Source organism: Ahaetulla prasina, chromosome 11, assembly GCF_028640845.1.
Source record: "Ahaetulla prasina isolate Xishuangbanna chromosome 11, ASM2864084v1, whole genome shotgun sequence".
NCBI lineage: Eukaryota > Metazoa > Chordata > Lepidosauria > Squamata > Colubridae > Ahaetulla > Ahaetulla prasina.
In genome coordinates this window covers 673,305-948,611 of record NC_080549.1, presented here as the reverse complement: position 1 = coordinate 948,611, position 275,307 = coordinate 673,305, and the positions used below count along the sequence as shown (strand labels likewise).

Here is a 275,307-nt window from a genome sequence, read left to right as displayed (position 1 = left end):
GCACAGCAGCCAAGACGTCCGCTTTTAGCTTCTTAAATATGGACATCTCCAAAGGGAGAGAAAGTGGGCCTCAAACCCTTGCAGACAACTGGGCCCCAACACCTGCCCTTCGGCCCCACCAGGCAACCCCCAAAACTGCAGGGCAGACCCAGTCTTCGTGGCATGCAAATATAATTAAAAACCTTCTTCCTTTCCCATCAAAAGAGGTGAAAGGGGAAAATTTAGAGAAGATCCCAACCCAAATAGACACACACACACCCTAATTTCTAATTTCCAAGCAGACATGCAATCCGTTGCTTCTGCAAGGAAGGGGACTCTGGCGCAGTCGTTTCAATCCACAGAGAGTCAATAATTCAAAGAATAAATGTGTTCACATCTCTTCCCTTCTACGACAGGAAAGTTCTCTTCCAAGTGCCAACATCTGCATGAATTAAATCCACCTCCCTTCCCTTCTCAGAGGAATACAATTTGAGAATTTAAGCAGAGAAGGAAGGCTGGGCGGGGGCTGGGGGGGGAGAATGAGAACCCATTTCTGAGTTTGGAGCTTTCTAAGGGAGGCGTCTTCCCCAGGCTGGCCCCCAGGACACAATGAGCCTGGGTTAAGGATGATGGGCCTTGTAACCAATTGTATCTGGGCAGAGCTGGGTTGCAGAAGACTGCACTAGATGTAGGATGCAATGCAAGGGCAGATTTTATAGCAGCTCAGCCTGCAGGAGAGCATTGCCTAAAACACTGTTCCCCCTCAGGGACTCTTTCCTCCCCATCCCCCTTCCAATTCCCTTGCTAAGGATTATAGGCCAATGAATCCAAACTCCAGGTCCTTCACAAAGCCAAGGTGGGCATAGGAAGCCCAGAGGGATTCTACACACACACAACACACACACACACAGTCTCTCCCAACAATTGGCAGCCAGCTTCTATCTTGGGGAGGGAGGCTTCTGCAAGCGAGTGGGGGCAGCAGATTGAGAGAAGACCCTCCCCACAAAGGAGCATGGCAAGGAGAAGGCAAGAAGACCCTGCAGGCCAGGTCCAGCTGGGCTGAGAAGGGAGTTGCACGCTGAGCAGCCCCCTCCTGCAAAACAAGTCGGAGAAGTTGGTTTTAAGGCTGCTGTACAAATTGTCACCTTTTCTGAAATATGAGAAAAATTATGCACAACCACCTGTCCTTCACACCCAGCCCGGGTTTTTTGGGAGAGGAGTTGTTGCACTCTTTGCCACGGTTATATTTGGCAGTCGCGCGCACACGCACAGTGCAGCCCAGTAAAGATGCCATATGCCTTGGAGAACATTTTGGGGGGTGGAGGAGAAGGGTGCAGCTTCTACAAAACAGGCCCAGTCCAATCGGTCAGCTCCAATGTGGAGCCTTGATCACCTGGAAGGAAGTGCCCAACTGCCAGCCCTTTGAGGTAGGCCAAATCAGGAAACATGAAGCTGCTTCACCCTAGGACCATCTGTTTAGATTGGGAAGCTGAAAACATCTGGAAGAAGGCGGAGGAATACCTTTTACAGCCAGGGGGTCCAGCTTTGGCCACTTAGAAACTGGTGGCTTTCAACTCCCTGAAGTCTGGGAGTTGAAGTCCACAAGTCTCAAAGTGACCAAGGCTGGACATCCTTGCCTTACCGTATTACCAACAAGAAAATAATATGGATGATTATGTCCCTCAAGAGGACTTGGGGGATTCTAAGTCAAGACATCTTATTTTCTATTCCCAGACGGGGCAGACTCCCATTAAGTCTGCAAGGAGAAAGAACCTTCCTGGTTCTACCTCAGATCTTGACCCCACTGATTGTTGTGGTCCGCCAGCAGCCTGCGGTGCTGGCAATGGAGTCGGACAGCGATGAGACTGAGGTGGGGCCAGGGCCATCGGGGAGTGAGGTGCGGACTCCGGAGCCTCCAGAGGCTGACAGTAGTAAGGCAGAGGAACAGGAGGGGCCTGTTCCTAATGCATGCATGAGAAGAGCTGCCAGAAGGTAAGAGCAGCTCAAGCAAAGAGGATGACTCGGGAGTAGGGCCAAGAGATGATTGACCCCTCTCAAAAGGCTTAAAAGACCAGCAACGGGATTTGGGCTCTTTTCCGGAAAACAACGTTGATAGCTTCATCTTCTGCTTCCTCTACGTCTTGCATTTATTTTTGTGCCTTCTGACGTTTGCCAAGAAAGGCCTTTGGCAGTTTGCCTAATTGGACCAAGGTTTGCGACAGGACTGAAGAATTTGTGTTGGGAGGAATTTGTTTTAATTTAGTTGAACGATGCTGGGAATGAGTTAATTCTCAGCTGTTTGAATAAAATTTGTTTGTTTTTTCACAGACTGAGTTTCCTACTACCTGCTTGAGCCTGGGTCACAACACTGATTTGGTTGGGAGGCTGAATGCAAAGCCCGGGGAAGACCATGGTTCTGGGCTGCAGGGTGGGGGCCCTCAGGCGCTATCTTATTCAATTACTATCCCATTGTCCCCCTTGGAGATTCACGAGAACCTTCAGGCACAAAGGAATGGAAGAAATAGGAGACTTCAGGAGTGGCCAATTTCGAAAACAGCCCTAAAGAAAATTGTGGTGTGCAGTAATAAAATTAAGGAAGCAGCTACTACGATAATCCGAGGCAGTAAATGTAAAGGCGGCTAATGGAATTCGGTCGACTGAAGGGAGAATCAGAGTGAGTTATGACCCTCGTGTCCCTCTTGCCTTCTGGCAGGAAATACCAATGAAATCCTTGATGCAAAGAGGTGGGAGCCCTCAATCTTCATCGGGAAAACCCTCGAGAAGGCTTGCAGGTTAGGAGAAAGGAGATTCGACTGACTGGCTCCCTTGCAAAGGATTCCTGCAAAATCTAGCCACAATACAGTTTTTGCAAAATACATAGAAGATAAACAGACTGAATGGATGGATTCGAACAGCCAGCAGTGAAGAACAACTTGACCACTGATACATCAATTCCTGGGGTCTCTTCAGTCCTTAAAAACATGGAGCTTTATGCTTGCCTTACCGCCAAAGGTGGCCCAAGAGAAGGATCTCAAAGGAGCAATATGTGACCCAGGCCCAAGTAGGTAGTAGTAAACACAATCAGTTCAAAAACAAACAGACTTTATTAGAACGTCATCGAAACTAAATCAAAACAAATTCTTCATAACACAATTCTTCAGTCTTATCACCAATCTTGGTCTAATTAGGCAAACTGGCAAAGGCTTTTCTTGGCAAAGGTTCAAAAGCAGAAGACGCCGACAAGAAATAAATGCAGCAAGACAAGGAGCAATTCTATCAACGTTGTCTTCCGACAAAGAGCTCAAACAACGTTGCTGGTCTTTTAAGCCTTATGGGAGGGGTCAATCATCCCTTGGCCCTACTCCCGAGTCGTCCTCTTTGCTTGAGCTGCTCTTGCCTTCTGGCAGCTCTTCTCATGCATGCATTAGGAACAGACTCTTCCTGTTCCTCTGCCTCACTATTGTCAGCCTCTGGAGGCTCCGGAGTCCGCACATCACTCCCCGATGGCCCTGGCCCCACCTCAGCCTCCAACGCAGAGCCCTCATCCAGGCCTTCCCCAGCCTCCAGGAATGGCCCATGTTCTTCCTCAGCCTCATCACTGTCCGACTCGGTTGCCAGCTCCACAGGCTGCTGGCGGACCACAACAAGATGTGTGTGGAGAAAGACTCGGGCCCAGTTGCAGAGTCTCTCTGAAGAAGTGGATCTCAGGTAGGCAGGCAAGAAGAAGACTCTCTCTTTCTCTTTGCCCAAAATTATGGAGAAGGCCTGCTGTCCATTGGAGAAATTACTGGACTCCCTGGCACAAGTGGAGAACCAGCACAAAGAGGATAATTGGAACAGGAGCTGCCCAAAGAGGCCTTGCCGTCTTCTCAAAGAGGTCTGAGGTGCTCCTCCAGGATCCACGTCATCAAAGGTGATGAGTTCTCCCTCCAAAGCAAATGTTATCATCTCAGCAAAGATTCCTTCTGGGATGTTTCTCCCAGTGGTGCCAATCTGAAAGGACGGTGGTAGCACCATCTCTCACATCTTGCTCTCGCTCTGCCATAAGATCTGACTTTTGGCAGGCTGTTAATTAGCCTGAGGGATAATATCAAGTTGCACTAATGAGCTCTCTTAGCCTCAGAGGTTGCAATCCCAGGTGGTTGAAAAGCAAAGCTGCAAATTCCCGGGTGCCACCGAGGTGGTAAGAAAATTCCCGCAGTTGCACCTGGAGGAACCATGCCCTTTCTTTGAGTGAGGAACTTCTCATCTTCTCTCTCCCCCTCACAAGCACACAGGGACCAAAGCAACTGCATTTGTACCTCATGTTGCTTTCGCTGTCTAACTATGGCTACCCCAAAGCCTCTTCCATTCCTTTGGTAGCCCTTGTCAAGTTGTCAATCCTCCCAAAATTGCCAGTCCAACAGTCCTATTAGCTGGGAGTTTTTGACTTGTAGGCCAGCCCAGAAGAGGTCACCAAGCTGAGGAAACTAGCAGGAAACCATACTGGACTAAAAGCTCAGAGGACATGCAATGCGCACTATTGTGCATTTGTATAAAACTCTCAACAATTGGTGAGATCTTGGTGGGATCACCAGCCAAACCGTCTATAAGGGCAATTCTTGACTTCTACTTCTTCAGATCTTCCTCTTGCCCTTGGTTTGTTGCTGCTGCCCTCCAACGTCTCTTGACTACCAAGAAAATTCTGCCCAGCTCTTGCTAATCAGTGAACTCAAGAGCTCAGGGAATGTCTCCTTTTTATAATTAACCTGAAAAGAGAGAAATCTAAAAGCCAAGCGGCTAAAAAACCTATTTAAGAAAGATTACAAGTTATTCTTAATAATGGTCTGAAATGCTGGACACCCAGCTCAATGTTTTTATGTTTTGCCCACTGGAGAACTTCCTAAGGTTTTCCTTAGAAGGCCACCCTCTGCCCTCCTTCAGGCAATCAAACAGCTTCGCTGGCTGAAACTCAGTCACATTAAAGGAGTAGACAAATCCAAGATAGCAGTTGAAACAGAACCACTTGGGAAGGTTTTTCCAGGGATAGTCCTTCAGAGACGCTCTTGGTCATGGCTGAAGTTGGATCAAATGGAAATATTAAAGAAGTCCTTTTCAATTTGGCCAAAAAGCAGCATTATTGGAGCAGATTTCCAAGACTTGATTCCCTTCAGAGAGGTTGAGTTAATCCGGAAGTTCTAGCAAGATAATCACAGGGATGTGGTTTTTTAAATCAGTCAGTGTGGAAACGAGTCCCTGTACTTGATACTGGAAATGGAAGAAACTCCGTGGAATTAAGAGGGCTAAGTCTGACACCCCAAGTCAGCAAGCAAGGGGCTGAGGGCCCAATCTTTATAATCTGAGATACAACAGAACTCGCTATGATATAAGAACACTTGTTGCCAGACAGTTAAGGTCTTAAGAAGGTAGAAGGGAGAATGTCTAGAAGACCCCCAACTCTTAAGAGGTGGGCCTTTGGCTCTTTAGTTCTAAAAGGGCCACTAAACTCCAATCATGTCAAGTATCAATCTGTGTAAGCAAAGGGCAGGAGCAGTTCTGAAAGATTAATCCTCTTGAGGCTGAATATAATTCATCCAAAATGGGACAAAACAAAGATTTAGGTATAAAAATGATCCCAGGATGCACCGAAGAAACGGGAAGAGAAGACTACGGCAGCTTAAACAATTACAGCAAAGTAACATGCAGTCATTTCTACCAAATGCCTTTGTTACAGAAACAAAGGCATGGAGACTGGGAGGTGGACCATCAGCTCGTCTCCTTTGGGGAAGTCATCTCCCCAGTTGCACGAAGCAAATGGACAGCAAGGCAAAGTCTCTCGTGTTGATGTTTCTCCTGGATCAACAATTCTAGACCTAAGAACTGACAATTGGTGCACAATGTACCTTCAGCGTGGGGACTATCTTATCTGGAGCCGAGGAGAAACACACACACACACACACACACACACCCGAACAGAAGGCGGAAAGCAAATGGAACGTTTCGAATACAACAGGACTTATCTATTTTAGCTGAAATGAAACATTAACGAATGGGGGTGGAAGTGGCTTCCCAGCTCTATAATTATTTCTTAAGTTTGAAACTTCTTTGAAATTAGGTTGTAAATCTTGGAAGTTGACAAATTAGCCGGTTGGAACTTTGTGCACCAGAAAATGGGCATGTTCTGCATGCAAAACCCCTATCGCTCTCGTATGAATTTCTGAAATGAAGGCTGGGAGGGAGAAAGCAAAACAATGAATGCCCAGCCGCAGCATTTGGAGGAGCTCCAGGTGGCAGAAAGAAGATATAAATCCAAAAGCCAGAGGAACATTGTCAAACCCGCTCACAAAATAGACAAGAAGGAAACCGGAAACCTGTGACTGCAGGATGGGGGAGAGAAGTGGATTTCGCCTCTCCTCTGGTGTCGCTGGCCGTTGGTCCCAGCAGTCAACCTGGCAGGCGAGCGCAGGGCTTGAAGGGCTTCATCTCACCCACGAGAGCAAGGAGATCAGGAGAACCTTCTCTCGCCAATGAAGGGAAGGGGCAGCTTTGACTATCTTTGCTTGGGGAAAGCGTTTTTCCCCACGGCAAGATGAGTGTTGGTTGGGTTTGTTTTGGGAAAGGGGTTGCCCTGGTTTTCGGGGATCAAGCCCAACCTCAATGGGAAACTCACTTTGGTGGGTAACTATCTTCTAGGACTGTGATGGCAAACCTATGGCACGCATGCCACAGGTGGCACACGTAGCCATATTGGTGGGCATGCGAATTCAGCTCTGGCACACATGCACGTGCCGGCCAGCTGATTTTGGGGCCTTCTGGGCCCACCAGAAGTAGGGAAACAGGCTGTTTCCTGCCTCCGGAGGGCTTCGGGAGTGGAGGGGAAGGCCCGGTTTTCTCTATCTCCAGGCTCCAGAGCCTTTCTAGGAACCTGGGAAGGGTGAAAACGGCCTTTCCCACCCACCCCCGGAGGCCCTCCAGAGGCCAGAAAAAAAATAGCGAACAGGCCATTTTCGGCCTCCGGAGGGCCTTCAGTGGGGTGGTAAAGGCTGTTTTTGCCTTCCCCAGGTTCCTAGAAAGGTTCTGGAGCCTGGGAAGAGAGAAAAATGGGCCTTCCGATCCCACCGGAAGTTGGCAAATGTCACATTTCCAGCCTCCGGAGGGCCTGCGGGGGCGGGGGAAGGCAGTTTTCATCCTCCCCAGACTCCTAGAAAGGCTCTGGAGCCTGCGGAGAGAGAAAAACGGGCATCCCGGGCCCACTGGGCCATTGCATACCAAAAGAGGGAGGAGCAGGGGGGGGGGTCACGCACATGTATAGTTATGGGTGTGGCCTCGCACACAGATGACCCCCCCACTCCCCCTGCTCCTGGCACATGATGGCAAAAAGGTTAGCCATCACTGTTCTAGGATTAGGCAGGCCATCCCAACTGTTCTTTTGTGTCTATTGTCCTCCTGGAATGCAGGTCCCTCTAAACCAGCATGCTTTATTCGACTCTAGTAGTCTCTTAATCATTCAGCCCCATCCGTTCCATTCCAGTGGCACAGAGAGACGGCCACACCACGTGGCAAGCTGGTGGCAAGGCCCTGGGGAGTCTGATGAGAGTTTTCCAGAGTTCCCTGAGCTCCTCCAGGCAGGTGAAGCCATGGCTCCATCCAGGAAACGTATCTCTGGCTGCTTAACTGGCAGAACTCTGATACTGCCAGTTGTCTGAAGGGGCCAGGTTTTCCCCCCAGCCACCATGGGGGTTGAAGTCCACCCATCTTGAAGCTGCCAAAGAAAAGCACTCTGCCCAAAGCCAGTGTTTGCTTCTGGATTCTCACCTCTCTACAAAACTATTTGATTAAATAGAGAGGTATTCTTCACCCACTTCAACCCAAAGATTCCGTTTCAGATTAAAAGAAGCCATAGAATAGTCCTGGTGGAAGCAAAACTATCCCTGAAAGTCCACTTGAATCATATTTACTTCCCGTTAACTACTCATCGGAGAAGTTAAATGCATGTTACGTTCTATAGTTGTTCTATCTCTGCGCTCTAAGATCGCATTTCAAAATAACACATTTACAACTGTACACCCAGCTTTTATTTTAAGCCATAGGATAGGAATTCTTCTGAAATGTCCGGTCTTTTACTACCCTTTTCTTTAGTGCCTTTTATCATCCTTTCTGCAGACAAAAATAACACCACCTTTTTAAAAAAAAGATTTCAATTCCCGAAAATTCCTTGCTCTTTGCATCTAGTTTTTGCTGCTTGATGGCAAAAACTGAACAGGAAAAATATCTACCTTCCAAGGTAATTAAAGATATTCAGCTGTGAAATGAAACTACCAGCACGGTATCCTTTGACTAAAACTGATAATGTCATCTCTTACACAGAAAAAAAAAATCTAGACAGTCAGGAGATTTTATAACTTCAGAATAATTTTTAAGGGGGTGGTAGAACAATGATGGAAATAATTGAGAGGAACTGGTTTGGATGTGTAGGGTCCCACTGGACAAGATCTGCATCTGAAGATACCCTCATCACACAGATAAGCAGATGGAGCACAAAGACAACATCAGATCCAACACTTCATCCCAGCATGACTTGAAGGTGGGATAGACGGCCAACACGGCAGAAATGTTGGTTCACCCTTGAAAGCATAACCTGGTTGAGCTCCAAACCAGCAGAATACGAGTAAGCAGGGACGGATCCTTTGTGATCCAAATCAAGTTCTAATGGTAAAATTGGAAGCGGCCAATTGGGCCCCAGATCTCTTTCTCCACTGATGGGTCTTATCATATAAACCAGATTCAAACCCACATGACTCTTAGAACTTGGCCTAACTCAAAAGCGCTGGACGCTTTTGGAGGAAGCTAATTTTAGTAACTGCAGTTATAAAAATATTCAGATAATCTGCACTCCTGGTTCAGAAAAGAACCACCAAGCATCACCTTCCGTCGCAATCTCCAGAGCATGAAATGAAAACATGATTACGTCCGTGAAGTCGGAGAGGGCATCATAATATAACAGAACAACAAAGTTGGAAGGGACCTTGGAGGTCTTCTAATCCAACCCCCTCCTCAGGCAGGAAACCTGATACCATTTCAGACAAATGGCCATCCAATCTCTTCTCAAAAACTTCCAGTGATGGAGTCCCACTTTGTTCATCAGATGCAAGGCTTCCTCTCCAGGAAGAATGGAGCCCTCCTTCTCTACCACCCCCTACCCAGCTATGACGCCTGGCAGAAGGCCTCTCGCTCCTCTCCCTCGCCCTGTGAATCACCCACAGCCAAGGATCAGGAGGATGTCAAGGCCATTGGACGGGCAAGCAGGAAGCAAAGAGGCAACGTGGGAAGAATAGCCAAGCACAGAAAAGGGCAACTGAAAACCCAGCAGGCGGAACCCATGCTGCTATAGCTATTTGCAAGTTTAGCGGGACGGCCACCTGCTGCTCTGGCTCTGCAATTTGGCAGAGGAGGCGATGCCGGGCACATTGGAGATGGCACATTGACGCAAGAATTGTGAGCATGCAGAACCAGCCCAGCAAAGGCCTCCAATCAATCTTTCTTTTTCACCTTCACACTTAACATTTCAAAGTTCTGGAAGCGCTGAGAATGTCAGTTAGCAGACATTATTTTAAAAAAAATAGCAAAATTATGCATTCCTTCAAAAACAGAACGTCTTTTTCTAACCACCTTGCATTATGCTCTGCTGATAAAAGTGGGGAGGGGGGAGACTAATATCCTATTTCAGCAAATGCAGATCTGGGAATGCTAAAAGTGTAAGGAACAATTAAAATTCTCTTTATTGCTTACTATAAAATAACCAGAATGCGCCATCTCCTTGGTTACCTAGACATAAAAATAAGGAAAGTGAAAGATGGGGTGATAACAAGGCTTGAGTCTTAAGGCTGGGGGTGCAGCATTAATCCTTTTTAAGATCTGGGGAAGGGGCAAGACAGTCCTGGCTGTTCAGCCCATGGATTGGACACCGGGCTTTCAACCACAAGACAATTACTCTTAAAACTATCCATGCTACGAATATCCCTCCTCCGCATCCAAAGGTAGAAAGTCTTCACCCTAATGAGTTTGCATCCTTTTAGCCACCATAGTCCACATTTTGCTGGCCAGGGTTGAGGAGGAGGGAGGATGAAGTTGAGAAATGGCTAAATGATCTTCAAGCCCTAGACAACTCAGCGATGCCCAAAAGCACACATTCTCCCACAAGATCTAAATGCTCACCCATCTCGTGCTTGGCCAGGAGCTTCTGATCCGAGCCACACCAAGTTGTTCTTGTTTTGGGCAGCTAAATAGGGCTTCTCCATCTCTGTCTGCTGAGTAAATAGCAGTTTCAATTCCGTGTCATCCATCCAATAAAGTCCAGGGCAGAACTGTCTTTGGGCTGTCGGAAGAAGGTGCTTCCTCTTTACTTTCTTGCGAGTCTCTCTCTTTTGGCCCAGCACCTGTTCTCATTATTTCAAATGGTGTCTGTTGCCAACATTGAACCGTGATTAGTAGTTATTTGTTATTTATGTCTATGTTATGGTCTTGTGCTCACAAATATCGCAATTTGCCCTAGAGTTAGTCAGCTTTGGCTTCTTCTTCAACAGTGGTGGGATTTGGGTCACCATTTGGGTCACTAAGGCTTGCCTTGGACTTCAAATGAGGCCATTCCATCCTTCGAGGTCCAAGCATTGACTTGGAAATCGGTTGCCATTAGTGATGGAGGCTCCGTTTCCTCTTTGGTTATTTTGTCCACAGCACAAGATCTGCTTCTCCTCTGAGAGGAGCTAACAAATTCCAGTCTTTTTAGTCCAATGATTCCTAGAATGTCAAAGCTCAGATTTGTCATTCCTGCTCTGGCAACTTCAAGTTGCCTCAGTTCGTGGTTCCGACTTTCCCTTCATCAATGGCATACATAAATTTGCCATCTCAACGAACCTTTTGCCTCTGGGCACGACGATAGCTAGACATCTCTTTGGCTTTCATCCAGCCACCTCAGAAGCTTCTCCAAGGCGACTTTGCACTCTGCAGAAGCTCCCAGGACATTTTCCCACCTGGGAAATCCTCGGCTGGTGCTTCCTGGGCATCTAAACTGAAATGAATTGAGCTGAAATGAAGAAAACCAGGGCAGGCAGAGGGGGACCCAAATAACTTCAAGAGGCTTTAGACCTCAAGAGTCACAGTTCCATGCCTCGCCTCGGCTAGCAAAGGCTCATGGGAGCCGGAGTGCAAGGCAGAGTGCTAACGGGAGAAGGATGGGATGTAGAAGGACCACCAGCTTCCCAAACCAGCGGGTGGCTATTAAGCCGCTGATTTAGAGAGAAGGAGAACGGCCATGAACCAATTGGAGAGCAGGCGAAGGCCTCCTTCCACCCTCAAAAGCCTCATTTTTGCACAGCTCTTCTGGCAAAACACTTCCTGCCTGGCCGGCCTTTCCTCCCAATTATGTTTCCCTCAAGGCATTGCTCCCTCCGCAGCAGCCCTGGGTCTGAAGGCCCTTTGCAGGCTTCTCGCCCATCAGCCAAGACTGCTCAGAGAGTCAACAGGGCCTGGCAGAGCAGCCAGAGATCACCAGCCTGTTGAGAAGGGGAGGCTGTCCAGAGATGCTTGTCAATGTCTTTAGGGAGACGTGGGGGGGGGGATGCAGCTGGTCCCAGGGTGAATTTCTCCAGGTAGCCTGTGAGACAGCTGAGAAACCCAGGGAGGCTGAACCAACAGACCCCCCTCCAGCCTGGGGCCTTTGGAGAGCAGCAGGACTTCGTGGCCCACCAAAGGGGCGGCCAACTTCTCCGTTTGCACAACCTTCCATCAGCTGCAGGTGCTAGGAAGACCACCAGGTAGAATACAGACAGTCCTTGACTTACAATGGCTCGCTTAGTGACCATTCCCAGTTACAACGGCACTGGAAAAAGTGACTTTAGACCATTTTTCACAGTTACGACCGTTGCAGCATCGTCACGTGGTCAAAAAAATTCATGCAATCTTCTGCCAAGGAAAACCAGATTCACTTTAACCGCCTCATCATCTGCAGCGATTCACTTAACGAGGGTGGCAAGAAAGCTTGTACAAGGGGCAAAAGTCACTTAACAAGTTTCTCACTTAACAACAGGAATGTTGGGCTGGATTGCAGTCGTAAGTCGAGAACGACCTGTATTTGGGGATCCCCAAACCCCCCCCCCAGCCCTTCCTTCCATCACAAGCTCCCTCACAAGCTCTCCCCCACCTCCCAATTAAAGCAGGAAGCTCCACTCCGCCTGCAGCCTCCGATTACTCCATTCTGTCTGCCACCAATTTTAAAAAATCAAGCTGGTGTTTCTTTTTTTGGGTTTCACGACGGGAAAACCCAGAATTGTCCTATAATAAGCGAGCAGCTGTGCAAAGATGAACCTGCTGAGTTTAGAATTGTCTCCGCATTCAAGGCTGACACTCCAGCACAAGGAGTGGGCAGACCCCCCCCCAAGGCCCCCTCTTCTTTCCCCTCTTAGGGGAGGTAAGTGGGGCAGCCCTGGAGCAGAGGGGAGTGGAGAAGAGGGGTGTGTGTGTTGAGGGGAGCCTCTCCTTGCAAAAGACCCCCCCCAAAGAGGTTCTGTTCAAGGTACTTTGCATTAAAGTAGGCTCCTGTGATTTCCCCACCCCACCCCAGCCCGTGCTAAAGCTATGAGTCTGAACCGGCAGGAACTAAGACAGGATAAGAAATGGGGGCACAGCGGGAGGGGCTGGAATGAAAATGTTGATACGGGGGTGGGGGGCTGTTGGGAAAAGGGAGCCCCATTTCTGGCCTGAGCTCATTCCAAAACTTTTTTCTTTATTTTCCCAAGAGCAGATCGGTCTTATGCTGTCCTGGCTCTTGCAGGACTGTATGGAAGCGCTTTGGGTGCCCCTCTCTGTATAGCCTTTCCACTCCTCCCCCCCCCACCCTGCCAAGCTTTGAAACATTGAATGGAAATGGTCTTTTGGGCAGTGTGGAAGCTCCAGCTCCAGGGAGGGTGGCTGCCCTTGCCAGGGAAGAGTTGGAATAGTCAGGGTCCCGCAAGGGAAAACAGCTCCTCTCATTCCCAGTTTCCGGGCAAGATGCAGCCAGGATGCCCAGTAAAGCAATTGGCACCATCTGCTCGCCAAGCTACCCGGTGCCTTCTGAAAGATGCGCTGGGGGGGGGAGATTTTAAACGGTTGCCTGGGAGCTTTTGAGCACCAGCTCTTCTGTCATTAACCATTTGCTCAGACAGAAAATTCCCTCCAGGCAGAGAGCAGTGAGAGGGGCCGACCCCTCATTCATCTCCCGCCCCTCTTCTTCTGCACACAGACAGTTAAGTAAATATACAGCTGGAAGAAAATCACAACCCTGGTTTGCTCTCTCTAGGAAGCCACACGCAACCCACTCCCCAGCAGACCCTTCCTTCCTTCCTTCCTTCGGGTTTGGGGAAAGAAACCCAGAGGCCATTGAGAGCCTCTGTCCTGCCAGCTGGATTGGGCAACCCATGTGGCTGGAGGGCCCATCTTAAAGATTGCATTTCCCGGACGGGGGCTGGGAGACACTCCCCCCGACAGCCCCCACAGCATCTTGGAAGTAAGGGGTGCCCTGCCACTTCCCCTCTCCTCATTCAAACCTTGAGTGAATGGCTCTAATTGATATTCCTCCCAAATCGGGCAACTGAATAAAGCAGTTCAGATCGAAACCAGATCAATGGGATTCCCACGGCTTCAGGCATTCAAGGCATGAAAAGGCTGCTTCCAAAGGCGGACCTCCTACACACACACACACACACACACGCACGCACACACACACGCGCACGCACACACACACACACACACACAAGGACAATGGGTATTTGTGTCTCAGGACAAGGCTCGCATTCATTCGGCTGGTTGTCAGGATGAAACCCCATTTCTCAACCTTGACAAATTTAAGAAGCATAGTGACTAACTTGAAGGGTTGTCGCTGGGTTCGCCACAGAATGTCTAACTCTAAATCAAAGCACATTTGAATAAAAATGGTCTGCATCGTTATTTGTGGTGTTGAGACTGTTCGGAGGGGAGGGTTGGATTGCACAACATACTGCTCTTACCACAACTTGCCAAAAACTTTTCTGTTTTTGTCATAAAGCACGAAATGTACCGCAGGGTCTTTGACACTATTAAAAATCTAGGCATGCTAATAATGGATTTAAAAAAAAAAAGCTTGCTGTTTCTCATAGTGCAATCAGCCAAAGACGATGTTTGTGACTTTGAAAATTCTTGCAAACGATATCTTGGTGTCAGAAGTATAAAAGGAAGGAAGGAAGGAAAGAACTCAGTGGTCTGGGAACTGTCTGAGGAAATGTGTACACAACAAGCAGGCAGCCATCAGAGGGAGGCTGTCAGTCTGATCTTGGCCTGACACCTCTGTTCTCTCTTCAGAGCCCATTAACTCCGTCCCACCTCGTCCCACCTCGGCTTCCCTGACAAACTGCATTTGCCTTCCTTTTCCAGCAGCGAAAGACACACCGGATTGCAGGACTCCCATTAGGAGGCTAATCTGCCCGCTAATCAATGGTGGGTTTCAATTTTTTTTACTACTGGTTCTGTGGGCGTGGTTTGGTGGGTGTGGCATGGTGGGCGTGGCAGGGGAAGGTTACTGCAAAATCCCCATTTCTTCCCGATCAGCTGGGACTTGGGAGGCAGGGGATAGATGGGGGGGGGGCAGTCAGAATTTTTACAACCGGTTCTCCGAACTACTCAGAATTTCTGCTCTCGGTTCTCCAGAAGTGGTCAGAACCTGTTGAACCCGCTCTCTGCCCCACCTCTGTCTCCCACAGGTATAACAAAAGCACCCAAAGCATGGAGAGCCACAGGAGGGCAGAGGAGGGCAGGACACAGGGATCCTATCATCCTTACAGAAGGAACCGATGAGCTCCATTCAGGACCCCCCCCCCTCCCTTGACCCAACTTTTAGCAGGACAAAACGTAGCCAGCACTTCCTCCTGGGGAAGGAAAGTGCCAGGACCCCTTATCTACCCCTCCCCACCTGCTGATGAAGAAGGCACGGCTCCTGGGGCAAAAACAGGCCCCAGGATTGTCCCCAGGGAGAGACACTGGCACAACCAAGTATGGGTCCCAAAAAGGAAAACCTCCAAAATGCACTTTAATTAAACAGTGGAATCTTTGTGATAGATTTGCCGCCTTTTCCGTGTCTCACAACTTTCAGCAGCAAACTCATTAACAGGCAGGAACAAAGAGCGCAAAGTGTGCCAATAAGGCTGATTTCCAAGCCATCCCTCTAACTCAGGGCTCTCCGGACAGGCAGCCCAGCAGGGAGTAAACCTTCCCGGCTCACTTCAATGCACTGCAGGGAAGAAATTCAGTATCCGTTAAAAAGCACAAAACCCCCAAGGCCTTCCCCTGAAGAGTGGCAGTGCAAAAGCCGTAAAGAGCCCTCTTGGGGCCCGGGGCCCTGGGATGCTGCCTGAGGAATTCTGCTGTTGAAGTCCAGACATCTCAAAGTTGCCAGCTTTGAAAAGCGCCACTCAAGGGGATTGAAACCTGCATGAAAATGAGCCCACCTGCCTGGCTTCCTTCCTATCGGCCTCCAGAATTCCCAGGGCTGGGAGAACCTGGCTCATTATATATTTTTTTTCAAATTAGAAAATGAAAAGTTCTCTCCATGCTTATTTTACGATTGCAGAGTAAAACTGAACGTGGAGATTGCAAGCTGCCTGGCGCGGAAAGCACATCTTTGGAAGCCAGATTGGTTCTCTTCAGCTAGTACAAAAGTAGTTCTCTGGTTCTGCTTAGGTAGGAGGCAGTGATGAAATCTGAACCAGTTTTGTACCGGTTCACTGGCTCCGCGTACGCGCTGAGTGTATGCATGCGCAGTGCGCACCACGCACCAAATGCAAGGTGCGCAGGTGCGCAGTGCGCGCCAAAAAGAGGCATGGAGTAAGAAGAACTGCATGGGGGGGGGCGATCAGCTGTAGCGCACGATCTTTTTTTTTACTTTTAAAAGCATTTTTTTTACAACCTATTTGGCCAAATAGGTTGTAAAAAATGCTTTTAAAGGTTAAAAAAAAGGCTCTGACAATCGCGCAGCTCAGCTGTGATCGTCAGAGCTTTTTTTTTTAACCTTTAAAAATCATTTTTTAAAAGAAGCGGCAAGCAGGGAAGCGGGCGACTGGGCATTGGGTGGGCATGGGCGGCAGGGCCAGGGATTTTTGCTACCAGTTCCCCGAACCACCCACCACCATCACTACCAGATCGGCCGATCCAGTCCGAACCGGGAGCATTTCACCCCTGGAAGGAGGGCTCCGGGTGGTCTCTTTTCTGGCTAATGTGTGTTATTAGAAGGCATCGTCTTTCATGCAGCTTTTTTTGAATAAAATGGGGAAAGGGGCTACCAGATTCCTCCTGAACATTTCCTACCGTAGATGAATTCCTCTCTGCCCCTCCCCTCCATCCTTCTTCTACTGATTCCTGTTGCAGACCCACAAAATCAGACTTGCCTGGGCCACAATCTTGAAGTTGGAGCCATTTTGCAGGAGAGAGTCAAGAATTCTCTACTTCAGCAGAAGCCGAATCCGTGTTGCCAAACACCCACCAGCTTCTCATTAGCACCAAATTATGAAAGACAATTCAATAGCCCAGCAAGCGCTTGGCAGTTCCTAATTAGCAGCAATTATGGAGTACAATAGGAAAGATCAGAGAGATGATCAAAGGTACAGCAAACACCGGAAGGCGTAGAAGATACTAAAGCAATAGGACATCTCACTAAATTCTGGGGAATAACAAGGCCGGTTTTTTGACCACAAGTCTTGATTGAATGAATGATTGAAGACTGAAGACTGAAGCCTGAAGAGAAAACAGGCTGAGCAAAAAGGGGCATTTCTCAAGGAGCAAAGAAAAGAAGAGCAGAGCAAGAATCAAGAGTCGATTCAAATAACAGTGGAGATCCACCAGACTCTCGGATAAAGTTCTGCACCGAATAATCCCCAAAATATCTCTCAGCCATCCATCAACGCCGTGCATAGGAGAACACCGCCACCAGATCAAAGCAGCGACTTCATTTCCTCTCAGAAAGGCCAGCTGTTCAGGAATGGACCAATTTTGGGTTCATTCATTTTTGTCTTTCCTTTCTCCCCTGCTTGATTGCAACCATCAAGCCGTAAAACTGAAAGGGAGAACCGGCTCTGGTGGGCCTATGATAATATTCTGCTATTGAAATGCAGGCGGTTCATGATAACTGGCAAATCTACCCACCCTTTGTCTTATTTTGTCCAATTCCAACCACAGCAAGAAGGTTTAGCAGTTTAGTGCTCCCTTTAACGAGAGCCATTTTTTAAAAAGAAAAATCTAGCTACGAAGCACATAGCTTTGGGAGATGGGTTTATTCCTCACTGCCCCAGACTTTGGGAGCCGGGGGGGGGGGATTGGGATTTTACCTCTTTAGATAGTCCTCTGAACTATTTCCTTTGTGATTTTCATATCAGAGCATTTTAAGCATTTCTTGATTTATTCCGTTGCCCTGTTAACGGACTTAATGGTCAGGGCCAGGGGAAAGATAAGACTTGAAATAAAAATGTAATGTCAGATAAGTTACGCAGGGAAATGCCCCCTTGGATCTGGCTCGTATTTAAAGCTACAGTCAATCTCTATTCCCTTCAGAAGACAGCACAAAAAGTAGCATCAAAACCCCTCGGATAACTTGAAATATTCAAGAATTAATCCCAGAACGCAAGAGTTTGAAACCAAACCCTTTCAGCAATAACTCTGAAGCCAACCATGAGCACACAGCCACCTTGGGACCGAGGGAACATATTTAATTTGCCACCCTGCTAAGCTTAGGGCCTTCCAATCTATCGATGGATCCCTTCTGCATTCGGTTTTCAGGAGGGGCTGTTGACTAAGATCACTCCAGCAAAGCAAATCACAAATCCTTGAAATGTCCGTCAGAGTTTGGTCAATGTCCTCCAACCCCACAGGCTCACCAGTTGCAAAATAGAAAGTTAGAAGGGCACGTGCAGAAGTTGGTAAATTGCATGATTTTAAAGCTTTGGGGAGATTTTGGTGAACATGGAAGCACTGATCTCTATTTACCTGCTTCCTCTTCAGATGTTCTCTCTTTCTGGTGTCCTTCAAACAGGTTGTTCCTCTGAGTTCAGATAAGGTGAAAAGGAGGTGGTCACATCATACACCCATCTTTTCTCTCGGGGCTTGAGTGCCCACCGTCTTCAACCACCCATATAGCCAATTCCCAATCAATAAGATGAAGGTTCAAGAGAGGAAGGCCCATAACTCAGGGGAATATTTGCATTCAAATGGAAGATGGTTTAGGGGTTCCTCTGCTACTGGCTGGGTTGAATAATCATGCCAAGCTACCATCTTTGGTTTCCAAATTAGGTTTACGCTACAGACTGACATCCAACAGATAGATTAACGGAACATCTTGATTCAATATTGACTGACTACTGTGCCTTTGAAGCAGGGGCGAGTTTCAAAACCCGTCGCTACCGGTTCGCTACCGGTTCGCTCATGCACAGAAGCGTCCGGGCAGGTGGCCGGAGCCTCCCGCTGCCGCCGCTACCAGTTCGCCCGATTTGGGGCAAACCCACCACTGCTTTGAAGTGTGGGTCATGTGGGGTCATAGACACCTTTTGCCCGCAGGCTGGGATCTGAGTATGCAGCGGGTCATTTAGCAAAGAGGCCTTTGCTGATTTATTCAGATTTTCCAAGGTGTCTTTGGCCAGCCATAAAGTCATCCAGCTGGACCTTGGTTGGGGCAGGCTCCCCCTTCATTTGAAAAGAGAAGGATGGCGGGTGGGAGGGAGGGAGGCAGAGAGCTATTGATCAGGTTGATTATTCCGAGTCTCCCGTAAGAAATAGATTTGTATCTGTAAGGTCTGGATTTCCCAGCATTCAGCGGGTCACAGCAAAAGATTTATTTCACAGTTGATGTCAGGGCGCATGGCTGGAATACTGAGCAGCCAGAAGCTCCTCAGGAACAGCCCAGGCGGGGAGACTGATCACTCATGTGGCAGCCCTGCAAACAGAGTCCTCCCCACTCCGGGATGCCAGGACTGCTAGCGGAGAAGATTTGGCACCACACTGAATGCAGCCCATGGTGCTGTGCCAGCAAACCCACCCTGGTCACTGCAAAGGTGAGGCAGGGGAGAACTCAACCACCAGGATGTGCTAGGGATACAGAGCAGCTGATGTTTACCCCCCAAAACAAACCCACTGCCCTTCTAGGTCTAGGAAGGGTGGTCTACAGGATTATAGATGGGAAGATCTGGGTGGATCCAGGTCAGGTGCCCTCCCAAGCCTTTCCCTTGAAAGCTGGGGAAGCCGGGAGGATGGAGGGGGGTAATGAGAGATACATTCACACACGTACACCTTACTCTGTCCAGGTGCTTTACAGAAATTTCCTTCAGAGCCACATTCTCTGGTTCTTCAGATGAAAGCTATGCGGGGGGGGAGGGGTTTCCAGATGGCTAGGACTTGGGACTTGGGCCTTCTAAATTCAGCTCATCAGAAGAAAGAGAGGAAGGGGCTCCTGCTGCGAATCAGGCAGTGAGCAGATATTTCCACGCCGACAGTTTTTCTGTGCAGAAAAGCAAAGGCAACCCACACATAAGCTTCCCAAGGGCTTCCATCCTTCGTGAAGTTTTTTTTTTTCTCCCCCAAGTGGGCTTCTGGCAATGAAGTCCCATCTTGTGCAGATCCAGGGTTCAGCAAAACACCTGCAGGGTGTCCGTTCTGAAAAGAGGAAGCCGAGGGCACTGGGAGACGCTCCATTGGCTGAAGCATGCTAAATGCGAGATTCAGACACCACGGAGGTTTAGAAAAGGCTTTGGATAAGCCAGCCATTCACTCGAGGCTGAAAGCAGTAAGCCAGTTATCCAGACAATTTGTCTAAGACAGGCTGCCAACAGAATGGGGAGAAATGCAAACCTGGGCTGTGCTTTTTCCTTCTTCTTCTTTTTTTTTTAAAGGGCTTACAAGGTGGAACAATCCCAGTTTATCAAGGCTGCTTGAAGCAGGATATTTCTTTGGACAAATAAGCAGAGGTCCCTCTTTTGTTCTCCCCAAAAATGCACCAGAAATGTTATCGATTTCTGCAGCCGTCTTTCTGACCCACTACTTGTATTCCATTGAAGACCTGTATACTGCACCAGTCAAAAAGAGGGCTGTGAAAATATCTACAGACCCCTCACATCCAGGACATAAACTGTTTGAACTCCTATCCTCAAAACGACGCTATAGAGCACTGCACATCAGAACTACTAGACACAAGAACAGCTTTTTCCCGAAGGCCATCACTCTGCTAAACAAATAATTCCTTTAACACTGTCAGACTATTTACTAAGTCTGCACTATTATTAATCTCCTCATGGTTCCCATCACCCATCTCCTCCCACTTATGACTGTATGACTGTAACTTTGTTGCTTTTATCCTTACGATTTATATTGATATTGTTTCCTGATTGCTTATTTGTACCCTATGACTATCACTACCTTACATCATTACCATGTTGTACCTTCTGATTCTTGATGAAGGTATCTTTTCTTTTATGTATACTGAGAGCCTATGCACCAAGACAAATTCCTTGTGTGTCCAATCACACTTGGCCAATAAAGAATTCTATTCTTTTCTATTCTATTCTATTCTATTCTATTCTATTCTATTCTATTCTATTCTATTCTATTCTTATAGTCAGAATCAGCTGAGCGCTTTCTCTAAAAGGAACAGGCTCTTCTTCCAGGGAGGCCCTGATGTCTGCCATGTGCAGCAGGACTCCAAAGCCAAAGAGGGGTAAAGAAGCCCCCTCCCCTCCTCTCAGAGTGCAGCAGCTACTCCGGCTTCAGCGAGTCAAGGCTAGGCTGGCCTGGCCCAAAGAGCAAGACAGGGAGTGGTAGGAAATCCAGAATGAAAAGAGGGCTGAATTAGAGAGGCCCACCAGCCAGTCCTCACGAGTCACTGGGCAACTCCATTCCACTGGTGGGTGGGAGGGTGGGTGCTTGGCTTGGCTTGGCTTGGCTTGGCTTGGCTTGGCATGGCATGGCATGGCATGGCATGGCATGGCATGGCACGGGAGCGCAAACAGGCATGTGGTGCTTCATCAGTCAGCTGAATCTGGCTACATCCCCAAAATTGCATGGTGGGTTTCTTGGGAGTTAAGCCCTGCTGTAACTTTGAAAACATCCATTAGAACTAGCCTGGATTCCTACACAGTGTGAAAACCAGACTTCCCGACTCAATCAGAAGGGCAGCACCTGGAATAACTCAGGTGGGAGAAAAAGATGTAAGGAGTTCAACCTCGAGTCCACTATCCATGCCATTGGTGTCGGAGGTTGTTGGAATTCTTTCGCCATAGCTTCCTGGCTTTGCTACACTTAAAAACCCTCACAAGAAGTTCCTGGATTTTTGCCTGTTTGCTGACCTAGTTCAGTTCCTCTTGCCAAGAGAAGCTTAATGGTGAGAAAGGCTGAGGGTGGAGAGCAAGGAGGGACGCACCAAATGAATTAGATCAGGGGCCTCCAACCTTGGCAACTTTAAGGCTTGTGGGAGTTGAGTTCTCTGGGAGTTGCAGTCCACAAGTCTTAAAGTTGCCAAGGTTGGAGGCCCCTGAACTAGACAGCTGCCCCTCCCAGGATATGCCGAGAGGAGCCCCTTTCTGAATGGAGTCACATGGGGGAAAAGGCTTGGAAAGGGCTCATATCTCCAACCCATGAAGACAGCTGCCATCAGGCAGGACTCAAGAGAGCCACACCCTGGTGAATAGGTCCCTTGGTCGGCCACTCTAATGAACTCTAGAGGACCTCTCCATTCTGGACCAGAGAGGCCCTTATCTGTTCCTCTCTTCTAATAAGGCCGTTTCTTGTTCAAAGTCGCCACCAACAAAGCTGACCTGCTTCTTTTGTAGGCTGTCAGGTTGTCTGACTGGTTAGCGTGACCTTTTTGTCCCTGGTACAAAACCGAAGGATTTTGTGTTTTTCTTTCTGACATCGCTTTATCTGGAAAGGTCACCGTTGCGTGGAAATTGTCTCCTTCTCTTCACAAACGCTTCTGCCCCAACTGCTCAGTTGGTCCATCCTCTCGGCTCACCCAGGAATCTTTGCTGCCCAGAGACGGATCCCTCTTCCTTCTGGGCTGTTTGCTAGCTTGAAGCTCCTGGTTTTGAGAATGCACAACAGACGCTGGGCCAGAAGGGGAGCGAAAACAAAGCATGCTTGTCACTCATTGGCAATGAATATGCATAGATGCCATATTGCTTTCGCCTGGCTGTAAATACCAATCAGGCAGTCAGAACCAGCAGCAGCTCAACAAAGTGACCCATGTAAGCCAAAAGGACACACACACACATACACAAACACACAAACACACACACACCTTCTGTTGGTGGAGGTGAAAGAGGAGCATAATTAGGAATGGGGGGGCATCATGTATGAGATCAATAATGTTTAATTGCTCATTTGATCTCAATAGGAAGCGTTTCCCCAAGGCAGGAGCCTGCAACCTTAAACACTCAGAGAGCCATTTGGACCCGTTTCCCAAAGAAAAGAAAACACCGGGAGCCACAAAACCCTTCCCGGGCCTGACTATTTCCTGAGCAGCCACAAAACTAGCCTGGGTAGTTGAATTAAACGTTCTGTTTTCTTCTGAAACTTTTCTTTCCTTGGATTTATCCATGGTTGGCCCATCGGGGATTGAAAAGCTCAATAAATTGCATGCCGGCAAGTGTCGCACATTGGCGGTTGTGATGCATATTTTGAGTGACAGGGAGCTGCAGCAGAGGGGTGAAAGGGCCACATGCGGCTCCAGAGCCACAGGTTGCTGACCCTTGCCCCAAGGGAACACGCCAAAATAAGAGCATATGAAAAATATGTAAAAATGGAGAAGCAGAAAAGCTCAAGAGCGCTCAAGGTCAGGAGCTGGGCCCGTCCTGCAAGGGAGGCTTTTTCAATACCCTGCTGTCTCCCTTTAATTCACACCTCACAGTTGGAAGCAAGAATGGGCAGGAGGACATGGCACTTTCCTTACCTGGGTTATTTACCTCTCAAGGAAAATGCATTCATGCACAACACACACATATAAAATGAATAATACAGATTAAAATGCAAACACAAGTGCTAATTCAGTTCTTGTCTCAGTGTCTCTTCTCTGCTCTGCTCACCCCACAAGAGGAGAAAATCAAATTTCTAAAAATAAACAAAACATTAGCAGCTTGTACCCACACAAGTGTGAAGGGGCTGCGATCTAAACTGATCCACCCCCAAAGGGAGATCAGCCGTCCCTCTTCCCCTCCACCTTCAAAGGCTTCTTGTCCCCTTTGCTGGACCTATGGCTTATTAAAAGGAAAGATTGATGGTGCATTCAAAATATAACTATATACCGGTATATTGTTTCTACAATTACATAATGCTGCAGTCTGAGCCCTTTGAAAATTGATTTGATCTCATGATGTTCCACCAAGTCAGCATCGACTCTTGGTGACCAGATCTTGGAGAAGGTCTACATCTAGACCTTCTCCAGGATGACCTGTCCCCAATGTGGTCCTTCAGGTCTTCCAACGCTGCACTCAGGGCCACAGTAACTGAGTCCATCTACCTTCTGCTGGTCATCTTATTCTCTTTTCTTCCACTTTGCCCAGCAATTAAGGACTTCTCAAGAGAGCCGATTGTTTGCCTTGACTGATTATGTCAGACTGATGTTGACCCTTTGTGTTGACTCTTAGTGACCACATAGACGGATCCTCCAGGATCATCTCTACCCAATCTGGCCCTTCAAGGTCTTCAATGGAATCGATGCAGCCAAGTCAACCCATCTTGCTCCTGGTCAGCCTCAGCCTCTCCTTCTCCCCCTCTCCTTTTTCCTTCTTGAAGATTTATTCCACCAGAGTCAACTGACCTTGGCGAAAAGATTCCACACCTGAACCTAACACTGAATTGTTCGGTAACTTCCTTTGCAAGAACCTAATTCTAATGGAAAGGATTTACACAAAGTGCTAATTCGATTTGCTTGTTTATGGCTAGACAAGTTGTCCAAACCCAGCTGCTCTGGTTAGTAACCCATGATTTATGGTTTAGCATGTTGCATCAAAGCCAGACCATTGTGACTTATCCAACCAACCATGCCTTTGCTCGGCTAATAACATGGTCTCGGAAAGCAAGGAGCCAGTCAGTACCACCAACACCATTTAACATAACATAACATAACATAACATAACATAACATAACATAACATAACATAACATAACATAACATAACATAACATAACATAACATAACATAACATAACAACATAACATAACATAACATAACATAACATAACATAACATAACATAACATAACATAACATAACATAACATAACATAACATAACATAACAACAGAGTTGGAAGGGACCTTGGAGGCCTTCTAGTCCAACCCCCTGCCTAGGCAGAAACCTACACCATCTCAGTCAGATGGTTATCCAACATTTTCTTAAAAATTTCCAGTGTTGGAGCATTCACAACTTCTGCAGGCAAGTCGTTCCACTTATTAATTGTTCTAACTGTCAGGAAATTTCTCCTTAGTTCTAAGTTGCTTCTTTCTTTGATCAGTTTCCACCCATTGCTTCTTGTTCTACCCTCAGGTGCTTTGGAGAACAGTCCGACTCCCTCTTCTTTGTGGCAGCCCCTGAGATATTGGAACACAGCTATCATGTCTCCCCTAGTCCTTCTTTTTATTAAACTAGACATACCCAGTTCCTGCAACCGTTCTTCATATGTTTTAGCCTCCAGTCCTCTAATCATCTTTGTTGCTCTTCTCTGCACTCTTTCTAGAGTCTTCAACATCTTTTTTACATCGTGGAGACCAAAACTGGATGCAATATTCCAAGTGTGGCCTTACCAAGGCATTATAAAGTGGTACTAACACTTCACATGATCTTGATTTTATCCCTCTGTTTATGCAACCCAGAACTGTGTTGGCTTTTTTAGCAGCTGCTGCACACTGCTGGCTCATATCTAAATGGTTATCCACTAGGACTCCAAGATCCCTCTCACAGGTACTACTATTGAGCAAGGTACCACATATACGGTACCGGTGCATTTTGTTTTTTTGCCTAAATGTAGAACCTTACTTTTTTCACTGTTGAATTTCATTTTGTTAGATAGCGCCCAATGTTCAAGTCTGTCAAGATCTTTCTGTAACTTGAGCCTATCTTCTGGAGTGTTGGCTATTCCTGCCAGCTTGGTGTCATCTGCAAATTTGATGAGTTCCCCATCTATCCCCTCGTCCAAGTCATTGATGAAGATGTTGAAGAGTACTGGGCCTAAAACAGAGCCTTGGGGTACTCCACTGCATACTTCCCTCCATGTGGATGTAGTTCCGTTGAGGACTACACGTTGAGTGCGGTTGGTCAGCCAGTTACAAATCCATCTGGTGGTGGTGCTGTCTAACCCACATTTTTCTACTTTATCTAGTAGTAGGTTATGGTCTACTTTATCAAATGCTTTACTGAAGTCCAAGTAAATTATATCAACAGCATTCCTCTGGTCTACTAATTTTGTCACTTTGTCAAAGAATGCGATAAGATTAGTCTGGCATGATCTGTTTTTGACAAACCCATGTTGGCTTTTGGTTATTACTTTGTTTGCTTCTAGGTGTTCGGTGATTCGTTGCTTGATTATCTTTTCCAGAATCTTCCCCGGTATTGAGGTCAGACTGATAGGTCTGTAGTTTCCTGGATCTGTTTTTTTCTCTTTTTTGAAGATGGGAACTACATCAGCTCTTTTCCAGTCCTTTGGCAGCTCCCCTGTGCTCCAGGATCTTTGAAAGATATATTTCAGTGGTTCTGAGATCACATCTGCCAGTTCCTTCAGAACCTTGGGGTGTAATCCATCCGGTCCTGGTGATTTGAACTCGTCTAGGGTAGACAGGTGTTCACTTACCATTTTCTTCCCTATTTTAACTTGTGTTTCTAATCTGTTTTTGTAGTGCTGTTTTGATAGGTTGGATTGTTTTTCCTTTTGTGTAAAGACAGATGCAAAATATGAGTTAAGTAGATCTGCTTTCTCCCTGTTGCTTGTCATCTTCTTGCCACTTTCTCCCAGCAATGGGCCAATTGTTTCCTTGACTTTTTCTTGTTTTTAACATGTTGGAAGAAGCTTTTTGTTATTTTTACTTTTGTCGCTAGCCTTTGTTCATTGTGAGCCTTAGCTTTCCTCACTTCATCTTTACAGGCTCGGGCTGTTGCTGATATTCTGCCTTAGTTATTTGCCCCTCTTTCCACTTTTTATATTTGTCCTTTTGTCTTTCAATTTGTCAGATAGTTCTTTATGCATCCATGCTGGTTTCTTTTGAGATCTACTATTTTCTTCTTCATTGGTATTGTGTTAGACTGTGCTTTTATAATCTCACTTTTCAAAATTTCCCAAGCTTCTTGAGTTGTTTTCCCCTGAGGATTCTCATCCATTGAATCCTTCTCAAGCTCTCTCTAAGTTTATTGAAATTAGCTCTCTTAAAGTCCAAGACTCTAGTTTGACTTTGTTCTACTACTTGTATTTGTAATGTGAATTCCAATATTGCGTGGTCACTTGCCCCAAGGTTCCTGTAGCTTCAACACCTTCTATCATTTCATCTCTGTTAGTGAGAATTAAGTCCAGTATGGCTGATCCTTGTCGCCTTCTCTATTTTTGGGAAACAAAGTTGTCTGCTAGGTTTGTTAGGAACCTGTTGGATCTTCCACTTGGTGCAGAGTTTGTTTCCCAGTTGATGTCAGGGTAGTTAAAATCCCCCATTACTACTGTGATGTGCTTCCTACATACCTTAGTTAGCTGACTAGCAAAAAGTTCATCTACTTCCTCTGTTTGGTTGGGTGGCCTATAGTATAGACCTATGGCAATATCGTTTTTCACCCCTTTTATATTGACCCAAATACATTCAAGATGATTTTCATCATTGTTGTGCTCTATTTCTGTAGAGATGTAGTTATTTCTTATATATAGTGCAACTCCACCTCCTCTTTTATTTGGTCTATTTCTTTTAAATAATTTATATCCCTCTAACTGTGTGTTCTATTTGTCAGTTTCATCCCACCAAGTTTCCGTAATGGCAACAATAATTTACTTAGTAAATTATTACAATTTACTTAGAGCTCATTGCTTTGGACCCTGGTGGACACCACTGCAAGGTCGGTGATGGCGAAATGTTGCCTTGAAACCTGGCCAAGACCCTTTTCTGCAGAGGCAGAAGCCATGGTCCAGCCTTCCAGGTGCTGGAGGGAGGGTAGGGCCTCGGCCAAGGCTGCCATGGGTCAGTGCCAAACTCCGTATCCCTCTCCCCCGGGGTGGGGGAGGGGTGACCAAGCAGCAGAACCATCCCTAGGGTTGCCCACCGAGAAACTCAGCCCAGCCCCCAAAAGCCTCAGAGAGTTGAAGCCAGATGCTTCCCTGTTTCTCAGAGACCAACAGAAGGCTGGCTGCTGCAGCTCATTCTCAGCCAACACGGTCTGGTGCAGTCGGGTGGAGAGGGAGGCGCACAAGGCCTGTGCCAGGGGCCTGATCAGAGCCAGCCGAGCTGCATTCTGACACTCTGGGCTCAACATCCTGGACAGGCGGCCCGTGTCCCACCAGAGACTTTTGTGAACATTGCAGTTCCTGCCAGCTACTGATGGACTCTGGGGCTGAAGCACTGGGACTCCTGACAATTGCAAATCATTCAGGGTCCAGATGGAAAGTGTCTCCTGTCATCCCTGAATCTGAGTTCAGAAACCTGCTCACCAACCTATGGAAGAAAAAAACGGGCAACTAGCCACGTTCTGCTCCCCCTGGCCTTCTGGCCTGCAATGGGAGCCTGAACCCATCCCGGAAACTCAATAGGCAGATCAATGTCCTGTTGTTGTTTTTACACTTGAGGTTACGATCAAGAAAAGGTCCTCAGCTCAGAGGCATCTAAATTAGAATGGGCTGCGTAAATGAGGGGCCAAGCCCTCTAACGTTTTGCTTCACCTGGCTTGAGAGCCAGAGAAAGGCCCAAGGAGGAAGCGTTAACAGGGTGCATTTCCCTGCTTGGTTTGGGTTTCTAATATCTAACTAATTTTCCTTTGCCCACTCACCTACCCGGTGGGTTGCCCAGGCCTATAGTTGGGATGCCCAGGGCAGCTGGGAGTGAGGAATGCCCACACTGGGCAGATGCCAACACAAACCGGCACATTGAAGATTCGCAGGGAAGGCGAAGCGGAAGTGGGAACCACAATTTGTGCCCCTGCTCAGAGGCTCCTTGAGAATTTCTGCTGGTGCGATTTGTACAGAATCCCACAGGGCTCCATTGTCTGCCCTCTAAATTGAAAGGCAACGTTTTCACAGAAAACAAGCTTAAGTCCTCCCTTGTTTTAAAACAGCCTGTCCTTTTTCTTTTACCTCCCTTTAAAAACCTCTCAATTGCATCTTTGTACTAGACTATGAACATCTCCTCCCAAAAAGTAAACTTCCTAAGTGCCAGTCCTACACAAAGGCTCCGTTTATTCTCAGCCTTTTCCTCTTTTTGTAGCATTAAATGCAGTTTGCACGGTATCTAAATCCTTTCTGCCAAGAGTTCATAGCCTTCAAGGCAAAAACAGTTACTTTCCTGCGAAGGTGGATCAAATTCCAATGGTTTGTTTTAAAATAGGAAAATAAAACAAAACCCTACAGATTTCATTGTCTTCTCAGAGGCCTTCTACACAATCCTACACCATCGTAAATCCATGGAGATTGCAGCAGAGGTGGGTTTCAGCAGGTTCTGGCCAGTTCTGGAGAACCGGTAGTGGAAATTTTGAGTAGTTTGGAGAACCGGTAGTAAAAATTCTGACTGGCCCCGCCCCCATCTGCTCTCTGTCTCCCGAGTCCCAGCTGATCGGGAGGAGATGGGGATTTTGCAGTATCCTTACCCTGCCATGCCCACCAAGCCACGCCCACCAGCCATGCCATGCCCACCAAACCAGACCCACAGTACCGGTATTAAAATATTTTGAAACCCACCACTGGATTGCAGGGGTTGCAGGTGCCCACGGCATCTCTTCTGTGCCACCTGGGCAGGTTCGATGCTTCCGAAGTACCTTTTTCTAATCTGACAGTAGATGGAGCAACTATTCAGGTGACCAAAAAGCTACACCACCAGTTCCTTAAACAAAGCCCAGGTGTTTTCTTTTCCTATTCCTGGAGGGGAAAAAAACTATTAAACATTTCCATGCAGAGCCCGTATTACAACAGAGTCTTCCTCTGGAAATTCCACGTCTCCAAAATCATCCTGTTTATCTGGGCCATGAAATATGAACAAATCCAGCTGTTCCTCAATTTCTTCCCATGACTGGAATCAATGCAGTCACAATGTTATACCTGGAAGTCAATTTTATTGACTTTAGTGAGACTAATTTCTAAACAGAAACACACCTTTGACCCAAGACCAAGTTCTGGCTTCCACTGGGTTCTTTAGCTGTGTTCATCCAGCTGTTTTCCCCTCCCAGGACTGAGGGCTTATCCATTCTGGCCCTTTACACCAGAGGCGAACAAAATCTTTGAAGGAAACAGCCGCATTCCCATTTTTCCAAATGGGTTTGGAGAACTGCAACGGTTTGTTCCCCAATGCAATACCCCACTGGGACCTTAGCCAAAAATGCCCAGCCCCTTTTTCTTCCCCCAATGTATGGGGAGGGTTAACGGTGTACAACCTGGTTGGTTAGACTTAACACACCTCATTTGTATCTTTTACTAACAGCCCTCCCCACTTCACAGGGGGGTTTCTGGAGCCACCCAAGATGGGCCCCTGCTGCAGATCAAGGAGGCCCCAAGTTTCTCCTTCCCTTCCAAAGCAGGAACCTTCACCGTTCTCACTAAAAACCCTTTCAGCATTTTCCTGGATCTGTTGGGGCAGCACAGAGATATGTCAAGAACGTTTCTTCTGGGTTTGAGTTTGATCATTAGCAGGAGAGAATTGGAGAGCATAAGCAGAGGCAGCTTCTGCAGAATTTTCCACAAATACTTTCTGTTCAAAGTACAGAACATAAATCACTTAAGAAAAGTGCCAAAAGGCACAGTAGATCCAATAACACCGCAATACATTAACTGTTTAACCATTTATTCAAAGGGCATCAGAACTCGAGCTTCAAACACACCAGGATTAAATAAACTCAAACACATACGGCATTCATACCAAAACACCCATCTTGCTGCTCGCTTGGTGAGAACTAACCCCAAACCCTTTATTATTTTAGCAATATCGGGTCCTTAAAAAAGGACATTCTGTTGTGAACGGTAACAGGGCCTGAGGTCAACCACCAACCAACCTATGCCTGCAAAAGTCATGGCTGCAAGAAGGCTAAAGGGAACGTCCTGGCATTCATTTCTTTCTGGGCATCAAACCCAAATTGTCAAAGCAAAAGCATTGGAACCAAGGAGCTTCTCAAAGCTGTAAGAGGGCCTTCTTGGGGATGGGGGGAGGGAACAGTTGCCTTTATGAAGCTGCAAGCTTATGGAGGCGCTTTTCTTTCTTCAGATTTCATGATCTTGCTCAGACACCTCCCCAACCAACGGCTTGATCCAGGCCAGCCCAAATGCAATCGACAAAATTGTGCAACACACATAAAAATCAGGTTGAACTTCAGTCAGGCCATTCTGGCTACCATCTTGACCTTCTACACAGACACCCTGAAATGGAAGGAAGTGAGGGGTCCTTGGTGCCCCCCATCCCTGAGCTTGCTTGTTTTCTTGCAGATGTTTGATGGCTCAGACTAGGTAACATCACCAGTGCTAGTCTTGTGGAAGAAAGTTTCCTCTAATTTTCTTGACCGAGGCTCCTTTCTTTCAGAAAGACATTCTTGAGACTGTTGATTTCTTCTTGAGCAAATAAAAAGCGTTCTCAGGCTGCCAGCTCTCCAACCCCTGATCAACTTCCACTCTCCGTCGCTCGAGGTGTCCCAGGTCCTTCTATCTGAGCTGCGATTGATTGAGCCGGGATCCTTTTTTTCCTGTGAGCCGCTTTAACCTGAGCATGTTTGCTGATGGAGGTAGAGCTTTCACTGGCCTCCCGCTATGGAATTAATGCCAAATGTCATTACTTGCACTGCAATGCAGGAAATGAGAACCTCCCTTAGCATTGGAGAGCAAATCAGATCAAGTGACAAGCTGTCACTGAATGCACTTTTAGACCTGGCCTTTTATTGGTTTAATTGGATAAATAGCTTCTCTGAAGGACTCTTTTAAGCACTCGGCAAGGACCGAAATAGCTCCAGCCTTGATGGCAACAGGGGAGACTTTGCTGGGCTCCCCAACAATTCCAAAGCCCCGTCAACCTCCAAGAGGAAACTTCTGCGGAAGGAACAGAAACTCAGGCTACGTTTTCCATGAAGGATTGCCCACAAGCTGGGAGGTTCGGGTTTCCCCCAGAATTCAAATGAACGGCTCCTGGGGAGGTTTTTTTTCCCCTATGTGAGAGAAATGAACAACTTACTGCAAACAAATGACCTTTTGACTGAAGGACCAAAGATCTCCTCAGATCTCATCCCCATCAGATTTACCATTGATGTTCCTTTGCTAGATAATCCTAAAATATTCTTATAAGTCTAGAAATCGATTTCAAAGGGAGCATTAACCATTTTTTATCAATCCAGCTCACAACAGATGGCTAATCGTTATGAAATCATATTCTCTAAAATTCTTCGCCAAGACTCACAAAGCGATCAGTACAAGATCCCCATAAAGCAGCCAATTTGCCAGGTTGTTACATATCATAATATTCTTGCCGGAGTGTCACATAATGTTATTGATTTTTTCTTTTTCTCTCTGTATCAGCAAGAGAACATCTTTGAAAAACAATTAATGCTTAATTACCAAGATGTCCACCAGTGAAGTGCTAGTAAAGAGGCAAGGAAGGAAGGAAGGAAGGAAGGAAGGAAGGAAGGAACAAAAAAGAAAGAAAGAAAGAAAAGAAAAGAACAAAAAAGAAAGAAAGAAAGAAAGAAAGAAAGAAAGAAAGAAAGAAAGAAAGAAAGAAAGAAAGAAAGAAAGAAAGGAAGGAAGGAAGGAAGGAAGGAAGGAAGGAAGGTGTACCAAATTACAGAGCATCATGTCTTGGTTAAATAAATGCTAGGATGACAGTATTTTGATTGCAGGAGAAAGAAACTTGAGCAATGACCAAGGATAATAACAGAGGAGGCTCAGTATTCAAAGAAAATTATATAGTCCTCAAAGGACAGCCAATCCATTGGTAGTTGGCATATTTAGTTTTCTTTGCATAACCAACCAGTTTGTGCACTTTGTTCCAGCCATAAGCATTGCGTCCCTGGAAATGGCCTAGAAGCCTCACATCAGCAAAGCTGCCTGCAATACTGAGACCTTCTCCAAGCCTTGAAATCCCCTCCAGAAAAAGCTGCTTCCCGACTCTTCACTTGCCATGGATTTGGCCCTATCCCAGAGAAAATCTTGCAGAGCTCTGTGGTCCCCAGGATCTCTGCTATAAGAAGGCCTTTTCCTGTTGGCCTTTCTCCTTGGGGGCCATTTGAGGCTGGGCTATAATTGTGCAGGTTAGTACAGTATTCTCAAATGTTGTTTCTCACAAATAGTCTTGAAAGAAATGCTCCCCTAAATGTCAGGAGGTTTTGTGCTGAGTGCTCCCCACTGAGTCTATTCAAGAAGTTGTTTCTACTGGGATCCGCCTAGCCTTTCCCAAACTGCTGGAGCTATAATTTATTGCCTCTGGGGGAAGACGGGTCCCTCCCCAAACTGCCAAATTCTAACAAGGTCATGTGATGGAATCAAAAGACAGAAACTCACTAACAATGTCCTGCTGGAGCAGGGTTGGACTAGATGACCTCCAGATCCCTTTCAGCCCAGATTATCCTCTGAAGCTGCGTCTAGTGCCAGGTTTGTAGTCCTTCCTTCCTCTCCTTTTTCCTCCCTCCCTCCATCTCTCTCTCTCTCTCTCTCTCTTTCTTTCTTTCCTTCCTTCCTTTTCTCTCTCTCTCTCTCTCTCTCTCTCTGTCTCTTTCTCTCATGAACCCCCCACCTCCCCATTTTTTGCCTAGCAGGCTTCAGCTTTTTTACCTTTTAAAAAATGCTTTTAAAAGTAAACAAAAAACAACCCTCTGACAATCAGGCACCTCAGCTGGGATCATCAGAGCCTTGTTTTAACCCTTTAAAAGCATTTTTTTTACAACCACTTTGTCCAAAGACGTTGTTAAAAAATGCTTTTAAAAGTAAAAAAAAAAAGACTGACAATTGCGTGGCTCAGCTGGGCGGGGGGGGGGGGGCACCCACCGCCATTGCTACTGGATCAGCCGATCCAGTCCAAACTGGGAGCATTTCACCCCTTCCCCAAACCCAGCCCAGCCCTTGTGAGGTGCCAGGAGAATAGAGACTGGTCAGTCTCCCGCAAAGTCAAGAGAGGCTTCTGGTTTCAGCCAGAGGAGAAAATGGTGGGGCTCCAGAAGAGGAGAAGCAGAGAGAGAGAAACCATCAAGGCCATCAACAACTAAGTTCATAGCTTGCTCTCCTCAAATCCTTGGTCTCTGGTGGCAGCATTTAAAAATCAGATGTTATACGCCCACAATTTGCAACTGACATTCTCCAGCTTACGTAGGTGTAAGAGTTGCTTCAAAATGTGTGGCTGAGAAATGGTGCTCAAAATCTGACTTCTGTGGTATAAATTAGGGCATGGGGGGATCTCCTAAAAATGGACTTTCATGAATCATCCTTCCCTAAGCAGGTGCCCTTCCAACAGCTTTGGATTTCACCTCCCATGACTTCCAACTAGAACGGCCTCTACTGGGAATCATGGGAATTGGGACCCAACCCATCTGGAAGACTGCATATCAGGGAAGCTCTTGAAGGTAAATCTGTGCCGAAGAGGCCTTCTCCTCTGCAGAAGGATCCCAGCAGCAGCTGCAAGGTCACTTAAAGGCTTTGGTCTTAGCTTCTCACACCAATTGAGAAACAAAAAAGGGGAAATCTATTTCCCATAAAATATTTACCGTATTTCTAAGCTTCATCTGATCCTGGAAAGGAAGACTGATTCATTCTTTGACTTCTTAATCAAGGGCAACACCGCTGACAAGCCAAGAAAAAAAATCTGCTGCGTCTCACTTCTCCATCCCACACGAGAAGGAAGCGGCTAATGCAAAGCATAGGAGTCGCCTTCGCACAGCTGCTGAACCAGGCAGGTTTCCTAAACCAGATTCTTGCGTGAACCATAGGAAGGGGACTATGATTTGTAAACTGCCTACATCTGATGACATAGAAACCCAAATCAAACAAAGCCCCCTCCTGTAAGCCAAGCATCCTGCACATGCCTACGTTTTCAACTGGGGAAAGATAATGAGTGATTCTCCCCACCCTACCCGTCCCTCCCCTCCCCACCTTTGCTACTAGGCTCATAATGTAGAGTCTCTGCAACATCTGGAAACAAAAGAGCTGTCCGTGGTGCTTCTCTTCCCAGGACTTTGTCATTCAAAGCACAACCCAGACAGGAAGGCCTCTGGCTCCCCAAAGATTCCCCGAATCCTTTTCTACTTCTGAAATTCAGGGGTGAAATCCAGCAGGTTCTGACAGGTTCTGCAGAACCGGTAGTGGAAATTTTGAGTAGTTCAGAGAACCGGCCCCAGAGTGGGGTGGGAATGGAGATTTTGCACTATCCTTCCCCTGCCATGCCCACCAAGCCACACCCACAGAACCGGCAGTAAAAAAATGTGGAATTCACCACTGCTGAAACTGCCTGCTTTTCATTTGCATAGCCATCCTCAAAGCTGGTTCCTAGCAGTTTATTGTGCTCTCCCAAATACAGGTGGGGGGTCCTGCTTTGAGTGAAGCCAAACAATAATAATTAACCTAACCCAATTTAAGGTGAGAATTCAAAGTTGATGAGCTCCAGATGTCACTGGGTCTCATTGTTTTGAGCACCACTGAATGATGCCAACTTCTCCTAAGGCTCTGGAAAGGTTTAATCTCATTGACATAGCTACTATTGGAGATTAGTGGTGGTGGTGGTGGTAGTAGTAGTAGTAGTAGTAGTTATAGCCATTCCTCCTTTTGTTGCATGAACAGAGTCTGTGAGTAACCTCATGCCAGTTGAGCACTCTCACAACTCCAACCTTGTTGGAACAGGTAGTGGCAGTGGCACTCCTGGACTTTTGAACAGACATGCAGAATCAAACTTGTAACTTTGTCTTGTCCTCCAGTGTTGAAGGCCACCTATTGCATTTGGAAAGGCAGAGGGGTGGCCCTGAGATTGGCTCAAGCAGGGCCCTGCCTGCCAGTCCAGCTTTCAGAGCTTCAGAAAACATTGACTGGAGGAGAAGACCTGCAGCCATTATGGCTCCTCACTCCTGGACTTGAAAGGAATCTACTTTGGATCCAAGACACGAGCATTACCTTTTGTTTCCCCCTCCTCCGCCGTCCCCCTTTAAAACTTAGCTGGGGTGCCTTGTGTGTCCTTGAAGTGCCAATGGGGGAGGGGAGTAAGCCGTTGAGGGGCTTCCCCTCCCCAAGTCCCTTCTTTGTCTTGGCTCCTCTGATGAATTCTCCTGATATGTCCACTTTTCTACTCAGGGCCATTTAGATCTTCTTCATTCCGATTTTTATAATCTTGACATTACACCACTCTAGTGATGGGGAATCAATAAAAGCATCCCGGCTTGACAGAATTTGCTGAGTAAACAAGACAAGACAGGAGTCGGGAAGATCAGCCAATGACAAAATATCTTGTCCAAGTTCAAACAAATTACACAGAGAAGAATAATCGCCTTTCTCCCCCTTCAAAGATTTGCTCCAGGTCTTAGGAACCGCCTTCTCCTGCCCAAACCTTTCCTGCTCCCTCCTGGTGAGAGAGGCAGGATTAAGATGCATCTCCGGATCCAATATCTCGCTTGCAGCCAGTGGATTTTGCTCCCCCTGGGATTATTTGGTCACCTCCCTAAGTTAGTATTAGCAGAATCCAGAACGTTATTGGAATTGACTGTTCCCAAGGACATCTGGCACCCATTAGCCGTAAAGCATTTAATTTACTCATCCTCCTCCTTCAAATCTGATTCAATTGCTTTGGTAATGTTATTAATTCTTCTTTTCATAAGAAGAGCTATTTATTAACCTTTGTTGCCATCGAGACGGTCACACAGACAGTGCAAGAAGGAGCCAAAGCATCGCATCATGGCCGCACCCCTGCCAAGGGCGCCCCTCAACCCAGAGGGCTCCCAAGGCGCACCAGGAGGATTTGTTCGGTGTGTTCGTGAGGTATGAGATCACGGTTTTGCCTCTGAGCGTGGCGTGAACACCGCTAATTGCATTAAGCAAAGCATGGTTAAGCACGATGCATAAATCAACATGCCCTGATCTATATGTCATAAGTGGCTTGCTTAGCCATGATTCAGGGAGCAAATCGTAATGGTCTGGAACCTGGATTCATGCCACGTGGTAATCAATCAGCCACATTTTACAAGGTTCAATTAAACCAGAATCCCAAAGTGCCCATGAAGGCATGGGGCAGCGCATGAAATTCTCAGGATGCAAAAATTCGGCTGTATCGCTGCTTCCACACTGAAAGGCCAACCTCACAATTGCCAGAAGCTCCCGCTGGCACCAGCTAACTGCTCCTTTAATGTTGGGAGGGCCCATTTCGCCCCACGCCGACTCCCCTCCCCTCCCTGCCTTCCACAGCAACAAGTTAGTCACAAATTCTCCACAGAAGTGGGTTTTGCCTGAGGGGCGAAGAGCCAGGGGTCTGCTTAGGGGGAGGCCCAGGCAAACCCACTTGAAGAATTGGGGGCCAATTTACACCCTGGCTCTGGAATACGAGCAAATGCAAACTGCAAGACAATGAAGCAGGAATAGAAGAGGTGAGAGGAAACGGGGGGGGGGGAGCTGTGGCAACTGCTGGTATTATAAAAATAACAAACTGGCGGCACTGTTGATTTTAAGGGGATTTTGTAGCTGATCATGCTAATTTAAAATCAAACTGCCTTTCATCAGCCGTAGTTCCTGTGGAAGTTGCCTGCCAGTTTGTCCCTGCCAGTCTCCAATGTAAACTGTTTCCACCTCATAACAAAAGCAACAGTTCAACGCAACAAAGAATGTTCTTTCTGCGCCAACTCAGAAAGTTCAAACTGCCCAAGGAGCTGCTGATCCAGTTCTACAGAGGAATTATTGAGTCTGTCATCTGCACCTCTATAACTGTCTGGTTTGGTTCTGCAACCCAACAAGAAAGACACAGACTTCAGAGGATCATTAGAACTGCAGAAAAAACAATGGCTACCAATCTGCCTTCCATTGAGGACCTGTATACTGCACAAGTCAAAAAGAGGGCTGTGAAAATATTTACAGACCCTCACATCCTGGACATAAACTGTTTCAACTTCTACCCTCAAAACGATGCTACAAAGCACTGCACACCAGAACAACTAGACACAAGAACAGTTTCTTCCCCAATGCCATCACTCTGCTAAACAAAGAATTCCCTCAACACTGTCAAACTATTTACTAAAACTCGACTACTATTAATCTTCTCATCGTTCCCATCACCCATCTCCTTCCACTTATGACTGTAACTTTGTTGCTTGTATCCTTATGATTTATATTGATATTGATTGTTTCCTGATTGCTTCTTTGTTCCCTATAACTATCATTAAGTGTTGTACCTTATGATTCTTGATGAAGGTATCTTTTCTTTTATGTATACTGAAAGCCCACGCACCAAGGACAAAATTCCTTGTGTGCCAATCACACTTGGCCAATAAAAAAAGTCTATTCTATTCTATTCAATCTAGTCTCTTCATCTCCTCTGAACCAGTTTTCTTTGCTGATTGCCCTCCGAGCACTCCCAGGGTCTGCGCTGGCCCTTTGTCGGACAGGGGGACCCTCCTGCAAGATGTTAAGGAGTACCCAGAAAACAATCCAAAACTCAGATTATGAAAACACTTTGCACCGAGGAATATTTTCTCTCTCGTTCTCTCTTAACTCCATAGCAGGGTTTTTTTGGGGGGAATCACATAAGCGTCCCCACCGGGCCCTCTTACAGAGAAGCCAGCGCTGTCTCCGGTTGGCCAATAGGCACAGTTGGGTGCAAATTAATGGCAGCCACCCCTTACTCAACTTCTGCCCTCACTCTTCCTTCAATGTTTTTTGAAGGTAACCATTACCCCAACTGGCCATTGTGTAGGAAGAGTGGCCAAGCTGGCAACTGGGCAACGAGAGAGTGACAAAGTTGCTTTGCCAGGAAGACTCTGGAAATCTCCACGGACAGGATCCAGTATTTGCAGGTCCCTTTCTGTCGTGTGAAGGCAAAACTGCAAGTGTTACCTGAAGCTACACCCCCGCAACCGCTCCGGCTGTTCAGATCCTCCTGCCAGAACTTACTCCTTCCTTCCAAGTCAGAGAACAGCCCTTAAAGAGCCATTCTCTGCAAACACTCTGAACAAGAGCTCTGGTTTTATGAACCTCCTTCTTCAAAAACAAAACAAAACTGAGGGTTGGATTCCCTACACAAACACACTCACACTTTATTGCCAAGCTTGTACTACCTCTACAGGTCCCTTGCCAGGTAAGAGAGAGAGAGAGAGAGAGAGAGAGAGAGAGAGAGAGAGAGAGAGAGAGAGAGAGAGAGAGGAGTTAGGTTTGAGAAGAGTGCTTTGATAGGAACTAATCTGATAATTTTCAGACAAGTCATAATTCAGCTTAAATCTATTTAAACGGGGGATTTGCTCTGTGAAATGTTGAATATTTATAATGTTCGTGCAGTTCTATCAGCTTGATTGCCCCCAAGATACCAGGCTTTTAGGCTCTGCTAAATCATTAGGAACAGGAGGTTTTATGTGAAGAGGAACTCGGTTAATTGGCCGAAAAGCTAAAGGAATCCATCAGAGAGGGCCAGGCCAGAGGAAGGGCCTCCATCCCCTCCCCTCCCCTCTGCCTCATTCATGCAGGAGAACAAGGTGGGCATTGCCACTAGCTGGCCCTAAACCCAAGTCCAAGAGGAATCTTCACCCAGCCAGAGGAGGGCAAACCAACTGAGGGGAGCAGCGGCCTGCTATTGTTCCCATAAGTAATCCTGCAGCAAACAAACACCCACAGGTTTCCACAGGTAGCAAAGTTCCCCGCAGGGAGGGGTGAACTGGCAAATCTTCTCAGTTGGAAATGGGAGGGAGGAAGGGGGGGAAGAGGGAGGAAGGACATTCCTGAGGTCTGGATTTCTTTAAACACCTCAAGAGGGGCTTGGCTACAGACAAGGCTGCAAATGGCTGCAATATGCTTTTCCATCCCAAGCCAGGAAGAGCAACTATCCATGAGCAAGAAGAAGAGACAGTAGCAATGTCATTCCCTATTTATGTGATGGGATAAAAGCTAATGATCCCCAACTGCTCGGAATTGGGTAATAAATCCTACAGCCTTGGCACTTTGGGTGGAAAATCTATTTTTTTTAAAAGGCGGTTTTTCTTTGTTATCTGAGCAAGAACAGAGCAGCCAATGCTCCTCGGATTTCAGTCCAAATTCTTTGTTGAGTGGGAGAGGGAGAGAAATCAAGCCCATTATTGTCATTTAAAAAAAAATACTAATGTAATACTTTCTGAAGAGTTCACTGGAGGAGAGAAAGAAAGGCTGCAGGGGAATGGGGGAGCTTGACGGTGATTTACAAAGTCAGGAAGACCTGCCCTTCTGCTGGCTGAGGAGGAGGAGGAAACAAGGACCAGCTGTGGAAAACTCTTCCCTCCTACAGCTGGATTTCCCTTAGCCGAATGGAGGCCTCTCCAGAGGTCTCAAGGGATGGAGGAAGGAGGCCATCCATCCATTCGCATCATAGCAGAAACAACAGGCAACAGGCAGCATCTGGCTAAGGCCATCATTCTCCAGCTTGGCAGCTTTAAGGTGTGTGTGGACTTCAACTCCCAGAATTCCCCAGCCAGTATGCTTCTGAGTTTGAATGATGCTAATCCATAAACCACGGTTTGTCGAGTCCAGAGGTCGGTTTGTATTAGATGCTAAGCACAAGCAAGCAACAGCTGAGCATCATGTGTGAGCATAGCAGTTGTTAAATTGGAGGCTTAAGGGAACATTTAGGAGAAGGCAGACATCACCTCCCCAGTAACGTTCTGCTCTGAGACAGTGCAAGGCCAGGCATGAGAACGTTTAAGAGTCCAATCACCGACTCAGATTATTTTGGGAGACTTTTCAGAAGACAGAAGGGAATGGACAGCATAGATCTGGCTTGGCCGTTCAGCCGTGTAAAGTCTATCGTTAGATTTCAGGGACTCATTCGAAACTGTCCAGCTTGCCTAAAAGGAGTTGCCCAGCCTTTCAAAATACTTTAGCTGGCTTTGAAATCTGCCCATGAAAATAATAGAGTCCTGAAATATATCTCTAGTTCTGTATAATTTCCTCAGGATACTTGCTGAAAAACGTGGTAGAATTTATGGCAACGTGAGTCATAGCCATCTTCTTTAGAGATGCTTAGGATGCTAATATCCTGGAGCTATTTTAGAAACCATCCAGTGGCCCTTATGCAACAAATGCTTTTAAAAGGGAAAGAAAAGGGGGAAAAAACAACCCTTCTTGCCGCCAGATAAAAAATTCCTGGCTCAAGGCCCCTTGGAGTCCAGTGGAGGAGACGCTGGGAGGTGGAGAGGGGAAGGGGAGGGAGGGAGGGAGCACCCAGGAGAGACGGCTGCTACCCCAAACCCAATGGAGGAGAGCAAGCATCCAGCAAAGGAAGGCAGCACCTGGGCCAGGAGAAAGGGAAGCCCCCCCCCCAGATAGTCAGGTCCTGAGCTCCAACCTCTTCCAGGCATCTTTACGGAAGCTTCCCTCCCCCCCTCCCCGCCGTCTTGTCAGCCCATGCCTAACCCTAAGCCTAACCCATTTCCATTTTCATCAGATGCCCCCAACTGTTATGGGAGGGAAAGGTCTCCAAGAAGGAGACAGTTCTGAAGAGAACATCCCAAGGACCCTTTACAGCCTTTGAAAGGGGGCAGAATCCTCCTCTTCTACACGGCAGGATGGGGGTGGGGCAATTCCTCTGAGCTCCCAGGAAGAGAGAAATTCTCTGGACACTCAGAAATTGCCATCAGGTGGGGAGGGGACTTTTTTCGGTTGATGGGTGCATCTCTGATGGCCATCTGTCAAGGACTTCATGTTCAAAGTGGACCAGAATCTGACGGGAGATTCAGGAATGAGCTCTTATGGGCCCAGAGGGACCAACAGGGACCCTGCAAGGAGTCAGGTCACAATGTCACGTGGTTTGCTTTGTCTCTGCCCAGAATGGATTGCAAACCTGCTTTCGCTGTATAGTGTTATGTCTACGAACCAAAACACACGGCTTCCTCTCTGAATCGCTGTAAAAAACAGACGTCCCAGGTAGGAACTCAGCCAGTTTTCCCAAGTTGGGGCTACCTCAAAGTTCTGAGTGAAATCTGCCAAGTGAACAGCTGAATTTCCCGCCTCCCCCCCCCCCTCAGTGTGGAGCCGTCTCTGATCCAGCCACTTCCACCAAGCTTAGAAGAACTCATCACCAAAAGTGAAGTTCTCACACAGCCCCTCACTGTCCATCATTCAGTTCAGTTCAGGGTTCAATTACAGTCCTCGCTCACAGCCACTCCGGACAATGCTTGGACGCCACTAACCTCTGCCCCCCTCGCTGTCACCCTGGCCCCCAAATCTAGTTCCTGCTCCACGGTTCGGGTTTCTCCATTGAGAGAATGGACCTTCCTCACCCACTCTCTCTGCTCAGTTCCTGGTCCCTCCTGACCCTCCAGCCAGCCCTCTGCTCCCTCCCAGCCACCAACCACCAGTTGCTGAGAAACGCCCTCCAAAGCTTCTCAGGACAGCTCCAAAGCCACCTTTGACCCTCGGCTGGCCGACCCTCAAAAACCAGCTGGCACTGCCAGACTTACCTTTGAACCAGCCCCCCCAATGCAGGTGGGCGTTTCAGCCAGCTCTTCCAGCCGCCAATAAACCAACATGCTCCGCACAGCAGCCAAGCCCAGTTGGGGGAATCTTCAATCCTCATCGGCACCAAAGAACCCACAGAAAGGAGGTCAGAAAGGGGGCCATTGCCTCAGGGGGGGTCAGACAAAACTGGGATCCTAGTCATGACATTTCCAAGTGGTCCTTCTCTGCCCCAGACCAGCTTTCACATCTCCCCATGGATTAGCCTTGCCGTCTCCACTGGGGTCAGTTTACTCTCCCACTGGAAAGCAGCTGGAGCCCCTCCCGCCTTTGGAAGGCTGCCTTTCCCCGTCTTCCCTGCTGCAGTCCGGCCCCGTTCCTTGGCTCCCTGGAAGCCTCTTCCTCCTGGACCACAGGGAAGCCTCTGCTCTCCTGGACCACAGGCAAGCTCTGAAAGGCAGGCTGCTAGTGTCACCTGCCCAGACTGCCGAGGTGGCAGGTGGTTGGCTGGCCCTGGCGCAGAGCCTGCCCTCTCCCTGCTGCCGTCGCTTCCACTGCACATTTGGCAGCTACCAGACGAAAGCAAGCAAGCAACCCTCTCTCTTCTCCAGGAGTGCCTGCCGGGCAAGGGGGTCAGGCAGGAACAGCAGCAGCCGGTGCAGGGAAGGTTTCAGCTGCCTTCCAAGGCTCAGGCAAGCCCCGAGTGTGCTTCCTGGAAGGCGAGCTCTCCTGGCCCAGGCCCCCAGCTCCTCACAAACGGGGCCTCTTCCTAAAAAGGGAAAAGGAGGTGGGGGGGCGCATGGTTTATCAGCTGCAGGAGACCTTGGGGGAGCAGGATCGTTTCCCATGCCTCACACACAAAACTGACAGTCCTTTTTTTAAGCGTCACTTTTCTTCCTCTTGGAATGTGCCTCTGCACACATCACACACACACACTCGCATAACACACCCAGCTGAAACATAAAAGGGAGGGGTTTGAGGAGTTCCTATGTGGCTCCAGCACTGGCTCTGGAAAGTCGGGGTCTGCAGCAACCATCCAGCCAGTTGCGTCAATACCCTGTTGATGGTCCTTATGGACTGGACCTGACTGGGCTCACCTGATCCTCTCCGGAAACCAGGGAAAGAACCCCAGAGGGCTCAAAACCTGTGAAAAGGCACCACTTCCTAAGATGTTTCTCCACTTCCCTCCTGCATTTATTACACCAACAAACTGGCTTCCTTCTAAGGACACACAATAAACCCCAAAGCCTGGAAGTCCCAGCAAAAAAAGGCCAAGAAGAAGCTTGGAGTTGCTCTGAGTCTTGTGTGGAAGAAGACCAGAGCGCAGGGCAGGTAAGTTGAGCAGCCACACACAGAGAGAGAGACACACACACCCCTTCTGGCCTTTGCACCCCATTTATGTCCCCTTCCAGCGGCATTGGCACTGATGCCCAGCCTTGGGGAGCCTGTGGGCTGAGCACCTGCCCAGTGGTCTCTCTGCGTTGTTCCCTGATCCATCAGACTGGCCATTGGGGGGGGAGGAAGCCAAGTCACCTCTGGAACCCCCTCCCATCTAAATAGGAGCATGATATTTTGATACCGCCCTGCTTCAGTTATTCAAATATTTTAAAAGCCACAGAATTAAGACTAAAAGGATACAAAAAATGTTTATAGAGTACTATAATAACAGCAAAATACTAAGTGGAGAATTAATGAAATCCTTGGTATTAGTCCAGTCTAACCTAATCTAAACCCTGAGTTTATTTCTTCCCTTTGTCAAGGACTGCAATGAATCCTAGAACCCTAAAAGATGGAAGAGGGCATAGGGGCTTCCTAAACTCCCACTCAGGGCAGGAATCCTGCCCAGGATTCCCCAGCCACCCCTCCACCCCAGAGTTTCAGCCTTTCCTCTCCCCCCCCCCGCCTTGGCTCATACCCCCCTCCCTTCCCTCACAGAGGCATTTGAGGTTTTCGGGTTGGTGCTGAGCCAGAGAAACCACCCTGCTGAAAGTGTCCTTCCACGCACAGGTAAGTTGAATCTCCACTCAATCATTAAATGGGCACTGAGGCTGGCAGAGTTGAGCCGGTCACAAGAGACCGGCAGACCGGCAGACGGACGGACACCCAAGGCCGGCCCGGCAAAGAGCTGCCAGGACCCCCAGCCAGCTCAGCCCAAAGATCAAAGCTCCGCTCAGTCGAGTCCTTCAGAAACAGGATGGAGGCAGCATCAGCACCGGAAAGACGGGCATTGATGGGCAGGTCTGCCACGGCCCCCTCCAACGTGCAGGCCCCCCTCAGCCGAGACTGTCCACCTGAGCTGCCCTTGAGTCTCCAAAAGGCCCCCACTTGCTCCTGGGAGCTGCTCCCTTTCTCCACAAGACTCCCCAGATGCAGAGATGGGGGCGGGGGGGGGGGTTGGCCTTGTGCTCTCTAAGCCAGGCAGGCCCTGCTTGAACAGCCAGCTCCAAAGGATGGGAAAGGCCGTCTTGGCTGGGGAGGCACCTTGGCTGGGAACCTTACCCAACCTTTCTTCAATGGCCCCTCCCTGGGAGCCCCAGCAGGCCCCTGCCTCTCCCAACACCACCACCACCCCCGTATTCTCCCCAAAGGTCCTGGGGGGAGGCTATCAGGATCTGAGGAGTCCTTGGTGCTCTCTGAGACCCCCCCATTTCAACTCTGAGCTACAAATATTCTCCATTGATGCTGTAGGGTCTCTCCACTCCTACGGCTGCCTGCCCATTTGTGCACCCCGTTTTGTGGGTCAAGAAGCAGGTGAAAACTCAGGGACAGGCCTTCAAAGGGGGGGATCTAGGTCAGCCACCTGGAACCTGAGCCTTTTCCAAGGGGGCTGCTCTCTGGAGAGGCGGGCAAACCCCAGCCTTTTGCTGCAGAGGGCGCAGCTAAGACCCCCCAAAGGGCAGGCTGCGGCTGCTGCTTTACACCCACCCTTGCCCCCGCCAGATCGGGTCCCCGACACGCTTGCCAGGAGGAGACCCCGCGGAAAACGGCCAAAGGAGGTCCTGCGAGCTCGGGCCGACTGGATCCGCGGCCCTGATGCAGAGGTGGGAAAGGGGGCCACCGGACAGGCGGGACCGGGGAGCGGGCACTTGCGGGGCGGCGGCCAGTCAGTCGGCGGAGGCTTCCAGGAGCCACAGGTCTGCAGCAGCGCGTCCCGGCAGAGGCTCACGACCGACAGGCGGCCCGAAGGGGCTCGGAGGGCTCATGCTGCACGGACGCCGCCCGGGACAGCGGCGGGCCCTGAAAGCGGACATCCCGGGATGGCGGGAGCGGGCGGGGCTGCCCGAGAGGGAGGCAGCGGTCGAAGCGCCTCTCCTGCGGCAGCCTCTTCTCCGGTCCAAGGGAAGCAGACGGGCTCATCGCGGAGCCCGGAGTCGGCGCCTGGCCGCAACTTGCCCGCCGGTGCCCGGGCCGAGACTGCGGAGCCCTTCCCAGCCCTCTCCCACCCCTCAGCCCACTCGCGAAAGTCCCCGGCGCAGCGTCCCACCTCCCTCCCAGGACCCGCGGCGAGGGAGGGAGCGAGCGCTCTCCGCACAGTCTACCTGGCAGGTCGGGCAGCGGGCAAGCTGACGCGGTGGCCGGGGCTGCCGGGGTTCCGAGCCAGGACTCGCTGCGCTGCGCGGCCCCTCGGCTCCAGAGCACGGCGGGGCGCAGCCAGCGCGGCGGCGGCGGGTCAAGGCTGCTGCGGCCGGGCGGCGCGTCTTCTCCCGGGCGGCGGCGTCCCCATCCCGCCGGCCGGCCAGGGCTGGAGCTGCGCGCAGGGCTGGGGGACCCGCAGGGGCTGCTCAGCCGGGGAGGGAGGGGGCGCCCGACGCGAAGCTCCGACGCGGTTCCGCTCGCCTTAAAGGCGCCTCGCCCCGCCGCCGCTGCCCCGGGAAGGTGAGCCGGCGCCTCGGCTGCTCCAGCGCCCCCGAAGCCCCCCGGCCGGCCTGCCCAGGATGTGCAACAGGTGCCACCACCCAGCAGGCGCAGCGATTTCCCCCGGACTCGGATCCGCTCCGGGGCCTTTAAGAGCAGCTGGCGGGGCGTCAATCGGCCGTCACGCCGCGCGACCCCGAGGCGGGCTCCCCAGAGCAGACCCACCGCCCAAGGAGCGCGACCTGGGGGCGGCTTCCGCCAGCCTGGCCCGGGTAGGACCAGAAGGTGTGAATTCCCCAACTCCGGTTCAGCCGGGAGGGGATGGGACGCGGTTGCCGCGAAAGACCAGGAGCAAAGTCACACATACACATACACACAGCCCGTGCAAACAATCGACACACACAGCGGTACTGGTGAGGTTTTTAGAGAGCAGCGCAGTAAACGAAGCCTTGCCTTCAGACCGTGGTGAAGGCACCCGTGGTCCGCTCCCGGTTGAAGCCGGCGTCTCTCATACACTCATTCAGTGGACAAGAACGCGAAGAGCTCCAGAGGAGCTTCATCAATTCTACACGTGGCTTATTTCTCATTTTCTGGGATTAGGTTAATGGCCTCAGGCTATTAAGTACCGGCAATAATGTGTAAAAAGAGGCGTGTTGGTTAACAATTTCTAGCCCAGAAGAGCTTAAAGGTTACAATAAACGTTTTTCTTCCTCTGGAGAGCAACCCCAGAGCCTCCCCCCACCCCATTTGGCTGATTGTGCATCACTTCTTGCAATGCTCCAAACCACAATGGGGGCTGCTTGTCATAGATTATGACTCCAGCCATGGGAGTTTAACAGATTAAGGGAGCTGGAAGGGATCTTGTAGGTCATCTAGTCCAACCCCCTGCCCAAGCAGGAGACCTTACACCATTTATGAGAGATGGCAGTCCAGTCTCTTCTGATGAAGATGCCAAAACTTCTGAGTTTGTAAACCATGGTGCATTGTGGGGGAAATACAGTCCAAATGACACAGGCAGACCAGCAGCAATTCTTAGACACCCTCTGAGTTCTACACAGAGAGAGGGAGGGAGACAGAGAGAGAGAGAGAGGAAGAGATAGAGAGAGAGGAAGGGAGTGGGAGGGAAAGAGACAGAGAGAGAGAGGAGACAGAGAGAGAGAAAAGAGAGAGGGGAAGGGAGTGGGAGGGAAAGAGACAGAGAGAGAGAGAAAAGAGAGAGAAAGACAGAGAGGAAGGAAGGGAGAGGGAGGGAGGGAGCTGTGTCAGGTTGAGTGAAAAAAAAAAGAATGTTTCTGACTTTGTAAATACTACAAGCTCTTGATTTGCCATGCAGTCCTGAGCAGGGGAAAGGGGTCCCTCAAGATGAGACTAAGTGTGTACCCCACCCTAGAGAGCTGTGCACATCCCCTGGTTGAAAAGAGAGTTGTTGGAAGGAAGGAAGGAAGGGGAAGTGTTTCTCTCTTTCAATCATGAATTTTTGTTTGCCAAAGGCTGTGGAGAGAGAGGCCTCCTCCACACCAGAGGTCAAGTAATGCTTTTAGCTACAGTCCCTGGCACTGACCAGCAGTTTGAAACAGATCAGAGAGAAGGAAAAAGCAGTCCAAGGACTGATCATCCGTGAGATAAAAAGCAAAGGAAATCAGGTTATCAACTATGATTAAGGTAGATTACACATCCTTGTCATTATATCCTGGTTGTGTGATCTTAGATCATAAATCTAGGCAGGCTCTTTTTGATAAAGCTCCGTCTTGCTTTATTAATATTCCCAATTTGTCAGTTCCTCTTCAGTTTGACCTTAACTTTCTTTCCCTTTTTTTGCAATGTTAGTATTAATTTTAGATCTAATTAAACACTTGAAATTGATTTTAATTAATTAATGTAATACTTGGTTGAATTAATTCACTTAAATCACGTTTATTACATTTGAAAGCAGCCTTCTGTTTAGGAGGAGGCACCTGTCTCCCACAAAGAGTTGAAACACTCAGATGCACCCCAGTCCAAAAGCTCTTTTGGCAGCAAATATGAAGTCATAAAACAATCTCATGATATCAATCTGGTCCAGGCATCCTTTCATTCACCCGGGTAAATTCGATTCTGTCCTGTCTTCTCCAATGCCATCAACAGCAGCAACCACCTTCAGAAAGCATTCAGGAAAATCAAGATCAATATTTACAAGTCAGATTGTAAACACTTAGGAACCACTTTGCAACATGACTCAGTTGCCAACCCCAATTTTGGTTGCTAAGTGAGGACCCCTGTATTTAAGAGATGTATCTACTCCCTCTTCCCTTGATGACTGGGTGGCTTGCAGCAAAATATGCTTAGCCATGAAAAGCAATGATTTAAAATACAGCTAATAAAAATATAAAGAACTACATTAAAAGACATGAGTAAATAAGGTTTTAATTCCTTCCTAGAGAGGAAAGCATCAGTTTCCCAGCTTCAAACTCTCAGTGGAAAAAGCAAATTATCACCAATGACGTTAAATCTAATCACCGCTTCATGTTCATGCTGGAACTAAGATAAAAGCTCGGCCGCTGAGTTTAGCTTGAAAACAAAGCAGCTCTCCAATCGAATTTAGCACGGATTACAGGGCTGCAGAGTTTCACCAGCCTTCAGGAATAGGAATCCCGTTTACATCCTTCATGCCGTAGAAGAGCTTCACCCATGCAGTGCGAACCTGCTTATCCGTTTGGGGCACCATGGTGCCATGACGGGCCATGGAGTGGAGACAGCACATGAGAGATTGGCCAGCTGCAGTGGTTGGTTGGCACCAGAGAGGCCAGCCCTCCTGCTGGCATATGCAGGAACCTTCACACTCTCCTCCTGAGCTGCGGCCGGCACAGAAGGCCAAGGATGAAGAGACTAGGGCTCCTTCTGGCTGGGAATTTTCCTTCGGGGGCCCTTCGGCCTGAGATTCCCCCACACACCCAGTTCGAAAAACTGGTGAGTCTTCCGCCAAAAAATAGCTATTGTACTAACTATCCTGTTGCAGAAAAAAGGTCTACGCTAGGACAACCTGCCACAGCCAACTTGCCAGGGGACTATTCAATGCTGTATTAATTGTTTCATTCAAATACTTTTATTACTGTAATAATATTTACAGTATTAAATATTGGTGACAATATTTTTGTTGAACTTATTGTAATGTTTGTATTTCTGGCATGATTTTTTATTTATGTATCTTTTCTTTTATGTACACTGAGAGCATATGCACCAAGACAAATTCCTTGTGTGTCCAATCGCACTTGGCCAATAAAAATTCTATTCTATTCTATTCTATTCTATTCTATTTTCTACTAAATACATTTCTTAGTGCTTAATAAACATCTTGCTGTCTGGGTATTTAATTTGCTTAACAATACAGATTTACCTTCTTAATCTCCACCCCTTTTTTCCAACCATTGTAAAAATAGATCCCATGATTTTCTCTTTATTGGTATTGGCCATGGTTCCGTCAAAATCAATTTAACTTTTGTATTTATTGAATTGTCCTGGGGAGAGTTTGTCCCATTCTGAAGCAGCAGATTAGACTGGACCTCATTTTAAATCCTGTGGATTTAAATTATTTTAAATCCCGTGAACCACTAATATGATCTGCCTAATGACCGGCTGGGTGGGCGGGGCTGGGGGGGTCATGTGACTTGGTGGGCATGGCCAACTCAATGTCACTCACATCAAGGGGTGCCTCGCTGGCCTCTATTCACCCTTCCCCTCCCAGCCACTCCTCACCTGCCCGCTCAGGCTCCTTAGGGTCCCAACAGAAAGCAGTTGTTGGAGCTAAGCAGCCACCATAAGAAAGTGTTGGCAAAACAGCTGGTCCAGTTCAAATTGGATCTGACCAAGAAGGAGGCTCAGCAGAAGCACCTCAGGTGAGGTGCTCAGGTGAGGACTAAAAGCATAGGCTTTCCAAGCAGAGGAAAGACCTGCAGGAGTGCAAGGCCAGGTGCCTGGAGGCTCAACGGGCTGAAATGGTCAGCCAGTTCCAGGCCATGATGCAGTCCCACTGGAACAAGGCCCTCCGGCTCTTCACCACCAATGGCATTTCCCTGCAGCCTTTGCCCAAAGCTCCGCACCAGGAGGCTGAAGCAGACCCCAATTTCTGCCCCCCTCCGACCTGCACAAAAAGACCCCAAAGGGGGAGACTCTCTGCAGCAACACAAACATTCATTGCACGTATCAGGCCCAAGGGCTGTAGTTTGAGGACCCCTGATTTAGTGCAATATAAAAAATGCAAATAATTTTTCTGCGGACCACCAAAATTTTCTCGTGGACCACCAGTAGTCCATGGACCACCAGTTGGTGACCGCTGGATTAGACCATCATGTGGCTTGTGCAACCCTCCCATGCACACACACACATACACAAAACTGTTTAGCATTGTGTAAACCAATTATGGTTGGGTCAATAAACCCCGGCTTTGTGTGACGTGAGAACCAGGTCAATCTCTTTCAGTTGAACCTACGTGGCAATGTTATGATGTTAAACTGTGCCAGGGAACCCTGCCAGGGCTCCTGGGAGGAAGAGCAGAGGGGATAAATGCTTTTTAAAAGCTTTTGTGAACCAACCAACTCTTTCCTGCATCCTCTTGCGATGCGCCAGGGCTGAAGCTCTCATTTCAGGCCCTCCAGGAAAGCGAGTCTCGCAAAGCAGCAGCCATTTGTGGGAGTTCGTTTGACTGACAAATGCCCAGGGCTGCCTTCTGATCACTAAACGTACTCAGAGCCATCTTTCGTTTCTGCACGGGAAGAAGGAAAACTCCTCCAACTCTCCTTCCATGGCTGAGCCAGCAACCACAGAAGACAATCAGTACGCTCCAAAGGCTTCTCTTGTTCTACTCTACTCGAGGTTTGTCAATTTTCCACCCCAAAATATCAGAAATCCACCCCGCCTGCTTTCAACAGTGGGATTCAGAGGAGCGATCTGGTCCCGCGTGTCGAATGAATACATCTAGCTGAGGGTTGTTCCAGCAACCAAGGTTAAGTACCTGGTGACTTAGTATGACACGTGAGGGAGAGACCCCATGTATGGACCCTTAGGGCTAGGAGATTGCCAGCAGGCATTTCCCAGCCTACCGAGGCTCCTCCCCAGGGGCATGATGAACCCCTCAGCTTATCAATGCTGCATTCCCTTTGCGTATCCTTCTTCTGGGTCTCTCGCTTCACAAGAGCTGTTGGTGCACAGAGCAGGGCCAGAAGCCTTCAGGAGTTCAATGGGAGATCCTGATGGGACACCGCCTTGGCCAGTTTCCCTTCATCCCAGCAGTGGCTTACTATTGTGACCCAGGGACAAGTAGGAGTAGGAAACTCAGTCAGTGAAAAAACAAACAAACTTTATTTGAACAATTGAGAATTACTTCATTCTCAACATAGTTCAACTAAATTAAAGCAAATTCCTCCCAACACAAATTCCTCAGTCCTATCACCAATCTTGGTCCAATTAGGCAAACTGCCAAAGGCCTTTCTTGGCAAAAGTTCAGAAGACGCCGATATGAAACAAATGCAACAAGACAAAGCGATCAGCGTTGTTTTCGGCAAAGAGCCCAAATGCCGTTGCTGGTCTTTTAAGCCTTATGGGAGGGGCCAATCATCTCTTTGCTCTACTCCCGAGTCGAGCTCTTTGCTTGAGCTGCTCTTGCCTTCTGGCAGCTCTTCTCATGCATGCATTAGGAACAGGCTCCTCCTGTTCCTCTGCCTCACTACTGTCAGCCTCTGGAGGCTCTGGAGTCCACATATCACTCCCTGATGGCCCTGGCCCCACCTCTGCCTCCGACGCAGAGCCTTCATCCGGGCCTTCCCCAGCCTCCAGGAATGGCCCATGTTCTTCCTCAGCCTCATCACTGTCCGACTCGGTTGCCAGCTCCGCAGGCTGCTGGCGGACCACAATACTTACCTTGTTAGGAAGACAGAGGAAGGCGCCCCCTCCCTGCAGCCACCGATGATGCTCTCCCTTCCTCCCAAGGAGGAGCAGCCTTTTTGCTAGACTTCCAAATAGAACAGATGGCTTTGTTTCTATCTGAAAACAGCCTGGCTGGTAAAACATTTCCTCTCCGATGTGTAAAGTAGATCGATCAAAAACCTTTATCGCCCAGCTGGCAGAAAGGGGAAAGATGGGGGAGGGGGCCCGTGGGAGGGGGATCCAGATTACCCCTCTTGTTGAGTGGCGGCTTCAACCTGGAAACCGGCTCCCCCAGCATCCGGCTCCTTTAAATGTGAATACTGAAGAGATGCGGCAGGTTCTGGAGACACACCTCCATTGTTTCCCATTAAGAAGCAAACGGATCTTATTGGAATTTGGGAGATAGCAGCGGGGAGGGAAGAAAGAAAAGGAGGGAGTGTGTGTGTCTGTGTGTGAGAGAGAGAGAGAGAGGGAGGGAGGGAGAGAGAGAGAGAATGAATGCTTTTCTACAGACTGCCTCATTTTTATAAATACGTCACCCCAACTGCTTTTGCTTCTTAGACCCCCGTAATGCCCAGACAGTGATAAAGGGCCTAAGAACCGCCAACTAGACATTCCTCAGTTCTCTGCAAAATTAAATCTGGGATTTTAGTAGGGAAACTCTGCCAAAATGATCTCAGAGAGGGAGAAAATGAGGTTTTGTGTTTCCTGGATGGATGAGGCGCAGAGGGCACCAGTGAGGAAAGCCCCCACCCCCCACCCCCACAGCCGAACCCTCTTCTCCCTCTCCCATCAAGAGCCTGTCTGTAGGAAGCTGAAACCCAATAACTGAGGCTGCTGCTGCTACTACAGACTTACTTCCGATGCTTAAAAGGAGACAGATAAGTTACTTGTGTTTACTAAAGCAAATGTTTATAAAGTTACCGGCATGGAATCCTTGGTCTTCCTGGGAAGTTCCACCTTTTGGTGAAGGTGGAGCTACCTGCAAACTGGATCGTTAATTTTAAGATCCTGCCGGAGGACAGCAGCTCCCTGAACTGTGGTTTTGAAAGTAGAAAGCAGAGGTTTTTTAAAAAAAATATAGACATTTAATGCAATCTTCCTGGGAAGGATGCAGTTTCCCCACAGCCCTGCTGTCTGGGGCTTTCTATTTATGGAAAGCCATAAAGCACTCTGGAGTTAAAACTGCACTTATTTCAGCTGGAGTGACATTGGGAGATATAATAACAGAAATCTATCAGCCCTTAAGTAAAAAAAAACACATTCATTAATAAGGATTACCTTTAAAGACCCCCAAGGCAAATTTGATTCACTTGGAGACAAGCCACGATGGGGCTGCAACCTAGTTTGTCAAACTCTTTCACCCGACAGACTGTGATCTGTTACCTTCAAACTGACTGCAAAGATTTGATGTGTAATCAACAGCTTCTCAGAACGCTTTAGAGGATACGGGTCATAAATGGGTGTCTGGAAGAGGACAACCAGCAGGATTTAAAATAGGAACAAGGGGAAAAAAAGAAGCATTTGTGAACTATGCCTGAGAACTAAATTACTAGCAATCAAATCCTAATCGTTATCTCAATCTGTCAGCACAGAACGGATTTGTTTTAGGGTGGGGCGCCCAGTTTGGTGAAACTTTTCCTGAGTCTTTTTTCCCACCCTTGGCCACTTGACGATGGGGAATTCTGGGAGCTAGCTGGGAGCTAGCTGGGGAATTCTGGGAGTTGAAGTCCCATCTTCAGATGGCCAAGGTTGGGAGACAGGGCCCTCCCTAAAGTGGCCCAGATTCAGGAGCTGTCCAAATCAGAGCAAGCCTTGTTTGAAGCCAAGCGCTCTGGGTGTGTTTTGAGGAGTGAACAAGGACTGGAAAAGCAAAGGTTGCCTGGGAAATGGGTGGGAGAGTGGAGGCCTCCACGAGGAAGCTCTATAGAGGCCGCGAGAGGAAAAGGAAGGCCAGACGAAAGGGCCCTATTAAAGGACGTCATTCATTTTGTTCTTCATCTGTGATAGGAGATGATACATAATTTAAGTACAACGACCCTTTTGCATCATCATCGTCATCGTCGTCTTCTCATTTTATCTTCCAAAAAAGAGAGAGCAAGAATATTGACTGTTCCAAAATGGGAACGTTTAACTTACACAGGATTTGAACCTGGTCCAAAGGTTTGCTTCCTCTGTGTGGGGTTATTTCCACTTTTGTTCATGAAAAGTGCTCTCCAGATTGTTCACAGAGGCAAACGCGGCTGCTTTGGCCGGCTTTCCATCCAGGAAGCTGATCCCACATCATGGTTTACGGCGGAGTTCCACTTCTATGAATTTGCAAAATAAGAACTGGCGCCCTCAGCCAATATTTAGAGTTTCAGCATCAACAAAACGGACCTTCCTCATAGGTGATTCCTCAAAAATGAGATGTTGACAGAATTTGTTTGGTCTCCTTGCATCTGTTCTCCTCGCCGTCTGGATGTTGCCCAAAGAAATTGAATCCTCCTCTGCCCACGGCCTGAGCTTTGCAGCCTCTCTGAGTGCCCACACAAATCATAAAAATAGTTTCCCTGGGGCAATCTTGACTGGCTTCCGGGGAAGAGGGGGCCCATGGCCGCCTGCCTTCCTCACACCCACCCCTCCCTCTCACTGCACAGGAGCAAAAGCTAAACTTAGCAAGAGACGGGCAAGGCTCAGCGCTCCAAATTCAGATCACCAATATACAAGCCAAGGTCTGAGAGGAGGGACAGACAGATGGATGGACAGACAGCAGAATACAAACCAAAAATCTGAGGTCCTCCCTTAATTGGGACAGAGCATCTCAGCCCACAGCCAACCAGAGGCCCAAATGGCCACGGAATCTGGCATCAGCTGTGGCACAACATCTAAACCAGGTCAAATCCCAACACTGGGTAAGCTTGAGTTGCAAGGAGGGTTGAGCCGAAGCAGCGGAGAAACCGAGATAACTCTTTGGCCAGCAGTGAGTCATCAGAGGGAAAGCTGGCTTTAGTTCTGCCAAATGCAATCAGTAAATGAACTCATTCCCCATGGAAAGTAATTAATTCTGAAATTTAATTAAGAGTTTCTTTTGGTCTAGATAAAGTTCCTCATGGCTCCAAGCAGATTCGTCTTTATACCGATTCACAAAATATCCTTGTCGTTTCTTCTGCTTCTGGACAGTTTTCTCTCCTGCTTTTTTCCCCCCTTCTAATCCTAGAGAAAGAGAGTTTTATCCGATTTTTAGGGTTGAGGGAGGAGAAAAATATCGCACCCTTGCAAAAGTAATTCCAAAGTGCATATTAGGCAGAGCAGGCAAACTGACCCTGGAAGGGAAGGAGACAGTTAACCAACGCCAGGTTGTTGCTTCTCCCGTGGTGTGCAGAGTGTCGATACACAGACACAATAAAGGACGCTTGATGTTAAAAGGTTCCAGCATCAGTAGAAAGGACAGGCTTGGAGCGTCTTGATCAGAATGGCCAGAAGGAAGAGGAGCTGGGTCAGCCCCCTGTAAGGTCACTCCATGTTGCTGTTATCAGATCCATCTTCCTGCATTAAAGGTTGTGTTATCGTTTGTACTGCTTTTATATCAGGGTGAAATGCTCCCGGTTCAGACCGGATCATCCGATCTGGTAGCGATGGCGGCAGGTGATTTGGAGAACCGGTAACAAAAATCCCTGCCCACCCCATGCCCAGCTGAGCTGCACAATCATCAGAGGGTGGTTTTTTTTTTACTTTTAAAAGTATTTTTTCTTCGGCCAAAAAAATGCTTTTAAAAGTAAAAAAAAAAAGACTCTGATGATCGCGCGGCTCAGCTGGGATCATCAGAGGAGCCTTTTAAAATCATTTTTTCTACAACCTCTTCGGATGAAGAGGTTGTAAAAAAATGCTTTTTAAAGGCTCTGATGATCCCAGCTGAGTTGCCTGATCATCAGAGGGTTTTTTTTCTTTTAAAGGCAAAAAAAATGCTTTTAAAAGAAAAGAAAAGCCTCTGACAATCAGGCAACTCAGCTGGAATCATCAGAGCCTTTTAAAAGCAGTTTTTACAACCTCTTTGGACGAAGAGGTTGTGCATCTTTTAAAACTCTGATAATCAACTGAGTTGCCTGATCATCAGAGGGTTTTTTTTCTTTTAAAGGCAAAAAAAATGCTTTTAAAAGAAAAGAAAAGCCTCTGACAATCAGGCAACTCAGCTGGAATCATCAGAGCCTTTTAAAAGCAGTTTTAAAAAAAATGCTTTTAAAAGTAAAAAAAAGTTGGCCACGCCCACCCAGTCACATTACCCCCACCACCAAGCCATGCCCACAAAACTGGTAGTAACAAATTTTACATTTCACCACTGTTTTGTATGTAATGTGTGTATCGTTCCAGAGGGCAGCTAGCCTGTGCTTTTATGAACTCTGGGATCTTAGCAAAGAGCCCATGGAACACTGTGGTTCCTTATTTAAGTGGGCATTTTCCCCACCACCTGATATGTCTGCAGTATTTCTTAAAAATGTTGCATTTGTTGCTCCACGTTGTATGGATTTTTTTATTTTAAAAAAACAGCATCAATACCTGCTGTATTTCGGCTGTTAAATGCAACTGAAGCTCAAAGGTCTTAGGAGTTATTGAGAAGACTCACATCCAAAACCACAAGCAATCCCAAGAATAAATATCTGCAAGGAAAAACAAGTCCCAGGCCAATTTTAATTCAAAATTAAATTATTCACGCTGGTGAACACATACTGCGGTGTTGCTGCAGACGAATAGTGCATATATTTGGATAGAGATGCTAAATCGTCCTGTGGCTGTGTTCCCACATTTATCTTCTGTTTAAAAAAAAACAAAACACCTTCAGGACAGAAACACAAGTCAACACAAGCATTTTCCCTGTGTAATGATGGGAAGTTGGAGAGGGTTTCTAAAATCCCAAGGGCGGCATGATTAAGTCAATGTCAATATTGCATGGAGAGCCGCTCAAGGCAGCCAAAGTTGGTTTGGGCTTTGAGCTGGCTCAGGAAGTCAATTTTGATCCGCAGAATTGCCCAGCGGATGCTCCAGAGGTTGCTTGAGCTTGTTCTTCCATCTCTGTCCCTGAATTGTCTTTCACCTCCTGCATTTTTCATCCCGAGGGCACTTGAAGGACATTCATCCCACATTTAAACTTGAGAACACAAGACAACTGCACAGATGATCTCCGTGGATCTAATTATGCCATGGCTGACCATCGCTCTGCTTTCTGACAGGTCAGAATGGTTCAATGAGCTGATTCCAATCTTCTTGAGAAGAAGCCCAGAAGATGCAGGAAGGTCAGAGTCCCAGGAGAACACCGAGCCCCAGGCTCGGTGACATCTAATACATAGCCTTCGTCTCCGTTGCCAGGCTGAATACATATGCTCAGAGGCGCGCACACACACACACAACACACACACACACACGTTCCTCCTGAGACTGCACTAATTATAAATAAAGATTGCAGCACCAAGTCACCTCCAACCAGAATGGGCTCCCTCTCTGAAACGTGTGTGCTGCAGTTTTCATAAACAATTATTTTAATTGGAGAGCAACCTCCGAAGCCAAAGTTCTTTCTGAAAACAAGGCAGCATGTGGAAAATAATAATTTCCACTGGGCAGAAGCTCAGCAAATGGGCGGCCTTGTCTTCCACTGCAATTGAAAGTCAGGGCAGTTTCCAGCTCTGAAAGAGGCAGAACTCAACCCTGGAGCTCAGGATACCTTTGGGCCACTTGAGCAAAAATCCTTAGCTGCCTCTAGGGCACCAATGGAGGATCAGACCCACAGGGAAAAGCCCTTGACCTGAGCATTCAAAGAGAAAAGGGTCTCAAGGTAGGCAGCCATGAAACCAGGGAAGGCCTGGGTTCTCTTGCCACACACCTTGAACCACACCCGGTCATGTGAGGCCAAAGTGGGAAAACAGAGCAGGAGGAGAGAGAGGAATTTCAGCTACACCTCCTCCTTCTTCTCCTCCTCTTCTCCATCACTGGTCCCATTGCAACCATTACCCTCAACCTCCTCTTCAAGTCTGGGAGTTGATCCCCATATCCCCAAGCTGCCACGGTTGAGAATCACTGACCCACAGGGTTCCATAGTCAACCGGCCATTGGCCAGTCCACAGTATGGCTTCTCGGGAGAAGCTCGGACATTGCCAAGGAAACCTCCTCAGAATCCTTCTCAGATACGATTACTATCTGAGGAAGTATAGGAATAACCTCAACCTCCAAGACAGCTGGCTAAGAGAGAATAAACCAGCTCTCAAAGTTAATAAACGTTGGTGATATGGAAGCAGACATCCCGTCGGCCAAATACTAGCTCTGTGCAGAGAACGCCGTAATTTCTACACACCGCTTCTCATCAGAAGGATTTCCCAACTCAGGGTTGCTATATCTCAGTGCAAATGGTTTTAAATCCTGCAGGAAAGTCAGTTACTTTTGTTTTTAGAAACAATGGAGGAGGGAAAGGCAGATAACACCATAGATGAGAAACAGCGAATGGAGCACCAGGATTTTATGGCCTCCATGCTCACTAACTCACTGACAACCAGAGCCGGCTGCTGAGCATTTGCAGTTAGGCATTGATTTACATTAACCAATCGTGGCTATTTTTTCTCCATAAAAGTCAAATCCATTTAAAGGGTTGCAGCCTCTCTTGACAATAAGCAGCGACAGCAGTGTGGAAATGATGCCTCTCAGTTCAACAGAATTAAGGCCAGCCGTTGATTTGATTAGGTTTTTATGGTGTAAAATATTTCAAAGCAATTATCCCCCCACCCATAATGTGTGTGAGAAGAAAACTGATAGGCCCTCTTTTTCAGAGCCAATGGCTCCCACAAGTGTTGAGGTACTTTGCCAACATTGCCAGCTGAGAGGAAAAGATGACGGACGGATTGCTCAAAATCTCTTTCTGGCAGTTGGACCCATCCACACAGGCGCCCTGAGGTGCCTGCATCCATTCTTGGATATCCGGAAAACCATGTGAGAATCTAGGTCAACATTATGCTGACTCCCACCAGTGGGTTTATTCTTAGTTTGGAAATATGTTCGGGCTTCTATAATTGTGCGCGTCTAAACTTGCTTGACCTCCACATGTTGTCATGTTTTCTAAAATCAGAGAGGCGAGTCCAATTGGCAAGCGTTCTGTTCCCTAAGACCCCTCCAAGCCCCCAGCTGGTGAATCAGAGTGATGGGTGCTGGATGGTTAGACATGGAAATCAGTGGAGGGTTTCAAAAAATTCTACTGCCGGTTCTGTGGGCGTGGCTTGGTGGGCGTGGCATGGCTTGGTGGGCGTGGCTTGGTGGGCGTGGCAGGGAAAGAATACTGCAAAATCTCCATTCCCTCCCCACTCCAGGGGAAGGTTACTGCAAAATCCCCATTCCCTCCCAATCAGCTGGGACTCGGGAGGCAGAGAATAGATGGGGCGGGACCAGTCAGAATTTTTACTACCGGTTCCCCGAACTACTCAAAATTTCCGCTACCGGTTCTCCAGAACTGATCACAACCTGCTGAAACCCACCTCTGATGGAAAGTCTGAAGAAAGAGGCCTTCCGATAAAGGAGACCGGGATGATTTCAGATTGAGACAGCCTTGTGGCCCCAGAAGCCTCCACCATCTCCAGAAGGGCCTTTCCCACCTGCAAAGGCCCAGGGCACAAGCCTTGGCACACATCCCAATGACCTTCGCCTCTAACTATTACTATGGTTTTCCCTCAGCTGTGGCATTGTCAAAGAGGGGACATCTTCCTTTCGTATCATCTCCTGTGGGACATGAAATGCCGCGCAGTGCTCCATGTGGAGCATTGTCACCCAAGGCTCCCTCCTTCCAACAGGAAAAGTGGCTTAGCCCCATAATACTTGAATGCAGAGAATGTGACCCATCCCTGAGCTGAGCCTCCTGGCCTTTGTGGACCAGCTCAGCTGCTGGTGCTGTAACCCCCAACTTCAATCTGGAATGTTCCCCAGGATGTTCTGTGAGAAATGGATGCCACAGGAAGCTACAGCAACTTGCATTTATGTTCGCATCGGTAAAAGAAACTGATGCAAGAGAAACAAGAAATTAGTCACTCCTGCTATGGTTAAGTAAGGGGATCATTTTAATTATTTTCTCAGCTATAAGGAAAATTTATTTTATCAGAATAGAGGCATCTGTTAAAAACAAGTTGAGAATTGCAAAACGATAGAGCGATTAAAGAGAGAGGAGGAGTAAATGCAGCAGCTTAGAGAATAGGATAGCTCTGTTGACTTTATATGCCGATAAAAAATGCACGATCTCTTTGTTTCGGCTCTTGGCCAGGCCTGTCAGCATTTTCCATGGCTGGAAACAAGACTGGGAAATTATCATCTTTACTCTTTCAGGTCTGAGGGATCGGACTATTCCTTGTGTCCCTAAAGATTGGATAAAACTCTATCCAACCACTCCTAACATGGAATCAGGCTGGCTGTTGTGTCTTGCCCGCTCTCACAGCAGCCGGGGCCTTCTTATCTGCTCCCGAACACGGAGGAATGTATGCCTCCCGGCCCCAGTCCTGGCTCCATGCCCAGACAAGCTGAAAAGGAGGGGGCACCTCCCGGTCCCAGCCCTGGCTCCATGCCCAAGCAGGCTGCAGAGGAGGGAGCACCCCCCGGCCCCAGCCCTGGCTCCATGCCCAGGCAAACGGAGCAGCTAGACCCCTCCCCCTCCTCCACAGCATGTGAGCCTGAGGAACGTTTATTTCCAACAGCTGCTGATTGGAGTGACCCTCGCATCAGAAGACTGGATAGGCGGAGGCAACAGAAGGAAGGGAGGGGCAGGCCTTAATGAGTGCTGAGTCATGGAGCCACACCCCATGGCCTATATAAAGGATCTGCTTTCTGGCAGTCTCTGAGTCAGGCAAAGTCGAACTTATCTTGCTGAAGTCACTTTCTGGTCTCCTGCCTGCTCTGAGGATTTTGCTAGGACTTTGGGCAGAGCTGCAGAGGCAAGCCTGATTCGGATTTCCCTGACCCGGCCGTCAGCGGAGGAGTGGGACACGACATCGGCAGCAAATAAGTTTTGGATGAAATTGCTTACAGCCATGTTTCTCAACCTTGGCGACTTTAAAATCTGTGTACTTCAACTCTCAGAATTCCCCAGGCAGCACATTCCAATGAGTATTATGGAGTACCCATTTTAATAACCGGAAGAGATTGGGTATCAGGACCATGGACAGTTACCTTTTCAATTCACAGCCATCACTGCAGAGGGAAACATTCAACGATTGTATGCATTTAATTTATTCAACATGATTTATACGCCTCTCATTTTATCTGAGTGGATCACACAATAATGGAGCTCACACGTCACGCTTCATTTGGTTTCAGCTTCACATATTCCACAAACCTATTGCACTTCGTGATTTAGTCAACCAACAGTAATTAAGCAAACAATGTTGCATATGAATCCCGGCAATGTAAGAACCAAAACGTTGTATATAATTATTATAAAAATGGTTTAGGTAAAATTAAGAGTGTTTGAGGGTTAATAAAACCCAGGAAAGCATTTTTCAAATGGAACATAAAACATTTTAAAACAAATCAAGGTGCATCAAAAAAATTGCTTAGCTCAATAGAATAGAATAGAATTTTTTATTGGCCAAGTGTGATTGGACACACAAGGAATTTGTCTTGATGCATACGCTCTTGGTGTACATAAAAGAAAAGATATGTTCATCAAGAATTCTAAGGTACAACACTTAATGAACAATCAATATCAATATAAATCATAAGGATACAAGCAACAAAGTTACAGTCATACAGTCATAAGTGGGAGGAGATGGGTGGTGGGAACAATGAGATTAATAGTAGTGCAGATTTAGTAATAGTTTGACAGTATTGAGGGAATTATTTGTTTAGAGTGATGGCATTCGGGAAAAAACTGTCCTTGTGTCTAGTTGTTCTGATGTACAGTGCTCTATAGCGTCGTTTTGAGGATAGGAGTTGAAACGGTTTGTCTTCAAAATGTAATGCAGCCAACAGGTCCCCACAGGGACTCAAGAGCCCATCACAGCATTCATTTCTATTTCAAGGCCTGTCCCTGCCTTTAAAATGCTGAGCCCAGCAAGACAAGTGACAGGTCAAAGAGCCACAGGTGGGCTCCTCAATTTTCTTCCCAACAAGGGACCACCAAATCCCTCAGAAGGGTGAAAGCCGGGGAGGGGGCCGAGTGTCTGTAAGGTAAGTGGGAAGGTTCTTTGCAGAAGCAAATGTTCCTGCCCTCACTCACTCTGGAAACTTGAGCGTTTGCTTCATGAAAGAAGGGAAATTCTTGGAACTTTTTTAGAAAATTGGTTAGGAAGAAAGAAACAGATGTTCGCAGGAAACATCTACCATCCCAGAATATGAATTTCAGCTTAGAATCCAAATCACGGCCTCCTCCCATCAGATGGTCTTCCTGCAATCCCAGCCACCGTGGCCATTGTATCTATTCATGGAGGGCACCTGGGGCCGGGTGGGGGTGGGTGGGAGGCTGGTGCAGCATTGGAGGAATGAAAAATGGCTGCTGGTCAGCAGCTGTGTGGTCCTTGGGCTTCCTTTCCTGGGCTTGGAAGCAGCAGAGGGCAGGTCCGGCTGGGCCATCCCCACCCACCCACCCACCCAATTTCTCACAGCCATCATCCAGGCCTTTTTGCTGCTTTGCAGAATATGGTCCTCGGAACCAGAACTGCCCTCTGACCTTGGCAGTTCTAATCCTTGCTGCTTATTCCTTTCTTCCGTCTCCTCCTCCAGCAGTTGGGACACCCCATCCTTAATCCCTCCAAGACGGAGTGGCTGTGGATGCCGGCACCCCGGTACAGTCAGCTGCAGATGCGGCTGTCTGTCGGGGTCGAGTTGCTGGCCCCGATGGAGAGGGTGCGCAACTTGGGCATGCTCCTGGATGGGCAGTTGTCCTTTGAAGAACATTTGACGACCGTCTCCAGGAGAGCTTTTTATCAGGTTCACCTGATCCGCCAGTTGCGTCCCTTCCTGGACCGGGATGCCCTATGCACGGTCACCCATGCTCTCGTTACCTCTCGCTTGGACTACTGCAATGCTCTCTACATGGGGCTCCCCTTGAAGAGCACTCGGAGACTTCAGCTAGTCCAGAATGCGGCTGCGCGGGTTATTGAGGGAGTGGTTCGGAGCTCCCACGTAACACCTATCCTGCGCAGACTGCACTGGCTACCTGTTGTTTTCCGGGTGCGCTTCAAGGTATTGGTTACCACCTTTAAAGCGCTCCATGGCTTAGGACCGAGTTACTTACGGGACCGTCTACTGTCGTCTTCTATCTCCCAGCGTCCGGTGCGTTCCCACAGAGAGGGACTCCTCAGGGTGCCGTCAGCCAAACAGTGTCGACTGGCGGCCCCCAGGGGGAGGGCCTTCTCTGTGGGGGCTCCGACCCTGTGGAACGAGCTTCCCCTCGGACTTCGACAATTACCTGACCTTAGGACCTTTCGCCGCGAACTTAAAACCTATTTATTTCATATGGCTGGACTGGCTTGATTTTTAAAATTTTAATTTAATTTAAGGGGTTTTTAAATTTCTGTAATTTTATAGGGTGTAATTTTTATCTTAAATTTTCTGGCTAATTGAATAAGTTTTTTAAGGGTTGTTTTTTAATATTGTGTGTACTTTTGTCTGTATTTTATCTGCCTGTTCACCGCCCTGAGTCCTTCGGGAGAAGGGCGGAATACAAATTAAATTATTATTATTATTATTATTATTATTATTATTATTATTATTATTATTATTATTATTATTATTATTATTATTATTATTATTATTGTGGAGCCACATTTGAAATCTCTGCAGGGTCACTCGGGCGGCAGCCAATTCCTCAAATTAATGACGTGCTGAGGGAAGCCGTCGGCTTTTGCATTGCTGGTGGTTTTCCTGGAACCTGCCCCATCCGTCGCGTTAGGACACCCCATCCTAAAAAGGAACAAAGGTCCAGCAATTGCCACTACAACCACTTTTGTTTGAGTGCATTTCCAAATATTGCTTTATTTGTCTCTCGTGTGGGGGGAGTGGCTGTAGTCAAAGACATGAGAGTTTCCACACACCCCCAATGTCACACATGCCCTCATGCCCACCCCTTCCTCCTCCTCCTCCTCCTCCTCCTCCTCCTCCTCCTCCTCCTCCTCTACCCTTTCAGGTGTCAAGGGAGACACAGAGTCCTGGTTCTTGCTCTTCTGGCGGCCTCAGCCATTGTTAATTGATGCTGTTGTAACCACGTTGTGACTTACTTTATTTCAGCCCAAAGCCTCACACAGCACAGCCATTCCTCACAAGGAGGTCAGATCTGTCCTCCTGTTCATTTTGGCATTTCAGAGCATCTTGTTCTAAGTAGAGAACCAACTGAGCAAAGTTCGTTTAAAAAAGGGGGGGGCTGCATTGATTTGCATAATGTCCATTTTGGTTCCCATCCCATGTTCAGGGTCTCCAGGGCATCACAAGTGCAGCTGCTTAATAAGCTTGAAGGCAGACCTGTTGCTTTTCAGTCAAGATCCACCCATCTTGGGCAGTGGGCCTGCCGGAGTCCCGAGGAAGTGTTGTGACCCAGGCCCAAGTAGGTAGTAAGAAACTCAGTCAGTTTAAAACAAACAAACTTTATTAGAACAGCTGAGAATTAACTCATTCTCCATGTAGTCCAAACTAAATCAAAGCAAATTCTTCCCAACACAAATTCCTCAGTCTTATCTTGGTCCAATTAGGCAAACTGCCAAAGTCCTCTTTTGGCAAAAGTTCAGAAGACACTGATACAAAACAAATGCAACAAGACAAAGCTATCAACGTTGTTTTCAAGCAAAGAGCCCAAACGCCACTGCTGGTCTGTTTTAAGCCTTATGGGAGGAGCCAATCATCTCTTGGCCCTACTCGTGAGTCGTCCTCTTTGCTTGAGCTGCTCTTGCCTTCTGGCAGCTCTTCTCATGTGTGCATTAGGAACAGGCTCCTCCTTTTCTTCTGCCTCCCTACTGTCAGTCTCTGGAGGCTCCGGAGTCTGCACATCACTTCCAGATGGCCCTGGCCCCATCTCTGCCTCTGACACAGAGCCCTCCTCCGGGCCTTCCCCAGCCTACAGGACTGGCCCATGTTCTTCCTCAGCCTCATCGCTGTCCGTCAGCTCTGCAGGCTGCTGGCAGACCACAACAGGAAGCTCTTCCTTCTGGACAGAGAGAGGGGCCTGCAGAGGCCACACCCTCCACTCTTAGAATGACCACTCAGCTCCCCAGTCAATCTGCAAATCAGATTCCCCACCATAAAGTCCTCCTTTCTGGGCCTCTGAAGAGCCTGAACAGTGACTCAGCAAGAATTCTGTGTCCTCCACTGAGTGATGTCCCGCAAAACAATGGGCCTCCCCTTCCCTATGGCTGCTACCCAGCTAGCTATTAATTAGACGCACCAATATCCCTGGTCCCTGTAATGAGGTTGTCTGAGTCTCATTACTCATTTACTGCTCACTGCACGACACTTACACCAGCGTTCCTCCTGAAGGCTTCGCTTCCATGCAGCTCAGGGCTTCCAGCTTCTCCCCCCCCCACCCATGTGCTCCATTTTACATTGGAACTAAATGTAGCTGTTCCAATGTAGCTGTTGAACAGCTACAAAGCCAATATGCAGCAGCCATTAGGAGAAGACGAAGCTAGCCCGGGCAACGAGGAACAGATGAGGAAGAAACTCAAGACTGCCTCTTGATTCTCCTTGGTGTAAGAGGGAGGGAGGGAAGGAAAAGGCTGCTTGGATTCCAGGAATCTGTCATTATAAACTTTTTTTGATAAATATTTCCCGTGGAGTCTGTTTCCTGACCCAGCTGCCTCCAAAGTGCTGACCCAAACTACTAAAGGGACTCTTGGTTGGACCATGAGACCCAACCAGTACATGTCCTGCTATTCATTCTCAACCGGCCCCACATGGGGAAAACCAGCACTTCCATCCTCACAATTCATTCTGAAGGTGTAAATATTCTGCATAATAAACTCTGCTGACAAATTTTTTCCCCCGTGGTAGTTTCTGCTCTGAGAGCGGAGGTTCGTCTCCAAGCTTTTGGGTTGGTTTCCGAACATCTCATTACCAGGCTAGGTAACACCTTCAGTGGAATTTAGGGAATGCCAGTGTTGCTGTTCTGCTGCTTATAAGGCAGGGGTGAAATCCAGCAGGTTCTGACAGGTTCTAGAGAACCGGTAGTGGACATTTTGAGCAGTTTGGAGAACCAGCAAAGGCCACCTCTGGCTGGCCCCAGAGTGCGGTGGGAATGGGGATTTTGCAATATCCTTCCCCCAACAGTGGGGATGGAATGGGGATTTTGCAGTATCCTTCCCCTGCCACGCCCACCAAGCCACATCACGCCCACAAAATCACACCCACAGAAAACGGTAGTAAAAAAATCTGGATTTCACCACTGTTATAAGGGCTTTGTGTGGTCAGTAGATCTTGTGATGGGAGGCTCACCAGGTCACGTGGCGGTCTGGTGATGGGTCTAATGATGGGTCTTGTCTTGGGGGGGTCACGTCAGGGGAGGGTCTTGTGATGGGGAAGCCACATCAGATGAGGGTCATTAGGAGGTGAGGTGCTGGATGGGGGGTAGTTGTGTGGGTCGGTTGACGCCCAGTGCCCGGTGCTGTCGCTGGTTGATTGTGGGGTTGATTTGAATTCTCACGCATTTGTGTGTCTGTGGATGGAGTCGCTTGTGGAGTGCCAGGTCTCCATAAAGGTTTCTGCTCTGAAAGCATCTGCCTTCCCGATCCCAATTTATGCCCATCTCTGCAAGCCATGAAGCCAGCCCAGCCCAAAAGAATCCCTTGGAGAGCCATGATCAGTGGGGGTGAGTCCCCAAACATTCTAGCAAAAAACCTTTGCGGGTGGGGGGGGAGAAGGAGTCTGAAACCAATTCCCTTTGTTTTATTTTTCAGCCAGGAGTTTTTCAAAGGCCACTTAGCTCAAGAGAGAAAGGTGACTAGTTCTTTAAAGTAGCCGACCCTGATTTAACTCCTGGTTGTTTGCAGGAAGGTCTGAGCAGAAACATCGATTCTCTCAAATTCCCCCTCGTGGCTTTGGAGCATTAATTCCCTATAATTTTCCAGCAGGCCTTTTCCATTTATTCTTCATGCTTCTCGCAGTGACATAAATGGATATATATGAAATGATAATCCATGGCTGAGACAGCCTGCTTGTCTCAAAGGCTGCCTGAGTTTACTGTTGGGATTCTGCTGCAGTTTAAGGGGGGGCCATGGGATACATAAGCGGGCTTGGGGGGGTGGGTGCATTTTTTTAAGGGGAAGGCAAACAGACCTAAAAAGGCCTTTTAAAAGGGGGGGAAACAAACTGCATTAGGACCCAGCTGTAAAATACCTGAATTATATATACAACTAAAATAGAGCCTGCTTTTTTTTTCCTCTTTTTTTTTAATAAATAATTTTTATTGTAGTTTTCCTTTTCCATAACTCTAATACATAGTCAAACAGACAGTGTCATATATGTTTTGGATTAACAGTTCAAGTAAAATCTACATTATTCACTGTTACATGTAAAGCCAGGCGCGTTCGTTTTCAGACCTTCCCCTGGGAAGGGGATTCTGCCTCCTTTCCGGGGCATCCCAAGGGGGCTTTGGGGAACTGGGGCAAAGACTTTTGGCCTTGCTCCTCACTGCTGCTCCTCCCTGTCCTCCCAAATGCTGAATGGGGTGGCCTTTGCATAAACACCGCCTAGGAATTATTGGTTATTCTCCATTTCTGCTTTTCACAGTTGCTGTGTCTTCACCACCAGGCAATGGTGGAGAGGTTTGGATGTCCCTGACAGGTGACAAAATTGGCCCACTTCAGTTGCTTCTGCCTGCCCCTCTGAAAGGGAAGGTGCATGGAGATTCTCAAGACCACCCCCTGGAAGTTGATGCCCCCATCAGGGGCCTTCCCGGGTTCTTGCCTTTGGGCTACGTTGGGGCAAACTTCCCACCTGAGACTCAGGGCAGGTGAGGCTTAGGGTTTGGGTGGTGCAAACTGAGGTCAGCACTTGCCATGCTACGTGTCTCGCCAGCCAAAAATTTGGTGGGGGGGTTGAAAAAGAAATTTCACCCCAAATAGGCTCTCTTCAGTCATGAGACTCAACAGAGAAGCCTTCCACAGAAGTGGGCCCTGCAGACGGAGAAGACGAGTGAAGTCACGGATCTTAGGAGTCCAGTTTGCACAAGAGTCAAGCCCTGAATGATGTTGTGGTCCGCCAGCAGCCTGCAGAGCTGGCAACGGAGTCGAACAGCAATGAGGCTGAGGAAGAGCGTGGGCCAGTCCTGGAGGCTGGGGAAGGCCCGGATGAGGGTTCTGCGTCGGAGGCTGAGGTGGGGCCAGGGCAATCTGGGAGTGATGTGCAAACTCCAGAGCCTCCAGAGGCTGACAGTAGTGAGGCAGAGGAACAGGAGGAGCCTGTTCCTAATGCATGCATGAGAAGAGCTGCCAGAAGGCAAGAGCAGCTCAAGCAAAGAGGACGACTCGGGAGTAGGGCCAAGAGATGATTGGCCCCTCCCATAAGGCTTAAAACAGACCAGCAACGGCGTTTGGGCTTTGCCGGAAAACAACATTGATAGCTTTGTCTTGTTGCATTTGTTTTGTATTGATATCTTCTGAACTTTTGCCAAGAAAGGCCTTTGACAGTTTGCCTAATTGGACCAAGGTTGGTGATAGGACCGAGGAATTGTATTGGGAGGAATTTGCTTTAATTTGGTTGAACTACTCTGAGAATGAAGTAATTCTCAGCTGTTCGAATAAAGTTTGTTTTTACACCGACTGAGTTTCCTACTACCTACTTGGGCTTGGGTCACAACAAATGAATACTGAAAGCCAAACTAGCCATCCCTGTCTTAGTTTAGCAGGTGGTCTAAACACTGGCTGCTTTGGGCATTCACAGCGGATGCTGGGAAGAAGCAGCACTACCTAAGACCCTACAAGGCCAGAGAGCTCAGGTCTTGGGTCCCGAGTGCTAATTACGCCTGCAAAGCTTCCAGCTCTCCATTCAGAGGCCTGGAGCACAGCTTGGCCTGGCCTTTTGCAGGTTGCCTTGTGGCAGGTCTGCTTCATCCCCCCAGGGTGTTCGGCTTGCCAGGATATTCCGTAAGGTCTGGAGCACCTGCGAAAAGCTGCCATTTCTCAAGTTTGGGGTCCCCCGAAGAGAAGCGGGAGGTCCCTGTGTGGTGGAAGTTCTGCTAAGGACGGGTCCCTTCCCTTCAAGGTCACTGTGCCAGCAACGGGAAGTGCCAGCCTGAAGCCGATGGTGGAGCCTGCCCTGCTTTTAACTAAATGGGGAGGGGGAGGGGAGGGCTGAGTGGAGCAAGCACCTTTCTGGCAGTGGGTTGCAGTTTGTGTTCATTCCTTTCACTTTGATGGATCTCCCGCTCCAAGCCAAGCTTGGGGCACAGCAACACAACAGCTGGAAAATTAAAAGATTAAGCTCCTACCAGCGATTACTAATTATTTCCTTTTTGTTTCTGTGAGAGGCTGCGGAGGGGAGGGAAACAATCTGTGCACAACTCACAGATTGCCTTCGTGCACGTTTGAGATGCGTTGGATGCTAGCACGGAAACAGAGCCCCTGCGTTTCCTAACACAAATATTAACAGGATCGTGGGGCCATTCATAAGACTTCGCCCGAAGGTTTCTGGTAGGAGTTTTGGAGACATCAAAAGTGAAAGACTCCCTTCAGAGAGTGAGTCTACACTTCTTCCCTCTTCTTCTTCTTCTTCTTCTCTCTCTCTCTTCCTTTTGGCCTCCAGCATTTGGGAGAAAGTTGCAGGCTGAGCAAATAAGGTCACCAGGAGCAGAAGAATCTGCTTTACCCACCTGGTGATGACACCGGCTGACTCCCCTGGCCGGCCTCTGGTAGAGAGTAGGGAGGATGGCCTTGACAGAAAGAGGGAAGGTCCGTTACCAAGATAACAAACAGATAAACGTGGCTTAAGCCTTTGTGCATATGGCAGGCACCTCCCCAATTCACAAGAAAATAGAAGAGGGAAGGGAAAGCGCATTCAGACTTGGAAGATTCCATTACTATACTGTAGCCATTCTAATCAAAGTAGTTGTAGTTCTGTGCAGTGCCTGTTTCTTGGTCTGGTCTATCTTCTAGGGCTGACACACCCTCACAATACATTATTGCTTATTTTTTATTATTATATTGGCTGGAATGATGGGAACTGAGTTTTTAAAATACCCTATACTGCACGAATCAAAAAGAGGGCTGTGAAAATATTTACAGACCCCTCGCATCCTGGACATAAACTGTTTCAACTCCTACCCTCAAAACGATGCTATAGAGCACTGCACACCAGAACAACTAGATACAAGAACAGTTTCTTCCCGAATGCCATCACTCTGCTAAACAAATAATTCCCTCAACACTGTCAAACTATTTACTAAATCTGCACTACTTTTAATCTGCTCATCGTTCCCATCACCCATCTCCTCCCACTTATGACAGTATGACTGTAACTTTGTTGCTTGTATCCTTACGATTTATACTGATATTGTTTCCTGATTGCTTATTTGTACCCTATGACTATCATTAAGTGTTGTAAGTGTTGTACCTTGATGAAGGTATCTTTTCTTTTATGTACACTGAGAGCGTATGCAGCAAGACAAATTCCTTGTGGGTCCAATCACACTTGGCCAATAAAATTCTATTCTATTCTATTCTATTCTATTCTATTCTATTCTATTCTATTCTATTCTATTCTATTCTATTCCATTCCAGTCTATTCTATTCTATTCTATTCTAAAGGACATCAGATTGACTGCTTTTGATCTACTGTATCCAGTCAAGGATCTTTTCAGTGCTGGGAAGCTCAGTGCTCCTTGCCTGCCTTCCTGGGAGAAAAGTGGGGGGTTTGCTGAGTGAGAAGAAGGCAAGTCCACCAATCCTGCTTCTCCAGGGGAACCAGAGGAAAAGAGAGACTGCAGTTTTCTTCTGCTCTCTGTGGCAGAATAAGAGTGTTAGAAGAGACCTTGGAGGTCTTCTAGCCCAACCGCCTGCTCAAGCAGGAAACCTTACATAAAAATGGATGTCCAATCTCTTCTTAAAAGCCTCCAGTGACGGAGCACCCACAACTTCTAGAGGCAAGCCGTTCCGCTGGTTGATTTTTCTCAATGTCAGGAAATTTCTCCTTAATTCTACGGTGCTTCTCTTTGATTAGTTTCCATCAGTTGCTTTTCATGTCCTGCCTTCAGGTGCTTCTGAGAAGAGTCTGCCCCCCCCCACCTTCTTCACACCTTCTGCACATAAATGATCCACATGCCCCCCCATCCCCCACGCTACCTTCCTTTGTTCCCAGAGGTGATTAAATCACCTCCACAGAAGAGTTACACTAGGAACAGGCTCCGTCTGTGCTCTTGCCCAAGTCTGCCAGGCCCCGATAAGAAAGGAAGGAGCAATCAAGAGGAAACAAACACACACGGTGGCTTCTGAATTTTAGAAGAAAGGCGAGAAAGAACGTCGGCACCTTCCTCCTCAGGGCTGTGCAGTGAATTCATAAGCATCTCTTTGTATGAAAACCATTTTCCTCGAGCACCAGCCTTTGCGAAGCGGTGCGGGCTAACCTGGAAGTAGATTCTAACTGTCTGGAGATTGATAAGGGCACCAGAAGGCTCCCGGCCCACAGCGAGTCATTGATGGTCCTTTTCACATCTCTCTTTAAAGTATTGTGGAAATGCCCACCATCTGCAGACCTTGGAAGGAGAATTACACTTTGCTAGAAGGCTGGCCATTATCCTCACGTCTCCTGCTGCTGCTGCTGCAGCTTTTAAACATGAGACACACTTAATCTTGGGGCCATTTTTTTCCTCCTCCTCCTCCGGAAACAAGCTTCAGCCAAGGCCAGATCTGAAATGGCCCCAACCGGCCTTGAGGTGGACTCAAAACAGGGGTGAAATCCAGCAGGTTCTGACAGGTTCAGGGGAACTGGTAGCAGAAATTTTGTGCAGTTCGGAGAACTGGAAAATACCATCTCTGGCTGGCCTCAGAGTGGAGTGGGAATGGAGATTTTGCAATATCCTTCCCCTGCCACGCCCCCCAAGACATGCCCCCCAAGCCACGCCCACAGAACCGGTAGTAAAAAAATTTGGATTTCCCCACTGCCTGAAAACCAGTGGGATGGAGGGGAGATGTGCAGGGCTCCACGGCAACAGGCCCAAGTCATGCCCACTCATGTTAATGTAACAGCGACGCCAGAGAGCTTCGTAACATGGATGTTTCTGGCAGGTTAAGCATGCTCCAGGATCCGCCGTGGTTCCCTCCAAGGGCCCCGCAGTGATTCACTGAAGCGTCTCCATTGCTCATTTCAGGAAGGCAGGAAGAGTCTCAGCAAAACCCAGGAAAGGACAGGAGGCTCTCCTTGGCTCTTGGCGCTTGGACCTGCTCCTATGATGGCCGGCACTGATGCTGAATTCTGCTTAGAGGGAAGCGACTTGGGCTTTCGGGCCCTGGAGCAACCTGGGCTTCTAAAACCCAAGAAAGCCTTTCAGTGGGCTAGGAGTTCACCAGCTCCTCTCTGTCCATCTGGAGAGAGCCTTGGAAAGCCCTGGACCCGGCAAGACTGCAAGAAAGAGACTCCCATCCTTGCCGGGAACATCACTTCATCCTTCAGTGCACGTCCATTATCCTCCAATCAATGGACTCCCTTTGGTTCTTGACCTCCCAGAAGTATCCCAGCACCATGGCTCTGCTCTTTAGCAGCCGGGCCTCCCTTCCCTTTCTACTCTGAAGGATTCTGGTCTGAAGATTCCTCAGGAGGAGCTCAGTTAAAAGATGGACTGAGTAGGTCAGATGAAGGGCCGCCCTCCGGCTGAGAGGTCATTCGCTTCTCTCCCTACAAACGATGAATTAACCTGGGATTCACTCTTGTTCCTGCCGCATGAATATTCTCCCCTTCTATCGGCTCTGCCCAGATGGTTCTCCTATCCTTCTTTGCTCCTTATGAGGCTTGGGGGGCCAGTGGAGGGAGCAAGCTCTTCCCCAGAGTCTTGAGAGCCCCGTGGGGCACTGCTTCTGCCCTCTTTGGCCTTCAAAGGCATGAAAAACAGCCCTTGTCTTAACAGCATCCTCCTCTCCCCGGCTGCTCCAGAAATATCCCCGCCAGGATCAGGGTTTTATGATGCTACGGACGGCACCCAGCGGGTCAATATTACCTTCCAAGTCCTGCACCGATAAATAGATAAAATGTTTATTACAGTCGTGGGCCAACCTACAAGGGAGCCATTCAACGGCCGCCATAATTCATTGTAAAACTGACAATAAAACGTATTACGATCTGGAGACTTTAGAATCTGGCAGAAGGGCTTCCCTTCATGAGCCCCAGAGCTGCAACTAGGAGGCCATCCCTGGAGGTCCTTAGGGCTGTCCTGAATACAGAGGAACAAGCCCTACTCAGTGGTCTCTCCGGCCCCTGACTGCTCAGCCCCAGCAGTCCATGCAGTCATAGATTTCACATGGATTTTCTCTCCAACGAGCAGCAGCTGCTTGAAGTTGAAAGGCATCCACTCCTGTTGCTCTCAGGGGTGTCCGTGCAGTGATCAGAAAAAGGGTGGGGAGGGTCTCAACCATGCAATAGAAGCCCCACCCTAACCTTAACCTGGCACCACCTTCCTAGCAGACACCCCTGCAGTTGTCCCTGGGGAAACTAGGTAAATTTCCCAGAAAAGAAGCAGGACCCTCCCTTGGGCACAATTTCCATCTCTGCCAACACTTGCAGTGGTGACTCACGAGGCGGAGGGCACTCAACCTGGATCCAGTCCAGAAGCTCTCCTGAAGCTGCCACCTGCTCTTCAGGCAGGAGCTGTGAGCCCAGGAGTAACTGTAGACCACCTGGGGGGAGGGAATGACCCCTTTCAGAAGCAAAGAAGGAATTTCTCAGGAACTGCTAATCCCACCAACCGGAAGTTGCTCCCTCCCACCTCGACCCTCCTCCAGGAGGAGCAGGAAGGTTGCAGTCCCTGATCTTTTAATTTAATAGAGGACCAAACAGTTTCCACCCTGTGAGGGGCCCAATCATCCAGTTCCTCCAGGGCCCCCACTTTCTCCAACACCTTTCCAAGCTGAATAAAGCGAGAGGCTGGTCTGGGACTAAGACCACCAGATCACACAACGTCTTCCTGAGTTGGGAGCCATCGGGGCCCCTCCAGATGCAGTGGAAGCCCTCCTCGCAGCCAACTCCTTCCACCTCCCCAACTGCCCCTGGTGGGGCGGAGATCCAACTGAGGAGGGGCACAGCCAACCCTGCAGGGAGCACAGAGACCCCATCAGCGCCTGGAAGCAGGCAAGGCAAAGAGGGGGCTGCCCTGGCTTCCTCTCAACCAATCTTCAAAGCAGGATCAGGGGGGTTTTGGGAGAAGTTCCTTGGTTTTAAAGCCCTTGTTAGAGATTGAGGGTTCTTTGGTGCCCCCTGCTGGCCTAGGGAAGCAAAGCTGTCGTTCCTTATTTGCACACACAAAAAAAAAGCCAATCACCACCCCCACAATAGAATAGAATAGAATAGAATTTTTTATTGGCCAAGTGTGATTGGACACACAAGGAATTTGTCTTGGTGCATATGCTCTCAGTGTACATAAAAGAAAAGATACCTTCATCAAGGTACAACATTTACAACACAATTGATGATCAATATATCAATATAAATCATAAGGATTGCCAGCAACAAGTTATAGTCATACAGTCATAAGTGGAAAGAGATTGGTGATGGGAACTATGAAACGATTAATAGTAGTGCAGATTCAGTAAATAGTCTGACAGTGTTGAGGGAATTATTTGTTTAGCAGAGTGATGGCCTTCGGGAAAAAACTGTTCTTGTGTCTAGTTGTTCTGGTGTGCAGTGCTCTATAGCGTCGTTTTGAGGGTAGGAGTTGAAACAGTTTATGTCCAGGATGCGAGGGATCTGCAAATATTTTCACGGCCCTCTTCTTGATTCGTGCAGTATACAGGTCCTCAATGGAAGGCAGGTTGGTAGCAATTATTTTTTCTGCAGTTCTAATTATCCTCTGAAGTCTGTGTTTTTCTTGTTGGGTTGCAGAACCGAACCAGACAGTTATAGAGGTGCAAATGACAGACTCAATAATTCCTCTGTAGAATTGGATCAGCAGCTCCTTGGGCAGTTTGAGCTTACTGAGTTGGCGCAGAAAGAACATTCTTTGTTGTCCTTTTAATGATGTTTTGATGTTAGCTGTCCATTTGAGATCTTGCGATATGATAGAACCCAGAAATTTGAAGGTTTCTACTGTTGATACTGTGTTGTCAAGTATTGTGAGAGGTGGAAGTATGGAAGGGTTTTTCCTAAAGTCTACCACCATTTCTACGGTTTTGAGTGTGTTCAGTTCCAGATTGTTTTGGTTGCACCACAAGGCTAGTCGTTCGACCTCTCGTCTATATGCGGATTCGTCATTGTCTCGAATGAGACCAATCACTGTTGTGTCATCTGCGAACTTCAGTAGCTTAACAAATGGATCATTGGAGATGCAGTCATTGGTATACAGAGAGAAGAGAAGTGGGAGAGCACACAGCCTTGGGGGCCTGTGCTAATTGTACAGGTATTTGATGTGATCTTGCTTAGCTTCACCTGCTGCTTCCTGTTTGTTAGGAAGCTTGTGATCCACTTACAAGTCTGTTCCGGTACCTGTAGCTGGTTTAGCTTAGTTAGAAGAATGTCTGGAATGATGGTATTGAATGCTGAACTAAAGTCTACAAAGAGGACCCTTGCATAGGTCTTTGGAGACTCAAGATGTTGTAGGATGTAGTGCAGAGCCATATTAACAGCATCATCTGTTGATCTATTTGCTCGGTATGCAAATTGCAAGGGGTCTAAAAGTGGATTCGTGATGGTTTTCAGGTAGGAAAGCACTAGCCTTTCAAAGGTTTTCATGACTACAGATGTTAGAGCAACTGGTCTGTAGTCATTCAGTTCCTTGATGGTGGGCTTCTTCGGCACTGGGATGATGGTAGAGCGTTTGAAGCAAGAAGGAACATAGCACATCTCTAGTGATTTATTGAAAATATGGGTGAAGATGGGGGCCAGTTGGTCAGCACAGACTTTTAAGCAAGAAGGAGTTATCCTGTCTGGGCCTGGAGCTTTTCCTGGCTTTTGTCTGTGAAATAGGTCCTGCACTTCCTTTTCTGTGATCACTAAGGGTTGTGAACCCAATGAAATGGGGTCAGTCGTAGGAGGCTTGGCTGTTGTTGGTGTGTCTGAGATGGGGGTTGTGGAGATAGGTGGCTGTAGTTTCCTTTCAAACCTGCAGTAAAACTCATTCAGGTCATCTGCCAGTTGTTGATTACCTTCAGCCTGGGAAGGAGGTTTGCCATAGCTGGTGATATTTTTAAGAGTTTTCCACATGTTTGCTGGTTCATTTGCTGAAAATTGATTTTTTAGCTTTTCAGAGTAGCTTCTTTTTGCTGCTCTTATCTCCCTTGTTAGTGCATTTCTGGCCTGATTGTACAGCATTTTATCACCTTTTCTGTAGGCTTCCTCTTTGGAATGTCGTAGCTGCTTAAGTTTAGGTGTAAACCAAGGTTTGTTATTACTGTGTATTCGCAAGTTCCTTGTAGGTACACATAGGTCTTCACAGAAGCTGACATATGATGTTACAGTATCTGTGAGTTCATCCAGGTCTGCAGAGGTATCTTTAAAAATATTCCAATCAGTGCAGTCAAAACATGCCTGTAGCTTTAATTCTGATTCCTCCGTCCAGGTTTTCACTGATTTAATTATTGGTTTTATGGCTTTAAGTCTTTGCCTGTAAGCAGGTACAAGGTGAATCATGCAATGATCAGAGTGTCCTACAGCTGCACGTGGTAAAGACCGATGAACAGGTGAAGGTATTAAATATACGCTGGCCTGAACCCAAGAAAACTGTTTAATCATCTTGTGGGATAAAGATTAAAACATTTTCCACTTCACACTTCATGTCTCCTCATGGAAAAGCTGCAGAAATGGAAAGGACACCCCATAAAATGCAAAGGGAGAAAATGGTGTTGACGGTGGATTGTTCTCCAAAGTTGCTACTTGGGTTCCAAATGTTTCGTTGCCTAATCTGGTAACATCACCAGATGGCAGAAACAGTCGCCTCCTCTACTGGAGCTACGTCTCTATCTCAGGGAGGGAGGGAGGGAGGATGGTGCCGGCTTCACAAACTCAACTTAATTGATTCTCCAGGCTGGTCTCCCCCCCCCCATGTGAAGTCCAAGGTGTGTCTGGGACCCCAATGGGGGAGCAGTGCAATGGAGGTGGTTGGTTGAGTAATTACAGATCCTACCTCCCCCCTCCCACTTTGCTCTGGCTTATTTAGGGGAGTTTATGGAAGGGGGGGTCACACAATGTGCTACGGCCACCTGAAATCCACAGGAGCTGATCTGCACCTGTGCTCAGCCAACTTAGTGGAGGGGGAAACTCCAGCCCCATGGCCTCCTCTCCCCCCCCCCCAACACATCCTTGTGTGGTGGCCACAGGCTTCCATCGTGCAAGATGCAAAGGGGAACCACCTTCCATGTTTCCAAAAAAAAGTTGGCGTATGACTCATTCAAGTAGCCAAGCCTGTTTCTCCACCCCACCTGTTGGCCTGAAGCCTCCCAATGCAGGGTTAGGAGAGGCCAAGCAAAAAGGAAGCCTTTCTAGCAAACAGTCATCTTCTGCCTGAGTGGCCCAGGGCTGATGAATGAACGGGGCTTGACCACACACACACACACCCGGAACAACTAATCCAGAGGAAACACACTGAGGTGGCTTGGCCACCCAGAGACCGAAAGAGAGTGAAGGGAGAAGGGTGAAGGATCAAGAGAAAAGGGAGACGGGTGCCCTTCCTCACACGGAGCCAAGATGTAGCGAATGGGCTGATCTAAACAGGTTTAATCATTTATTTTCCGTATTTTGGTACTTTTCAACTTCTTTAGTTTACTTTTCCACGCAGAGTAAATTGCACAGCTCCAAAAGAGAACAGTTTGACATGGACAAGGAATAATAGCCTGCTGTGCCATGTACTCTGTGGGACCCCCGAATGTAGCCGGAGCTGCCCAGGCGGGGCCTGAAGGACTGCCAAGAGCCACAAAGACCACTTAGCTTTCCCTGCATGACAGACAGAATTGCAGGTAGATAAAATAGTTTTATTGTGATCCTGCACTGGCTGCCTGTGGTCTTCCGGGTGCACTTCAAGCTGTTGGTTACCACCTTTAAAGCACTCCATGGCTTAGGACCGGGTTATTTACGGGACCGCCTATTGCCACCATTTGCCTCCCACCGATCCGTGCGCTCCCACAGAGAGGGACTCCTTAGGGTGCCGTCAGCCAAGCAATATCGGCTGGCGGCCCGCAGGGGAAGGGCCTTCTCTGTGGGGGCTCCTACCCTATGGAACAAACTTCCCCCTGGACTCCGACAACTTCCTGACCTTCGGACCTTCCGCCGCGAGCTGAAGACGTACCTATTTTTCCGCGCAGGACTGGCATAGATTTTTTAGATGTTATTATTGTTTTTATTAATGTTTTTTTGGGTTTTAAATGTATTTTAAATTTTTGGGCCAAATTTGAATAAGTTTTTTATTTATTGTTTTATCAGTATTGTATTTATTGATTTTTTGTTTTTATTGTGGCTGTTCACCGCCCTGAGTCCTTCGAGAGAAGGGCGGTATACAAATTAAATTATTATTATTATTATTATTATTATTATTATTATTATTATTATTATTATTATTATTATTATTATTATTGTTGTTGTTGTTGTTGTTGTTGTTGTTGTTGTTGTTGTTGTTGTTGTTGTTATCCTAACCCAGCCTTGCAAGTACGCGGGCGCTTAAATGCCAGAAGGCTGAGCTCCAAGTGGAGGAAACGAGAGGAACACACACACACACAAACGCAGAGTCGAGGCGGCACCCACGCGGGATGCCAAGTCAGGAGCCCCGCAGGTAAGAGCAGAGGAGGAGGAGGGAGCCGGCAGCAGCAACAGAAGCCAGGAAAAGCGCCGAGTCCCCGCTCCCGCCCTCCACGAGGACTGGAACCTTGGCCGAGGTGAGTGACCTGGAAGGCGTCCGCTGAGCGACGGGCGCGCCAAAGGGAGGGCGCGAAGGGCTTGCGGGATGGGGGCAGGAGCAGGAAGGGGGTGAGCCAAGGGGAACAGATCTCACTTGGGAGCCTTTGGGGAGCTGCGCTGCTCCCCTTTCCCGATTTACTCGCCGAGGCGAACCAGCAGCTGTTGGGATCCGGTGGAAAAGTTTCCTCTTCGGAGAGCAGCGGCGCGGCTTCTCCCTCGGTCTCTCCCGGAGAAAATTGGGAGTTTGCTCACGTTCCCAAAGTCGCGGTTACGCCACGAAGAGCGTTTATCCCGGACCTGGACCAGGGACGGGAGAGCAGTTTCCTCTGCCGCCCCAGAGGCGACTCTGGCCGGATCCTACCTGGTTGCTCTCCGCAGGAAGGTAAAGTTGGAAAGTTCGGGAAAAGTTGTTTTAAAAGGCCCAAGAAAGTAGCCCGAGTGGCGCATCTTCAGAGGAGAGAAAGCTTTGTTCGGCCAGGCTGCAGCCCCCCGTCCCCCGGCCAACCCCTCCCTCCGCCCCCCGGCCAAACTGCGCGAGGGTCCTTGCAGCTAAGGCGGCTGGGCTCCGGCCAAGTTTCTATAAAGTCTGAGGGGGCGGGGGCAGGGCGGTCTGCCTCCCCCCCAATTAAAAAAAAAACCCGGCATTGCAGGACGATCATTTGGCACGGAGGCGGCGGCTGCTTTCGAGTTGCAGAGCCAAATTCTCCCCCCACCCCCAGCCCCCATTTCGCTGTCCTTGTGCACTAAGGCCTGACGCCTTGGTGGTCGCCATGACAACCCTTCCCCGGGTCTAAAGGCCCGGGCAAGGCGGGAGGCCCCCTGCAAATGCTTTTGTGGCGCCGTCCTTGAAGGGGTTCTTCCGTGGGAAGAATGCTGCTGCTGTGCCCCCCACCTTCTGACCCACTTCTTGGCACATGCAACACCTGCAGGGCTTGAGGGGCTCCTGGGGGGGTCCGCAATCCTCACTGCTGAGCTGGGCTGCTCTCCCTGAGCCTCTCCTGAGCCAGCTGCAGCAAAGAACCCTGGCAAGAACCTGGCACCCACCCACGCTGTTGCCAATGGCCCTCCTAACAGGCCCATCTGTAAGAGGAGGGGGCTGCCGGGGCTGCCCCAAAGCTGCCCTTGGTGGGTGTTGGGCCTCCCCAAGACATGCTGGCTGGGGAATTCTGGGAGTTACAGTCCACAAGTCTTTCAGTTGGCAAGTTTGGAGGTCCCCGCTTTGGAGTGGGTGCTGCATACATAGGCCATGCTTCAGTCCTCTGCAACTTGGGCAGATTTTAATGAGCATCCATCGTGGTTTAAAAATCAGGGCTTCCCACTGCAGTAAAGCAGAAGGAGACCTGATCTAGCCTTAGCAGCACCATTCAGGTTGCCTGTACCAGTCTTACTAGTTTTAATCTCTGGGTTGGAAAAAGAATCCATGTTTCAAGAGTTCATCCGAGCAAAATATTAATAATTTGGTTTGTGATATGAGACGTAGGGAATTAAAGCAAGCATGTTTAGGGCACAGCAGGAAGGCGCCTCCCTGCCCCCCCCCCTCTCCTCCAGGGGCAGGGTAAGGATGATGCCCGGTGCTTCCTTTGCGGGCACAAAAGAGGCTGGGCTCCCTCGCCAAAGGCTGCCCCCCCCAAGCCAGAATTTCCAGTGGGAGTTTTTTCCCTTCCACTTTCCCTTTTCCCCACCTGGGAGAAGATGGCGGGTTAAACGGCTTTTCCAAAGTGCCTCCGTGCATAGCAGGCTTGCCCCAACCTGCAGCCTTGGGGTGGGGTGGCCGGGCAGGGCTCACCTGGCCAGGTTGCACAGGTTTCCGTGCCTGGTTGGGATCGGCTCCTCTTGGAATCTGCAGGATGAGTCAGGGGATCTTGCGCTCACCAGACTGTCCCTGCAGCTGATGGGAAAGAGCCAAGGGGACAGGCGGTGGGGGGCAGGATTCTGATGAATGAGCAAGGGGGAAGGTCTGTGGAGTCTCCTTCCTTCGCCTCCTGCCGGTCTCCCCCCAGGACCACCTGCCTGCCAGGCCCACCAAGCTCTGCCTGCTTTGCCTTGCAGGGCGGGGTTGCTCCTCCCCAAGACGTGACCGGCCATGGCGAAGGAGAACGGGGGCTGCCAACGCTTCTGCACCCCCTGCCTGCTGGGCCTGTTCGGCTGCCACTGGACTCACAAGAAAGGCCGGAAGACAAGCAAGGTGTGTGCACGCTCACGTGGGGGGAGGGTCGTCTGGAAGCCACTCCCTGCAGACCCCTCCTGTCTTTCAGGGTCCCCCAAATCAGCTGGGTCTTGATTAACCGCTTGGAAAGCACTGAATGGAAAGCACCGAAGGGCGGAAGATGCCTCCCCCCTGGGGTGGCACCTCCTCTGCTGCCCCTCTGCAGCCAGAAGGGGGGAAGCCGGAGTTGGGTTTCAGCAGGTTCTGACCAGTTCTGGAGAACCGGTAGTGGAAATTTTGAGTAATTCGGAGAACCGGTAGTAAAAATTCTGACTGGCCCCGCCCCCATCCATTCTCTGCCTCCCGAATCCAAGCTGATTGGGAGGAAATGGGGATTTTGCAGTATCCTTCCCCCCGAGTGGGGTGGGAATGGAGATTTTACAGTATCCTTACTCTGCCACGCCCACCAAGCCACACCCACAGAACCAATAGTCAAAAAATTTGAAACCCACCACTGGGGGAAGCGGCTAGTGGGGTTGGCTGGGAGAATTCGGCTCCTCCACCTGAACCCCCTTGGACATGGAGGTGGGATCCCAGGCTGGCAGTGTCGGTTGAGCCCCCTCCTCTGCTCCCTCCACAGTGTGACTATGCCTGGTTCTTCCTGCTCTTCTGCATCAGCCTTCTTGCCCTGGCCTGGCTCTACGTGGCCCTGGTCACACTCAACGATTTCCACAACTTCAACGAGTGAGTAGAAGGCCCCCCCTGCCATTGTGCCTCTTTCTGGCCTTTGGGTAAGTTTTATCTGCCCTCCTCCCCGCACAGGTTCATCTTCCAGAAGACAGAATGGTGGCTGGACTGGTCAGTGGTGATGCTCTCTGTGACGGCGACCCTGGTCACCTACTCCTCTCTGCTGCTGGTAAACAACCCCCCCTTTCATCTTTCCTCCCATGGCCCCCTCCCCTCCTGACCTGATTTTGCAATGGTTAGGGGGTGAAGCTCCCTGGTTCTGGGAGTTTCTGTATCGCGATCCCCCCCCCCTTGCTGATGGTATGGTAGGATTTCAGGATATCTCTATGCTATAAACTAAATTCTGACCCCCCCCCCAATTTGGACTCAGTAATTCACGGGGAGGGAGAGGTGGGAGGAGAGTCAGAGCAGCATCTCACAGAATAATCTCGGCCATATCGAGAGGCTGATCCTATACTGGCGCATTGGAGCACCGGTTCACTCTGAAGAATGGGCAACCACATTTCTCCAGTTCAAACTGGACAGACTTAGGTGGGCAACCCCACCCCCCAGAAGACAGAAGAGGGGAGAGTAGGAGTGAAATCCAGCAGGTTCTGACAGGTTCTGGAGAACCGGTAGCGGAAATTTTGATTATTCAGAGAACTGGCAAATACCACCTCTGGTTGGCCCCAGAGTGGGGTGGGAATGGGGATTTTGCAGTATCCTTCCCCTGCCACATCCACCAAGTCACGCCCACCAACCACGCCCACAGAACTGGCAGTAAAAACAATTTGGATTTTACCACTGGGGGAGAGGTTAGCATTTGGGCATCTCAGGCTTGGAGAGTTGCGGTTAAATAGGCAGAGAAGAAAAGGGACACTCATTTTGTAAGTCAGGTTTAGATGTTTCCTTTTTTTGGCGTGTGGTAATCTTCACCCACCTTGACTGGTCTACCCGGGACTGAGGGAATGGGGTTGTCTGAGACATCCAAAAGGGTGAGATTTGCATCAATTCCGCCTCAATGCAGGGTCTTTCCAAGCGAGGCCATCCCACCCTCCCCTCCTAAAGGTTTTCTTGCCCCAAGCAGCTGTGTGGAGGGAGGGCATTCAGCTTTTCCTTCCTTTTCATCCCAGACTTTGGCACTCTGCCTACAGCTGTGCCACCAGCCCCTGAAGCTGCATTGGCTGCACAAGGTAAGGCTTGCTTGCCTCCTTTCCTCTCCTCGGGCAGAAGCTCTCTTCGTGGTCCCCGTTGAGTGGAAGGCTTCCGAGGCCTCCCTGGGGTGCCCTCCGCTTGATCGTCCCTTGCCAACACAACACCAGCGGGTCTTGCCCACAGAGGGCCTCCTTCCCTTCCTGGACAAGGGTCCTTTGGGTGGCTTCCTGGACCTTGAAGGTGTTGTCTCTGTTTCTTCCAGGGCTTTCTGATCCTGACTCTGCTCATAGCAGTGGCTGCTTTTGTGGGGCTGAAAATCCAGTGGTCAGAGCAATGGGAGAGTGCCCACATCGCTCTACAGGTAAGAGAAGCCCGGGCTGCCCTTTTTCCTTCAGGGAGTGGGGGTAGAGCCCCCTCCTGACCCAGCTGCTTTTCTCCCTAATCCTGGGTGGACTCAGAGCTTCTGAACTGTGGCCTCTCTGAGCCAGCCTTCCCTCAGTGCCAACTGCAGCTCCCTTGGAAAGGCCAACCGCCTTGTATTGTGTCCTGCCAGGCGACCGGCCCCTTCCTGCACATTGGAGCCGTGGCGGGCTTGACGATGCTTGCCTGGCCAGTAGCAACCTGCTTCTACCGCCTCTCCCATGCAGGTACTGAGGGTGGGGGATGGGGGATTGTTCCTTATGAAAGCCCAGTTGGGGCTCAGCCAGAGGTGGGTTTCAGCAGGTTCTGACCAGTTCTGGAGAACCGGTAGCAGAAATTTTGAGTAGTTCGGAGAATCGGTAGTAAAAATTCTGCCTGGCCCCGCCCCCATCTATTCTCTGCCTCCCGAGTCCCAGCTGATCGGGAGGAAATGGGGATTTTGCAGTAACCTTCCCCTTGAGTGGGGTGGGAATGGAGATTTTACAGTATCCTCATGCCATGCCCACCAAGTCACACCCACAGAACAGGTAGTAAAAAAATTTGAAACCCACTATTGGGCTCAGCCCTCAGGCGCTTGTTCCAAGGTGAACTTGGGTACCTGAACCCTAACACACAGGCACAGCTTCTTCCTGAGCTGTTAAAGCAATGCCTGGAAGTTGGGGGTCTTGGATGTAGGGCCCCCAAGTGTGTGATGGAGTTTTTTTTCCTTAAAGTGTTGGGGCAGCATTGAAAGAGAGAAACATTGTGGGCTGGCAGATTCCAGCTGGATGCTAGGAAAACCTTCCTGAGCACAAGAGCAGAACTCCTGGGGCGAATTCCAGGGGGAGATGGTGGGCTGGTGCCTTGACTGCAGGCATTCGGTCAGAATTTGGATGGCCTTCTGTTGGGGCTGCCCTGATTTGGAATCCTGTACTTTGGAATCCTGTACTTCAACTCAAGGCCGCCTTCTTCACACCCTACTACACTAGGGATCCGGGCAGGGAGAAAAGATTCCTAGGATTAATAGAGAGATGAAGAGCAGTCAACTCTCATCATTGGCAGACGGCTGATGTGGGGATTCAGTAGATGACTTCAAGGGGACCAGGGGGCCCCACTGACTGCTTTGGGCCCTCTTCAATTTGTTTTGCTGCAGCACTCCGTGGGGTTCTCCTGGTCTTGTATCTGGGTGCAATGCTGGCTTTATACCTGGCCCCACTGGGCATTGACTCGCCCTGCTTCCTGGAGCAGAGCCAGCTTCCCCCCAAACCAGCTCTGTTTGGGCACCGTGGGGCTCCCATGGTAAGTCCCTGCCCCTCCGTTCCACACTGACCCTGGAATGAGGCCGGCCAGGCTCCCAGGAGGGAGACCCTGCAGAAGACCTTCCAGAAGCTGGAATGTCTGAGCGCTTCTCCTGATCACGGTCACTGAGAATTATAGTATGCAACAGTGGAGCACCAGCTGGATGATGGGCACCTTCCTGGATGAGTTTCTGTAATTTGGGGGAAATGGGAACTGTCTTCAGCTATCTTCCCCAGCTGTTCCAGATGTGTCAGAGCTCACTGTCTATAATCTCAATGTCTGTACGGGGGGGGGGGGGCTGGGGGGAGTTGAAGCCAAACATATCTGGAGTGTACCAGGCTGGAGAAGCTCTCTGGAGGTCTTCCTCCTGAACACAGCAGGCCTGTTTCAAGACAGATGTGTCCTTGAAACTGCAGCAGCTTTTCCATGCTGACTTTCTAGCCTTGCTGGGATTTTTCTGCCTTTTCCTCTTGGATTAAATGGTATGGAGTCTCCCCTTGTGCAGGGATTTGGACTACAAGACCTTCAAGGTCACTGCCAACTCGCTAAGACATTAGGAAGATGTCCCCCCTCCACCTGTTTTTCCTAAGAGCCCTCTGACCTGTCAGAATTGCTCCATCTGCAAGATGATTTTGTTTGTTTGTTTGTTGATTTTTTTTGTCTATCATATATAAGATAACAGGTAAAAGTATAAATGTATTTTGAATACATGAAAAGAGTAAGTAAAAAGGAATATTAGGACAGGGATGGTAGGCACGCTGGTGCTCTTATGCACGCCCCTTACAGACCTCTTAGGAATGGGGTGAGGTCAACAGTAGACAGTCTTAGGTTAAAATTTTGGGGGTTTTGGGATGAAACCACAGAGTCAGGTAGTGCATTGCAGGCATTTATCACTCTGTTGCTGAAGTCATATTTTCTGCAATTGAGTTTGGAGCTGTTCACTTTAAGTTTGTATCTATTGTGTGCTCATGTATTGTTGCGGTTGAAGCTGAAGTAGTCATTGACAGGTAGGACATTGTGGCAGATAATTTTATGAGCTATGCCACAGGCTCTGGCTAGGGGTCTCAAGAGGGGGGGATCCCAAGCACACACACACACCCCTGCTTCACCTTCATTCCCCCTCTCTCCAGCTGGCACCAGAGAACACCATGATGTCCTTCCAGAAGGCCATCAATTGTGGCCTCAGTGTCTTAGAAACGGATGTCCGGGTGAGGTAAGAGACAGGCTGAACAGCCGTGGCCCTGTTGGAAGATTTTGGCAGGGTGGAAATTCAGGAGGCACCAATCCAGATGCTGCTTCATCCCCCAGACAGGAAAGAAAAGTCCAGGATCCAGGTTTTTCCTTCTTTTCTCACTCCAGTGCTGATGGGATCCCTTTCCTCATGCATGATGAGACCCTTTTACGGACCACAAATGTCCAGGAGGTCTTCCCCACCCAAGCCCACGCCAAGTCCACCACCTTCAACTGGACGCAGCTGCAGCAGCTGGATGCTGGCAGCTGGTTTTTGCAGGTGAGAGCAGGATGGGGCCCCTTGATCCAAACAAGGTTTGATTAGGACTGGTTGGGCTGAACATCTGGCTCACTCATCTGGATTTGGCTGATTTGGGCGAGGGCGTGAACCACCTTGACTTCTGTGGAGAATTCCTGTTAGGGAACGTCGGGGTCAGAAAGCGGATGGAACGGGGCCTGGGTCCTCATTTTTACAAGGGGAGTTTTCTGCACCCGCACAAAAGCAAGTCGCCACCCAGGAAGGGCATTGTGGCGGAGGTCCTTGCTCATGACAAGAACCTTCCATGCTCTCCTGAACTCTTGGCCTCCGAGAGTTTCTTCTTCCACTAATAGTTGTCTCATTTTTCTTGCTACTCGCACCTAACAATTGGGGAGGGGGGGGGTCTCCCCTCTGGCAAATCCACAGGTCTTTTCTATCAGAAATCGCATCTTAGGGGTGTTGGGACCAAACCTCTTCAGTGATGGGACAACCTCAGATGCACTCCGAGAAGCTGGATTTGCATGGAGAGTCCAGTAGCCCATCCAATCCCAGTGTGTGGTTTAACCCGGGTTGCTATACAGCCGTTGGGCTCACCGCCTCCCTTTCCTTTGCCAGAAGCATCCCTTCTCCACAGCCTGGAGCCTTTCAGAGGAAGAGACGGCCCAGGCCAGGAGGCAGCGCGTTCCGTCTCTGAAGGAGCTGCTGGCAGAGGCCAAGAGGCACCAGGTGTCTGTCATGTTTGATCTGATGCCACTGGAAGACCCCCACTACGAGCGCCTGGTCAACATCACAGTGGAGACCATCCTCAAATCAGGCATCGACCAAGAGCTGGTGAGTTTTCCCTGTGGTGAGAAAACTCTAAGCAGCACCCAAACACGCGGAGACCTTATGAGGCTGGGGAAAAGGACTTTGAGGCTCCCCTTGAAAATGTGACTTCGGGACAGCCTTATGCTCCCTGTCCTCTCTAATCCGTGAGCCTGAAAAGGAACATGACCGAAGTCAGATCTGCTCCAGTTCCAAGTAATTGGAGCCACGTCCACCTGCCACTGTGGTCCTAGAACTGGAGATACTCCTGGCCCTGCTACATCCTGTCTCTTCCCCAACCCAGATCCTCTGGCTGCCTAATAAGTTTCGGAAGAATGTGAGACAGTGGGCACCCAGGTTCCGCCACATCTATGGCCCTGAAAGTTTGGACAACAAGACCAGAAGGCTACCACGAGTCAACCTGGCTTACCAAAAACTGAGCAGCACAGAAATCAGGTTCGAGCTGGAGGGGGCGGTGGTAGCACTTTCTTGGTCAGGTCAGGGCACATCCTGGCCATATCTGAGGAAGTGGGGGGGGGCTTTATACAACTATCTTTTAATCCCAGCTCAGCTTTTATGAAGGCAGATAGTTGGGAAATGTGTCCGGTATGGAAAGCAAAGATCTCTGAAGCTCCTCCCGCCACAATTAACAAATGGGATGGGGAGGGCACAAGCAGAGCAAGGGGCTCAACATAACTTCCCTCTACCCCACCTTCAATTAGCAGTTAGCAAAAGTTGCAAAGCAACCAACAAAAGACTGTGTCAACTTCAGGTCCTTGTTGCATAGGGAGTCTTCAGACTCCCAAAGGCTGGGATGTAGCCGCAGCCTTCCTCAAGCCCTTCCGTGCAAATTGTGCTATTATGGGTTGGTACTGACCCCCCCACTTTATTGGCAACCGCCCCCTTCTGCAGGGAATACCATCGTAACAATATCTCGGTCAACCTGTTTGTGATAAATGCTCCGTGGCTCTTCTCCGTCCTGTGGTGTGCTGGGACTACTTCAGTCACCACCAATGCCTGCCAGGTGCTACAGAAGATGCAGCAGCCCCTCTGGCTACTGGTAAGACCATTGGGGGCGAGGGGGGGCTATGGCTCGGTCTGCTACAGCCCACTCTGACTCCCTGGGAGAAAGGATTTAGCCAGGCAGCTGTCCATCCCTGCTTCCAGGGAGCAGCCCACCCTGATGTGCCATCTTGTCTTTCTCCCAGCCTCGTGCCACCTATCAAATGATCTGGATTGTGACAGATTGTGTGTCCTTCCTGCTGGTTCTCTCGGCTTTCTTGCTGCTGAAGTGAGTACCAAGCGAACAGAGATGAGGAATCTCAAGTCAGATAATAGGGCTTTTTCCAGCTTGCAAGCTCTGTAGTTGTGTCTTCCCACGTAAGGGGTGTGGCCGCTACCATCACCTTTATGGAGGTTTGCCAATGCGCCTAGAGGTTAGGTCTATACTTGGTGTTAGATGTGTGAACTTCAACACCCAGAATTCCCAGAGTTGAAGTTCTAGGTTCAGGGTTCAATTCCCAGAGTTGAAGACCGTACGTCTTAAAGTTGCCAGGGTTGAGAAAACCTGGGTTCTGTGGGACTTGAATTTCTTGGATGGGTCTTTTCGTTTTGAGGGAAGTGTTGTTGTGCCCTTGGGTGGAGCACCGCATGACCTAGTCCAGCTGTCACAAGCATCAGAAAGGGCAAGGTTGCTCTCCAGCTGTCCATCCAGGTGCCGAGAGGTTCACTGGACATAATTTTGACACAAGGTTTTCCCCTCTTTTACAGAAGATGGTCTCGGAAAAAGGACTCGAGAGGTAAAGCTGGTACTTTGGGATAACTGGGTATTTCTACTCTGTGCTAGAGAAACAAAATGCCATTTTGGCACACAGCAGCTGCACAGGCGACCAAGGGGGAAAGGGTCTCACAGACATTTTGGGGAAATTAAGCTTTGTGGAGGGCCGCATATTCCTTGGCGTCCTCCATTCTTGTCTCCATGAGCAGCTTCAAGCAAGGGTCACTGTTCCTTGAAGGAACGTGGCTTCCCTAAATGTGGCTTCATCTGTACAGCCCCACCTCTCCTGTGCCCCGAAAAAAGGCGCAGCCGAGTCCAGCAAAAGTCGGCCAGCCCCTCATAAGCATTTCCTCCCTCCTGCAGGTTCCAGCTCTGATGTACTCCTGACAAAGATCCATAGCCTCTTGTCCGAGTGAGGCAGGAGTGTCCAGAAGCCCCGGGCTTTGCCCTCCCCCCCTTGCTACTTTTGGCAGGACTCTCCTCTTTCAAATGCTTCTCTGGGAACAGCCTGTCCTTGGTGTTTGCTGGCAGCGGCTGCTGGGATCTGTTTCAGGGGCCTTTATTGCACAGCCCTCAAAAGGAGCAGCGAGCAGCTTAGAAACTGTGTTTCTTCTTGGAGACCCGAACCCGGAACCTTCCTGGATCCTGGAACTACTGTTAGAGCCTCAGGACAGAATTAGGGAGCTACCGACTCTCCTGTGGGACACATTTTCTTCTTGATGGGGGGCTGGGGGGGGATCTTGTAAGTGCCCAATAAAGCTGTTTGTACAGGCTGGGAAACCCAGATCTGCTGTGAACACTTATTCCTCTCCAAGGGGGCCCAAATAAAGCTGATGGGGGGGGGACACCCTATTAATGTACAGCTGCCTCAGTGTCGCACCTCTTGCAGCTTCCTGCCCAGCCTGTTCTGGCAGTCTAGTTGGGTTCAAAGGCTCCAGGGTGGAGAAAGTATGCTAACCCCACATGGGAGCCAACGGCTGCGCTCATTCCCGTGTGGAAGTGGGTCAGACTGCAGGTTCAGCCCCAAGGTTTTCCAAGAACCACGTTCAACCGCAGAGCATGCAAAACAACACCCAGCAAGCAAGTGCCACAGGCTGCCCCAGGTGGGTTCTTTTAGGAACAAAATGCTACTTTCTGTGTATGTGTTAATAATTCACTTTTTAAAAAAACAGCTCTTTTGCTGCAAGCGGTGATGATGTTACAGGAAATGAATTCATATTGATTTTAAAATGGACTGGGGTCAAAAGCTTTACAGAAACTGCTGGGGAAAACTCTAGTTGGGCGAGATCCCTCGTGACAGGTGATCTCCTTATTCCAAGAAAGAATGCTCCTTGTTTAAGAAATATTTAGCAGCACGGCATTCAAACGGTATCAGCCAATCTATTAACTCATGATCAGACGGAGAAAGTTCATTTAGGTAATTCAGACTTAATTAGAAAAATTAAGGACCTGAAAACGAAGAGGGAGAGCAAGCAAACTGCTTATAGTGATAAAATGTACACACACACGCACTAGGGTAAGCTAGCTTACATGGAATCCTGAAAACAGGAAAATCCATCTTGGCAAAGTGCCTCCTGCCCCAAGAACATGCTGATGCAGCTGAGAGCTCCCGGCATGCACCAAGAACTTTGCCAGAACAAAGCAGGTTCCACACTTCGGCACAATGGCCAAGGTTATACCTCACCTGAGCCGTGAAGCATGGCTGCAAACCCCCAACTTCCAGCTCACACCGGGCGGCCCTCCCAACAGGAATAAAACCCACTGCATGAGGTGGGCAGCTCCGTTATCCTGAATGATGCCCAGGAACCCACAAACCACCAAGGAAGCATGGAGCTGCTGCCATGATGGCCAATAACTCCTAGGGCAGTGATAGCCCCTGCTCCTCTTTCCAAGGGCTATTTAATCTTTCCTGCACTGCAATCCTTGACCAGCAGGGGTCTCCAATTCCTCAGGAGAATCAGTTTGTCCAGAAGAGAAACACTGGGGTATCCCCATCATTTCTCTGGAACTGAAAATGTCAGTCACTGAATCCCGAACTTCCCTAACTGAAACAACGCAGAGCTTTGAGCTAAGCTCTCCCCCACCCACCCCGGCATGAAACCGTTCTGGCACCCAAAAGGATGCAGCTGGTTATTACGAGAGGCCGAGGTCTCTCATGCCCCCTGCAGACCCCAGGATGGCCATGAGGAGACCCTGGAAAAATGTCTGCCTGAAGATACCCACCTGTGACCCTCCCCCACACCCCAAGACTGCTTTGCTTGGGCCTGGCTGCAATCAAGACCCCAGGCCGCCCAGACTGCGTGATATTCTAGCAGAAACCAGACATTGCCACTCACGAGCTCAGTTCCTGCCAACATTCATTTCCCAGTAGCCGGCATTTAGATTGAAGCACACACACAGAGAGAGAGAGTTCCCTTCGTGATCTCCAGCGTAGACCCGTCTGTTCCCTGCCAAACTTCTCTTGGAAATTGTAAATGGGAAGTACAAGATGGAGACAGAGGATTATAAAGGTTTATTTGTCACATTTTGCCCTCCAGCAAATCCACAAAAACTGGGCGGGGGGGGGGCAAGGGAGAGAGAGAATGCCTGGACAGTGATCCTGTTGCAGGAGGGGACACAGCCTTTATTCAGGAGGGGAGGGAGTCAAACCCTGGAGGGGGGTCCAGCAGCTCCTCTCCAGGCCCCCAAGGGCCAGGCAGGAGAGCTCGAACCCACAGCAGGCACCCCCCCCTCCTCCAGGTGGAAGGTTCCTTCTCAGGCCAGGCCCGGGTGAGGACCTCCAGCCCCCAAGGATTTGGGACTCCAATGCCCAACAAGCCCATCGCAACGCCAAGCACGCAAGCAGAATTGATGTACAACTGCATGAAGGCGGCCTTGGATCCCTACCAACATCCTGGTGGAAGTAGCTCATCAAGCCCCCAGGATCCTCGTGTCTCTTGTCCTGGATCCCAGCGGATCCGATGACTCCTACCACAGAAGACACATTGCTGCCTTCCTTCAAAGCAGAACCATGCTCTCCTTGCAAAGCAGGGTATCCCAAAAGCAGGGAGTGGGGCAGGGGAAGGTCCCTCCTTTACACGGGGCAGAGATGACTAAAACCCACCCAAAGGTTCCGATACCTTCCTCGGCCAGATGACCCAGGGAGCCCTATTAGTGCAGCTGTTAAGGGGGGGGGGAATTAGATGCCTGCAGATCTTTACAGACTGATACTGGGATTGCAACTTACGTCTCTACCTTTGGTCCCAAATGTGCTTCCCCCCCACTCCCCAAAAGGCAACTGGGCTTTTGTTTTTTTCCTTGAAAACATTTTGCTTCTCATCCAAGAATCTCTTCAGAACTGAAGAAGCAAAATGTTTCTAAGGAGAAAACCAAAGAAGTCCAGTTGCCTTTCGGGGAGGTGGGGGGGGGGGGAAGCACCTTTGGGACCACCACAATCTGGATGACCGAGGATCTCCATAGCTCTGCGACTCTGCTTGCAGCACAGTGCAAGGTTCTCTCTGATCCCAGTCAGGATCCCTTCTATCAACAATGCTCCATGCAAAGGAGGGGAGGGAGCAGCACATTCCCATAATTAGCCAGTCCTCGCTTGGAGGAAGCAAACTGGCAGAACAGCTTCCTGGCAGTGGGAGGCCAGGGCACCCTCTCTCCCGGTTGGCACCCCTTTCTTCTCAACTGGGCCAACTTCTCTGAAAGTCACCATTCCACAGCAGGGCGGGCAGGCAGGCGAGCAAAATCTCCCAGGCTGACATTTTTGGCCTTTCCTCGCGTTCACCACAAAAGACTTTGGGCAGCTGCAAGAAGAGAATGGAAGGAAATCTGGAAACTGCCTTGCTGAAGGATCTTGCAGGTTACACTGGACGCCCACCTTCTCCCGTCCAGCCCTTCTGGGAAATCCCCAAGCATGCCCAATGGCCCACCCCATCTCCCCTCGTCAAGGAGGAGGAACACTGGAAAATGGTTTCTGAGGCTCTTTGTCCCTGCAACCCTCCCTCCCTCCCCTGGTCTTTTCAGGGCAAGCCAGATCACCTGAGAACATGCTGGATGCAAAGGACAAAGCAACTGCCATCCCTGCTACACTCTGAGTATTGCCAGCCAGGCTGTACAACAAGCAGACCCGGCCACAACCACCCCCGCCCGAGTGAGCTGTCAGTCAGCAGGCAGCGGCTTCTCCCGCAGAGGCTTCTGCACCAAGAGGTCGAGGGCTCCACGTGTCCAGAGGGGCAGCTGCGCCCTTGCTACCTCCAGGCTTAGAGCACCCAAAATTCCTCCCAGGAATACAAGATGCTCAGCTTTGTGTTTCCGAGGAGCTCGGACTCTCCTTTCCTCGGAGAAGGAGACTCGAAGTCTTATCTAAGACCCACCCCTTGCCCCCCCACCCCCATTTTCCCATTATCCATTCGTCAGCTCAATTCCTGGCATCGTGTACTTTAGTGTTCTCTCTGGTATCAAAACTTATAAAGCTGTTAAGAAAATGTCCTTTACTTTTAGCCAATCATTTCATAGGATTTTCTGTTAAAATATAGACAGGATTTTTCTCTTCCCCCCCTCCCCATTTTTTGTTTAACAAAAGCTTCTAGTTAATCTGCTGCTAACTTTACAGGTATTTATCTACAGCCCCTCACCTACCCCAATTCCAAAGAATAAGGCTAGCTTGGTGCCCCTTTCCCTCCTCCCCGCCCAGCTATAAAGCACCCCCGAAGCCGCCCTCCTGTTCTGGAGACAACTTGGAATAGCACAGCTGCTGCTGACATGCCAAGTGAGGGGAGAAAAGGCACACAAAGACGTGTAAAATGGGCCTGAGGCTATCACAAAAAGCCCCGTCCAAACAAAAAAGGGTAAGATAGAAAAACGCCACCAAAATAGTTCCATCTGTATAAAATGCCCTTCCAGGTTAGAAAAAGAAGAAAAAAAATCCGATCAGGGCTCTGGTTAAGGCCAGGTCCGGGTTTCCTGTTTCTCTACTGCAGCATAGAGAGAAACCCAGAGAAGGCGTTTTGGTTTCTCAGCAACGGCTTTTAGCACCTGCTTGAGGGCAGCCACACTTGCAGGAAAGTGCTTTCCGTGACCAGGTCCAGATGGGGCCCTCGAGAGGCCAGGCCAGGCCAGGCCTGCATTTCCAGGAGGGAGGGCCTCTTGGCCAGGACTGTCTAGTCAAGATCGAACCCAGTGATCTCCTTGCTCCAGAGGACAGCTTGCCCTCCCTCCCCACCTGCTGCTCTCAAGGCAGGACAAGTGCACAAAGGACAGGACTTCTCCACTCAAGCAGCCCTGAGGTTGGCTGCTCCTCTTCCCATCCATGGAGGCGTAGTGTACCGAGTCAAATGAGAGGTGAGGCAGGAATCGGCTGGTGAGTCCAGACCTATCGTGGCTGGGCCGGAAGCCCATCCCTTTGGAAAGGCTTCTTCGGGGCAGGAAGAATCTGGCCGAGGCCTGCTGGGAGAATGGCGTAGGCTGGATTCAGGAAAAGACATGGCACTGGACAGGATCTCTCTTCCCATGGCAGCTGGCCTCTCGCGCCCAGCCCGCGTGCAGGGCCAAGGCGGGCACCAGAGCTCCTGGCATTCCAGACTCTTCTGGGTGTGTAAAGCTCCTGAAGCAGAAGGGCACTGGGAAAGCAGGAGAGGGGAAGGGGCAGGAAAAAAGGCTTAGTTTTCTTTGGGGCACAGGGGGCAACAAACAACAGGAAAAAGGTGAACAACAGTATCGACTTTGCCGCCCCCCCCCCCATTGGTTCTCCTCACCCTCATCCATAGGAACGGCCTTCCAAAGACTCCGCTAGGGACCAAGGTCAAGAGCTCCTATAGGGAAGAAGCTTTAGGGCCAGGAAGCCATCCCAAGATGCTCTGCAGAAAGCAGCCCTTTGTTCCATTTTTATGCCTTACGATTAGAGCTATTTACTTATAAATGGCCACCTGGTTGCCACCGACCGTTCCTTTGTTTTTAAACAAGGATGAAACATTTTAGGATGGGAGGATAGGAAGCATCGTTTTAAAGAAAACAACAGCAAATGGCTGACACATTAGGGTTAGCCCTAACCCAGCAAGGACAGACACACACACCCCCAACCGAAGCCTTCAGCAGGGCAATTCCACTCCCCCGTCCACTTTCTCCCAGGACTATTGTTCATATTGGAAGGAACATTTTCTCCCAACGCAAATAGAAGCCGGGAGAGCACCAGCTTTCCCCCTGTCACCCATCCTCCTCCTCGTCTTCCTTCAGGGCAGTTATTTTCATTTGGACAAAACCAGAAGAGCTTTTTGCTTAGCCCCAAGGACAGAAATGGCACCGAGCCTTGCAAGAGTCAAAGCGGCTTCCCACCCTTTGCAGAGAATGCTCTGCTGGCTGATGGCAGTTGAAAGAACGTCTGCCCGAAGGGAGGGGCCCCACCCATGTACTTCCTGAACCAAGAAACATTGGGAAGGGGGGGGGCTTCCACAGGGCCAAAGGGCTGGCTGTGGGGTGGGAGGAGCAGCCTTCAGGAGTCCAGAGCCAGTGGGAACATACCTTTGTCCATACGAAGTTAGCTGGGGACCCAACTGTGATTGGAAGCCTGCGATGTGCTCGGGTAGCTCGGAGTAGACGGAATGGGCTCAAAGTTGAAATCTAGTCCTTCTCCGTCCATGAGGTCGGTGCTGATGATGTAGTCCACATCGCACTGAAGGTCTTCCATGTACATATCAACATCCAAATCGTTGGGCAGCTTATCCTGATTCCCGTCAAAGGCCGGGAAAGTGGCAGACAGAGCGGGCTGGGGGCCCAGCTGGGCAGACGGTGCTGAGCCCGGAGTCTTCAAAGCGGACAGGCCGACGGGGCTCTGAGAAGATGCCGCCATGGTGAAGGCGGAGGGCAAAGCAGTGGCCCCAATGGACTCCAGCTGCTGCTCCAAAGGCTTTCTGAGCAGGCTCCCCAGGCTCATCTTGGCCTTGGATGGCTGGTCCCCCAGGAGCAGGTAACTCTGGCTGCTCACCCGGCTTCCGCTCTGCGGGAGAATCGGGTCCACCTGGGTCATCATCACATCGCTGGCAGGTGGCGAGTTGGACGTTAGCAGCTCCTCCAGCGACTGGGAGAAATGGCCGGCCGAGCCAGGCAGCAGATGGTCCATGGGGCTGAAGAGGGAGCTGCCAAAGGAGCCCGAGGCCTGAGTGGCGGAGCTGGGGGCTCGCAAGGGGAAGCTGGGGTTCCTCTGGGCCGGCTGCTGAGCGGCTAGCAAGGATGAGGAGCTGGCTGACATCAAGTTCAGGCCATCGATGAGCTCCAGCTCCTCCGTTACCGTGGGAGGCACGTTGCTGGAGGCGCTGGAGTAAACGAGGGTGGGGAGCAGCTCCTCGTCGGCCAGGTCGTCCTGCTCGGCCAGGACCGAGGAGAGGCCCACGCTGCTGGCATTTGAACTGGTCCGAGGCCGGATGCTGGTCCACACCTCCGAGTCCTCGTTGCTCCGGGAAGAAGGGCTGCCTGGCCACTTGGGAAACTGGGAGACCGGGCTGTCAGCCGTCGGTTCCGGAGCAGCTGCCATGGCCGGCTTCTTCCTGTGTGTTTTCCCTCGCAGTTTGGCCAGTTTGCTGCTGTTGTCCATGGAGGCCGCTCTCCTCCGTGGGGCTTTCCCACTTTTGCCGCCTTCTGGATTGAGCATCCACCAAGAGCTCTTCCCAGTGGCCTCATTGTGCACTTTGATGAACTTGTTATGCAGGGAGAGGTTGTGCCGGATGGAGTTCTGGAAATAAAGCAGGAAGGACAGACGGTGAGATCAAGCCCAGAAACCCCAGCAGACGACCCCTGAGCCCCCTGGGCCATAGGAAGACTTTCCTGGGTGGGCGGCTGCAGCCACCCCCACCACCCGCAGCCTTTGGGGCACCGATAGGCTGCCCTTTGACCTGTCAGACTGCTCCCACCTTCCTACAGTAGCAGCCTGTGAATTTTATGTTAGTTAAGAGTCAAAATACTGACCAGGTGATACAGTTAAGACGTCTGAAGAGGAAATTGCTAAGCACATTCTGAGACCAAGAACCAATTTTTATAGAAAGTCTTGCCAAATATCTTCCTCCTATTTCTCTGTTACATAAACAAACGTACATAAACATAATCTTGCACTTGTAATACTGACATCTGTTTTTTCCCCCAATACTTTTCTCTAAATAATAACATGTTAATCAGTTCAATTGTACTATATAAACATTACAGTGGGGAAATCAGCATCTCCGCTGTATTATCACCTGATGCAGGTAGTACAATCCATCAAGATTTATCATATTGCAGTACCGGGGGTGGGGTGGGGGGGAAGGTGCCTGAGCAACAAGGCAAAGCAGGCCAAAACAAGCCCCCTGCCCAGTTTCCTTGCACCATGTGCATTTGCCTCCTTCCATCCTCTTTCTTTTTTTTCTTCCTTGGCCCTTTTCTTCCCTTCCTGCAGAGCGCAGGGATTGGCACATTTGCCATGCTAGTAAACCCAAGAATGGCAAGAATTCTGCCACCTCATTTCCCTGCTGGCTTTTCACTGACTGGGTTCAAACCCTGCACCAAGAACTGGTTCAAGAAGCAGCAGCAGCAGCAGCAGCAGCAGCAAGCCAAATGTGTACAACACATCAAGCAGCCCAAAGCAAACAGGCCGCATTGTGGTCCAGCCCTGCCTATGAACAGAGCCAGTGTCGCTCCCTCTGAAGGGCATTCATCCGCCTCCAGGCCAGCCGTGCAAAGAATGGGAGAGCAAATAGCAAACTGGGCGGCCTCGACCCAAACCCCGCCAGCCAATAACAGAAAAGACAGGATCTGTTACCCACCTAAGCGGCATGGGGCAGGCACAGATCTGACGTACGGCACTGGGCTACGCCTACTTAGAAACCTGAGTGGCCTTGCCTTGGCTCTGCCCCCTAACCAGCGTTACTAGCTGTTTGTTGGCCGGGACAGCCTGAGCCGTCTTGCCAATTGGCCACCATCTGCAGAGCCAGAAGTTCACGGATCTCAAGCCGCAAAGCTGTTTTCAAATTCCAGCCGAGAATTCTTTGGCTCCCAGACTTCTTCCCTACAATCCTTGTGATCGGGTGAAGAGAAACCACAGCTCCTTCTTCCCGGACTGCTCTTGATTGAGAACAGGATCCTTGTTCGCCGTGTGGGGGTTTTCGGAGCTGCCCATGGCTTCAGAGTTCCATCCCACAGGAGCCAGCAAAGCAGCCTGTCAGCCACAGCCCCCCCTCCTCCCTTGGTGAATACCACCTAGTTGCATAACCGGCAGACTCTGGCCCAGTGACAGAGTGACTTGAGAGCAAGAGGTGGGGAACAGCGTGTAACTTCCTAAGGATACTAGTCAGGTTTTACTTCTGGGGAAGAGCCTCGTCTGCCAGAACCGCAGAATGCTCAGTTTTGCGTCAAGAGAGCTCTTTGGCCCAAGAACAGGGCTGCTCTGGGACTGAGAGCCTCGGCTTCTCTTCTCAGGCCAGCAGCCCCAAAGTCAGCCTGAAATGAAGGAACAGCCCAAGCAGAGGAAGTCGGCTGTCCCCTCTCACGGCGGCCCTCTTCGGGACAAAGGCGGCTCCCTTATGCCAAAGCCATCTGTCTTGATCCAAAATCTCAGCGCAGTCCAAGCAAACGTTGTAAGACTGAGCCACACAGGTTTTGGGTGCAAAAGTGTGGAACGAGTGGGAATCGCTCCCCAAAGAACAGCCAGAAGTTATGGCCAAGCAAAATAGTTTAGGGCAGAGGGCGAGAGGTTCACACGCTCTGCCAAGCTCTACTCTGGCTTGCTGTTTGCTTAGCATGTTTATGAATCAATTGTGACTTTAAAACAAAAGCAAAAGTTTACAAAAACAAGCTTAGTGGATGGGTGAAGCTAGCCAGAAGGTTCTAAAAATATCCAGGTTCAAATCACTAAATCTGATCACACATTCAGGGCAAAACGTTTGATCAATACTTCAACAAACCTTAACTCCTTCCCTGAGAGAAAGGAGAATGGAAACTTGGAGACCCATGAATAAACCAAAGTCTGTTTTAAAACGATTACAAGCCTGTTACCCGATAGCCCTTTCCAAACAGCAAGTTCTGTACCGTGTAATTTCATGGGGGAAAGAGATCGTTTTTTTAAAAAAAGATCCTTTGCGCCTCTGCTGCTTCTCAGCATAGAGGCATCTCCTCTACTCCCCCATTTTCTGATGTGGGTTTCTTAGTCCAGATGACCTGAAAACATACCATTTTCGAAGAAAGCTATTTCTTTGGGAACCGTCATTCTACTTCAGGATATCAAGTGGCGGAAAAGCAGCACCAATTATTTCTCTAAAGAGCACTCTCTCTTCACCACCAGCAAACCCGATTTTGATACTACAGTTCGGCCCTAAAATGGATCTTACAAGGGTTGAGTGGCAACAGGTCATTCAGGAGCTTCCAAACCTACAACCGTTTGGCAGCTGGTTGGGGCAAACTGTCCTCACCAGGACAGACAGGAAATGATGGTTTGATGAGCCAAACACTCAGACATTCCTGGGAGAAAGGAAAAGCATCTCCTGTATCAAATTGCCAGCTCCTACGGAAGCGTCTGCCAAGGAAGGAATTTGCCCTCTGCAACGGAGCTGGAAAAGTTCAAGTCAACACAGCCAAGGAATATCGTGCTGACTGCAGAAACCAGAGACAAGGATCTTAATGTTCTGAGGGCAGTCTGCTGGCCACACTGCACAACTGGTGGCATCACAGCCACACTGGTCACCCTGGGTTCTTCAACCAAACAGAAAACAACTTTTGGGCCTCTGGTGGCTCAACGGACTAAGTCTGTCTGTTATTAACACAGCTGCTTGCAATTACTGCAAGTTCAAGCCCCACCAGGCCCAAGGTTGACTCAACCTTCCATCCTTTATAAGGTAGGTAAAATGAGGACCCAGATTGTTGGGGGCAATTAAGTTGACTTTGTATATAATATACAAATGGATGAAGACTATTGCTTAACACATTGTAAGCCGCCCTGAGTCTTCGAAGAAGGGCGGGATATAAATTCAAATAAAAATAAAAAATAAAAAAAACTTTTCTCTAACCATGTTCCTCACGTACCGTAATTTTATGTGGAAATCGCCAATTCCTCTCCTCACTGGATTGTTTCACTTGATCCCTGCAGGTGAGATTTGGGGATATCTATTTACAGGTAGTCCTTGGATAACAACCACTTGTTGAGTGGCCAAAGTTAGGACAGCACTAAACAAGGGGTACTTACAACTGGTCCTTGAGGTTCTGGCTGGCCCAGCACCTGTCACAGATACACGGTCACAATCTGGGCACTTGATTCAAACTTATGATGGTGGTAGCACCCCAAGGTCACATGATCACCATTTGCTGCTTCCCAAATCAAAGCAAAGTCCATGGGAAAGCATGCGGAGAAGGTTGCAACTTGCCCAGGTAAATCTCCCATGCCTGGCAGCAGCCACGCCAAGCCTCTCTGCACTGGCACTGCACCAGCCCCTCACACGCCCTTAGGTGCCCCCTACTGCACTTGTGCTATGCCAAAGCCTCACGCATCCTCTTCCCCCACAGCAATCACTCGCCTGCTTGCCAACCTGCAAGAGAGCTGCCTGGGACTTGCAACTTCCTGTTGGCTTCCCCACGATTGTGGTTGTCAAAGCCAGCAGGGGGTTGTAAGGGGATCCTCGCTTAACATCCTCCCGTCTTTATTTTAATGTGATTTAGGGGGGAAATCCCTAAAATAAAGGAAGGGGGAGGGGAAGCACATTCAGACTGTTATTACAGTCACTGTAATAGAAATAATTTTAGGACTACATGGCACCTGTTTCTTCAGCCAGCCTACCTTGTAGGATTGACAGGGCGAGAACGTGTGTTTCATCAAACTCTTAAGAACAGGAGGAGAGAGTACACACACAGCAGGACAGCTGTACAAGGCAAGGGGTCAATTTCTAGTCACATTCAGGATGACTGGGGGAAAACACAGCATAAGGCTTTAAAAGGCCTATTTGTGAAATTATAAAATCCAACAGAAACCTGGATGTTTCTAATGCATATTAAGCAAAAGGATCTTGTCTCTTGTTGTGTGGAAGCAAGGAATAAATTGGGCAGCAATATCAGCACAGCCGGAGATCATCCTTAGCCGGCAGATTACATGAAGTTCACAGACAACCAACTGAGCCGTTTTGCCTAGTGATCCGTGAGCGTTAAGATTCTTGCCAGCTTCAGGATCCCAGTGAAGCCATTAGGGACAGATACAGCTCCCTCCTGCCTCTCTCTGCACAGGCTCCTTCCAGGGAGGAACCTTTCTAAAGAAAGAGAATTCCACTTGCGTTACCAGGAGCAGTGAGTGGCAGGAGGAAGGAGTGGGAAAGTGCCTGCTGGGACTCTGAACCCAACTGGCTCTGGGGTGGGGCATGTTTGTCCTATTCTGATTCAGTTAAGCACACCCTGTTTTTTTTAATCTACTCTTTCAGCCAGGAAACATTGGTTGATAATATCCTCTCTGCATTCTCTAGCATTAACTGCCCTGAAATATCACCAAGTTGAAACTCCATTTGCTTCCTTATCTTTGTCCAATCCCCCCTCCCCACTGAAATCTCCTTCTCCTCCTTGAACCAGTAACCTATAACCCAAAAACCTGGTGATACCGAGAAGCAGTGCACTGATATATTGTTGGCTGCATTCACACATCAGCTCAAGCCATAATACAGCGTAGCTTGTTCATTTGAAGCTTAGAGAACTATACAGACCAAGCCATTGTAATCAGCATACTTATAGGACTGTAGAAACTTAATAGTTTTCTTAAAAAAAAAAAGTCAGACCTTCCTATTGGTGCTTTGCAAAGGCACCACCATGCCTTCTCTGCATTTAATAAAGAACTGGAAATTCACTGAAAACGGAAGGATGCAGCGTTCCATCCCTCATCCCTGCTCAGCCCAGAAACAAACGGACTCTTAAGAGGGAAAAAAGCACAGAAACCCACCCTTTCTCCCTCCTGAGCTTTAAGGATGCGGTAAGGGGGAAATGTAAAAAAATTACCTATAAACCATTAATAAGGAGATGCAACTACCCTGTGCTGCCATCATTTAAATACTCTCCCTTTAACTCAGTTCATTCTTAAATTCTATGTCACCCATCAAGCCCGTTCCCAAGCATTCAAAGCCAACAGCGACCTGCAGCGGTCCTCTGAAGAGGCCGAAAAGGAGTGTTTGAGCAGGTTTGGCACATCTTCATCTTAAGCTGAACTAGGAGAGCAAGTGCAGGGATCAAGACGCCTGTCTTTCTCGCCTGGCAATCAGCACGGGAGAAGCCCAGCACAGAGTTTCATGTCATCAGTTCCAAATCACAGCCAGGGCTTCTTCCATTTGCACCTCAGAAGAAAAATCCCATTTTAAATTGCATGATACTGTACAGAACAAAACGTAGCCAAACAATAATAAAAAAAAAATGGCTGTTTGATAATTGCCCGTAGTTCCATGATTCAGCATCTTCATGCCCCTAAAAAAAAGGCTAAGCCATCCTGAGTTTAAATTCTGCTCAAACCGAAAGGGCAGTCACTCATAAATCTCTGCATTCCAGAACAGCAAAGACCACTGGCTGCGGATCTTTAAAGCCAACAGAGACCCTCCCTTAAACAAAGGCTTTGTTCTAAGCAGGGCTACGAAGCTTCTCCCTGTAAAGGAAGAGGGCATTTCCAAAGACAAGCATTTCCAGCCCAAAGAAATTTCTACTATATGTGCACACTCTTAAAAAAGTAGGTAATTCACACCTCTGGTGCTCTGAGAACAGAGACAAGCAGCCACCAGAGGAGTCAACTGCTTTTATGGCTGGCACTGCCAATTTTTCAAAGGATCACGAGTCATGTTGAAAAGAGTCTTTAAAAAAAAAAAAAATTCCAGCCATGCTGCATTTCCTCAGAGCCAAAGAGATATATGTCCGCTCTCAGCTCAGAGGTCCCTTTCTGAAAGGAGGGCTGGGAGGGCTCGGAATGCCCGCTATGAAGGAGATATTTATATTAAGCATCAGCCCAGCTGGGTGACAAAGAGCTGAAGCCTGTGACTGAGGAAGTTGTGTGACACTGGCCGAAAGTCCTAGACTGGACTCCTGCCTTTCCAAGAAACAGCTGAGAACATTTACAAAGGGGGCAGGGAGTGGCTTTTCTTGGAAGTGCTGAAACAAAGTGAACTGCGGGGTCAAGCTCAAGAGGAAAGAGCACAACATTGGGGGTGGGAGGGAAGGGGGAGTCATCTGCTGCACAGCTTCCCAAAGTCCACCCTTTGATGACTCTTCCTTAACATGTAAGTCAAAATTGAAGGCATCTTCACGGCAAATCAATCCAGGCATTTATTTATTATATCCAGATTGTCTGTCTAGCATGACTGGACATTGAGCAGACAAAATAGAACAAAGCTGTAAATCTCTTCCCAAATCAAGGAACATCCCCACCCCAATCCTAAATTTACTTTTTGGAGGCTGGGGAGAAAGGGGAGACAGAGGGAGAAGAAGCCTGCAGACATTTCTGGGCCTTTCTCAAGGCCTGCAGGGAGCAGCTTCCTTGTCTTCCCTTTCTAATTTCCAGCCACTGAAGCCGTCCTCTCATCGGCTGATCAGGTGAACCTCCCCACACTGCTTTGCCCTTGCAGTAGCACTGCAGGGTATCTGGGCCATGGCAATAATCAGGGCAGTGCGGGGAGAGCCAATCCCAGACCTCTCTGCCCAGAGACACCCTGCGGGAGTCAATATTGCCAGGACACATGGCGTTGAATCCACCGTCCTTTCAACCTGGGCTGAAACTTGTACAAGGGTTAAGATTAAAGAGTTCCAGCGTGTCAGCTGTAAACGGGCTCAAGGCCAAGCAGCTGCAGCAAGTGGGGCAATCTGTAGCTGGGCTTGTTGGGTGTCCTCTCCACCTGCCTTTGTGATTTTTTTCCTCCCTAACCAGAAAGGAAGCAGATGCCCTACCTGGCAGGACAGAAGACGACTTCAAAACCCTTGGCACCAGGAACCCTGCAAGATGGCAAAGCCACCAAGGCAGGCCAATCTATAAAGACCGGCAACCCCACCTCATCCAAAAGCAGGTTCCAGGAAGCAGCAGGTTTCCTAAAGCTGGCATTCTGCACATGCTCAGAAATGTTCCATTTTTAGAACAGCACTTTATCCTGAAGCTCTAGAAACTAAATCCCCGTTCCACATAACTTGGACAGCTAACAAATGAGGGACTGCTGCACATTGGCCCAAAGATGTGCTGCCCGTTTCCAAATACGTGGTGGGGACGTGGGGAATAGCCGGTGCTGAACTGCCCGGCTCTAACCCTGCCTTCCAGAGCTATTTTCTATACAATGCAACAAGTTTGCAAGCTGGCACTAAAAGCAGCTTTCTGATGAAACAATGCCAGAATTTCCACAATGCACCTGCAAGGGGGGGGGGGAACCACCCTCAAAACATCAGACCCTCCCTGCCCGTTTTTAGAATTTACCAGAATTCCTGTGGGTTTTCTTTTTACCCTGCCAAAAACAGAATTGGGAAAAGTGTGTAATTACCGCCTTCCATTCCTATCACAATGATTCAAGAGGAAAAAATGGGATAAGTTGGCAATGCAGTATTTTTATCATACAGAACTCAGTGTGTGTGTGTGTGTGTTTTTAAAACAACAGGCTAACTTTCAGGTTTCAGGAGAGCCTTCTGCCAACTTGATAAAGTGGTGAAAGGCTGCAAGGGCTGCAAGCCAAGGCCTCCTTCACCCAAGCAATACTCTGTTGTTGTTTAAAAAAGAGGCAGGAGCCGTGCAAACCAGCCTGGAAATACCGCCAGCAAAAGGGAGGCCGCTCTCCTGGGCCCAGCACGGCCTCCCTCGCAGGGCCGTCGCAGCTGCCAAAAGCAGGCGGGGAGGGGGGGGAGCCTCACCTTCCAGCCGGCGGAGCTGTTGCTGTCGCCCTTGTCGCGGAAGTAGGGCACGGAGCGGACCATCCACTCGTAGATCTGCGCCAGGGTCAGCCGCTTGTCGGGCGCGCTCTGGATGGCCTGGCTGATCAGGTCGGCGTAGGACTGGCTGCCCCAGGCGTTGCGCCGCGCCCCGCCCGACCCCGCGCCGCCCTTGCGCGACCCCCCGACGCCCCCCGGCACCGACCCCGACGCCGCCCCCCACGCGCTCCCGCCGGGCTCCCCCCCGCCGCCGCCGCCGCCGCCGCCGGGCTCCTCGGGGCTGGCCGCCGCGTCCCCGGGCTCCGGCTCGACCACGGCCACCAGCTCGGGCCGGGGCAGCGGCCAAGTGCAGGAACGCGGCCGGCTCTGCGGGAGGAACTCCGGGTCCAGCGCGGCCAGCGACGAGGAGGAGGAGGAGGACTCGGCCGCCTGGGGGCTCCCGGCCGGTTCCGCCATGATGGCGCCGCCGCCGCCGCCGCCTCTTAGCGCCGCCACATCAGCGCCTCAGGCCGGGCGCCCGGCGGGGAAGCGCCCGCGGAGCTCCGGGACCAACGCCGCGGGCCTCCCCGGGCCGGCCTCGCTGCTCGCTGCTGCCTTCGCCCGCCTCCCGCCGCGGCCTGGCCGCTCCTCTGCCGAGCGAGCGCGGAGCCACGAGAGCAGCCCGCCGCCTCGGCGGCACTCTGTTTACCACAGGCGAGGCAGGCAGGCAGGCACCTCTCCGCGCATGCGCCGCTTCTCTGCGCGCCGTCAGGGACTCGCTTTCCCGCCAGGCAAAGCGGGCGATCGGGCGAAGGGAGGCACCCCCCACCCCGGAAAAGACGCTCTTCTGCAACTACAACTCCCATAAGGCCTCGCCGCCCGCATGCCCCTTTTTTTCTTTATTGGGGCCCTTACATAAGCAGGCGGCCAATCCGCTGCCGCCAAAACAAGCTCGCCGTGCCTTCCACCCCCTGCTGGCTGTTCCAAGCTTCCGCCCTCCTCCTTCCCGCCTCTTGGCTGTGACCTCCTGTGCTGCCCGCCAGCTGGTCTTGACCCGCTGCAAATGGGGACGGGGGTCTTTGGGGGATTAACCCTGCAAATATTAGCCCTGCGTTTTTCAGGCAAGTAGGAGAGATCAGCCTCACCCCGTTTGGCAAAGCTACAGCAGCCTCCCAAGATTCAGGGAGGCAGACGGCTGTGCTGCAAACCACTCGACCGCTTTTGGCACCTTCCGTGGTGTGTAAATCCATCCCATGTGCTTGGTTACAGCTTAGTGCGTCATGAACTGTTAGACCTTCCAGTTGAAGGAAGTCCTTTAATCAGGAGACTTTCTAGCAGGCGGTGTGAAACGTTCGCTCCCTTACATGTCATGCATTTTCCTTTTGACAGGCCATGGGACCCAGCCAGGCCAGGCCACCTACCGAGACTGGACTAAGGTCTTAATATGCGCAATAGTTAACCTGATTATTAAAATATTTCCTGGGTTCACCGGATAGATTGAGTCGTAAGATACCTGGGCAAACTAAAAGTTAAAAGTGGCCAGTATAGCATGGTCTAGCTGCAGGTAACGTGAGAAATGTGGCCATCAGGGTGCAATCCAAGCTCCACCTGTTTTTAATGCATGTCGGAGCCCTCAATCCACCATCATGGCCATTCCTGATCCTAAGCAGTAACAGAGGGAAAAGGCATCTCTGGATCCACACTTTCACCCTTGCTTTTAAGCAAAAACACACCTTTATTTTTAAACTACCAACTGAACCATCCCAGAGACAAGAAGTTACTTCAGGTATCGCTCTCCAAGGTCAAGAGAAAACCCACAGGACTGGGATCCCCGCTCCCTGCCTTCGGGCCACTGCTATGCCCTGTCCAAACATGCACCTCCTGAAGTTAAAAAGCAGGCAGATTGTGGGAAATTCTACCTCTGCGGAATTTGTGTCCCCAGTGGGGGGCGGGGGGAGGCGAATGGGAGCTCTCTAAGGTCATCGCTGGGAGCCCTCCTGCTGCAAAACTCCTTAATCCTGACTGGAAATTCTGGGAGGTGCAGCCCAGTCCATTTGGGGGGTGAAAAGCTGCCTCTATCCAGTTCACCTTCAACTTGCCGGTTCTTGCGCTTTGCTGACACCTGCTGTAGGAACTAAGGGGGGGGGGTTCCTTCTTCCCCTTCTGGCTGCAGCATTTTTCACCTGCGTTTTGCTTTCAAGTACGCGGCCGCGGGGGAGGCTGCTGCTATTACTATGCCAGGGTCTGCTTGGGTTCTGCTTTTCTATTTTGAAGAAGGCGGTTATAAATGCATTGAAATATCAGGAGAAGGAAGAACAGGGTTAGAATGGGAGGGTGAAGAACCATCCCCACCCCGAACCTGTAGGGCTCTGTAAGTTTGCAGCCCGATGAAGGGGAAACCCCACAAAATGCATTTTAAGGCATTTTGATTTCTGTATATTTCCACGTTCGCCCCCCGCCGCCTCCCCTGCAGAGTACCAGCCACCCCTCGGCTCCATAGGACAGGGCGAGGCAATCTCGCGCATGCGCCCAAGCCAGCAACAGTCCCCCTCTACGAGGCGAGAGGCATTTCCTTGCGGTGCAGCAGTCGGGGCCCTCTGACAAGCAGCCCCGGATCGTGGATACTTCCTCCCTTCTGCTAGGTGCGAGCACGTCGGTAATGCTCAAATGCAGGTTCCCGGGACCGGAATTCCGGAACCCCGCGCCATGGATAACGCGTTCGAGCCCCTTTCCCGGCAAGGAGAGGCTTTAAGCTTGTGCGCGTTGCGGGGTTGGCGCGTCGCGAGCCCCGGAATCTGGATCTCGGCTGTGGTTATGCAGGGCGGAAGGGACGCCGCGCCTATCCGCGCAGGTTCCGGGGCGGCGCTATGTATTGCGGCGCCGCAGCGCTGAGGAGGAGGAGGTTGTGGCGGCGGCCGGAGTAGTGGCGGCGGGGCGGGTTCCGCTGAGGCGGCTCTGACCGACTTCGCGTCCCTCCATCATGTCCGAGGCGGCGGTGGCCGACACGCGGCGCCTAAACTCGAAGCCGCAGGACCTGACGGACGCCTACGGGCCGCCCAGCAACTTCCTGGAGATCGACATCTTCAACCCGCAGACCGTGGGCGTCGGGCGGGCCCGCTACACGAGCTACGAGCTCCGCATGAGAGTGCGTGGGGCGGGGCTTCGCGGGGGCGGGGCTTCCCCTCCTGACCTCCCCTCCCGGATGGGGCTGCCAAGCGGGGCTCCGGGACAGGAAGCCTCTCGGGGGGGGGGTCTCATCTTGCTTAGGAGGGGCTGAGAGCCGCACGCACACCTCTATTAAAGTCGGGGGGGGAAGAGTTTTGGGTCCACGTGCACAGCTAAGGGGTCAACTGTGGAGGGGTGGATGACCCTCACCCCCCGTGGCTGATAGAAAAGGCAGCCGACCCTGCCAGGAGAGCGTTGCCCTGCAGAGGAGCCCCTGGTGCGGATCCTGATGGTGGGAGGTGGTCTGGAAGCTTTGGGGGGGTATTGGGGGAGATGTGCAGGAAGGAGTGGGGGGTCTTCTCCTACAGGAGGCCCAGAAATGGGTCCCTGCCCTCTGAAACCGCCTCTGGGGGAAGGCGAGGAGAAGGAAGAGGGGGCGGCCTTCCATCCTCTCTTCTTTCCGCCCAGACAAACCTGCCCATCTTCAAATTGAAAGACTCCTGTGTGAGGCGGCGATACAGCGACTTTGAATGGCTGAAGAACGAGCTGGAGCGGGACAGCAAGGTGAGTGCCAGCAGCCAGGCGGAGGGCCTTGCCTGGAAGCCCCCTCTCGAAGCCTGCTCTCTGGCTGAGCCCCCCCCCCCCCGTGGAAAACGGTGCAGTGGGCAAGCGTCTGGTTCTCCTGCTCGCTAAAACGATAACTCTGGGCTTACAGATTGTAGTACCTCCGTTGCCAGGCAAGGCCTTGAAGCGCCAACTTCCTTTCCGGGGAGACGAGGGCATCTTTGAGGAGTCCTTCATAGAAGAAAGAAGACAAGGCTTAGAACAGTTCATCAACAAGTAAGGGGGGGGGGGGCTTGGCTGTTTGGGAAAGAAGGACCGGCTCATGCCAGAGGCAGGGTGCTGCTTGCTGAATTTTAAGGGGTTCATGTTTTGGCTTAGTGCGCTAGATGAGAGCTCTCCAAACTTGGCAACTTTGACTTCAGCTCCCAGAATTCTCAAACCAGCTGGAAAGTCCACATCCTAAATTTGTCAAGTTTGGAGACCCCTATGTTAGAAGAATCTAATTTGTTTTAGTAGACACTGTTTGAAACCTCAGTTAAATTAGACAAGTAATTCTTAACTAATAACCATAACTGATGGTTGTTAATCATCAAGCAGTCACTGTACCTGATTTTATGACTTTTGTGGTCGTTAAGTAAATATAGCGGTCAGTAAATGAATCAATTTTATTCAATGGGCTTGAATAAAGGTGAATCCGTTCTGTAATTGCATGACTATGGGGATAGGGATGGCTGTCTGACCTTTGAAATTGGGTCATAAATATATGTTTGAAGAGGTGGTGGTAAGTCGAGTATTTCCATTATATTGCCATTAAATATATTTCCATTAAATGAGCAGAACATTCTTAGAGTTAAATAGTTGGAATATATTCAGGCAAGGCCTGGGTTCAAGTCCATCCTCAACTGATAGATTCACCTCTTTTTTGCATCTTGCTTAGCTGTAGTTACAGGAAAGCGGGAGGGAGGAATATCCTCTCTTTGAAGGCAGGAGGTGGACATTGCCTCCTGCTGTGGGCAGAGTGCCCGGTTTTATTTCAAAAGTGCTCGTCCATCAGAAAACATATATCCTCCGTCAGGATAAGAACCATATGCTGTTGGTCAGCCTGCTTCCTCTGCTAACGCCAGCAGCTCTGCGTTTTCTGCCTCTCCTCGAAACTGGCATCTGCTACATTTATTTTCCCAATGGAGCCCAGGGAAGAGAACCGAGCGAGGGCCCGGATCCCTGAGCAAACTCTTATTCCAGGGCCAAAGGAGAAAGAATGGCAACTACAGCAATTAAAGCCCTGCAAGACCATGATTGCTTTGTGTACCCATTGTGATCTTTCTTTCTTGTGTAATGTCAGCCAGCAGGTAGCTATTGGACCATGTAACCCCCCTGCCTTTCCTCGTTTATCCTGGTAGAATCGCTGGACACCCGCTGGCACAGAACGAGCGCTGCTTACATATGTTCCTGCAAGAAGAAACTATCGATAGGAATTACGTCCCGGGGAAGGTCCGCCAGTAGGGGACCCTGGCCTCTTCCATTTTTTTTCCTCTCTGCAAAAATGACATTTATTTTTACACTTTCTTCTGAACCAGCTTTTTTTCTTTCTCTATTTTTGAACTCCCCTATTTCTCCAGTGTTGCCCGTCACACCATCCCATTCCACCCGTTGTCAGGCAGCCATGACAAATTCTGTTGGGTTTTGGTTTCTGCATGAAAGGTGAGGATTTATGAATAGCTGTACTTATCGGTGGATGTGTAAAGCTTGCCAGGAACTTGTGTAAGAATATACACTCGGGATCTGAGCCTTCTGCTTTTGAGTCAGGAGGCAGGGAGCTTTCCTGCCTGGACAGATGTCCCCGGGGAAAACTTGGCACAGAGTCTGTTGCTCAGAGCTGTTCTTTCTGTCAATATTAGTGTCTCTCGGCCCTGAATGATTAAAGCCAGTTTCTGCTTTCCAGTCCCTTCTCCCTTCTTTGAAGGTAGCCTTATGGACTAAAACCTCTTTTGTCACTGATCAGGCCTTTGGGAAGTCCACGCAGCTGCTATGCAGGAACTCCTGTTCCCCTTTCCCTCTTTCCCTCGTTGTAATGTTTTGTGGTACCTTGCCTAAAATGATTTCCCAGGTGAAGCACAGAAGAGCTTTTGCCAACTATTTTTGGTGGGAGAGAGGAGATCCCCAAGAGAGTAGGCAAAATCTGCACCCCAGCAGATAGGAGGCTCCCCAAAATTTCTCAGCAATGTCTTGCGCAGGCCGCTCTGGATTATACTGTGCAAATTACAGGTTACAGTAGCCTGACTTACAGCAAAAGGCTGTGCGAGCATTTCATATTTGAAGGCACCAAGAAGCTGTGTGAGGCTTCTTCAGCCCCTGGTTTGTGCTGCAGCTGCAGAGGTCAGCCATTCAATCCCAGGAAAGGGGCTGCAGCTGCTATTTTGGGGAGGGGGTGGGTGGGGTTGGTTGTTTCTGTGTTTGGAACCCTGCGTGATTTAAAGTTCTTTTTTGCCTTTGACCTGGAAGTTGTACTAGGTGGTACTTGACCTGATGTCGCAGAGTCTCTGAGCTCACAACTCTGTGTTTGCAAGATTGTGGTGCAAAGTTCTCTGCTATTTAATGTGTAATGAAATGGGGGATTTTATAGAAGGCTTGTGGATATTTTGTTGTCCCCTAAGGAGCCTCCTCAGTTGAATATGTCTCTCTAATGGCCAGCATTCTGTACGGGTTGGGGGGGGGATAGAATATCAGTCCATATCCCAAAGCTTTAATTAAAGTTACTTCTTTCGCAACTTCCAGAGTTTAGGGTGGGCAATTAACAGATACGGAGTGAAAAAGGGAGAGGCCATATGCGAATTGTGTTCTCAGCATTCCTCAAGCTTGCCCATGTTGGTTAAACCCTATTTGAAGGGCCTCTGGTCTCCCTTCCAGCTCTGCATAAAGTCCAGTGGAGAGCAGAACAGGCTGAAAAGCTCAAATGAGTTGAGATGACCAGCAAAGTGCTCGATAGCAAGCAGGCTTCCAGGGCTGCATCCCCATTTAGAGCAGCCTGCTCTCACCGTACAAATCTGCGTTCGCTGGGGGTTTAAAATATACTTTTATTTGGTGCACAAATCAAGATCCATGGCTGTTGCTGCTGTACATGAGTACCTTTGAAAAGGGGGGGGGCTTACAAGTCAGCCACCGGTGTCTTGGGCTGTCTGTCTGATGTAACAGCCCTCCGTCCGAGACTTGTTCCCATTAAAACCACTGTGAAGCCAACGGTGTCTGCGTGTTCTGCCAGGAAGGGGCTTTTAGTTACGTTTAGGTGGAAATGCGAGGCACCTTTGGGTGACCGTACAGGCTGCTGCGGCCAATGCTGCCAGGATCTACTTTAAAGATCTGCCTTCTGCAGCGTTTGGAGGGGGGGCGGGCTGAGAAGCTCCCTGCCTGGGCCCTTCCAGTTGGGCGGGATTCCTGGCCCGGAGGGATGCGGGCGACCAGAGCTGCTGCTCTTCGCCCAGGCCTGCCCGTCCTTTGCCCTGCGGAGGGAATAACGGAGCCTCGGGCGCGTGCCGGCCGGAAAAGGCGAGCGCTGCTGCTAGGCTGATGCCCCTCTGCCAGTGGGGCATCAGCCGAGGGGCACCATCAGCCTGGCTGGCCGGCAATCGCAGCACCCCGGGAAAGACGGACTAGCGGGGCTCCGAGTGAGGGTCTCCCTCGCCCACTCCCCCTCCTGCCGGCCGCAACAGCGCTGGGACCATCCGAAGGGATCAATGGGCGCTCGTGGGGGGAGCCAAGATCCCCCAGACGGCCACAGACAACCTCCCCCCGGAAGGGCAAAATAATGGTGCGCGCCAATCCCGGCCTCGCAACCAACCAGCCACCCACCCCGGCCGGAGCGCGCTGGGCGTCGGAAACGAGAGAAAAGCGGGGGGGGGAATGGTGCCCCCCCCCTCGCTCAATTCCGATTGGTCGCCTCGCTGCATGTGATTAACAGGGCTCCTCGGCGCCGTTGGGATGAGGTCCTCGTCGGATTGGTGGAAGATTTCATTGGAGGGCCAATGAAAAGCCTGGCGCGGAATGCGAACGTGGCGTCGCGGGCGCCTGCCCGCCGGCCCAGCTGGCCCTTCAGCTCGGTGGCCGGAAGAGAGAGGCGCGTGGTGGGGGTGGCGGGGGGGGGGGGAAGCGGGGTTCGGCCCCGGCAGGAGCCTGGATGTTCAGCAGCCCCCGCCACGGCGAGGCCCGGGAGGCGGCTGCGGCCCAGGGAGGATCCGCCTGCCAGTAACTGTCCGCTCTCCGTTTGGTATCCTGGAAGGGGCGGCTTGCAATAAAGGCGAATAAATGATAGTCAGTCCTCGACTTACGACCACAATTGAGCCTAAGATTTATGTTGCTAACTAAGAAATGTGTTGAGTTTTGCCCTGTTTTATTACCTTTCTTGCCTCGGTTGTTAAGTGAATCACTGCAACATCTAAGTTGGGGGTTGTTCAATGAATCTGCCTTCCCCACTGACCCCTGCGACACTGCAACGGTCATAAATGTGAGTCGGTTGCCAGGCATCCGAATTTTGAACACGTGACCACGGGAAATTCTGCGAAGGTGGTAACTGTGAAAAACGGTCATCAGCCCCATTTCCTGGTGCCACTGTAACTTCGAATGGTCACTAAATGAACGTAAGTTGCTAAATGAATGTAATGAGGATTGCCTGTACTCATCGTAGTAACACCTACCAAGATGGTGGCTGTGCAGGGGAGGAGTTCTGCGTCGGGCTCCCAAGAGAAAGGAGGGCTCTCAATCGGTGCCCTTTGGCCTTCGGTTTCATGGCCTTTTTAACGATCAATTACCATCATGAATTGTCGATCAATAATCATTGATTATTTCAGTTTTGAACTCTTGCAAAAGTTCATTTGCTTTGACCTTGTACCTTGTCTGCTGTGAACGTTGGGAAATAAATAAAATCTGCTGAATGCCGTTTCGTAGCTGATCATTTTACAGAGGCAGTGCCTGGGTTCTGATTCTGCATGGTGGCTGAACTTCAGCTCTGCTGCAGAGATAGCAGGAGTAGCAGGGTCTGTTCTGAGTCCTTACATTTTAACAAACCATTTTGAATATAGGAACAATTTTAATTTGATGGCAGTAGTTTATTTTTATAGTAACTATAAGGATATGTAAGGATATGTAAGTCAACCAAAACATTAAAAAGCTTTACGAAGTTGTGGGGTACCAAGGACCAATTAAGTTATCAATCTCTGCTAAATAAGCATCTGGAAACACTTATTCAACCCTAGAAACATATGAATCAAGATAGGTTGCTTGTTGACATAATTTTGTAGTGTATTTATCTACTGGAGTTGTCAGCATTGTACATTTACAAACTACATCTAAGCCAGAGGCCAGCCATATTTGAGTTATTTAGGGGTCGGATGTGTAGGGGGAAGAACTAAATTCAGGAAATAGGGGAACTACCGGAAACATAGCTGCATTTTCTGGAAAGTGAAAACATGGGCAGCCTTTTTGACTCACAAACTTGTGCTGGATTCTGAGCTCTGTTTTGCCAAGCCATGCAGCCTTGGGGCTCAAGTTCGTGCTGGTCCTCCACTTCTGCTTGTGTTTCAGCAGCTGGAGGCAGCAATATAGCCAAGGCAGAATCTCAAAAATATCTAACGGAATTATTGCTGCATCAGCTCAGAAGCAATCCTCCCTGCCAGTCCATGCCCCACCTGTTTTCTGATGCAAGGGTGGCTAAGCACCAGCAGAGGGAAGTAAGGTTCCAAAGAATCTCCCATCCAAGTTAGAAGAACAGGGAGTATCTCCATGTAGTAGAAAATGAAAAGCAGAGGTTTGATTCAAAGGCGGATAGTATCTATCCCAGCAAGAACCCAGGTTATATAGATCTGATCTGCGTGGGAACAGAACTGGAAAATCTCTTTCCTTGCCTTTGGCTCAAACGGTGAATGAAAGGGAAATGGAATTACTATTTTAAAAGATTAACTTCTCTGGTTCACCAATTTCCTGAACAAGTATCCTTAAGATTATATGGATTTCTATTTATTGGAAGTCCATTGTCGGGTAACTCTTAACTAGTAGATTACAAACAATTTTAAATTCCTGATTTTGGAATCTAGTCAGAAGCAAATGGGAAATAAGATTTGCTACTGGTATTTTTCGATGAGAATAGAAGGGAGTAGCAAAATCTCTTATTTGAATCCTTAGTCACAGCATTTCCAGGACTGGCCATTAAGTGGGTAGAATAAGATTTTTCTATGACATGAGATTAAATATTATGGTTTGAAAATTAAATGTTAAATTTTGCAATAATAGGGTAGCTGAATTAATGTATCATATTAATGCCCAAACTGTTCATTAGAGTTAGATATCTTACAGTTCTTGTTATATTGTGTTTTGTGAAATGTCATATAATTGAACCTGCTCCCAAATAGTATGTCAATACTAGAAACAGAACAGACATCCTAGTATCAGTGGAGTAATTCTAATAAGACCTAGGGTATAAAGAACAGTAGGAATTCTTTATCCTACTGAAGCCTGAAGAAAAGTGTATAAATTTAAGTTTGGTATCTGTGGCATTCTATGAAGGAGCCAGGCCATGGAAAAATAATGTAGATATACTGGATAAGGGGTTGGATTAATGATTTCCAAAATTGTTTCCAATAGATCTATATTTATCAAAATAAATATGTCATACTGAGCTGTGGTGTTCCTGGTAAAATACGATTATCTGCGCAGTTTTAACAAGACTGAACAGAAAACTAGTTTTGTAATAAGATTCTACTTGGAATTATAAACCAACTTCTCTGCTATTAGTGTGAGGAGGAGCTCTTCCTGTGCAACAACACACTTCTTGCTAGCTTTCTCTGATTAGATGTGGTCATAAAGGCAGATTGCTGGAAAAAAACCTATTCCAGTTTGTAATTAAAATACCATTTTTATATTGGGATGCTTGTCGGTTGGGAAAATGATGCCCTTTGATCGAATGACAGGCAAGGAAACTGGTAAATTAGACCGTTTTTCACAGTCCAGGTAGTCCTGGGTTCCTTGCAAATCTGCACGTATGACTAGTTCAGGGCAGCAGTGATCTGCACGCCATTTTGGCCATCTGCCTGGCTCTTCATATGCTAGTCATGAAGTTTCAAGGGTGGTGATTCCTGCTCTCTGATCCCCACTCAATGGCTATGAAGTTGTGTAAAAGGCCCAGCTTTCCACTCACGGCCAAACCTTAATTTAGGCAAAAAGCTATATAATTATTCTGTACCGGATTCCGTTTCAACCTTCTCCCCCCCTTTCCTCTGCACAGTAGCAGGAAGATGAGGAAAGTGTCATGTTTTAAAGGGTGAAATATAAAGCTTCTAAGTGAAGAATTATGTGGGTAAGTGAATTTGAAAAGTGCCTATTCAATTCCAGAGAACTTGACCTAACCACTTACCCAGGGAGGTGGGGGTATGAAGATCCCAAGGGCCTGGAAAAGGATTGCTGGGTTGGTGTGAGAAAAGTTGAGTGAGAGACTCATCTATTCACTAATTATTCACTTTTTCAGTCATTATGAGGCTAGAAAACACCTGGCCCTATTTATTCTTTGTCCTGAATGTGGTTAATATTTGTTGGAACTGTGCAAACTAATGAGAAGAATCTAGGCATGGATTCTATGAAAAAGATTTCTGGATAGTTTTGAATGGATGTATTTTCATTGACATGTCTCCATTTGATGATGATTATTTTAAAAAGAGCCCATACTTTGAAAAGGGCCGCTTGAGAGTGTATGATAAACATCTATTAAAAGAAACATTGATATAGTTAATGGGTTTACCTTCTCTTCCATCATCCTTGGCATAGCTAGCCTAAGCATTTGTCTCTTTGACATTCCATTAAACTTGTCTTCCTCGCTGGTTGTAGTGGGGTCTGGTAGGAAAGCTATCTGGCTTTGGCTTCCTGTTGTCTGTCAGAACCGAGTGGCTGGAAGCTGGCCAGCTGCTCAGGCCTAAATCAAATTGCTTGCAAGAGTTTATTGGAATCTGGCATTTGGTAAGCCTTCCCCTCTGCCACAGATGGCAGTTGGACAAAACTGGGAACCTCTGGCCTGGCCCTCTAGGCAGAGTATGGCCCCTTCCTCAGGCTCCCAGGCTCCTCCCTGGCTGCCTTTGTGTAAGTCTTGCCTGCAAGCTGCCGAGATCTCAAATCCAAGCTTGTCACTTTGCCTCTGCTCAGCTTACGTAACACATCTGCCTTTCCTGCTCCCCTATTGCATCACCTAATCGGTTCCTGGTATCTTTATTATCTTTGGCAGGGCTGGTTTTTCCTCTTTTGTGCTGAAATCTGTAGGGTGAGCCTTCTTCACCTCATCTAAACTCTTGAGAGTCTGGTATTTCTAGGGAAATTAATGTATCTTGTTCTTTGCTCTAGCCAGGTTTTTTTCCTCTCCACGGCTCTAGAGCATCACTCATAGACAATTGAAACGGCCACATGTGTTCTCGTCTTCGTTCTACAAACCACAGAGGACACCGAATAATAGCACAACATTTTATTTGGTCCAACAAATGCATTAAGATGCTGTGTACTATGTTCATGTTGAAGAATGTTTGTGCACATGTAACGTAGATGTTCAAACAAGACAACAAAGTTCTGTTAAGACAAGTGAAAATCTCCCCTCTTGGTCTGAGGAAGACTGCCAAATAATGTAAAGTTAGGACCACGAGAAGCTGCCTTTGCTGAACTGGCCCATTTATCTGAGGGTGGGTTCCCAGACACGGTGCCCCCCAGCCCTTCTCTGAAGATCTGGGACCTTCTGCCCATGAAGATGCTGCCACTGAGTTACAAACCCTGAACTGAGATTGTACCAAATTTTCTTCAGAAAGAGGAAGCGTCAAAAGTGTGTGTACAGAGCTAACTTCCAAAACACAACAACAAATTGAGTGTTGGCCCTGCACATTCACAATTTGCTTTTGGAAACGTTGGGGAAATTAATCATAAGACTTGGAACAGAGCTGCGTGAAGTTTGAAATGGCTTTGGCATTATAGAACTTGGCTCTGGTGCAGTTGTTAGAAAGCCTGGCCTTCTGATGCAAGCGATGTATGTATCTGCGTACATACAACCAACGTCACTATCCAGCTTTCTGGGGAATTCTCGAAATTATTTTCCCAGTCCAAGGTAAATGATTTGCATCGTGGTAGAAAGCATCCCACTTTTTCCCTTAACAGTTGGAGAAAACAAGCTACCCCAATCCTGTTTTTGCCAACCTGGTGCCTTCCAAGTTAGGGACTGATTTCCTTGCCAGTTTCAGGATGGGCCAAAACAGGAAATCACTAGCTGGACAATATATTTGGATTCTTTTATTAGGAGGGAAAAAATCTCCACCCTTTTCTGGAGCCAGTGAGGGTTTACTGGCTTTGCCATCTTTGCAACAGATGACGTCTGGCATCGACCTCACTTTGCTTTGAGCTTTTGCCAGCTGTGGTCTGCTGCTGGCTTCGTTCTAAGCAACCAGACACAGCAGGCGTTACATGCTTGCTCGGCCTCCCGCTTTAGCCCCTCCCTCTGGTCCAGAAGGTGGCAACACCGGGGTCAAGGCCTCTCCTGGTGTCAGCTTCTGACCACGAGGTCAGTGCCCAGCTTCCCTCCCTTTCTCTTGCATCCTCACCTCCCAGCATGGGGGAGCCCCTAAGGCTGATGATGCGGTGATTATCTCCACGCTTAGTTTCATGATAACAAACTGACTTATTTTACTATGACTTTACTCAGCTGTACTGGGCCGATTCATTCAAGGCACTGCAGTCTGCTCTCGCGAATAAACTATTGTGGGCCGATGTTGTGTACAGGACGTTGAAGCCATATATGTGAGCATGTTGGGTAAGCCAGTTTTGTATCCCATTGGTAGAAATAATCCGTTTTTATTTTGTTTGAGAAACCCCAGGGACCTATTTGACAATGTTGGGCAAGAAAAACGGCAGAGCTCCAAACCACCGAGATGATTTAAGCAATTATGCTCCAGCCTAATACTCCACGGCTACAACTCCCAGGCTGTCTACATTTCTGAAGGCCGCCAGATGGCTTCTGCCGGAGACCCAGGACCAAGGGCCAAAAGGCCTCTGACAGGGCTTCAGATGAGTCCAACTTTTTAAAAAAAGCTAAGCGCATGGAGTTGTACGATATAAAAAAAAACAACAGTTTTGGAAAAAAATGACATACAAACAATAGTTAAAACTAGACTGATAGTCCTGGAGATCATTTGGGGACTCTTCACATTTGACACTTTTACATACATCTAGGTCTGAGGAAGGCAATCTAGCCAGCAAAGCCGGGTTAATAAATAAACCATGTGTGGCGGCAGCTCGTCTGAAGGTCGCTCTCCCCTCCCCATCCCACCTAGGAGAAAAGGCTGCCCCCTAAATTTTGTCCCGGCTTGCTTTATTCCCCTCGGCGAAATGAAGCTGCTGCCACAGGTTGAGTCCAATGTACCACTGAAGGTCCCACATGCCACGGCTTCCTTCTCAAAGGGTGGGGCAGGAGGCGAACAAGAACTCGGGGGTGTCCACGGCAGTGGAAGGAGGACAGAAGCAGCCGCTTCTCTCAGATGGCGACCTCTTGGCTCAGCTCAGAGTTGGCCGAAGGCAGGCCTTTGTTGGCGGCTGACTGGGACTGCTGGGGCCCCTGCCCTTCTTCGCTGTGCTGGAGCCCATAACCAAAATAGATGGCAAAGCCTGAGAAAGAGACAAAGTTCCACAGTGTAAGAGCAGGCCCGGCGGTCCCGATCCCAACAACCGATCGGGGTCACCACGCTGGAAAGATTCTGCGCCAGGCAGCCCTTGCGATAGGGCAGCGAGTTCCTTACCGATGGCCATCCAGACAGCAAAGCGGGCCCAGGTTCCTGCATCGAGCTGCATCATGAGATAGATGTTCACCAGGATGCTGAAGAGGGGGAGCAACGGCAGGCCAGGCACCTGGAAAGGAAGAGGAGGCCAGTTGGGAGAGGCCAAGGGAGGGAGGGGGCCGGCCAGCGTGGAAACTTGGCTTGAAGGCAGGCGAGAACCACCATGGCAAAGCGCCATTGAGGAAACAACCGTCCAGCTCTCCTGCTCCTTTGCCCAGGGCAAGGCTCCGAATTCAGGCATCTCCTCTCCATCCCACATGGGGCCCCCGAGGAAGAGAGCTGGCCAGAGGTCTTACTTTGAAAGTGAGGCGTGTCTTGCTTTCTGGCTGCCTCCAGATGATGACGGTGCCAGCGACCAAAAGGCCCAGGAGAATGACACAGGCAATGACCCAGCCGACACTGCCCTCCTGGAGGGCTGCCCACTTATGGGCCAGGATGCCACACAGGGCAGTGATCGTGACAGCTGCAAGGAAAGGAGACCAAAGGGAAGGAAGGGTTAGACATGTTAGACCTTTCCCATTCCCACGCCTGAGAAGCCACTCGTCCGTAAAATCCCAACCCCGGAATCCTGGAACACGATTCCGGTCACTTCCTGCTCTTCTCTTGGTCTCCTGCAAAGGAGCCGAGCCCACCCAGCTGCTCCCTCCGGTTGTCTCTGGAGGTCCCCTAGTCTCAGCCACTGGTGTCCTCAAGTGCAGGTCAGCCAGGGCACCCACTTTCTCCCTCTCCCCAGTAATCCTTACCTATGACCGTGGTGCTGATGTAGACAATGCGCCCTGACACATGGGTTGGGATGTCCTCGGAGGCGAAGAAAAGACTCCTGCAGCTGAACTTCTCCTTGAATGCATTCTGGTTGTCACCGACTGTGGAATTAATGGTCATCTTTTCTTCTTCACTTCCATTTATCTCGAGCATTTCCAGATCTTTGGAGAACCTCAATAGCTCAGGTTGGTATCTATCAGGAAAGCGAGAGTGGCAAAAGGACAGGAATTCCTGATTAGTCCCTCTGCAAACAACCAGTCCTGGGAGAACAAAGACCCGATGGCCAGGTCTTGTTTCGCAACCTTCTCGGCTGTAGCTTCTCCAATTGGGCACTATAACATTCCTCACCCTGCAAAGCCAGCCTGCCTGCCTACCATCTAAGCTGCCGAGGGATCAGCACCTAGAGACAAGCTCTGTTCCCAAAGAGGCCCTCACCTGAGGATGAGCACACAAATAGCCACCAGAGAGTACGCCAAGAGCGTGCCAATAGACATCAGGTTGACCAGGTCCTTCAGCTCAAAGAGAAACGCCATCAGGGCTGTAAGAGAAGAGAGGCTGTAAAAATCTCTGTCTGGATCACAGAAAAAGCGGGCGCGTGGGGGGGGGGAAAGAGCCATTAATGGACAGATACCTGCAATGATGCCTGAGACGACAGTGGCCACCAAGGGAGTCTTGGCCCGGCTGTGAACCCGGAAGAGGAACCGGAAGAGCAGTCCGTCTTCAGCCATAGCATAGATCACTCGCGGCATGGGGAACATGGAGCCAAGCAAACTGCATGGCAGGGAAAGAGAGCAGAAGCCGTTGGTGGCCAGGGGCCTCTGGAGTTTCTCCACTTGGCTTCTGGGCCCTATTTAGGATGGGGGCTCAGGCAGGGGTGAAATGTAAAATTTGTTACTACCCAGTTCTATGGGCGTGGCTTGGTGGGGGGGTAATGTGACTGGGTGGGCGTGGCCAACTTTTTTTTTTTTTACTTTTAAAAGCATTTTTTCTACAACCTCTTCGGCCAAAGAGGTTGTAGAAAAAATGCTTTTAAAGGGTTCTGACGATCCCAGCTGAGCTGTGCAATCATCGGAGGCTTTTTTTTTTTTTACTCTTAAAAGCGTTTTTTCGGCCAAAGAAAAAATGCTTTTAAAAATAAAAAAATAAAAAAACACCTCTGATAATCGCACAGCTCAGATGGGCATGGTGGGGGGGCAGGGATTTTTGCTACCGGTTCTCCGAATCACCCACCTCCATCGCTACCAGATCAGGTGATCCGGTCCGAACCGGGAGCTTTTCACCCCTGGGCTCAGGCCTCTCAATGAACCAAGGGATTGCCTCTGTTCCAAAAATGCTTCTTCCCTGGCCAATATCTTATTAAGGCCCTTCCTGATCTTCTGCTTTTCATGGTTTAAGCAGCAACTTTTGGGAAGAGGAATTTCTCTCTGATGGCCTCTCACATCCTTCTGTCCTGACATACATTCATCTTCTGCGCTAGAAGGTTGACTCCCCTTCAAACCACAGAATCCTGTTGTTTTTTCCCCTCGAACCTCTAACTGCCATCATATTCTCTTACCCTTTCCTTCAAAAATGGCCTGTTTAAAACCCAGGTTTCAGTGCTTTAAAAGCATTGTTTTGAGCTCAAGAATTAATAAGCAAGTCACCTGTCAGTCATCTTGGTGAGACAGCTATAAATCATGCCAACCAAAAGATGAGGAATTCTGGCTGAAGTGAGCAACCTCCCTTCGTTTCTCTTACCTGGTAGAGAGGGCACAGAGGGAGCCGATGGCCACCACGTAGCGGGCAGGCTCCCAGCCCACAGCCTTGAAGGCATCGGGCAGCGGGCTCTCTTTATCCACCAGGAAATAGGGGACCATCAAGGTCAAGGAAGCCGAAACGCCAAAATAGGCCACAAAGCAGATGAGGAGGGAGATGATGATGCTGATGGGGATTGACCGCTGAGGGTTCCGCGCTTCCTCACCTGCGGAAGGACAGGTGGGGGCACGAGCAGAATGACACAGGTGAGATTCCAGCAAAACCCAATGTCCAGAAGAAGAAAAAAACACTCCAAGTAAAACTCTGAAGCAAGCATCTTTCAAAGTTCTATTTACTAGGATAGTTAAACTGGCACATCTGGGAAAACCCGAGAGGTCCAGGTTTTCCCTCAGTAAATCAAAAAACCCCAAAACCATCCCCTGACTCCTCAGTCGATCACATGCTCCAATCGCCAACCGTCCCATCTTGAGACAGCACTCCGACCACTCCTCCAGAGGCAGAATCGGCCTGACCTTGACTGACAGGAAGAATGCTATTATGTCTAAAGACAAACCCTCTACTAAATTCTCCCCTCCAACTTTCCCACACATGAGAAAGTGGCAGCACAGAAGCTTCCAAAGTTGACACCCTCCTTCCTCTGCCATGCGCAACGTCGGCTAAGGTTCCTGCCCATGCTCACTGATTTGGCAGGCCAACACCATTCTCACAAACATGAACTTTGCCTTCCCGAGTAGCCAAGCAAGCAGAGTACTGGCCACCTTTGGCCATAACGCGCTGTCCAAATTATGAGCCTGTTTCTTAAAGACGGCATGGCAGAACCGGGAATCTGAGCCTCAGGGCTGATGCGTTTAGTTCCCGCACACCTGATGAGCATGAAGGTATCCCTGACTTGAATCTGAGCATACGAGGGCATTTTGCTCCAAACCCCTCTGCTCAGCACAAGAGACGGGCTGCAGAGCGCCCTGGACCGATGGCTCTTTAAAAGTCTCCCGCTACTCGCCAGGCTCCCCAAACAACTTCAATTGTTAGGAATAATCCAAATTTGTTTCTAGGGAGCTCCGGTTCTAGAATTGCCCTCTGAAACAAATGAGGATGCCCGTCTTCTGCCCTCTTGAAGCTTCTCCTCCAAGGGTTTGAAGGCAACTTCCACACTGCGCCTCCCCAGCAAGGCCATCCTCAACTCTCTGTCCTGACAGTTGGCTTACTGGACCCAGCCTGGAACCAGCCCAGTTAGCCCATTGAGGAGCAGCGTTCCCTTCCCACTAGCCCTTCCACTGCCTCCAAAGCGCTACTTCACCTGTGGTGGCGATGCAGTCGAATCCAACAAAGGCGTAGAAACAGGTGGCAGCCCCCGAGAGGACTCCCTCAAAGCCAAAGGGGACAAACCCTCCATTGCCAAAGTGGTCCCTGTTGGAGGAGACAGGCAGGCAGGCAAGTGAGGAAAGTGGTCTCCTCGAGAGGCAGCTCTTCTAAGTCTCCGGCTGGCCTTGGGTCCCCCATCTTGCTGCTGCTTTCCCTCCGGCCATTACCGCAGGTCCATCCACCACCACCCTCCAAAAGAAAACCTGTAGCAGCAGATGCTGCCCTGGAGCAAAGAGAATAGGGGGGTGCCAAATTCCACCCCCCCTTCTGGGAAAGCTAAGAGTGAGCCACAACTGGGGAGGGGCCCGTACTTGTCTCCAGACTCCAAGAGGTTTTGCGAGAGGTTCCGATAATCTTCCTTGGACAGGTTCCAGTACTTGACATCTCCTTTCACAAAACCCGCAACGATGACAAAGCTGAGCACCAGCAAGTTGATGGCCGTGAAGATTTTATTCACCAGGGCAGATTCGCTCACTCCGAACGAGAGCAGGCCTGGAAGCCAAAGAAAAGAGATCTCTGGTTGCTCCTCAGGGGAAGGTCTCTGGCTGTAAGCTTTCCTCCGGAGGGCAGAGGAATGCCGGCCCTGCTATCAGCCTCATGACCCACATCCATCCCTTGTCAACTGGCTGTTCATTAAAGGGCTCCTCTGGGGGCAGCCAAGGCAGGAGGTCAATGTTGCTGAACCTTGGCAAGTCCACCCATCTTCCACCTGCCAAAGTCAAGAATCTCCATAGTGGAAGATCAATGCATGAAGCAAATTTTCTCCTTCCTACTGTGAATCTCCCATCGTCCTTCTTTGCTTGTTTAAAACATTTACACAGCTGCCCCCATCTTATATCAAACTCTGCATCAGAGTTATGAAAAGGGAAGAAAAACAACCGCCATGCCAGGCATATATTTTATGAAAATCCATTGGGTCCCAGGCATTTCCTGCTATCAGCATTGCTGTGGCATTTATGTTTTATACATTTCTGTTTTCTTAAGGTTCAGTAAATCTCTACAACATCTTGAGAAATGTTTGGCATTACCTTCTTAAACAAACAGACCCGCTCTGCCCTGGCTAAGGGGAATCCCCTGTCTGCATGAGCCCTACAGCTGGCAAGGCAGGTTACGACGCCTCACCTGTGAGCAGCAGCACCAAGAAGAGAGCAAAGAAGTCGGGATACTCGGCCAGCACATTCTCCAGGTGCAAAGCTGTGTGATTCCGGAAGAAAGTGGAGATGTGGCCCCCAATGATGTGATCAAAGGTGGAGCTCCAGGCCCGAGCCACACTTGCTGTCCCTAAGGGTGCAAAACGGCATCTACATGAGTTCAAGCAAGTCTCCCAGGCAGGACTGGAGGGGATTTTTGTCCCTTCTTGGGAGCAAAGGATGGTGGAAGGGCTCAAAAGACACACACACACCAGCCCTTAAGGTTGGACAGATCCCACCTCCTTCCCAATCCGGCATACCTGGGAACATGCTTAACCAGCTCGGCAAACCAGCTCACTACTTTGGTTAGTGAGTTAGCACGTCATGTAAACTCGGCCCAATAGGTCAGTTTCTGCCTAGCACTTGATGAGGTTACCTGGTTTGGGTAATGAAACCTCTGCAAGAAAACCACCAAGCTCAGAGAGCACCAAGGGCCCCTCAGTTGCTGTGTGAACTCAGAAAATGGGTCATTTCTATCCCCAACTCAAGCCCACTGAGTGAAGCTTGATGGACAAAGGAAAGAAGAAGAATTCTGTTGTTGAGCAGCTTCTGCTATTCTTGCTCTGGTCCCCTCCAACCCAGCACACCTGGAGAGCCGAAAGGCAACTGTAAAGCTCCAGTGGTCCAAACCATTGCTTGTCAGGAACGATGGGCAAGTGCACTAAATGCCCATAATGTCATCTGGTTCCTACAGATGGGAGTCCTTCTCTTGGCTCTCATCAAATCCCTACTCATAACAGTTGGGAGGACACTCATTTTGGGGGGTCCAAGAAATATTGCAGATCATTTCTAGGCAAGCTTGTTTTGCAACTTTGATAAATTGATGTTTTGGCATATTTGCTGGACTATCTGAGGAAAAATCCCTTAGAAGAACCCATCACAAGTCAGGAATGGCTTAGCCCAGGGGTCTGCAACCTTTAACACTCAAAGAGCCATTTGGACCTGTTTCCCAAAGAAAACACAGCCACAAAAACCCTTCCCGTGCCTGACTATTTCTTGAGTGGCCACAAAACTAGCATATGTGGTTGAATTAAACGTTCTGTTTTCTTCTGAAACTTTTTTTAAAATTATTTATCCATGGTTGGCCTACAGGGGGTTGAAAAGCGCAATAAATCGTGTGCCGGCGGGCAACACTGGCGGTTGTGACGCATATTTTGAGTGACAGAGAGCCGCAGCAGAGGGGTGAAAGAGCCACATGCAGCTCCAGAGCCGCAGGTTGCTGACCCCTGGCTTAGACTATGGAAAACATGTTTCCCTGATTTCATGCTGCAAGCAAACCATGGTTGGGCTTTCTATATTCCACCTTAAGACATTCTCACACCTTCATTCAGCAGACTTTGCTCCGAGCGGAAGGTTATGTACCTATCATGTAGGAGAGAATGAGATTCCACCCTGTGGTGAAGGCCCAAATTTCCCCAACGGTGACATAACTGTAGAGGTAGGCAGAACCAGCTTTGGGCACCCGGGCGCCAAACTCTGCATAGCACAGGCCAGCCAAAACAGATGAGACGGCCGCAACGAAGAAACAGAGCACAATCGATGGGCCAGCCTGATCCTTGGCCACTTCTCCGGACAAAACATAGACCCCTGCCCCAAGGGTGCTGCCTACGCCTAGAGCAATCAGGTCTACGGTGGAGAGGCAGCGGGCCAGCTGAGTTTCCTGTGAGCCCAGGTCCACGGTCCGCTGCCGGATCAGCTTCTTGCCAAAGTTGGTCAAGGTTCTCTTCAGCATCCTGGCGAATGGTGGTGCCACGTCCCGTCTCCTCAAAGGACCTAGCAGAGAAAACAGTAGAGCTTGTCAGCCAGCAGTGGGGAGGAAGGCCTGCTGTCACAGGGAGCTCAAGACGGGAGACCCAACCCAGCCTTGGGGGTGCCTGGGCTGCTGCCTGGAGGGGTTACCCCAGCTGAGCTTCCCTTCCTTCTTTCAGGGCCAGCTGTTTGTGGACATCTCCTGATCGGCCGAAGAGTCTTCTTGCACCATCTCCGAGTGGATTCTACAGGAATCGCACTCAGGACATAATGCTGAGAAAGTACAGTCCAGGCTCCCAAAGATTACTCTGGAAATGATGCTTTTAGAGGAGCGGAGATCCAAAGTGCCCGGCTGCCCCATCCGCCTATTTGAGAACTCGGGTTTAAGGCTACGTTTTGGAAAGCCCAGAGATAGCTGGAAACAAGACTGCCATCTTAGGAAAAACGCTCCAGCCAAAGTGGCAGAGGTAGCCAGTTGTGGTTACACATTACACCTTTGTGGATCACAGACCTCTGCAGAAGTTAGCAAAGAAAAACAGCCCTCCGTAGGCCACTTGGATGAATTGTGTTTACACAAGCTGCTCATTGGAATAAATGTCAGGGAGGCACCTTCAGTCATTAACCAATTGAAGCTAACTTCAGTTAACAGACCACAGAACAAACTTTAGCTAAGCCAGGCTGGACGAGACCCTCAAGCCCATCATCAGTCCCAGCATGTGATCCGCATGGCAAGATAAGGCTTGATTTCATGGTGGAACTATGCAGAACCAGTCTCTTCCCCCCACCCCACCCCGATTTTGCCTCATTTTCATCCTTCCCACTCTCACCAGCAAGTCTGCCATTCAACACGCTACATACCGGATCTCACGTGATTTTGGCTTCGTAAATTCTGGGAACTTAAAGCATAATGCTTTGTAAACCACGATTTATAACTGAGCCCGATTTGCAAATCTGGCTTGCACTTTACTCATTAATCAGTTTTTTTATAAAAAACAGCCACCACAGCTTGGCATGGCACCTACACCTGCGCAGGAAAGAGGGGAGGGGGGCACTAAGAAAGAAGAGGATGGCTTTTGCATCCAGGATTAGACAAAGGCAAAGAGCAACAACCCAGGACCAGTCCAGGAGCTTCTTTGTCCTCTCCGGAAGGTGACGGCTCTCTCTGAGTGTCCAAGCACAGCCTGCTTAGGAATTCTGCTTGCCTAATGTGGCACAGACATAGGATCTTTATTAGAATAGGCAGATGGTCCATTTTGGGCAGTAGGTTGGGAAAAGGGGGGGGGAGGCTTTCCTGCAACTTTCCATCTTTTGCTGGGCTTCCGATCAATGCGGCTGCCATCAGCCTGGCCTATCCATCAGCTGATGGATCGCTTTGTCCAAAGGGAGAGGCAGCAAAGGCGCAGCTTCTTTCCTCTCTCCAGAGCGATGGTCAGAGGAGATTAATGACCATCTCTTTCCTCTGCTGGGGGTGGGGGTGGGGGGATAGACCATTCCACGCGTCCTTCAGCAGCTGAGAAACCAGGGCCACACTTGTACAAGCGGAAGGGAAGAAGACCCAAGCAGGATCTCTCTAGTGAGCGCAAAAAAAAAGAAAAAGAAAATCAGATCGGCAAGATCTGGAAAAACAGCAGCAATTCAAAAATGCAGAAACCCGTTTCAAAATCAAATATTGCAGGGCCTGCCCTGAACTAATTGAATTTATCCCTGGTGAGTTTCCTCTTCTCTCTTGGCCCCATAAGGAGAACGAGAACGAAGGTTTGTGTCTGATGCAGGCATCTCCCCCCTGGCCCTCAATCCCACTAACGTCAGCCTGGCTCCATTCTTCCCAGGCCTGACACGCAGCTGCCCTTTCCCGTAAGGACCCTCAGAGGGGAGACAGTTAACTTAATCAAGATCCCTGGGGAGATGGGTGGGTCTTCCGGGGTTTCCAAGGGTGGCGTGGCTCAGATTTTTTCCCCCCTTACATCTCAAGGGTTTGGAAGCTATAAAGATTTGTGATCTTGCAACAGGGTCCTTCTAGGCCGCCCCAGTGGAGGCGCTCAGCAGTCTGTTCTCCAGTCTGTTGGAAGATAATTGAAAGATCTCCCAGGACTGAGGCTGGAGAAAGTGCCAGGTTCTGTTCTCCGCCAGCAAAACTTGAGAGCTTTTGCCCCCGGCTGCCACAGACCAGTTCCCATCAGGCAACGTGCCCGAACTTCCCTGGGGAAGAGGTTCCCATAAGCTCAGGGAGAAAAGCCCCTGCAGCCCCCCCCACCCCGCTACGGGCAGGGGAGGGGAAGCATTCCCACCAACTGTCCAGTCAAGCCTGGCATGACCTTCTGGGATCAGACGCTCCGGTGCACCAGAAAATCCTTACAAAAACTCAGCAGACAAAGCTTTGATCTGTTTCCTTTCCCAGTCAGCACTTCCAGGCTGTTTTTCAGCCAGGGCAAAAGCCCAGTTCCGACCGGTTCATTTATCCTGCCACAAATATGTTGTCAGGAGTGATGGCGCACAGCTAAGCATCAAAGCCTGTCGGTGCGCCAGCCTTGGGAGTCTAGTGCCCTCAAAAGGGTTGCCGGCCAGTTTCATGGTGGTTCTGTTCCTGTTGCCATTGCCCACTTCAAGGGGGAGGGGGCTGAAAAGGCATCTGGCATGGAAGCAGACACCTGAAGTGGGAGGGCTCAACCGCCCGAGAGCCTTCGTGTGCAAATGAAAACCCCAGGCAGACGAGGGGACCCTGCCAAACTACCTGGCCAGGCCCAGAGCCTCTGGCTTGGCTCAGCTAGCTGTATGGGAGAAGGGCTGGCATGTGCCCAGGTGCCAGGGCTGCTTGCAACATTGGTCCTCTGTCAATGAGTGGCCAGGGACGACGTGAGAATATCCACAAAGCCCCTTCTGGCTGAAGGAGAAGCTTCCTTGGAATGCAGCTTTCAAAACCACAACTCCCTGCTAAGGAGGACAGCACAGCTGCCAGGAGGCCGGGGGGCCAATCGGCCAGAGGGGACGAGAAGGGGGCAGCCTCCTGGATGCCACTCCTGCCTGCTTGGCATCCTGGGTGGCCCCCACCTTGCAGCAAAGACCCTTACAGTGCTGCCCACCTCCTCCCTCCAAGGTCCAGACCTTCCTCACCTCCCTGACCACCAGTTAGCAAAGCACCTGATGAAGTATCGCCAACTCAAAAGAGCCACCAAACTCAGTTTGCCATTCGAGCACGAAGCCGTTGTGCCTTGGAAGCTTCATCCTATTAATAGCTGACAGGGAGGCAGAAGGTCAAGTGTTTGCGGCCGTAGCTGGGCAGAGAGGCCATCCCCATGGCCCATGTAGCAGCAGCAGCAGCAGCAGCAGCAGCAGCGTAGCCAAGGTTACTGCAGGGAAGGGGGAGCCCAAAGCAAGCAGGCACTGACAGGGACTGAGGAGCCGAAGCAGGCCATCGCTGCCTCCCCTGCACCTGCCCCTTCACTCTCGAGGAAGGCAGCCTCTGGGCCAGTTTGTGCCAGTAGCACTCAAGGCAGAGAGGAGGTCCTGGGCTGCTTGCCCCTTCGCCTGGAAGAGAAGGACCAGGGAAGCTGACTACTCCCAGCCCCACCCCAGGCAAGTTGTACACGCAGGAAATTCAGATGTTGTTTCAGGGAACAGCCCTGGGTCTCGGCCATCATGAGACAGGTTAATTCCTGGCCTCTCCAAGAGCAGGAGGTCCTTTCCTCAAGCGCCCTGCCCTGGGATCGCCAACTTTAATTGCTAGGATCTCACTGAGCCAGAAAGCCACCTAGCCCTTAAAGCAAAGTTTTTGCCCATTCAGAAATCCAGGGAGCGTAGTCAGGCATCTGGAGAACCCTGGCAGGTCAGGCCACAGATCCACTGTCGGTGCCAAGGCTGGATCCGCAGGCCCCCGACTGGCACGTTTGGGAAGCCCTCTGCTCCACCGTCTCCCAGCAACCAGCATTTCAGGCCCGCTGCCTCTGGCTCCTGACTAGTCCTTGCAGCAGCCTTCAGTCGGGGGCTTTCCATGTGTCAGAAAGCCCCCTGCTGAATCCTCACCCAGCAAATCACACAGGAGCTGTGAGATGACCTTGGCATGTGGAAAACAGATGGAAGAAGCTGGAGATATTAAGACAGACGTGGGCCAGCCTTGGCGTCTGAAGAAAAGGGGAATAGAGGCTGGCAGCCCAGGAAGATGTCAAGTTGCCCAGACTCCTGATTTTCAAAGCCCTGCAAGGCAGGAGGGGCTACACTCAGAGCCCCCCCTCACCCCCCAGGCCAGGAAGAGGCGGGTGAGTCACTGCAGCCCCTGCAGACCTGGATGAACTCACAGATACTGCAACATCATATGTCAGCTTCTGTGAAGACTTATGTGTACCGACAAGGAACTTGCGAATATACAGTAACAACAAACCTTGGTTCACAGCTAAACTTAAGCAGCTACGTCGTTCCAAAGAGGAAGCCTACAGAAAAGGCGATAAAGTGCTATACGATCAGGCCAGAAATGTATTAACAAGGAAGATCAGAGCAGCAAAAAGAAGCTACTCTGAAAAGCTAAAGAATCAGTTCTCAACAAGAGAACCAGCAAACATGTGGAAAACTCTTAAAAATATCACCGGCTATGGCAAACCTCCTTCCCAGGCTGAAGGAAATCAACCACTGGCAGATGACCTGAATGTGTTTTACTGCAGGTTTGAAAGGAAACTACAGCCACCTATCTCCACAACCCCCATCTCAGACACACCAACAAGCTTCCTACAACTGACCCCATCCCATTGGGTCCACAACCCCTAGTGATCACAGAAAAGAAAGTGCAAGATCTATTTCACAGACAAAAGCTAGGAAAAGCTCCAGGCCCAGACAGGATAACTCCTTCTTGCTTAAAAGTCTGTGCTGACCAACTGGCCCCCATCTTCACCCATATCTTCAATAAATCACTAGAGATGTGCTATGTTCCTTCTTGCTTCAAACACTCTACTATCATCTCAGTGCCGAAGAAGCCCACCATCAAGGAACTGAATGACTACAGACCAGTTGCTCTAGCATCTGTAGTCATGAAAACCTTTGAAAGGCTAGTGCTTTCCTACTTGAAAACCATCACGGATCCACTGTTAGACCCCTTGCAATTTGCATACCGAGCAAATAGATCAACAGATGATGCTGTTAATATGGCTCTGCACTACATCCTACATCTTGAGTCTCCAAAGACCTATGCAAGGGTCCTCTTTGTAGACTTTAGTTCAGCATTCAACACCATCATTCCAGACACTTTTCTAACTAAGCTAAACCAGCTACAGGTACCGGAACAGACTTGTAAGTGGATCACAAGCTTCCTAACAAACAGGAAGCAGTAGGTAAAGCTAAGCAGAATCACATCAGATACCTGTACAATTAGCACAGGGCCCCCACAAGGCTGTGTGCTCTCTCCACTTCTCTTCTCTCTATATACCAATGACTGCATCTCTAACGATCCATCTGTTAAACTACTGAAGTTCGCAGATGACACAACAGTGATTGGTCTTATTCGAGACAATGATGAATCCGCATACAAATGGGCTGTTGAACGACTAGCTTTGTGGTGCAACCGGAACAATCTGGAACTGAACACACTCAAAACCGTAGAAATGGTGGTAGACTATAGGAGAAACCCTCCCATACTTCCACCTTTCACAATACTTGACAGTACAGTATCAACAGTAGAAACCTTCAAATTTCTAGGTTCTACCATATCGCAAGATCTAAAATGGACAGCTAACATCAAAAACGTCATCAAAAAAGGACAACAAAGAATGTTCTTTCTGCGCCAACTCAGAAAGCTCAAACTGCCCAATGAGCTGCTGATCCAGTTCTACAGAGGAATTATTGAGTCTATCATCTGCACCTCTATAACTGTCTGGTTTGGTTCTGCAATCCAACAAGACAGACACAGACTTCAGAGGATAATTATAACTGTAGAAAAAACAATAGCTACCAACCTGCCTTCCATTGAGGACCTGTATACTGCACCAGTCAAAAAGAGGGCTGTGAAAATATTTACAGACCCCTCACATCCTGGACATAAACTGTTTCAACTCCTACCCTCAAAACGACGCTACAGAGCACTGCACACCAGAACAACTAAATGCAAGAACAGTTTTTTTCCAAATGCCATCACTCTGCTAAACAAATAATTCCCTCAACACTGTCAAACTATTTACTAAATCAGCACTACTATTAATCTTCTCATGGTTCCCATCACCCATCTCTTTCCACTTATGACTATAACTTTGTTGCTTGTATCCTTACAATTTATACTGATAGTTTCCTGATTGCTTAATTGTACCCTATGATTATCATTAACTGTTGTATCATTAAGTGTTAAATTTGTACCCTATGACTATCATTAAGTGTTGTAAATGTTGTACCTTGATGAAAGTATCTTTTCTTTTACTTACACTGAGAGCATATGCACCAAGACATGTGTGTCCAATCACACATGGCCAATAAAAAATTCTATTATATTCTATTCTATTCTATTCTATTCTATTCTATTCTTGTTTTCTAAAAGCAGATCAAGGCAAAAGGGGCTTCTGCATGCTGAGAAATCATTTTGTGCAGGGCCCGCCACATCTGTTTGGCATTTAATACATTTCCAAGCGCAGAAGCCTAGTCTGGGCTTTTCTATGTAGCATGTTTTGGTTTTTTTCATTTTTCTCTTCCTTAAATTAGCAAAGAGGAAAACAACCCTCCTCTCACCCAGCCTGGCAGACGCCTGGAAGGGCTCTGCCAGCTGCCAACCCATTAAGAGTCCCAACAGGGGAATGCGGACACGGGAGGTGACTCTTTATGCCTTCCTGCTCATCGGCCGTAACTTATTAGAAAACGATGCGCACCTCTGGAGGAATGGGAGGAGGGGGGAGGCACTTGCGAGAGGAAAAGCAGCACCGGAATGTGGCTGTTTTGAATGGAGCTGGTGCTGCAGTTCACGCTCTCTGGCTCAGACAATCGCCCAAGTCTGAAAGGGCCACAGAGAGCAGTCCAAAACTTCCCTGAAGCAGGAAATGTACCACCGCATCACTGGCCTCCCGTCAGAGGCCATTTGGCCCCTGCTTGAAGGTGGCAGCCAGAGGACCTGCTCTCGTCCCTCCTATACGCCGAGGCTTCTTCTTCCTCTTCCCTTCTGAAGCAGCTAAGCTGCTGGCTCCCCAACATCGGCGGCATGCCAGCAACCAGGCCATGCAAACAAGCGAAGCCCCATCCATGAGATGCAGGCAGCACGTGAAACCAGGCCCCCTCCGGTCCATGGAAAAACCTTTCTCCACGGGACCAGTCCTTGGTGCCCGTAAGGTTGGGGGGTTCTGTGGGACAGCCTTCATCTCTAATCCAATCCTCTCTTCCAAGCCCCTGGCTTTCTCTCCTCCAGCCCTTTCCAAAAGGGCTGCTAAATATTCCCCAGGCCTTCTCAACGAGAAAAACCGCCTTCAACTCCGTGGGGCTTGCTGGAAATGCAAGGAAAAGCAAACAAGCCGCTCTGTGCACCTGTGACAGACGGGGGCATCACCCTGCCAATTTAGACCTCCCGGTTCTGGCAGAGAAGAATCACCCGGCGGCTGCTTTAGCTGTAGCTTCCTGGCAAGGAGAGGCTGCAAAGAGACATCATCCACCGAGTGTGAACTGGTGGGGCCAAAGGTCCCGAGAGAGACAGATGGTGAGTAGAAGCTGCATCATTGCTTGCATCAGCCAGCTGGGGCAGAGGCTGCCCAGCCGGCCTCCTCTCTCTCCCGTAATGGTCGTGCATGCAGTTGCCCAACCAGGTCCCTCTCGACGATTAGGTAAAGGGTTGCCCATTAACCTCAGAGCCTGGCACACTTGTCTAGAGCCTTCTTCAGGGACTGGTCAGGAGATCCACCCAGGAAGGAAGGCACCAGGCAATCCCGTCCCTGCTGCCGGCAGCGCAGCCAGCACCCAAAGGAAAGAGTAACTAGAAGGATAACCCCAGGGTGGAGCCAGCAGGTGACTCTCCGGAGGTGAGATCCCCTGACCAGGTGCTTATGGGTGCCCGCAATGACATGCTTTGATGGCTTGGCAGGCAAAGGGTAAGAAACCAGCCAATCTTAGTTTGTGAAACAAGCTATGGGTAAGCAAACTATGACATGACATATGAAACCAGGCAGATCCTGCTTCCCCAGTTCCCTGCACTTGGTGCCATGGTAGTGATCTGGTAGTTAGGCATAACTACTATGTAACTCTTCCGGTGTCCTTCAGAGCCTGCCAGAATTCAGGGACAGGAACAGCAAATAAAACAGCATCCTACCTGGGAAAGGACAAGACTAGGCTGGTGCTCCATTTCAGCCAGACCAGGATCCAAACCTGAACAGTTCAGGGTTCTTGCAGAACGAAACAAAGCAGCCCCCCTACTCACAGCAAGCTTTACACTATAAATGCCCCTCCACATATTTCTCTGTTTACCATGTCTGTAGCCAAACCATATCACTCAACCGCACATGCCTGGCTCTGCACCAACCCCTTTTGTGCTACTTTCCCCCCCCCCCGCAATCCCCTGCACCCCAGTATGGCCTGATGCCACCATGGATGCAGAAACCTGGAACCTGCAGAAAGTCTTTGATGAGAACCGCTTCTCTTCTCTTGTCTCTGACGCGGCTCCGAGACCTTTCCAAGCCCAGGCGCAGGTCTGTGAAGCCCAACCTGCCAGGCAGCACTAATGAGCCTGGCTTTAAAGTCAGCTGCGCCAAGAGATCCTCTGAAAGATACCACCGGGAAGATCTGATCCCTCCTGGTCCCCCTTCCCTGCAAAGGAGCATCCTGCCTGCAGCTCCCTTTTCATCTCCAGCAATTAGCACCTGGCAAATGACGCACTTTTAACATTCTGCACAGGAACACACCTGTTTGCCTTCAGCCAGGCAGAAACATGCATGCCGTTTCCAGAGTGGTTCTTGGCCAGGGCCCGAAAGCTATAAGGGCTTGGCCTGACTGAAGTGGGCATTGTGTGAACGTGCCTGGGCCCCGATTCCCTGCCGCTTCCTGGCCCTGGCCTCTGAACGGGGAGCAGTGCCCAGAAGGCCCTCCCAAGTCCAAGGCAAGAAGGAAAAAGGTGGGTCTTTTCGAGACCAGAAGCCTAGATGAAAGGCAGGAAAGCCCACCAGCCACCTTCCTGGCCCTGCAGGGGCTTCTGCCCCCTAACAGGGTCTCCTTTCCCCCTTTCCTTCCCTAAGCCGCCTTGGGCAAATACCCAGGAGGGAAAGGCAGACGGGACGCCCAACAGCCGAATCTGTCGCCTGGAGGCGTCGGGCAGCCTTGGATTCCGAGAGGAGAACTTCTCCTGCTTTCGTGCCCCCCTTTCTCAGGCATTCGGCCCACCGCCCCGATACCAGAGGAGGAGCAGCAGCCAGAAAAGGCTCGGAAGGACGAAAGGGATGAAGGCTCCCGGGGACGGCTCGGAACTCAGAGCCCCTGGCAAAGCGAGCCATTCCTGCAGGGGGGCTTTCTCGGGGTTCTGACAAGACTCAGCTCGACGCTACAAGGCTCGGAGTTTCCCCGCCTGGAAGCCCTGGGACTGAGCCCGCCAGAAGGGAGCCCAGGCGGGAAGCAGTAGCGCAGGGCCGCCCCCGGCTCCGCCCGGCCCGTCGGCGAGGCTGAATTGCCACCTCCGCCTCCCCAGGGGCTCCCCTCGCAGGCTGCCAGGGAAGTCCCCGCTGGAAGGGCCGGAGGAGCTCGCGGGAGCTTTGGGCTGGGACGCGCCTTTCCTTCAACGCCGGCGTCCCACGCGGGGCGGCTCAACGCGGGAGCCAGAAACTTTGGCGGGACGGACCAAGTCCAAGAAGGTTCTTCCAGCTGGAGAAAGACGCGGAGCCCGCGGGATTCCCCGGGCGGCGCTGGGAGCCGCTCAGGTGGCGCCCGGACAGGCGAAACTGCACCTGTTGACCCTCCGCCGGCAACGCTGACGCAACACGGGGCTCCTCTTGCAACCAGGCGCCCGCCGGATAGGGCGCGCGAAAGGGAAGGCTCCCCAAGCCCGCCCGCCCCGGCCCGACCCAGCCAGCGCTCACCAGCCGCGCCGCGCAGCTCCTCGGCAGCCGGCGAGGAAGGACAGAAGGAAGGAAGGAGGCGGCCGGCGGGGTGCGGGATATCTAATGCGGGCGAGGGGCGGGCCAAGCGCCAGCGACCGCCTCCTCCAGGCGGGCTCCCCCGGGCCGCGGGCTCGAGCGGGGCGAGGCTGCCCACTGGAAGCGCCTCCCGGCCCGGGTCAACGCCTGAGCAGCTAAAATAAATTTTAGAGCTCTTGCTGCCCGGGAGCCGGCGACGCTTGCCTGGGATCGGCGTGGCAGAGCCGGGGAGAGGAGCCTTCTCAACAACGGGGCTTGCGGAGCCCCGGCTGGCCGACGATTACCGGTGCCGCCGCTCTTCAGACTTCGGGAAATCTCACGGAGTTTGAGCTAGGATTGGCCTTCCGGACACTTCGGGACGTTCTTCTTTGTGCCGTTGTTTCATTCCAACCCGAAATTTGGCAGCGAAAGAGGGAAGAGTTCCCAGAACACCCCAAAGGCAGGAAAAGCAGAGCGCCGGGCACAGGGCAGCCTTTTCCTGTGGGAACAACTTCTCCAAGTCACGTCTCCATTTCAGACCCGAAAATCCTCTTGAGATGTGCTGGATGTTAATTGCCAGAGGCTGGAGACCACGGGGGAGGGAGAGCGAAAGGATGCCTTATGGCAGCGCCTCTTGCTGGCCAGACCTCGAGTCTACAACGTTTTCCCAAAAACTCCAGCCTCAAAATCACAAAGGCCACATTCCCAGCCCATTCCGCCCTACTCCGTGCAGGCACCAGTAGGGCAGATGGGAAGGGGCAGCTCCTTGGCTGTGGGAGCAATTCCGTTAGGTCAGCTAACAAACGGCCAGAAACCCCAGGCATCTCACTACAGAAACTCAGAAGAATTGGAGGAAAGAAAAAAAAGGATGCAGAATAACTGACAAATAACAGTATTTTTCTTCTTGGGGAGCAGGTATAAGCTACAACAGGGCCCCTCTTCCTGAGATGTCTTTTCCTTCCCTCTAAGTCCTCTACAACGGGGGTCTCCAACCTTGGCCACTTTAAGCCTGGAGGACTTCAACTCCCCCCATTCCCCAGCCAGCTTTGCTGAATTTGAATTCTGGGAGTTGAAGTCCTCCAGGCTTAAAGTGGCCAAGGTTGGAGACCCCTGCTCTACAAGTCCTCTGAGCCAACTCCCCTGGACTGCCTCTCAGCTGCGTCTGGACAAAGCCAGAGGGAAAAACCTGCTGGAGGCATTTGGTTCTTTGGGTTGCTGTGGGCTTCCTTAAGGTGTGTGGCTTTCCAGCCCTGTTCTACACTACTTATGCCTCTACACCAGTGATGGCCTGCTGCCGGTTCTCCCCGGTTCAGGAAAGCCAGTAGCGGAGAGGTTGAAGTGACAGCGAACCAGTTCACTCTGACCGTCATCTGGGCCCTCCTGTCCGCCCCTGCACTATACCTACCTTTATTCCTCTGTTTTTAGCTCAGGTGAAAGGCGCGGCAGAGCAGATTGCAATGCCTCTGCTGTTCAGCCAGTCTATGCACTTGCACGAAGCGCCAGTCTGGCATGTGTGCAAGCGAAGCGATCATGCGCATGCCGATCGCACGCAAAGCACATGCGTGAAGTGAACCGGTGGTAACAACGGGTAGAACCCACCACTGCTCTATACAGGTCTGCCTGAGAAGGTAATAGTATGTCAAACAAAGCAGTCCATTCAAACCAATGACATTTTTATTGCAGTCTTATTCCTCCTCTTAAACATTAAGGACAGTTTATACACCCCAGGACATTACAACCACTATGACAGCATACAGAAAAAGTAAAAAACAAACAAGAAATGGCTTCCACCGCAGGCACCCTTTTTCCCCCTTGGACAATCCCAACTCAGGCCAGGATAAGCATAAAAAACAGCGACATGTGAGAGAAAGGAGTCTTAAACTAACCTTGCAAAAAAAACAAGAGCCAGCCCTTTCTCCCTCCCTTTTATCCAGCTGTCCCAAGGAGGTAGGAGCTGTGCTTAGCTCTCCTCCCTGCCTTCTATCCAAATTATTAAAATTCCCCTCTACTGTTTTGGCATCTCTTGCTGGAAAATCTTGCCAAAGCCGCCTCTTCCTTCATCATACTCCTTTCGGTACTCATCTCTTACCTGGAGAGAGAGAGAGAAAACCAAGATAAAGTCTAGCTGACTACAGAGACTGAGCCATCTGCATCCCAGGCTTTACAAAATAGGAACTACCCTCGATTCTGGATGGGCGCTGCAAAAACCAGCCCTCAATGGTCACTCGGGAAGAAGCTTGCAAAGCACATTCTGGAAGCACCTCGGCCTGGAAGCAGCCTGCAATTGGCAGGTTTTCCTTTCCTGCTCTCTATAGCCCTGATACAGCCTCCCTTGGCTCATGTAATTCAAGGACTTTGCATGGAAAACAAGTCAGAGCTCAGGTATAATGAAGCCTTCATCCTTGCAAGCCAGGGAATTATACAATGGAAAGGGCAACCTTTCCCAATGATAGGGAAAGGCAACCTGGAATGATAGGTTTGAAGATTCCCATAAAGGGTAGATGTAGGAATTTGGGGAGTTACGACACCCCAGCAGCCACAGAGACCCCCAGGTGAGGGAAGGGTATGCAGTGGTAGAAGTAAGATCCAGAGGTGCTGGTTCCTGCCCTTGCGTGGCTCTGCCTCCAAGTGCTATAGGATCTCTGCTGGCAAAACGTATCAACTTCCGTGCTTCTGGGATCCAGCCCTACAGCCCAGAATGATCTCCAGAGGAAGGGAACCCTTGGTGAAGTGGGGCCCTCGAGGCACAGCCCCCTCCCAGCTACTTGTCTTTACCTGCCCGCCTGATTTGCCACGGCCATACTGCCTCCCTTCCCTGAATCCTATATCCCAGTCTGTCCGGATAACACGGTCATCCAGCCGGGTTCCGCTGATGAAACGCATGGCGTGCTCGGCTTCAGCTTTTGTATAGTATCTGGAGTATTATTTTAGGAAAAATTCGCAGGCTCCAAGTCACAAGAGTGCAACCTGCTCCCCTCAGAGAACAGCAACCAGGCTAGAATCCATTGATGCGGAACAAGCTTCCCAGCCCTGCAATCAGGAACTACAAGCCCCATGAGGGGCACAAATTCTCTTGCCCAGTGCCCAGCACCTTCTGCAAAAATACCAGAGAGCGAAATTGGAATGATTCCCTTGGCACGAAGAGGGGCAGAACAAGCCAACTGTGCCATCCAGAAGAGCAGCCCAGCTCAGGGTGCAACTGGCATGAACAGGCAGAAGCCACCTTAATTTCAATTCAGAATAGAGCTTGGAGGTCTTTTAGTCCAGCCCCCTGCTCAAGCAAGAGATCCTATATTCCGGACAAGTGGCTGTCCAGTCTCTTTTTATAAACCTCCAGTGCTGGAGCACCCACATCTTCTGGTGGCAAGCTGTCCACTGGCGAATCGTCCTAGGAAGTTCTTCCTTACTTCCAGGTTGCATCTCTCGATGAGTTTCCATCCACTTTTCTCTTCCTCGTCAAAATGCCCTTCTCCCCCCCAGCAGCCTCCCCTCCCTGCTTCTCACCCCCCAGTGTGCCAGAGGTGAGCAGCGTCCCTGAAGCCCCCCATGCCAAGGATACTCCACGAAGCAGAACCCGCAGGGCGTCTTCTTGTTCTTGTCCAGGCCCATGATGATGCGTTTGACGTCTCCGCACTTGGAGAAGAGCTCGTGGATCTGCTCCTCCGTGGTGTAGAAGGAGAGGTTGCCCACATAGAGGGTGGTGGAGTTCTTCAGCTCTTCCACCTGCAGCTCCTTCCGCCCCTGCAAAGGACCCCCAAAGGACCCATCAGCCACCGCCAGCACCAGCCCAGAATCCAGAGGTCAGCTCAGCCAGGACTTCCACCTGCCGCTGGGAATTCTGGGAGTTGTAGTCCAGGCTTCTTAAAGCAGCTGAGAGGGAGCAACCCCCAAGGCGCCCAGCAAAGTTGGGGGAGGGGCTGCAATCCCATGGGGGAGGGGCAGGCAAACAGGGCGGCATAAACAACAGAAGAGATCTATGAACGTTATTACTATTATTTTATGATGATGATTTCCCCCTCCCGCCTGGACTAAGGCAAAGCCAACCCGTTCCCACAAGCACACGATCTGCTCTGGGCTCCTGAGGGCAGAAGAGCTCTCCGGCTGGGCGCGGGTTTCTGGGCACGTACAGAGAGCCCGCCGGCTGGAGCCCTGAGTCCAGAGAGCGCTTCCCGCCCCGCCCCCCCCGACACACACCTTGTAGTACTGCTCCACGTATTCGCTGAAGTCGCAGTACGAGTCCCTGGTGAGCATCTTCAGGGTGGCGCTGAGGAGCCCCGACATCTTGAGCGGCGAGCCGGGCGGCCTCAGACTCGCCAACTCCGCCGAGCGGCAATTGGCTCGAGTGCCTGTCGCTCCGAAGAGCCCTCCCCTTCCCTAGGCCGCCTCATTGGCCGCCCTAGCGACTTCGCCGCTGGGGTTGCTGGGGATTGTGGTTTGGGCTGCGAGGCTCACGCCTGAAAGGCTCGGCCTCCCGATTCCCGGCATGCTCTACGCAGAAGGCGGAGAGGCGACATTTGGGCGGGAAAGGCGGGCGGCCATTTTCCCGGCCTCTTGGAAGCGGCCTTGTGTCAGTCGCGGCTTTTTCTTGCAGGAGAAGCCTTGATGTGAAAGGCTCCTTTTAGCTTCACCAGGTGCAGTGGCAGAAGCACGCCCGCTCTAAAGTCTTGGCGGAGAAGAACAGCATAGGGCAGTGTTTCTCAACTGTGGCAACTTTAACAAGATTGGACTTCAACTCCCAGAACTCCCCAGCTGGGGCATTCTGGGAGTTGAAGTCCAGTCCTCTTAAAGTTGCCAAGAATGAAAAACGCTGGCCTGGAGTGGCCAAACATGAGAAAGATTTTGATTAAACATTTCTAGGCACTTTGTGCGGATTAATCTGCAACTCATGAAAATTCACACCTTTTAATCAAATTGGCTAGTCAGAAAAGGTGACCCCAGGCCCCTTCTGATATGAAACGGTTACCAAACTCATTGTCATTTTTTTTTTAATGAGGCCTCTTAGCAAATACGATATAAAGCTTGTTTCCCAAAGAAAAGTTTGCTGGTGAGCTTCTATGGAAGTACATTCTCAGAAGCATTCTTGTCTGGGTTTTAATGGTTATCTTTATTTATTTCTTCCCCTCGGGTCACCTAATAGTCACTTGGCCATTGGAAATTTGGGGCACTTCAGTAAAAAGAAGTAGGCATTCTGTACATGCTGAGGGGTCTTCCAGAGAGACAGGGCTACATAGGGTTTGCTCAAGACAGATTTGCTAAGTAGGCTGTGAAAAAAACTATTTGGCTGGAACTAACAACGTAAAAGTAAAATACTGTTTGGCCAGAAAAGGGCTGCAAAAGGGCAACAAATGGACGTAGTGCTTCCTTCTTCATAGGCATCTTCAAGCACCCCCAGGGAGCCTTTGCTGGGTCGACAGAAAGCTGGTCCACATTGTAGCTCTGTCAACGCAGCAAAGGCTGGAAGAGGATGCTCAAAGAGGGAAAAATATTGTGGGAAAGATAAAGTATAAACTAGAACAACTAAGATTGTTTAAAAAATTATTTTCAAGGACCTGTTATTCTACATAGCCGAAATGGAAGACGAAAGTGACAGCTTGGAAGTAAGAGGTAACTTGCATACAGCAATGAAATATTTAACCTTAGGGGTATTATCGGCTCTTTTTCTCTCTCTGCAGGTTCTCTCAAACCTGCTGTTTCAAAGAGATTTCTGATTCTGCTCTGGATTCTATCTAATGGTTTGGAGTCTAGGTCAGAACCAGAGTGTCTATAAGCACCATTATCCCACCCAACCTTGGTGCAGGGAGCGTGTTAAGGGATTGTTGTAGGATTATTTTGCAGGTCTAAACTTCCAAAAGAAGGACGGCCTCTTGCAATCTTTCAAAATGCTGCTGGGAAATACAGGAGAAGGCCACTTACCTAGCAGGCACCTGCTTCAGGATCATGGTTGGGCTTGATCAGACTTGGATAGGAAGGATGACCTCTATCCTTTCCTGACCATCAGTGCCCACTGCACCCTATTTCCTCTTGACCCACTTCTGTCTGGCGCTTCTCACAAGAAGAGAAGGAAGCTTCACATTGCAGTCTTTTTTTTTTTTTAATAATTTTTATTTCCATTTTGCAACATCATATTTATGTACAAACTATTATCCCTCATTAATCATTAAATTTTTATTTATTACTGATTCAGGCCTGCCCGATTGCCACTTCCTTTCTTCACAACCTCCCTCTCTACCCTCTACTACTTTCCCATCCATCCTCATCTCCTTCACTTTACTACTTCCTCTCCTCCTTCTCCACTCCTCCCTTCTTCCACCCTATCTAACCTTCTTATTCCCCTCCTCCTTCTCTACTCATTCCTACCTACTTTCTCCCTCCTTCTACTCCTCTCTCCTTTTCTTCCTGAAATGGCAGTCGAGCATCCCCAATATCATTTAAAAAATTTTAATTTCATATCTTCAAAAATTACTGTACATTAATAATCAATCCATGTATCATTTCCCCCTCCTCCCCCCCTCCCCCCCCAGACTTCCCAGAGCAAATACCGGGTATTATGACCAACAATCACAAACTAACGTATACAAAATATACATAACCTCCCACCTTTAAAAAATTAAAACTCTGGCGCTTCTCATAAGAAGAGAAGGAAGCTTCACATTGCAGTCTTTACAGCAAGGGCAAGACAACCCGTGATGCTGAATCCTAAACAGAACACTCTAGGTTGCTTAAGCCTTAGGAGAACTCTTATTTAAACCCCGTTAACTGATATCCTTGGGCTCTGGCATTTTATTTAGCTACTGGAACAAGAGGGAGAAAATTTAAGTTGTCTGACTTGAAAACAATTTGCTGCCTCTATTTTTATTCTAATGTTATTATATCTTTCAGAGTTAATTCAAAACTTGATGAACCAAGAAACATTATTTGATATAGCAGACAGTATTGAGAAGCTGTTCAGCAAGATAGAAAGTACAAATAAAGAAAAGTGGAAAGAGAATCAGAAAACCCAGGTAGAAGGGAGGGGGAGCAAGAATCATTAAAGGTAACAGGTTGAAAATTTAGGGAAGTAGCCCATCAAAAAATCTAATTACAAACGTTTGATGTGTTAGTTAATATTCTGTTCTTCCACATATCTCCAAAGGTGTAGAACAGTTACTATGCATTGGCCCAAGTCTTCCTCTCAGCATAGTTGAGCAAAGAGTGAAGAGAGAGGATCTAAATGCTCTCAGTCAATGATACTTGTTGACCTACCACAAACTAGCCAGTAACCTACCAACATCTGCCAGGCCATCTTCTATCCACTTCTGCTTTTTTGTCCCTCTACCAAAATGGTAGCTATTAGATCCTCTTTCTCTTTTTCTAGGATTCCAAATGTCCTATGATGAAGTTAAATAATCACCACATAGCTTTAACATATTGGCTTTTTCATTTATATTTAAATGATTTCTATGAATGTTAAAGGTTTTCCATTTTTATCCTTTTTTTTTCCCCTACAGGTTGAGGAAAGTGCAGTTAACTTATGGAATTGGACTGTGGCCAAAAAAACAGCCCCTGGTATCACTGATATGCAAAGAGTTAAATGTCAGTTTGAATTCACAGCCATAAATCACAGCAAGAAAATTTTGATTTACTAAAATGAGTAAAATATTTTCTGTTTAGTTTCTTGAATAACCTCTCATGAATGTTCTTTCCTTCTTGAAAATCTATAGATGTTTTCTACCTTTCTATGCCCCCTTAAATCACAGTGTTTGCAATATAAAAATATTTTGTTTCTAATGTCAGCACTAAAGGGAGGCAGAGACTGACATTAGGGTTTGTTATGGTTTTTTTCTGAAGTGGAGGCTGGAGTGAATGAATTGGAACAAATGGAAATTGTGAACTGAGTACAGCATGTATCTCTCTCAAATGTGTTTCCCTTCATACTATTTATACCTATTTTGCATTTACTCCATGTCACAAATATTTGTTTTCTCATCCTCTATATTTTCACTGAACATTGAAACAGTTAATGTCTTTACATATTTCTCTAGTACGCCATGTAGCCTGCAACCTGATGATGATTTGTGAAGTAAGTGATCCAAAAGAGGAGATAATACGAAGGCAAATTTTGGTAATATAGTTTATGTCCACATATTATTTGTGTTAGTCTTCTGTTTCCTGAAAGCTAAAGAGTTGATAAGGTTCAAGAATATTAGAAGAATATTGTTTTGTAATACATTTCAAATTTTTATTCTGTATCCAAGAGAAATTGAAGTTTTAGCTTGTTGCAAGCCAAAGATTTAAACTATGATAGCTGAGAAGGAATTATGATATTCCTTATCATAATTTTATAATATTATAAAATAATTATAATATTATAATAATTATAATATAATTATTTTTAATAATTATAATATTATGATATGAGATTTAAACTATGATAGCTGAGAAGGCATTAAACTATGATAGCTGAGAAGGAAGTAACGCTTGGAACTCACTACCTGACTCTATAGTCTCTACTCAAAACCCCAAAATCTTCAACCAAAAACTGTCTACTACTACTACTACTACTACTACTACTACTACTACTACTACTACTATTATTATTATTATTATTATTATTATTATTATTATTATTATTATTTGCATTTATATCCTGCCCTTCTCCGAAGACTCAGGGCGGCTTACACTATGTTAGCAATAGTCTTCATCCTATTTGTATATTTATATACAGAGTCAACTTATTGCCCACAACAATCTGGGTCCTCATTTTACCTACCTTATAAAGGATGGAAGGCTGAGTCAACCTTGGGCCTGGTGGGACTAGAACCTGCTATTGACCTCACCCCATTCCTAAGAGGACTATAAGGGGCATGCATAAGAGCACAAAAGTGCCTACCGTTCCTGTCCTATTGTTCTCTTCATTATAGTATTATATGCATACTTTTACTTATACTTTTACTTATATATACTTTTTCTCTCATGATGGATTATTGTTTATGTTGATGATTGTATATGCTGTTGTGACAAAAAAAAAAGAAGTGGTGTAGAAATAGGATAACATGATGTATATTCTTACCTTAAATAATTGATGATTATTGTGCCCCAAGCAACCACATTATAAAAGTTTCTAAAATATTACATGAAATATATCTAGTTGCCAGATTTGCCAATACGTCTGATTCCTTTTAAATCTGCATATGTCTTTTATGATCTAGATGTTAATGAAGACTGGAAAAGGGTGGCTGGATGTTGGAAAACCTGTCCTTGCAAATAAATTCCTTGACATTGCCCTGCATGTAAGTTGAGGCTTTCCAATGTAGGTGACATAATAGTGGTTGTATGTGTTTTAAGCTGACTGTGTGCTTTGTTTTACAGGATCTAGAGAAACTTTATGACCAGCTGAACAAGGACTGCAGCAGTGAGGCTGAGGCAAATATGCACAAAGCTGACATACAGAAAGATATATTCAAAGTTCTGTCTTACCAGGCTGAATCTGTATGTTTCAATAATAATTCAATTCATTGTAGCAGCATGATGGCAACATGTGGATTTTATCCATATTGTTATTATTCAGTAACAATATTACAATAAATATTAAATATTTAAAGCGCTCCATGGCTTAGGACCTGGGTACTTACGGGACCGCCTGCTGTTACCACACACCTCCCACCGACCCGTACGCTCCCATAGAGAGGGACTTCTCAGGGTGCCGTCCGCCAAACAATGCCAGCTGGCGGCCCCCAGGGGAAGGGCCTTCTCTGTGGGGGCTCCCACACTCTGGAACGAGCTTCCCCCGGGTTTACGCCAAATACCTGACCTTCGGACATTCCGTCGCGAACTGAAGACACATCTTTTTATCCGCGCGGGGCTGGCTTAAATTGGAATCTTAATGTTAAATTTATTAATTTTTAAATGGGGTTTTTTAGGAGGGCAAATTTTAATCTCCAGGCTAATTTAAATAAGTTTTTTAAATTGTATTTTAACCTGCATATTGTATTGCTGGTTTTATCTTGCCTGTACACCGCCCTGAGTCCTTCGGGAGAAGGGCGGTATAAAAATCAAATAAATAAATAAATAATAAATAAATAAAATAACATTCTGTAATTCTATATTCAATAATTATATTATACATTGGGAGGTATGGGAGGTATGCTACCTCCCATACTGCTATTAAATCTGATATATCATTCTGTGAGCGCTTCTCTAATGCAAAATTGTATTACATTTTTAAATATTAATTTAAAAGAAACCCATGTGTCATTCAAGCAATTCATTAGCATATCATGTTGCTTTCCTAGGCAGTTGCTTTAGCAGACTTTCAGAAAGCAGTCATGTGTGTTCAGCGGTGTAAAGACATCCTGATAAGACTGCCAAAAGAGGTAAGAGATTAGATCTTAAATGTTTCTTTATTCTGTTGGACTGTCCTGGTCCTTCAGAGCTATGAAAAAATAAACTTGTTTAATTCTCAGCTTTTTTAAAACAGCAATTACAAAACTATGGTATAATTTACTCTAATTTAATTACAGGTTTCTTACCTTTCCCTCCTATGCTATAACTTTGGCATAGAAACATACGAATTCAAGAGATATGAGCAGAGCTCCTTTTGGCTCAGGTACTTTGACTCTATTACTTTTGACTCTATTACTTATTTATTGATAAGCAATAAATAAAATCTCCAACTCTGCCCTATGTATAGCCACTGGGATTCAAAACAAGCATTTATCAGAATGAGCGATCTGATTCTGTCTAGTGATTTAGAGATTGTTCTAGCTGCAGAGTTAGTCAAGGCTAAGGTAATTTTATAAGTGCATTTGAAAGGCCCAGATGGTTTGATGAAAAAAAAAAAGTAGAAGCTCTGGATGCTGCTCCTTTCAGAATTCCCTTAACTCCAGCTTTCTTTTTCTTAAATAAAGCAATCATCACTATTCAGTTATGTAAATTTGCAGATGTAATTTACTTATCATAAGATGCCATTTAAATGAGGTTTGTACATATGATTTATTTCTAGATTAAAGAGAGAAAACTGTTGCACTTTCCAAATGCCTGCATAATATATGCAGGCTGGCTTTAAAATTTTATTTTATTTATTTATTTTTGTCAATCATATATAAGATAACAGGTAAAAATATAAACATAACTTGGATACATGAAAAGAGTAAGTAAAAAGGAATATTAGGACAGGGACAGTAGGCACACAGGTGCACTTATGCACGCCCCTAACAAATTAGAGTGTTTATTTGCCAAAAAAAAAAAGTTCTATCTGTTTTGTGAGCATTAGTGCAGTATATAGTATAGATAGAAGTATGCCTGAAGCAGAGGTGAAATTCAGTTTTTTTTACTACCGGTTCTGTGGGCGTGGCTTGGTGGGCATGGTGTGGCTTGGTGGGCGTGGCAGGGGAAAGATACTGCAAAATCTCCATTCCCTCCCCACTCTGGGGCCAGCCAGAGGTGGTATTTATCAGTTCTGTCAACTGAACTACTCAAAATTTCCGCTACTGGTTCTCCAGAACCTGCTGGATTTCACCTCTGGCCTGAAGGCATCTACAGTATATCCTCCCCCCACCCGCTGAGGAAAAAGCTTCGTCTTCTCTGTGTTCTGTTCCTTCCGTAGCTTTACAGTAGAAAACCTCCAGTATAATTCCTTAAGTATTTAAGTATGTCAAATAATAATATTGCAAAATTAATACACTACAGTACCAGGACATTTGGCTTGTTTAGGGTCATCTTTGTGAATGCATCTCTAGGGCAGGTTTTTACTTCTCAGTTGGGTTTTCTTTTCCCCTCCATGGTCAGTGAATCCATTCTGTTTCTTTCTTTTATTAAATAGTCTCAGCTATGAAATTGGAAAGATGGACAAAAACTCTTCAATTAGTAAAGAAATGCTGGTGAGCACTTTTTGTAATCCATTGCAGAATATCTTTGTCGCTCAGTGTGAGAACTTTGATACATGACCTTTATTGCCCTTCTCCAGTTCTCAGCCTTTTGAGAGTAAATATTAATTTTATTTTATTTATAGGCAAAAGTGCTGCGATTATTAGCTACTGTCTATTTGGAGTGGGATTATAAACAATATCAAGAGAAAGCTCTCCAGGTTATCATCATGGCTAATGAGGTGAGGTAGATTTCTTGGCTAGGCTAATTCTTGTTAAGAGTTTTGCAATCAGTAGAATGACTCCCAGGATAAGGTAATATGTAGAGGAAAGCTGTCTTGGTCTATAGTAGCAACAAAAAAGGAGAAAGAATCTAGTAGTACCTTTTCCAACAAATTTTGTTAAAATGTATCTGCTTTAGTGAGCTGCAGTCCCCTTCATCAGATGTATGCTATACAATCGTGAAGTATTTATATGTATAGTATACATACAAATCTCAGTTCATCTCTAAGCATCTGATAAAATTAAAGTCAGTGTAGTTTGTTGGTCCTAATAGGTTTTTTTTTTAAGTCAAAATGATGTTAAAAAAAGAATAAAATACTTTGCTATTTAAAATGAGAATAACAGTTTGAGGTCTCTGGAATTTATTAAGGTAACTTTTTAATTTCTTTAGATCTGAGGCTTCTGAGGTAATAGATTTTTGAGGCGCTCAAATGAAAGATTAAGCACCATTAGTGGTTAATTGTGTGGTTCAAGTCCATCTTTCATCAGGGAAGTTCCCTGGTGTCTTTGGACCAAGGCAATCTACCCTCTGGAATTCTATCTTGGGGGAAATGGGAAGAGTACTGGGTTCACCATCCTGAACTTCTAAAAGGAAAAAAAATGGGATATAAATCTAATGAGAACAATCATTATTAACTGATAATCTGGCAATAGCAGGTAGATCTTTGCTAAGGATATTTAAGATGATTCTAGAAGATACATTACGGAGAATACTCATGAAATATTTTGGCGTTCTTTATGAATAGGCTGTGCCCTCCCAGTAGCTAGTTAAAAATACCCTGAATCTGATAAAAATAGTTTGAGTGTCAAATAATATCTTGATATTTCGATTTACAGGATAATTTACATCCAGCTGGTTTTTACTTAAAAATTAAAATTCTCCTGAAAAGTGATGCATCAGATGAAGATATTAGAAAAGGTATTATTCTTGGTTCAACGTAAAACCAACAACTTTACCACTCTAAAGAATGTCTGAGTTGTAACAGAGAAGGAGGTGAACTGAACTGGATTGTTTCTCAGTCTGTAGCAGTAGCAGTTTCACTTTAACCTGTGCAGGTTTAAATTAAGCTGATGTATTATTTTGGTTCTAAACAAAGGAAAGGAACTTTAAACTAATGCAGGAGCCGTTAAGAGTTTTACAAACAGCATCCACATTTACGTATGTGAATTCTTCCTTTCCTCCTTTTTACAAGCAAAGATTTTTGGGTATATTCATTTTCCTACTGCATAGCAGTGTAAATTATCCCAATGAGCTTCATCTTTCTGTCCACCAAGGCTCTCAGACCATTGGTTATTTGGTCAGTTTTGTATAAGACAAAGTATTTGCACTTTACCTTCCCCCCCCCCCCCCCCGCCCAATACAGCCTTTTAGTGGACATGCCAATCTTGCTGTTGTTGTTTTCCAGCTATCACTGAACTTCTGCAGCATGAGGTTTCTCTGGAGATCTGTCTGGACACTGCAAAGTTGCTTCTTGAACACAAGAGGTATAAAGACCGAAGGGCCCTCTGGACACAGTTAGGCATCTGGGTCTATTGTAAGAGTATTTAAGGAATATTAAGGACTTCCACCTAATGTATTTTCTTTGTGTTTTTTTACAAACCCCAAATTTCTGCAGCTTTCTGCAGATTTCTATAATTATGATTTATTATCTTGCAATAAAGGGAGGTGAATTGACAGAGAGAGTGCCAGAGTTACCCAGTAGCAGGAGGTAGGCAATAAGTGCAGGTGCATCGGCTAGGTGGGAATGAATGAAACAAAGGGACAATGAATAATTCTTCATTTCAATGCTCAGATTGATTTGAAGAGACACATTTGGGTAAGCAGCGTTTTCAGCCAAAGGCCTACAATTAGCAAGATTGCAGCATTGTAGGTACTATGCACAGACCTACAATTTGATTCCTGTCAGAGTGCTCCAGCAAGCTTTTGATATGGAAATCTGTGTCTTAATGACTGTTCTGGAAGAACAACATAGTGAGGAGTCAGGGTTCTGTTACTGCGAATTAAATATATGGAACCCCGTGTCAAAATGCCCAACTTCTTTTCATGTACATTCAGGGAAGCCATCGGATTTGACTTTCTGAAATCAGCATCTCAGCTGTTAGAAAGATCCCCGGATGCTGGTAGAGTCCTACTCTTTCAGATCGAACTCCTGTTACAGAGAAGGAAGGAGCCCCTTGCCAAGGGAATGATTGAAGATGCCATTGCAGGTCTGTGTCCAGCTTTTAATTATACTGCTAGGGTAGATACTTGGAAGCAATTTGCAGGATGTGAAAACCGTTTTGCTTGAAATTTTCAGCTAAGAAATCCAGCAATTATAACTTCATGCTGATTAAAATTGCATAATTTTATGTACCAATGAAAATTAAGATTAATTTAAGCTTTTTTTTTAATTGTTCAACTTTTAACCATGATTTGAAGAGTCTACTTTTGCAATGTGGCACTGGAAATTTTAGTAGCAGTATTTTGAGCTTTTAAGTGAAATCTTGCTTAGTATTGCTTGGTGTGATAGATGATCTTAGGTCTCAATATAATTTGACATGTGGACATTCTTCAGATTTGTAGAATTAGTGAAATTCTGAAATTTATCTTCTTAGCACACAGCGTAGGAAAGCAACTGCCTCCTGAAATACTCAGCCGTTTACACCTTGTTTTGTGGGACAGAGCAGCTAAGGATTACGAGGTTTGTCCTCTTACTACCTCTGAGCAAAGTCAGCGTACCCTTTTCAAAGTATGCAGATAATACCTTAGAGTTACAAATTGAGAGCCTCAGTTTCAGATTATTGATATAGAATAAATAGATGGTCTTCATTACCTATCATTTAATATATTCCAAACTCCCGAAAATAACTATGCAGGTGGCTAATATTGTGAAAGTATCTGGCTTATGTGGTGCTCATCATCTGTCTTAAAAATTTGTCCCTTGCTTTGCATTGAGATTGGAGCGTCTGATTAAACTCATAGCAACTAATTTTAATTAATATATATATAGCATACGAGAAACTTTGGGAATTTCTCTCCTGGTCTGAGAAAGGAATCCGCCCCTCTGCCTTTGAAAAGGCGCATGCTTAGAGCACATCTAACATTAAGACCTGGTTGCTGTTTTCTAGTCCAAGAGCTATCCTGAAGCCCTTCAGTGGTACAACTACTCTCTCAGCTTTTATGCATCTGGACAGACCGACCAGCAGAACCTGGCAAAACTGTACAGAAACATGGCTGCTTGCTATCTTCACCTGAAAGAGCCTGGCAAGGTATATTCCTTCTTCTTTGTGTCCTCTTTCTTCAGGGCCCCTCTTTAACTTTCTCCCTGGGCAGAGAAGGAATCTTCGATGATGGCTTGGAATCAGGGGCTGTTCCTTTCTGAAGGGAGAGTTTGGGGGAGGGCAGTGGTGGGAAATTTTTTTTACTACCAGTTCTGTGGGCATGGCTTGGCATGGCAGGGAAAGGATACTGTAAAATCTCCATTCCCTCCTCACTCCAGGGGCAGGTTACTGCAAAATCCCCATTTCCTCCCGATCAGCTGGGACTCGGGAGGCAGAGAATAGATGGGGCAGGGCCAGTCAGAATTTTTACAACCGGTTCTCCGAACTTCTCAAAATTTCCGCTACCGATTCTCCAGAACTGGTCAGAACCTGCTGAAAGCCACCTCTGGGGGAGGGAGGTCTTCTTACTACTTAATATTGAAGCCCTGAGCTACCTGAAGCCCAAGAGGACAGGGCCTCTCCTTTATACCTGTAGATAAGGATCATTATCAGGTTTATATGCTTTGCCTTGGTCATCACTTGCAATGGAAACCAGTCATCTTCACAAGGAGGAGAAGACATGTCAGAGTGTGTCACATCCATCTGCTTCTTGCTGGGGTTGTTAGCACATTAATATTCATTTAATTCAGGCTTTCTCCTGAGGCATATCCTTAAGCTTGTTGTCTGCTGCAGAAGACCCAGAGGTCATACAGCCTGTCCCTTCCCAAAGGAACATCCTATTCTGGCAGATATTGGAGCTAGTCTTGCCTCATTGGCCTCAGGACGTCTCTGGCATCATTTGCAGTGCTCACCTATGATGGCACACATGTGTACCTCACTTCAGGCTCCTTAGGAAAGAAGAACGCTTGCATGGCCCTTGGCTGTTTTAGGAAGAACCAGGGGACAGTGGCACCCTTGCCACAAATCATCTTTTCTTTCAAAGCTCCTCTGTGACAGCTCCTCTGCCAGCATCACTGCAGAAGCAAAGCGATCCTTTTTGCTGGGACTCTCATCTCATCTTGTCAGCAGAGAATGTATTTATATGGTTTTTATTGCTCCAGATGAACTTAAAGACTTTAAACATGAAAAAGAGAAACTATTGTGTGAATGTATCAATCTGACAGTGCAAGAATTACTCTGTGCTTCATTTGGGATATATTACAGTAATTGTTTGATATAATATAATATGACATGATTATATTATTATTATTATTATTATTATTATTATTATTATTATTATTATTATTATTATTATTATTATTATTATTATTATTATTATTATTTACATTTATACCCCGCCCTTCTCCGAAGACTCAGGGCGGCTTACACTATGTTAAGCAATAGTCTTCATCCTATTTGTATATTATATACAAAGTCAACTTATTGCCCCCAACAATCTGGGTCCTCATTTTACCTACCTTATAAAGGATGGAAGGCTGAGTCAATCTTTTATTGCAGATATGTTAGTATTTAATGGATACTAATTATATACCTATTATTAACCAGTTATCTGGCTATTGTTGTCACTAACTGAGTTGATTTTCTTTACCAAAAGGCTAATGAGGCTGTAAAGAAGGCAGAAAGATACGACCCAAGCAGCATCTTTACTCACTTCTATGTTTATAAAATAGCCGTCTTAGAGAAAAATACCCTCAAAGGTAAACTCCCTTGTGCTTTTACTGTGCCAGTGAATGTGCAATCCATCTATTTAAGGGCAAGAAGCAAGAGAACCTGTTTGTCCCACCTTTGCCCTCTATATATCAGACAAGCACCTCTTGTCACAAAGTGGAATTCACAACTAATATTTTCTGCATAGAATTATGTTTTTAAGAGAATATGGAAAATTACACAAAGGGCATCAGCAGAAAGAATGTAAAAGTTCCAGATTTAGAAACCTTTGACTGTCCAGGACACATCTCAGAATGTAGGGCATTTTGTTCTCTCTATGTAGAGCAGAAATGCTTTTTGGTAGCATACTCACTGTCTCTTTGGTAATCCATCTTGCTTGCTTGTTATTATTAATGTCATCAAAAAGATGCTAATCACTGTTATCACGGTGTGCAAAATAGTGGTTTTTAGTTACACCACTGTTATTTCGTCATATACTTGGAATCAGTAGAATATTTTTAGATTTTAAATGAATTACTTGGGCATATGTTATAACCTTCAACAGTTTGGTATTGGTATATTTCAGCATGAGCTTTAATACGTCCTATTTGAATAATGTATTTAACTATATAGTTTTTATATATTTCTCATCCACCAGATTTAGAGTTCTCTGGATGGATTATGAAAGTATTAAAATGGTAAAAAATATAAAGGGAACCATAAATACAAAAAATACATAGAATAAGAAAAATAGATTCAGAGAAACAGACTATAGAATATGATTCTTCTGCAATCTCACTGGCTTAAATTTGCAACCATGAAAAAGAAAATAACTTTCCTTGACATACATATATTTTACTGCATGTTATAGATCTTTCTCATATATGTAATTTAATTAAACGTAATTGAGGATTCAAGCCAGAAGAGTAACTAGCAATAGAGCTTGACTCAAAACTGATAGAGGGGTGGAGAGTGAGCCCAGGTTGGCCCTTAAGGTTGCTAACTAAACACTCATTTATACCATGTCTGTAAACCAAAGCAATCCCTCATATGACAAACAGAATGAAAAACACAAAATTGTATGTATTGTAGACACAGGAAATGATTTAATAGCAACAACTGCATCTCTGGGCAAGGACAACAACAAAATCTTACAGCACTATAAGAGCTGACAAATGTCTTTGTCTCAAGGTACAACAGTATTTTATTTTTGTTACCAAAGCCTACTATTGCTACTCTCTGGAACAGGGAAGAAGAGCCTACTTTAAGATCAAACCTCCCATGCAAGTAGCTGAGATTCTATACACAGTGACAATTTGGCCTTTGAAGAGATTGATCAAGGACTTTTCAAAGTCTTGGGCTACCTGAAATAGGCCATCACTAGCCAGCCCATGGATTGGAGCGGCTGTAAAAGAGACGCAAGGCTTCCCTCAAGCAGCCCTAGGGCTGAAGGAATCAGTCCAGGTTTAAATGAGCAAGCCAAGGCTGCTGTTAATTGTCTGACCTCAATACCGGGGAAGATTCTGGAAAAGATAATCAAGCAACGAATCACCGAACACCTAGAAGCAAACAAAGTAATAACCAAAAGCCAACATGGGTTTGTCAAAAACAGATCATGCCAGACTAATCTTATCGCATTCTTTGACAAAATGACAAAATTAGTAGACCAGAGGAATGCTGTTGATATAATTTACTTGGACTTCAGTAAAGCATTTGATAAAGTAGACCATAACCTACTACTAGATAAAGTAGAAAAATGTGGGTTAGACAGCACCACCACCAGATGGATTCGTAACTGGCTGACCAACCGCACTCAACGTGTAGTCCTCAACGGAACTACATCCACATGGAGGGAAGTATGCAGTGGAGTACCCCAAGGCTCTGTTTTAGGCCCAGTACTCTTCAACATCTTCATCAATGACTTGGACGAGGGGATAGATGGGAACTCATCAAATTTGCAGATGACACCAAGCTGGCAGGAATAGCCAACACTCCAGAAGATAGGCTCAAGTTACAGAAAGATCTTGACAGACTTGAACATTGGGCGCTATCTAACAAAATGAAATTCAACAGTGAAAAAAGTAAGGTTCTACATTTAGGCCAAAAAACAAAATGCACCAGTACCATATATGTGGTACCTTGCTCAATAGTAGTACCTGTGAGAGGGATCTTGGAGTCCTAGTGGATAACCATCTAGATATGAGCCAGCAGTGTGCAGCAGCTGTTAAAAAAGCCAACACAGTTCTGGGCTGCATAAACAGAGGATAGAATCAAGATCACGTGAAGTGCTAGTACCACTTTATAATGCCTTGGTAAGGCCACACTTGGAATATTGCATCCAGTTTTGGTCGCCACGATGTAAAAAAGATGTTGAGACTCTAGAAAGAGTGCAGAGAAGAGCAACAAAGATGATTAGGGGACTGGAGGATAAAACATATGAAGAACGGTTGCAGGAACTGGGTATGTCTAGTTTAACAAAAGAAGGACTAGGGAGACATGATAGCAGTGTTCCAATATCTCAGGGGCTGCCACAGAGAAGTGGGAGTCGGGCTGTTCTCCAGAGCACCTGAGGGTAGAACAAGAAGCAATGGGTGGAAACTGATCAAGGAAAGAAGCAACTTAGAACTAAGGAGAAATTTCCTGACAGTTAGAACAATTAATAAGTGGAACAACTTGCCTTCAGAAGTTGTGAATGCTCCAACACTGGAAATTTTTAAGAAAATGTTGGATAACCATCTGACTGAGATGGTGTAGGGTTTCCTGCCTGGGCAGGGGGTTGGACTAGAAGGCCTCCAAGGTCCCTTCCAACTCTGATGTTATGTTATATGTTATGTTTCTTGTCTGCCTTTTAGCTTTGGATGCATTTGTAGCAATGGAAAAATCGGCTGCAGAGTTCACGGAAGGCAAACCACTTGTGGAAGGATCTATGGCTACCAACCTTCTGTGTTTAGCAGCTCAGTTTGCCTTGGAGGTACAGATTGGATCCTCATGGCTGGTGGGATCTTTATAACTTGTTCTTTTCAATTAAAATTTTATATAAAGTCAGTAAAAGCAAAGCATTCCATTCTCCAGGAGGCTGGCAATTTACAAAAAAAGCAAAAGCTAAGGAAGGGATGGGAAGTGGGAAATAAGCAAAATTTGGATACTGTATCTTCAGTTAGATACTTATGATGACCACCCTGGAGAGAGAGAGAATTAGTGAAAGACAGTGAAGCTGAGCGACGATATTCTAGTCCTCATGGTGTCTCTCGGCATTAGCATTTGCTCCATGTTTTGTGCTTTGAATTGAGATTCCCCAAATATAGGAATTGAGTTTTTCAACCTGATCATGTTTGAACTGTGTTTAAAATATGACATTCATTGTGTTCAGGTAGAACAAGATCATACTGAAGTTATATTTTTCATATTTATATTGCTAATTTAAGTATTTTCCCTTCAGAATGATCAACAGGTCATGGCTATTAAAGCCTTGGGGTATTTATCTCAACACTTGCAGGATTGCCAGCAAGCGCTTACAGCAGTAAAGTTGAGTATCATATATAAATGCTGTTTGTTTCATAATTTGCTGTCAAAATATGAAGACCTAGGTCCTTTTATATATTTCCTAAAAATGCCTCATTTTATATCTGGGAAGGATTTGCTTTACTTGAAATCTTGTTTCAGATTCATTTTTTAAAATGTATCTCTTAAATTAGTTCTGAATTTGAGTCCATCTTTACCAAATTATTATTAAAAGTTTTGCCGTCTTTGTTCAACACTAGATGTGGACTTTTTGTGCTGGAGTGATTCAGCAAAGGAGCACCCGGCCTCTACAGTTAATAACAATGATAAAAATAAAGAGAGTCACTCTTGAAGGAAGGTGGATGTTTTAAATTATGTGATTGCTAAACATCACATGGTATAATTGCCTTTTGTTGCAGGTGTTTGATTCGACTTATATTGTCAAAAGTGACATCTGAAGAGGAGATGTGAGTTACATTTCTAGTAATTATGGATATAAAATTTTTGATAAGGTGTTAGTGGGAAAAGTTAAATAGCGATTTGAAGGTTATAAACATTTAGCCATGGTTATCTTGAACTGTCACTAATGTAGTACTGAACCTAGATTTAGATTTTCTTTTTCACCCTCCTGTTGCCAGTGTTAGTTCCTCCTTCCTGTAATCATATTTCTGTTTCCTCATAGAATAGCAGTGTTACTATTGGTTTATTTCAACTGCTGTTTTTTCAGAGAATATATTTTCCTCCCTTTAATATCATTTAGAGATGTTAAATAACTCCTACTTTTTTATTTTAGGATTAAAGATATGGAGACACTCCTATCATACTTGACAGCAGGTATTAAAGTAGTTAGATCTTTCTGTCCATTTACTAAGTCCAGAGCAAGAGCTCTCTTTGGTACCCTGACAGATCTTCAATTGCTTTATAAAGTCCCAGTCAGAATGTACAATGTTCCTTAATTCATATTTGTTGCTAACATTACTTAGTCTCTTCCAGCTCACCATAGACTTGATGAGCTACACAAAGAGGAAAAGGAGTTGCTGGAGATCAGGGCCAGTGAAGCTCAGTGGTTCAGAAAGATAGGTAGGCCCACCCTCACCCTGCACCATGGCCGCCATGGTTCCAAAACAAAAAGTATAAAGTGGAAATGCTTTGGCAGGGGCGACTTACATCAGGGGCGCATACATTCTCTCCTGTTCAAAATGATGCCATCTGACCCCCCACTTCCACATTCATGCACAGACGCAATCCCCCTGGGGGCGTGGACTGTAATCCAAAACAAGGAGGAGCGACCTGAGCGCAAGGAATCGGGTTTTCTTGCGCTTGTCAACAGTGAACACCTTCAGTCAGGTGTTCAAGACAGGTTGTTCACATGGCCATTTTGTCTCGTACATTCCAAGAAGGGGAGCTGGAGAATGTATCTTTATGGATTGAAGAAAGAAGGGATTTAAAAAGCAGAGGTATTCTTTCATAATAATAGGAATCCCCATGTAATCTCCGTACAGAAATAATCCATGACTTTTTAAGCCCATCAGAAGAGAAAAAGCTTTGTCTTAATCAGAATTGTCGTAATTGCCTTTGGTGGTGCTGTTAAATCTGACATTCCATTTTATTTGCTTTATGAGCTTGGAACTTGGCTGTGCGAAGTGAGGGCTGCTTAAAAGTGATGAGAGATTTCTTTATAATATCCTTCAAGGTATGCTCTTCTCCCTAAATTCTCCCCAGTGTTTTTGCAGTTGCAAATGTGGGTTTCTTGTGCAAAGCTCTTCTTGAAAGGAGCTCTGTTACTTTTGAGACTTACCTTAGTATTCATGTCTCGTCACTGGCCAGCTGATGAGTAGCCAGCCAGCAACAACTGGTTCGAGTCCAGGAACTAATTATGGTTGCCCTGATATCTTTTGCTCCAGTTCTCCCAGTTTTGTCCTCTTGATAAAGCTGTCCTGCTCGCTCAGAGAACGTGCCTGCTCATGGCTGCTGCGGTGGATCTGGACATAAGCCGAAGCAATTTGCTTCCTGCTGATGAGGTAGAATTTGAAAGGAATTCAAAGGTTAACTTTTGTATTTTAGGACTAGTGCCTCATGGAAAATCAGGAAAGGCCTAATTTCATTTCTGATTAATTGTCCTATAGAAGTGACTGATTGTCTTTGGAAATGGGAATAATGTTTGATACTTGAACCATTCTTCCGGCGCTTCACATTTTATATCATAAACCTGTATTCATTCTACCCTTTTGTGCTTCTTTAGAGAATTTGCAGAACATTTAAATTAAAAAAAATAATATCTAGGCATTGATAATCAATAGATAAGTTTATGTGTGCAAAAAATCAGGGAACGCATTCTCCTTGACACTCCAATGAACATGGTGATGCTCTCACGTGCAGTTTACCTGAAATGTGTGTTGGCTTCCAAAGCAGGCTGAACTGCTGACTCAGGCCCTCGAGTACATCCAGTCTTGCAGAGCAATCTGGAAAGTCTTGAAGCAGACAGGTGAGCTAGAATTTCTACAACTCCAAAATAAATGAATGGTGAAACCTGTTTGCCTTAGTTAGCAAAGGCAGTGGGGTGTTGTTTGCCCCAGGCTGAAATCTGTCAGGAGTGCAGGCCTGTTTCAGGCCAGAGTCACTTGAACCCTTTCAAGCAAGGCTGCAGTGCAGTCCTCTCAGAGCAGATTGTGGGCTTCTCCGAGCCCTGAACTTCAGTGTCAGCTGAGAAGTGCACCTGAATCCTCCTTCCAAGCTTAGTGAAGCAGTGGAATTGAGACATCTAGTGGAAACCAGACAGGCGTCGTCCTCTCTCATGGCTTCATAGGCTCAGAAATGACTCTCTCCTACCTGATTTCCTCTTCGCTGTGCTGAAACACTACGGACTTTGGGGGGGGGGTGTTCCCCCCTCCCCCCCCCCGGTCATACCTCGTGAGCTACTAAAGTGGGACTTTTTTCCTGCTCTGTAGGCGATTTCCCCAAGGACCCCACAGATACAATGTTGCAGCTTTATGAATTTGAAGCCAGTGCCAAGCTAAATTCTCCTGCAGTGTCCAGCCTGCTGGACGAAGTGCTGGCGCTTCCACAGGTGGAGATCAAGACTCTGGAAACCATTGCTTGTAAGAGCCAGGCCTGCTGTTCCCGCCCCCCTTCCTGGGGGGAATCTTGCATTTCCAGGCAGCTGCTTCCATGAGTCTGAGGCAGGGAAGCCACAGCAGAAGTGGGGTTGAAGCTTCCGGGATTACCCCTCCCCCCTCCCCCCCACCCGCCCGCCATCAATGTGCTTGCAGCCTGTTCCTCTGAGCAGCAGCCCTGCGGTATTGTCAAAAGGCAGATGCCCAGCAGCTTCTCTCATGACTTCTTCCTCAAGCACTGGCCATGGAATCTCCCGCTCACTATCCCTCCGTGTGCAAGAGGGCTCTCAGGATGATCTTGACTCTCCTCAGGAAAGGTGAATCGATTGATACAATCGCCTACAGGTAAGCAGTGGTGCTGAGAAGCAGCTGAGTGTGTAAGGACTATTTATCCTGGCTACGTGAGTGGAGGACAGGCTTCGGGAGAGGGTGGCTCTTGCAGGTAAAATTCTTACTATTTCTTTGCGAGAAAAAAAGTCTAGGAATGCATCCTTCACTCAGGACCTTGAAAGTTGCTCCTTTCTGAAAACGTGGAAGGGAACAGCTGCTTTTACCTTCCCTGTTGATGAGTTGGGGTGAGGGGAGGGTTGGACAGGGGTGACCCAGCAAGAGGTTTAGGTGCCTTGCAAAGTAGACAGGAAGAAGGTACTTCACAGGTGCTTATCTCAAGCCTGTCCTACCATTGTATTTCCTACTCAGCAAATGCCTACACAGCTTGGTCCACCTTTCCCTGCCCTCCGGCCCCATTGAGACAGATCTTTGTGTACTAGAGGAGGCCTGGGCCTATTTCGAAGATGCCCTGACCATGTTGGACAACACAGTTAGTATCCCCAAACTTCTTTTGGTGACGGCTTTTCCACATGACTCTTGAAAGTCTGCCAAATGGGCATCTTGAGACAACAGAATATTCACCTGCTTCTCCTCTTAACATGCAGAGACTCAGGTGGATGAGAACCACATCCCATCGGTGGGCCCCACTTCTGCCCAGGCAGTTAAATGAGGCAGCTTGTGTATATGGGTGCTCACATACCCAGCAGCGTTAAAGCAAAATACAGCTGTATGTGTTTTTGCCCTTCTTGGTTACATTAAAACTAAGCTTGGACTAAAAGCTGTGATATGTTCATTTGAATGTCAGCAGGGGCTACAGACTAGTTACCCAGAGGTGGAGATAATCTGGCTTATGACTAGAGCTTGGAACACAGGAATATACCAGTACTGTGCTGGCAAATACAAGGAAGCAGAGCAATGGTGTGGCCTAGGAATGCGGTTCTTGGCCTACCTGGGGACTTTGAAGAACAGCTACGAGAACCAGGTGAGGGTGGGCGGAGGGACAGACAAGGAGAGGACTTAATCACAGCCAGAGCACCCACTGAAATGTCCATCATAAAGGAGGACACAAACAGCAGTTCTAGCATAGGTGACTGGGGGAGGAAACTGCTGAGATTTAGCATCAATTGGGGAGTAGGGGATTTCCAAAAATTTGTTTCAGGGGTATAAATGCCTCACTCTGCAACTAAAACAGCTGAGGTCCTTTCCCAAGAGCTGTGGCAGCCTCCTCCTGAGCAGCCCTTTGAAAGGAGTCTGAGGAACTGCAGACACAAGAGGCAGCATTTAACACAGTTCTTGTGTCTCCTGGTTGTTTCAGCTAATGGAAGGGCTGAGCTGCACAGCCCTCCACAGCCCATCATGCCGTTCTGTTAAAGGATTTGGGGTGACCTTTGTCCACAGATGATCGGGGTTTACGGTGAAGTGCTGGACAAACTGGACAAAGCAAAGAGACTCCATTACAAAGAAGAGTGAGTGGGACCCCAGCCGCCACCAGCTGCCCTGCGCTGAACTGGAACCGGCTGCTGCACGCAGACCATCACTGGCAAGTGTGGGATTGTATGCAGTGGAGGATGCTTCACAAACATGAAGTTGAATAAAAGAGTTCTAATTGTTTACAAGTGTATTTGTCTTCCCTTATGTATTTTTTGTAATTATTTGTGCTGCTGATTTTTTCCTAGAAGCTCAAGGCGGCCTAAACAAGCAATTCACCCATTTTGGCTTAACAAATGAAGCAGAATTCAGTTCAGATCTATAGTTCAGCTTCTTATCTCGTGTACCACATATGCCCCACTCTGAATCTCATGAACACGTCTATGAAGGCGATTCCTTGGGCACCCAGAGACCACTATATTACTATTAGGAGTAGGTAGCCGTTTACTTGGCTGTGCACACACCTGCACTGTAAGGCGAATAACCATGCTGTTGCAGCATTTGCCACAACTTCCAATTTTGCAAGTACTACATTCATTGTGTAGTGACTGGTTTGAAAGACTCCATGAAAGGTAGAAAGTAACTGTCAAAAGAATCCAGCAAAATAGCTTTAAGAGGATTCCAAATCACTAATGAAAGGCTGTGATGTGTTCACATGTAGATGAGGATGATGGAAACATCAGCTTTGGATTAATATTTCTGGCCCCTGAAGCCCTACAAGGTAATTTTGCCCCCTTCCCCCCCAAAAGCCAAGGCCCTCCCAAGAAAACGGCAGCGGACTAGTTCATTGCAATGTTCGTTTATTAAAAATATATGTCTCCTTGGAAGAAACACTGGTAAACCAACTAGTGTCATGATTGGATACTTTCAGCTACACCATGGAGGAGGCAGGCCCTTCCTCCATGAGCCTAGAAGACAGTGACCGGCTATTACAAAATAAAAGTCATCGGAGACGAGCCACCTCGAGAGCTGTTTCTATTTATGCATAGTCCAGTTCTTCAGAACATGTCTTGCAACACCAGCTGAGCAGAGGAAGTCGGTGGTGGCCTCTCCCAAAACCTTCCACCAGGGATTCTTGTACCCGACAGCCGCTTCCTCCCGATTCTTCACCAGTGAACAGCAGCTCTGGTCCTTCCAAAGTTCCACTTGCAACACAGCTGATGTGGGAATGGCTTCTCGCTTACCAGAATGATTCTCCGCAAGATGACAGTTTTCACCCATGTTTAACAATGAAGGCCGTGCACAAATCACACAATGAATGATATAGCTACCTACCAGCTATGGAGCGGACAGCATCAACCGGCTACAAGCATAGGCCTCGTCCCATTCGGGGATTGGGACCAGGACAACTCGGATCTCTCTTCCCTCCCTCCTTCCCTCCCGTAGCAGCCGTGGCTCTCGCTCCATGGAAACGAGATGTGTACAATCATCTCTTTCAAACTTGGGATTGGGGCAAGATGGCGAAAGTAGGCAAATCTCCCCTGGCCCACAGGCAAGGGTTTGCACCCATCTAGCAACGCTCGGAACACTCCACCCAGAACTTCCACAAATCCAACTGACTCTCTTGTTCGCAATAGAAAAAAAAATCTTTTTGCACCTACAGTCTACACACTGACATGACCACAAATCAAGGCTTCCCATGAGCAGCTAGCCGCAGTCCACGGAAGACTAACAGTCTGTGCCACGCGGAGAGCGCGTTCTCAATTGCACTTGCCCTTCGCTATCCTGAAGAACTGCAAGCAGATGTTGGCAGCAAGGAATGGCTGGGGTCCCTCTGCAACGAGGATCATGTAGAAACACAAAATAAGACGGAGGGTGCGATTCTTCACGGAGCCTCTAAGGATTAGCTTGGTCAGGAAGGGCTTCAAGTGTTGCAACCAGAATTTGGCACAAATTCTGCTAGAATAAGAACTTCCCAGGTTCTTGAGTCAATTTTCCACTGAAAACATGGTTGAAAGAGTAACCCTCCAAGGCACAAGCTTCTCTTCATACCACCCGCTGCATCCAGCTTCCCACTGCACGGAACAACTCCACGATCTTCCACAGAACAGTCGGTGGGATGGAGTCGAGTCTCTACAAGTGCTCCGACTGCAACACTAAACAGCCGCTGTGCTCATCCCGCACGGTCTGTAGGTTGGGTCTGGAAACTATTTACAATGGAACAATCTTAAAAAATAAGTTAAAAAACTGGATTGTATACCCGTTCAGTTCATTATTAAAATCAAAAGCTTGGAATAATGAAAAGCCAACACACCAACACAAACATGATTTTGGTTTAACAGCAGCTTAAAAAAACCTCTCATGCAAACACATCAGGTGACATAAAACAATGTGCAGTTAATATGTAGCATTATCTTTTTGCTTTTGCGTGCTCAAATAAATTGTTGTAACTCATTATGTGGTTCTGGGCCTTCTGTTCGCTCCATAATAGGAGTGCTGCCTTCTCTCTTTCCAAATGCAGAAATAGGCTTTGGAAGAACCACAGAGCAGCACCCCAAAACCTTCCGTCGTACCATGAATTTCACCTCCACAGCGGTGTCTGTCCCAATGGCTGAGGCAAGGCGGCAATTCTTTCGCTAACAAAGAACATTTCAGCAGCCCCCTCGGGTTCTCTAGTCTCGTGTGTGTGTGTGTGTGCATGTGTGTGTGTGTGTATATATATATATATATATATATATATATGACTATATTCAGAACATTCTCTAGTCATATATATGTATATATATTCAGAGCATATATTATATATATAAAATTACATATCTAGATAAATAAAAGCATTCTGTTGCCTTTTCTTCTTGGTAATGTTGGCAGGCTGCCAGTCTCCATTCTATTGAGAGGGGCAAGAACTGTCCACGTGTCGCATTGGTGGCTCTTGAGGCTAGTGGTCCACTTCCACCTCCTGCCTTTTTTTTCTTGACTTCCAACGGTTGATGTATTTTCTTAATTAAAAACACAGAAAACTCTCAAATAGGGTTTGTCTCCATTTCTAGGGGAGCAGCAGGATCGTCCATGCAGGAATGGTGGGGAGAGTCGCTTGATGGAGGAGACTGGCCCATCCCAAGATAAAGAAAAACAGGACTAGAAAACGCAATTGTCAACCATCTAGAAAAGGGGCGGGGTGGCCTTCTCGCTCCCCCTCTGGGGCAGAGGACAGGGGAAGGGTCGCTGATCTTCTCATGGGTCGATTGAAGGGAGGGGGACATCACAGTTTCTCAGAGGATGGGATCCAGATATAATGCCCAGATTGGTCCTCTATTATCTGTTTGATTTTACTGTAAATCTCTTCCAGGGAGTCTCCTTGTACAATGGCTACGGAAGTAAAACAGAAGTGGTTTACTGGACAAGAAGGTCCTCTTTCCTTCCCCCACTGCCTCCTTAGGAGCTTCAAGCAACTAAACCGATCTTGCATTATCGCCCCCGTCTTTTTATCCAAATGAAAACCTGTTTTGCGCGCTCCTCCCAATTCCTGCGGTGAAGCAGGCAACTACGGAGGGGAGTTCCCACCACAAGCTCACAACCCAAGAGAACTCTCACCTGTAAAGTACTCTCCAAACTCCTGCTCCAATTTCATGGCTTTGTCAAAGACCTTGTTGGCCTGCTCGTACGTCTGCCTCCGGTTCATCTCCCTGCAGGCCCCGAAAAAAAAAAAAAGAGAGAGAGAGAGAGAGAGCCTCAGGACAAAAGCCTCTGTCCCCGACCGGAGCTTCTCTGCTTCTGCCACTGCCTGAAATCGGGCTTTTCCTCTGCTTTCTGAGGGTCTCCTGGATCGCTAGGGCGTGTTGGCATCTCAACTCCACCTGAAGACACAGGCGGAGGGAAAGCGGGAGGGTCTGTGGCCTCGGGAAAACGTTCATGGCCCATGGATGGTATGGAGGTCACAGAGAAACCGAGGCTGGCAATTCTTGGAGTTGAGTGCAAGGAAAGGTATCACAAAGTAGATTTTAAATCCACCTGCAGCCAAATAACAGTTCTGTCAATCAAAAAGCCTGAAGGGAGAGTTGGATGCACCAAGTGGACAAAAAACCCATTACTGAGATGACCGTGGTCTGTTTGGCAAGAGCTGCCCCACACCCACCTCCCCATATCCATCACTAAACCTTCCCTCCAGAGACGTCTGACGTGACCTGCCTCTATCACTAAACACACAGGAGGGGGCCCTCCTGCCAAGCCCGTCCCACGGCAGTCATTGCATCTTTCAAGAGGTTCTGCTCTACCACTGGGGGTTCACGCCTCTCAAAAGTAGCATTCAGGTAAGCAAATTCATGTCTGATTTGTAAACCACCCAGAGTCACTTAGCCAGTGCGATGAGTGGGGCATAAATTGGATGAATAAATCAAATAGCCCAATTTGCTAAACCTCCATGTTACTCACATGAGCGCTTCGATGGATTTGGGCTTGATGAAAATCGCAACTGGGTACAGCTGTGCTTGCTGCAATCTTTTGATCGCATTGCCCGACACATCCAGGATACAGTGCTTCCCCTGGAGGAGGGCAAGGCATCTGTTACCTCACAGCCTTTGCACAGCACTTTCAAGCAGCTTTGCCTCCGCCCCAAACTCATCAGGAGGATCACAACCCAAAGCATGACATCGTGATTTAAGGCCATAAGTGTCGATGCATCAACTCCTGCATGGAATAGGAGCAGCAGCAGCAGCTTCAAGCTGATCCAAAATCTGGCACAGACGAGCCAGAACCAGAGTCTGCTGCTGGTTTGACAGTGGACACAATACAGCTAATGCCACAAGTCCCGAGAGGCCACTTGCCCACGCGGTATTTTGACCAAGGATGGCGCAGCCCGTGGTGCCAGACTCACCCGCTCAGCCACCGCCCGCACAGACTGGACACTGGTGCCGTAGAGATTGTCGTTGAACTGCCCAGCTTCAATAAATTTGCTGTCCTGAATGTCTTTCTCCATCTGCTCCCGTGAGGCCACAAAGTGGTAATCTTGTCCATCAACTTCATTTTCACGCCGTGGTCTGGTAGTGTCTGAAAGAATATGCATTGGCTTTTGCTGCGGTTCAGAGAGCGGCATCTGTGGGCCCAAAGCTGTGCCCTTCTTAAACATCGGCAGGCATGGCTGACCTTGACTGTACAGCCTGGCCTTAACCTCTGCTACAAAAAAAGGACCAAGTGATGGATGTGAACACTCACTCTCTTCTCCGGAGCACAGGGCCTAAAGCATCAGTTGGGAAGATGGACGGGTCCCTTAAATCTCTCCTCCCCCACCCAAAAAAAAAAAAAAAAATTACAAGGGAGCCATCGCTTACGAGGCACACAGGATCCAAACTTGTGTGGAAATTCTGAGATGAGGTCATCGTTGACTCGGTCCTTCATGGGCCCCAAAACAATCACTGGCCTGGCATAGTGAACTAGAAAGGCAGACCAAAAGAGAAGGAGGAGTTTTGGAGATCAGCCTCCGCTCAGCTGTGAAGTTCAAAACTAATCAGGAAAAATAACATGCAGGAATCTCAGAGCTAAGCTGTCATCCAGAAACAAAATGGTGGACCAGCCTTTTTCCAACTTACTTTCTTGCCTTGTCACAGGTTCGTACGACAGAATTGTGTCCTCTTGTCCTTCTGAAAGAATTGGAAAGAATCAGCTGGCCTCGCCGCAACAACAACACACCTCATTGCCAAATGGCAATGCTGTTAATCTCTCAGGCATTAAACCTCCCTGGCATTTTCAATTTTCCTTAGCAATCAGGGAGAAGCAAAGGTTTCCTTCCACGGGACTCAACAAAGTCTTTGGGGAAACCGTCTCTGAGGGAAGCCCCATTTATAGCAGCCCAGCCAGCCTGGCCTAAAGATGAGGGACACCAGGAATTACAATTCCGCAACCTTCTTTCTCTGTTTGTAGATCAGGTCAAATGACAGGCAGACATCGGCGGTTCAAGAGAGCTTCTGTGCCCACATTGGAGCCAAAGTCCCCTATCTAGTCTTTTGGACTTTAGTCACCTGTCTGAGGAATGGCGGCATAATATCGAAATGAAAGGGGATACTGCTCAGGCCTTGGTCTCTGCTACCTAAAACCAACCCTTTTTACCTGGCTGATTGGCTGATGCGATGCTCCAATCCCAATTGAAAAGAGCCACCAGCCACAGAAAATGCGGAGGCACCGGCAGCTCTCTCACACACACACACACACACACACCCAGCACTGGGATGATGCCAGAAGGAAACTCGGGTTGGAACAAACAGGGGAGACTTACTGGAACTGCTCTCGCTGTCGCTGGTGTTGGATGTCACACCCTCTGCAACCAAGAAAGAGGCCTGCATTTAATGCACACAGGTTGACAGCAGGGGATACCAGGGGTTGACGGCCACAAGCGCTGGGGACAAGCTCTCGATCTCCCCGGCCCCTCTGCTTCGGTGCATTCTTGGAGGGGAGCCCGGCTGATCCACTCCACTCCACTCAGGAAGGAAGGAACCACGCATGGATCGCTTGCCCAAACAACGGCTGCAGCAGGTGCTGCAACCTCTTCCCCCTCCATTGCCCTCTGTAGCAGGCGCCCCAGAGCAGCTCAGGCACAAGCAGGGCTGAAGCACAGGCATGCAGCCCTGTTCCTGCCCAGCTCCCCTTTGTCCCCCGAGAGCACAGCCCTGCCACTGAAGCGACAGAGAAGGGAAGACAGGAGGGGAGGGATTGGTGGGCAAACAAACGACAGGAAAGAAACCACAGGGTTGCCCAACTGAGGTGTCCCCATTGAGACAGCCAGGGAGAAAAGGAGTTCACACACACAGGGCCAACGCGGCCAAGTCCAATAACCTGATTGGGGGGGGGAGTTTCCTGACATGAGCCTGGCCCAATTTCTTTCCTTGGCTGGCACCTGGCTGTAAGAAGGCCTTGAGACGATGCCAGCTTTTCTCCTGGCCAACTCACTGCACTGCTGGGTAGCCCTTTCCAGGAAGCGGCTCCTAAGACCCATCAGCATGTGCCGAGAGGGGACCCTTCTTTGGAAGGAGGCGGCCAGTCTAGTGACTACGGTGAGGCCAGAGCTCGTGGGAGCTGAACCTATGCCAAGCGTCCCGCAAGCTTCCTTCCGGTCTCAGGCATGCTAGCAATGGAAAGTGAAGGATGTGCAGGGAAGTTCCACTTACTCAGGTTCTTTGTGCCATAATAATCGTCACTTAACCCAGGGAAGTCCTGATTCACAGCCAGCCAGAGGGGAGAGGAAGGGTGGGAAGGTGGAGAGAAAAGAACAAGAGAAGGAAAGAGAAAGGGGGGAAGAGAGAGAGAGAGAGAGAGACAGGGCCAGGACAGCATTAGTGACAGGAGTGCAGAATGGCTGAGAGCTGCAACAGCATGTGAAGTTAAAGCTCGTGACCAACGCTTCCAACAATCTTCTGTGCCAAAACCTAATTTGAACATGATCTCTAGAATGTAAGGCAGCCCAAAGGTTGCTCCAGAAGAAGCCAAGACACCAAGGCAGACATTCCCAACTGCCTGGGAAGGAACCGAGGCCAAAGCTCTGGTCCTCTGTACTAGGCTCACAAGGTTCGGCAGCACCAAGCAGAGTCCCTTGTTCTGAGACCAGCTACCCCGGCCGGGGCTACTTGGGGGATGGATGGTTGTCACTTATACAGAGCAGTGTGGACCTCAGCAACCCAAACCCAAGAATCCCCCCCAAAAATGATAATCTGCTGCTCCTCTCAACCAATCCCCCTCCCGCTGCCACAGTGGTCGCTCTCTACTCACTGGAGACCCACCGGACTGACTAGCCTGCAGTTACCATAAGCCAGAGCACAAAGCAAAGGCAGGATTGTGCTCAAAAGATCCGCCAGGCTACAGAGAGTTTAGGCGGAGTTATTCTCAGCCTCTCACGGTGGTCCCCTCTTCACAGAGCCTCGGCACCTGCCCAAGTCTCAGCAGCGCCCGGTAATCAGGCCTCTTGCACAGGGGCTGCCCTTCCTCCCATCCTAATCCTTGACTGCTTTCCTGGCCAACAGTACAAGAGGAGTGTAGCTTTGCAATCCGGCATCTGCTTAGCAAGGAGAAGCTCCTGAAATTCAATCCCTGCAACTCCAACGGAAGGGATCGGACAGCAGGCAACAGAAAGTTGCTGGGAGTCGAGAAAAAAGACAAGGCCAGAAAGACCAACTAGAGTGCACTGGGGCTTCAGGCGGCGGAGGCTGCCGGCTTTGTGAATACGGCATGAGAGCCTAATGCTGCCCTTCAGGGAAAGGGAGCACACAAAACCTGCTGCTTTTGGAAGGGCTTCACTAGTCATTTTGTAGAAACTGTGGAATGTGTCCCCATTTCAGGGATGAAATGCTCCTGGTTCGGACCAGATCACCCGATCCGGTAGCGATGACGGCGGGTGGTTCAGAGAACCAGTAGCAAAAAACCCTGCCCCCCCATGCCCAGCTGAGCCACGCGATCATCAGAGGTTTTTTTTTTAACTTTTAAACGCATTTTTCCTTTGGCCGAAAAAATGCTTTTAAAAAGTAAAAAAAAAAAGCCTCTGATGATCGTGCGGCTCAGCTGGGATCGTCAGAGGCTTTTAAAAGCATTTTTTTACAACCTCTTCGACCAAAGAGGTTGTAGAAAAAAATGCTTTTAAAAGCCTCCTCTGGCGATCCCAGCTGAATTGCCTGATCGTCAGAGGCTTTTTTTTCTTTTAAAGGAGAAAAAACGCTTTTAAAAAGTTCTGACGATTAGGCAACTCAGCTGGGATTGCCAGAGGAGCCTTTTAAAAGCATTTTTTTACAACCTCTTCCGCAGAATTCTCATTACCCCCACCACCAAGCCACGCCCACAGAACCGGTAGTAACCAATTTTACATTTCACCACTGCCCCATCTGCTTATTTATCCTAAATTCTTGGGCAGGGAAAGGAGAGAGAGACCCGCTGCTATCAGGGAGCCCACAGGAGCCAAGCTCTGCCCCAAAGACATTCAGAGGGGGCCATTTGTAAGGCTTCAGCTCTTGGCTGCAGGAAGACCACTGAGCAGATATGGGGCACCAGGAAGAGCGAAGTGCTCCCGGCTTGAACCATCGTTGCCAGCAAAGTCCGAGACCCCCCTTAGGTAAAGGCAGAGCAAGGAAGCCAGGAGGACCCAGGCGGCAGCTGCTGGGGCTCCCAGAGAGAATCCGAGCAGGGCAGCTGCTACTTACGTTCCTGTCCGCTGCTTTCCTGAGCCAAGTTCTCTTTGCTCTTGTAAAAGGGGAATTTTCGAGAGAGACGGAAACTCTTTTTACGTTTCGTTTTGATCAACTGTGAAGAAGGTGAAGATGCAAGGGGTGCGGAAGGAAACAAAAAGGACGGAAACAAAAAGGACAAAAAACAATGGTGTTTAAAGCATGCAAGAAAAATTAAAAAATGAACAGACAACGGTGATCAGTGTCAGGGAAGCTGTCCCTCAAAATGAAATCATGGAAATTACATGTAAATGGGGATGTAAGAGGAAAATTAAGGGTGGAGGAAATGATCTTGAGGAATGGTGGAAAATGACTAACAATTTTGACTGCCACAACAAGGAGGAGGGGTCCCCGTGGCCCAGCCAGCTTCCTGGCTCTCCGCCAGTCTGTGGAGGAATTCCCTGTCCCAGCCTTCAGCAAGACCTCGGAGAATTCAGGGCCAGCCATCAGAAACTGTCCTGGGCCAGAGAAGTGGCAAACTTGGCTGGATGAAGTCTGAGGATGGGGTGTGTGTGTGTGTGTGTGTGTGTGTGTGTGTGTGTGTGTGTGTGTTCTCCTGCAGACCAAGGCTCTTTGTTCAACCGTCCCCCGAGCAGCACTGGCCAGGAACTGTGCTTGCGTCCCAGTCGGATTTCATTCCAAACCCTTCCCTGCTTCTCACACTCACACACCAAAACCCAAGCAGCACTTACCCGGTTGGATTCTATCATCCCTGTCCGAGCATGGAACTTCACTGTTTTCAAGCGTGCCCGTTCCTTTTTTTCCACTCTGACAGCATCAAGAAAAAGAAAAGAGATTGATTCTTCAGGCCTTCAGTGTAAGGGAAACAGAAGCTCAAAAATCCAAACAGTCCTGCACATCACGAGCAGAATTTTCTCTGCCACCTAATTCCTCGTGCTTGAAAGCAAAACACAAGCCCAAGTCGCCCTCGCCCCAAAGTCCGTTTCAGCTCTTCCTGACAACCCCCTCAAGGAAAGCGCCACAATTGGCCAACTATCCAGTGAAAATCCACCCCACAAGGGCCACCACGGCAGAACAAGCACTCACCTCTTCTTGCTGGGAATGACTCCGATCTGCTCGCTCTCGCCATGAGGGGTCACCAGCCTTGCCTGCCACCACTCGTCGTCTGAGGCATTGATGACGTGCAAAATGTCCCCATAAGAGAAACTGAGTCCCTGGCTGGGCAAGCAGCTGTCCCGAGTTCGGTCATAGTCAAAGAGGGCCCTGTCCAGGAATGAGGCAGGTTAGCAGGATGGCCAGGAGGTCATCCTCTGTCTGCAAAGTTCCACACACTGAAGCCTGGACCTCAGACCTTCTGTTGGATGCAATGTGTTCTTCTATCCTTGGCCTCAGCCTACTGCCTGGAAAGTGGGCCTCCCTATCTAGGTCCGTCCTGGTGCAAAAAACCTCACTGGAGGTTTTTAAGACGAGACTAGGCAGTCACTTACCTGAAATAGTGTAGGTTCCCAAGCAGGCCTCCAAGGTCCCTTCCAGCTCTATTCTATTCTATTCTATTCTATTCTATTCTATTCTAATTCTATTCTATTCTAAAACCAGGAGGGTTGCTGTTTTGCAGGTTCCTCTTGCTGCCACCAGGGGGTGTGCTGTTCTGTGCCTCTGCCCCATTTAAGGGTTTACTTCCTGCTCGGCACAAAGAACCCAGGAAAATGTTTTGGTCGGGGCTGGATCAGGCATAACAAGCCTTGTAATTACCACAACCGGCAGCTTGTCCATTTCATCAGTTTCAGCTAAATTGTGCTCGAAACTACTCCACCCAACAGGGCTGCGTCTGCTCTCCCAGTGTGGAAGGGTTTGCAGAGCGCTGCCTCAATCCCAGGAGCAGCCAAGAAGGTGCTGTGCAAGATGGGCCCAGAAACCCTGGCTGCCTTGCCATTGAAGAGAGAAGCTGCGCTGGGGAGGCGTTTGCCACGAAGCAGCTAAGCGGCTGGGCCAAAAAAACTGCACCGGGGTTGCCTTGTGTTGTAAGCAGCCAACCACTCGCTAGAGCCCTGTTCCAGGGGCAATGGATTTATCGGCTTGCTCCCCTCGGAATCAGTCCAGGCACCCCACGAGAGAAGCAGCCACCAACGGCCAGAGAGCCGCTTCAGGGTGAAGCCAAAGGCTGGGGCCCTGCAGAGACTTCGTCTCCTTTCCTATGTTGGGAAGACTCAAGAGTGCTTGGCAGAGGAGGATCAGCCCCTTCCCCACGGGGGGGGGGGTTGTTAGGGTTAACTAAACCAAGGTTCACCCAATTTGATTTCAGGATTCATAGCACAAAAGACAGTCAGATGGCTGGGTTTGCTCAACAAGTGTGCTTGGCAAGTGCGTGACCAAAGGGGCCACCTGGAGACCTGAAATTCACAAATGATCCAGGAGTGCCCCACCACAGGAGGCCAGGGGCATCCCACGCGCTGGATACCACCTGGGATTCCTTGCTCTGGTGGATGCAAGGAGGCCATGCAGCCTTCGGGATGGTACTCCACATGGAAGCAATGTTTCAGGAAGATGGGAAATGGCTGAGCCACAGGCCGAGGTCAGAATTGTAACTGAAAAATGGCTCAACTTTGTTGTAACAGATTAAAAGCCAAGGGTCCTCCTAGCCAGGCTTTTAACACCTCAGCATTCTCAGCAAGTGGCACCACGAGGCCCCTTTTGCTGGGAGAAGAGAAGTAGAGATCACCTTGAGTGCGGCACTGTAACGAAAGAATAAATCTGAAGAGGCCCTTCTGCTTACCGGACATAGAGGGACCGCTTCTCACTTGTCCGAAGTGAACCAGACCCCGAACTCATGCTGCTGTTCATCATCTGCTCTCGGAGGTCATGGATCTTGGATTCGAAGCGGCTGTACTCTGCAAGCACAAAGGAGGGCGGGTTGGGAGCCGTGGCACAGACAGGCCCCCTGCAGCCCAGCCCAGCGGGGTCTCTGCGTTTCACACACAAGGGACAAAGAAGCAGCCGGCCGAAGCCATCACCTGTGCAACTCCCCCTGCCAGGTCCTGAGCCAGATACACTGCATACCTGAATACAGGTGTTGGCCTTTTGAGAAAGTCACGGTTCAACGGGGCATGACAAATAGGCTAAAAAGGCAACTAACAGGGACCGGTCAGGTGGTATTCATTCAGTATTCTGCGCTTATAGAGTATCGTTATGGCTGAGATCACATGCTCTCAGAAACGCCACCGGGGAAGGATATAGAAAGAGGCAGCTTATTAAACCTCTTCCTTACTAAGGAGAGACTGAACAGGCTGGGTTGACATCAAGGCGGCCACCCAAGAGAAGGAACCCAACACAGGAGGAGCACTTTACACACCAGGGGAAAGACGGAGGGGGACAGACAATCCCAGAATCCGCAGGAACCAACGAAAGTGGCTGAAAGGAAGTAGAAGATCTCCAGGCAGTATTTCCCCAGACTGACAATAAACTTCTAGCATCTATTACCACAAATACTTCAATGGCTAAAGAGATGCAATTGTGTTTTAAGAGAGTTGGCTTGGCGCAATTAATTGTAAACAGCCGTTCAAAAGTCCATTACCGGCATCCGGCTCTTGAGTCTCCCGGGAGATAAGATTACAGGAAATTTAACCAAGCTGGGCTTTAATGCCAAAAGTGCTTGGATGGTTTGAAAATATTCCTAAAGGCGCTGGCAAACATGGTGCTCTATCAATCTCCCTAGTCCTGCAGTTGCAAGCATCCAGATTATGCAAGCAAAGGGTTATATAAACAGTCTTGGGTTTACCATTTACTTCAACGTTATTATGCCTTTTCCATTTTCATGCATTATACATACTGTTAAACAACGTTATTACACAGGAGCTTGCATAAGGTAGAGGTGGTTATTTTGAAAGTTTACAATTTAAGATCAATGTGCAGAAGACCTTAGAAAATCAAGTCCACAAGAATTTTCTACACGGCTGCCATTTAGTTTCTTGCTACTCCCAGCAAGAGTAATTCTGCTCCAATAGCAGAGAAAACGCCTTAGTTGCCTTCCAGAATTCAGAATATTAAATATTAAATATTAACTACTAAATAATAATAATAATAATAAAAATAAAAATAATAATAATAATAATAAAAATAGAATTCCAATTCAGCATTAAACACATCATCTCTGCTGGAAGTTTAAACCAGACATACGCTGGTATGTCAGCTAAAAACAAAAGCAGGAAAACTTCTCTTTTGCTAGGAACTTTTATTCGGTCCTTTCTTTTTGGCCTCTACGTACATTGTCTAGAAACTGTTAAGCACTGAAAGCTAAAAAACGTGGAAATTAAAAGCAGAGCCCCAAGTATGAAGTGTTGTTAATTATTCCAAATGTCAATTTATTTGATTTTATTACTGTATGCCTGATTTAATTCCTTCAATCCTAGATATTCATTGTAAGGTGTGTTTTATGCAGTTGAAAGCCATTTTTATCATTTGCTGGGGTTCTTTGTCCACAGGCTCCAGTCTGATTCTTCTCAATCGCTTTCTGTTTTTCCTACTTTTCTGCCAGAAAACTCCATCTTCTCCCCCACTCTCCTTGTGGCCCCATCAGTCCTGCAGTCTTAGAAAAATTACCCAAAGTTACGTTTTTACTTATGTTACAGTGAGTGCTCAGTTGGCAAGAACTCAACCACACACCAAGCATCGATATAGATCAGCTTGTGAATTTTCCACCCTGGCAGCAGCTGAGCCATGACCAATATTGATCCAGTTTTCCAAAGTATCAATATAGAATGTAGAAATAACAGGAGCAAGCTAACTCAGCTTCAGGGACAATGGATTTAAAAATCATTTAATATAAACACGCACCATGTTGGGGTACATGTGTGCCTTGAACAATGGTGCAGGAGATGCTAGGAAAAGGCAACGATCAGCGCATGGAAACGCCCTGAGCCCACTTATGCTTCAAAGAGCATTTCCCCGTATCCTGAGCCGCCTTCTCCCCCAGACCGTGCAGCCTTCTGAGCCGCCTTCACAGGATCTTGGAGAAGCGGCCTCACAATCGATCCTTGCCTTGAAGGCTGGTGGCTGCAGAGAGGCAAAGCTGCAGGCCCCATCTCCAGCACCCTCCTCAGGCCTCTGAAACAGCTAAGCCACAACCAGACTGGTAAAATATAAATGGATTAAAAGAAGAGGCTCTTCTCTAAATGCAAATGATGAAAAGGGGTAGAGCCCCCCCCCCAGCATCCTGCTCCCACCTGCTCCCCTGAAGCCAGGTGCTCTCTCGCTCTGCATCGCCCCTGAAGCTCTCGTCACATCTACTGATATCAAACATTTAAGTGGCAAAATTTTCTCCTTTTTTGCCATGTTTGGAGGTGTGTGTGTGTGTGTGTGTGAGTGAGTGTGTGAGAACCCTGAACCAAGCGGGTCCCTGGCAAAAGCAGACCCGGCTCCCATCCTCAGCTTGCAAACGCCACTCAAGGCTGGGCAGATTTCAGGACAAAGGCACAAAACAGACTAGGAGCTCTTCCGAGAGCTTGTCTGACCGCCTCGGGCTGTTTCCTTCCACTACTTAAAAGCTGCCCCCATCCAGCCACTCTCGGCTCAGAGGGACAAACAAGAAAGGCTGCTCCGCTCCAGGAGATGGCAAGGGCTCAGTTTCCAGCGCGGGGGCGCGCGGAGGAGGACAGTGTGCTCTGATCAGCCTCTCATGACATCAACACGGAAGGGGGGGGGAGAAAAGCACCCCTGAGGTGGATAAGAAAACCAGGCCAGCCTCAAAAGCCAGCAAGGAAACGCTCTGCTAGCAGAAGGTGCTTTCAGCTGCACTGAAAGGCTTTTTTTTTTTTTTTGGGGGGGGAGGGAGGGGATCACGTGGGGAAGCAGCCCGTATCTCCCTTGAATTAAGTACAGGAAGTTGTCCAACAGGTCAGACGGTGGAAAATCATCTTGAACTAATAATACATATTCCCCCCCCCCCAGACTCCTGGAAGCTGCTAACGATATGATCCCAACAGCTGCCACCTCTGTTCCTATTCCAAGTTCCTTGGCCAGAACAGGCGCAAGGATCTTTCTCCCCCTCCCCCACCCTTCAGCTCTGCATTTGCCAAGAAACAGGTAAGGAGAGAGAGAGAGAACCTGGCTTGTCGAGAGCAAGTAACAGCTGGTTGCTTCTGCAGTGAGATCTGGGCCCTTAGCAATCTCAGGCAGCTTTCCTGGGGCCCAATGATTCAACTCGGGGTGTGTGTGGTGTGTGGTTTGTGTGTGTGTTTTAGAATTCCTTAAAGATTCTTAGAGATCATGTTGATACTTCTGCTTCTCCCTAGCAATGCTTCTCCCCTTGATTACACTTTAAATGTACAGGCAGGTAAGCACTTTCATGAACTTCACTGGCAGATGGTTGAATGCCTTCCAAATAAATAAATCCTAGCTATTGGAAGAGTTTCAAGGCAAAGAAGCAGAGGACTAACACTGCAGCTTGTTTTCGGGTCAGAGGTGAATCTACTCTGCATCCAGAGGTGCCACAAACTTAAACGTGTTTCCCATTTCTGAAATTCAACACAGGTTCAGAAAGGATTGTGGTGTCTTTACTTGTTTCAGGGCCTCAGCTTTATCCCTCAGGACTTTAAAATTCAGAGGACTATTATTTACCTTTCATCTCCCACAAGGGTACAAGGACACTGATCATTTTCCACACATTTACAGTTGTGAGCCACAGCCCAACTCTCCTGTAGGATGTTTCTATGTGAAACCCAGCTGGTATCCACGCTGCAAAGCCCTCTCCTTAAAGAAGACACGTTTCAAGCATCAGAGCACGCAAAGCCTGATGACAAGCAGGAACCCAGCATCCCACATTAACCACATTGGTTAACTCAGCTCATTCTGGTTAGCATTCATCCCCTCTTCCTCTTTACAGCTACCAGCAATGCAAGTTCCACCCGGCAGCGAGTCGGAGAGAAAAAGAAAACCAAACCAAGCAAGAATTTCCTGCACCCAAGACATCCTTTCTCAGGGAGGAAGAACCAAGTGTCATGCCAGCTGTCAAAAGACAGGACTATTCACTTCACAACCAAACAGCGGATCTGTCAGCTTCACCCTCCTGCTCCTTTCTGAAATACGTGCAAGATTCAGCCGGACCAAGCAAGAACTCTTTCAGCCACAGAGCTCAAAATGCAGCAAAAAGATTTTATGATCATGGTTACTACAGACTGGCAACAGATGTCTCAGGAGTCTCCACGCAGAGCTACCAAGCGTAACTCTCTGCTGTGTAGAGTCACACTCATTCAGCAGAGACTGAAAAACTGATCGGCCAAAAATTTCCCGTGGAATTTGAAAAATGGTCAGGCTTGCAGGATATCAGGTCTTTTCCTTTACCAGGGCCGGGAACCCGCACAATTCGGTCAAACTGACACTCAGCATCCTTCACAACCAGCCACATTGGCCGGGAGTAGTTCAGCAATGTTGGGAGCGCCTTTCGTGTCGCGCTGCCCCACGACCCAACTCTTATATCTCCAGCCTGGGACCACTGAAGCAGAAGGTGGCTGAATAAAACTAGTGCCCAAAAGTCCATTTGAGGCTGTTTTCTCACGACTGACTTTTATGGACATTGCAGTTCTGGCGGACCCGGACTGTCCCGTTCAGGACCGGCAGATAAAAAGGTTAAGGCGGTGAAAAGAAATAAGAGAGGCGCAGAGCGAAAGAGGCTCGTCCGAAGAAAAGAGCTCCGTCTCCCTTCTTCCCAGGGCCGGATCACACACCCCACGGCGGCTCCCGGGCGATGCCGCCACGGCCCCAAGCGCTTCGGCCAGGGAGGGGCCACGTGGGGCTCCTGGCTCAACCCGTGAAATGAGCCTCCGCTTGTCCCGACGCACCGGCCACGTGGGGCTTTGGGGTCCTTTGCAGGTGGGCAGCCCCCCCCCGCCCCCAAAGGGCTCCCCTTGCCCCGGGAGGCTCGGGAAGCAGGAGGCCCCTCTCGGCTTCAGCGCCCCCCGCCACCCTCCGGGGATCCCCCGGCCTCTCTCTCTCTCTCTCGGGCGGGCCCCCAACGGCCCCCCGCCAAGCCCCGCAGCGCCCGGGGGCCTCTCCGCGCCGGCCCGCCCCCCAATGCCAGGCACGGCCTCCCCGGAGCGGCACCGGGGCCCCCGCCCCCCACGGAGGGACCGCCCCGCCCCTCTACAGCGTCCCCCGCGGGGGGAGGGGGGTCTACCCGGAGGGTCTCGCGAGAGGAAGAGGCTCCCCGCCCGGTTCAAGGCCGCGCCGCCCGCTCCCGCCTTCCTCCGCCAGGGCTCCAGGCGGCCCCGGAGGTTCCACGAAGGACGGCCCGGCGCCCGCTCACCTGCCCGCCGCCGACCGCGCTCCCGCCGGGCGCCCCGCCTCCCCGTCCTCACACAAAGCCCGGCCGGCCGGTCGCCCGGGCGGGAAGGTGGAGGCGCGGCCTCGCGACGGGCTCCGGCCAATCGGCACTCCGCTCCGCCCGTGACGCCCAACCGGATTTCGCGCTGCCGACCCTCCCCTCCTGCCCGTCCAATCCCCGCCCGAACTCTCATAGTCGGTCCTCCCCACGCTCCGAGGTCTGCCCAATCGCCGCCCCGTTTCGAAGCCCCGCGTCTCCACCCCATGCACAGGCCACGCCCCTCCGTGTGTCCTCAACGCCCTCCCGCCCCGCCCCGCCCCTTTCTACGACAGCGTCCTGCTCGGCCAATCGGCGGCCGCGCTGCTCCATCTCTAGGCGCCGATAATCCCCGGGCAACCCCAGCCAGGCATCTCATTTGCATGCAGAGCGCCGCCCCGCCCGCTCGCTCTCTCTCTGCTCAGCCCCGACGCGTGTTAACCCGTACACACGACGCGCAGGAGGGTGCAGCGGGGAAAGAGCCGCATCAAGCCGCGGAAAGCTTGCGCTGCCGGCCCCGCGGCTGTCCCAGGTGTCCCCTGGCTCCTCTGCGCCCGCGCGGCTCCTGGTCCCCGGCTGGCCGGAGGGAGCCCCTCGGACAGCAGCCCCCGGGGGCCTTCTAGCTGCCGCCCCCGCTGCTTTCCCTGCTCCGGCCTGGCCTTGGTCAGGGCCTGGCCATCGGCTCCAGCAGAGACCCCGGGAGGGCAACACCAGCGGGCGCCTCTCCAGCACAAAAGCCCAGCTGCCCCGGGAAACCAACCACCTCCGGGGCCCACCCGAGGCGGCTCTGCTGGACCCCCGGAGAGAAAGGAACCGGGCACAGAGGCTGAAGCCAGTCAGGGGCAACCAGAGTGCCCTGCCACCCAGTTGGCCCATTGAGCTGCCAGCCCTGCCCCCCCCCCCCGGAGGACCCCCCAAGAGCCACAGACTTCTTACCTTCGGGCCTGTACTGGGCCACGATGGTGACGGTTTGCCCGGCCCGCTTCAGGGCTGCTGCCGCTTGCTCATGCGTCGCATTCCGAAGGTTGACGCCGTTCACCTGGCAAACAAACCCGCCCGTCAGCAGGAGGGCAAAGCCAGATCCCCGCACCCCCCTCCCAAAGCCTCCAGCCTCGGGCTTGGCACACTACGCCAGGCCCTGAGCTGTGGCAGGGAGCGTGCGCCTGACCTGGTGAAAAGCGGCCCCCTGTCCCTGGAACGTGGGGGGGCAGCCTGCTTGGCGAGGACCGGGATTCACCCGCCTCCCGCAGGCTGGAGGATCCATTTATGCGGGGAGCCTCGGCACTGTTTTCCCCTGGCCAAGAGGAAGCCAGCTTCCTTGCAATGGGGCTGGGCTAAGCCAGGCCGGACCGGTTGAGTGAGGTGCCCTGCCCTGCCCTCCGTGGGCCAGCGGGTTAACCCCTTAATGGCTGGGCAGAAGGGCCAGAGGAGCAAGGAGACCTCCGGTGGTGTGCAAAAGCACCATCTCCCCCCCCCCCAGCAGAAGGCAGCCCCCATTGCACTCACTGACAGGATCCGATCGCCACGCCGCAACTCCCCGCTCAGGTCTGCTGGTCCCCCGGCCAGGATGAAGGAGACGAAGATGCCCTCCCCATCCTCGCCTCCTACAATGTTGAAGCCCAGGCCACTGGAGCCCTTGTGCAGAGAGATCTTTCGGGGCTCCCTGGCAAGAGGAAGAGGAGAGGGGCAGCCATCAGGGATGGGGTGAGCAAGAGCAGCTGGGGCTTCATCCCAAGATGGTGGGTGTCAATCAGCCCGCCCAAAAAACTGTCAGCTGCACCCCCACATTCAGTCCAGAGTTGAATTGGACCCCACATTCTGAGTAAAGGGAGCCTTTGGCTAGTCTGCTGATGCCCGGAAGGAGCAAAGGACACAAGGGGGAAAAATTGGGGAGGGTCAGCTCCTCTCCATTCCCCACCCCCAAGCTTCTCCTGGCTCATAACCAGCAGCATCAGTCCCATTTCCTCCTCTGCAGGATGCTTGCCTGCTCCTGCCCCCCCCCACCTCACATGCCAATTAGCTTGGGAGGGGTCTGCACTCCAAGAGCTGTGCTTCCCTCCCTCTGAGGCAGGATGGAATCAAGCCAAGGACAGCATTGCTGACCCATTCAGCCCCCCATATCAACAACAAGCCTTGCAGAGACCCCACCCCCACCCCTAAACTAAAAGCACAAATGGGGGGGGGGAAACAATACCGAATCCCTCTTCGGTGCAGGCTTGCAGACTGCAGGTGGGGGGGCTGCCTCCGGTAGGACATGGAGGAAGAGACGTTGACCGTGATCATGGTGGCTGTGTCTTTGGGAGGTGGGGGCAGGCAGCCTGCCTTTTATCTGCGCTGCCCCGCCCTCCCCTCCCAGCAGCCGTAGCTGTCAGAGCCTTGAGATGATCCAGATGCAGGCGCTGCCCAGGAAGCTGCCACTGGCCTTAAGCCTTCCCTCCCTCTGGGCATCTGCCAGGAGGACCGTTAGGCAGGAGGGGGAAGGGGAGGGCTCAGCCTGCACAGCCAGCTCTGCAGAAGGCAGGCTGCCCCAGAGCAAGGAAGAGCCTTCCAGCTGTGGGGTAGGCCCAGAGGCCCTTGGTAGCAGGGTTGGGGCTCCCAAGACTGCCAGGGTCCTGGCTGGGAGGCTTCACGTGCCTATTCACCCCTTGCCTATAAGTCGCAGCCTGCTGGACATTGGGGCAGGGCATCTGGTGGGCAAGGGGGCAGCCCCTCTGTTTCTGCCCCCTCCAGCAGGACTTTTGAATTAGGGCATCAGTTACCAGCCTTCCTCTGCCTCAGTCTGGTTCGCGCCCTCGTGTGGTCATGAGCCAGCACTGCCAGTGGTTGGGTGCCCACTGGAAGCCTGCTTGCCTTGGCCCTTCGAACCCCTCTGATGCCAGTCTCTGCTCTCTCCTTTGCCCACAGAGCCCTCTTCTTGCCCATCCCCAGCACAGAAAAGGGCTGGGCCTTGTGTTCAAAGGCTAACACCCCCTCCCCATCTGCCCCCTTCCAGCCCCCCCCCCACTCTCCAGCTGTGTCATTGGTCTCCCTGCCTGCTGGGGGCTACAAGAGCCTGGCCAGAAGGACCCTAACAGCAATCAGAAAAGGCGGGATGGGTCCTGCTTCAAAACACAACAAGCACAGGTCCTCAGTTGAGCTTTCAGCTTTGGGGGAAGGTTACACACACACACACACACACTCGCACCTTCCCTCTGAGAGAATCGCAGCCCTCTGTGTGCACCAGAGGAAGAAGAAGGCCTGTGGGGAGAGACGGACACCCCCTCCCCCAGCCTTCTTTGCTGTTGGACCCAGCAGCGGTACCATTGCTCACCTGGTGAAGTCCTCCTCTCCAATCAGGTGGCGGGGCACAGGTGAGTAGCGGGCAGGCGTGACCTGGGGGGGAGCAGGGTAAGCGGGCTTGCTCTCCATGCCTCCAAGATAGCCTAGGCCAGGATTATGGCTTATGTGGTTGTCGGCCAAGGCAGAAAAAGCTAGGGAGACAAAGGGCGGGAGACAGACCAGGCTTAGCCTCCGCTGCTCTGGGGCGGCCTCCCCCCTCGGCCGCCACCCAGACCCGAGCCGGGCACTCCTCCCCGAGCTGGAGGGGGGGCAGGGACGTACTGCTGGCATAGTCTGGGGGCGCATACAGGTCATTGATGTGGGAGCTGCCTGGCTTGGCCACCTTCAGGTACACCATGTCGGAGGTGTTCTTGAGAGCAGCCACGGCCTCTTCATGCCGCACCTCTTGCAGGTTGGTGTTGTTCACCTGGGAGAGGGAGGCGAGGGGGAAGAGAGCAGCACACAGGTAAGCTCTGAATGCCCGAGCAAATCAAGAGAGATCCCAGCGGGCTCCAAAGCCCACTCTGAAAGTCAAGAGCCTCCCCGGCGTACATCCCAACAAGATAGAGCGCCTCAGAATATGGAGGATCCATGCCTGGCGATGGCAATCAGTCCATTAACCTGCAGGAGGGTTGGATCTCGATTCTGGGTGGTACCAGAACCAGACAGAACAGGGAGACATGCTTCATAGCCGGAAACCGCCCTCCATGCGGCCCCTGACCTCCATGGCATGGCCCATCACAGCCCGTAAGGGAAGCCCCGCTGGGTCCTCACCGCGAGCAGCCGATCCCCAATCTGCAGCCTCCCGTCTTTCTGAGCTGCGCCCCCTTCGATGATCTTGGTGATGTAAATGCTGTTGTCGCCCGGGATGTGCTGGTTTCCGATGCCCCCCGCGATGCTAAAGCCCAGCCCTGGAAGAAGGAGCATTGCATTGGTGGGGAGACATTCCCCTTTCATCAGGTCTACTCTAAGGTTGTCAGCTGTTGGCAAAGAACGGAGGGCCGAGAAGGGCAGTGCCAAATGCTCAAGAAGGGGGAGGCCCTCGGCAAGGAGGAACCGTTCTGCTGCAAATGGCCAGAAGCACAAGAGAAGAACAACAGGGAAACTCAGCTTGGCTCCTTCCTTAGGGGTAAGAGGGCTCCTCTACAGGAGCATGGCCAGCCTCGCTGCAAGAACTGTTGGGGGGGGAGCCTGGGATAGGTCCCACACTACCCTCCCCTGCTGGGCTGTGAGATGTTCTCCTTCTCCCGCAGCTGGAATCAGCTGTGCCCCTCCAGGCAGCAGGTTCTCCTGAGGAGGGGGCTCATGACCAGGAACCTCCACAGCGCCTGCTCTGGCCAAGGCACTTTCCCAGCCAGCAGCAGCTCCTGCAGCCCCCCCACAGCCAAGCAGTTGACTCTCCCGCCCAGCCCTGTTTGGTGAGACCCCCCCAACTGAGACTCTGGATGTAAGCTCAAGTGGCAGTTGGCCCCCTCCCCAGGGCCCCAGCCCCTCACCTTTGGGTCCTTTCATCAGGTTGACCTCCATGATGGTCTCTGGCGGGGGCTGCCTTCGCCTGACCAGCAGCCTCACCACCGGCCCTGCCTCCTTCAGCGCCTCCACAGCCTTGCTGTGCACCACCTCCGAGACGTCCACTTCATTGACCCGAAGCACGCAGTCGTTGACCCTGCGTCGCAGAGCAGAGGGGGAGGGAGGGAGGAAGGGTCATCTGGACAAACCTACTGCTCATCTGGACAAACCTACCAGCCCTGCAGGGTCAGGGCCGGGGCCTCTGCACCCCCTGACACTCACCCCAGGCGCCCGTCCATGGCAGCTGCTCCACCTGGGATGATCTTGGTGATGAAAATGCCAGGGTCGTCGGGGATATGGGGGTTATCAGTGCCACCAGCAATGCTGAAGCCAAGGCCAGAGTTTCCCTGCCAAGAGACCCAATGTGAACATCCGCTCTCCAAATGAGGATCAGGAAACCGAAGGGGAAGCAGAGAGCCCGGGGGCAAGGAGGGGCAGCCCCGGGAAGGCAAGGCTTGGACCCAGCTGGATCTTCCAGCCTCAGCTTTGCCCAGGACTGGAGACCCCAGTAAGTTCCATTTTTGAAGACCACTATGGAAAAGAGCCGCCCCCTGCATGTGCCAGGGATGAAGAAGGTGGGCTTGGGTGACTGGAGGAGAAGGCCGGACCAGGGCAGCCCCACTCACCCGCTCCAGGACAATCTCCTCGTACTTGAACATGCCGTCACTGCCATTCACCTGGGGGAGAGAAGGGAGTTCCAGGGGCCCAGAAATAAAGGACATCCCTCTGGCATGCCTGGTACATGGAGCCCAAGGGGCCAAAGACCAGCTTTGACGTGGACAGCAAAGGTCTCTCCTGACCCAAGCGGATCAGATGTGCCACGAAGCAGGAGAGGGGCAGAGAAAAAAGGCTGCTGGCCTTGGAACTCTTTTGGTCACTGAATCCCCTTCAAGGGTCACAGTGAATTATTGGGCAGTTAAAACCAGATTCTGCACAAATGCAGATGCTGGTGAAATAAACCAGGACGAGGCATTGCCACACCAGTGCTGCTTATTTTAGGAGCTCTGAGGTCATCACATAAACACCTCTCACAGCCCCAAATCCCTAGCTGGGGGCCTTGCTAGGGTCCAAAATGCCCAGGGAGGCTGACTGGCTGCACAGAGTCAGGGTGAGGAAGCCAAACCCTCAGGACGAGGGACGAGCACAGAAAGGCAGATTGTTTAGGCAGGTAGGAACTGAGCAAGGGACCCAGTCCACGGGCGTCTTCCCCAGGGAGCCTCTTTGGGTCACCCTCTCCAAGAACTAGCTGGCCCACTGGAGGAGAGACCTCTCCTGGTGATCAATCCCACCCCCTACCTTAGGCTCCAGACAACGGAGTCCACCCAACGGACAGCCAAGAAGGGCCGCTTCCTGGAAGTGAGCAAGACCCTTTGGAAGAGGCAGGGACTCTAGCAGAAGAGGCAAACTTACGGAGAGGCTGGGCTCCAGAGTGTCGGTGTTCACAATAATGGGAGAAGGGCTGGCCTGAAAGAGCAAAAGACACCCATGTGAATTGAGCTGCCTTGGTGGGTTCTCTTCAGTGTCTCCACTTGCCCAGGGCGGCCCCTGAGCGCATGGCCGGTCTTGGCATACAGCTCCCACAAGGGGGTGTCATTTCCATGGGGGAGGAGAGCAGGATCAGGGCCCCCAATTATCCAGCTGTTTGCCAACTGACTAAAAACTTGCCAACTCTAACATGGTTTTTCCTCTGATTTGGAATGGCCACTTTATCCAACTCCTTAGTCTTTGGCAGATCCTGGACAGATCCAGAATCCAGCAATCTCTTGGGTTCTGTCATTACCCAGGAGAAGGGATGAGAAAGAAAAGATCCCTTCATCTTTAGCAATATTTTCTTTTTTTGTTTTTTGTTTTCCACCAACTATGCCCCAGGAGCTAACAATGACCACAACACAAGATTTCAAGGGTAATTTTAAATGCACAGTATCAAATAACAAAGCACAATTAATAAATTAGGCAAGGAACAATTTTTATGATAATTGTTTAAAAACTCCTTATTTTTTAAAAATAGATCAAAGGTCTGGCCAAATAAAAAGGAGTTTCTTCCCATCCTACACCAACAAGAGCAACCTCCCCGCCCCCTGCCCATCCAACCGCAGGAGGGCAGTTTCAATTGGGGAGGTTTTCGGTTCTCGCTTGGTTCCAAGTTTGAACTTGTAGAAGAAATACTGAAAACAGAAAGCAGTTGCCAAAACCCGAACCCATGGTGCTCAAGAGTTATTAATCCATTACCAAAAACCCGCCTAGAGAAGTTGCCCCAAAAGCCAAAATCTACATAACAACAAACATGCTCAAGAAAATGCAAACTGGGAAAACAGACACCTGGGAAGAAAAAGATGTTTTAAATCATTAAAAGGGAAAAGTGGGGAGGGACGGGGGGGGGAGAGAAATGCACACCCAACACCAAGTGACATTCCTTTCACACCTGGTTTCTTTGAAGACTTTGAGAAGCCCAGTGGCTGAGCTATCTCTCCCTCCCTCCCTCTCTCTCTTTCTCTCCCTCCTTCCTCCCCTCCCCCCTCCCCCTCTCTCCCTCCTTCCTCCCCTCCCCATACCTCCCTTCCTCCCCCCTCTCCCTCTCTCTCCCTCCTTCCTCCCCTCCCCCTCCCTCCCTCCTTCTCTCTCTCCCTCCCCCCACCTCTCTCTCACACAGACACAAAACTTTGGTCCCTCCATCCACCCATTCTGCAGGTAACGTTGCCTTTGGAGCACAAACAAACTGAACTCTCAGATTTTATTTTAACTGGTTAATAATAAAGGAGAATATTTGTATCTCAGGGCTGACGATTAGCACTGATGATGTTACCTAGTTTGGGTAATGAAACCTCTACAAGGAAACAAGCAGGCCCAGAGACCACCAAGGACCCCACATAACTGGTTAATTTTACAGCCTTCGGTGCATCTTAAATCCACCTGTCTGCTTCCATTCCTGACTCATATCTCCATGGGGGCTCCGCGGTGGGGGCCTCGATCCCGCGCCCTCCCCAACCCGGGTCTTCCCAGGTTTCCTCCCCTCCGCCGTTTTCCCAGGCGACAGGAGCTGTCCAGCACCGGCGCCTCCTGAAGTGGCCTCCAGCTCTTCTTTCGAAGCGGGCAGCTGCGGGAGGACGGGGGCAGCCCCACTCCTCCGGGTCCCAAGGGATAAACCCTCTTCCCAGCCTCCTGCAGAGCCACTGCCAGTCAGAGCGGGCAACTGGGCTTGACTGCCCAGGAGCGGATTCAGCCGAAAGCCAACATGCCAGGAAGGAGGGCTGTGTCCATATCCACAGAAAAGAGCTGGGGTGGGGGAGGGGAGGGAGTGCCCGGATCACATTGACTCGGATTTTGCCCTCCACCGGAAGACATTTCTGTACGAGGGAGCAATCAGCCTGGCAGCCCCATCCACCCCCTTCCTTTGGCCTCCCATTCTCTCTCTAAAATGCCCGGAGTGCACTCAGGATCCCACAATGGTCTCTCATCAGCCCGAATGGCTTTCCAGCCAAATGAACCCCTTGTTCCCAGTGGTGACTCTGAGCTGAAAGGCTCACTTTGGGGCCAAGAGGAGTGAGGAAGCAGAGCTGGAGCAGTCACAAGGAGAAAGGGCAGCCCACCTGATCCTTAGAAACCCGAATTCCAGATCTAGGTTGGCCAAGATCCCCAAGCAGGCTCTGGCAAGAGATGGATGGTCTCCCTTAGCAACATCCACTCAGTTATTTTATGCTTCGATGCCCCCCCCCCAGTCAGCATGAGGCAGGGGCCTCCCCAAAAAAGGAGGCTTTTCCAATGGCCTCTGAGTACCTTTAGCCATGTGGGGAGAGGGAAGGCCTCCAAGGCTGCTGGAAAGAGCACCTGAAGCCATTGCCTTCCAGTGGCAAACTTCCAGGAGCAGCTGCCTGGCCAGAAAGTGCCGGATAGCCATTTCTCAATCTGCCTGAGCCTGGCCTGAAAATAACACCCCAGCCCCCCATTTCCCACAGCATTGGGGAATGGCACAGCTCTACTCCGCCTCAAGGGACCCTCCCCTCCAATTTTAGGTTCAGAAGGCACTGTCTTTTCAGCCAACAGGGGTTGGTTGGGTTGATTTCTGTAGGCAGGAAAGCAGCAAAATTACCCTCCTGCTACCCAAAGAGGAATGGGGGGGGCTCTTTCTTTCATGGGGAGCTGGGCAGATGATCAAAGCTAAGAATGGCCAAGGTCAGGCTTCTTAGAGAGACAAAGGGAAACACGCCACAAGAGTGAAATACAACTTGATATACATTAGGATTATTTTAAGAGCAGATGTCACAGATCAGCAGGCAGCACTAGCCACCAACTGCAGGTTCCCAGGCCAAGCGAGAACCTCCCTGCCCATCTCTAGGGTCCTGAGCAGCTCAGACACTAGTCAGAGAGCCCAAAAAGAAGGGAGGCCCCTCAGCTGATTCTCAGCATCTGCTGAGAAAGATTTGGAGGTTCACAAACAGCAGCCTAGCTTTCAAAGCCGATGCAATCGAATGAATCATTTTATGATTGGGTTCTAAGCCGAGTTTGTTATCTGCTAGAGAGAAAGAGAAGCAAAGTCAAATTAGTGCCTCCCCACCTCAAAAATTAGTCATCAGATATTGACACAAAGACTGGCAAGACTCAGGACTAGGCCAAGCCACAAACCCCTCAGTGCCACTCTGAGTGGCTCCCGTGGGCACACTGAAGTGGTTTTCTTGGCCACAAGATCAGAGTGGCTTGTTTTGTCTTTTTTGACTTCCAAATTACTCTTCAGATTCCCAACCCCGGGAGCAGAGTCTGACTTCACCACATTTCCAAGATCAGCCAATGTTGGCCATCCTTGTGGCATCAAGTATCATTGAAAGGCCTGTTTCTGAGAAATGACCCCAGCAGCTAAGCAGGAAAACTGCAGGTAGGAAGGAGGGAGGGAGAAAAGACAACCTTGCTGGGAATTGAAGCTCCTTATCCCCCAAGCCCACATCAGCCCCCTCCTCTCCTGCTTCTTCATGAGTTATTCCAATGGCAGCAGAGTCTGAGAAGATAAGGACCCCGTATTTTATTATTACTGCATCAAGGACCTAACGTTATCCATGGAGATTCAGAGATGAGATAAAATTCCTGGAAGAATCTGGGGAAAATAGGCTGCATCCCTTGTGATCTACAGGATCTGCCTGGAGGTTGCCTGGGATCTGAAGACCCTTCTTCTGTCTCACAGGTCTACTACCCAAGCTCTGCCTTTAAAAGGTGGTATCACACCATTATCAGTCTCCCCAAGAGACCACCATGCCCAGGGCCAGCAGGATGTTCTAGGATGGTAGACCCTTGACACTAAACCTGTCAATGAATGAGAAATGGAAATCCCTCCTGATGGAATCAATGTGGACCAACAAGGTTTGGTTCCAGCCCATTACAACCCCAGCATAAAGACCCCATGAAAACTGTCTCAAGTGCACAAACAGCTCCCAGTAGAGGGATCCACAGAATCTATGGGTCAGGGAAAATGGTTGACTGCTATCGCTGGAGGCCTTCTATTCAGATACCTGGGTGGGAGAACGGTGTCCAGAGGAACACACACTGGTAGGAAAGGACCACCATAGCACATCTGGGCACAACAGGCAACGCAAAGGGAGGGGCACCCCATTGCAGACCCAAGAGAAAAGCGCAGGTGAAGCTGGAAACAGCTACAGCTTCCCAGAGTTGGGTGGCACATGAATTAACAACCGTCCCAGCACCGAAAATGTGAGCGTGCGCACAACTTAAAAAACACGGCTAAACAGGACGGCGTAGCGCTGGGGGTGGTATGGGCAGGCCCACCTGCAGGTCACAACTACCGGTTCATCCAAACCGGTCCAAACCGGCACCAGCCCACCACTGCAGCTTCCCCTATTGCCTCTCTTGGCTTGGAAGACCCCAGAAGCCACCCTTCAGATTTGTGCAAGGGGCTGAGAGGCAAAAATCCCAGGAAGGATCCCCCGTGATTTACTGGCCACCCTGATCCCTTCCCCATAACAGGGCAGGTCAGAGGCACACAATGGTTCCCCATGGAAGCTTCCTTCTGACGGGGCAGATGCTGGGAGTCCCTAGGATGGAGGGGACCTGGGAGAAGCCCTCAGTTCTCAGGGCTCTACTTCTACTAAATGCCAGGCAGCTGAGGTGGGGGGGGCAGGTTTTTCTTTCCCTCTGAGTCATAGTGAATGCCAGAGCAACCCGCGGTGGCCGACATCCTGCCTCGCACAGAACAGGCAGAACATCCCAGAGGGGAGCCAGGCGAAGCGGCAGGGTGGCTCCCCACGGCCCCCACCCACCACTCCAGCGGCCTGGAACTCCCACGCCAGCCCACCAGCCGGCTTGCCCACTTCCCCTGCTTCCCCCAGCTGTGCTGCTTTCCACTCCACTCCCCCCACTCCGCCTCCACCTTCCAGTGCCAGGATGAAGCTCCCTCCCTCCCTCCTCCCTCCCTCCCTCTCTGAATAGAACATGAGTAGCCATAGCAACCTCACCCTGCCAACCTCCCACCTCCAGCTTCTCGGCCCCATCCTCTCCCTCACTCGCTCCCCCCTCTTGCCTCAGGAAACGCACCCACCTCTGGGACCCTCACAGCCCTCCTGCCCCAGCCATCCACCCTCAGCTGGGAGCCCCTCGGCACGCCCCATCAATCTGCCCCCCATGTCCCCTTTTATCCCTCATCACCCACTCTTTTCGCCTCAGGCAACCTCCAAGTGGCCAGTGATGCCCAGGTCCCTCCAGCTCCTCTGCTCCCATCCTGGGGACCATCAAGTGCTCCAGAGTGGGAGAACCGGAAGCTAAGGCTGCCTCTCACTTTTATGAACCCCCCCAAAGCCCCCCCAAATGGTGGTGTGATGAGTTGGACTGGAGAACCCTGGACTGGCTCCTTCCCGGTGGCCCCCACTCCCACACGGCACAGACCAGCCATGGGGCAGGAAGCCCCCCCTCTCCAGATCAACCTACCTCCTTGCACCGCCCTCCTGCCAACCGCTTTGCCATGGCATGTGTGCCCTGTCCCGGGCCACTCCACAGTGGCAAAGGGGCGCGTGTTCCTTTATGCCCTGGCTAAGGATCCCCACTTCACTAGCTCTGGAAAATGATGGGGGTAGGAGGAGGCACAGGAGCATTGAAAAGACTCAAGGGTGTGGGGGGGAGATTCTTGGCCTACAAAATCAGTCAGAGCAGCCCGTCCTCCCCAGGCTCTGCCAATTCCCCTCCAGTCTTCTGGAAACTGACATCAGTGACAAAGTGGGGCCAAGAACAAGGGGCCTGACTGCCCCCCACTGCCCTTCAGGCCAGGCCTTCCTTCCCTAAGTGCCAGAGAGGTGGCCACAGGAGAGGCCAGGCAACCCCACAGAAGCACCTGCACACATAGCAGGGACACAGGCGGGGGGCAAACCGGGACAGTGCCCCACCTCCCTTTCTGGCACTGCTAAAGACAGCCCCCCACCCAGTACAGGCCACGAGGGACCCTGCCACTTGGTCAGGCTGCCAGAGGGCGAGCCGGCCCTCCCCTGAGGAGGCAGCTGAGCTCAGGGCAAACCCTCCTGACATCCCTGTGAGCAATTTGGCTTGTCTGGGCCCTCTCTCTGAGCCGAGCCCCATCCTCCAGCTCAGCTGCTGTGCCATCCCCTCAAAATGCCTCCCCCTCCCCAGTTCTCCCAAACCTTTTTTCATCACACCACCGTTGTGCCTTTTGACCAGCACTGTATTAAACAGCCAGACCCAGAGCAGAGCCGTCCTTCACTCCGGCACGCGTGCATACACACACACACACACACACACACACACACACAAACACATGCACACAGATCTTGCCACTGCCATCTTAGGAGAGAGATGTGCATGTACCCATTTCCATCTGACAGCTCTGGGGGAAGGGAGCCCAGCAGCTTCACATACACTGCACAAATTGCCCACCTTAAACCCCTCCCCCCTCCCAGGAGTTGGCCAAGCTGCCTTTGGCAGGAGGCATTAGGGAAAAGGCCAAGCAGGCCTGCCACAACTGCAGTGCCCAATGCCAAGGTGAGAAGCCGGCACCATGCAGGCAGAGGTGGCTAAACTGGACAGGACTGTTCCCCCTCCCTACCCCTGGACGGCCCCCAGGATTCTGCCCTTCGAGGGCTGGGCTGGGGCGAGGCAGCCCAGCAACGGCGGCTTGGCCCACTCGCGCAAGGCGGGGACCCACCGAGACAGCCTCCATTTTATTGCCTCGCGTGAGGCTCCATCCATTTTCTCCGTTGATGTCGCCGAGGCGGCTGCGGCAGGGGGGTTTCCCGACCCCTTTCTGGGTCGGGCCGAAGGGTCCGAGGTCCGCCAGCCCCGTTTGATCAGAAGCGGGGGACTGGGGGCCTTCCCAACGGCTGCTTGGCCTGGGTTAAGGGAAGGGCGCATCCACGCGTGGACCGCTCGGTTGCTCACTCGAGGGCGGCGGCGGCAGGTCTGGGAGCGCCCCTGCCCGGTGAGGCCTCGATCCCCCGCCTCGTCCGCCCGCCTCCCCCTCGCGCCCGGGAAGCGGCACCCACCTGTTCATACCAGTCGCGGTTCGAGCAGGTGCACTCGGGCCACCAGGCAGGGCTGCTGCCGTTGATCTTGGGGGTGCCCGCCGCGCCGCCCCCCTTGGCCGGCCCCTGCTTGGGCGGCGCGGGGGGGGCGCTGTCGCGGGCGGTGGGCACCAGCTTGCCCTTGGCCCGGGCCGTGGGGGTGGCGCCCCCAGGCTGCGAGGGCAGCGTCTGCGAGCCGTAGCCCCCGTAGCCGCCCCCGCCGCCCCCGCCGCCGAATTGCTCGTGCTGCTGCCATTCGCCGTAGCTGGGGGGCTCCATGCGCCGCAGGGCCGCCATGCGCGTCACCTCGTAGCACTCCGGGCAGCGGCAGCAGTGGTGGTGCTTGTGCATCTTGGCCGCGCCGAGACAATGACCCCGCCGCGCCGCGCCCGCCGCCGAGCCCGTCACCTCCGCGGGCGCGCCGGCCACGCCGCCGCCGTCGCTAGCGCACCATCACCGCGGCGGCGGCGGCAGCCGCGATGCATCGCCCAGTCCTCTGAGCCTGCCGAGCGCCGGGGAGGGGGCGCCCACTACCCCCGCCGGCCGAGGCTGCCGCTGCCCTGCCGCTGCCGCGAGGGGAGGCCGAGCGAGCGAACCCCTGTCCGGCCCCGGGGCTGCGCGGCTGCCGCGGCTGAGCGCGGGGGCTTCTGCGGGCTGCTGGAGCCCTACGAGGAAGGGGCTGCTGCCGCTGCCGCTGCCGCTGCCGCCGCCGCCGCGGCTGGGGAGAGCGGAGGGGCCGCAGCCGCCGCCTGTGGTCCCTGGACGGGAAAGGGGGAAGGCAGAGCATCGCGCTCGCCCCGCAGCTCCCGTTCGCCGCGCCGCAGCCAATCGGCGCGCAGAGCAGCGGCAGCAGCGCCGAGCATGTTAAGCAGGGGGCCCTTAAAGGCGCAGCAGCCGCCCTCCCGTACACCGCACCGGGGGTGGGGTGGGGGAGGCGGCCCGGCCCTCTCCTCTCCGCCTGCTCCTGCCGACTTGACACTCGCCCTGCGAGGTAGGCTAGGGCAGGGCAAGTCCCACTGCAGGGGGCTTCGGAAAGGCCCAAGAAACCCCAGGCTGTAATCTTGGCGGATTCCAGAGGAGCCTTTCCTTACAGCCCCCTTCTCTTCCTCGGCTCCATCCCACCCATCCGAGACACAACTGGAAGCGGAGCCCTTAACGGGAGGCCTTTCCTTCCTTCCTCCCACCGACGGAGGTCTGGGCTTCTTATCTCTCTTCTCTCCAACCCTGCCAGCTTCCCAAGATCAGTCAAGGTCAGAGAGCAGCAACCTCTCGCCTGGGTCAAATCAGGGCTCTCTCTGAGGGCAGCCGTGAGGAGTCTGCTACCTTTGGGGCATCCTGGGGCTAAGTAGACCTAACCCAGGTGAAACCCAGGCCAGGCCAGCCTACAAAAGCTATCTTCCCTCAAAGAAATTCCCTAGAAATTTTCATTTCTCAAAGAGCGCACAGAATCTGAATGCTTAGATGGCACCCTGACATGGCACCAGCAGCCCTCCTGTGTCCCCTGAAATGCAGCTCCCAAACCTGCTAACATAGACATCCTCACTAGTGTGCTACACACGAAGCATGATTCACACACGATTCGACTTTTTCCCACCTCTACATCAGATGCAAACTGACTCAACCCTGGTAGAAAAAGCAGAGCAACCTGCAAGGCTCTGTTGCATGGAAGCTGTCCGGAGAGCAATTTGTGTTTCATCTCCTAGAGAAAGAATGAACCTAGAAAAGACTCTTCTCAAAACATCTACACCTTGGGCAGGGCCATTCTTCCAACCATATCCTTTCTACCTCCCCCTCCCCCACACCAGCTTTCAAATCAAAGAAATGCCTCTCAGAATAGGAACCCCCACAAAAATCCATCAAAGCAAGAGACTGATGAGTTCAAGTCCCACCTTAGCCATGAAAACTGGCTGGGTGACTTTGGGACAATCCCCCTCTCTCAGCCCAACCCACCTCACAGGGTTGTTGTGGGGAAAATAGGAAGAGGAAGTTGGGTTAGGTATGTGCGCTGCCTTGAGTTATTTGTAAAAGTAATACAGGCAGGACACAAATATATAAACCGAAAGTGGAATACAATTTTTTAAAGCCTCCAACCAACGTAGATTTGTCCTTGGGGCCATTATTAGTCATGCTAGCTACGCTTCTTAATCAGGAATTGTGGGATTCCGAGCCCAGCCCCAAACCCCAAATTCAGCAACTTGGACACTTTTTCTTCTGCTCTGGTAAACCTGACAATGCTCCGGTCTGTGGCTGCATGAGATTGAAGGAGAGCCCTCCTGCCCTCAGTCAGGCACTTGAGCAGCACAGAGCGCCATGATCTGTACCCAAAGTCCCCCTCCCAGTGGGAGCCTCCCATAAAAACCAGAAGTGAAATGCTCCCGGTTCGCACCGGATTAGCTGATCCGGTAGTGATGGCAAGCAGGTGGTTCCGAGAACCGGTAGCAAAAATCCCTGCCTCCCCCCGTCCATGCCCAGCTGAGCCACATGATCGTCAGAGCTTTTTTAAAAGCGTTTTTTTACAACCTATTCGGCCGAATAGGTTGTAAAAAACTAAATACATACTAGATGGACATTACCTTACAGATGACCCCCATCCCGTTAAAGACCTTGGAGTTTTCATGTCAAATGATCTAAATGCCAAAGCCCACTGCAACTACATAGCAAAAAAAGCTCTAAGAGTTGTAAACCTAATTTTGCGTAGCTTCTTTTCCAAAAACACCACACTACTAACCAGAGCATATAAAACATTTGCTAGACCAATTCTAGAATACAGCTCGCCTGTTTGGAACCCTCACCACATCTCTGACATCAATACAATTGAACGTGTCCAGAAATATTTTACAAGAAGAGTTCTCCATTCCTCTGAAAACAATAAAATACCTTATCCCACCAGACTTGAAATCCTAGGCTTAGAAAACTTGGAACTCCATCGCCTTCGACAAGACCTAAGTTTAACTCACAGAATCATCTATTGTAATGTCCTTCCTGTCAAAGACTACTTCAGCTTTAATTGCAATAATACTAGAGCAACTAATAGATTTAAACTTAATGTCAACCGCTTTAATCTAGATTGCAGAAAATATGACTTCTGTAACAGAATCATCAGTGCTTGGAATACTTTACCTGACTCTGTGGTCTCTTCCCATAATCCTAAAAGCTTTAACCAAAAACTTTCTACTATTGACCTCACCCCATTCCTAAGAGGACCATAAGGGGCGTGCATAAGCGCACAAACGTGCCTACCGTTCCTGTCCTATTGTTGTTTTTTTTCTTCTTCCTATATATATGCTTATACCTCCTTATATTTACTCATATATGTGTTTATATACTATATAATCTTTTTGTATGATACCTACATATATTGGGTTTTTTTTTATTTATTTATTTACATTTATATCCCGCCCTTCTCTGAAGACTCAGGGCGGCTTACAGTGTGTAAGGCAATAGTCTCATTCTATTTGTATATTTACAAAGTCAACTTATTGCCCCCCCAACAATCTGGGTCCTCATTTTACCTACCTTATAAAGGATGGAAGGCTAAGTCAACCTTGGGCCTGGTGGGACTAGAACCTGCAGTAATTGCAGGCAGCTGTGTTTTAATAACAGGCTATCTTACAGCCTGAGCCACCACGGCCCCCCTTTTTTTTGTTGTGACAAAATAAATAAATAAATAAATCCAATGCCAGCCTAGAGTGTGCCCCAAACTGCACAACGAGGTGGACCCCAAGAATTTCAGCAATGGACATTCTGGCAGGGGAGAAGTGACCCTCCAGGACCCAATCACCTGATTTGTATATGGGTTTTGGGGGGGTCCTGGTTCCCAGGACAACCAACACAATCCATGCTGGGTGGACCCCTGCCCCACATTAAGCCTTGTTGGTTTTGTCTAGAGCGCGACACACACTCTCTCTCCCATGATGTTGTAAACTAGGATGACAATTCAGCCTGTTTTGTGAACTTTCTATTCCAGAAGCCAAACTGAACCAAGTGGCTTGGTAGCATGTCCTACATCCTACTAAGGGTAGGATCCATCTCCAGACAAGTAGCACGGCGTAATTCTGAGTGACTCTGGAGCTTCTTTCTCAGTCATTCAAAGCAAGGCCTATCATGCCCAGCCCTGGTATGTGGCCCTTCTGTCTCCCTGTCAGAGAATATGTTACCAAGAAAGGACCAAGGGAAACTGAGGCAATAAAAGATGGAAGTAGCATCATCTGCAGAGCAAGGCCCCAAAGGGAGAGGTGGTGATCCAACTGGTTGGAGGGTTTAGCACTCAGTCCTCCAAAGCACCAGCAGTGACACTGGGGCCAGTAGTGAAATGTAAAATTTGTTACTACCAGTTCTGTGGGCATGGCTTGGTGGTTTTAACTTTTAAAAGCATTTTTTCAGCTGAAGAAAAAATGCTTTTAAAAGTTAAAAAAAACCCTCTTATGATCGTGCAGCTTAGCTGGACATGGGGGGGATTTTTGCTACCAATTCTCCGAACCACCCGCCACCATCGCTACCGGATCGGGCGATCCAGTCCAAACCGGGAGCATTTCACCCCTGATTGGGGCCCAAATCAAGACCTGGGGGTGGGGGGCAAATGAGCATGGTGGGAGTCCTAGTCTACCAGCTGCAGAGTCAATGCAAATGGGGAACTTCATCACCTTTGGAAGCAAATGGTCAGCAGCTCCAAGAAGCCCCAGGAAGCCCCTTCTGAGCTCAGGGGAAAGTGGGGAAGTGCAGGGGAAATCTCCACCCCCCCCCCCCCACAGTAGCATTTAAGTGGACATACAAGTCAGATTTCCTTTCAGAGAGGCCTCCACCTATGTTGGGTGGAGAGCTCCTAGCCCACCCTTCCAGAGCCAGGAACAGCTGCCCCTGCAGCATCTCCCTTGACTTTCCTTCCAGGCCTCTGGATCTCAAGGTCTAGAAAAGCAGAGGGGGAGAGGCAGGCTGTTCCTTCAAACCCCCCTTCCTCACTGGGTCCCCTTTAAAGAAGGAAGGTAATACAACAGATTTCTGAATGGCTGTTCCCTCCCCCTCCCACCCACTCACTTCCTAGCCAATCAGCCGGCAAACTGGAATCCCAGCAGCCGAGATTTCTTAAAGGCACCGTTGAGGGCTCACCAAACCCATTTCCAGGCATTTCGGTTGCTTTCCAAAAACACCCCAATGTTTTGCCTCTTTTGCCAATTCATCCCTCCCAACCTGGTGCTGCCCAAGTGGCCTAATGGCATGCAAAGCCCCGAGGCCAACCTGGGATGCCAAGCGCGTCTTCGTCACCTGGAGGAGAGCATGTCCATTTCTGCCCCTGGACAATCTGCCCAGGGGACTAACAGGACAGAAGCTTCTGAATTGAAGAAGGAACACCCCCCCCCCAAGAAATCCTCCTCTGAACAGATGATGGTTGGCATATAAGCTGTCTCTATTGTAGCAAATAGACCACCACGCTGGCACCCCCCCTCAGAAGAAAGGGGGGGTGCAGAAAAAGTTACTGCTATGGGCAACTTGTATTGCCCTTATGGGGTTAGGGGGCAGAGGGAAAGCAGGAAGCCAGAGAACTCAATCCAAACTGCAGCTTTCCTCCTCTAGGAATTGAATCAGGGCTCAAAGGATCCCCCCAGTTAGGATCTGCCCCAGCCCCTCTCACCTTCCTGCTCCCCAGAGCAGCTGCGCTTTACCGGGAACTGCTGGGACTGGAAATGGTGGCCAGGCACGTGGCTGCACTCCAGGGGCAGTGGACTGTTCCCTCCTTTTCAGGAGTGGAGTAACGTCCTGGGGCCTGAAGGTGAGCACACTTGGACAAAAGGGGGAGGGGGAAGGGTGGCCCGATCCTTGGAGTTGGAGGTGAAGCAAGGAGGAAGCCAGGAGGCCCTCCTCTGCTCCTTGTCCCCATGCCTGCCCCCCAAAGCCCCTCTCCCTGGGGCACAGAGCCAGCCACCCCGTTGCTGCTGTGAATGACCACCATGAAGCGCCAGGCGCTGGATCCCCAAGGACAGGATGGAGCTCCTAGCTGAAGCCACGTGGGACTCCAGGCCCCCAATCCGCCGCCCCCCCCAAAAGGTCTCCTCTGCCATTCCTGCAACCAGCCTGTCTCCTGGCTCCACGCAGGCAGCAGCTGGGTTGCTAGGCAGCAGCAGGAAGATGTCCGGAGAGGAAAGGAGCCCACGTGAAATCGGCTGTGCTCATGGCCCAAACCTGGGCTCTCCCTCCAGTGCAAGGAGGCCACTGCACCGCCCATCACCCCATTTTTTTTAACACTCAAGAGGCTGCTGGACACTCCCAGATAACAGCTGACCTTCCAAGGCACTGAACTGCAGGCTGTGCTTGCAATCGAACGGGAAGCTCTGAGCAGGCAATCTGGGAGCAGAAGCAGGATGCAGATATGCCCTCCTTCACCATCATTCCTCCCCCCACAGCCCTGAACTTGACATTACTGACTTCCAGAACCAGCTTGGCATGGAGACCTTCATGCAAGCGAAACTGGGGGGGGGCACCCCTTTTAGCTGAGCTTGCTTTGTTTCCTAAATTTTAGAGCCTCGTTCTTTTTTTCTTTGGAGGAGGACCCTGCTGGTTTAAGGGGAAGAGATAAGCAGGCTGCCTCAAGGGCTCTTAAACACAACTGGACTCCAGAGAGAAATTAGATTCCCCCCACACACACACACACAATTCTCCTGCCCGCTCCTCTCTGAATCCAATTGAATCTTTTCACAGCCTTGTTCTCATCCCCATCTCATTTCACAGGAAGCTAAGCCCTGCTCCCATTCCTGGGTTTGCCCCCCCCCCAGCTGCTTCTCTGCAGCATTGAGACCCTCACCTTGGGTAAGGGGCTGCTGACACCCACCACCACCAGACTGCAGACTTGTGCGGGCAGCTCAGTCCTGCTCTGGGTCACTCTCACCAACTGTGGCACCGCTTCTGCCTCTGTGGCCCCCGTTGTTCTTCCCTAGAATGTTGAGAAAGCCATGAACTCTGGAGAACAGAGAAAAGGGGGCTTCCATCTGGCCATTTGGTCTGGCTGCACCTGGGATTGTGGGACTCCTCAGGAGCAAGAGGAAAAAGCCCACCGAGCTGCAAAGGACGTGACCCCTGGGTGCCATGCACCCCCAGGGTTAGCCCTGGCTGCATCAACGGAAACCCCCCCCCAAAGGCTCACAGCCATCCTGAGGAGGCACAAGGAGGGAGGAGGGGAAGCCTCTTTTTGCTAATACCCCCTGCAACTCCACTTGTAGCATGGCAGCAGCTGAGATGGTTTTAAAAGCTTGGAAGATTATTTGCACACTTGCCTAAGATTCCTGCTGATTAGCAGTGGCGGAGAGCTATGACTATTTGCTAATCCTTCCTCCTGGAGTGATTTTTTTCTCAAATCTGCTCCTCTGGGCATCTAAGCTGTTGACCGGGCTACAGCCGTCCACCTGCCAATTCTGTCTGCTGTTGCCATGAGAATGGGAGACTTTTTCTTTCCTCTTTCAAAAAATAAGCACTGAAAATCACAGACACTAATTTTTCAGGCTTGGCCAATTAAAACACAGCTTGTTAAGAAGGCCTCAAGGTCAGCATGAAAGGGAAGCAGCGGCAACTGACCATCCAGGCTCTCTTCCCGGCCTTGGACATTTGGAAGGCAGGAGATGATGGAGGCAGGAGGGAGGAGGGAAAGGGGGACCTGTGGGGAGGAGCTACTCTAATGCCCAAACTGAGGACCCGCCTCCCCCCTGGCCCCAGACTGGGCCAGTCTGGGGCTGGGGCAGCCTTGAATCAGGGCAGGGGGATGAAAGGGCTGCAGGGCCTGGGATCTCCCCAGGGCTAGTAGGGGGTCCACCACTGGCTAGAGAAAGACAAAAAAGCAAGGGGACTGATGGAGCTTCCTCATCGACAAAAAGTTATCCCCACGTGGTTGCCCAGCTCAGCAGCCAAAAGGGAAGGCAGGGCAGAGCATATGGTTACAGAGCCAAAGGGAGATTTGGGGCTTGGGGCAAAATGGCTTGGCCCCAGGGTGGGGCTAAGTGCAATTTCTCATCACTGGTAGAACTAATTAGGTGTCCAGGGAGCTATAAGAGGTGCGAAGGAGGGGAGGGGAAGATAGAACAAGGAAAGGGAAGGGAAGGAAGACAGAAGGAAAGGAAAGGAAAGGAAAAGAAAGGAAAGGAAAAGAAAGGAAAAGTAAGGAAAAGAAAGAAAAGGAAAAGTGCCCCCAGTCTCACCTGCAGTGGGTGGCCCTCTTGGCCCCCTGGGTCAGCAGCATCATGGCTCTTGGAGGGGCCCCCAGACCCCAGACTGGCTGATCCATCTTGCTGGCAAGCAGGCAGCAAACTCAGCTCATAGCACTCCTGGATGTCTGGGAAACAGACCGAAAGGCGCCTTGAGAGGCCAGCTCAGAAGACCCTCCTGCCCTGCCCCCTGGCAGAGGAGCCCCCCCCCCAAGCACTTCTAAGCATCCCGGTACACCATTCAGGCAGGCTGTGTCTCTGAGGGAGACACAATCAGGTTTCCCCAGAATTTTTTCAAACCAGCAGCAAGCAAGCCCCTAAATTGATGCCCCCCCATTGCATCTTCTCCCCCCCCCACAGGGTGGGAAGACCAGCCCCTCCCAAATGCCATTCCCAGGGGTTGCCATTCTTCCCTGCAGCCCCTCAGCAGAATCCAGGCATGTGATTCTCTAACGGAGTGGTCAAAAGGAGGACTGGCTACCGGCCATCCTTGCAGGGCTGCAGGCTCACCCTCCTGGCTGAGCGAGCCAGGCAGAAGGAGCCAGGTGGGTCTCACCTGCTGAGTGAAAAAGCGGCTCTGTTCTGCACAGAACCCGGAGCTTAGACATCAGGGGGAGCAAACATGGCCCCTGAGAAGGCTCTCCAGTGCCCCCAGACTCTGCTGCCCAAAGGCTGCAGAATGTCCTCTGAAGAGACTGCTATCTTCATGGGATGCAGCTCTAAGGAGGCCTGAACATCAACCACACACACACACACACACACCAAGCAACTGCTCTGGTTTAAGAGAGCCTGTGCCCAGGTGCACCTCCAGGAGGGGCACAGCCTGTGCGCTCGCTCGGCTGTTGCCAGCCACCCTTACCCAGCAGGGCCTGGAAAAGCTCGCTCTGAAATATACGGGTCACTTTCTCAATTGAGGCTCGCAGAGGCTGCTCCTCCGGGGACTGCAGAATCCCCTGATAGCGGGCCAGGATTGCCACAGCTCGCTGGGTGTCTGCAAGGCAAGAGCAAAGCTTGAGGGAGGCCTGGGGGAAGGGGGGGCTGTATCCAGCAACCCCTCCCCTCCCCAGGATACACAGCTCTTCTTCTCACAGGCAGGTCCCTGTGGCTGGCAGACAGTTTTTCCTTTTCTCTCCACATTTTCTAACAGGGATCGGAATCCAGGATCCACATTCACAAAATCTAGGCAAAAAGGAGTCCAGAAGCAGGACTTTTTGTCCCATGGAGCAGCTCTGGAGGTTCCAGAGGTCCCAGCTAGATGGGGCCGGTCTAAATGGGAGGTTTGTCTAAACAGGACCGATTCTCCACATGGAAGAAATCTCTTTTGGAGTGATCCCAAGTTCTCTCGGGGATTGGAAGTGCTGCCAGCTTCAGCTGCGCTTCCATGAAAGTGGCCTTGCATTGTTTGAAAGGTTCCTGGCCCTCCTCCTTGCCTTTCCCCCCCATGCAACCCTCTCTCAGCATTTCATTCTGAGAAGGGCGAGGAGGAGCCCCAAAGGGTGAGCTATATAGCTGCACTACCGCTTGGTCTCCCTGGCTAGACCACCCCCCCCATCTCAGGGACTTCCCACTCTGAAGAGCAGCTCTCAATAAGTCCAGAGGGAGCTCGGCATCTCTGCTGATCTGGGAAGGGGGCCCTATATGCTCTCTGTGCACCCCTAGACCTACAAGACACGCAGCAATGTGCCCTAGGCCGGGTGCTCTGTAAATGAGCTCCCAAACAATTCAGGGAAATAAGTAGCCAGGTGTTTTCTATTTCAGGTCCACCCCGGGGTCTCCAACCTTGGCAACTTTAAGACTTGTGGACTTAAAGCAAAGCTGGCTGAGGAACTCTAGGAGTTGACCTCCACAAGTCTTAAAGTTGCCAGGGTTGGAGACCCCTGTCTTGGAGACACTCTTGGCTCAGGACCACCTTCAGGGCTCAAGGTTAGAAGGAAAAGGTAAGAAGCTTTTGAAAAGAAAGGCCCAATTCATAAGGACTAGAAGCACAACTTTCCTACAGCCTAAGTGCGTAGGAGGGGGCTTCCTCCCCTGGGAGGACAAACGCCTGACTGCAGACCCTCTAGCAGCACCAATCTCGGGGGAGGGGACAGAAAAGGAGCAAACACCCCGGCGTTTGAGGTCCACACGGCGGGCATCTCCCGGGAGATGGACTCGCCAGGAGCCCCTCATGGGCGGCACGGGGGCTCCGACTCCCCTCCCAGCCCCGCTCCCGAAGCTCCGGTTGCTGCCTGGGGCGCCTCCGGGACTTCTGCTTGGAAGTCCCCATCCCCGCCTCCCCCTTCCCCTCCCCCTATCCGGAAAAGAGGAGAAAGTTCCTGCCCGGCCGGTCCAAGTCCCGCGCCCGGAAAGGCCGCTGCTTCTGGGCCCCCGCAAAGGAGGGGGAGCGGGTCCCAGCGACCCAGAAGCTCCTTCTGAGCAGCCCCGAATCGCCCTGGTCCCGTGGGTGGCCGCGACAGCGCCCCCACCCACCCACGCAGGCCGGCGCCCCTTACCCTGGCGGCTGCTCATCGGGCCGGGCTGCGCGTCCCCCCGGAGGAAGGCGGGCGGGCGGGGGGCGAGGGCTGGGCCGGGCCGCCCTGGCCGGAGGAAGGGCGGGAAGAGCGGCGGCGAAGGGGCCGCCTCCAACTTTCTGAGCGGGCGGACTGGCCGCTGGCCGACAGGGAAGCGGCCGCAGGAAGCGGGATCCAGGCGCTCGGCAGCCGCTCCCCTTCTCGATCCTGAGGACTAGAAACGCCGCACTTGGGCCGCGGGTGACAACAGTCCCGGGGGATCTGATACCCAAAGCCGCCCGCAGTCCCGCAGGAGGCGACGCGGCTGGCGGCGAAGGGTCTGGACTGCGCCCCCTCGGGCGAGCATCGGGACCCCCCTGGGAGGGTCGCCCAAACTTTTCCCTTCGGCGAGTTTGGCTTCCTTCGGGTCTCCCGGCTCCAGCCCTCGGCCCCTCCCCCTCCCCGCTCTTCCCCCTCCCCTGGAATCAACAGCTGGCTTGCCTGCATTCCTCACGTGTCTCAGCGCGGGCGGAGACACGGGTCGGGGCTGTCCGTGAGGACGGCTTTTAGAGGGAAGCTGCGTAGCCGAAAGGCAGCTTTGCGGATTCCAGGTGCACCTTTTTCATAGCGGAAAATTGCGTGAAACGCTGCGCTTTGGTCGCTTAGAATGTTTGAATGGCAGGTTTTTCTCCCTCCTCCTCCCCTGAACGCCTCAGCTTAACTTGGACTCAACTTCCCGGCCGTTTGCAGGTGAGAACCGTGTCTGGCAAGGGCGGAGGTGCGGTAGCTGCTCTGGGAATTTCTCTTCTAGTCAGAGGAACCCCAAATTGCCAGATGCCACTAGTGAAAGGACGCCTCCACCCCTCAAATGTCGACTCTTCAGTCACCCCCAGCAAAAATGGGAGTAGGTCCCAGGAAATAATCCAGTTGAGGGGTGAGATGGGGAGCAAGTCTTGTCTGTGGGGCTCTTCTGCCCTCATTGATGCCCTCTCCTCACATTTCTCAAATATTGATAATAGAAAACTCAAAAGAGGTTTGTTTTCTGTCTAGGAGGAGAGAAAGCGGCCTGGGACAGCAGCTGCATCAGGAGTCCATTGTGGGAGGCTGGCAAAGCACCCCGCTCAGTCCCCAGCAAGACCCTGTTTCCAAACAGCAGGAGGCCTCCCCCCCAAAGGGGCTCTGGACAGCCAGCCCACGCTCCGGCCTCTGAGGCTGCCAGGAAGGGTTGAGTCACTGGGCGCAGCAGAAGATTCCCTCCCTGAAAAGAAGCCGCTGCTCATTCCACGCAGGAGCAGAAAGGACTCACATGTGGGATGCAGAAGCAGCCTCTCCTTCAGCGCCCCCCCCCAATTAAGCCACTCCAGAGTCCTACCTTTAAATCAACACCAACCTTTAGGATGTTCACTGTGAGCCAATCAGGTGCTTTTGGGGTTCTGCTGCAGGTCCTGACCTGAAGGGCTACTGGGCCCCCCCAAAACACTTAGCTGCCTTACCCTCCCCCCCCATAAAAGAAATCAGGCCACAGCCACTTTGTCAAACATTTATATTTATAGCAAAAATAGGCATTTCTCTCTTCCCCACACAAATGTTCCCCAAAACATTTACACAGTAAACAAGTCAGCTGCTGCCACATGTCCTGCGCCAGGTTCCCTCTCCACCCAGCCAGCCTCCTTTGCCAGTTGCCCCCTTGTTAGCCATCGACACCCCCCCCCCTCCGGTTGCAGAGTTCTTCCGCCCTCTACTGGCGGAAGTCTTGCTGCATGAAGCCTGCCCCTGTCAACGAGGGCCTGCCCAGCACCCAAACTCACTCCTTGGAGCAAGAGAAGCGGGACCCCCTGAGCAGCCAAGAGAAAAGCCAAGGCAGGCTGGGTATCTGCACCGTGGGGCAGGGAAGTGCAAGGGGGGCGGTCAGCCAAGGGCCACAGCATGGAAGGCGGCTGTGAGGGAGGACAGCACATTTGCAAGTGTGGGGCTTTGGACATGAGGAGGGGGGATGGGATAAGAGCCCTGCCTGGCAAATTTGGCTTCCGAGGACTATTTGGATGAAAGGTAGAGGGTGAGCTGTCACTAGAAGAAGTGCTAGGGACCCTTCCCACCCCAACTCCCCCCCAAACTCCCAGTGCAAGATGAAGCCAGCAGAAAGCAACCCTCTTCTCTCTCCAGAAACCCCAGTCCAAGATGGCAGACCCCCTTCCCAGCCCTCAAGGACAGCTGGGTATACTCGATGAGCAGCAGGAACGGCACAAGACAAGGGAGCCCCCTCCCCAATACTGTAACGGAGACTAAACATTGTCGCTAGAGTTGACTGGGAAAGAAAGAGGAATGATGTCCTTCCCACACCTCAAGTACGTAGAAGCCACATCTCGTGGCCCATAGATGAGCAGGGACACAGCCAGCTGCCCACCAGCCCTGCGGCTTCTGCGGGCAGGCCTGTTTTCGCCCGGAGGGAAGACCCTGCTTTTCACATCTTGAAGGGAAAGGAGAAGTTATCAAGTAAACATGGGGAGGGGCCCCTGCCAGAGCCCAGGAGTCTGAGTCCAGGTGGCCCCCGTGGCCTAGGAGACCATGTAGTGCGTGATGGCACGGAGGGCATAAAGTAGCTCTGCCTGCAGCCGGGCCTCCAGGATCAGCAGATTCACGTGGACCTGCGGGGGCAAAGAGGAGATCGAACCCAGACTCAAAACACCCGAGGCCCTCCCCCACCTGGGGGTCAGGCCTGAGAAGCTCCAGAATCCCACCACGGCTTGGTTGAGTGGAGGACGGGCAGGACAGCCCCTTAAAATGGGCAGCAAGAGCACATTGCTGTCCCGGGGGTGGAGCAAAGTGTATGCTTTAAAAAATGATAAGGCCAAAACCTCCCAAGAAAGTGCTGCTGCTGATCGAGTTTATAGAGTTAATTCGCAATATGCACGCACGCATGCAGTTCCCAGAGAGGTTCATGTCAAATTTGTGAGAAGAAAGACGAGAGATGAAATTCTTAGAAAACATAGGAGTGGGGCACTGATTTACAGGGGCAGGGAGATAGCCATTCTGAGGCAGATTCCCAGACAGGTACGTGAAAAAAGAAAGAAATATTATTTTTTGTCAAGCAAATTGTACCAGAAGGGAGTGGGCTTCAGATGGCTGATGCCAGAGGGATTGATGATTTTCCGGGAGGGCATTACGAAAAAATCAGTACAATGGAGGCTACGGCCTATGTGGAGGAACACAAAGCCTTCCTGGAATCAGATGACCCAGGAATTGAAGAAGGGAGGTTATAGATCATGGGGCTGAAGCGGCTGCCGCTGTTGCGGCCCTGGAGTTGGGTCAGGCTGAACCCAGAGTTCTGAGATCCAAAACTAGGAAGTGATAAAGATATTTGGGATTGTGTTGGTTTTCCTTATTCTCTTTTGTACGATATTCTGTTTATTCTTGACTCTTCTTTATTACGTATTTAAAATTTGCAAACTTAGCTACTTCGTGTCACCTGCTTGCCTTATGGCTGTTGTATGTGTTAAAAAATTTGAGTAAAATTCTTATTTTAGATAAGAAAAATGAAAATTTACCATACCTGATATGTATTTGTATAAACCTTTTTTGACTAATAAAAACTTTTTGAATAAAAAGAAAGTGCTGCTGCTGGAAACTGTGCCCAGAAACTGCGAGCCCTCCAATGCAGCCCTGGGGAAGCTTCTTCCACAACTGATTCAGGGGTGAAATGCTCCCGGTTCGGACTGGATCACCCAATCTGGTAGCGATGGCGGCAGGTGATTTGGAGAACTGGTAGCAAAAATCCCTTCACCCATCGCCCATGCCCAGCTGAGCTGCACGATCATCAGAGGTGTTTTTTTTTAACTTTTATAAGCATTTTTTCTTCAGCCGAAAAAATGCTTTTAAAGGGGAAAAAAAAAGCCTCTGATGATCGCGTAGCTCAGCTGGGATCATCGGAGGAGCCTTTTAAAAGCATTTTTTCTACAACTTCTTCAGCTGAAGGTTGTACAAAAATGCTTTTAAAAGTTTTTTTTTTAAAGTTGGCCACGCCCATCCAGTCACATTACCCCCCGAGCCACGCCCACAGAACTGGTAGTAACAAATTTTACATTTCACCACTGCACCGATTCCCCCTCCAGATCTGGTTCCAAGCCATCTATGGTGCCAACAACAGCAACGGAAGTGTGCTTTGCACAAAGGATTCGCCTGTTTCATCTCTGCTGAATGCCCAGCCCCCCCACATCAAAATTGACTGGATGATTGTGGGTTCTAGCCTGGCCAGGATTTCCTCTTTTCTCCCCTCTGCTCCACATTCCCAACCCACCTTTTCACTGTGCTTGAACTGCTTCCAGAAGCGCTCAAACATCTGGGGATCCATCTTCTCCGGAGAACAAGTCACAGTTTTGATGTACAGCTTGAGGATCCGTTCCAGGAGATGGTTGACCTCCGCATAGTCATAATCATCGTATCTGGAAGGAGAGAGGGAATTTAGCACTAAAACAGACCCCCAATTCATCTTGAACAAGGCTGGTTGGCAGGAGGTCCTGACAGACCGGAATTCTCCGGCCAATTTTTAAAAGGCAATAAGCAAAATGTTTACAAAGCCCAGGGAGGGAATTCTCTCCAAGTCCCCCTCCCCCCCCCGGTCTCCATTAAGCCACCCAACAGTTCATCGTTCTAAAGCCGCATTCCTTCCCGGAGTCAGCTGCACTGGTGTGGCCCTGTAAGAGGGTCCCAGAAGGGGAGGAGGAGCACCTGATGCCAAACATGCAGTGGACGTAGTTCCAGATGCCCCGCTTGAAGGTGGCGTGCTCGCAGCCCTGCCGCTTGGCCATCGAGCAGCTATGAAGACTGTCCACCTTATGGAACTTTTCGTCCAGCAGGTGCCCGATGTCGGAGTACAACCGATTCACCAGCGAGAAGCCGTGGTCTTCCCAGGAATAATCCTGCCCGGATCAGAAAGAGGGTGGCTGGATGAGGGAACGCTAAAGGGGGCCAAGGTCAGCAGCCCCCTCCCATGGCAAGGGGGAGGCAGAAGGCCAGCCAAGATCCTGGGCACTGCCAGGTTCGTCCCACCTGAACACGGAAGATCTGGGGCTGATCCTCGTTGCACTGTGCAAACTCCTGGTAGCCGAAGCTGGGATCCAGGACGTAGCAGGAAAGGTCTGCGGCCCCCAAGAATTCCCCATCAAAGCCTAAAAGACAGACCCATTCAGCAAAGGGGCTTTCCCGGAAAGGAGGCGGGAGGGAGGCCTGCACGCAAGCAGGAGCAGAGATGGTGTCCCAGCTGCTCTCAAGGGCCCCCGCCTGGCCATCAGCACCAGGACTCGGTGCACTTCCCAACCCTGCCAGGACACTCTGGGCAAGACCCTCCACAGCCTCTCCTCCAGGGAGGCTGGCAGGCGGTCTTACCTTCTTCCCGCTGGGCAGGCAGCCTCAGCTCCTCTCGGGCCTCACTGCCCACCTGCAGCCGGTGGACACGCTCCCGAAGAGACTCCAGCTCCACGCAGGAATCCAAAGACTGCAGAGGGGGAGGAACGCGACTGAGGGGTCCTTCCTCTGGGTCTAGAAAAGGCACTCCCCCGTGCCCTGCAACTGGGGCCTGATACCCTACTCCCGTGCCCCCCATACCCCCCAAGAAGCTGAGGCACGTACCCGCTTGCGGTTCAAATGCAGCAGCTCCTGGCTGCAGCCGTTGCCCACATCACAAAAGCAGACGCTCCCTGGGAGGCCCAGCTTCAGGGAGCCCCGTCCCTCCGGGCCAAGGTCCTGCTCACAGCCACAGCCGAAAGCAAAGCTGGCCAGGGCGTGGTAGTGGGCGAGGAGCACAACGGCATGGACCAGCTCTGCCAGCGACCAGCTCTGCTCACTGATCTTCAGCAGCTTCTGTGGGGGGCAGAAAAGAAGCAAGCTGTGACTCCCCCTCACAAAGCCACTTGCTCCCCATCATGCTTGCTCCAAGACGCAAGTGGCCCCAAGCAGCATCACCCAAGCAGGAGCGCCAGTTGCCGAAGAGGCTCTTCCTGGTGGGAACCAACCAATCAGAAGCCAGAAAGGAATGCCGCTTTCCAAAATCATGGCTTGCATCTGGCTGGGATGAAACTTCAGCCCAGGCCTAGGCCTGTTCCCCCCCGCCCAGACCCAAGGAAGACTCTCAACTGCATCTCCCGATTGGCCATGGACGCCAGGAGTTCCTGCCAGGGGACTACTGCCCCGGGGGCTTCCGGCAAAAGCTCCTGGGCAGAACTCTATCACCGAAACACTTTCTTACATTTCCCCTCCTTACTTACTCTGCAGGCTTTTTTTGATGGTGGGGGGAGGGAGGACCAGTTCAGGCGTTCTTAAAGCATGTGCCGATCCAGGGAGCCATTTGGGATGGAAGGATTTGAGGCATGGGAGGGGGTCCTTTGCAGGTCACCGATGGGGTGGGAGAGGGGTGCTACGTATGCTCCCCCCTATCAGCTACGCCATGGGGGGGCTGAGGGTCAGGAACGGTGACCCCAGCAGCATCCAAACTGCCACAGGGGAGAAACGCTGCCCCCTCCCCTCCCAAGCATGTCCCCTCCTCAAATCCGGTCTACTACCTCAATGTGTTCCTTGCAGACAAGCCAGGGCCTGTGGGCCAGGACCTTGTTGATCTCACTGAGCCGGCGGAGTTTGGGGGGAATGCAGTCCAGCCCTCTCAGCCACAGGGGGTCTCCACCCACCCGCAGGAACTGCAGCACATGAAGGTTCACCAGGTAGCGACACCGATGCCGAGCAGCTGCCTGCAAGAGGCACGCAGGGCGCTCAGATCAGTGGGGAACACCCCCCCCAAGTCAGAGACCTTCCTCAGCAAGAGTCAGAAGCTCACCCAGTGCCCCCAAGCCAGAGAATGAGTCCTCCACGGGGCTGGGCTGGGGGCTCAGCAGTGAAGCAAGCAGACAGAATGGCAAGCAGGCGACCACACACACACCCACACACACACACACACACCCAAGCTCAGCAGGCTCTGGCAGTGCCAAAAGCAGCCGCTCGCCGGGATGGGCCCCCCGGGTGCCCAGGTGCAGAGGGCTCCCTCTCTCACCATGATGGCAATGAAGTGGCGGCAGTCGAAGGGCAGAGGCCCATCCATGTGCAGCAGGTAGTGTTGCATGCGAAGGAAGCTGTCCAGGTAGTGCGGATGGTAGCCCATCTGCTGGGCGATGGCCTCGATCCGGCCCCTGCTGGCCAAGGCCTTCACGAAGAGCAGCTGGGGAGGCCTCTCCTTGTCGCTGGTGCTCATCTTGCTCAGCTGGAGAGGGAAGGGCGGAAAAGCAGACAAACTTGGCATTGGGCAATCAGCGGGGGAGGGCTAGAAGAAAAGCCAGTCTCTGCAATTCACAAAGTCCTCCCTCCTTGAGTACCAAAAGCACCTGAGGCCACCCAAGGGCACAGAAGAAACACCTGGCTGGGCAGAGCAGGGCGGGGGCTGTGCCTTTCTGTTCCAGGTATATTTTTGGCCAGGAGATCATGGGGGGACAGTCACATCTGGAGCCGAGGGAAAAGCACGACATGCAGCCGGTACACATCAGGGACTGCACTAAGTTCTTACGCCTGCTTTGGTGGGAGACAGGCAGCTCTCCACCTGAGTTTTAAAATCGGCAGAGGTGAATTTCATTGGTCATGGTCTCTGCCCTCTGCATGGTAGAAGCTTCTCCCTGCCCTGCCTTCAAAAACAACCCCCAAATTAAGAATATTTTAAAGCTCACCCTCAAGACAGATCCAGAGCAAATGTTGCTGGCCTTCAAGGTCTCCTTTGCCAAATCTGCGGCTGAATCCCCTTCCCCAGGTAAGCCCCAGGGGAGGGCCTGACGACACACTCCTCTCTCCCCTCTGGCCAGCCTCTTCCCCACCAGGAAAGCAAGGGGGCTATTGGGAGCAGAAGTGGCCCCTGGAAGGAGGGAGCAGCTCAAAGAAAGCAAGGGGTCTCTAGGCTCCACATCCCCCATCTTTCTAACAAAGAGCCCTTCCAGGCAGGGGCTAGGCCCAGAGCCACCCCCATCCCCCACCCCACCCCCGGGCCAAGAAAGCAGCTCGTACAGAAGAGCAAGCCTCCTCCAGGCCCAGCGTAACCTCCAGGGTGGCCTTATCAAGAGCACCAGGATCCATCCAGGAACACCCAAAGATGCAGGGACCATCCCAGGCCCAACCGGCTGGGGGGGAGGGGGAGATGGAGTGGGAAACTCTTCCCTGCACAGGCCAACCAAGCTGCCGAGGAGGACAGGGGAGGCAGTGGGGCCCCCTCCCCAAGCAAAAGCAAAGGCACCATTGTAGTGCCAGCCTGAAGGCAAAGAGACAAGGGGTGGGTGGGGGGCTCCACCATTGACAAGCCCCCTGACACCCCCCCTCCTTTTAAGGAAATCTCCAGGAGCTCCTAAGGAGCCTCTCTCCTCCTTTCAGGATGGGCACTCACAAACATCTGGAAAGAGGCAGATTTGGGAGGGCAGAGCCTGCTCTTCTACCCTCCTCTGGAACTGGCACTCTTCAGGGTGTGTGTGTGTTGGGGGGGGGAATGAACCCGAGAACCGCATCCCGAACAGCCCATCGCCCCTTTGCTGCAGGAGGAGGCAGACAAAGAACCGGGCCCGGGACTCTGGAGGCAGCGGCGAAGTGGGGCAAGGCCCGGGAGGGGGGAGGGGGGAGTTTTGGCTGAAGCAGCCCAGCCCAGGGAAAGCGGGGCTCGCCCCCTCCCCAAAACAGGAAGCAGCGCCGCTCTGCCCGTCCAACCGGAGAGAACTGGACGAACACGCCCCCCTGCCCGCGGAGCAGAGAAGGCGGCGGTGGCGGCAACAGCTGGACCGCTTCGCTCCCCCCCCCGCCGGTCCCGGTCCATTGTCTCTCCTGGCCGGTCCCAGATGCGGCAGCCGGCGAGCCGCAGCGCCCCCTGGCGGCGCGACCGCCGAACCGCAAGAGGAGAACGAGAAAAACAAGTTTGATTGGCAGCGCGGGGGGGGGGGCGGGCGGTCCAGCGGCGGTTCGGGCTGGCAGCGCCGGCATCCCCGCTTCCGCCGCCCGGCCAGGACGACGCGGGACCGGGCCGAGGGAGATGCTGGCGAGGCTGCCTCTGCCACGGCGGGCATCGATCGCCTCCGCCCGGCCCCGGCCGGAGCCCACCGGGCGCTGCAGGGCTGCCGCGGCGGAGTCTGCGGGGGGGAGGGGGGGACGACCGGCGGCCCTCTCCGGGGCTCCGCTGCAGGGGGAGCCCGGGGGCCCCGCTCGGGCTCCGGCTCCCTTACCTGCAGCCTCTGGCACGGCTTTCCGCGGGGGGGCTCCGCGCTCGGGGGGCAGAGGATCATTTTCGCCGGCCCACCGGCCGGGGCTGCCGCCGCCGCCGGACTTGCCGCCGCCACCGAGGGGAGGCTGGAGGCGCGGGCAGCCCAGCCGGAGTCGGGGCGCGAGGGGGCGTGCCCACCGCCCGGTCCCGTTCATACACCACAGCGGGGGCGGGGCTGGCCGGCCTGCCGGCCAATCGCGGGCAGGGGGCGGGGCGGCGGCTGGCGGAGGGCGGGACTATGTGGGGCCGAGTGGAAAATTCCCTGCCCGTCAAGCGCCCGGGCACCGCCCCCTGAGAGGAAAGGGGCGCGGCCGGCGATCCAGCGTGGTGTCCCTTGACAGCTCTTAAAGGAGCCGCGTCCTGTTTTCGCGCGGAGGTCGGCTCGACTGAAGCCCCGTATAAAGGTCGCAGGAAACTCTTCGGGTTCTCTAGCCAGCGTTTCCCTCCGAGGCCGGTTGTGGACCATCCAGCGTAGATGGCCAAGTGAAGAATGCACGGCTGGCTGGTCGAGGCAACCTAACCGGGGCAGGCTCAGCCCCCATTTCTGGACTTCAGTCTGGGAAGCGATTCTAAATATCCATTCAGGATTTACCTGAAGCGCCCGATTCATTTATGGGGAATCGCCCAGTTATCTGTGCCTGAAAGGGCCATCCAAGCCGGATTGCACCGAGGAGGAATCGAGGCCGACCCGGGATCTGCTCGCTCCCAGGCCGGCTAGTGGTTGGCCTGTGCCATTGCTTCTGGTGCAAAGCAGGGCACCCCGATGCAAGTCTCTTTTCACAAACACACCCACACACCCACACCACAGTTCCTTAGCAGCTTTTGTGCCTGTGCAAAATGTGTGCAAGGATTAAGACAGCTTCTCACCTTTTAATGCCAGAGCAGGGACTACAGCAGGGACCCCTAAGCGTTTTCCTGCTCCTGGGTCCCCTTGGAATGCCTCCCCAGGACCACTCCATGCGCTCTAGCGTTGACTTGAGCTCCGAGCGCAGGGGAGACCCGTCAAAAGGGAGCTCCGGTATTTGAAGTGTTCAAAGACTACTTTCCATTTAGATTTTTTAAAATGTATCTCCAAAGGTTCTTCCTGCCCTCTGGGGTACCCTCTTCCGCCTCTACTTTTCCTAACCATTGACTTCCAGACCTGGGATCAGGTAGGCAAGAGACAAACGCCCCTCGTGTGCCCCTCTGGCTTTGCCAAATTTCAAAGGGCTACCCAGAGCTCATCGCTTGTAGCTGTGGAGGCTGGGGCCGTTCCAGGAGGCATTCCCCTTGGCCCTCTGCACTGTGCCAAAGCAGCCAGGGCAACCCTCAGGGCAGGAAGCCAGCTGCCCGCCAATGTCCACCTTGCCCCCACCTCCCACCCCGCACTGTTTCTGGAGCCGGGGCTGGCAAATCCCATTTCTGCTGCAGCTTCTCTTCAGAGCCTCCAATCAGGAGCCTCCCTGGTGACATCAGCTTCAAAAGGACCGCATCATCATCATCACTCGTCCCGAATGTGAAACAGACCGGCAGACAATGCAGCTGGGAGCGATGCCGGCTCCTCCGAGGGAAGATGGAAAGCTGGCTGGGGGACTCGGGGCCAGACAGAGGCACTTTTATTGGGGCGCCAAGTCAGCCCCGTGGAAGAGCAGCGGTTGGAACTTCTCTGGGGCCTCTTTCCAGGGTCAGCGATGCTTCTCCTTCTCCTTCCGGATGGCCTCCAGTCTCGCCTTGGTGGCGGCGGCCGTTTTGCGTGGCAATCCCTCCTCATCTAGACCGCTGGCCATGCTCCCTCCCGACTTCCCGGAGCTTTTTGCCTGGAGGGGGAGGCAGCACAGATCACTGGGGCTTCTAGTTAGGAAGAGGGCAGGGGGTTTGGGAGCAGTGTGGTGCCCAGAGCTGTTCCACTGCTCCGGAGACCCTACCCCATTCCAGACAAATGCTTCTCCGGTGTTCAGCAGAGCAGAAGGAGGAAGGGAAGCAGAGGGAGGCAAGTCCTGGACCCATCCCGCTAAGGGGATCCAGGGGTCTGGCTGAGAAGAGAAGAGGGGAACCTTACCACCACCTGATTGGCCATGTAGGACAGGAGTGCTTCCATGGTTGGGGGCTTCTTCCCATCCTGGTTCTTGAGTATCTTCAGGCGGCTTTTTTCAAGGAACTCACACTGGTTCCGAAGGGAATCTAAGGGAGAGGAGAGGCTCTGTGGTTCTTCTGGCGTTGCCAGCGGAGGCAGAGGTGACCAGGATCCGGTAACAGTTAATAAGCTGTTATTAGTAGAAATAGTAACTGCCTGCCAGGCAGGTCATTCTGACCCTCCATAATTCAGGGGAGCTGGGAGGAGAGGAAGGAGGCCAAGAGGGATGGCATGGCTCCCATTTACTCCCCCCCCCCAATCCAAGGTCTCTCTCTAAAACTTCACAGATGCCCCTTGGATCCAGAGCTGTTAGCCAACGTCCTGCCGCCTCTTTCTGCCTTCTGGCAACCCCAAACCAGCCAAGTTGCCACTCCTTCATTGGGTGCCAATCAGAGGTGGGTTTCAGCAGGTTCTGACCAGTTCTGGAAAACCGGCAGTAAAAATTCTGACTGGCCCCGCCCCATCTATTCTCTGCCTCCCGAGTCCCAGCTGATCGGGAGGAAATGGGGATTTTACAGTATCCTTCCCCTGCCATGTCCACCGAGCCACGCCCACAGAACCGGTAGTAAAAAATTTTGAAACCCACCACAGGTGCCAATGTCAGGGGTAGCAGCAGTGCCTCCCCTTCATTTTGGGGGGAAGATCTGTCAGGCTCATGTTGCTGAGACCACCACCTTCTTCCTCACCTGGCACCTCGGCCCAGTTCTGCCCACCCCCCCACCTACTCCCAAGGGTGTTTCTTTAGAAGGAAAATGCTTCCGGAGACCCACCCTGTGCCAAGGTTCCCTACCCAGCAAATCCTGTGGAGGAGACCTGATGAGGGGCTGGAAGGCTCGATAGCTGTGTTCATTTTTGGTCCCTGCAGTGAAGGAGAAGAGAAACCCACCTTAGTTGCTGCAATCCTGGCAAAGCTTTGGGAGATGAGCGGTGGGTACTTTGGCCTGCAAAGATGCCAGGGCACAATAGCTGGGTATCAATGCCCAACACTTAGATGGTGCAAGTTGCAATCGGACATGGTCCAAACATCAGCCCCCAAATTGTGGCATAAAGCATCTGGCTAGCATGCAGAGAGCCCCTTGGGCCCAGTCCCCAGTTAATGGTCTACTAACAAGGGAAAAGACCTCCACTGTGGACAGGCAGTGGGTGGAAGGTTCCACCCAGGTAGTTGCTCAAGTCGAGGCAACAGCGGAGAAGACCCCAGGAAGATGTGGGGCATCCACCTCTGACTGACTTTCCAAAACGTTTGGAACAAAAGCAGGACTGGGATTCGGGGGGGGGGGGGAGGCTGCTCCCTGCACCCATCCACCTACCTGTGGCGCCACGCTCTACTTTGCAAACGTAGTAGGTCCCCCGTGCAGTGAGGAACTTGCTGGCGTTGTCTTCTGGGAACTTGACCAGAAAAATCAGCTTCAGGGTCCCGTTCTCCTCACACAGGTCAATGGAGTCTGAGAAAAAACTGCAGAAGTCGGGAAACAGGATTCCCTCCCCCAAAGACTTTGCCCCTCAACCATCTTTCCTGAGAGCCTTCAGGGTTTCAGCTTCACAGGAGAAGGGCCCTGCGCCTCATTCTCACCTCCAGGTTCACCTGATCATTTTGCCCAGCAGAAGGAGGCCATGCAGCCCCTTCGTGTACGTGTTGATTCAAGTGTTGGACACAGGAGTAAATTGATAAGCCTGAAGAACCTGCCCCTTGGGGACCAGGCCAGAAACTTCAATGAATTGTCTGTCACCTGTGGATTATTGTGCAATGGGGATTCTGTGTGTCTCTATTGGTTTATTCTCATTTCTGAAGGATTCTTTTATTGTTTTTAACCTAAGCTGCCCAAAGTGTGTGAGCAAATGAGGAAGGTTATGTGCATGGAGGCCCCACCTGGCTGTGGAGCTCAGGCTTTCATCTGACCAGAATCCACACCTCAACCTTATTGTTCTAGCAGGCCCAAAGTCATGTCACTTCCTCTCCATCTCTGAAGTCATCCTCTTCCTGGCCCACCTCAAAGCCCAGCACTCTTATCCAAAACCTTCCAGAATCTGTCTCTTCCCAACTGGTGGTGGAGACCATTGTCCTTCCAGGTGAGGAGCCAACGCCCCGAGACAATCAACAGACATGAGAGTCCTTCAAGGGTTATCTGAACTGCACATGGTGGACACTGCATGTTCCAGTCCAGTAGCCACCAAGCCTGACCACCAGCCACGCTCACTCCTGACCAGGGGTGAAATGTAAATTTTTTTACTACCGGTTCTGTGGGCGTGGCTTGATGGAGGGGAGTAATGTGACTGGGTGGGCGTGGGCACGTTTGTTTGTTTTTTACTTTTAAAAGCATTTTTCTCTACAAGCTGAAGAGGTTGTAGAAAAAATGCTTTTAAAAGGCTCTGATGATCCCAGCTGAGTTGCCTGATCGTCAGAGGCTTTTTTTTTATTTTTAAAAGCATTTTTTTCAGCCGAAGAAAAATGCTTTTAAAAGATTAAAAAAAAAACCTCTGATGATCGTGCAGCTCAGCTGGGCATGGTGGGGGCAGGGATTTTTGCTACCGGTTCTCCGAACCACCTGCCGCCATCGCTACCGGATCAGGCAATCCTGTCCGAACCAGGAGCATTTCACCCCTGCTTCTGACCTACTTCCTTGCCAGTCTCCCAATGATGGGGATATTTCCCTGCCTTAGCCCTGGGGAGCCCAAGCCCTTCTCACCTGTCCTGTGCAATCCCACCTTATCACGCAGGTAATGGGTTAGAAGCAAAACGGAGCAATTGATGTTGGCCAGGAATTGACGGTTGTCTGAAAGGAGAGGAGCCGTGGTCACCACTGAGAAACACCATGCTTTCCCACTGCAGAAGGGTGGCTTCTGCCGTCCTGTCCTGGGAAACATCAACAGCTCTGGGCCTGACTGACCACCTGAGCCTCCCTCACGAGGAAGAGGAAGGCTGAAGAGGCAAGGATATGTGGCTGGAGAGGAAGAAGGAGCAGCTTTCCCTTCTGGCTGTTGCCCTTCTCCTCCGAAGCTGCCCATCGGAGGAGCAGCCTGGAGGCCTCAGCACTTGGTTCCTGGATCTCGGCCATCCCTGGTCCAGGCTTCCTCGGTCTGACCCTTCCGGCATTGGCATCAGGGCCCAGGGACGGTTTCCCTTGGCTGGATGCATCCAAGATGGGAGAGCCGTCATTCAGGGTTGCTTCAGCTGACTTGGGCCCCAAAGTTTATTCATCCATATAATTAGCCTTCTGCCTCGTCTTTGGAATAACAAACACTTAATTATGGATTAGTGAGGATTGTGTGCCTAATAAAACACGTTTTTAAAAGGAGCACGAAGTGGGGTTGCACCTGCCATGACAATATCTGTGTCTCTGTGAACATCCAGTTTCTGGGAGGAGGGGCATACATTTGGAGGGTCTGCTCCTGGCCCTAAGGAGTCCCAAGAGACCCTGCCTCGGCTTCCCCTCTAGTTTGATAAAGGGGTCCAAGCCCTCCTGCCGGTCCACCTTTCCTTACCTCCATGCTTGATGATGATGAACATACCCAGCTGTCTTGGGCATGCCTGGCAAGTTCCCCGGAGTTGGGCAGCCTTGGAGCTATTGTGACATGTCATAATGAATGGCTCTGTGATTGGTTTCCTCAATCATAGTTTTTGGAATCAGCTACAATAGGTCAGTTCCTGCATTGCACTAACTAAGTCATCCTACAGTTTGGCTGATTTGGTGGGGAGCCAAGCCAAACACCTGTAGTTTATAAACCAGGTGTGTTGGGCAAATGTTACCAATTGTAGTTGACTCAATAAATAATAACCAAACCAGGAGTAGTTTAATAAGTTTCCACAGATCAGATCAGCACCTTTAATGAGGACACATTCCAGGGCTTTAGCTTTGAGAGCACCACGAATATCAATGGGAATCCTGTAATTAAGAAATTGGGGAGCAGAAGCAGTGAAGTGACCAGGGCCTTGTGATGCAACAACTCAACCATCGAACTAGGACCCAGGTTACCAGGGGTGGGATACAACCAGACCCCTGGAAGGCACAGATGAAGAAGGCAAGAGACGGAATGACCGAGGGCCTTTTTATTCGAGTACAGGACATGCACCCACTCAGTCAGCAGAAGAAAGCAGTAGTCGCCATGGGTGGTGGGGGCAGGATGCCCACTGTAGAAGGGGAAAGCTCAGCCAGGGGTCAGCTTAGGCTCTTGCAGGACATTCTTTCAGCAGGGTCAACTTGTGTTATTCCTTTCCTGGCGGAATTCCCTTCCATCCCATTACAAGCAGGTGGGGGGGGGGGCTTTGGGGCCCTGGAGGCAGGACTCCCTCCCTCCACGCGGGCTCCCTGTGCAAACTCAGGTGGTGAACGTTGCAGGATCTGGGTTGGCCTTGGGAGGAGGGTCTGGCAATGGGTCAGGTGGCCCCCCGCTCTTGGCTGTGGGCTCGCTGCTTGCAGACAGGTACCCCCCGCTGGGCAGCAGCTCCGTGATGGCACAGATGTTTTCATAATAGTTGGGCTTGAAGGTCTCCACCACGTCTTTGGAGACTCCAGCCCATTCCTGACAAAGAAAGGACAGGTTGGAAAGACACACACCTCCCCCCCCTGACCCCCGCAAAGCTAAGGCAGAGGCCCTTCCCTCCCCACGCGCCTGGTTTCCTTCCTGGACTGAGACCCCCTCCTTTTGTGAGCAGCCCGTCTGCAGACGAGTGGAGCCCAGCCTGAGCTGCGAAGTGGCCCTCCCAGGCTGCTTTCTCCAGCATCAAATCACCTGGATGTTTCTGGGAGGCTGAAGCCGAGTCACGTCTCGTAAGCTTTGCTGGACTTACTGAGAAATTGCCTTGATATGCAGTGAAGAGATCCTCAAACTTCTTGCTAGGGTTCGGGATTCTGGGCATTAGGACCACCCACACTCTGTTGGGGAGGAGATGGGATGAGTCCAGAGGCGTTTTGCCTCCAGCCCTGCTCAATGAGCCCACCAGAGTGAGAGGAGGTGGAGGACATGGACATTTCTCTCCCCCTCCCTCCCTCCCTCCCTCTCTCTCTCTCTCCCTCCTTCCCTTCCTCTCCCCTTCCCTCTCTCTTTCTCCAAGGCTCCGGGGCAAGATGCCTTGATTCCCCCCCTACAGTTCCTACCCGGAAGCCCCTTGCCCGAGGTGGCATCAGCCCTGCCTCTCCCACAGCCCTGCTCACCTCTCCATCCGCAGCAAGGCCAAGAGCAGCAGCATCAGAATGAGGAAGGAGCCCAACGGAATCACAATGGTTTTAACTGAAGCCAGCAAAGAGGGGGACACGTCTTCTGCAAAGGAGGAAGCCAGGTGAGGGTCTCAGAGAAGCAGCTCGGCTGCCTCCAACTCTCCACGGTAGTCAGGAAGCTGCTCATCGCCACACCTCTTTTTTTTATTATTATTATTTCTTTTTGTCACAACAGTATACACAAACAATTGTCATAGATAAAACAACATATCTTGAAGAAAAATATATATATATATAAGTAAAAAAATATGCATCAACTATATTAATTTGATATAATGAAGGGAACAATAGGACAGGAACGGCAGGCACTTTTGTGCTCTTATGCACGCCCCTCGCGCCAAAGCAAGCAGATTATCTGCTCCTGTAGCTCCTCTGCCAGAGTGAAGATCAGGCGTTTCCCCACATCACCTGAAGTTTGACAAACTTTTGACTCTCCGACCACCTGTCCAAGACAGCCCAAAATTTCCAAGAGGTGGGGCAGCTGGGTCCCAGCAGAAGTGTGCCCATGGGGGAAGGATGGAAACCCAGCCAGGACTTGTGCATTCCCAATTTGAGTTGGTTCACCTGGGAGTGATGGTCCCCTGCGATGGCCTATCAGACCTCTCTGCCTTCTCTAACAGTCAACAGGTGGGTTAGACACAGGTGGAAGGGACTGAAGTTCTAAAGGAGCTCTACGGCCCTTTGTGCTGGGCAGTTCCATCCATATCCCACCCAGCACGGTCTCTTCTCCGACCCCTCCCTTTATCACACTTGCCATCTTTGATCTTGTTCACTGTAATTGACTGTTGTGAGCTGATGAGAGTTGTTGAGAATTGGGTAACCCTCTGCCTGCTTTGCACGCCCAACTGGAGGGCAAGATGTGCCTGTAGACCAAGGAGAAGGGTTCCCAACTGCCGCTTCCAGAGGCAGGAGAGGTGCCCGTGAGCAGAGCAGGCTGGATGCTCTTCCTGTTCCCCTTTCGTGGCTCTTGGAGGTGGAAACCCCGTCCTGTCCTCCCCGCTCACCTTTTCCCCAAAAGGCAGGCTTGGATTCCTCACTCCAGAGATCTGTGCTTGCACACTTCATGTGCAGTTTACTCTTGACGTAGAAGGTGTAGCGCTTCTCAGGATCCACGCTGGGAATTTGGAATGTCATGTTATTGACGGGGAGTTCCTGGAAAGCAAGACAAATGTTCAAAACTCGCCATGCCTCTAACGGGAGGGAGCCCAGCTCCAGCATCAAAGTTTCTCTCCCAGACGCCAGAAGGCCAGGGGGCTTTGGCTGGCCCAGCAAGAGCTTTCAACCAGGACAGAAGCACCCAAACACGCACCCTTCCTCAAGCAAGGGGCGGGGCTGGGCTCCAAAGAAAAAAGGGACACAGCTGTTCCAGACCCTTTGGGGCCAATGGGGTTCATCCCTCCTACCCAGCTCTAATGTGGTTGGTTTCTCAGTGACCAGATGTGAGCCCGGCCACTAAGACGTCCACCAGGGCAACATCCCTACCATAAACTGTGTGTCCTTGTTGCTCTTGTATCTGACAATGTGTTGCAAACAGCCGGGGCGTTTGTAGGGGGTTTTCCAGGTCATGAGCAGCTGGTGGTTCCTCAGGTTGCCCAAGGTGAGGTTAAAAGGCCTGCCAGGTCTCACTAAGAAAGAATTCAGATGGAGCTCTGGTGGGCACAGGAGCCTGACCCGCCGGCCTCTTCCCCCACAGGCCAAACCGCCTCCCTGTCGGTCACAGGATGGCTGGGGACAGCAGAATCAAGAGGCCAAGAGAGCCCACCGGCTTCTTAAGAATTGGTGTCTTTTCCTTTTTTTCAGGAATTTAAACTGCATGTTATGGTGGGGAGGGGGGAAATGACCCATCACAAAATCAGCCACCCAAAAGACAATGGAGAAATTTAGCGTCCTTCTGATCTCCAGCATCAGGGAGCCCTCGGCTGCCCATTTCCCAGCCATTTTCATGATCAGGGTGAAGCAGAAACCGGGATCAACCGGAGGGCGAGCCAGGGAAGAAATGGCTGCTCCTCAAAGTAGCGAGCGCAACAGGCCGTGAGCTCCACTGGGGAAGCTGCTCCTCTCCGCTCCTGAATTACCAACTGCTGCTTTTGAATTCCCCCTGCAGGAGCTCATCCCCACCTCGGTTGTTCAGAAGCAGGGCCGGAGGGACAACAGTCTGCCCGTGACTGTCATTGAGGTACATTCTCATGAAGTTGAAGCAGTGACAATGGCCGAGCTGGCAGCCCACGTTGAGCCTGTCTTTCTGGAGGTAATCTTTGCACTCTGACGGTTTGCTGAGATTCTCGTACCTGTGTGGAGAAGAGAGAGCTGCATCTTTTCTGATAAGCAGATGGGAAGCGAAGGGCAACCCGAAAGACCCGCCAGGCGCTCTCCAACCCTGCAGCTTCCTAAGGGCGTCACCAGCCCCGCCTGACCTGCTTGGTTTCAGGTAGGCGCTGCTGCCCGCCCGCTTGAGGATTAGAAGGTGCCCACGGCCTGTGGGAGGAGGAGCGATTCTGAGGAGGGCTGCCGTGCCCCACCCAGGCCCGGCTCAATGTCCCATCCCTGGTATGGGAGGGAGAGCAGAAGAGAGGACCTGGACAGCTCTACCTTGAGGCAAAAGGGTGAAGGAGGAACGGAAGCTGAGAAAGGGGGGAGCAGCGGCAGCCCCATGGGCGAAAAGGGCGGAGGGCGCCTACCAGAAGAAGAAAGAGTAGTTGTGAAGCGGCTTCTGTTGGCTGCCCCACTCGCAGGTCACGTAATCGCCATTGTGGCAAATGCAATCCACTGTAGGAAGAAAGAGCAGCATCCCGTCACCTCCACCGTGCTCAGCCGGGGCTCCCTCCCACTGGGGCTGGGCTGAGAATGGCTCCTCTTGTAAAGGAGCCCTGCGAGGCCTCCCGCACCCCTATGGAGAGAAGCAAGCAAGGGGGCCAGTACCTTTTGCCTGGGGGCTGCCTGCCGCCGTTGGCTTGCCTGGGGCCACCAGCAGCAAGAGGAGTCCAAGCAGGGTCCCTGGATGGTCCAAGACCCTCATTCTCGGGCTCAAGAAAGAGCTGCTCCTCCAGAACTGCCTGTTCAGAGTGTGCCTCAAAGCAGGGGGGATGTGAGATGAAACTTTATCTGTGGCTAAAATGCATCATTTCCGCCATCACCCATTTCCTGTGGAAAGTTTGTGGCGTGTAATCCCGGGGGTGTTGAAGGCGCCAGGGGATTTCCAGAGGTGGCTGGAACCATTGGGAGACCCTGCCGCCAAGCCAGAGGCACAGTCAACATCAGAGCGCTATCCAGAGCAGGAGACCCTCCGGGGTCTTCCCTTGGAAGGGCTGCAAGAGGGAAGAGTGGCATTGGAGACCCCTTGCCCACCCTCCAGCCATGGCAGACCACCTTCTGGGGGGGGGTCTCCTCCTGGAGAACATCCCGCCCCGTTATTTCCCATGGAAGATGCCCTGGGCTTTGCTTTCGGAGTGGGGGGATGGAGCACATCTGGGGAGACCCCATGAGAGCATCAAGAGGAGAACAAGGTAGTCAAAGCTGGAGGGGGGGCTCTGCCTCTTCTCTGGCAGCAAAGCCACTAGGCTTGGGAAGTCTTAGTCGCTTTAAAACTATTTACTAAATCTGCCCTGCCATTAAACTTCTCAGCGTTCCCATCACCCATCTCCTCCCACTTACGACTGTATGACTGTAACTTTGTTGCTTGTATCCTTACGATTTATATTGATACTGATTGTTTCCTGATTGCTTATTTGTACCCTGTGACTATTAAGTGTTGTACCTTAGAATTCTTTTTTTTTTATTGAAAAAGTTTTAAGAAACAAAAACAGTACCTTAGAATTCTTGATGAACGTTTCTTTTCTTTTATGTACACTGAGAGCATCTGCACCAAAGGCCAATAAAAAAATTATATCTATTCTGTTCTTTAGCCAGAAGACGGGGGATCGTTGCTGTGCATCGCATCCCAGAGGATGAGACAAATTCGGGGGGGGGGGAGGTGTCTCCACACTGGGCTTCCTAAATGCATCAACCGGCCAAGTGACCCAACAGGTGAGGCTCCCTGACGCAGCACCGCCTCCGCCTCGACCTGTCGGACTGCGGGGCTCTGCAGTGACCGAGCTCGGCCTGCAGGGGGAGACGCCAGGCCGTCCTCGGGCACCTCCGCCCGCCCTCGGCAATTTCCGTGCGCGGCGGCGAGGAGGGAGGGCCCCGGCCGGGCGCGTCATTGCTTCCGACCGCCGCGGCGGTGCTCCGCTTTTTGTCCTCCGCGCCCCCCGCAGCCACGCGCGATCCATTCCGGCGCCGCCCGGGTCCTACGCTGCCGAGCGGCCCTCGGAAGGCTTCGGCGCGGCCCGTCCGCCCCGACCCCGCGCTCGGCCTTTTCCGGCAGCCGTCGGCCCGGCTCGGCTGGTTCCGCCGCCGCCGCCGCCGACCCGGTGTCCGGGACTGAGTCTGGTCGGCGGGCGGGCCGGCAGCGCCTCTCGGCGGGCCATGGCGGCCTTCGGGGTGCTGAGCTACGAGCACCGACCTCTCAAGCGGCCGCGCCTGGGACCGCCCGACGTCTACCCGCAGGACCCCAAGCAGAAGGAGGTGAGCGAGGCCGGAGCCCCCGGCCGGGACGGCGCCCCCTGCGGCCAGGGCGGAGGGCGCAGCGCCCCCCCGCGGCCCGGAGGAAGAAGGGGTCCGGGTGGGGAGGGGGCCGCGGACCCCGCCTCCCCCCCCCGTTGGAGTCAGGCTGCTCTTGCCCATGGAGGCTCCATCTAAGCCCCTCCTACCCCACTCCCATCCCCCCCCCTCGGCGGCTGGGCGAGCCTTGTCCGGCTCTGGCCGGGGATCCGCCTCCTGCCCGTATCCAGCTGGTGTCTGGATGCTAAAGAAGCCCCGGGATCCCCCCCCCCGTCTCTCCCCAGGGAGAGTCCCTCGTCTTAGCCCCCTGGGGTCTCCTGGGGGAGGGGGCTGCAGGAGGGCCGTGGGGGAGACGGAGGGGGAGAGCGGCTGCTGACTCTGGCCTTCCTCCCCCAGGATGAGCTGACGGCCCTCAACGTGAAGCAGGGCTTCAACAACCAGCCAGCCGTTTCTGGAGACGAGCACGGCAGCGCCAAGAACGTCAACTTCAACCCCGCCAAGGTAACGCCTCCCCTCTGGACCGCCCTGGCTGTGGATCCCCCCAGAGCTCAGGGTGGGGTCTCACATCCCGTGTTTCTCACCCATAGCTGAAAGTTTGCAATTGGCGGGTGGGGGAGCAGTGATCCTGGGTCTGGGGGAAGCCGGGATCCACCTTGCAAATGCTGGTTGGACTTTCCCCTGTCCCTAATCTGGTCTTTGGATTCGGGGTGAAGTTGTGGGCAGCAGGAATGAGCTGGCGAAGACTGTCCTGTGGCCTGGCACTGCATCACTAAACGCAGCCTCTCAAAAAAGAGGAAGAAGGCACCGGCGTCAGGCTGCAGAGGAGCGCCTTGTGGCCGGAGAAGCTTGAAAGCTCCTTTTCCTCTTCTGCAGATCAGTTCCAACTTCAGCAGCATCATTGCCGAAAAGCTGCGCTGCAACACGTTGCCCGACACTGGCCGTCGGAAACCGCAGGTGAACCAAAAGGACAACTTCTGGCCGGTGACGGCTCGCTCCCAGAGCGCAATTAATAATTGGTTCAACGATCTGGCTGGAACCAAACCCCTCACCCACCTGGCTAAAAAGGTACCGCACTGCCAAGGCTCCCTAGATGAAGACGGGATACATTAAGGAAGGGGTGGCTGAGGCCGGGAGACCCAGAACATCCGTAAACTGTCATGGATTAATGTTGGACAGCTTCGGCAAGGACTTGGAGCAAGGAGTCCTGGGTGGAGAAGGGAGTTAGGCAAGGCCAGAATGCGAGGGATGGGCAGGAATTCTCAATGGCTCAGCCCTGACATGGAGCAGGTGCTGTGGAGGGAGATCAAAGAACGAGATCGGGCCAGTGAAATAGGGTGGCTCTTGTGAGGAGAGCAGTGGGGCTGCAGTTCACCCAATGCCTGGCTTCCTAGCCTTCCTCCTGGCTAGGTCTCTGACCAAACTGTGTGTAAATCGGCCTCCCCCTGCTCTGCTCCCTGGCAGGTGCCCATCTTCAGCAAGAAGGAGGAGATATTTAGTTACCTTGCCAAGTATGCAGTGCCTGTGATGAGAGCTGCCTGGCTGATCAAGATGACCTGTGCCTATTACGCTGCCATTACAGAAACGAAGGTGAAGAAGCGGCATGTCATTGACCCCTTCAGCGGTAAGGGCTGCTGCTCCGGCCTCAAACTGGGCCTCTCTCAACCTCCTCCCATGACAGCCGTTTCTACTGCCCCCCAAATCACCAGGACGGTCTGGCTTTCCCCCGCCCCCAGCTGGCTGTCCCTGGTCTCCCTTGCCTCCTGTGCATGTTGTCCCATAGCAGGTCCGGCCTCGTCCCTGCCACTGAAGGCCGCTCTCCCTTTCTAGAATGGACACAGATTATCACCAAGTTTCTGTGGGAGCAGCTGCAGAAGATCGCCGACTTTCACCGGCAGCTGCTGGCACAAGCCTGCGGCTCACCCTCCAGCATCATGCCCCAGGAGGTGGAGCACTCGGTGAAGCAGTGGGACTACAATGAGAAGCTGGCCATGTTTATGTTCCAGGTGAGAGTGGGGAAGGGAGGTGGCCGCTGTCTGACTGCGGGGTCCCCTTGGGTGGAAAGTGGGTGGAAGGCGGGCAAGCTGAGCCTCACCCCACCGGCCTTCTCCGTGTGCCTCTCCTGCTCCTTCCAGGATGGGATGCTGGACCGGCACGAGTTCCTGACCTGGGTGCTCGAATGCTTTGAGAAGATTCGGCCCGGCGAAGACGAGCTCCTGAAGCTGCTCTTGCCGCTGCTCCTGCAGGTCAGCCCTCCCCCCCTCCAGGCAAACTCAGGAGAGGGACCAGCTGAGCTGGCTGGAAACTCCAGGACTGAAACAGGAAAGTGGGACTCGAACTGTATGGAAGGGAGGGCTTTAGCTGGAGGGGCACCTTACGTCACTTCAGCGGCACAGAGCATGGAGGGCGGCAGCTGGTGCTCTGGGTCTGGAAGGAATGCCCGGTGGGTTGCAAGGCCCCAGAGAGCAGTGGGCTTCTGGGCTAAGCTAATGCCACAGCCTCCAGCCCTGGTCTCTTTTCTCCCCCACAGTATTCCAGTGAGTTTGTGCAGTCGGCCTACCTGTCCAGGCGCCTGGCTTACTTCTGCACCCGCCGCCTTGCCATTCTGCTGGACGCCAGCGGTGGGCACCCAGCTCACCACCTTCCCTCTCAGGCAGCCCCTGCGCTCCCCTCCACCCCGACTCCCCAGCCGGCTGCGGGAAACTCTTCCACCAGCCCTTTCAGCGACCTGCTGCTGTGCCCCCAGCATCGCCCCGTTGTCTTTGGACTCAGCTGCATCCTCCAGGCAAGCGCCTCGTTTGCAGGATCCCGCAGGGCTAGTGGGGAGGTCAGAGCGGCATTTTGAGAGGAAAGGCCTCCAGAAGGAGCATAGGGAGAATTTCCCTGGCTGGCTCATAGTAGCCGGAGGAGGGCAGATAAGAAGCCTCGGGAGTGGGGCTGCTTTCAGAACTGCCCACTTCTGAGGACAGGAGCTGCCCTTAGAATCACAGCAGATTCACCGCTGGAGACACACGGTGGGGTGGGGGGTGCAGATGCACAGGGAGCATTTGGCTTTGGGGATCAGAGAGTACTGTGGAAATGGCTGACCAGCTCAACCTCCTCCTCGTCTCCTCCCTTCTCTGGCTTCAGAGTATTGTCCTGTGTTGCCCCAGCGCCCTTGTCTGGCACTACTCCCTCACTGACAGCAGAATCAAGACGGGCTCTCCCCTCGACCACCTGCCCATTGCCCCCTCAAACCTGCCCATGCCAGGGGTCAACGCCAGCTTCATACAGCAGGTGAGCAGCAGCCCATGTCTCGGCTGGGGCCAACCTGGGGCTGTGGGGGGGCTGTGCCAGGCTTGCTCCCTCCCTGTTTCCCTGGTTGGCTCAGGCTCCTGGCAGGCTCCAGGCTCTTCCTCTGATGCCCTTCCTTGCCAGGTCCGGGCGAGGCTGCGGGAGACGGAGCAGCAGATCAAGGAGCGTGGGCAGGCCGTGGAAGTGCGCTGGTCCTTTGACAAATGCCAGGAAGCCACCGCAGGTAGCCCCTGTCCCGACTCTGCCCCGCTCCCTGGCTGCACCTGTGCCTGAGTGGCTGGAGTGCTCTGTGGGCAGTGGGGCTCCCTGCCTTGGATCTCCCCCTTTCTCTTCCAGGGTTCACCATCAGCCGGGTACTCCACACTTTAGAAGTCCTTGACAGTCACAGTTTCGAGCGTTCGGACTTCAGCAACTCGCTGGATTCTCTGTACAACAGGATATTCGGGGGAGGGCCGAGCAAGGACAGTCATGAGGTGGGGGAAGGGGCTTTTCTGCCTGGGTTCCGCCGTGGGGAAATGGGAGCTAGCAGGAAGAGGGCATGACCAGAGGATGCCTCCTGTGTCCTCTCAGCACACGAAGCATTCCGTTCAGGACAGCCAGGTTGGAAGCGCCGCTGCTAGGCGGCGGTCAAGGCTCCTAGCTGAAATCACTTTAAATGGGCTAGTTAAGCTTACAGTGAAGGAGAGCTCTCCCCGTGGTGGTTAAGGAGCCTCCGTGTTCCTCCGAGTCTCTGTGCCTGAGAGCGAAGCCTAAACCGGGGGGAGGCAGCTTGATGCAGGCTGCGGCTTCTCTTGGGGGTTAGGAGGCTGGAGGAAGCGCTGCGGCTCTTCAGCTGATGGTCTCCCCCGTGCAGCGCTCGCAAGGAAGCAGCGGCTCTGGGGAGCTTGCCTTGGAGAAGGTTAGGCTGGCCTTTCCAGCAGATTACCCCCTTCGTCTCCTGGCAGATCTCCCCCGATGACGATGCCGTGGTGGCTCTGCTCTGCGAGTGGGCCGTGAGCCACAAGCGGTCAGGACGGCACCGGGCAATGGTGGTGGCAAAGCTGCTGGAGAAGCGGCAATCTGAGATAGAGGCCGAGGTGAGCCCAGCGGTGCTTCTGTGGGGATTGGCAGACTTTCAAAAGGAAACATCCGTTGGGCTTGATATTCCGGGATGCCCCGTTGTGACTTGACCAGGATTGTTTGATCACCCCCGTGGCCACGGACAAGGCTGGACATATCTGGCCAGGTCAGAGCTCTTTTGAGGTTGGAACTGGACATTTGTGACCAAGACGTTTTGAAAGTGCTTTACAAATTTATGTTTTCATCCCCAAAAACTTTGTGCTCAGCCCATGAAATTAATTTGAACATTCTGCAAACACAAGTGAACATGACATCCAGTGTAAATTCTTCAGCAAGACCTTAAAACCATCATAAAACATTTGAAATAGAATAATAAAGCCTGTGAAATATTCAGGGTGATGGTCCTCTAAACGCCAGAGACGAGGGTGTGAAAACTTCCAAAGTCCCAATGCGGCACCAAGAGGATTGTCCTAGAAAAGGTGGGGTGGGGGAACGACAGATTCCCTTGCCTGAGAACAGGCAGTCCCTGCAGGAGAAGAGGCCACGGAAACAGTCCCACCAGTGGGGTGTTTGTTCCAGCAGAAACTCTTCTGCAGGGGGCCAAACGTGGGCTCGGGAGGGCCCGGGGGACACGGGGCTCACCCCCTTCTGCTCTTGTGCTCAGCGCTGCGGCGACTCGGAAGTGGTGGACGAAAAGGGCTCCATCTCCTCAGGTTCCCTGTCGGCAGTGAGCGCCCCAGTCTTCCAAGAGGTTCTCATGCAGTTCCTGGACACCCAGGCCCCCATGCTAAGTACGGAGCAAGCCCACCCCCGGCTGCCCTGCTTGAGGGGCAGGGAGGGGGTTGGGCCAGGGACGGAAGCAGAAGCCATCTGGACCCTCATGCCTCCCTCCTTCCCTCCCTCCCTGGCAGCTGACCCCAGCAGCGAGGAAGAGCGGGCCGAGTTCTTCAACCTGGTGCTGCTCTTCTGCGAGCTGATCCGTCACGACGTCTTCTCGCCCAACATGTACATGTGCGCCCTGATCTCACGGGGCGACCTGGCCATCGACCACGGGCCCCGTCCCGCCTCCCCCTTTGACGATGCTGCGGAGGAGCACCACGACCGGAAGGAGCGGGAGGGCAGCCACAGCATCAAGCTGGAGGTTTGAGATGGAAGCCCCTCCTCCTTCTGTTGGGGGTGGGGGGGTGGAGGGCTGGGCAGCTTCGGCTTCAGGGGGCGCGTCATCTGTTCTCTCTGCCAGGATGCCAGCCTCTCAGAATGTCACATGGATATCGACCACAGTTCCAGTGCCATCTTTGATGACATGGAGAAGACTGATTTCTCGGTACGGCCTGGCCGGGCATCCTGACTGGTCTTTGGGGAGCCCAGTGCTGGTGGCAGAGGCCGCCTTAGTTCCCTCCTTCCTTCCCTGGCAGACTGGGTTGCCTCCTCCCCAAAGAGCCACCGCTCTCCAGATGCCCTCCAGTGCCTTGCCTGGGGGAAAAGGAGGCCCAGCCTCTTCTGCCTGGGGCCTGTGGAGGCCTCGAGCGGGGCAGAAGCCATGCAGAGAGAGGCAGAAGCTCTTGGTGGAGGATGGTCCTGCCCAGCCTTCAGGGGGCAGAGTCTTCCCTGCCAAGATGCAGAGTCCACTCACTTCTCTGTCTTTTCCTTCCCTCCCGCCAGATGTTCTCTCCTTCCATGCACTGTGAGTCCAAAGCCAGCCCCTCCCCAGAGAAACTGGACCCTGAGAAGGACCGGGGGGCAGATGGGACGTTGGCTGCCCTCTACGACCAGCCTCGGCACATCCAGTACTGCACACATTTCCCCATTCCCCAGGTGAGAGGCGGTGAGCCGGGCTGCAGTCAGTGGGGAAGAGCTGCAGTTTGCTGGGCGTGTAGGGGGGGAAGGTGCCTCCGCTCGGAAAGGAAGGGCCTCCGGGTGGGGCTGGCTGGAGAATCTCCCCACAGACAGTAGCCGGGCCTGCTCTTCTCCTCCTTCCCGCCTTCCCAGGAGGAATCCAGCAGCCACGAGTGCAACCAGCGTCTGGTGGTCCTTTTTGGAGTCGGGAAGCAGCGCGACGAGGCCCGGCATGCCATCAAAAGAATCAGCAAAGACATCTTGAAGGTGCTCAACAGGAAAAGCACGGCGGAGACAGGTTGGTGGGGCCGCTCAGGCCGAAGGGCTGGGAGGAAGCCACTGGGACCCGCAAAGGTCATCATCATGTGCCTCCCTTGGGCAGGGGGCGAGGAAGGGCAGAAGAGGAAGAGGAACAAGCCAGAGGCCTTCCCAACTGCAGAGGACATCTTTGCCAAGTTCCAGCATCTTTCCCACTTCGACCAGCACCTCGTCACCTCTCAGGTACCTTCCTCCGGCCGGGTCAGGAACTGAGACGGAGCAGCACTGGGGGGAGGGGGCTGGGCTCTGGGGACCCCAGGGGGACACTGCCGGGCACCACGCTTCCTTCTTCTTCTCCAGGTATCTCGCAACGTCTTGGAGCAAATCACCAGCTTTGCCTTAGGGATGTCCTACCACCTGCCTCTGGTGCAGCACATCCAGTTCATCTTCGACCTGATGGAGTATTCGCTCAACATCAGCGGGCTCATCGACTTTGCCATCCAGGTGGGTTGACAGGACAGGGCTCCCCCCCACCCCACTTTGCAAAGGCGAGGGTCCCGTCCTGGGCTTGCTCGGGAGAGAAAGAGAGTTTGTCCCTGGCCGAGATGGGTTGTGAGGTCCCGTTGGAAGCCCAACGCTGGGCTGAAATGCTCACCCAAAGGCCCTCTGAGTCTCCGAGCACAGAAGGGCACAAGCAGAACTCGGCTGCAGGCAGGCAGGGCAGGCAAGGAACGCGCACAGGCATCACTTGCCCTTTCCGCTTCTTAGCTGCTGAACGAGCTGAGCGTGGTGGAGGCCGAGTTGCTGCTCAAGTCCTCCGACCTGGTGGGCAGCTACACCACCAGCCTGTGCCTGTGCATCGTGGCCGTCCTGCGGCATTACCACTCCTGCCTTATCCTCAACCAGGACCAGATGGCCCAGGTCTTTGAAGGGTGAGCCCTGGGCACACGCCTCGCTCCACAGGCTTTAGGGGAGGCTGCCAGCCCTCTGTGGTCGGCTCCCTCGGGGGGTGTTGGGGTGAGGGGCAGGGCCTGCTCAGCACACCCCCTGGCTTTCTGCCACGTTCCTCTCTCCTCCGTCCCAGGCTGTGCGGGGTGGTGAAGCACGGCATGAACCGTTCGGATGGCTCTTCGGCTGAGCGCTGCATCCTGGCCTACCTCTACGATCTGTACACGTCCTGCAGCCACCTCAAGAGTAAATTTGGGGAGCTCTTCAGGTCAGTGGCCCTCCCGCCAGCCTCTCCCGGCCCAGGCCTGCTGGCTCCCTCTGTGCATCTCCCCCAAGGGGGCTGTTGGAGACCCTCCCGGGCCGGCTGGGGCTGCCCAGGCCTCACCTCCTGCTTCCCCCGCAGCGACTTCTGCTCCAAGGTGAAGAACACCATCTACTGCAACGTGGAGCCCTCGGACTCCAACATGCTGTGGGAACCCTTGTTCATGATTGACACCATCGAGAACCCCTCTGCCCACAACTTCACCTACACCAACCTGGGCAAGAGCCTGGCAGACAACCCAGCCAACCGCTACAGCTTCGTCTGCAATGCCCTGATGCATGTCTGCGTGGGGCACCACGACCCGGACCGGTGAGGGCCAGGCCGGGCGAGGTGCCATGGGGGGGACTGCTGATGCCTCTTGCAAGCGCCCTCTTTCCCTGGGGAGAGGGGCAGAGGAAGGAAGCCTATGGGCAAGGAGGAGAGGCAGGAGGTCTGGCCCTCCGTCTGTCTTCTCCCCACTTCCTAGCTCCTGAGGGTAGAGGCTGGAATCACCCCTCATGTTAGTTTCAGCTTGATTTATTGAATTAGCCAGACTTATGTTGTCCCTCCGCATTATGGCCTTTTCTGCCTCTTGAGAATCCCGTTTCGAAGAGGGGTCTTCATGCACACCTCCAGGCTGGCACCCCTCTGTAACTCCTGGCTAATAGCCTTGGGAAGCCAGCCAGGCCCTCACCGGCCCCTGCTTTCCCACCCAGGGTCAATGATATTGCCATCCTGTGTGCGGAGCTGACTGGATACTGCAAGCTGCTGAGTGCCGAGTGGCTGGGGGTGCTGAAGGCCCTGTGCTGCTCCTCCAACAATGGGACCTGTGGCTTCAACGACCTCCTCTGCAACGTGGACGTAAGGGCAGGACAGGGAGGGAGGTTTTGCCGAGCGGGCATAATGTCTGAGTTGGTGAAGAGGGCTGCATGTGCTTGAAGGGCGCTCTCTGGGCTCAACTGCAGGGCCCCTGGTGCCACCAGCTGCATCCCCCGGAGCCAGTGGGCGGTAACTTTGATCTTTTCCTGCCTTGGCTTTTGGCTTTGCTCCCAGCAGTGCCCATGTAGATGGTAATACAGGCAGAGGCTCAGCCGAGCTGCCTTCCTCCTTACCTGCAGGTGAGCGATCTGTCCTTCCACGACTCTCTGGCGACCTTTGTGGCCATCCTCATTGCCCGCCAGTGTCTGCTTCTGGAGGATCTGATCCGCTGCGCGGCCATTCCCTCTCTCCTCAATGCTGGTGAGCATCCGGCTGGGACACCGTCCGAAGGAGTCTGGGAGAGAGGCCCAGTGCTAACCCGCCCGCCCTTCTCTTTGCAGCCTGCAGTGAACAGGACTCGGAGCCCGGGGCCCGCCTGACCTGCCGAATTTTGCTGCACCTCTTTAAGACCCCCCAGCTGAATCCCTGCCAGCAGGATAGCAGTAAGCCATTGGGCCTGGGCTCTCCCACGATTGACTGGGGCGCCTTCTTGATGTCGGTCAGTCCAGGGCTGAAAGTGCGGGCTCTCCACAGGTAAGCCCTCGGTGGGCATCCGCTCGTCCTGCGACAGGCACCTGCTGGCTGCTTCCCAGAATCGCATCGTGGATGGAGCCGTCTTTGCAGTGCTGAAGGCCGTCTTCGTCCTGGGTACGTGCTTGGACACAGCTGGTAAGGGTGGGGGGGGAGTGTTGGTGTGGCTGAGTCAGGCCACTGGATTAGTCACACTCCGGGTTGCAGGGGATGCCGAACTGAAGGGCTCTGGTTTTTCCCACCCGGGAGGGGTGGATGATCTCCTGGATGACGACAAGAAGCCGGCCGGCCGGATGGTTTCTATTGAGACGGCCAGCCTGGATGTCTACGCCAAGTATGTCCTCAGGAGCATCTGCCAGCAGGTGAGACCGACGGCCCTTATGGGGGTAGCGTTTTATCAACCGTTGGCCCATAGGTGGGCAGTGCAGCTCCTCGGATGGGCCTGGTGCTAAGGCCCATTGAGGCCCAGGCATACCTGTGGGGAGATCCCTGCCAGCCTCGGAAAGCAGGGTGCAGACGGGTTGGTGTGGCTGGCTGGCAGAGCCGGAGGCCCCCAGGGTCATTGGCACGCCCCTCCCCCTCTGTCCACAGGAATGGGTGGGCGAGCGATGCCTGAAGTCATTGTGTGAGGACAGCAACGACCTGCAGGACCCTGTCCTGAGCAGCACCCAGGCCCAGCGGCTGATGCAGCTGATCTGCTACCCTCATCGGCTGCTCGACAGCGAGGAGGGCGAGAACCCCCAGCGGCAGAGGATCAAGCGCATTTTGCAGGTTTCTGGGGGGGGAGGGGGCATTGGCCAAGTGGATGGTGCGCCTTGGCCTCTGCAGGCACCGGGGCGGTGGGGGGTGAGATGGAGGGACCGGCTCCTTTCACGATGTGCAGAGATGAGCGGTGCCACGAAATTCCAGCTCTTCAGAAGGGCAAGAAGTCAGCGGGAGGGTTGGCCCCACAGCAGGGCCGTCCTGACAGACGTGTTCGCCGGCCTTCCTTGCAGAACCTGGACCAGTGGACAATGCGCCAGTCGCTGCTCGAACTGCAGCTCATGATCAAGCAGACGGCCAGCAATGTAAGGGCTTGGGGCTGAGGTCCCTGGGGGAGGCCGGGGGGTGGGTGGGGTCAAGGGGCCCCGGAGTTCATCCCGGCTGAGTTGCACAGCTGTCCTCTTGCCAGGGATTCAAAGTTTGACTCTTCCCCCCCCCCACACACACACACCCCTCGCCTCCTGCAGCAAGAGATGAATTCCCTCCTGGAGAACATCGCCAAGGCCACCATCGAAGTGTTCCAGCAGTCGGCCGAGACCAACGGCATCGTCAGCCTGGGCAGCTGCCCCAACCTCATGCCAGCCAACCCCAAAGCCAAGCCTGTCCTTAGGTCAGCAGAGGTCGGGGGAAGCGGGGAGGGGGCTGGAGGTGGGGGGTCGGGGTGGCCTGACCTAGATCTCTCGCCCATCCAGCTCCTTGGAACGGTCCGGAGTGTGGCTGGTGGCGCCCCTGATCGCCAAGCTCCCGACCTCTGTGCAGGGCTATGTGCTGAAGGCAGCGGGGGACGAGCTGGAGAAGGGGCAGCATTTGGGCTCTTCGTCCCGCAAGGAGAGAGACCGACAGAAGCAGAAGAGGTGAGGGAGCTGGAGGGGGGAGGGAAGCCCCTGTGAGCCCGACCCAACCTCTGCCCTTGCCTGCAGCATGACCCTGCTGAGCCAGCAGCCCTTCCTGTCCCTGGTGCTCACCTGCCTGAAGGGCCAGGACGAGCAGCGCGAGGGCCTCCTCACCTCCTTGTACAGCCAGGTCCAGCAGGTAAGCAGAGGAATCCCAAGGTGGCTTTCTGGCCGCATTTCCTCCGGGAGTGGGGGGGGGCTTCCCTTTCCCAGCCCCCCCCCCCCAGCAGCTTCTGTCTGCTGAGGGAGGGCTGTTCCCATCGTCGCCCTCTTAGATTGTGACCAACTGGCGCGAAGACCAGTACCAGGATGACTGCAAAGCCAAGCAGCTGATGCACGAGGCGCTGAAGCTGCGGCTGAATCTGGTGAGCTGTGGGGCACAGAAAGGGCTCCCTCCTGCCTCCCGGAGGCTGCTCCCCAAATCTTGGGAGACAGATCCGGAGCTAATGGACTCCCCTCGCCCCTCCCATAGAATTCCCCTTTTGAAGGAGTCCCCCTTCCAGGACGGGGATGACTGCCTTGGGCAGGGAAGACACCCCCCTCCTTTGCTTTCTCTGCTCCCCCCCGGCCTTCTTGTGGGAAGGGGGCTCATGTGGTCCTTCCCACCAGGTGGGGGGCATGTTTGACACGGTGCAGCGCAGCACCCAGCAGACCACGGAGTGGGCAGTGCTTCTCCTGGACATCATCAGCAGCGGCACGGTGGACATGCAGTCTAACAAGTGAGCCTTTCCTTCCCCTGGGACACAACCACCACCACCACCCCAGGCCCTCAGCACTCTGTTGGGGCACAGGGTTCCTATGCCTCAGAAGCGTCCCACATTCCCCGCGTAAAGAGCCCCAAGGGGCCGTGGGAATTGGCAGCCCTCCCTCCCTCCCTGCCTGCCCAAAGCCTGGCGGAGCCAGTGGGGCTTCTGCTGCCGCTGCCCTTCACTGACCCCCCTTCCCCTCCGGCCCTGATCTTCCAGTGAGCTCTTCACCACCGTCCTGGACATGCTCAGCGTGCTGATCAACGGCACTCTGGCCGCCGACATGTCCAGCATCTCACAAGGCAGCATGGAGGAGAACAAGCGGGCATACATGAACCTGGTCAAGAAGCTGCGGGTAACCCAGAGCCCCCTCCCCTCCCCCATTCCCCCTGGGAGGGAAGGGCTGCCCTGGAGCTCTGGCTCTGGCTCGGCTTCTCTTTCCTCCTGGGTGAAGCTCTGGTGCCTGAGGGCAGTGGGCGGGAGGGAGGGTCCAGAGCCCCAGGATCAAGGGTGGGACGGCTGGGGTGGTGGTGCAGCTCCCTTGGATCCAGCCCGGCTCTCCCTGGAACGGCTCCCCCCTGTGCAGAAAGAGCTGGGCGACCGGCAGTCGGAGAGCCTGGAGAAAGTGCGCCAGCTGCTGCCCCTGCCCAAGCAGACCCGGGACGTGATCACTTGCGAGCCGCAGGGCTCCCTCATCGACACCAAAGGCAACAAGATTGCCGGCTTTGACTCCATTTTCAAGAAGGAGGCAAGTGGCTCCCTGGACCTCTGGCTGGGCCCCTTTGGCTCTTGCTGGAGGGGGGTCGGGGGTCAGAATGAGGAGGGGGCAGCCCTCGGAGCCCCCCACTGAGTTGCCAGGGCTGTCTTTCCTTCCTCTCTACCCCACCCCACAGGGCCTGCAGGTCTCCACCAAGCAGAAGATTTCCCCCTGGGACCTCTTCGAGGGCCTGAAGCACTCTGCCCCGCTGTCCTGGGGCTGGTTTGGGACGGTGCGGGTGGACCGCAAAGTGTCCCGCTTCGAAGAGCAGCAGCGGCTGCTCCTCTATCACACCCACCTGAAGCCCAAGCCCCGCAGCTACTACCTGGAGCCGCTGCCTCTGCCTCCCGAGGAGGAGGAGCCCCCCACCCCGGTGGCCCTGGAGCCGGAGAAGAAGGCAGTCGAGCCGGCCAAGGCGGAGAAGGCCAGCGCCAGCGCTGGCAGTTCTGTGGCGGAACCCAAGAACAAGAATAAGAACAAGAACAAGAAACGGGCCCAGTCTGCCAGCAAGAACGAGGTGAATCTCCCCTCCCCACCCTCCACGGGGCTGGGCCAGCCCTTCCAGCCTCTCCCCCTGCTCATGGCCTTTGGCACCCCCTCCCCAGCAGGAATACTCGATGAATGCAGTCCGGGGCGTCTCCTATGGTGCTGGCATCCCCACCGATCTTCTGCATCACCAGCCGGGGAACTCCATGTCTCGCCTGGCCTATGGGCAGCCTCCGGTGGGCCTCTATGCCCAGAACCAGCCCCTCCCAGCAGGTCAGTCAAAGTCTGATATCTCTTCGGGGGGTGGAACCCTCTGCCCCCTCCCTGAGATTGGATTTTGGCGGCTTCCCCAGCAGGGTTCCCTGTTGGGCTGCCCCCAACCTTGGCCGGTTTAGCTCAGGCTGGTAAGGCCTGTTATTAAGAACACAAAAGCCTGCAATTACTGCAGGTTCGAGCCCGGCCCAAGGTTGACTCAGCCTTCCATCCTTTATAAGGTAGGTAAAATGAGGACCCAGATTGTTGGGGGGGCAATAAGTTGACTTTGTAAAAATATACAAATAGAATGAGACTATTGCCTTATACACTGTAAGCCGCCCTGAGTCTTCGGAGAAGGGCGGGGTATAAATGTAAACAAAAAAAAAAAAAAAAAACCTCCCTCGGGTGCTTCGGGCACCTGCTGGCCTCTTCCATCTGGCGGCACCCAGCAAAGACCAGGTGCTCTTCTCCTTGCAGGAGGCCCTCGGTTGGACACGTCATACCGACCGGTGCGCATGCCCATCGGCAAGCTGGTGCCCAATCGGCTCCCCTATGCGGGGGTCTTGCCAACCAGCATGGGCATGCTGGGAATGGACCCTTCCTATAAATCAGCCGTCTATAGGCAGCAGCCGCCGCCACCTCCTGTGCCTGGGGGGCAGCTCCTGCGCCAGCAACTGCAGGCCAAACTGGTAAGCTGCCCAGGAGGGGGGATTGCAGAGTAGGGGTCGCCTGAGAAAGATCTCCTCCCCTTCACCCCTCCGCCTGTCCTTTGGGAGAGCATCTGTGCCCAGAAGGAAAAGTCTCAGAGCTGGAGAGGATCCACAGCCCCCTGCAGGGCACCAGCTGTGCCCCAGCTGCCCGTGCCAGGCCTCTCTCTTGTCTCCCCAGCAAGGCCAGGGGATCCTGGGGCAGCCACCAGTGCGCCAGATGCCTCCTACGACAGCCTATGGAACCGGGCAGCCAGCGCAGGTGAGCCCTCGGCTCCCTTCCGGGAAACTCTCCTGGCCGGGGGCTTTAGGGTGGGCAACTGGGAAGGAAGCTCCAGCCCTCAGCTGGTGGAGCTGAGCCCGGTCTCTGTTCGGCAGGAGCGCTAGAGACTGTCTGTCTTCTTGTGTAAAGCGGTCGAGCCGTAGCTCACCTGCCCAGCCCATTCCTGCTCCTTCCCTCTTCTCCCTACAGGGCTACACCCCATACGGGGTGCCCCACCTCGGCCTTCAGCAGCATCCCTCCCAGGCCAGCACCATGGTCCCCTCGACGTATTCCGGCCAGACCTATCAGAACAGCCACCCCAGCGCCAACCCCGCCTTTGTCGATGCCGTCCGGTCTATGCAGAGGCCCAGCGGATACGTGCACCAGCAGGCCCCTGCCTACGGGCACGCCCTGAACGCCGCACAGAGGTACCCAGGGAGCAGGCTTCAGGGATGGCATCGGCCCCCACCGGATCCAGCCGAGGCTCTGCCCAAAAGGCCCCTCTCTGATGCCCCGGCTCTGCCCGTCCTGCGCTCCAGGTTCCCCCATCAACCGATGCAGCAGCCGGCCATGATGGGCAGCATCAACCACCTGAGCACGCAAGGGGTCCCCGCGGGGGTCCGGCCCAGCCAGCTTCTGCCCGACCAGCAGCAGCAGCAGCAGCAACAACAGCAGCAGCAACAACAGCAGCAACAACAGCAGCAACAGCAGCAACAGCAGCAGCAGCAATACCTGAGGCAGCAACAGCAGCAGCAGCTGCTCCGGGTGAGCAGCCAGGAACCCCGGCAGCAGCCTCCTCGCTCCAGCCTGCTCTCCATCCGTGGGGCTGACAATGGGGCTAGGAGTCTGGGGCAAAAGGGGAGGGGTCTAAAAGTGGGGTGGTGGTTGTCCAGGCTGCCTCAATGGCTGCCAGGGACGCCTGGTCTGAAGGAGGCGACCCTCCCTCCGTCTTCCCAGGGGCCCCTGGCTAAGGGTCTCCCTCCGTCTGCCTTCTTTTTTGCAGCAGCAGCAGCAGCAGCAGCCCCCCCCGCAACCGCAGCCCCAACAGCCGCAGCCGCCCCCCCAGCAGCCGCCCCCCGTCCCCCCCGTCCCTCAGCCCCAAGCCCAGGGCCAGCCGCCGGGACTGGGGATGCAAGGCCTGACTCCTCAGCAACCCCTGGTAAGTTGGACCCTCTCCCGGGGGGGGGGTGTTCCCCCTCACCCCACCCTCAGTGATGCCTCCCCCTCTGTGCAGTTCCAGCGGCAAGGCCTCCAGCAGACCCAGCAGCAGCAGCAGACGGCCGCCTTGGTCCGGCAGCTCCAGCAGCAGCTCTCCAGTAAGGCCTGGGCCCCAGGCCCGTCCCTCAGCCAGCCGGGCAGGGCTGCAGGCCCCCCTTAGGGGAAGGGAGCAGGGTTGCCCCCCTCTTGCCTTCCTGAACAGGTGGCCCTAAAGGCAAGGGAGAGGGCTTCGTGGGAGGGGGAACCCAGGGTCCCTTGTGGGTCTCCCTTTCCCTTGCCAGGCCTTCCTTTCCCCACCTGGCCGATGAGAGCAGTGACTCGCTGGGGTGTCTGACCCAGATGGATGAGCAAAGGACCCCCTGCGCCCTTCAGCCGTGGGGCTCCGCAGAAGCTTCAGAGCAGCCACCGAGGGAGGGGCCTCCCAGGCGGGCCGCTTGGGCGTCTGGCATGTGGGGCAGCCTTGGAGTTGGCCTCCTGCTGCCTCTGCAGAAAAGGGCTGGATTGTAGGGGGAGGGCTTCAGCCCCCCCTGCAGCACCTGAGAACTTTCAGCAGCTTCGTAGAAGAGACTGAGCCTCTGGCGCCTGTGAGCCCGGGGAGAAAGGGGCTGCTCCCATAGTGGTTTTTCCCATCCCTTTCTCCGCCATGAGCCCCCCTTCCAGGGGCCCAGACGATCCATGGGCAGGCAGGAGCCCCACCCACACATTTGGCTAGCTGGGCATGCCGGGAGGCCCAGCAGAGGCTCAGAGCTGCACTTGAGAACTTGTCATGCGCAGGGGAGCTGATGAGCTGTGTCCTGCCAGAGTCAGGGAATGGGCACCTCCTGCGCAGGGGCCCTCCTTCTCCCAGGCCCAGCCAGCTTCTGCCCCAAATACCGACCCGCCTCCTTCCCTCCCTTCCCAGCCTCTAACTCTTGTCTTTGCCCCCCACCCCAGATACGCAGCCCCAACAGAGCAGCAACCCATTCGGACGGTATTGAGCCCCACGAGAGAAGCAGCAGTTTCCCAGAGGACTTGGAAGGGCCACTCTTCAGGGCTGGGGGCAGAAGAGGCCCCCCACCCATCCTCGGCCAGGAGTGTTTTATCACGCCAAATGAGTGTTTTTAATCTCCACTTTCTACCAGTGTTTCCAAATCCTGTGTGATTGCTAGAGTCTCCCGCCCCACTTTGATTTCAGCTTTTAATAAGTTTTTAGTATTTTTGTTAAAATAATGACAAAAAAAAACAACTTGTAAGATTTTATACTTTATTTATACCAGATGAACCCTGTATCACAGATGTCCTGAAAAGAAATACAGAGAGCATACTTTCCAGAATGTATCTTAGTTTTTTAGGATGGGCGAGGATGGGGGGCGGGCGGGGGGGGATTCAGCTCTTCGTCTTTCCTGAGATCGGTTCTCCAAATTGGTGCTTGGTGCTGAAAGGGGGTGCAGGTGCCCCCCATCTCCTCCGGTTCTGCTTGCTTGGGCTGTTAACGAGGGAGAACCTGGCCCTTTTGCAGGTTGCGTGCAGAAGACGGCCAGCCGTGCCATTGCAAAGACCAGTGGGGAGATGGCCAGGCACCCTCCTGCCCCCCCGCCCCCCCGGCATCCCTGCCGAGGCACCTGCCTTGGTTCAGGCAACCACTGGGCAAAATTGGCATCTGGAGGAGATGCACTTGGAATTTCTCTTCCCTTCTGATGTTGTCTGTCTTAGAAATTTTGGTGGCCCTTGAGCCACACACCTGCTCACCCCCCCCCAAGTCTCTTGTGTTTGGGGGTACAAGGGATGCTTCTCTGCTGATTTAGTCACCCCACTTTAAACTGCTGGTTGGCCTTGGCTTAATTGCCCTGCAGCCTCCAACAATTGGCCATACTCTGTGTGCGAGTGTGGATTGGCCGAGTCTGGCGCAATGGTGGGTGGCCCTGCGCAGCCGGTTTTTGCAGAGAGGGCTTCCAGCACGGCGGCTGATTCCTCCACTAAGGAGATTGGGAGGGGGGGTCTGCAGAACTGTTGGCAGGGCCGAGGGACCAAAACCTCCACTTTCTTCCAGAGTCATCTGAGATGGTTCAAGGTTTGCTTCCTGTGCAGTGTGGCTGGTGGAGGCCTGGAAAGGGCATGAGCGCCCCCCCTCCGGGGTCTCTTCCGTGAGGCTTCCTGTCTGCCCTGCAGGATCCAGGCCCAGTGTAAACGGGCATCTTTCCCTGAAGCGAGCCTCCCTGGCCAACAAACAGGTGTTTTTCCAGAGGTCAGGCCAGTCCTTTCAGAATCATCTTCCCAAGTTGGTTACTCAAAGAGTTTTTATCGCCCTCTTCCTGTCTTGGCCTTTCTCTGAAGGAAATGCGGGGAAACGCTTGTCCTTCGCCTCTTCTTGAATGAAGGTTGGCAAGTGTCCATGTAACCCTGGCTCCTTCTCCCAGCCAGCCAGCCAGTCGGTCGCAATTACGTTCTTCCACACAGACAGGCTGCCTCGTGTCACGTGGTCCTTCTGAGCATTGCCTCTTCCTCTGATGGGTTCCTTTTTGTTGTAAAAGAATGTTTATGCACCACTTAATTGCAGCTCATTAACCCACAGAGGCTGATCTGGATTCCCGTCACACGGTGAATAATCGGCATTTAACGCTGCCCCCTTCTAGGCTAACTCCCATGTTTGCTGATCCAGGCAAACTTGCTGTGGCTGTCTCGTCTGCTCGGGGCCCTGGAGGACAAAACCTCCCGGCGTGTGGCTCTCCCAGCTCAGAAGACCAGCGTCCTTGGGGAGGCACGTGACCTGCTGCCCAACGAGGTCGAGAACATGATGCCATTCTGGCTTTTACCAAATGCAGACAGGGCTCCCTGAGCCCTTGATCATTGCCAGTTCCAGTTCAGATTGCTCACGTGAGTGGACGGACCTGTGAAGGATGGAGCCACCGAGTTCTTGCTTTGGGGCAGGAGGCCTGCTGGGTGCCAATTCCTTGCACTGCCATTACCGTGTGATCCGACACTCTTTGGAGGTCTGAGATACCCTCCTGTGGCTTCTGGACACTTTTACAGCAATCCGGTTGTGACTGGCCACAGATGGCCTGGCACCAGGGGTGAAATGTAAAATTTGTTACTACCAGTTCTGTGGGTGTGGCTTGGTGGGGGCATAATGTGACTGGGTGGGCGTGGCCAGCTTTTTTTTTTTTACTTTTAAAAGCATTTTTTCTACAACCTCTTCAGCCAAAGAGATTGTAGAAAAAATGCTTTTAAAAGGCTCTGACGATCCCAGCTGAGCCGCATGATCATCAGAGGCTTTTTTTTTTTTACTTTTTAAAGCATTTTTTCGGCCAAAGAAAAAATGCTTTTAAAATAATAAAAAAAAAACCTCTGATGATCGCAAGGCTCACCTGGGCACGTGGGGGGGCAGGGATTTTTGCTACCGGTTCTTTGAACCACCCACCGCCATTGCTACCGGATCAGGCGATCCGGTCCGAACCGGGAGCATTTCACCCCTGCCTGGCACTCAAATGCTGCTTGGGATCTGAAAAGCTGCAGTCTCTCCATGCACAGGGGCCCTATTCAAATGCAAAATAGGCACTGGAAGGAATGGTCTCTGGATCTGCGCAGAATATCCCTCTTCTTGGAATTAGTGGCAGAAAAGATGATACAGTGCCCAGCCTTTTACCGAAGCGACCGTGTTGGCCTGTTCCAGCAAGAGCCCTGAAGAGGTTTGTGGCAGGCGTTTGTAACAGCTTAGCTTCTGCAGCCTCTAACAATTCATGGATCTGAGAAACAGGCTTTCCTTTCGGAAATGTTTATTTGTTCCTTGAAATGCTGACACACACACACACACCCCCGGTCACTCATTGCATGAACCCAGAATTTGGTTTGCCCACTTTCTACTTACATCTTGTGTAATCTCCACCACTGGGGGTTACTGAGCAAACTGGTTAATCCCGCAAATGTTCCTGATGTTTCAAGGGCACATAATCCCCATCCACAAAGTTCAGAAAGTCAGATGCATCCAAAGGCTGTGAGGGGAGCCGGTCTGCTTCAAGGCATTTGGGTAGCAAGCAAGCTTCACTTTCTCTGTGGGTTCAGACTCCCCCCCCCCCCGAGTCTGGGCCCTAGCATCAGTAGGAGAGCCAGGAGGCTGGGCACCAGTTTGAATGATGGAACAATTATTCCCTCAAATGGCTGCATGTAATGCTCTGTGAATGCAGGAGTGTAGCCATCAAAGTCTCTCCATCTCCAGAAATGGTCCAGAGATGGGGCAGCAAAATTTCTACTCGTTTCTATACAAATCTCTATTTCCCCCAATGTCCTACTTTCATGTTCGTAAGTGCGGATAGAGCCCCAAAGGCCTGAGCCTGGAGGGACCTCTCACTCAAGCAAGCTAAATGCAATCGGCTGTGCCTGAAGTGGCTGCTTGCTTGGCAAGTGTGAAGCAGGTCGTGCTATTTAGCCAGCATTTCAAAAAGTGTAAGGATGGCAATAAAGCTAATATCCCCTCAACTGTTGGAGAGAAAAACCTGGGTGGGCTTCAAATGGTTCAACAAAGTTCAAGAATGGATCCACACTTATGTGTGAACTTGGAAAAAGGTCCCTTCGTGGTTGCATTTGCCAGACGCTTCAGTTGTGGTCCCTGGAATGCTCTGCTAACGGAAATTATCAGCAGCGTCTTGACTTTTCCTATACAGTATATTGTGAAGCATTTATGGTTGGTTGAGCTTTAGAGCTGAGCGGTAGAATTTTATGTTATTTAAGAATTTATAAACTGCTTTAATCATGATTTAAATCTATTTTTACTATTTGCCGTGAGGTTTTACACGATTGCTTTGAAACATGATGCTTTTATGACCCTTGCAGCTAATGCTTGATAGCCAGGACTATTAAACTGGCTACGTAAGTAAACCCAAGCAGGGATTTTGTTCCTCTTAACGTCTGACTGCAATTTACAGCTCTGGTTGGTTGCCTGATCAACGCTGGTGGATTTTGTCCAGAGTGAACCTTAAACTCTGTCCTCTTAATTGGGCCACGGAATCCAGGAGGACTTTGTGCGAATCACAGAGACCTGCCATTTTTCTCATTCCTTCAGAATGAAAAGCACAGTAGAAACTCTCCCATTAGGAAGGACATAAAGGTGGCCCTTTTGTTACAGATGCTGATCCTTTTAAACCCCTGGCCCAGTTCCCTGAAATACGGAGCGTTTCCCTCAGTTGGGGCTTATGGAAGCCATAGGTGGCCATGTGCATCTGCCCCGTCCATTATTCATCACCCTATTTGCTCTGACCGACGTTGAAGATCTGAAAGGAGACCCAGGAGCTCATAGCTTTCCCATCTCGACCCAGAGCTGAGCTGCTCCGTCAGCCAGCCCTTGCCTGACTTCCTGCCTATTTGTCTCCTTTTCTTCTTTATTTATTTATTTATTTTATTAAATTTTTATACCGCCCTTCTCCCGAAGGACTCAGGGCAGTGTACAGCCAAAGTAAAATACAGGATATATACAATTAAAAAGAATTTAAAATAAAACTATTACTAAACGGCTGATAATTAAAATAGATTTAAAAATTTAAAACATTAATAAAACCCCAATTTAAAATCAACTATTTATGCCAGTCCTGCTTGAATAAATAAATATGTTTTTAGCTCACGACGAAAGGTCCGAAGATCAGGCACTTGACGTAAGCCAGGGGGGAGTTCATTCCAGAGCGTCGATGCTCCCACAGAGAAGGCCCTACTCCTGGGAGCCGCCAGCCGACATTGTTTGGCGGACAGCACCCTGAGGAGACCCTCTCTGTGAGAGCGTACGGGTCGGTGGGAGGCAAAGGGTAACAGCAGGCGGTCTCGTAAGTACCCGGGTCCTAAGCCATGGAGCGCTTTAAAGATGGTAACCAGAATCTTGAAGCGCACCCGAAAGACCACAGGAAGCCAGTGCAGACTACGGAGCAGTGGTGTTACGTGAGACCCACGAGCAGCTCCCGTTACTACTCGCGCAGCTGCATTCTGGACTAACTGCAACCTCCGGGTGCACCTCAAGGGCAGCCCCATGTAGAGAGCATTGCAATAATCCAGCCGAGACGTAACCAGAGCGTGAGTGACTGTGCATAAGGCATCCCGGTCAAGGAAGGGACGCAACTGGCGGACCAAGCGAACTTGGTAAAAGGCCCTCCTGGAGACGGCCGCCAGATGTTCATCAAAGGACAGCCGACCATCCAGGAGGGCCTCTGGGCCTCTTTCTTAGCCCAGAGGACTGAACGGAAGCCAGGGAGCCGTGCCCCCTCTGGAGAGTCATATCTCCAGAATCAGGGTCAGAGAGGGGCAGCCCCTTAGAATGAGAGCTACTGGGTCAATTTCCTCTTTGAGACAGTTCTTGTGATCCAAATCTGGCGATCACTGCCTCAGTGAACTGGGTGGGAGCACCTGCTGCTGAAAAGCAAACATCTATGGAGGGAGCAATTAGCAGGGCTAAATTTAACCAAAGGAGCATCACTCCCTATAGCATCATACCCAAAGCAGTGCCACTATTTAATTTTTTAAAAGAGAAAATTACATGAAAAGCAGGTCTTTTTAATGAGATTTTTTTTTCTCCTTGGATCTGGTGGTACTAATCAGAATCTGGTCCAAAGGCAGCAGGAAACTGGAGGGGGGGGGGTGAGCACACAGCACCTTGGACAGCACCCCAGGCAGGTGGAAGCAGCTCCCAGGGCCCATTCCTTCCTCCTGGCCGCTGGAGTTTGGCCAGTCTGCAAGGAAAGGGCTTGGAGATGCTATGCAAGTCCCCCACCCTTTGCTCCAGATTTCAAGAAATAAAAGGCCAGTTTTGTGTTCTTTTTTGGTATCTTTCCTTCGCTACATTCACACATGCACTGATTTGTCCCTATTTCTTAGAAACAGTGTTTCTCAACCTTGCCAGCTTTAAGAGGAGTGGACGGCAAGTCCCAGAATTCCCCACCAGCCATGCCTTAGAGACCAACTCTCCCATCCAGAGCAGATTCTAAGGGCTGTTGAAGGAGAGCGGGGTGCCTCTGGGTTGTGGGAATGGGCATCCCTGAAACCACAACTGCAGGTGCTCCTGTGTGGGGGCTAGCTGGGACCCAGAGAATATGGAAGGACCAGGCAGAACGGCCTGGGAGGCATGTGCAGGAACTCGAGGGGGAGGGGGGAGAGACCAGTGGATTAGGGAGATCTAGGGAGAGCAGAAAAGGCTCAGGTGGGGCCTCGGAAGGCAGGACAAGCAACCAACACATGGGGCAGCTTGACTCAGGTGCCAGGCCAGGCCTGGGTGGCTGGTCTCTCCAAGCAGAGCCTGAGCAGGACCAGCTGCCCTGTGTTTCTGTGCCCCCACAGTCCCTGCTGCGTAGCCCTCTCCTTGGAAGCCTCTTCTAGGGAACAGAAAGACCCCAACAGCACTCAGTGCCCTTCCCTGCCCTACTTTCAACTGCTAGAACAGCAGTCGAACCCGCAAATCTCCTGGGGCAGCTCCTTGGCTCCAGGAGAGGAGCCCCGAGGCCCGAGCAGGGAACAAGCGCCCCAAAGGCAGGACGGCGGAGTGTGGCCCGATGCTCCTTCTGTCGGGGATCCGGACAGAACGAGAGCCCAGCGCTGGCAGAGCCTCCCTCCCGGCACCGGCCGAAGGACGCCGTTTGGCGGGGCCAGCAGGACCGCGCCGGCTCGCCTTGCCCACCGCTCCGGGGGCTCTCGGGCTGCGGGGCCCAGGCGGCCGGCATCCTACTTGCCACCTGCTGCGGGGGCTTCCAGGCGCCTTCCCGCGAGGGGGCTGGGCCGGGGTCCCCAAGACGCCCCTCCCCGCGCCCTGCAGCCCCCACGCCGCCAAGCACAGGCGAATGGCCGCCTCGGGCCGGAGGAGGCTCCCTTTCTCCCGCGCCGCCGCCCCTCCTCGCCTCCCTCCCTCGCTCGCTCGCGCCGACGCTGCCCGCGTGCCCGCGCATTCTGGAAGCCTGGCGGCCGGGCGCGCGCGCGGGGCGGGGACTTCGGCGGCGCTGACGGCGGCCGTTGCAGGAGACCTTCCGCGCCCCCTCCCGCCGCCGCCTCCGCCGCCCCGGCTCCTCCCGCGCCGGCCCGGCATGGCTGCCGCGGGACCACCGCCGCCGCCTTCGCAGCAAAGGGAGCAGCAGCAGCGCGTCGGCGGGTAAGCCCCCGGGGGGCCGTCGGGAGAGGCGAAGGACGAGAACGACGGTCGGGCGGCGGAGGTGGGGGCGCGCGGCGTGGCCGGGGAGGGCGAGGGCAGCCCACCGCTCTTCCCCCTGGACTCCCCCCCCGCAGCTGCAGCAGCCGACCCTTGCCCCCCTTCATCGCCCGCCGGTTAGGCGAGGATGGAGCAGGCGCGGGGGCGCGGAGGGGGGCTGCCGCTGCTGCGGCGACCGGGCTCTCGCGTTGCCATGGTGACGGTGCAGAAGAGGAAGGCAGAGGACCCCCATTTCGACGGAGGGGGCGAGCGGGGGCGGAGGCTTCCCCCTCCGGTCCGCGTGCCTGCCCTGTGCGGCGGCTCTCGTTTCTTTCGCCGGCGCCCGCCCGGCCCTCCGCCCCCCACGCCGCAGCCAAGGACGGGGCGCCCGGAGATGGGGACGCGCGAGCGGGGCGGCTGCTGACGCCCTCTCCGGGCCGGGTGGGGCTGCCCCTCCCCCGGTTCCGTGGGCAGTCTCGGCCGCGGACACCGCCACGGTTGCTCCGGGGCTGACAGGGCAGGGAGAAACTGGCCCGGAGCGCCCGGCCGTCCTCTCGCCCGGATCTCGCCTGGATGGCGAATCGGGGATCGGGCGCAAAGCTTTTCCCGGACAATGATCTGAGAGGAGGGGGATGTGCCTTTTCTTGTCCCCCTACCAAAGTGCTTGTAGGTCCATTCTGGTGCTGGAGTGGCCGAGGCACCTTGAACATGAGCCTGTGCTCATTGAGCTGGCAAAGCCTGGGCTGCCCCCTCCCCCAGCCTGGCTCCCTTTGGTCAGTGGCATTAATACCCCCCAAATGGGAAGATCCTTCAGGACGCATGGGGGGGCTGAATGAGGAAGGGGGCAATGATAGCAAGGGGGCTGGCCCTCCCCACCTGTGCCTCCTGACTGGCAGGAAGAGGCAGATTGAGAAGTGGTATCTGCTATTCAGTCCATCTCATCCAAAGGACCAGTAACTTGTTCCCCTGCCTTTGGGCAAAGAACAGCTCTGAGGGGAGAGCAAACCTTGCTGAGCCTCTCTTTCTTTCTTTCTTTTGGGGGCTGGCCTGTTCCAACAAAGCCACAAGGCCCATTTGTCCAATGCCCGGTGGAGAAGGCCCATGCATCATCTTCCCCCATGGCTCTACTGAGGCTTTTCCTAAGGGGCTCATAGTCCCAGTCCCACACACACACACACACACACACAATCTGGGCACTGCCAGCCTTGTTCAGGAGCAGGAACAACTTGCTGGTCATGCAGAGTGTAAACCAAGGGCAAGACCCTGACTCGTCCTCAGCCAACAGGTAGTCCAAGGGCAGAAGGTGCCCAGGCAAAGGCTCTCTTGGTAAGCAGCCCACCCACACGTGATGGGAAACTGCAGCTGGGCTCTGTGGACAGAATGGGGTGCAGTTGTTGATGCCTTTTCTGGGTCTCCCATCTGGGCAACTAATTGTGGAAGAGGTTGATGAGCTACAGATACCAGAGCTGGTAGGCGGGGTGGGTAGGAGGGGGGTAATTTTGCCCATGCTTCTCCTGCTTATTTAGAGCTAAGAACTCCTGCCTCTTCCTGCTGGGTTGTCTCTCCTGGGATGGATGGATGGATGGCAGGTTCGGTAGCCAAAATGTCTTCTTTGGTGAGGCAGGAAGGAAGGAAATGTGCTAGTTTCCCCTTGCACCTTTATTCCTTCACCTGTCGCAGAAACACCTGTCTCCTCAAATGACTTGTTAGGATAAAGGCCTGGGTTTCTTTGTTGGCCAACTGCTTCATTTTACGAACTTCTTTATTTAGACAACCACCCTGTGTGGTGGACCAGGCTCACCCTGTGCCTTATGGGACGAGCCCCAGGAACTCCTGGGGTCTCAGGTGCTCTTGCTGAATTAGCCATAGGGAGTGGTGACCCTGGGGCTCCCACAGGCAGGAGAGTCCCATCCTGGTCTTGAGGAAGCAGGAGGCAGCAGGCCCAAGGATTTTGGGCTCTCCCTTCCTAAGCCCACACAGGAGGGGGTTTGGGTGGGGAGGGGATCCAGCTGTGGAGCAGGGGGCTGCAGCAGATTAACCTCTTTGCCCCAGAGAAGCAGGGCGAAGAGGGGGCATTCCAGGGACCTGCTCTCCACGGTTCCCCAGGTGGCCAGGTATAGTGGCCACGCACCAGAAAAGAGGATAGGGTGGCAGGAAGTGCCCATGGCAAGCAGGAGGTATAGTTAGTAGCAGATTCACCCCCCAAGTGCCCTCCAATCCCTGGCTCTCCTAGTTCAAGGCTCAGGGAAAGCCCCTCCCTCTGGGATCCGTGCCAGGGAGAAAGAGCCATTTTGAGCTACCAGCGGTTCCTCTACAGGCAGCGGCTAGCAACGGCTCCCACTGAACGGCTGGTGGGAAGCGGTGGCTGGGAAGAGGGGTGGCCATGACCCTGGTCCACCTGAGGGGTGACAGCCCCCCTCCATCAAGGCTCTTGCCGGGACAACAGACTGGCTGTAAGGTGTGATCAGGCGCCGCACATGACATGCACGGAGCATGTGGGAAAGGCCACAAGCATCAAAAGCTGGTGAGGGCTGCTTCTGATTGGCTGTGAGCTGTCTTCCCGGGGGAGGACTCCAGATGTGTAGGGACAATGGCTTTCTTCCCCCCCCTCCCCTCCCTCCTCCCCCCCACCCTCCGAGGAAAACCAGGCTGCCTGTGCAAGTCATCAGGTGGGCAGCGGCTCTTACTGACAGCTGTAGTGGGTGACGGCAGAAGGGGACAAGGAGGGATTGGTTCCCTGTTGCTGCTTGCAGGAAGAAGACCAACGGCATTCTTTGTTTTAAAAAACCAGCTCGTGCTGCAGGCAGCACCCGAAAGACCCCAGGCAAGAGGGGAGCCCTGTAGAGCCACATGGGGCTGGGCTCCCCAGAGCTTCCGCCTGCACTTTTTCACAGCCGGAACCAGGGATGTGGGGAGACCTTCAGGCCGAAGTCCCTGAGAATCAGGCACTGGACCAGATCCAAAGCCAGTGGGGGCCTCCGCTAAGAGGGCTCTGCTTCCGCAGCTTGGCTGTTGCAGCTGCCAACAAGCAGAGCTGCTTCCACTGGAAGGTGCTGGGCTAAGAAAAGGGAGGTGGAAAAAGGGGCCGTGCTCCTGCAAAAGACGCCCAGTCTTCGTTCTGTCCTGTGGCCACAACCCCTGCACTCCCCCTGCAGGGATCACCGGACATAGGTCTCAGAAAGAGATGAGCTTGCCTGCCCACGCAAAGCTCATCGTGGCTCCACAGCGCCCAGGCTGGAGGGATGCTGGGGCTTGATGTGTTACCCCCACGTCCAGCCAGCCGGAGCAGCTCAACCTGCTTCATGGAGGATGCAGCTTTCAGAGGCTGCCCTTAGCCAGGAGCCCTCGTGGCCAACTTTGAGGCCTTGGGTGAGAGAGCAGACCGCTTAGCAGTTGGTGGGTTAGCTTTGGCTGCTGGAAGGGGTGTGTGACCAGCCCTCTCTTTGACTGGCACGCCTGGAAGCCCCTCGCATGGCGGGCACTGCTGCTTCCCAACCTACCTGTGGAAAGGGAAGGGCCATAGCTCAGGGGCCACACCTGGTACGTGTGCAGAAGGTCCCAGCTTGGAGGGGATGGCAAATATTGCCCTTTGCCTGGGACTTTGGGCTCTGCAGACAGTTGAAACAGATTCAAGTGAGGCAGAGGGAGCAGCTGTGAGGGAACAAGACCCAAAGTTCCTAAAGAATGCGGGTGCAGCCTTCGGGTTTTGTCCTGCCTGGAGGAGGGGGTGACTGAGGAAATCCATTGGCCGATGGTCCCTAGCCTGATCCTTGGTCCCAGCAGGGAAGCCGCTAGGTCCTAGCAGAGCAGTCTTCCTGACCTCTGACTGCCCTCCAGGTCAGTTGGATGACTTCTCCCATTGTGCGCAGCCAGCACTAGTGTGGAGAAGACTGTACCGGACAGGTTGCTGTCCCTCCAGACCTCCTCTGGTCTTTCAGACCTTTCCAGGCTCTGCCCTGGGAAACGTGCTCACCTGCCAGGCACAAAAAAGAAGCCCCTCCCTGCCTCTTTCAAGGCTTGCAGGCCTGGCCAGATGATTCGGTGCCTGGCTTTGTTGGGAGAACCCCAGTTGTTTGCATCAACTCTAATGGCTTGTTTGGTTCTGGTTAGTGTGTTGCGTGTTGTGGCTTGTCTGTGTTTGCAGCCTGTGTGAATCTGTGTTGCGAAAGGGGATGTCCTAGAAGAAGAAATGAATGGGGGAGAACGTGGGGAAGGTAAGCTGGCCAGACAGGTCAGTTTCGAGGGGTGGGGGCTGCCTCTGCGATTGACGAATGGCTGCTCTGTCTCTGCACCCTCCCTCCCTTCCTCTTTTCTTTCCTCCCTCCCTCCCTCCCTTCCTCTTTTCTTTCCTCCCTCCCTCCCTTCCTTCCTGTTTTCTTTCCTTCCTCCCTCCCTCCCTCCCTCCTCCTCCTCCTTCCTCTTCCTCCCTCCTCTTCCTCTTTCTTTCCTCCCTCCCTCCCTCCCTCCTCTTTCTTCCTCCTCCTCCCTCCCTTCCTCTTTTCTTTCCTCCCTCCCTCCCTCCCTTCCTCTTTTCTTTCCTCCCTCCCTCCCTTCCTTCCTGTTTTCTTTCCTTCCTCCCTCCCTCCCTCCCTCCCTCCCTCCCTCCCTCTTCCTCTTTTCTTTCCTCCCTCCCTCCCTTCCTTCCTGTTTTCTTTCCTCCCTCCCTCCCTCCCTTCCTCTTTTCTTTCCTCCCTCCCTCCCTCCCTCCCTCCCTTCCTTCCTTCCTCTTTTCTTTCCTCCCTCCTTCCCCCTTCCTTCCTTCCTTCCTTCCTTCCTTCCTTCCTTCCTTCCTTCCTCTTTTCCACCAGCCAGATTCTGTTTGTGCTCTTCTTCACCTCAGAAAGCCCCAAGCAGGCCTTGAAGGGCTCCATTGTTTTCCCAAGCCCAGCAGTTTGCCCTCTGGAGCTCCTCCTTAGAAGGCAGCCTAGGAAAATGTGGCCCCCTGGGGCCTTTTGCTTCACCTCCTTCCAGATGCCTTTGCTCTCCTCTGCTCTTGGGAGGCCCCTGCAGCCATCTTGGCTCCTTGAAGCCAAGTGCAACCAGAGGAGGCAGGAGGGGCTTCAGGCGAACCTTTGTGCCTTGGAGGGTCTCTCTGTGTGTGGTCACTGCCCCTCTTCTTTTCCTTGGACACATTTGCTTCTCTCTTGGAGAAAAGTCTCGCCTTCTCTGTACTTTTGGCTCACTTGTCCAAGTACTGTGGAGCAGTGGAGATTTGGGCAGAGGTTGAACTTCTTGCATGAAGGACATCTGGCTATAAGGAGGAGGAGAGTTGTAGACCAGCTCACCCAGAAAGCATCAGCTCAGGGAAAGGCTGCTCGTCTGGGGGACCTTGGAGCCAAATTCACCAGGGCCTCGGCACAAGCAGAGTCTTCTTGCGCAGCCATCAAGGCGGAGTGGCTGGGGCTGTGCTTAGGCAGAAACTCAGCAGGATGAAAGGTTATCTAGAGAAGCTGGAGGGACGGAGGCCGAGCAGAAAAGTTTCCGATCCTTAGGGAGGTGAGAGGGCTCCACATTCCAAGTGTGGACAAGGCTGCCTGGCCCACACCTGCCCTTCTGGAGGCCTGGCACTCTGGCAGGCCCAGGGCTTGGGTGCCCTGCCATTGGAGTCACAGAGCCTGGGACAGTCCAGAGGGAGGGCAGTCTCTTCTGCAGCCACGCTGGGATTGGTGCGCACTCCCTCAGGGAGTGCCACACAAAGCAACGGAGGCCCTTTTACTGGGAAGAGCCTGGCAGCTGCGGGGACCTGGGGCTCTGAAGGCCAGCAAGGAGGAGGCTTCTTCCCCGAGAGCCCTCCTTCTGGCCTCTGGGCTCAGGTCTCTTCTGAGCCTCCCCCAGCCCTGCTTCTTCCTCTCTCCTTGCTCCAGACGGCTACAAACGCCCCATTGGCCTGCCTTGGCGCCCAGTTATACTTGCGGGGACTAACCTCAGCATCATTCTGCCTAGACCCAGCTGCAGAGGCAGGCTTTGTCATTGAGTGGGACAAACCTTGAAGGATGCCCAGAGAAGCAGCTTTCCTGGCATTCCAGCAAGATATTCTTGCACGAAGGCTTTGCTCTGCCCTGGAAACCCACCCATCCTCACCCTTTTGGGTGAGAGAGAGTCGGAGAGAGAGGGAGAGGGAGAGAGAGTAGTCTCAGCAAAGAAGGGGGCCGGGGCATCACTTTATGCTGTGCCATTTTGAGGTACGATCTTCTCCAGATGGCCTGGAATTCTATTTGGAGGGAATTGACCAGGTTCCATAAGGCTTTTCCTTGTTTGGGTAGGAGGATGCCAGCAAGAATGGTGGCTAAGCCAGGCTGGCTCAATGAAGCCTGTGGGTTTGCCCACCCAGTGATGCCCGGGCTGACTTGGAAACACAGCGGGTGAAGTACTAACAAAGACCCAGCTATTTTTGTGGGTGTTACTATCATCACCATGTGCAGACACCCAGGGAAGAGCTGATTCCCTTGTAGACACTCACCACCGGAGCTGCGTCTCCATTGTACACTTGTCCAACTCTGTGGTTTGAGAGCTTCTCCGGAGGGCATAAGTGTGCAGTTTCAAAAGATCCATTGGGGTGGATTTAGGATCGAGACACTCAAGGAGCAACCAACCCCCTGCTCCCTCCCTCCCTCCCTCCCTCCCTTCCTTCCTCCCATCTTTAAGGCATTTGATTCCTCCACATCCAATTCTTACAGTAGCTTCTTGTCCCTTGCAAAAGGTCCCCCCCAGGAGAAAACAGATGGCCCAGCCATTCGCTTTAACAGATCCCACATGATCTCCACAGTCAAAGGACTTGCTGTGGTCAATAAAGCAAGGAGGAATCCCACTCTGAACCTCTCTTTGTCATCCATCTTATGATGGCCACCCATCGGAGTTCCTGTCCCTGCAGTCCTGCTCCATATTTGTTGACACGGGGCTGGTAGCAGTTTCATTGCTGTTTCTTTGCTGCTTGGGGGTGGGGGTGGGGGGTACTTCTAGTGCTTCCCTCCTGGTAACTAGTTTAGTGCCTGTGGTTCCCCCGCCCCCGTTTTCAGTGGAGCCAATTCCTGAATAAACTGTTTCTCCACAAATGTTTCTGTCGTTCTGTGATCCTGTTTGCAGTCATTCCGGTGTAATCTTCCCATCTTCTTTTAACCTCATTTGCTTTTGTTAGAGCTTTGGATGATTATCCTTGAGTAGCTGTACATCTTCCCGTGGTTCATCTGATCTCTCTAAAAGCTTCGTCTCTTGTTTATTTTCCTCAATTCTAGGCATTTTTTTTCTTTTGATACCTTTCATTGTCCTTCCTTGTTTGACGCTGCAAATCTGCATTCAGGGGTTGTACACACTTTTTTCCTGTCCAAGCCTCTCATCCTCCATCCGTCTCTGACTTTCACGATAACTCCTTGGATTTGGGGAATGCATTTTCTCCTTTGGTTTTTGCAGAATCTCTGATCTCTTCCCAGAGTTCCTGAAATTCAATTTCACCCAAGTTCAATGTCCTGGATGTGTTCTTTCAATGGATCTTCTATTCTGACCCTCTCTTTGCCAGGGTCAACACTTCTTACGAGCCGTACGCTCTTTAATTTTCAAAGTTCAGCTTAAATATTGGATACAAATAATTCTCTGTCTGCATCTGGAAATGACATCTTCTACTTCTCCGTTTTATTTCCTTTTACCTGGCCTACTGATTCTGATGCCGTCCGGCCAGTGAATCTGGCCACACCACTTGTCCTTAGGCTGCTCAAAGCAATGGGTTCCCCTCCAAAACTCTGTGCTCATCCAGCCCTGACCTTCCTCTCTTGACAGGTTCGTTCATTCCAGCCCCCACCCACCCCACCTAAATCCATGAGCTTCATTGAGCTTCAGAGGGGGCCTTGATTCACAGCTGTCCCATTCCCTGGTCCGGCTAGAAATGAGGACTGACCCTGTGGCAGCTCCGGTCTTGCCTGTTCTTTGCGTCCAGAGGAATATTTCTTGGCCTGGGGAGGCCTTCATCTTCAGCCTTGAAACTTGCCTGAATGCTCGGTCCTCCGGGTCATTTTTTTCACAGCTATGCAGAAGGGGACCCAGATCCCGAAGGAGGGTGGGCTTCCCCACCCCTGAAGAGCTCTGCCTGTCCTCTCCCTGTTGGGGGGACTCTTAGCTTCACCCCTCCTCTTCTCAGCTTCCCCGCAAGGGGAACAATGATGTAGCTAGCAATTACTTGAGCTCCTTCCAAGCCTTTCTTCTCTGTTCTTCTCTTTTTCTGCCACAAATGTACCCCAGCTGCCCATGGCCAAAAAACAGCTCTCTAGAATTCAGACAGCTGGATATAATTCCTGGGAAAGAGCAGCTTTTATCCCTTTAAGGGCATTATGTAATTTGGATAATTTTGCAAGCACTTTTTGCAACCAGGAGCTGCGTTTGCCTTCCTGAGCACTTAGGAGCTGGGGAGGGAACTCCTATTGTGCCCCGGAAGGGAATGGAAAGCACAACCCAGGAATCTGTCCTTGAAGGCAAGAGCCGCCTGGCACATTGTTCCCAGGATTTAAACTGAGGTCACCCAGGAGAGGAAGTGGTAGTAGCCAAGGCCCTGAGAGGCTCTCCAAGCGGGGAAGGAAAGAAGCCATCTTGCAATCAGGCCCACCAGCACAAGAAGATTTGGTCCCAGTTGACAGATGTTTGTCCTAATAAGCCATCTGCCCAGGCCATGGTGGAGTCACCACTGAGCCTCCTGCTGGGGAAGTCCTGGGGCCCAAACGTTGCCCTCCAGATCGGTTGGAAAGCAGAAGCTGTCCTTGGGGCTTTGAGTCTCCTCCTCAAGAATCAGACTTCTAGTCTGATTCTTGGGGAATTATATACTATATATAATTATTATAATTATATACTATATAATCTTTTTGTATGATACCTACATATATTGTTGTGACAAAAATAAATAAATAAAAAATAGTCAGATGCCCGACTGGTGGCTTTTTAAGCTTGCATCTCTTTCTATAAGGGGGGTGGGGGGGGGCGCTTGTCAGGTGTGGCTGAGCTTTGCTCCCTCCAAACTGGTCACTATTAACCTGCCTCCCCCTTCCATCTCTTCTTTGCAGGACTACCTGTCTCCAAAGAGCTGCAGCTGCGGAGAGGAAGAGCTCCTGAGCTGGGGACTTTGGCCCTTGGCTGCCACCGCTCCTGCCTGCCACCCGGACCCCCTCGGAGGGCCCTCCTTCCCCCCCTCAGGAGGGTCCTTCAAGCCACCTGCATCTGCTTGAGGCCCACTGTCCAGCGCTGCCCTCCCCAGACCATGTGGCAGCTATTGTGCCAATGCCCGCTTCTCCTCCCGCCCTTCTCACAAGCGACCAAGGGGGCAGCCGGGTGGGGCGCACACCTGGCCCTCTGGATCCTGGGCCTCGCCTCGGCTGTGGTGCGGATGGAGAGCCAGGCCTACTCGCCCACCGTCAACACTCACTATGGGAAGCTCCGTGGGGTGCGTGTGCCCCTGCCCAGCGAGATCCTGGGGCCGGTGGACCAGTACCTGGGGGTGCCCTACGCTGCACCTCCCATCGGGGACAAGCGGTTCCTGCCCCCCGAGCCCCCACCGTCCTGGTCGGGCATCCGGAACGCCACCCACTTCCCCCCAGTGTGCCCGCAGAACATCCACACCGCTGTGCCCGAGATTATGCTCCCCATCTGGTTCACCTCCAACCTTGACATTGTGGCCACCTACATCCAGGACCCCAATGAGGACTGTCTGTACCTCAACATCTACATCCCCACCGAGGATGGTGAGTCCCCAACGGGGTGCCTGCAGGACACGTGTGTCGTGTGTGTGTGTGTGTGTGCACGCGTGTCTCTGCGGTTTGAGCATGCTGCCATCACTTGCTTTCCTCCCACCGCATGGCTGTCTGTGCGCATCCGTTTTTGGCCATGATGCTTGTCCCTCCTGGCTGCCATGCGCTCCTTCTCGCTCGCTCTCCACACGGGCCCTTCTCCTCTGCTCGTCTCCCCTCCCCTCCCCCCCCCCAACCAGCCACCATCATCCTCATCCTGAACTGGGTTGGCAAGTCAGGAGAAGCGTCTGGTCAGCTGCAGGGTGTCCCAGCTGGTTGGGGGACAGCAGGGGGCCTTAGGGGGGTCGACCTCCTCCCAACCTTCTGTCTCTCCATCCTCCTTCTCCCCATTTCCAGAGGGTCCTTGGCAGGACAGTTCTGGTGGGCGCTTTCTCTCTCCCTCTCCCTCCCTCCCTCCCTCCCTCCCTCCCTCTCTCTGTCTCTCTTTCTTCCTCTTCCAAACCTTTCCCAGTCCTTGAGCTCAGCCTTAGCAGGGACCACAGGGACCTCCGCAGACGGAGGAGGGTCTGCGCTAGCAGGGGGCAGCCAGAGCAGGAGGGGGGCTCTTTGTGGTGAGGCCGAGCCCCTTAACCCTTCCTTTCCAGGGCTGTCCCGTTGGAACTGTAAGTAGCCCCCTCCCAAGCGAACTCGGCCTCACCACAAGGGGTCCCTGCCGAGGGGAGCCTCTTACCTGGCAGCAGCAGCACTGGGGCAGCTGGGCCCCTCCCCAGGCAGGGAGGAGGGAGCTTCACGCTTGACACGCCCTCCTCTCCTGCACCTTTCCTGGCCTCCAGCGACCCTCCCCTCCCCTCTGGAGCAGCTGCTGCTCTGCTCCCCTCTGCCCTCCCTGTGGTCAGCCCCAAGGGCCGGTGGGGGGGCTGGGTGGGAGAAGGATGGGTTGCATGCCCACACCCTCTGCTGGGGCCTCCTGTTATTTTGTAGTCTTTTATTCATTTTACAGTAAAGCGGATTTCCAAGGAATGCGCCCGAAAACCCAACAAGAAAATATGTAGGAAAGGAGGTAGGTAGCGAGCCGGGGCTTGGCAGAGGGCACAGAGAGAGGCAAGTGAGAGAGTGAGCGCCAGGGGGCGCCTGGCCTGCCCCATGCCACAACAGGATGGGGGTGGGGGGCTTATGGACTTGGAAGGGCTCTCTGGCCAGTCCTCTGGGAGAGCACCCTCTCTTTTTGGGAGGGGTGGCATTCCCACCTAGGCACAGCTGCCCTGGATGGCATTGGCTGCCTATCACTAGATCTCCCTTTTCCCTTGCCCCACACTGGGCTGGAGCTGGCCTCGCCTCCAGAATCGACTGGAAGGCCATTCTGCCCACTTCCTTCTCGGCAATCCCGGGAAAGGCCCTGCCAGCGGGCAGAAGGCTGAGGGTGCCCTGCTTCTCAGCTGCTTCTCTGGCCAGCCCAGACTTTGCAAGTGGGGAGGAACCCCCAGGTGATGGGTGCCCTTTCCCTGCCACTGTGGCCCCTGGGTCCCTAAGCAGGTAGACGGCAGCGTACGCATGCGCTGGGCCCCTCCCTGCCTTCTCCCCCTACCTGGGACCAAGGCAGACGTGCTACTCCACGTCCCTGGACTCCCCTTGGCTCCACCCCCTTCCCCACTGCTGGGTCCGCTTTGCTCCAGTTGTCCTTCTGGAGCTCTGCCCCCCACTCCCCAGCCTTGGCCCTCCTGAGCAGGAGTGGAGAGAGGTGGGCAGGGAGCCTCTGCTGGCTCTCTGCCCCCCTTCCGTCACAGAGTCTCGGTTCCACCCATGATGGAGCAGCAGCTTCAGCACGGGAACCACTTGTGCCAGATGCCATCCTTAAATCTCCTCTGTTATTCCTTCACCAAGGCCCGGGCATGAAGGTGCCAGTTTCCGTTTGAGCGTTTGGAAATGTCAACCAACCAGGCCTGTGGTAGGGATGGCTAACGCCCCTCTGGGCTCTTCTCCTGCTGTTCTCCCCCAGCCCTGTGAGGGCCTGGACAGCTCTTCTCAAGGAAGAGGAAACTGGTCCCTGAGTTTTGACACAAAGGGAGGACCCTCCCCCCACGCCCACTCCCCTATGTTGAGTTTCAGCTCCTGTCATTCCCAGCCAAGTGGCCAAAAGCCAGCAGCAATTTAGAAGGGCTTTCAGGGAAGGGAGGAGGGAGTCATACCAAGCAGTTGAGGGAGGAGCAGAATTAGTTGTGCATGTGCACACACACACACACGCACACCCAGAGGGTTGGTGGGACCAGGCATGTGGGGCAGCTTGGAAGCAGGTTGAGCAAAAACTTTTCCACCCCAAGGAGGCCTCCTCGGTTTGAACCGTCTCTGCCTGGGATGAAGGGAGAAGCCTTGGTCCAGGCGCTGGGCCTCAGACCCCTGTGGCTCCAGTGGAGCATAACTGCCAAGACTGTGACTGGGCTTCCTGAAGGAGCTGTGGTGGTTTGTTAAGTCATGGCTTAGGGCCTCCTACGAGCCCAGTCCGTGTGACCCATTCAGCAAACCCTGATTAAGGAAGACGTAGCTTAGCTAGCAGGCAGGCAGGCACATGGCTGAGAGCCTGAGCATTTTGGGAGAAGTCCGCCAGTAGGATCTGTTCAGCTGGGGATTATGGCTCCGTGCATTGTGTGACTCCAACCATGGCTTAGCATTTTGTGTGAATGCAGCAGCTACCTATTTTGTCTTTGACTAGCCCATCAACTAACGCTGACATGGGACTCTCCAGGAAAGAGGAAGTTAAACTGAACCCCTGGCATCCTGGGCCACCCTGTTCAACGGTGGCATCAGAGATGCTGCCATGAGGCTCCGTCTGGCTTCTCGCCCTTAAGGACTCCGGGGCCCATTCAGCCTCATGTCACAGAAACAGAGGGTGGAGAGACGGGCTCAGTCCTTGAGAAGCAGGGTATCGCATGCCTTTTTTATGGGAGTTGGGGAGAAACCCCATCAATACCAAAATAGCTGTTTCCCTTTCTTTTTTGGCCCCTTTCTTCTGGAGCAGGTCCAGCCCACCATTCGGTGGGAGAACTTCCTTTGGAAGGGAGGCCAGGTTAGGAATGGCTGTTCCGCAGTGGGGAGTCACCACAAACCAGCTCCTGACAAACTTCCTGAGGCTTGGGGGAGTTGTGTCCCTAGGGGGCAGATGGGGCTTGTTTTAAGCCCCTTCTCAGCTGGGCCCAATTCAGCTCAGACGTTTCCTCCGGCTGCGGATTCTGCTTCTGCTCAGATCCTGGTTAATCTGCCAGGCAAGAATTGGCCTCTCCGCCTAAAACCGATGGAAAGGAGAAGGCCTCCGCGTCAGCTGAGCCCCTGATGCCCCTCTTTTGCACCATCTCTAAAGCATTTTTGTTTCATTCATTCGGCTTTGATGTGGTGTGGCAGGTTCCCACCAGAGCAAAGAAATCACCCCTCCCTCATTTCTCCCTCATCCTGATGGAAAGTGGACATACTTTCTCCCCCCACCCCCCCAACTCCCTCCCTCCCTCAGGCTGCCAGAGGTAAAGGGAGCCGATGCCTGGGTTAGGGCTGGCTTGGCTCTGTCAGCCATATTGCACATGGAAGGCTGCTCCATTGCACGGTGCCCGTGAACCCTCTGCCAGGCTTTGCCCACGACCCCCCGCCCTGGGCTGATCCCTTCAACTCAGCCTTCTCAGCTTCCTCCGTTTGGCTGGCCTTGGTTGCTCATCTCCAGATGCCCCAAAGCCACATGATGGCCTGGGCGAAGTGTGGTTCCTCCTGCCCCCCTGTTTGCAACCGGGGGTCTGGAGGAACATGGCTGGGGCTGGGCTGATGCGCCCTGCAGAGCCGGGAGCAGGAGGACCAGCGCAGCCTCTCTCTGCCTCGGTTTCCATGGTGACCGAGCGGGCCTGGCATCTGAGCAGCGGCCGGCTGGAGACAGGAGCGTTTTGTTCTGCTCTCAGCTGATCCAGGCGGGAGGGGAAGGTGGAGGTGCATGCAGGCCTCCCCTTGGGTGGAGCCCTCGGACCTCTCGGAAGCTGGATGGGCAGGTGGGCACCTGCTGACTCTTCCTAAGATGGGCAGGGCCTTTTCGGCACTCTGAACTGAATGCAGCCAAACGTGGCTGGGGCTACACGGGCATCCCAAGAGCGGGAATGGCAGCCTTCACTGTGTCTCTATCTGGGGTGCTGAAGATGTTTGAGGTTGGCTTCCTGGAGCCCACTCCAGCCCCCTTTTCTCAGGGGGGCAGCAAAGAAGGGACACTGGCAGGGCAACAGAAAGAGCCCATACTGCTGCACCTGGTTGGCATGTGGGCAAGCCAAAGCCCGGAGGAGCTTGTGGCAAAGGCCAGCTCCTACTCAAGAGCTGAGGAGGGTAGTTCTGGAGGTCTTCAGTGAAATGACCCCAACCCAGGTCCTCCACGTGCCACAGGCTGGTGCAAGCAAATGGACAGGGTAGTCAAGGGTCTCGTCGTGCAATCCTGAAGTGGGCGATCATGCCAAGGGCATGGATATTCGCCCCATGGCAGCACTGAGTTTCCACCCTTTGGCGGCTAGACTGTGGTGCCCACAACAACTATGCTGGGCCCCTGTCTGCATCCGAAGGGGCTTGCTTCTCTAAGGATGCCACCCCAACCCTCAGGGGCCCTCCAGGCTGGCTGCGCAGGGACAGGTCCCGTGGGCTCCCAGCTCCTTCCTCCTTCAGGCCTGACCCCTGAGCTCCGCCTGGCTGCCTCTCTGACCTGGGGACGGGGCCCTGGAAGCCTCTGCCCCCTCCCAGTGCTGCTGCTGGAGGCTTAGCAGAAGCCTGAGCCAGGTGACCTTCCCACCTTCTCTGCAGCCGTGCTATGTTTGAATTCTCTTTTGTTTTCTTCCTTCCTGTTTTGGTTTCTCTTTTTTGCCCCCTTCTTCCTTTTTGTTCGGTCTCCTCGTGTTTGGTCCCCAGGCTCCAGCGCTAAGAAACAGGGCGAGGACTTAGCAGATAATGACGGGGATGAAGACGAAGGTATTTGCGTGCGCCAGGTGGCTGTCAATGCATGAACCCCCGCCCTCTCTTTCTCTCATGCACGTCCTCATTGCTGCTGCCATTCCAAGATGCCCCCTCCCCCCTTGTTTGTGTCTCTGTCTCTCCGGGTGCTGAGCGGCCAATTGGGGAGTGCGCCCTGCTGCCCCTCGCCCTGGGTTGCTTGCTGGTTGGGAAGGTCGAGTCGAGGGGCTGCAGGGTCCCTCTCAGCTCAGATGCTCCGGGTTTCTGGCCTTTTCCCCACACAGAAGATCACAATGGGCTTGCAGGAAGAGTGTGTCTGGGGGAAAGTGGCACTTACCATTCTCTCACACACACTCCACACAACACCCCCTGGGTCCGGCCTGGGTCCTCAGCACACCCCCTGGCTGCTCAGGGGCTCTTTCCCCCAGACAGGCACTCGGGGGAGGGGGCCTCTGAGAAAGCAGCATGGGAGCATGGAGGGCACGACATTTTGGAGGGCAGGGAGGCACAGCTCTGGGCAGGAGGGGCACTGGAAATGTGGTTGCAAAGGGCACCATTGGCATTGGGCAGAGGAGAGCGGTGCCCTTCTGCAACAGAGTGGGATCTGCGGCTTGCCCCTCTCCCAATTTCTGTCCCTGCCAGGGCCAGCAGTGTTCTTGGGCACAGGGAGCTTGCTTCGCTTGCTTCCCCCCCCCCCCCCGGAGAGGCTGCCATTTAATCCCGAGGAAAGCATCCCCCGTGCCAGTTGCCCGTCAATTTTGCTTGAAGGAAAAGGTCAAGGTGACACCTAAGGAAATCCCAGCCAACCTGTGCAAACAGCCTGGCAGAGAAGCACGAAGAGCTCCCGAGGACTCCCTTCAGGGAACCTGGATGCCAGCACAGCTGAGCTGGTGGGCCAGGTCTGGAAGCGAATGCCCGAGGCCTCCTAGCCAGGCCTGAGAGGGCAAGATGTTCTTCCAGTTGTGCATTTGGGAGTCGCAGCTGCCAGTCCTGCTTGTGCTCTTCTACTCAGTGGCTTATTTGGCATGTGAGTGGCAATTCTTGTGGTCAGCGCTTCATCTGTCCTGGGTGGAAGCGCCCTCAAGTTGACAATGGGGCTTGCTGCCCCCCAATCTCCTTGGAGGAGCTCTTCCCTGGGATTGGCCAGCCATGCCCCTTCTTGACAAAGGCAGAGGAGGTCCCTGTCTGGGCTTCGTCTTGACATTGCCATGAGGTGCTGCTGGCTGATTTTCTGCTTGTAATGTGTGTACTTATAATGTCTGCTTGTTTTAGAGTAGTCAGCATTCCAGGGTGGGTAGAGAGCCCCTCTGGGCATCCTTGACAGGGCAATGCCAGGTGACCACTGGACTGTAGCTCCCAGGATTGCGAGTTCTGAGCGTGTGTGTGGATCCCTGGGGAGCTGGTCCTGCTGCTGCCTGGAGGCCCTGGGCAGGACGGGCAGGGCCAGCTGCTGTGGGGCACAGGCTGTCATCCCGGTTCAGGTGCCAGGGGCATTTGACTGAACTCAGCAAGAGAGAAAGGGGGTAGAGGTGGGGGGGGGTGAATTTTGCAGGATCGCTGAGTGCATCTCTGCTGGCAAGTCTGGTGAAGCAGCAGTTTCTCAGAGGAAAAACCAGGCTGGGCTACTCCCCTCCTGCCCCTCTCCATCCAGAATGGATCCTCCCCAGAATATTTCATTCCCCAGTGAAAGGAGAGGTGCTGCGTCCCGACTCCCAGCCCTTCCTCTCCCTAGTGGTTGCATCTTTCTAGGGCTCCGTCCCAAGCCCTGAGTCCCTCAGCTGGCCCACCAGAGCTCAAGGGATCTTTGGGGGCTCCTGCAAGCCCTAGGGCCTTCTCACAATGTCTGCTGGGCTGGAAACCTGCGGGCAGAGCTTGAGGTCCCTGCTGTGCCTCTTCTCCCTGGGAAGGGTCCAGATCACGCAGGGGTGGGTGCCCAGCAGGCCGTGCCAGACTCCTGTCTCTAGCTTCTCCCCCTTACAGACATCCGAGACAGCGGGGCCAAGCCAGTGATGGTCTACATCCATGGGGGCTCCTACATGGAAGGCACAGGGAACATGATTGACGGCAGCGTGCTGGCCAGCTACGGCAACGTCATCGTCATCACTCTCAACTACCGTGTGGGAGTCCTGGGTACGGAGATTCTCACTACTAGTCCAGGGTGGGGAGGCCACCACATCCCTTAGCGGCTTGGGGGATGCGGGACCCTGTGGGGAATAGGAGCAGAGTCCTGCAGGGAGCAAGATCCCCAGCCTTGGCACCCCGTTTTTCCACCGGTTCCCCTGAAAGGGCTCCCTCCCCCTCCAGCATCTGGCCACCAGGACAAGCCCTCGACACCCCCCCCCCACGTGAAAGATGCCCTGTGTTCCTAGCTTGGAGTTCCCTGGTGTTTGCCCATTAGGGCCCCTGTAGAGAGCAAGTATCGATCTGTGGTTAAATATTGTAGAAACCCTGTTTACCTATCTCCTCTCTGCGCCACTCAGCAAGTACCACTAATACGCCTCCCCAGAGGGAGTATCCCGTGGTTCCGCTGGGGGGCTGCCAGGCCACCTCCGGAAGCCGCCCGCTGGATCCTGAAGGGTTTCCTCAGAGCGGAAGGCAGGCAGGGTGAAGCTGGGAAGGGCCTTCTTTCTCCTGTGCCACAGACAAACAGCCCCCGCCCTGGACTTTCGGGGCCTTTGGCCACCCTAACCCCAGGTGGTGCCTTGGCATTTGAAGGTGGCTGCAGCAGCCTCTGAGCAGAGGAGAAAGCTTTTCTCCGGGGGGGGGCGGCGGTGGAGGATTTGCAACTGGGTTAGGAGCCTAGAAATGACGTGCTCAGCTCATGAGCCCACCTGCCAGGGTGCCGAAGGTGCTGAGCTGAACTCAATTCAGCCGAGATTGGTGCAATACATTTCAGCTCATTTCCACCTTGATTCCTTTCCTGGGCTCGCAGAAATCACGAGTTCCCAAACATTTCAAAAACTTGAAATGGCTACTTTTTTCACTGGCCTGTCATTAGGCAAAGCCAGAGAGAATTTTATAGGTTCAGTCTAAGAGTAACTTCCAACCAAGGAGAGAAAGATTGGAAAGGTCCCAACAAAGAGCTAAGCATTGGGGTAGATGGCCTGACCCCAAAGGCAGGGTTTCCCCGCCTGTCGTCCCCAGGGGCACTCAGGGGCATATTCCTCCAGAGCAGAGGGGGCTGCAGGAAGGGCACGGGGTGGGGGCATCTTCCTGCCCTCCTCAGGATGGCAAAAGGCTCCCTCTGGAATGGCCCTTTGCTGGGACCTGGTCAGCAGTGGGCAGGGGGATTGAAGCTCTGGCTGGGGAGCAACCGGCTTTCCTCTGCTTGCCTGCAGGATTCCTGAGCACCGGCGACCAGGCTGCCAAAGGCAACTACGGGCTCTTGGACCAGATTCAGGCTCTGCGCTGGATCAGTGAAAATATCGCCTTCTTTGGTGGCGACCCTTTGCGCATCACCGTCTTCGGGTCGGGCATTGGGGCTTCCTGCGTCAGCCTGCTCACCCTGTCGCACCACTCCGAAGGTAAGGGAGGCCCTTTGGTCTCTCCCAAGAGGGGAAGACCCCCAGTTGCCCCTCTTCCTCTCTGGACACCCCCCACCCATGTTTTTACCATAGATGGTTTGTTTCTGTAATAATGTGGAATTAGGGGCTTCAAAGCATCCTTGAATCTCTGCATTCAGGATTATAAAAAGGGAGGCAACAATAACTTCGATTTCAAAATCAACTAACAATTGGAATTTACAAAGACCGTTGGAAAACAGGCAGCAATAGATGCTTATATATGGAAGTGGGTTCTTTTTTATGGTGATGGCAGATGTACAGGCGAGATGTCTTCAAGTGACATCAACCTCAGGATATTCCCTTTGCCAAGCCAGCTTCAGTAGTTTCTCCAAGGACAGATGTGGACAGCCCTCAGAAGCTGCAACCTGTGGCCAGATACGGTCCAGGGGAGCTTAGCCAGAGGACTTCCAGTCTGCTAGAGGAAGTCTGCAAGTTTCTCCTTCAGAAAACACAAGTGCAGAGATGGGCCCAAGGCCAGAAAAGAACCAAGCCCCCAACATGCATGAATTAAAACTCCAGCCAAGCAAAGCCTTGGAAGCGCAGGCCCGTTTTGCTCCTTATGAATCTGAATCCTGGCTGGACCGGCCGATCTCGGGAAGAGTAGGGACCTCTTTCTAGATGGAGTGGACAAAGCCTGCCTGGGCATTCTCTGGGAAGCGAGAGCTGTATCGGGGGGGGGGGGCTTGATGCCGGGGTCCCTGCCAGCTCTAGTGTCCATTAAGAGGCCATCTGCAGGCTAAAAACGGCGTGGCTTCCAGCCCAGCGTCACCACTGGGACAGCTTTAAGGGTATTTACACTTGTCCCTGTCCCTGCCCGATGGTGCCCACGCCATCCTCATGGATGAATAACCCGGCATAGATGCTCTCCTGGGGTTCAGAAGGATGTCTTGCTTTTTAATTAGACATCCAGCAGCTTTTGTGTGTCCAGTTTGCTGCACAGGAATTCCTGCAGCGGCTGAAAAAGCAGCACACCAGCTTGGCTGATATTTCCATGATGTTTTTATGGCTTTTGGAGGACAGGAATTAGCTGAGCCGCCAGCAAATGCCTCCCGTCCCCTCCCCTACCCCGGTTTAGTTAATGTTATCACCCCTTTGGGGTGTTCTGAGAAGCATCCGCTGCATAGAAGTCAGGATGGGCTGCTGCTAGGGTGTCTGTCTCGGGGCCAAAAGCATCGTAGGGTTAGGACAGGGGGGACCAAGCACACACAGACTTGCAAGGTGGCTCCCAAAGGTTTTCCTGGACTCGGGCCGAGGGGCCTCAGAAGTATTTGCACATTGGCATCAATTCTGAAGAGGGGGTGTCGACTGGTGCCCCCACAGGTGTTGCTGAACCTCTGGCAGGCCACTGGGAAAGGGCCGAGAGTGACCCTCTCCAGATGCCTTGGGTCATCCTTGCCATAATATCCAGCTGCCATTCCACACATCTGGAGTGCACCCAGGCTAGGGAAAGCTTAGCTCGGCGTGTTCTGCTCAGGTTCAGTCACTGCGGCAGAAATGATCTGGGGCAGCCCCACACGGGGGACCCCCTTCGTAGTGCCACCAGCAGGAATGGGCATGATGCTGGAAGGGTCCCCGGTGTGGGAGAGCGTCCGTATTTCTTACGTTTACCGGCAGGGATGCAAAGGGAAGGGGGGCAGGGCCACCTTGGGGTCTCTGCACCCCAAATCCCTCCTTTGCCTGGACCTCCAAAGGGATCTCTTAGGCTTCTATGAGCGGAGGCAAGCTAAGGTAGCCCCAGGCTCTCCTTGGATGCGGCTGCCTGCCAGGGAAGGCTTCCCTCTGCTTGCTGGAGAATGCTAGGAGTGTTGCTCAGCCTCCCCTCCCCCACTGCATTTCCACCTCCACCTCCCATGCCGGAATGCATTAGGCACCAACTGAAATCCTGCCTGCCTGCCAAACAGAGGCCCCAGAGCGACCCAGGAGACCCTCTGTGGAGGACTTCTGCCTGCACTGTGCAGCCAACCTCCATTCAAGTGCTCGTTTGTGAGCCAAGAAATCAGGCAGGAGCCCCCCTCCCCGGCTTGAGATGAGAGGAAGAATCAGTCTTCCACTTCGCCCATGGTGTGTGTGGCTGGGGGGTGGGGAAGTTGTCCCCCAGGTGGAGAGAAGAGGCAGGAGCTATTTCTGCCTCTTGCTGCGTGTGCAAAGGAGATTCACCCATTTCTGCTACCCAGCAGCTGGAAAGTGAGAGAATTAGCTCCGGTCATTTGCAGGACATGCATTTCTGGGGCCTGCGAAGCTCATCCAGAAGCCACCAGGAGAATATTCAAATAGCCGCATCAGGGCTGGTGCAGCAGGTGGATGAAGGGGAGGGATGCCCTGGCCAGCTGGCTGCAGCTTTACCTTGCCACGTGGTAGGGTGGCCTGAACTAGCTCAGTTCAGTGGCAGTCTAGCTGGGTTTTGTTGGATCCCCTACCATCCGCTGGCCAACAGTCTCTCCCCACCCCGATGGTTCTGGGTGGGGCTCCAACTGCCAAGGTATCAGAACTGAGGAACGTCGGCACCAGGTTGGGGGAGGCTGTTTTGGGGGGTGGTCCCAAAGACACTGAATGGCTCTTGGGCACAGCTGGCAGTCCTTCCCTCTGGGATGCAGCCTGTCAGTTGGACGCCGAAGTGGCTTTGGACGCTTGGTGGTTGGAAGGTGACCCTGATGCAGGCTTCTTCCTGGGGGGGGGGGGGCTTTGGGGGATACAAGCTTGTGTAAGAGTCTTCTAAGGGAGAAAAGGGTGAACCCTAGGAAATGGCCCCGTTGCTTTAAGGGAGCACAAGGATGGTGGGAGACAATAAATAATCATCTTCCCCTTCCCCCAGTTCCGTAGCAAAGGTGCCTCTCATTTTTCACCTGGAGGTTGAGGGACGGTAGGAGCTGGTGGAGGAGCTGCTGTCCTCCTGCCCTCTGCCCCGTCCTCCCTCCGGCTTCAGCTGCAGACGCTGCACTTCCTGGACCTTTTTGTATTCCGAGGACAAGCCACACGGAAGGAACCTTGGCACCCAGCCTGGCCTGGCATTCCTCTGCCAGCCCCAGGGCCTTTGTGGGCTGGCTTCCTAGGCCCGGCGTCCTCGGCCTCTTGTGTTCCCGCCAGCAAAAAGGCTCCTTTGTGCCCCTGGGGAATGTGCAGTTTGCCGAGCCCACATTGGCACGGAGCAGGGCCCAGCTGGGCAGGAAATGAGGGCTGTTCTCTGTGGAACATGCAGGGTTAAGTACTGTAGGCTTAACCCCCACAATGCCAGCCTCAGATTGCCCTGCCTGAGGCTGGGGGGGAGGGAAGAGAGGGAGGAACACCACTTCTTCCATTCTTTCCCATTGTTCCCAGAGACTGGTGGAACAGGAACAGGATCCCTTGCCTGGTGCCAGACTGACATGGTGTGGCTGCCAGGGAGGGATGAACAGAGATGCGAAGGGGGTTGCGCTAAGGCCGCAAGCCCAGGATTTGCATCCTGCAGCCTGGTCTTGGATGAAGGATGGCTGGAGACGAGCTTTCTCTGTTGGGCCATCTGCCTTCCCGTTGCCCCTTTTCTTGCCTGTTTGCGACAGAGAGCAGCTTGCAGGTGTTGGTGGTGTCCCGTCAGCACTGCTTTCTTGAAACCGAAGGGTCCTGCTGGTGGGTGGCCTGCCCGTTTCTGCCATGCTTGTGTTCTCGCCTCACAGGTCTTTTCCAGCGAGCCATCATCCAGAGTGGCTCTGCTCTCTCCAGTTGGGCAGTCAACTACCAGCCGGTGAAGTACACCAGCCTCCTGGCTGACAAAGTGGGCTGCAACGTTCTGGACACTGTGGACATGGTGGACTGCCTGAGGCAGAAGACTGCCAAGGAACTGGTGGAGCAGGACATCCAGCCGGCACGCTACCACGTGGCCTTTGGGCCAGTCATCGATGGGGACGTCATCCCAGACGACCCTGAGATCTTGATGGAGCAGGGAGAGTTCCTCAACTACGACATCATGCTTGGAGTCAACCAGGGTGAGGGGCTGAAGTTTGTGGAGGGGGTCGTGGACCCGGAGGATGGTGTTTCAGGCAGCGATTTTGATTATTCTGTCTCCAATTTTGTGGACAACCTGTATGGCTACCCAGAGGGTAAGGACACCCTGCGTGAGACCATCAAATTCATGTACACAGACTGGGCTGACCGGGACAACCCGGAAACACGACGCAAGACCCTGGTGGCCCTCTTCACTGACCACCAGTGGGTTGAGCCATCGGTGGTGACCGCTGACCTTCATGCTCGTTATGGGTCCCCCACGTATTTCTACGCTTTTTATCACCACTGCCAGAGCCTCATGAAGCCACCCTGGTCTGATGCGGCCCACGGAGACGAGGTGCCTTACGTCTTTGGGATCCCCATGATTGGCCCCACCGATCTCTTCCCCTGCAACTTTTCCAAGAACGACGTCATGCTCAGTGCCGTCGTTATGACCTACTGGACCAACTTTGCCAAGACTGGGTATGTCGCCCTTCCCCAGACTGCGGCTTTGGTGGGTTTTGCAGGGTGGGTGGCTGGCATCTCCCAGATCAGGGGTCTAACCTTGGCAACTTGAAGACTTGTGGAACTCTTGGAGTTGAAGTCCACAAGTCTTCAAGTTGCCATGGTTGGAGACCTCTGTCCCAGAGGGTAGAGCCACGTCACCCATCTGCTGTGTAGAACTGGACATTGAAAAGACCCTCCGCTGTCAGAATCAGGCTGTGCGGGAGGAGATGGGAACAAAACTCTGGCCCCCTTGGCAGGTTTAGTCCTAGGGATCTAAAAAGGAGAGAAGGGAGAAAAAGGATGAAACAAATATCTATTCACTTTGGAGGGGAAGACTAACAGGTTCCTGGGAACAGCAGTTTAAGGGCACTGAAGGTCGCTTCTTTCTCTGGTGCCCCCAAGGATTGAGCCCCTAGATATTCCCTCCAGATGTGTTGGGACTGCAGCTCCCAGAGTTCCCAGCCAGTGTGACTTAAGGGAAGTCCAGTTTTAATCCTTCAGATTACTGAAACACGAATCTAGGTCTTTGCCAAGCTGATTGTTTGTTCTGAAAAGGCTCTGCCCTCTGCAGCCCTCAAAAGACAGGGAGTCTGTCCATATATATCGGAGTCCCTTGGGGCCAAACGCCCCTGCTTGGCAGGTGGCTCCAATGGGAACAACCCTTCCCCCAGGAAGCCCCCTCATTAGTGGCACACAAGGGATTGCTTTCTCTCTCTCTCTGTCTCTCCCTCCCTCCCTTTCTCTCACTCTCTCTCTCTCTCTTTCAGGGACCCTAACAAACCAGTGCCCCAGGACACCAAGTTCATCCACACCAAGGCCAATCGGTTTGAGGAAGTCGCCTGGTCCAAGTACAACCCCCGTGACCAGCTCTACCTGCACATTGGCCTCAAGCCTCGGGTGCGCGACCACTACCGTGCCACCAAGGTTGCCTTTTGGAAGCATCTGGTCCCACATCTGTACAATCTGCACGACATGTTTCACTACACCTCCACAACCACAAAGGTGCCACCTCCTGACACCACCCAGAATTCCCACATGGCACGCCGGCCAAACGGGAAGGCCTGGAGCACCAAACGGCCAGCCATTTCCACTGCCTACACCAGCGAGGGTTCGCAGGAGAAGTGGAACCCCGAGCAGGATGGGGCAGGCACACTCCTGGTGGAGAACCCCCGAGATTACTCCACCGAGCTGAGCGTCACAATCGCCGTGGGGGCCTCTCTCCTCTTCCTCAACGTTCTGGCCTTTGCAGCGCTCTACTACCGGAAGGACAAGCGACGGCAGGACACCCACCGCCAGCCCAGCCCACAGCATGCCCCCGCCACCAACGATATCGGGCACACCCCGGAAGAGGAGATTCCCTCTCTGCAGACCAACCAGTCCCACCATGGAGACTGTGAGGCGGTGCCAACCCACGATGCCCTCTGTCTCACCGCCTTGCCCGACTACACGCTCACATTGCGCCGCTCACCCGATGACATTCCACTCATGACGCCCAACACCATTACCATGATCCCCAACTCCCTGGTGGGGCTGCAGACCCTGCACCCCTACAACACCTTTGCTGCCAGCTTTAGCAGTACTGGGCTCCCTCACTCACACTCCACCACCCGGGTATAGCCGCCATGCACACGCTCCACCTCACTGGACCTTGGGCTATGGGGCCAGATATGGCAACTCTCTTGGCTCGTACTATCAAGTGCTTTGCTCTCATCTCCAGAGCAGCTGAGGCTTCATGGAGTCCGGCAGAGAAGGCGAGACCCTCCCGGGCTGCCCTGAGTAAACCCTTTGTGCTCCCAGGTCCAGCTGGCACTGCCAAGGAAGCCCAGCACAGCCCCTCGCCTCCTGGAACAACCGTGCGGGACTCCGCCTGGGCACCTCCTAGTGGGCACTTTTGAAACAGCTTTGGGGAACAGGTCCCACAAGCTTAGCTGCCACCTTGTGGCGGGAGATGGTTGGCACTTCCTGGAGCTCTTGGACAGGTGTCATTTGGGGGTGGGTGGGGGTGTTTCTAAACCCCGTAGTGGATCCTGGATCCCCTGGCCATGATGCTGGGCCTAGCAGGTACTGCCTGTACCCTGGCTCCATATCACACTTTTCATGTTGCGGAGATACTGTCTGTCTGTCTGTTTCTTTCCAAAAGACGTTTTTTAAGCAGATCTTTAGTTCTTTAAACACTAACGGAGACACCGTGTTTTGTCCTTTGTAAAGATTTTAAACTAAGTGTTCTTGATACAGCCAATTAGACACACACGTCACCCAGGTGAGCACATCCACCCCCCCCTCCTCCTCCAGCTGCATCTGTGCCAAACTATGAAACCAGCAGGCTTCCCTGGCGGTGGGCAGTGGCACAGAGTAGACCACGAGGCCATTTTGTACTTTTGATATGCCCTTCCTAGCCATCGTGTCCAATGGCCAATCCATGCTCCTGGGGACCAGCAGATCCTCCTCCTCCTGCCCTCTGCCCTGGCCAGGTGCAGCCCCACGGCCCAGCCGCATCGGGTGCCTCAGCCTCGAGCTTCTTGCCAGCCCCATAGCCTGCCCTGCCTTCCAACTTACAGCTACCCCTCTGCTGCTTGGAGAGGCAGGGAAGGACGAGGGTGGCACGTGTAGGGGCAGCAGGTTGGGCGCAATGGGACGCAAACGTGGCTGGCTACCAGGTCCAGGACAGGGGCTGCTGGTTGACAAGAGACCTTGACTTGCCATGGGTGGGTGTTGGGGGGAAAGAGGGCAGGGGAAGATGGCAGACAGCAAGCCCTGCCTTGTTGGAGTCTGGCTGGCAGGAGGGCCCACCAGGGGGTCAGCACCACTGTCAGCTGGCAAGGGGAGGATTCTAATGTGGAGGGAGGGGGACACGTTGGGACACGTTGGGAGGGGCTGCAAGTAACCCAGGCGGTGGGATTTGATCCAGCTTGCCTGGAAGTTTAAAACTTCTGTGTGTGTCTCCTCCACCCGTCGTCACCAGCCTGCTCTTCGCTGGGGGGTGGGGGTGGGGAATGTATCTTGGAGCAGAGGAAGGAGAAATTCCCAATAAACTGGAAGGGATATTTTTAGCTGCTGGCTGTGCTGTTTCTTCTTGGGCTGGGGTCCTGTTGGGGCGGGGAGGGTGGAAGAATGGCAGGGTGTCTCGCCTGTTCCGGCCACAGACCCGCCTAAGATCTGCAGAAGACCCCCACCCATGGCAGCAGAAGTGGGACGCAGGCCAGCACCCCTCGGAAACTTCTGGTCCTTTTCCCCCAAATGTCTCTTTCCCAGCCTGCTGTTCGCTCTGGGATTGATTTACGGGCCAGAAAGCAGGCAGCACCTGAGTGAGGGATTCAAGTACCATCCCTCCCACCATTTCCAGCCCCTCCCCCTCCAGCAAGCCCTTGTGCTTTGGAGCAGCGGATGCGGGATTCCTGCCTTTAAGGTCCCGAAGCCTTTGGGGCTGTGAGTGGCAGAGACCCCTCTCCCTCCCCCACTAGTGCAGCCATTACCTCTGAGGGCAGCCTGAAGCCACAGTTTTGCCTGCCCTCTCTTCATTGGTGAACTGGCGCACAATGGACCCAGGAGGGCAGAACTCCACCCCCAGAAGCCAGTGCCAAGGACCATCACTGGTGTGTCTTGGCAAACCTCCTCAGGGAGGGGGGCTCCCATCATTCCCTCCCTGTGATCTCCTTCTGTGCCCCTTCCTTTCTCATCATTGCTCGATGCCAGTTCTGGTGGTGTTTCCATGGCAACTGGGAGCCATAAGCTGAAGCCTTTTGCAGCAGGCACCTGGACCAAGGCACCTGTCGTGGGCTGGGGAGGTGGCGGGGGCACCAGTGTGGGCGGGACTAGCTGAGACCCCCACTCCTGCATCAGGATGGGAGGGTGGATTTGACCCAGCTTCAAAAGGGGGGTGGGTGGAGAGGGGAAGGACCCATTCCAGAGTTTTCTTTATCTCTCCTTGCATGTGCCAAGCTCTCCCACCCGCCTTACCATTTAGGAAGGAGTTCCTCACTGGACTCCCCAAGAAAAGCTTGCAAATGCCTAATGTGCCCCTTCCACTTCCCACCCCAAAAGCGGTTTGCAGTGGTCATTGCTGACCAGTCCCCGGACACCACAGGCTTAGCAAGAGGCACCTATTGCATCCCGGGAAGAGAGCCCCATCCGTCCACAGGCGGCCAACCTCCCTTAGCCACTTGAGGGAACACCTGTGGGGCCTCTGCCAGGCTCATTTCCGTTGCCCCCCCCCAACCCTAACTCTCAGAACCCCTCCCCAAGCAGCCACTGGTTGAGAAGGACTTTTGATCCCGCTGCCTCCTCTCTGGCAAGTCTGCCAGGCAGCCTCTGCCTTCCATGTCCCCCTTCTTGGAATTTCCCTTAAACCGACACCCCCCCCAGGTGAACACAGAGGGCCAGGCTAAAATGGGCTGCTATCTGGGGTCTTCTGCAGCAGCAGCATAAAAAACACTTGGCATAAAGAAACAGAATCAGTCAGCCCAACCATTCCCCTGCTCACGAAGCCCTCCCTCCAGCAAGCCCTTGTGCTTTGGAGCAGCGGATGCGGGATTCCTGCCTTTAAGGTCCCGATGCCTTTGCGGCTGTGAGTGGCAGAGACCCCTCTCCCTCCCCCACTAGTGCAGCCATTACCTCTGAGGGCAGCCTGAAGCCACAGTTTTGCCTGCCCTCTCTTCATTGGTGAACTGGCGCACAATGGACCCAGGAGGGCAGAACTCCACCCCCAGAAGCCAGTGCCAAGGACCATCACTGGTGTGTCTTGGCAAACCTCCTCAGGGAGGGGGGCTCCCATCATTCCCTCCCTGTGATCTCCTTCTGTGCCCCTTCCTTTCTCATCATTGCTCGATGCCAGTTCTGGTGGTGTTTCCATGGCAACTGGGAGCCATAAGCTGAAGCCTTTTGCAGCAGGCACCTGGACCAAGGCACCTGTCGTGGGCTGGGGAGGTGGCGGGGGCACCAGTGTGGGCGGGACTAGCTGAGACCCCCACTCCTGCATCAGGATGGGAGGGTGGATTTGACCCAGCTTCAAAAGGGGGGTGGGTGGAGAGGGGAAGGACCCATTCCAGAGTTTTCTTTATCTCTCCTTGCATGTGCCAAGCTCTCCCACCCGCCTTACCATTTAGGAAGGAGTTCCTCACTGGACTCCCCAAGAAAAGCTTGCAAATGCCTAATGTGCCCCTTCCACTTCCCACCCCAAAAGCGGTTTGCAGTGGTCATTGCTGACCAGTCCCCGGACACCACAGGCTTAGCAAGAGGCACCTATTGCATCCCGGGAAGAGAGCCCCATCCGTCCACAGGCGGCCAACCTCCCTTAGCCACTTGAGGGAACACCTGTGGGGCCTCTGCCAGGCTCATTTCCGTTCCCCCCCCCCAACCCTAACTCTCAGAACCCCTCCCCAAGCAGCCACTGGTTGAGAAGGACTTTTGATCCCGCTGCCTCCTCTCTGGCAAGTCTGCCAGGCAGCCTCTGCCTTCCATGTCCCCCTTCTTGGAATTTCCCTTAAACCGACACCCCCCCCAGGTGAACACAGAGGGCCAGGCTAAAATGGGCTGCTATCTGGGGTCTT

At 51.7% G+C, this 275,307-nt stretch overlaps 12 protein-coding genes across 35 annotated transcripts; 5 read left to right on the top strand and 7 right to left on the bottom strand.

The window, feature by feature from the left end:
- Positions 1-78,358: 78,358 nt before the first annotated feature.
- GDPD2 (glycerophosphodiester phosphodiesterase domain containing 2) lies at positions 78,359-89,111 on the top strand. 4 transcript variants are annotated; one of them, XM_058154617.1, is made up of 17 exons: positions 78,367-78,515; positions 78,685-78,919; positions 80,587-80,722; positions 81,324-81,427; positions 81,506-81,599; positions 82,543-82,602; positions 82,827-82,925; positions 83,118-83,211; positions 84,117-84,262; positions 85,393-85,475; positions 85,622-85,772; positions 86,367-86,582; positions 86,860-87,011; positions 87,468-87,615; positions 87,764-87,846; positions 88,326-88,354; positions 88,696-89,108. In XM_058154617.1, exons 3-17 carry the CDS (start codon positions 80,621-80,623, stop codon positions 88,746-88,748), a joined length of 1,614 nt encoding a protein of 537 aa, XP_058010600.1. In that variant the 5' UTR covers positions 78,367-78,515; positions 78,685-78,919; positions 80,587-80,620; the 3' UTR covers positions 88,749-89,108. The 4 variants fall into 4 exon arrangements, with proteins under 4 accessions (XP_058010601.1, XP_058010602.1, XP_058010600.1 ...); XM_058154618.1 differs by lacking the exon at positions 78,685-78,919 and having other exon boundaries at positions 78,359-78,515; positions 88,696-89,109; XM_058154619.1 differs by having other exon boundaries at positions 78,364-78,919; positions 88,329-88,354; positions 88,696-89,110.
- A 1,714-nt stretch (positions 89,112-90,825) lies between these two features.
- FOXO4 (forkhead box O4) lies at positions 90,826-105,051 on the bottom strand. Its single transcript, XM_058154616.1, has 3 exons — positions 104,167-105,051; positions 94,837-96,043; positions 90,826-93,938 (listed from the first exon to the last, which is right to left on the bottom strand). Exons 1-2 carry the CDS (start codon positions 104,638-104,640, stop codon positions 94,853-94,855), a joined length of 1,665 nt encoding a protein of 554 aa, XP_058010599.1. The 5' UTR covers positions 104,641-105,051; the 3' UTR covers positions 90,826-93,938; positions 94,837-94,852.
- Positions 105,052-107,020: 1,969 nt separating this feature from the next.
- Positions 107,021-109,833, top strand: SNX12 (sorting nexin 12). Its single transcript, XM_058154621.1, has 4 exons — positions 107,021-107,308; positions 107,797-107,892; positions 108,044-108,168; positions 109,293-109,833. Exons 1-4 carry the CDS (start codon positions 107,144-107,146, stop codon positions 109,393-109,395), a joined length of 489 nt encoding a protein of 162 aa, XP_058010604.1. The 5' UTR covers positions 107,021-107,143; the 3' UTR covers positions 109,396-109,833.
- A 6,535-nt stretch (positions 109,834-116,368) lies between these two features.
- On the bottom strand, positions 116,369-136,027 carry SLC7A3 (solute carrier family 7 member 3). 3 transcript variants are annotated; one of them, XM_058154615.1, is made up of 12 exons: positions 135,897-136,027; positions 125,162-125,572; positions 123,732-123,890; positions 122,921-123,101; positions 122,545-122,654; positions 121,230-121,452; positions 120,124-120,263; positions 119,928-120,030; positions 119,474-119,685; positions 119,027-119,193; positions 118,692-118,800; positions 116,369-118,560 (listed from the first exon to the last, which is right to left on the bottom strand). In XM_058154615.1, exons 2-12 carry the CDS (start codon positions 125,529-125,531, stop codon positions 118,430-118,432), a joined length of 1,905 nt encoding a protein of 634 aa, XP_058010598.1. In that variant the 5' UTR covers positions 125,532-125,572; positions 135,897-136,027; the 3' UTR covers positions 116,369-118,429. The 3 variants fall into 3 exon arrangements, with proteins under 3 accessions (XP_058010598.1, XP_058010597.1, XP_058010595.1); XM_058154614.1 differs by lacking the exon at positions 135,897-136,027 and adding an exon at positions 135,817-135,834; XM_058154612.1 differs by lacking the exon at positions 135,897-136,027 and adding an exon at positions 135,556-135,692.
- A 1,222-nt stretch (positions 136,028-137,249) lies between these two features.
- On the bottom strand, positions 137,250-139,970 carry NCBP2 (nuclear cap binding protein subunit 2). The gene is made up of 4 exons (XM_058154610.1): positions 139,786-139,970; positions 139,151-139,332; positions 138,367-138,505; positions 137,250-137,680 (listed from the first exon to the last, which is right to left on the bottom strand). Exons 1-4 carry the CDS (start codon positions 139,870-139,872, stop codon positions 137,597-137,599), a joined length of 492 nt encoding a protein of 163 aa, XP_058010593.1. The 5' UTR covers positions 139,873-139,970; the 3' UTR covers positions 137,250-137,596.
- A 144-nt stretch (positions 139,971-140,114) lies between these two features.
- Positions 140,115-161,064, top strand: TEX11 (testis expressed 11). The gene is made up of 30 exons (XM_058154611.1): positions 140,115-140,222; positions 141,138-141,195; positions 142,471-142,592; positions 143,079-143,163; positions 143,613-143,692; positions 144,780-144,860; positions 144,940-145,059; positions 145,863-145,943; positions 146,091-146,176; positions 147,392-147,449; positions 147,581-147,676; positions 148,554-148,635; positions 149,123-149,201; positions 149,773-149,924; positions 150,312-150,397; positions 150,825-150,965; positions 152,512-152,614; positions 155,417-155,535; positions 156,004-156,089; positions 156,485-156,532; positions 156,859-156,899; positions 157,059-157,145; positions 157,688-157,758; positions 157,970-158,086; positions 158,475-158,550; positions 159,014-159,163; positions 159,415-159,523; positions 159,878-159,998; positions 160,317-160,490; positions 160,907-161,064. The coding sequence occupies exons 2-30, from the start codon at positions 141,162-141,164 to the stop codon at positions 160,976-160,978; spliced, it is 2,757 nt and encodes a 918-aa protein (XP_058010594.1). The 5' UTR covers positions 140,115-140,222; positions 141,138-141,161; the 3' UTR covers positions 160,979-161,064.
- A 661-nt stretch (positions 161,065-161,725) lies between these two features.
- On the bottom strand, positions 161,726-202,603 carry DLG3 (discs large MAGUK scaffold protein 3). 7 transcript variants are annotated; one of them, XM_058197062.1, is made up of 24 exons: positions 202,454-202,603; positions 200,821-200,952; positions 199,956-200,089; positions 198,572-198,700; positions 184,682-184,735; positions 183,898-183,948; positions 183,494-183,618; positions 183,199-183,368; positions 182,477-182,613; positions 181,985-182,129; positions 181,695-181,854; positions 179,891-180,047; positions 179,321-179,423; positions 172,808-172,922; positions 171,121-171,297; positions 170,766-170,841; positions 170,050-170,149; positions 167,145-167,186; positions 166,462-166,512; positions 166,204-166,305; positions 165,750-165,922; positions 165,308-165,417; positions 164,471-164,562; positions 161,726-164,245 (listed from the first exon to the last, which is right to left on the bottom strand). In XM_058197062.1, exons 1-24 carry the CDS (start codon positions 202,467-202,469, stop codon positions 164,139-164,141), a joined length of 2,658 nt encoding a protein of 885 aa, XP_058053045.1. In that variant the 5' UTR covers positions 202,470-202,603; the 3' UTR covers positions 161,726-164,138. The 7 variants fall into 7 exon arrangements, with proteins under 7 accessions (XP_058053045.1, XP_058053046.1, XP_058053047.1 ...); XM_058197063.1 differs by lacking the exon at positions 167,145-167,186; XM_058197064.1 differs by lacking the exon at positions 198,572-198,700.
- A 1,373-nt stretch (positions 202,604-203,976) lies between these two features.
- On the bottom strand, positions 203,977-211,885 carry LOC131205189 (sestrin-1-like). 4 transcript variants are annotated; one of them, XM_058197179.1, is made up of 10 exons: positions 211,678-211,885; positions 210,151-210,332; positions 209,487-209,693; positions 209,005-209,187; positions 208,076-208,306; positions 207,833-207,941; positions 207,497-207,615; positions 207,176-207,366; positions 206,745-206,889; positions 203,977-205,095 (listed from the first exon to the last, which is right to left on the bottom strand). In XM_058197179.1, the coding sequence occupies exons 1-10, from the start codon at positions 211,868-211,870 to the stop codon at positions 205,006-205,008; spliced, it is 1,650 nt and encodes a 549-aa protein (XP_058053162.1). In that variant the 5' UTR covers positions 211,871-211,885; the 3' UTR covers positions 203,977-205,005. The 4 variants fall into 4 exon arrangements, with proteins under 4 accessions (XP_058053162.1, XP_058053164.1, XP_058053161.1 ...); XM_058197181.1 differs by lacking the exon at positions 210,151-210,332 and having other exon boundaries at positions 211,678-211,848; XM_058197178.1 differs by having other exon boundaries at positions 210,151-211,821.
- An 854-nt stretch (positions 211,886-212,739) lies between these two features.
- Positions 212,740-217,499, bottom strand: C11HXorf65 (chromosome 11 CXorf65 homolog). The gene is made up of 6 exons (XM_058197053.1): positions 217,312-217,499; positions 216,516-216,602; positions 215,139-215,273; positions 214,619-214,687; positions 213,754-213,875; positions 212,740-213,511 (listed from the first exon to the last, which is right to left on the bottom strand). Exons 1-6 carry the CDS (start codon positions 217,406-217,408, stop codon positions 213,380-213,382), a joined length of 642 nt encoding a protein of 213 aa, XP_058053036.1. The 5' UTR covers positions 217,409-217,499; the 3' UTR covers positions 212,740-213,379.
- A 234-nt stretch (positions 217,500-217,733) lies between these two features.
- IL2RG (interleukin 2 receptor subunit gamma) lies at positions 217,734-222,990 on the bottom strand. Of its 3 annotated transcripts, none has more exons than XM_058197049.1 (9): positions 222,851-222,990; positions 221,964-222,349; positions 221,723-221,810; positions 221,163-221,332; positions 220,527-220,669; positions 220,049-220,196; positions 218,982-219,087; positions 218,618-218,702; positions 217,734-218,349 (listed from the first exon to the last, which is right to left on the bottom strand). In XM_058197049.1, exons 2-9 carry the CDS (start codon positions 222,058-222,060, stop codon positions 218,146-218,148), a joined length of 1,041 nt encoding a protein of 346 aa, XP_058053032.1. In that variant the 5' UTR covers positions 222,061-222,349; positions 222,851-222,990; the 3' UTR covers positions 217,734-218,145. The 3 variants fall into 3 exon arrangements, with proteins under 3 accessions (XP_058053032.1, XP_058053033.1, XP_058053035.1); XM_058197050.1 differs by having other exon boundaries at positions 221,964-222,185; positions 222,851-222,986; XM_058197052.1 differs by having other exon boundaries at positions 218,150-218,349; positions 218,560-218,702.
- Positions 222,991-223,090: 100 nt separating this feature from the next.
- MED12 (mediator complex subunit 12) lies at positions 223,091-240,050 on the top strand. 3 transcript variants are annotated; one of them, XM_058197048.1, is made up of 44 exons: positions 223,092-223,607; positions 224,040-224,144; positions 224,517-224,708; positions 225,105-225,264; positions 225,471-225,646; positions 225,776-225,886; positions 226,171-226,425; positions 226,770-226,916; positions 227,058-227,157; positions 227,271-227,407; positions 227,879-228,010; positions 228,658-228,784; positions 228,905-229,134; positions 229,234-229,317; positions 229,656-229,808; positions 229,983-230,127; positions 230,212-230,330; positions 230,448-230,591; positions 230,856-231,019; positions 231,172-231,303; positions 231,439-231,666; positions 232,053-232,197; positions 232,455-232,575; positions 232,656-232,757; positions 232,849-232,962; positions 233,053-233,207; positions 233,437-233,616; positions 233,841-233,912; positions 234,075-234,217; positions 234,300-234,461; positions 234,528-234,639; positions 234,776-234,865; positions 235,110-235,219; positions 235,466-235,601; positions 235,833-235,994; positions 236,140-236,520; positions 236,609-236,762; positions 237,204-237,433; positions 237,633-237,713; positions 237,924-238,141; positions 238,253-238,478; positions 238,717-238,872; positions 238,948-239,029; positions 239,865-240,050. In XM_058197048.1, the coding sequence occupies exons 1-44, from the start codon at positions 223,509-223,511 to the stop codon at positions 239,906-239,908; spliced, it is 6,516 nt and encodes a 2,171-aa protein (XP_058053031.1). In that variant the 5' UTR covers positions 223,092-223,508; the 3' UTR covers positions 239,909-240,050. The 3 variants fall into 3 exon arrangements, with proteins under 3 accessions (XP_058053030.1, XP_058053031.1, XP_058053029.1); XM_058197047.1 differs by having other exon boundaries at positions 223,091-223,607; positions 229,983-230,330; positions 236,612-236,762; positions 237,222-237,433; positions 238,720-238,872; XM_058197046.1 differs by having other exon boundaries at positions 229,983-230,330; positions 236,612-236,762; positions 237,222-237,433.
- A 6,795-nt stretch (positions 240,051-246,845) lies between these two features.
- On the top strand, positions 246,846-272,676 carry NLGN3 (neuroligin 3). Of its 6 annotated transcripts, none has more exons than XM_058154664.1 (8): positions 246,846-247,020; positions 256,098-256,772; positions 257,779-257,838; positions 261,693-261,752; positions 263,715-263,864; positions 265,073-265,258; positions 268,948-269,737; positions 270,529-272,674. In XM_058154664.1, exons 2-8 carry the CDS (start codon positions 256,292-256,294, stop codon positions 271,376-271,378), a joined length of 2,577 nt encoding a protein of 858 aa, XP_058010647.1. In that variant the 5' UTR covers positions 246,846-247,020; positions 256,098-256,291; the 3' UTR covers positions 271,379-272,674. The 6 variants fall into 6 exon arrangements, with proteins under 6 accessions (XP_058010647.1, XP_058010642.1, XP_058010643.1 ...); XM_058154659.1 differs by lacking the exon at positions 246,846-247,020 and adding an exon at positions 249,385-249,580 and having other exon boundaries at positions 270,529-272,676; XM_058154660.1 differs by lacking the exons at positions 246,846-247,020; positions 257,779-257,838 and adding an exon at positions 249,385-249,580 and having other exon boundaries at positions 270,529-272,676.
- The last annotated feature ends 2,631 nt before the right edge of the window (positions 272,677-275,307 follow it).

What these genes read in the sequence shown, in the direction of transcription:
- SNX12 (XM_058154621.1), top strand. Translation starts at nt 107,144, where the DNA reads ATGTCCGAGGCGGCGGTGGCCGACACGCGGCGCCTAAACTCGAAGCCG. An exon ending in GCTACGAGCTCCGCATGAGA is followed by an intron (nt 107,309 to 107,796) that starts GTGCGTGGGGCG and finishes CTTTCCGCCCAG; the next exon opens with ACAAACCTGCCCATCTTCAA. An exon ending in AGCTGGAGCGGGACAGCAAG is followed by an intron (nt 107,893 to 108,043) that starts GTGAGTGCCAGC and finishes CTGGGCTTACAG; the next exon opens with ATTGTAGTACCTCCGTTGCC.
- NLGN3 (XM_058154659.1), top strand. Translation starts at nt 249,550, where the DNA reads ATGTGGGAAAGGCCACAAGCATCAAAAGCTG. An exon ending in TGACGGGGATGAAGACGAAG is followed by an intron (nt 261,753 to 263,714) that starts GTATTTGCGTGC and finishes TCCCCCTTACAG; the next exon opens with ACATCCGAGACAGCGGGGCC. An exon ending in CTACCGTGTGGGAGTCCTGG is followed by an intron (nt 263,865 to 265,072) that starts GTACGGAGATTC and finishes GCTTGCCTGCAG; the next exon opens with GATTCCTGAGCACCGGCGAC.
- FOXO4 (XM_058154616.1), bottom strand. Translation starts at nt 104,640, where the DNA reads ATGGCGGAACCGGCCGGGAGCCCCCAGGCGGCCGAGTCCTCCTCCTCC. An exon ending in ACAGCTCCGCCGGCTGGAAG is followed by an intron (nt 96,044 to 104,166) that starts GTGAGGCTCCCC and finishes CTTTATTTCCAG; the next exon opens with AACTCCATCCGGCACAACCT.
- NCBP2 (XM_058154610.1), bottom strand. Translation starts at nt 139,872, where the DNA reads ATGTCGGGGCTCCTCAGCGCCACCCTGAAGATGCTCACCAGGGACTCG. An exon ending in ACGTGGAGCAGTACTACAAG is followed by an intron (nt 139,333 to 139,785) that starts GTGTGTGTCGGG and finishes GGTCCTTTGCAG; the next exon opens with GGGCGGAAGGAGCTGCAGGT. An exon ending in GTGGCAAATCAGGCGGGCAG is followed by an intron (nt 137,681 to 138,366) that starts GTAAAGACAAGT and finishes CTCTCTCTCCAG; the next exon opens with GTAAGAGATGAGTACCGAAA.
- DLG3 (XM_058197062.1), bottom strand. An exon ending in GCTTTTCCAGGCCCTGCTGG is followed by an intron (nt 200,090 to 200,820) that starts GTAAGGGTGGCT and finishes TCTGTTTCCCAG; the next exon opens with ACATCCAGGAGTGCTATGAG. An exon ending in GTGGCGATCGGATCCTGTCA is followed by an intron (nt 179,424 to 179,890) that starts GTGAGTGCAATG and finishes TTTGTTTGCCAG; the next exon opens with GTGAACGGCGTCAACCTTCG.
- TEX11 (XM_058154611.1), top strand. Translation starts at nt 141,162, where the DNA reads ATGGAAGACGAAAGTGACAGCTTGGAAGTAAGAG. An exon ending in ATTGATACAATCGCCTACAG is followed by an intron (nt 159,524 to 159,877) that starts GTAAGCAGTGGT and finishes TTTCCTACTCAG; the next exon opens with CAAATGCCTACACAGCTTGG. An exon ending in TGACCATGTTGGACAACACA is followed by an intron (nt 159,999 to 160,316) that starts GTTAGTATCCCC and finishes GAATGTCAGCAG; the next exon opens with GGGCTACAGACTAGTTACCC.
- LOC131205189 (XM_058197178.1), bottom strand. Translation starts at nt 210,579, where the DNA reads ATGGTCCCTGCATCTTTGGGTGTTCCTGGATGGATCCTGGTGCTCTTG. An exon ending in GCTCTGGATCTGTCTTGAGG is followed by an intron (nt 209,694 to 210,150) that starts GTGAGCTTTAAA and finishes TTCCCTCTCCAG; the next exon opens with CTGAGCAAGATGAGCACCAG. An exon ending in CACTGCATGTTTGGCATCAG is followed by an intron (nt 206,890 to 207,175) that starts GTGCTCCTCCTC and finishes CTCTCCTTCCAG; the next exon opens with ATACGATGATTATGACTATG.
- IL2RG (XM_058197049.1), bottom strand. Translation starts at nt 222,060, where the DNA reads ATGAGGGTCTTGGACCATCCAGGGACCCTGCTTGGACTCCTCTTGCTG. An exon ending in GCCTTGCTGCGGATGGAGAG is followed by an intron (nt 218,703 to 218,981) that starts GTGAGCAGGGCT and finishes CCTCCCCAACAG; the next exon opens with AGTGTGGGTGGTCCTAATGC. An exon ending in CATATCAAGGCAATTTCTCA is followed by an intron (nt 218,350 to 218,617) that starts GTAAGTCCAGCA and finishes TTTCTTTGTCAG; the next exon opens with GAATGGGCTGGAGTCTCCAA.
- GDPD2 (XM_058154618.1), top strand. Translation starts at nt 80,621, where the DNA reads ATGGCGAAGGAGAACGGGGGCTGCCAACGCTTCTGCACCCCCTGCCTG. An exon ending in GATTTCCACAACTTCAACGA is followed by an intron (nt 81,428 to 81,505) that starts GTGAGTAGAAGG and finishes CTCCCCGCACAG; the next exon opens with GTTCATCTTCCAGAAGACAG. An exon ending in GGCACCGTGGGGCTCCCATG is followed by an intron (nt 84,263 to 85,392) that starts GTAAGTCCCTGC and finishes CCCTCTCTCCAG; the next exon opens with CTGGCACCAGAGAACACCAT.
- MED12 (XM_058197046.1), top strand. Translation starts at nt 223,509, where the DNA reads ATGGCGGCCTTCGGGGTGCTGAGCTACGAGCACCGACCTCTCAAGCGG. An exon ending in CACCCAGGCCCCCATGCTAA is followed by an intron (nt 228,785 to 228,904) that starts GTACGGAGCAAG and finishes CCTCCCTGGCAG; the next exon opens with CTGACCCCAGCAGCGAGGAA. An exon ending in TGGAGAAGACTGATTTCTCG is followed by an intron (nt 229,318 to 229,655) that starts GTACGGCCTGGC and finishes CCCTCCCGCCAG; the next exon opens with ATGTTCTCTCCTTCCATGCA.
- C11HXorf65 (XM_058197053.1), bottom strand. Translation starts at nt 217,408, where the DNA reads ATGACATGTCACAATAGCTCCAAGGCTGCCCAACTCCGGGGAACTTGC. An exon ending in TCCTCCACAGGATTTGCTGG is followed by an intron (nt 213,876 to 214,618) that starts GTAGGGAACCTT and finishes CCTCTCCCTTAG; the next exon opens with ATTCCCTTCGGAACCAGTGT. An exon ending in ACATGGCCAATCAGGTGGTG is followed by an intron (nt 213,512 to 213,753) that starts GTAAGGTTCCCC and finishes CTCCCCCTCCAG; the next exon opens with GCAAAAAGCTCCGGGAAGTC.
- SLC7A3 (XM_058154615.1), bottom strand. Translation starts at nt 125,531, where the DNA reads ATGCTGAAGAGAACCTTGACCAACTTTGGCAAGAAGCTGATCCGGCAG. An exon ending in CGACTGCATCGCCACCACAG is followed by an intron (nt 121,453 to 122,544) that starts GTGAAGTAGCGC and finishes GTCCTTCCGCAG; the next exon opens with GTGAGGAAGCGCGGAACCCT. An exon ending in AGACACGCCTCACTTTCAAA is followed by an intron (nt 118,801 to 119,026) that starts GTAAGACCTCTG and finishes CTTCCTTTCCAG; the next exon opens with GTGCCTGGCCTGCCGTTGCT.